The 288,358-nt window shown below is 40.6% G+C and overlaps 1 protein-coding gene across 1 annotated transcript; it reads left to right on the forward strand.

Moving 5' to 3' along the window:
- Positions 1–37,224: 37,224 nt before the first annotated feature.
- Positions 37,225–208,419, forward strand: LOC126162428 (aconitate hydratase, mitochondrial-like). The gene is made up of 15 exons (XM_049918930.1): positions 37,225–37,275; positions 93,203–93,363; positions 93,887–94,112; positions 97,602–97,727; positions 98,675–98,833; positions 120,394–120,544; positions 131,481–131,656; positions 138,732–138,861; positions 150,740–150,897; positions 161,855–162,113; positions 171,990–172,195; positions 174,118–174,215; positions 189,374–189,510; positions 196,809–197,020; positions 208,111–208,419. The coding sequence occupies exons 1-15, from the start codon at positions 37,243–37,245 to the stop codon at positions 208,249–208,251; spliced, it is 2,373 nt and encodes a 790-aa protein (XP_049774887.1). The 5' UTR covers positions 37,225–37,242; the 3' UTR covers positions 208,252–208,419.
- The last annotated feature ends 79,939 nt before the right edge of the window (positions 208,420–288,358 follow it).

Here is a 288,358-nt window from a genome sequence, read left to right on the forward strand (position 1 = left end):
GTAAGACAAAACATATTACTGCTCCCAGTTAACTTCAGTGACTTCTGCCCTTCATGTAATTGATAAACTGAGAAACAAACAAATCAGTGTCCTGACATTTTACATATTTCCACTCAGTCTTCAGGAATAATTTTCTGGGGGTAATACATCACGTAGAAATTATTGAATGCACGAAAGCAAGCAGTAACAATGATACATGGTGTCCACCCGTGGGAGTCGTGTAGGTATGGTACCTCTTCAAAGATTAGGTTTTTCACACAGTTTACTCACATTGTGACCACCTGCCAAAAGCCCGAAAACCACCTTTTGCAGTGCTGGAATGCAGGAAGTGTCAGTGAGGTCCTGGTAGCTGAGAATGATATGGAGTTGGCAGACTTCAATGTCATGGCCAGCTGCACTAGGTTTGTAGTAGACAATCCATGGTGGTGCGAATGGTCTGATACAGGTGGCCCCAACAGATTCTTGACTGGGTTTTAATCTGTGGATTTTGATGATCAGGGAGTACAGCAAACATCTTGGTTCTCTTCAAACTGTGTGTGTACACTGAACTATGTGACATAGCATTGTCCTGCTGGTCGATGCCATCAGGCCAAATAAAAACAGACCACATGTGGGTGTGGACACGATCCCCCAGGACAGATGCATTTTACACCGGAAGTGTCAGGGAAGCCATATCATCACTGGTGGTAGTGCACCTTCACTGATCCCTTTAATGTTATTGAAAGTGATTATTGATTCCAGTTCTGCCAAACAACACATTCACTAGTGATAGTACACTATTGTTAGTGAAAGTATATCTGCACTGCTGAGAGGTAAGGATTGTGAACCATGGTCACAGTAAAGTCATACTTTTGAGAGTTTGAGCTGCAATGTGAAAAGTCATATTACATAAAATTCATTTAATGCAGCAAGGACATGCACATGGCACTTGCTGTTGCTCAACACATTTTTGTTTTTGCAAAAGCTTGTCTGACATTTGTGCTGGCAGTTACATTTGAAGAATACCATGCCAATTTTCGTCAACTGAGATGTCACAACTGTCCTCAAGGCATGTTTTCTCTGCTGAAACTTCCTCTTCTGAGATTATTCCAAAAGAGCAAGTACTGAACTGGAACCTGAAACAAAATGTAATGCCGCATATCATATTATCCCTTCTTGAAGTATTTAAAAACAGTCACCTTGTGTAAAGCTGGCTTGGCACACTGTATATAATTTTGATTTGGTAGAAACCACCAGCTGCCATCTAGAGGACGATGCCAAAGATTGACCTTACTTCTTCTCTTCCTCAAAGTCGGGAACTGGAGCTCTCACTGTAAATCCCTTTCCAACTAGTGGCAGATGACATGAACAAGTGTTGCTTTCTTTGTGCTTGTTCTTCTAAGCATTTGTACACCTTTGTACTTTGTTTTTTAGTAGGACATGTTGAATAAATCAGTTGGGCAGTAATTGTCTAGAACATATTCTTCCTCTCTCGGCCATTATTTCTTTTGGTATATTATCCTCCTGCACTGGAGATTTGCTGTGATTATCATCCTGCAACACTTCAGTCCTTTTCTCACTGCTAACACTCATTTGATTAATTATATTTTCTGAATCATCCTCAGAGTGAACTTTCACCAATACTTCAGGAGTAAAGCTGAAGATAAACAACTTTGTATGGGGACCTTTTAATTCCAAACTGTATAGCACTGTACTTAATTAACTGCACAAACCTTAGTGCACATGTCCGCTCCCTGGTGTTGTGCACCTGCATCCAGGCATGAAAAGATGAATTTAGTGAGTGTCCTGATAAACCAATATAAATTTATAGTCTCCATTTAGTTGCGATTGAAACTTGATGAGATCAGTTTAATGTAAGCTAAGGCATCTCCATGTTATATTATGGTACTTTGACTTTAAGCATTTTATAATTCGCTCTCATCCACCGTGGCCAGCATAGGCATCATGCAGAATATTACACTGTTCTTCATAAACATAATACTTAATCTTGCCCTCTTCTATAAGAGATTATATTAATTTCATTATTCCATTCAACTTGAGCACTTCATCTCTCTTCAAAAACTTGTAGTTGTTGCCTTGCTGATAAGTGACGTACTTTTCTCCATCCATTAATTGGCAATTATAATTAGGGTTATCTGTCGTGCTCTTAAGATGTTCATAGAACTTCATTGATTTAACCATAGCTACACTGCTGTAAAAGCAAACAATGATTGACAATTATACCCAGAGCACTGAAACTTAGCACTTGACGTATGAGTTTCAAGTTGGCAGTGTAACAGGTAAACAAGCAGCACTAGAAGTGGAATGCGAACAACTCTGTACCAGCACAGCACTTCAGGAGCGTTTTTTCAAACCTTGATAAATGCAACAGGTGCAGTTCTTCATAAAATGAGTTTTTCTGTTTCCACATAGATATGTTTGAGCATCTGAATTTTTACATGACTGTTGGATCTCCCTGATATTAATAAAGCATTGTAATGAAATATATTTAATTTTTATAGCATTAAATTAAGGTGTGATCTTTCCAGTTTTTTTCAAAATTCGATAAATGCTTATAATTATTGCTGGTATCAATTACATTGCCTTCTCAGTTCTGTGCTATTTTCCCCACAACTAATGTTTTTATGTGATGTAGTGTAATTGTTTAGCTTATCAGTACTACAAGAAGTATGAAATTAACAACACAAAAAGTTTGCATGTTATCACATTGTTATTACATTGTTATTGTAAAGTCTTCCCTCTTATGTCTATATGTTGTTTGTCAGGGACATCTCTGTAAAACTCCTTTGCATCCTCTAGAATTTCAAACTACTTTAGCAAGGCACAAATGTCTTCTTTCCTTTGCTTCCCATATTTTGTTTTGGTAAAAGAGTGGATGTTAGTACTGTTGGATGGCATGGTATTGTTTCTTTCATCTCAGGCTGTCAAATTGTACCGGATCTCCGCATTTACAATTTTTTCAGGGTGTACACGACCCAGGAGATCTGGGTAAAACCTGGGAATTTTTTCATACGTAAGGAAACCGGGAAAAACTCGAATTTTTTAAAATTTGGAAATTTTTCAATGTTTTGTTTTCAGTTAAATGTTTGCAATTTTGACTGGTAAGAACCGATACTCTGACAGGATACTGTTGTGCCACTATCTAGTATTGCCCCGGTTTGGAAATATTGTAGATCTGGGGCTGCTGCACAGAGCAGTCTGAGTTACAGTGGGGAAGTGGCTAGTCTCCATGTGACCCGTGTTTACATTAAATGATTTTGCTGTTTTCTCTGTTGACTGCTCTCGCGTCAAATGAAAACGAAATGGATTTCTGTGGCTGGGAGCTATCAAGTGAATTATTAAAGTACATTCACGTAATTACAGAAGTCTAAAATATGTTATTAGTTTCAGATTTTATTTTATTTCAACCTTTCTGACAGTCAAGCCTTAATCACCTTGCAGAACAATGAAGATATTTTTGTCTGTTTGCTAAAGAAATTTGACTTTCCGCTGAGGCAGTCAATGTATTTGAAACAAAGTGTTTAATTCCACTCTGTTGGCTAGTTTCAGCTGTTCGCTGGATTTCAAGTGCACGTTTTCACGAGATAATACAGTACTGGTACTCAAAGAAAATTTACATCCTGGAAACCACACTGAAAAGCCTAATATCAGTTCGAGGCCTACTTCATTGGGAAGCTGGACATACCAATCTGCACTTTAAATGTGCACATTTTAGTATGGTTCAAGAAATTCCGATGCTCTTGGAGCATCCTCTGATGTCTTTTCTTTTATGACATAATGTAAGATCTTTTCACATACGGGCCTCCTACGTCATGGTAGCTGCGTAAGAGTGGTGGTGCCTGTTATCTGGCGCTCTCTGGCAACTGCTGAAATGATCCTCTTTCTAACAGGTCGCATGAAAATATTGTGAATGGTGGTTTGAAAAACATTACTTTCAAAGTAAACTTCCTTTTACACAAGTTGAACTATGTGTGAAAATGAAAATGTACGATGAATATCTTAAATCACAGAGTGTTTTACTCGTTTAAAAATCAACTCTTCGATGACGAGACATTTATAAGAATTCCGAACCCACACGATCAGACATTTATGTCATTATTAAAAATTTTATTGGCACATTTTTGCGATATATCTTATAGTGCAATACGCGCAAAAAAGATCAACATTATATGTGGAAACTTAGCTTTTCTTGTAGCAACACTCTGTGTATTAATTTAAGCCATTAACTTTTCCTGTTTGTGTGTTCGCGCCACTAAACAGTAATGTTGATATTGGCTGACTACATCACGTGTCCTATGCTTTGAATATACATTGTCTTTGGCTGGCGAGATCACGTGACAGCTATGACTGGCTTACAAAAGCACATCACAATCTCGATATCAATGGTTCGGAAAGTAACATAGGGCGTTTGGTGGAATTCGAATTCATACTTTTCGTAATACGAAAATATGCAGTGTACATGTTGCTGCACATCAAAGAGCTTTCCAAAATGTGTTTTTTCGCAGTATTTCGTTTTCTAAAGTGCCGGGAAACCCTACGTCTGTATATAAAACCATAACCATTCTAAAGATTGATAAGTTTTACAGTTCCGAGCGCAGATATTACTTAACACGGAAAAAGGGTGTTTCGACCTGGGAGAAGTGTATTTGTAACTGGTAAATCCGGGAATTTGTTTTTCATTGTCCGCGTATACACACTGTTCTTTGCTTTCTTGTATGAGTTGACACGCTGGCTGTTCAGTGTGAATAGCAGCTTGGCTTTCAATACTTTCTGTGCATTATCTTTTACGTTTTTAACTGTCCAGTCTGTGTTTAGGACTTTGAGAGTACCATGCTCCGCTAAAATATCATAATATTTTTTAAGAGACAAGATGCTGTCACCTTTTTTCTGTAAGCCTTCAGTTTGACCAAACACTATAACTGGATGCATGTAGCTATGGCCACTAACAGGGAAGAAGACATGAATATTATTGAATTTTGTGCTGTTTTCCAAGAAGGCTACGCATTGCCATCGTGGAACTGTTTTTATTTTGGCTGCTGCGACAATATGAGGATAGGTGTATAGTATTGGTGCCATCATCTGGTTGCCAGAAAGTGAGTCCAACAAAGCCAAAGTTCATAGCTCATTCTTAAGCAGACATGTTTGTTTATTTCCATTAAACCAACATTACAAGTGGAGCAGGTTTTGGTATGAGGTGTCCTAAATGATAGATTGAAATGTTTGTAAAACATATGCTTGTATTTTGCTAAGGAAGATTGTTTCATTGCAAATTTTTTTCTTTCTGCACAGAATTGCTTGAAGATTTTGTCGGCTGTGAAATCTGAAGGCAAATAACCTCTTAGAGTTCCCCCTTTCATGGTGGCTTTTTCCACATTTATATATTTTTTATATAATTATTAATGGCAATAATTACCTCCTTATGATCTTTTAATGTTCTGTCACATCCTTTCCTTTGACAAGATTGCTCCTTCATGGAATGTACTTGCTAGATAGGATAACCTGTCATTTGACACACCAGATACTCATTGTGAAGTGGTAGCACAGGAAGGCATTACTTCAATGCTTCACTTTTAATGTTTTCTTCATTTTTGCCTTCTGGATGCCCAGTACTCAGTGCTGAGGTGAAGAAATGTTAAGAAATTTTAACAGAAAGTTATCTTGATACATTTTATTTAATGCTTCATGTGATAATGAAAGTGGGAAATATGTTCATAGCACAGTTCAGCAGCTTTGCATTTTTCATTCCTGTAGCTTTTGAAGACATGGCCTCAAGTCCATGATTGCATTTAATGATAGGATCCCCCCCTCCCAGATCAATGTAAGCATCAGGGCATGAACCAAGTATTTCTACATTGCGACAATGACCTCACTGTTTTCCACATCCCCTCTCACATGCATGTTATTGCACATTAATGTGATTGGTTCCTGTAACTGCACCATCGGAATACATATATTTGCTACTGAAATTTGTCAAAAACCATCCAGCACAGTTTTAGAAGAATAGTGAAATTCATACATAGAGGAAGAATATTTGTTACATTTATTACAGGTATCACTGGCTCAGACAGAATTTTAATATGCAGCAACAAAAATTTTTTGATTGCTTGCTAAATAGCGTAAAATGTCTGTCTGGTAGCAAAGCAAGTTGTAAATATGACCTAAAATCATTTCCCTTGACAACTCCTATCATATGAATGACCTTTCCTTTATAAATTATTAGCCTGTAAATGGAACCTAGATAAGCAGCCAGCATTACTTAGCTCACAGCCTCATTCACTGATTTCAATCAAAATTAAGAAAATCTTAAAATATTGGTGTGTCTGAAAGTATTTTTGCTACTGGGCAGGAAAACTACATTCTTGACAAGCTCTTAACATTAGTTGGCATATTTGGATTTGGCTATTACACTGAAGAGCCAAAAAAAAAAAACTGGTACACCTGCCTAATATCGTGTAGGGCCCAGTGAGCTTGCAGAAGTGCCACAATGCAACGTGGCATGAACTTGACTAATGTCTGAAGTAGTGCTGGAGGGAATTGACACCATGAATCCTGCAGGGCTGTCCATAAATATGTAAGAGTATGATTGGGTGGAGATTTCTACTGAATAGCACGTTGCAAGGCACCCCAGATATGTTCAATAACATTCATGTCTGGGTTGTTTGGTGGCCAGTGGAGGTGTTTAAAGTCAGAAGAGTGTTCCTGTAGCAATTCTCCATTGCCGTGCTGGAATTCCCCAAGACAGACAGAATGCACAATTGACATGAATGGATGCAGTTGATCTGACAGGATGCTTACATACATGTCGCCTGTCAGTCATATCTAGACGTATCAGGGGTCCCATATCACTCCAGTTGCCCACACTCCATACTGTTACAAAACCTCCACCAGCTTGAATGTCCTCTGCTGACATGCAGGGTCCATGGATTTGTGTGTCTCCATACCCATACACATTGCCGACCACAGCGCAATATTCTGCCTGTTTACACATATCTGTATTTGAATATGCATGCCTGTACCAGTTTCTTTGGCACTTTAGTGTATTTTCCAGATACTTATTTATAAAATACAGTTGAGAACTGTGGGGCACACAAATACTTGATTTGGGCCACGTGACCATGGACTACAAAGCATTACTTATAAATCTTTCTCTTCATTTCTGTGTTTCTCATTGCCTTTCAAACCACACACATTATGACATATGATCCACACTGTATCAACGGTCTTGTCCATGCACAATGCACGACAACATGACTACACTGATTGTTGGTGCAACTTCTCGTGCCCCAAATTCTTCTCATTGATAATTATGATTATTCCCATTTCCTGTCTCATTTTTGTGTATTATTTTCTACTCCTATCTGTGCCACACACAATTGTGGATGTTGACCTAACCAGTCCCCTCTCCCACTCTCTCCCCATCTTCCCTTATCCCAATACATACATATTCACGCACTGTCCTTTTTTACAATGTTTTGTATGTTTGTTACATATTTGTTTCTGCATATTTTCAAATATTTATGTTTATTCTTATCCACCTGTGTGTATTTTTGCGTGTCTGCACGTATTTTTATGCATCTTTTTCTCTATTCCAACTCTCCTCGTAACCACCTAATGCTTTCATTTTCCCATTTCCTAAGTCATTTACTATTTCCCCAATGCCATTCTTGCCACAGGGAACCGCTGCTCCACCTTCCTGCACCAGTTCACAAGGGTATCCCTCTCTCTGGCTAAAACCAACTCCCATATCCTGTTTCTTAAATGCTGCCTATACCACGGAATCCCCCCAAATGGTGTGGCCATGAAAATTCCTTTCTTAGGATCCCATCCCTTTCATAAAGAATTTATTTTTCAAATTCAACCAGTCCCTGTCCCTCACAAAGGGAGTGGTACTGCATAAACATCTACATGGTGCAGGATCCCAGATCAGTTTTTACTCCCCCACAAAACACTGCTACTGTACATTCCCTGTTACACACATCACATCTCTGAAATTGAAAACCTTGTTCTCCAGCACCTGGAAAAGCATTCCAGACAACACCTCTGTATGTTATCCAACCTACTGACAATACTCCTGCTGCCTTGGAGACACCACTCTCTAACCCCTACCAAACCCATAATGTTCCTCCTCATTAAACCCTCATCACCCACAGACCTTTTCAACTTGTCACATCCCTCAAAACTCTCTACCAACACTCCACTAAATCCAGAGCTGAAACAATCTCAGAACACAGTCGTCAGCCTTTCCACCAAAATCCTCAGCCCATACAAATTTCAGTCCTATCCAAATGCCTCAGCTTCAGCCATGCACCCAAATTTAACTGTGGTGGATTTGGCAGTGAATTACTCTCCTTCTCTCAATCCCTGCAAAGGAAACGTTTGCCACCAGTCTCTGACAAAAGCCAACCTACCGGTAATCGAAACATTGAACCCTGCGTGTCCCAGATCATACAACCATCCAAATTTGATCTCCCCCCCCCCCTTCCCAACCTAACAACCATCTGGTCACCTTCCAGGAATTTCTTACCTCTATCATGACCTCACCATCCTGTCCCACGTAACCTTCCTAGGAACACCAACTTTCCAGTCAAAGAAAGGACCACACAGCCCCAAAACAGATCCTCACCTAATCATCCCATCCGCAGAAAAAAGAATTGCAGCAACTACCTGGTGGGAGACCATTGCCAGTTGTCTGAATCTTCCACCTGAAAACTCTGCCAGAGTGATCCTAGAAGCTCAACACAACATCCAACCCATGCTTAAAGTCTTAGGCTCCTACCAGAACATCCAAATCAGGTGGGATGGATGTACTGTCAGGTAGCACCTACACCCACTCATCAAAGAGAGCGCAGTTGGGCAGTCCTCCCAAAAAGATGTCTCAGAATCATATAACAGGGCATTGGTGTGTGAAAACAATATCATTGTAATCAAGTGAACAGGGGAAATTTTTAAGAAGGTCTCCCCTTTTTATATTCACAAGGCACTGGAAGGTATTGCTGAGTCTCTAAAAAGTGTCAAACGACTTTGCAATGGAACACTTCTAGTTGAAACTGCTAATTCAAACCAAATATCTATGCTTATGGGAGTAAGGCCTTAGGAGACTACTCCGTCGAGGCTGAGTTGCGTAACACCCTTAACTTCAGTAAGGTTGTGGTTACCTGCTCCAATATAATGGAGGTGAACCCTGCATAGTTACGTGAAGAAAGGAAAAATATGGGTGTCACGGAAGTGCAGAACTATATGAGGATAGTCAGTGGCAAATTTGAAAAATTGGCAACATTTATTCTAATGTTTAGTACTCCAGAATTACCTGAACATATCCTTGCAAGCTATATCTAATGGAAGGACTGCATGTGCCAATTGTGGAGGCTGAGCTCACAAATCAGGCAATTCTTGTACACTTCATCTGAAATGTGTAAACTGCTCCAGGGATCACCCAGTGTGGAGAAGAAAATGTGAGGTTTACAACGAGGAAAGGAAAATTCAGGAGTTGAAAGCCAAGAGACGCATACCCAATGAGAAGCTAAAAAAGCTTTCAAAGCTAAGCAATCTCCAGTTTTTGCTACTTCTTTTGTATCAGCCCTTAAGATGCCAATCGCCAAGTGTGATGCCTCCTCACAAAATCAGACCACAGATTCAAGAATGAGCACATGCACTTGTCAGTGTACCTGTGGGGGAAATGCTCCACTTAAAACAGAAGTCATTCGGAAGCTATCAGCAATGGGTTTACCATCTAAGCTACATACCACAGCCCACCATCAGAAGCCAACTAAGCTATCCCTACAACCCAAGCAACCACCTCCTTTCATAAGTAAAGAAAAATGTCCTTTGGGAAGTAGTTCCAAGTCCAATAAAGTGGTAGGTAAACCTTCAGACCTGTGAGCTCTCTCCTTCTCTCATGTGGACTTTGCTCTTGAGGATACTGACATCCAATCGGAGGACCCAGAGAGCTCGGAACCGTCGGTGTTCCTCCAAACTCCCCGGTAAATCACCACCTCTGAGGGAGAAACACAAGAAAAACTGCCGCTAAACAATGGCTTCCACGAGGACTTTTGTGTTGCAGTGGAATTTAAATGGATATCGCTCACATTTGGAATAATTACAGCTCCTGGTCCAGGAGAAACTGTTCTTCATCTGCTTACAAGAAACTCATCTTAGTCACTGGCACACCTGCATTATGGGGCTACCACACCTTCGAGAAGGACGATATTACTGGAGACAGAACTAAAGACGGAGTGGCTGTTTTCATTGATGATATATGCCACTCCTCTCTTGTCCCTCTTACCATGACCATACAAGCAATTGCCGTGAAAGTTATAGCATCCTTTAATATCACAGTGTGTTCTTTGTATCTTCCAGCTAATGATGCTCTGGATGCAGACACACTGACAGAACTCTTCTGGGCATTTCTATGCCCATTCCTCTTTGTAGGGGCAATTCAGTGTACACAATGTGCCATGGGGCTCAGCTACCACTTGCTCCCGGGGTCAGATGATTGAGTGACTCGTCCATTCTGAGAATATCTGCCTTTTGAATGCAGGTCAGATGACTCACTCTTCCACAGCTACAGGGTCTTTTCAGCCACTGACCTTTCTTTTTGTTCCCCAACTACTGCAGGCTCAGTTCAGTGGGAAGTGGCTACAGATTTACATTCTAATGACCACTTCCCATTGTGGATTTGTCTGGCAACTACGACTGTAGCTGAAAGGAGATCTTGAAGATGGATGGTACACAAGGCAAATTGGTTGCAGTACAACTGACAGGCTCTTTTTGAACAAAAGTATTATGCACAGGAGATGGTGGCCCATATCACTTGTGAGAGCCAATGGAATGCCACAGAGTTCATCCCCGAGTCCAGTAACTGCCTCAGAGACAGCCTGTACCTTGGTGGAATGACAACTGGCGATTGGCAATCAGGCTCAGATGAACAGCACTGTGGAACTTCAAACACCATCCAACTACAGAAAATCTTCATGCTTTCAGATATGTGACAGCATATGCAAGGCGAGTGATAAAGGAATGGAAGAGGGCTTCCTGGAAGGAATTTATGGCTTACATTAATCAGTCTACTTCCACTGCGCAAGTTCGGGGCTCAAGAAGACAGATTTTAGGCAAGGGCAGTACACGGCCCCTTCTGGTCTTGTCAAGTAATGGGGTCTTGGTGGACATGCCAGAAGACATGCCTCAGATTTTAGCTGAACACCAGTACTGTCACTATGTCATCCAGGTAAGCTACTGATTTTCAGGTGTTCGGTAGGAGTACGGAGATGAGGAAGCTCAGTTTCTTCTCACATAATGAGGAAGTCTACAACCTTCCGTTTTCCATGTGGGAACTGGAATCATCTTTGTTTGCAGCCAGAGACACTGCTCCATGACCTGATGAGATCCACTATGCCATGCTTCATCATCTGTGCCCTGAAGTGAAAGGACAGCTCTTGTCTTGTTTCAGTCAGATCTGTTTTCATGGACAGTACCCTAAGACTTGGAAGGAGGCAATATTAAATTCATTCTGGAAACCAGGCAAGAACTGTAGCTCCCCTAACAGTTACTGGAGTGTAGCCCTTACAATGTATGGGTACGACTCTTGAACACATGGTCAGCCGCCACCTCGTCTGGCTGCTCGAATTCCGAGATCACCTGAGCTGCTCCCAGTGCTGTTTCAGGTGCTATCGTTCCACCCTTGACAATTTCATCCTGCTGGAGATGGCGATATAGGAGCCCTTCTTACGTTGATACCATTTGGTTTGTGTGTTTTCTGACCTCGAAAAAGCATATTACACTACTTGGAGGTACAGCATCCTTCTCCAACTTCATGAATGGGTATTATGGGATGCCTGCCACTTCTTGTCCAATCCTTTCTCGAGGACCGGCGTTCTCGATATCGCGCTGGTGATGCCTTGTCTGACTGCTATGTTTAAGAGAATGGGGTCCCCCAAGGTAGTGTCCTCAGTGTTACATTGTTTGCCATCGCTAACAATGGCATTTCCTCCACAGTCAGGAGCCCTGTCAAATTCACCCTTGTTTGTGAATGACTTTGCAATCTTCCACTGTTCCTCTAACCTTACAACGACGATGATGTAGCTACAGCTGACCATTAGGAGGCTGTAAACATGGACCACTACAACTAGTTTTTGGTTCTCATCAGAGAAGACTACATATGTCAATTTTAACCATGATCATTGAAGTTTTAACCAACCAGTGCTCACAATGGCGGAAAATATTTTTCATTTTCAAGAAAGTGTGCAGTTTTTGGGATTATTATTTGACTCGAATTTAACTTGGCACCCACACCTGAAATACCTAGGAACAAAAGGCTTACAGTCATTGAATATTCTGAAATGCCTTAGTGGAAAAACATGGGAGCTGACAGGTCCCACCTCCTGCGGTTTTATAGGGCATTTCTTTGATCATGTTTAGATTATGGCAGCATGGTCTACGGATCAGCCCATACTTCCTACCTCAAGATGTTGAATGCTGTCCGCTGTCAGGTCATTCGGATATTGACTGGAGACTTTCAGACCAGCCCAGTTCTGAGTCTGTGTGAGGAGGCTGGTGAACCACCAATCTGAATTTGGTAATGTACTCTTTTAGCTCAACAGGCACCGCAAATCTCAGTGTCACCTCAGTCATTGGCATTTAATACCGTGGTCCAACCCACCTCTGAGTGGCTGTTCAGGAACTGGCCCCATGTGACCAAGTCATTGGGATATGTATTACAGACTATCTCAGGGGTCTGGAACTATCAGGCATCAAAATACACAGTCAGGTACAGAACGCATTGCTGCCTTGGTGTCTTCAGATGCCCAAAGTGATTTTAAGCTTGGCACAGCAGAAGAAAACTTGTACTACAGATAACGTTTTTTTTCAAACTATGTTTTCGTCCATTTTAAGTACGTACCACAGTTTTATCATTTACTGATGGATCCCAGCAAGCAAACGTCCTCAGTTCTTCTTTTGTTTTCCGTGGTAGGGTTTTTAAAGTGTGTCTTCCAGAACAATTTACAAATTATGATGCAGAATTATATGGCATTCTGATGGCACTGGAAAGGATTCACAGACATATTGTCTGTTCCGACTTCCTTAGTGGACTAAAAGAACTTCACCAAGTGCATGCAGTAGACCAGCTGATCCAGCTCATCTATGACTCCTTACAGTGGCTCCAACACTGTGGCAAGGAGGTGATCTTTCGCTGGGTACCTGGCCTCATCAGGGTACAAGGAAACGACATGACCGACAAAGCTGCCAAGCAGCAGGATGGTACTGTCCATCTATATCCCTTCCCATTGCATGCCATCATCTCATTAACTCCGGTAACTCAAATCGACCACACCAGGCATGGCGGTCTTTATGCCAGTCTCAGCGCTGGAAGGAGGTTCTGCTTACCAGATTACGCATCAGACATAGTACTTTAACACATGGCTTCCTCCTCTGGTGGGAGGATCCACCATTCTGTGAAGTTTGTGCCATGCCCCTCTCAGTTCAGCATAGTTTGGCAACGTGTACTATATACTGAAATTAGGGCAGCACTCAGTCTCGATGGAGATCTGCCGACCATCCTCGCAGATTCTGATTCCAGTGTTACGAGATTGGTGAAATTTTGTGAACAGTCAGGCCTCATCCCTAAATTGGTGGGAAAGGGAGGCAGAATTTAATACATTATAAACTGCTCCACATGTGGGGACAGCCTTCGTCCCCACCCATGAGACTGGCATGCTGGCTTCTCGTCAGAGCGCTGATGATCATGATGTTGAGCGTCCCTCAGCTCAAATCATCATCATAATCAGAATTACACTCTCCATGAGTAATAGTGGCTTTTGACACTCGAGTTTGTTGATCATTTTTGAGACATTACACTGAGTGAACGAACTGCTAACGAATGTTGCAGTTCATTGTTGTATATTGCATTACTGCAGTCTGATAAGGCTGTCAAGATCAGCCAACTATACTTAATGGTCCGATAGCCAATGATCACATTCATTTGACCATCAGATAAATTTCACTGTTTCTGCATTTCAACAACGACTGCACTGCTCTCCACATCCCCCAACGCACTTTATATACCTTCCATTGCTAGTGCTGCCACCTGCCATCTATGAGTGGTTATTGCACATTGACCCTGAACACATGCAGTTGTCACATTAATGTGACTTGACAGTGTAAAATATGACGCCAATGTGTTCTACTAACAGGTGAAGGTAAATGTCAGAATCAAAAAGCGACTGTTTCTGTAGGCAATTCGTATGAAGGACTGAAGTAATTGTATATTCCAGAGAAAGCGTGGGAAATATCTATTGACTACAGCAGTCTCATTCTGTAGTATCAAGCAGTATGTGTTCGTGTGATTCAATGTAGAACGACCACACAGTATTAGCTGTGGGGTAAAGTAGATAACAGAGTGATACGTAAATGTAAAAGAATTCTAAGGAAGCATAGATACCCACAAAGCAAGTCCAATCCGTTGACCAATCATTAAGTATAGTTGGCTGGTCTTGACAGCCTTATCAGATTGTAGTAATGGAATATACAACAATGAACTGTAACATTCGTTAGCCGTTCGTTCACTCAGTGTAATGTCTCAGAAATGATCAACAAACTCGAGTGTAAAAAGCCACTATTACTCATGGAGAGGCTAATTCACAAAATTCCAGGAGCCCAGCTTAAAAACTCATTTGTGAAACATGTTAGCATCTTCACCATATACTTTGCATAGTGTCTGTTCTGGTGCGATTTGAAAGTTATGAGTGTACAAAGAGGCACAAGGAGTATCATTCCTCCATATGTCGCTAGCATATTGAATAGGAGGAGGAAAACGATTCTGAATACTTTTCGCCACAAATCGCAAGATGACCTGTACCATAAAAATGTAGAAGCATAAACCGTTTTACTTATTATATGATGTCTGTAACTCTTTCCAAGGAGGACTCCTGTCTATTACAGTCTCAGATACAAGGATGGGATGGGGGGTGGGGTATTAAGAAACCTCTCCCCTCACAAAAATTATGTAGTAGAGCCTTTATATTTTTACATATATCAGTTTCTATGTTTCACTGCTTTCAGAGTACAAAGTAGCATGAAAACTACCAGTCTCGAAAATGGGAGGAAATTATGGAACTTACAGGCTACGCTTGACACAGGATACTTCTCAGTTGTGTATGTGAGGACCTGCCCACATGAATGGGCTTGCTGCCTGAACGGTAACATTCCACTAGGTAAGTGTACACATGCACAGTCTGACCTACTGCTATCAACAAGCCCAACATGGTTCCTGAATCCACCACTACCACTGGCAAACGAGAGGAAGGTGAGGAGTGCAAGACAGAAAGGGGGAAAAAAAATACAACGAAAAACTAGGCTCCTGAACATAGGCAAAAACGACTAAAACAGATTACCACTCCTTTACACACTCATACAGCCATAGTATTCATAACCTCAGTTTTTCATGAAATACTGGCAATTGTGAGTGTGCACTGTGATTTTATATTGTGTTAAGAATGTTATCATCAAAGTTGTGAGAATTTGTTCCTGCTGTAGTTCTTAATTTAACTGCATGTCACACATAGCCATCAAATTTTCGGAGATATGCACTTCAAAATATGCATTTTTATTTTGAACCGCAATTTCTTGAATGTTATACTGAGGAACTGTACTGTTCGTATATGAAAACAAATTATTATTATATTAAAATTTTTCGTATGTTTTAGATAACTAACCAAATTATTATTACACTGAATATGTTATGTAGGTACGGTGTCTGTTCTTTCAGACATCCATAGACAGAGGCACTACTCTAAAGTGTGTGGCATATGGACATTTGGGTCGGACAGGGAACATACTCAAATAGCTGAGGCAGTTAAGGTGTCCGTTCATGTAAAGCAGGAACGTTGCGAACGTTGCTGCTTATGGGCGCCAGCAGCAGGCGTCTGGTTCACGTACCCATGCTGACTGCTGTTCGTCAGCGAAGAAGGGTGGAATTTGCACGCCAGTACTGAAACTAGGTGCCTTTTCAGATGGATCACGTTTTATGCCCAATCGAACACATGACGTTGGCGTGTGTGACGTGAAACTTCTGAAAGCAAACAAACACTGCAACGAGAAGGGAGCGTTACGGCCTGGGAAATGTTTTCGGGGCATTCCCTTGGTGATCTCGTCATTCTGGAAGGTACATTGGTTCGACACAAATAAGCATCTATCCTGGAGAAGCAAGTCCATCACTACATGCAGTTTGTCTTTTCTCTGCACCATGGCATCTAATAGCAGGATAATGCAACATGTGACACAGCTCGCAGTGTGAGTGAGTGGTTCGAAGAGCACCTGGATGAGTTTACAGTACTCCACTGGGCACCAAACTCACTGGATTAAAACCCAATAGAGAATCTGTGGGACCACGTCGATCGGGCTGTTCGCGTCATGGATGCTCAGTCGTGAAAACCAGCACATCTGGCCGCTGCACTGGACTCGGCATGGCTCCACATCCCTGTCGGAACATTCCAGAACCTCACTGACTTTCTTCCTGCACGTCTCGAGCTGCAAAAGGTGATTGTTCAGGCTTTTTTTATAGGTGGTCATATTAATGTGACTGGACAGTGCCGTTTTCTTAGCTTTGACCATTCAGCGAAGCCTTGACCATTCAGCTAATTTAATCAGTAACTGCAATTTTTAGCGTTAACATGTGTTGGATGAGTCAAGTCAGTTGAAATGCACACATTTCTGCGCGCTCGGCGCTAATTTGCTGTCTCTTTGTGATCCTAGCTCCATATTGGTGCATTTTCGAGCTATAGTTATTTGGAAAATGTTGCCTGGACCGTCGTCCCATGCACTGCTCTGACCTTATTACCAGAATGTTTTACTACACGGGTATAATAATGAGTGCGCATCACTGATGGAGCAAAATCAGTTAAGAGTTTGTGTTCAGAGACGCACTTCTGTGGAATCACGTGCTGCTGCACCCGATAATTGTTTTAATTAATTTGCATCAGATGATGATTCGAGTAATATCAGTTACAGAGAGTCTTGCACAATCTCTAGGAGAGTTTTTAAACATGTGTTGCTAAATCGGGTCATGCGCGTGTTGTAAATAAGAGCCGCTGTCCAAATGGCATCTCAAGCGCATCCACAGAGCCCAGTATACCGCCATCAGGAAAAGCTGTAGCAGACGTGATGTCCTGTAATCGAATTGACTGCCGATTGTCGTGGATGATTAATCGGCAAGGGAACCCCACAAGCGCCCTTCTGGTACAGCCAAGTGAGTTCAGCGCCTGTGAATGCATCACAGGAGAAGCTGTCAGTAAGATTCGGTGCAAATGTAAAATGTCACAGTTTCCCTAGTTTAAGCGGCAGTCAAATGAAACACGAGACAGCTGGAAAAAAGAAGGTGAACTGTTTCTTATTTCGAAAGTAATCGCCATAACTGTTAATGTATTTACCCCACTGTGATACAAGATGGTCAATATCTTCATGGGGAAATGTTTTCGGTTTGACTACGGAACCAGGCATGCGCCGTTTCTTCCAAAGCAAATCGAAGTCCACGAATATCTTTGTTCAGGGCACCAAAAATACAGAAATATGGGCCGACCCACATGACGCCGAGTTTGTTTCGACTACGATGCTAAGTTCCGCTTGGAAGCCCTTACACATCCTTCATACAATCTTCATCTCTCCCCACGCGATTTTTCACGAAGGAAGACATTAGTGGGCGTCGATTTGCTTTGGACGAAGAGGTGCACTCCTGAGTACAACCATGGAAACATTTTTTCGTGAAGGCATTGACCGTCTTGTCTCACATGGGATAATAATAATAATAATAATAATAATAATAATAGCTTTATTCAACATCGAATGGTACACTGCACATGTACAAAGAAACAGTAATGATTAAAGTTATTTGTACAATACACAAGACACATTCTTCTGAATACATCATTAATTTACAACAAAATTACAATAAGATGTTTACTGATTCTATTCACATAATTTCACAAAGCATTTGTTTTCTTCATATAAGTATGGTACTCTTCTAATGAGTAGAAAGGGTGTTTTACTAAAAATTTATTAAGTTGATGTTTCAGTTTAATTGTAGGAAGAGCCATGATTGCACTAGGCAGTGCATTAGCTAATTTTATACCTGCGTACTGAGGCCCCCTTTCGTAAAGTGCTGTTCTGTGGCTGCCAATGTAAAATCTTTCTTTATTTCTAGTATTGTACTGGTGGAAATCTGAATAAGTGTTTGGGTGCAGTCTTTTCACAAGCAATATGGCTTTTAGAATGTATGTGCTTATAACAGTTGTGTTTCAAGTTATTGTGATTACTTTTGAAATAATAAATAGCGTACTTCACTTTTTCCATGTCGGACACGGTGGTCTAGCGGTTCTAGGCGCTTCAGTCTGGAACCGCGCGACTCCTACGGTCGCAGATTCGAATCCTGCCTCGGGCATGGATGTGTGTAATGTCCTTAGGTTAGTGAGGTTTAAGTAGTTCTAAGTTCTAGGGGACTGATGACCTCAGATGTTAAGTCCCATAGTGCTCAGAGCCATTTGAATCATTTTTCCGTCCGGCCTGACTGCCTCTTATACTGTCGTCTTCTGATAACCTCGCGAGATTTAGAGACAGGAAGATGTAAAATGACACAGAACGTTTTCCTATTTTGACTAGCTGTAATTAATTAATTCACGCTACTAAAATCATGTTCCGTTGATTTGAAATAAGTAAAGGAATGCATTAAAAATCAGAATTAGCTGTTAGGAATTGTTACTGCTGGCAGTAATAACAATAACTTGCATTACACTGTTCTACTTTACCTGTACTCACAGAAGATGTAAATGCTGATAATAGAATCAGGTGAAAAGCGCCTATTTGAAGAGAAAAAAAAACCTGCTTTCCAAGTTACACTAATTAGCTACTGTTTATCTATAGTTGGTAGCGTAATATTGACATGAATACAATGATAATTGCCAAGCGATAAGACTTATCTGCACGCTGCAAGAACGAGGGCTTATGTGTAATGACCATTGATAGTCAGGCTTATCATGTTAATAGTCTACGAATCGAAATGAGAGCAAATAATCTCGCTTCTTATCGATCTAAACAAACAAACCAACACACACACACGCACACGCACGCACACACACGCACGCACGCAGCCGCGACAGACAGCGCAAGACAGTGACAGAAAAGACGTCTAGACAATCAGAAAATCTGTAAAAAGGCTAATGTGATATTTTTTTAATTTGTATGCAATTACAGGGATTTCTATTCTCCGTGATGTTCGGGATAGTCCGTTAAAGACTTTTGCTCGAGAGTACACGAACCTCCTACAAATCCTAGATAAGGAAGTCAAAGCAACATGGGAATTATTTCTGTGCCACATATTCTCGTTCTAATAACTACAGTTCACTTGAAATCAACTTGTATTACTTGCCAAAATTAACATAGAAGATTAAATTTAATGAGAATCTAGTGCACGAGTATGAGGGGACTTGGAAAACTTAGTTACACATTGTTATGGCAGGCCGCGTAACTTCTATGCAAAGTTGCACTGCACTTCAGCGCATGACTCTATTTTTCAACATGGTCTCTCTAAGCAACGGTCAGAACGTTCTACCAATCTTTCAACTGCTTGACAATAAAAGTTCATTCTTTGATCACGTAGCCATTCGACAACCGTTCTGTGAACGTCCTCGTCATTAGAAAATGTCTTCCACACAGTTGTTCCTTCAGCTTGCGGAAAAGATTAAAACTCACATTGCGCAAGATCTGGACTGTATGGTGGATGCTCCCAAACCTCTCATCGAAAACAATGAAGCAAAGCGGGCGCAGTATGGCATTGACATGCAGGAGAGCATTACCTTCGTTTAATTTTCCAAGTGTCTTGTTCTTTACTCATAAGTTTTGTCCACAACCGTACTGCAGTGCGCACTGCAACTCCGGAGAGCGTTTTCAGTTGCTGTGCCATTTCACTGTGACACTACGAAATATGTTACCTGTACCGCTGCAGAACTGTCTCTGAAAGAAACCAAGAACATCATTCTGACAATGCCCCACGCCAGTTGCGCAGTCGCCATAGCGTGGGACGACATGTGTGACTTCCTTTGTGAAAACGCTATGTTAAGAAAAAAATGGTTCATATGGCTCTGAGAACTACGTGACTTAACTTCTGCGGTCATCAGTCCCCTAGAACTTAGAACTACTTAAACCTAACTAAACTAAGGACATCACACACAACCATGCCCGAGGCAGGATTCGAACCTGCGACCGTAGCGGTCGTGCAGTTCCAAACTGTAGTGCCTAGAACCGCTCGGCCACTGCGGCCGGCGCTATGTTAAGAATGCCAATTTGACCTGAAGAGGAAAATGCAAGAGGAGCAGTTTGCTACGTTGGAGATGAGAGCCAAAATACATGACATTGACGGATTTGAGTACAAACCCGTGCTGTTATTTTTAATATTTCTTTTCTCCCTTTCTACAGTTCATAGGCGTGGTGCTCGCTTCCCGCACCTTCGGGAGCTTCAAACTCACGGAGCTGTTTCGAAGTGAGTCGCGTTTTTTAGGGACTAATGATTAACATCAAGGAAGAAACACTATTTAAAAAGTAGCGCTATTGAACTATTTTATTACTTAACAAGAAATTGGAAGTTACATTTGTGATCTGCTTTTTCGTGTGTTTGCTTTTGCTGTGAGCTATCTGAAATCTGGCAGATAATTTGTGAGCGCACTTCGCACAAGTTCGCTTACATTTTATTAGGTAGCACAGATCGATATTTAGATTTGATAAACTCGAGTGTTGAGTACAGTGATTCATACTTACAAGTAGTACCAAAAATAGTGATAAATTTCTTAGCACACACTCTCGCTAGTGGATATCTTTCTTCTAGAACCTTCTTCCAAAATTCAACAGGAACAACCGCTTTCAGACCCTTTAGTTCAGTGATCGTGAAACTTTTTTGCTTAGGAGCTGATATTGACATTGAAGGGAGGCACCTCGGGCCACATAGGAAGTCGGTGAGGGGAGGGGGTTTAAAGTCGTCATTCAAATAGGAATTCAGTTTTCACCAAACCATCGTTACTGATAGAAGCTTACCACTTGCACATTTTGAATCTATGTATTATATATTTTTAAGTGAAAGAGAAATAATATTTTAGAAGTACATACATTTTCCTGAAGGCTTACGTAGTGACCCATTTTTTGTACTTAAGAGGGTACTGACGCCAGTACCATCGCAGCAATATCCCGTGTTTGTTTTTCTGATTTTGGAACACATTTACTACTCGTCTTCACGCCCTAGCATCTGAAAGAATATTAGGCGGCTGCAGCAGAACGTTTACAACTGGCATTTTGTACTGCGCCAAAAGTAACAGAACAGAGACGCTTTTAAATAATATAACTTCATTAATTCAAAACTGTCACAGAGACAGAAATTCGGGCGATAGTTTTGTATACAAAAGGGTTTAGAAGTCAGTTTAATCTATCGAATTATGCGTGCTTTTTGGAATTAACTAACTCTTATTTGGGTGAACATCTTGGCCACTTTTCCCAACGGTTAGTGTGGCCACTTTGCTCGATCTGACGCAATGTCGACTTTAGTGATCCACACAAGGAACGATCAAACCGAAGTAAATAACAATAAACTACATTTCTATGCCATAAGACGTTGTTTGAATATTGATATGGTAAAAAACTATTACTCTTCCTACAAGTAAGGCAACAAGAGTAACACAAATGACTTATCTTACTTCAGACGACACAAAAACAAAAACATTTTTACTAAAAATACCGGAACCAGCTTCCTCTGTCCATCTCACTGAGAACAATGGCGATGTGTATTAGAACTAATACTTCTCAGCAGGCAGCAGCGCTGTCCGCAAAAAATATGCAATGGCCACTTTTCCCGTCCTGGTCACGTTACCACATCTTCCCCTTCCGATTTTACTATTACTATAAAATAGTATGTTATATTAATTAATAACAGTAACTGCAGTGTGAAACACGATCACAAATGTTTACTAAATGTTTTGAATGTCATTTTTTTAGTGATTGCATTGTATTACAACAGTCTTAATTTTATTTCATATTACTTGCCAGAAACATGTACCACATTTGAAGATGACCGTCTCTATAAAGCGCATTCACGAATCCATGTTACTTCCGTCTGACATTTATACCGCAGCAGCTGTTCGGTACTCTCTGCACACGTTCGTCAGTTGTCAGCATTGAAAGACAAAGAATAAAATATTCCCCCTTTCACTGTTATTAACCGCGCATTGGTCGCACTAAATACCACTCTGTCCCTGACCTAAGCGGCAAACTTTACTTAGCTCAAGGCCGAATTTAGCAACGTCAAGTAAAATTTAGCACATCTTAAAATATTACTGTCTCTGTAGGTATTTTTGTTTGTTATTGAGTAAGAAAGATAGTCTTAAGAAGCTCTTAACGTTAGTGGACGTTTTTAGATTCGGCTGTTAGTTGGTAGACTCATATTGTTATAAAATATGGCTGAGAACCGTGGAACGCACCAATCCTTGATTCGAGCCGTATGCGCCCGTGAGCCACGATTTGACGACCACTGCTTTAGTGCTTTGTCCACTTGAAGTTCCCAGGAGCTCCAATTGTACAGCTTAATAACTGGCAGTGAAACGGTACAGCCATCTTCCACAACATCAACAAGGAAAGGGCTTTCCAAGAATGAAAATTAAGGTTTAATTAGCGTCCTGAAAAAAAAAAAACACTAAACCTGATTTTTATTTCTTCAGCAAGGTCACACATTCTACTTAAATAACCTTGTATTTGCACCTAACTACAGGAGAGCTTTCAGTAATTTTCTTCAAGAATATGAGATGAACAAATGTTTTAGTCTCAAGATCTTCCCGGAAGAGTCTTAAATTTATATGAAAGGTGAAAACAGACTGCGCTACATCAAAAGTAAGTTTATATCTTCGTTATAATGATGTGTTCAATGTTTGTAAATGCTGAGCAGTGTCAGTAAGAAAAGCCATATATAACAGACACTGTGGCTCATCAAGATAAGGGAAAGATTTTCTTTTTTTCTTGCAGAAATTGCTTGATTGTATACAGTACTTGGAAAAATCTGCCCAGAACATTAACTACTGATAGCCATCTCACTAAAAATATACCAAGACACGTCATTAGGAAGGTCGTCATTGCTGGTTTTTTCTCTGTAGGATTTGAACTGCCGATGTGTTTTTGCATTTGAGCGAATGCAGCTCACAATTTTTAGCACCACCTGCGTAACAAGTGGATACTGAAAATATTTAGGTGCTAAATGTTCTCCATGGATAACATGGTGGACAGGTAGGAATACAGGGTGCGAAGTAACAGCATTTAAAAGCCCTACAAGGCCTTGGTTTTTACCTATCATAGCCACTGAATATTTTACTAAAACACCATGCAGGGCTTCTTTAATATCGCAACCTCGAGTAGTATCCTTCTGTGTAACAAGGTCAAAGATCTCTTCCACCACGTCCATGTCATTTGACACATATCCTACAAATAGGGCAAGTTGCGGTTTGTCTTGGATATCTATAGATTCATCTAAAGCCAAACAACTTATTGCTGTGAGTCACTAACTATTGACACCTAGAATAACTCCGAAAGTATGATAGGAGCTGAAACGTTTGTGGGACAAATGATGCATGGGACAATGGAGGCCATAATATGACGTTGGTTTTTTGTTGTTAGATATGAAGGTCAACTTTGTTTTCTAAATGGGATGCTGTACTTTGGTACTTATTTTCTGATAGCGGCTATCGAGACGAATCCAATGATGTGTAACAGTAAGCTCTTCTGAGGGCAAAAAGGTGGCATGAACGTCCATTTACAGAAGGAGTTCGAAGTGATGACCATTGGTATCAATGCAGTGGATGAATCTTCTTATCGTGTATTGAGTGGTATTCCTTATCATTTCGGCACTTATCGAAGCACATGCTCTGAAAATTCTCTCTCGTATATCGTGCAAATAGTAAATATTCGCCGAATACGGCATATCCATCTAACGTGCCATTGATATGTAAACACCATTCGATGCAATACAACACTAATAGGAACGGTAAGGCTAGTATCGTCGTATCAAGAGAATGTGAATGATGTATTCCTTCGAAGAACAAGTCGACATGCTTCTCATTTACGGAGAATGCCAACGAAATTCAGTGACAGCTAGAAACTTATACGTTGAAAGATATCCTCAACGTACTCACCCTACACGTCGTACTCGTACATTTGAATATGTGTATGATAAATTGAGAACAACTGGATCTTTAAAGCATCGGAAACATATCCGGCAAAGGAAAGTTGCTAACGAGGAAACGGAAATTGGTACTCTTGCCACTGTGGTTCGAGATCGTTGTGTTACGTCACATCAAATCGCAAGGTTGGTTCTGAGCACTATGGGACTTAACATCTGAGGTCATCAGTCCCCTAGACTTAGAACTACTTAAACCTAAAGACATCACACACATCCATGCCCGAAGCAGGATTCGAACCTGCGACCGTAGCAGTCGCGCGGTTCCGAACTGAAGTGCTTAGAACCGCTCGGCCACCGCGGCCGGCAAATCGCAAGGGAATATGGCATGAGCCAGAGTAGTGTTGTTCGTGTTCTGCATCGTCATAAATATCATCCTTACCATATCAGTGTCCACCAAGAATTAGCTGCTACGGATTGTATGCGTCTCATTGAATTCTGCCGATGGGCTCAACTTCAGATTAAGAGGGATGATACATTTAATAATTTGATTCTATTTACTGACGAGGCTACATTCATGAACAATGGAAATGTTAGTCTGCATAACATGCATTATTGGGCAACTGAAAATCCATGCTGGCTGCGGCAAGTTGCACACTAAAAACCGTGGTCGGTGAATGTATGACATGGGATTATGGAGGACAGAATTATAGGCCCGTACTTCATCGAAGGAAATCTTAATGGTAGGAAGTACACCACATTCCTGCAAGAAACATTAGGTCTGTTATTGAAAGAAATACCTTCAGGAACAATGAACAGAATGTATAAACACGATGGGTATCCGGCATATTTTTCGCTGATGGCTAGAAATGAGTTGCAGAGACAATTCCTAGATCGTTGGATTGGACGCGAAGGAGATGTGTCGTGGCCGGCTCGTTCCATTCGACTTGACACCTCCTGATTTTTTTTCTTGTTGGGATTCGTGAAGGACATCGTTTGTAATGCCGTTCCAACTACACCTGAAGAAATGCGAGAGAGTATTGTCAGAGCATGTGCTCCGATAAGTGCCGATGCGATAAGGAATACCACTCAATCTATGACAATAAGATTGCGGCACTGCATTGATACCAATGGTCATTACTTCGAATACCTTCAGTAAATGGACGCTCATGCCACCTTCGTGACCTTAGCTGGCCTTCAAAGACCTTACTACCTTACTGTTACACATCATTGGATTCGTCTCGATAGCCGCTGTCAGAAAATAAGTACCAAACTATAGCATCCCATTAAAAAAAAAAAGTTGAACTTCATGGCACTGAAGCGACACCACCTAGCAAAAAAAAAAAAAAAAAAAAAAAAAAAAATCATGTACCAGTAGGTCTAGAAGTGGGCATCTGGTCAACCAGTTTTCGTGGTTCCTTTTTTACAGGGTCTCGAATAGAACAAGTTGGGCAATGTTGACCTTAATAAACTCCCACTCTGCGTAAATTTTGTTTGATTTTAAAATATTAAAAGCCAAGACGAAGGCAGCTTCGGTTGTTAAATCCGTTTCCCTGATTTCCCTGATGTATGTGGATATAATCGTGCTGTGCCTTAGAAATTTTTCCTTTAATGTCGACAGCCTAGCTTTCCTTAAGGATGTCTTTTCTGAAACCACTATGGTTAGTGTCATGATGGCATTTGAGATTACTGGCCTTATACTGGGACAATTTGACACAAGAGACACATCGGTGAGTTCCCTTCCATGAAACGAATTTCTCCTGCCACTCTTTATTAAGGATTCTGTTTTTCTTCTTCGTATTTATACTTCTGGGATAACATCGTAACTCTTAGGACACTAGCAATAATCGCGTTTGCTTACTTACCGTGAAAAGTAACCACATTATTAGCTACGAATGTGACCGACTACTCACTGCCGCATCTCGATACGTGCCGCTACATGGCCGGCGCGGCGCGGTGTAGCGTTGTCAAGTCTACAAGATATTTTTTTAGAGGTGGAGCCCCTCCACGCCCACACCGGCGTGATGGCCAACACAGTAGGTCTACTGCCATCTCTGCATAAGGGTTAGTATTCACTAAAGTGAGGTGTCGCAGGATGCTGGTACTGCGATGTTTGCGTACGTCTGGTTAAGGTTAATCATTAATACGCGCGCATCTGGAGATAGATTGGGTCGAAATCGAACGAAGAGTAGCGGTTTGAAGGGCAGAGGAAAAAAAGTGCCAAGGCAAGAGCCAAGGGTAAAAAACCTCTGCGATAGCTAGGGCGGGTGGTAAGAGCAGTAGCGGTTGTCTTGCTGCCTGCGATAGGTCGTGCAAGGATAGGCTTTGTTAGTAGTGGGTATCATGCATGTCGATACCTTGACGTTGTGCGGTTGTGTTGCTCGGCGGCTGGCGCTGGGTGCTGGTGCACAGTCCTCGTTCAGCGTCAGCAACCTGCAGCAGTTAGGTTTATGATCGATCTTGTGTCCGATAGGTCATATACCGGAGGCACAGTGTGAGGGAATGTTGGCAGATTGTTTGTGCGTCTGTGGGCGAGCTCGTCGGTGTCCCTGCTGTGGCCTGTTGGTCGGCTCTAATAGCAGCTGGTAGTTACCAGTCAGTGTTGCTGATATGCAGGGGCTTGCCGACGTTTGTCGCTTGTTAGTGTATGTTAGTTTACCATAGGTGACTATGCCCTAGCTAGCAGTGTCTTTGGCCGCTTGTGCTTCCACCTGTGGTTGTGATCATAGTTTCCCAAACTGAGGATGAAAGGATTGTTCGAGTGTCTCGAGTTCCTGTACAGTCGTGTGGCGTGTTTTTTGAATAATTCCTTGAGGGTATCAAGGCGGTATTCATGGTGAAGATCCAAAGTGCGTGTGTAGCGTGGAGCGTTGCTAATGATTCGTAGCACCTTGTTCTGTATGATCTGCAGGCGGCGCAGTCGTGTAGGAGCTGCATATCCCCAGACGGGAGCTGCGTACGTCATCAGAGGTCTAATCAGTGTCATGTATATGGACCTCGATACCCTCCTATTCAGTGTGCTTTCCCTTTTGAGCATTGGGTAGAACTGTTTGAGCCTCGCGTGCGCTCGGTTGGCAACGTACTCGATGTGGTCTCCCCATGTAAGTTTCCGGTCCAGCCAGACACCAAGGTATCTGACTTTCTCTCGGATATGTATTGGGCGTGTATGTAGTGTTATCAGTCTACAGTGTTGATGTTTGCGCAGTAGTTTCGGTCTGCGTGTGAACAGAACTGCTTCGCACTTGTCGATGTTTACTTTAATACGCCATCGCTCCAACCAAGGCTCAGCTGTTCAGAGTGCTGTCTGTATTCGTGAATTGATGTTCGACGGTTTCCAATCTTGCGCAAGGATGGCGGTGTCATCCGCGTAGACGACTAACGTCGTGTTTTGTGTTGCTGGGAAGTCATTAATGTACAGGTTAAACAAGATGGGCCCTAGGATGCTTCCTTGGGGTACTCCAGCTTGGATACCGTGTTGTGTTGATTGTTTATCTTGCACGTTAGAGTTGAAACATCTGTTCGTGAGATATGAGTGTATGAGACGTACGAGTCCGTCCGGGAAACCAGCTTCGCTTAGTTTGCGTATGAGTCCATAGTGCCAGAGACGGTCGAAGGCCTTTTCGATGTCCAGGAACACGGCCACTGTGTTTATTCATGTTGTAGCCGTGTGTTATATGTTCGACTACGCGGAGGATTTGTTGTGTTGTCGAGTGGTGATTCCTAAAGCCGAATTGCTCCGGTCTTAGGGTGTCATTGGCGATGCAATGCCTAGTGATACGTTTTAATATTACCTTCTCAACAATCTTGCTGAGCGTACACAGCAGACTGATGGGTCGGTAATTTTGTGGGAGGGAGTGGTCTTTCCCTGGCTTCCTGAACATCAGGACCTTGGCCGCCTTTCAAAAGTCAGGGAAGTGTTGGTGTTTCAAGATGGCATTCGTTAAGTGTGTGAGGTATTCTACGGCTTTATCCGTGAACTCCTGGAGGACACGGTTTTGAATGCCATCAGGCCCAGGGGCTTTTCTAGCGTTGGTGTGCTTGATAGCCCATGTGATTTCATTTGTGCTAGTACGTCTAATTTCGTTGCGCGAGGGCTGGGCTACAAGTCGTGTAACCTCCTGGTCCAGGCTACACAGCTGTGAGATTGGACAACGAGTTCCTTTTGTATTTAGCCGCTTCCACGCCGGCCGCGCAGCACTGTGCAAAGCCAATAAAAGAGGTTCGGCGCAGCGCGGCAGGTCACGTGTGGACGGCAAACCGCGCCGCTCTACGCAACCACGAATAAAAGTTGCGTGCAGTGTCGGTACATTAAAGTAAATGGTTCGTGCGTAGCACTGTTTGGACGGTGGTTTTCGTTTTCCATTTTTAATGTTATGCACACCCACACCCACACCCACACCTACACGCACTGAAACATTGCTGTGTACTTGCGAGCAGTCTGCTGCTACCTGCGCCGCTATGCGACGCGCGTTTGTGTGCAGCGCGGCGCGGCGCGGCGCGACCGGCGTGGGCGCGGCTTTATGTTAAGTGTACATCATTTGTTTTACTTTTTAAAATTTTATTAGTTTTGTATTTTATTTATTTATTTTATTTCAAGAGCTACACTACTCCGAAGGAAGAGCTGCGTGAGACTCGCGAGCCTTGTGGCCATCCCTGGTTTATAGTTTGTGCGACCAACACACGCTGCAAGTTTGTGGCAGTAAACAATGTTCTTAAATCCACAATTCGCCTAAATACCTGGAAGGATACACCTAGTAAAGGTATGTTAATCGCTCTTAACTCAGGCACAACAGCACTATGGATACGAAAGATATGCGCCGTAATATTGCTTCCTGGACGTTTTGCTTGAAATGCAACATTTCGTAAGCTAATCTTCTGACAGCATTATCTTCTTCAACCAATGGATATGTTCAGAACAGACAGCTTGGAAAAGTAATATGTGTTGTACGACGAGCCGGCCGGTGTGGCCGAGCGGTTCTAGGCGTTTCAGTCTGGAACCACGCGACTGCTACGGTCGCAGGTTCGAATCCTGCCTCGGGCGTGGATGTGTGTGATGTCCTTAGGTTAGTTAGGTTTAAGTAGTTCTAAGTTCTAGGGGACTGATGGCCTCAGATGTTAACTCCCATAGTGCTCAGAGCCATTTGTTGTACGACGTGTTCAAGAGCCGCCTGAAACGTTGCTTACACCTTCCGAAAATCTTTGTGCTGGCTATCATCGGCTAGTATTTTGCCTTGAGAAGGAAGAACGGCGACTTCGGATACAGAGAGAGAGAGATTTTGCAATGGGTACAATTAAAAAGGATAGATTGTCGGCTTTATTATACACACATTCTCAGGGGGAAGTTTAGTTTTACCTGCATTGGTACCAGCTCATTACCTTAGGGCTTCACGCTGTTTATGCATAGCTCATGCTAAGTCAGTGCTATAACCCCAGGCTACGGCCAATGTTATAACTACATCTCCCCTGCGGAAGTTTAATCCTGTATGGCACATATGAAATGCTCTTTGTCGATGTGTGCCTGATTTTGTCAGTCCTAAAGAAGTTGCAAAGTAGAAACTGAATGCAATGAGAACAAATAGCCAACTGCCTGATTTTCACAATGCCCATCATGGACACTGATACGGGACATGTCCTCCATTTAGCATTGAGGCAAACGGCTACCGAATGTCTTCTTGAGGAATGCAGTGCCAGTTCATGAATGCTGCTGATTGACGGCCGGTATGAAATATACGCTATCTGATCAAAAGCATCCGGAAACCTGTATGTAATGAGCAATCGGTCATTAGAAGCCAAGAGAGGCGGACCTGCCAGTATAAAAGAAAGCGGGGAGTATTGTGTTGTCATTAGAGAAGAAGTGACAGCGGAATTTGTCGGTCACGAGAGCTCAATGACTTCCAACATAGACTAGTGGCAGATCGATCAAGAACATTCATACCTTTCTAAAGTTGCCCAAATAGACTGTTAATTACGTGAATGTGAAGTGGAAATGCGAAGGAAGAAGCTCAGCTAAACCGAGACCCGGCAGATTTCGCGTATTGATGGACAGGGACCAACGAACGTTGTGGACGGTGATTATAAAAAAATCGCGTGAAATCAGTGGGAGGAAGCACTCTTGAGTTCCAAAGTATACCAGCAGTCCAGCTAGCACGATTACGGTGTGTGGAGGTCCAACGGTCGAACAGTTCTTCATAAGCCACACATTTCTGTCGTCAGTGCTAAGTGATTCTTGAGGCGGTGTAAAGGGCGACGCCACTAGACAGTAGATGACTGGAAACGAGTGATTTCGAGTGACAAATCACGTTATACTCTGTGTCAATCCGATGGAAGAATTTGGGTTCGTTACCTGCCATCACGTGTAGTGCCACCAGTGGAGTACGGAGCAGGTGCTGTTATGGTATGGGAGGGGCGGCTTTTGTGGGTCAGGTGTGATTGCGTTATTGTCCCTAAGAAAACGTTAAATGTGGGATATGAACACATCTTACAACATAGTGTACTGCGTACAGTAGAGGAACAGTTCGGAGACAGTGATTGTTTGTATTAGCATGACAATGCACACTGTCATAAAGGACCATCTGTGAGGCAACGGTTCGTGAACAATAATGTTCCTGAAACGCACTGACCCGCCCAAAGTCCCAGCCTGAACACAGTATAACACCTTTTGGATGAGTTAGAACGTGGATTTCCCTCCATAATCCAGCTCCAACATCACTAAATTCTCTGGTTTTGGGTCTTGAGGAACAATGTGCTGCCATTCCTCCACAGCCATTCACACACCTTATTGAAAGTGCTCGCTACAGAGTTCAAGCCGTGTTAAAGGCGAAGGGTGGAGACACCCTATATTAATGTCCACTAATAGGTGTCTGGGTACTTTTGATCAGATAGGGTACAACTTTCCATCACATCCCATTTAAGCTCTATGGGTAACTAATCAGGCACTCAGGTAGAGCAGTCAGGGTTCTGTACACTCCTCAAGTCGTTCATAGTATCACAGGGAGTGTGAGGTCTTACGTTATCCTGCTGGAAAATACCATTTGGTACCCTGGCCACGAAGGTTATAAAAGAAAGATCTAGCATAGTGGCTTCAGTGGGCAGGTAGATCAGAAAATTTAAAAAGGGAAATGAATAGGATGATTTTAGGTATAGTGGAAATTAGTGAAGTTCGATGGCAGGAGGAACGGGACTTGACTTCTGATCAAGTGAATACAAGATTATAAATACAAAGTCAAGTAGGGGTAATGCAGGAGTAGGTTCAAAAATGAATAAGAAAATAGAAATGTGGGTAAGCTTCTATGAATAGCATAGTGAACACGTTGTTGTAGCCAAGATTGACACGAAGGCCACATCTACCACAGTAGTGCCATTTTATATGTCAACTAGTTTCGCAGATGATGAAGAGATTGAAAAAAATGTATGATGGGATAAAATAAATTATTGCGATAGTTAAGGGAGATTAAAATTTAATTGTGATGGGGAACTGGAATTCGATTGTAGGAAAACGGTGTGAAGGAAAAATAGTAGGTGAATACGGACTGTAATAAAGGAATGAAAGAGGAAGCCACCTTGTGAAGTTTTGCACAGAGCATAATTTAATCATCGCTAACACTTGGTTTAACAATCGAAAAAGAAGGTTGTAGCCTGGAAGAGACCTGGAGACACGGGAAGGTTTCAAACTGATTAGGTAATGGTAAGATAGAGATTTAGTAACCAAGTTTTAAATCGTGAAACATTTCCACGGACGAATGTGGACTCTAATCCCGATTTATTGGCTATGAACTATAGATTAAAACGGAAGAAATTGGTAAAAGATAGGAAATTAAGGAGATGGAAACCAGGATAAGTAAAAGAACCAGTGTTGCTGAGAGTTTCAGAGGGAGCATCAGGCAGCAGTCGACTACAAAAGGGGGAAGGAATACAGTAGAAGAGGAACGCGTAGCTTCGAGAGATGAAATCCTGAAGGCAGCAGTGGATAAAATAGGTAAAAAGACAAGATGTAGTAGAAATCCTTGGATAACACAGGAGATACTGAATTTACTTGATGGAAGGGGAGAATATAAAAATTCAGCAAAAGGAGTAAGCGAGAAATGAGTCTAAGAAATGAGAGTGACAGGAAGTGCAAAATGGCTAAGCAGGAACGGCTAGAGGACAGATGTAAGGATTTAGAAGCATATTTCACTAAGGGAAAGATAGGTACTGCTCATAGGAAAATTAAAGAAGCTTCTGGAGAAAGGAAAAGCAGCTGTATGAATATCAAGAGCTCACATGGAATACCGTAAGCAAAGAAGGAAAAGCTGGAAGGTGGAAGGAGTATAAAGAAGGTTTATAGAAGGAGATGAACTTGAAGGCAGTATTATAAATGTGGAAGAGGACGTAGATGAAGATGAGGTGAGAGATATGTTACTGCGAGAACAATTTGACAGGATATTGAAATACCTAAGTCCAGACGACACTCCGGGAGTAGACGACATTCCATCATAACTACTGACAGCCTTGGAAGAGCCAGTCATGGCAAAACTCTACCATCTGGTGTGCAAGATACACGAGAAAGGAGAAATACCTTCATACTTGAAGAAAAATGTAACAATTCCAATTACAAAGAAAGCAGTTGCTTATAGGTGTGAAAATTACCGAACTGTCACTTTTTTAAGTCATGGATGCAAAATACTAACACGAATTCTTTGCAGAAGAATGGAAAACTGGTAGAAGCCGACCTCGGGGAAGATCAGTTTGCATTCCGGAGAAATGTAGGAACACGCGAGGCAATACTGATCGTATGACTTAAATTAGAAGATAGGTTAAGTAAGAGCAAACATACGTTTATAGTGTTTGTAGACTTACAGAAAGCTTTTGACAATGTTGCGTGGAATACTCTCTTTGAAATTATGAATGGAGCAGGGGTAAAATACAGGGATCGAAAGGCTTTTGCTACTTGTACAGAAACCAGACAGTAGTTGTGAGAGTCGAGAGGCATGAAAGGGAAGCAGTGGTTGAGAAGGAGGTGAGACAGGGTTGTAGCCTATCCCCGATTTTACTGAATCTGTTCATTGACCACGGAGTAAAGGCAACCAAAGAAAATTTTGGAGTAGCCATTCATGTTCATGAAGAAGAATGCCGATGACATTGTAATTGTGTCAGAAACAACAAAGGACAGAATGGACAGTGTCTTGAAAGGAGAGTATAAGATCAACATTAACCAAAGCAAAATGATAATGGAATGCAGTGGAATTAAATCGGGTGATGCTGAGAGAATTCGGTTAGGAAACGAGATAATTAAAGTACTAGATGATTTTCGATATTTGGACAGCAAAATAGCTGATGATGGCTGAAGTAGTGAGGATATAAAACATAGACTGCCAATGGCAAGAAAACAGTTTCTGAAGAAGAGAAATTTGTTAACATCGAATATAAATTTAAGTGTCTGGAAGTATTTTCTGAAAGTATTTGTATGGAATGTAACCGCGCATGGAAGCGAAACATAAACAGTTTATACAAGAAGGGAATAGAACGTTTTGAAATGTGGTGCTACAGAAGGATGCCGAAGATTAGATGGTTAGATCATGTAACTAATGAGGAGGTACTGAATACAATTGGGGAGAAAAATTTGTGCCAAAACCTGACTAGAAGACGGGATTCGTTAATATGATATATTTTGAGACATCAAGAGATCATCAATTTAATATTGGAAGGAAGTGTGGGGGACGAAAATCGTAGAAGGAGACCAAGAGATGAATACAACAAGCAGATTCAGAAGGCTGTAGGTTGCAGTAGCTATTCGGAGACGAGGAGGCTTGCACAGGATAGGTTAGCACAGAGAGCTGCAGCAAACCAGTCTTCCGACAGAAGAATATAACTACAACAACTGTGGCTAGATACTGTATACCATTCAGCCTCCCTTCAACAATTACCAGATCAGAGTTAGTGTCCAAGAGGGAAACGTGGCTGGGATTGAACGATGATTTGAGCTACAATATGTTAATTCATGGGCTTCGTGGTTGGTCTGCAAGGTCGCGTTTACCAAGGAAATGCAAATATTTTGGCTGATCATGTCGATTCCATGATACAGTGTTTGTTCCCCAATGGTGATGCTGTGTTCCAAGGCCACAGGGACCCTGTTCACACAGCTTTGATTGTCCAGGATTGGTTTTTTTAGCAAGAGGATCAATTGTCGCTTCTCCACTGGCCACCACAATCACCAGATCTCGGTATTATTTATCCTTTGTGGTTTACTTTGGAGTTAAGTAATAGCTACTCACCTCCATCATCGCAATCTGAACTTGCCACTGTTTTGCAGAAATAATGGCATAAGATTCCCTTGTAAACACGCAGGACCTGTATTTATCCACTCTGAGACGACTGAAAGCTGCTTTGAAGGCCAACGTGTTCCCTACACCGTATTAAGCACGCGAATGTGTTGTACTTTTGGGTCTTCCAGATTTTTATCCAACCTCTGTATATGTACCTGTCACAGTGAATTGATATCGGGGTATGTCAAATTTCAACAAAGCACACTGAATTTGCGATACGAGCATGGACATATCGATAAAGAATAGTTTTTTTCATCAAGATTATTTTTAATGCATCATCATGATTATACCTGTGGGGGGTCAGAAGAAAACGGAAACAAGTGACATTTCCCACAAAAATGAATTGAGTGCATTTAGAGCATGATAAGGCATGTAAAATTGTTGTGGCAAAGGGATACATGCGAAATCCCACACTGTGATGCTCTATGATGAACGAAAAGAAAACTAGTTACAAGATGTCTCGAAATGTTTACGTTCGTGTAGGATTACACTGATCTTTTATGTTATACATTATCTAAATAACCTTTGTATGACATATGAGAAGAGGGAGGTGAGCCAGATGGTGCGAAATATTTTCAATAATAGGGTAACGCATTAAACGGTATTCGTTCTCTTGTTTCACTATTGTAAGTCTCAAAAGGCACTGTGTTCATGTAGCAATCTAGCATTACATAAACATTTTGTTCTAACTCTTAATAGCGATTTCGTAATAACTGAATTGATAACAACTAATAATAAAGCATTATAGAGGAAACGTAAATCACGTTCTTCTTAAATCATAATATTTTGGAAGCAAATGTATTCAAGTGTATACAGACTTTTACGAATTGTGATATGAAAGTGATCATTTACATTAACCCGTTATTTCATCATGCGAACTGAAAATGCTACGAAGTATTTTTATGTCTAATATACGCAAAAAATTTGAAATCCTATTTTGCAATATCAACAGAATTCTGAAACCTTGTGAACTTTAACTTGTTTTCTCGAAACTACAAGAAGTGTTTTGCTTCAGAGTCACTCAGTTATTATTGTTATCCCTATCGTAAGTAGCATGATTCGTAGTGGCAATTAGCGATACAACAAGAAAACGAAGTCCCTCGAATACTGTTAAGTGCAGTCATCTAATTTGCAGGCTTCACCCGTTTGTGCTGACGCCGCTGCTAGATGGTTGATGCTATCGCATGGTATTCAATAGTCTCTTGGAATGTACAATGTGGATTTCTCGAAAGAGTTTGAAATGGATATCGTACTGAAGTAGCATAGGTTACATCTAAGTTTGTACTACAGTAATGAGAAAGATGAGCACAATTGGTGACCCGTCGGGGCTACAAAGAGTAAGCCCTGAATTTGTAGAAGCAATACGCATGCTATGTCGTACGACAATGAAGTAGCACGCATAGTGCTTCTTCACTCTTGTAGCCAACACACTCAGATTTGAGGAGGGAATCGAAGATGGTCATACCATTGGTAATATACACAATCTAGACGGAAAATTAACTATGTTGTGCAACCACCGACTGCGGATGTTATAAACATGAACAATATGTAAATGTTGCGCTTGGCGCGGTAACCTTGTAGGATATACAGACGAGATTTGGTAATTTAAATATCTATGAAAACGTTACTAGTAGCTGGATGATGAATATGTATTTGGAGTGAGTCGCCACAGTTCAGGCAATTAGTTTTACGCCTGGCACTGAACGCAGTGAAAGTCGCCGAAAACACCTAGCTCCATACCCCGTTTGACTCAACTTACGCTAGTCAACGAGAATATTTTATCGTTCCTCTGTCAGTCTTTGTCAGTAAAATCTAATCATTTATTGTTTTATCTAGGGAATCGTGTACCTCGGGAGGACAACGGTATATTTTGGAACCATTTGAGGAGCAGGATGTGCAAGATATCGCCGACTCTTATCATTTTACGTTCTTTCTCTGCGGAGGCTAATAATATAATGAATGGATTGGTATAGGCCTATGTAACATTCCACATGCCGTGAGTGCACGACTAGTTTTATCTGTTTTCATTAGAGCTCGGTAGTGCGCATTTCTCTCTCAAAACACATCACTTGGTCGTGTTATATAAGCTTACAGCACGCCATAGATTTTTTACATAATCTGATTAGTGTCCGTTCCTTAATTTATGACCGGTATTAAATTTCTGCCTCCTGAAGATGATTTCAGTTTGTGAAAAATACGGCCGGCCGGAGTGGCTGAACCGTTCTAGGCGCTACAGTCTGGAACCGCGCGACCGCTACGGCCGCAGGTTCGAATCCTGCCTCGGGCATGGATGTGTGTGATGTCCTTACGTTAGTTAGGTTTAAGTAGTTCTAAGTTCTAGGGGACTGATGACCTCAGAAATTAAGTACCATAGTGCTCAGAGCCATTTGAACCATTTTGAAAAATATGTGTGTTACAGTTCAGTTCACAAATTGAGTATGTGTACTGCAGTAACAGCCGTGGAACTGATTTCAAGTGCAGAATAACAGAAAGTGTTATTTTTATTTCCCTACACTGTTGTTTAAAGTGAAGAGACATGAGTACGGTATCTTATCTTTCGTGAGTCTGTTACGCATCCCGTAAAACTCAAACACGATCTGTCTCATAATAAGTAACTCTAGCAAATCACCGTTGTCGTCTGTGCGTCCCCGCAGATAAAAGTGTTCCAGAGATCAAGGTTGCCCGTGTACTTAATGCAGAGGCCAGGTGCGCCGGGCAGTACAGCCGCAGGTACTACCGTCTTCGTCAGCCGCTGGGATGACCTACTGTCTCCGCGTCCTTCGTAGCCAGGTATGACAGATGCTTTTGTGAGTTCAAAGTGGGAACGTCAAGTTCTGTTCGGTAGGCCAGCAGATCGTGCTCTTTTTCGTCAATTCATGTAAAACAGTACACTGAAGCGCCAAAGATACTGATATAGGCAAGCGTGTTCAAAACAGAGATATGTAAACAGACAGAATCCAGCAGTACGTTCGGCAACTCCGATATAAGGCAACAAGTGTCTGGCGCAGTTGTTACATCGGTTACTGCTGCTACTATGACAGGTTATCAAGATTTAAGTGAGTCTGAACGTGGTGTAGTCGGCGTACGAGCGATGGGACGCAGCATCTCCGATGTCGCGATGAAGTGGGGAGTTTCCCGTACGACCATTTCACGAGTGTACCGTGAATATCAGGGATCTTCTAAAACATCAGATCTCCGACATCGCTTGCGGCAGGGAAAAGTTTCTGCAAGAACGGGACCAACGACGACTGAAGAGAATCGTTCAGAGTGACAGATGTGCAATCCTTCCGCAAATTGCAGCAGATTTCAATGCTGGGCCATCAAAAAGTGCCAGCGTGCGAACCATTAAAAGAAACATCATCGATATGGGCTTTCCGAGCCGAGGGCCCACTCGTGTACCCTTGATGAGTGCACGACACAAAGCTTTACGCCTCACCTGGGCCCGTCGACTAGCACTTTGGACTGTTGATGACTGGAAACATGTTGCCTGGTCGGACGAGCCTCGTTTCAAATTGTATCGAGCGGATGGACATGTACGGGTATGGAGACAATCTCACGAACCCATGATACAGTGTTTGTTCCCTTCATGTCAGCAGGGAACTGTTTAAGCTGGTGGAGGCTCTGTAAGGGTGTAGGACGTGTGCATTTGGAGTGATATAGGGCCCCTGATACGACTCTGACAGGTGATACGTATATAAGCAACCTGTCTGATTACCTACATCCATTCATGTCCATTGCGCGTTTCGACGGACTTGGACAATTCCAGCAGGACAATGCGACGCCCCACACGTCAAGAATTTCTACACAGTGGCTCCAGGAACACTCTTCTGAGTTTAAACACTTCAGCTGGCACCAGACAAGATCATTATTGAGCATATCTGGGATGCCTTGCAACGTGTTGTTCACAAGAGATCTCCACTCCCTCGTACTCTTACGGATCTATGGACGACCCTGCGGGGTTCATGGTGTCAGTTCCTTCCAGCACTACTTCAGACATTAGTCGAGTCCATGCCATGTCGTGCTGCGGCATTTCTGCGTGCTCTCGGGGGCCCTACTCCATATTAGGCAGGTGGACCAGTTTCTTTGGCTTTTCAGTATATTTGCTACATAAGTACCATTAGTAAACAAGAAATATAAACACTGGAACAACGCTAATTTTGTGTAGGCGTACAGCTGTAATATTGTTCGGATATCTAAGAAAAACAATTTATATTTGAGCAGGTGTACAAAAACTGAACGAACCTTTACTGCCACACGTATGACTGCGTAAGATAAGAACGGAGGTCTGTTTACGTAGCCAGCAGCTTTCGGTGCAGATATTAATACAGCTTCCTCAGCGAATACAACAGTATTCCGAAATAAAATAGAAGTACTGATAGTGGTGAAATATTGACAAATGGACGGCATCTCTTGCATTTATTTCACCGCTGGTTCACCGACAATTATAGGCGTTTTTTTTTTCATTCTACCGAATAGACGCTATCATGCGACAAAGGTCTTGGACGCAACAGAAGTTGCATTGTTTCGTATGGTCCGTCTTCGTCTCATCTATTTACGTCTACGTACACAAATACTCTGCAAACCACAATGAAGTGTGTGACAGAGGGTACACAGCACTGTACATGTTTCTTCCCATTCCTGTCGTGTAAGGAGCGCGGAAATAAATCGGTTGGACCGCAATTGGGCACGCTGTTATTGGTCCACGGGATAGCCTGCATGTGGGTCTACCAGTTCAGTTTATTCGGTAACCCTGTGACGCTCTCCCATTGGAGAAACAAACCTGCGACTCTTCGTGCTGCCCACTTTGTATAAGTTCATTGTTTCTTTTTAATGCAGTTTAATCATTTCCTTTTATAACTATAGGAACTGTGGCGCCCAGGTGTTTGTATTAGTTGACTGATTCCACTGTGGCTTTTCGCTGCCATAGTCAAAGGATTCTACTTTGCTACGTTTTGAGAGGTGCATAATGTTAAATTTTGTACCTTTCAAGGAAGTTGACAATCTTTCCACGATACCGAAATCTTATGAAAATCTAACTGGATATTTGTGCGGTTTTTCTCAGAAAGTACTTCATTATTCATCACCTGCGAGAAGTTCGAGGTTACTACTCAAAATGGTTCACATGGCTCTAAGCACTATGAGTCTTAACATCTGAGGTCATCAGTCCTCTAGACATAGAACTACTTAAACCTAACTAACCTAAGGGCAGCACACATATCCATGCCCGAGGCAGGATTCGAAGCTGCGACCGTAGCAGCAGTGCAGTTCCAGACTGAATCGCCTAGAAGCGCTCGGCCACAACGGCCGGCGAGGTTACTAAATTCATCTGCAAGGTCATTGATATATGCTGAGATGACAATTCAATTGGCTCTGAGCACTATGGGACTTAACATCTATGGTCATCAGTCCCCTAGAACTTAGAACTACTTAAACCTAACTAACCTAAGGACAGCACACAACACCCAACCATCACGAGACTGAGATGACAAAAGTCATATGCACATATTATACAGATGGGAGTGATATCGCCTACACAATGCATAAAAGGGCTGTGCGTTGGCGTAGCAGTCATTTGTACTCAGATAATTCATGAGAAATGGTTTTCGACGTGATTATGGCCGCACGACGGGAATTAACAGACTTTGAGCGCAGGATGGAAATTACAGCTAGACGCATGGGACATCTCATTTCGGAAATCGTTAGGGAATTCAATATTCCGAGAACCACAGTCTCAAGAATTTGCCGGGAAAACTAAACTCCAGACATTACCTGTCACCACAGAAAATGCAGTGACCGACGGCCTTCACTTAACGACCGAGAGCAGCGGCATTTGCGTAAGTTGGTCAGTGTTAACTGACAAGCAACACTCACGAAAGAACCGCAGAAATCAACATGGGACGTACGGCGAATGTATCCGTTAGGACAGTGAGGCGAAATTGGCGTTAATAGGCTACGGCAGCAGGCGGCCGATGTGTGTACCCTTGCTAGCGGCACAACGCCTGCAGCGTCTCTCCTGGGCTCGTGACCATATCGGTTGGGCCCTAGACTATAGGAAAACAGTGGTTTCGTCAGATGAGTCCCAATTTCAGCAGGTAAGAGCTGTTGGTAGGGTTACAGTGTGGCTCCATAATCGTGTGGGCTGTGTTTACATGGAATGGACTGGGTTCTCTGGTCCAACTGAACCCATCATTGACTGAAAATGTTTATGTTCGGCTGCTTGGAGACCATTTGCACCCATTCATGGACTTCATGTTCCCCAACAACAATGGAATTTGTGTGGATGACAATGCGCCATGTCATTGGCCCTGATTTGTTCGCGATTGGTTTGAAGCACATTCTGAGCAATCCTCAGTATTTCTGCAGAGGATTTCCAACGACTTGTTGAGTCCATGCCGCGTCGAATTACGGCAAAAGGAGCTCCGACACGATGTGAGGAGGTATCCCATGACTTTTACCACCTTAGTAGAACAACTTGAACAACAAGCAACATGCTAAGCCCTAGGTCAGAGACTTTTTGGCCCCCGTCCTCACCTTCGTCTCGTTTGTTTTCAACTTTTTTTGCGTTTCATACATTATTGCGTTACTGTAGTGCTTATGTTGTTAAGAAGTATGGTGCAATGTTCCTTCGGACATGCATGCATGTTCGAAGGAGCATCGCACCGTTATTCTAAACAGCACGGGAACTGCAATATCGTATTTATCCGCCGAAACCAGGCAGCGATTTCAATTAAAATGTCATCCCCTCTACAGGAATTACACAATGCGTGTTCGTGAACAGGTTATGACGCATGAACGACAACATTTGGAAGTTAGGATCTGGCCGTGAGACGCGCACAGATAGCCAAAGCGCTTAAGGTGACCGCTCGCGTAAATCGGGTAACGCGGTTCGAATCCCGGTCCGGTGCAAATTGTCACTGCTGTCATTTACTGTACAGCTGATGCTTGTTCGCATTCGTAACTGCGAATACATTTCATGTATCATACATTTTTATTGCTTTATAAATTTAAGATTCCTTACTACAAAAAAAGTATTAAATAATGGAATTACTTAAAGAAAACCCATCATAGAATCAGCACTTAGCAGTTATCTTACAGCTAGGAAATGGAAAACTATATCGGGGAAATGGAAGTAACAATCACGACTTAAGAGGTGTTCCTTTTTGGATTGGAAAGGGTTACACGGGAGGGAAAACTAATAGCCATCTTCACCGTATAATAAGAGCGAAACAAATCGAACAGTTGTGATGTAATCGCAGAGAGAAAATAAATATATGAACGTCACACTCATTACTTCGTTCCATAGTACGTTCCCAGTTTCGTACCTCACTAACCCTGTTCTTCTTCACACCTGTCGTCGTACTAGGTCTGTCGTACTAGACAGACTGTTCTTTTAAAGTATGGTATCCAACGCGCATAATGACAACAATACAATATCAGATTGTATGCGAATCAATGTGAAATACAGCTACACAACTATTGTGATCAGCGATATTAACAATCGCCTTCCAACTGAGCTAAACAATGACTCAAATGCTACGCTATGACTGCTGGGTTCCATTCCATGTTTTCAAATTATATACAGTTCTTTCTTGTGTGTCACCAAGTCTATGGAAATTGCAAGCGCTGATCGACGGCTTTAGGCACCTTAGGCTGCACCTACCTGCCTAGCTCTTCCCCACCAAGAAAACCTCAGTTCAATCACAAAGTTTGTTTGATACTCCACATCATCGATCTATTGTTAATAAACGTTGAGGTGATAGTAACATCGCTCTGTGAGTTCTGGAACAATTTTAGGTGTCTTATAGGTCTGCCAGTTGCCCTATGTATGATGACGTCATCAGTGATGTCATAGGGGGATGGAGAATGTGTAGGCCAATTACCCTATGTGTGAATAAAATGGGGGAAATTCTAAAAGTCGAGATGGCGGGTCTAACCCAATCGTTATAAGTAAAAGGACAGTCTTAAAGTGTTGTATAGGCCCACAAATCCAAGATGGCCTGTGGATAGTGAGACAGATGCATGATTATCAGATTTTTCTCTGCCCTACGGCATCAGAATCTAAGATGGCGGACTGGATACTGGGACATCCTGCATGACTGTCAGGTCACTTGTGCTAAGATTAGAATTCAAAATGGTAGGAAATTTACAGTACCTTTACCTACCATGTTTCAACTACTTTTCAGTGTCACGCAGCTACCCAGTTTCAACTACTTTCTGAGATTGTCATCCAGAGTCACATGTAGAGTATTGTAAATATGAGACTTTTAATGTTTAAACAATTGCAGCTATGTGTTTGTGCTGTAGAATGGGGAAGGGCAGGAACATTTATTTACTCAAACAAATGCCACTCAAGCCCCTACTGCTTCACAGGCCAAATACCAACAGATGCCTAGATGTATTTTAGGGCGTTGCTAGTACAGGTTAAATGCATCAACATTTCAAGTGCACTCTTCCTTTTGGGATGGATCAGCACCAGGATGCATCTAACTAGTGAAAGTGCATACCAGGTGCTGAGCCTTTTCGGCCCAGAGGCCCAGTGTTAAAAAAAATGGTTCAAATGGTTCTGAGCACCATGGGACTTAACATCTGAGGTCATCAGTCCCCTAGAACTTGGAACTACTTAAACCTAACTAACCTAAGGATATCACACACAGCCATGCCCGAGGCAGGATTCGAACCTGCGACAGTAGCGGTTGCGCGGTTCTGTGTGGAATGGCTCTAAGGCTGCAATGATGCAGCTGCAGCCAGCACTAAACATGATTCCACAGACTGTGTGATATGCATCGAGATTCCCAGTAGAGGAATGCCGCCACGTCATGTAGCTGGAATGAGAGCAGATGACAGATACCTATAGTATGCTACAGGTGGTGCGCTGCCACCACACCTGAAGCGATTGAATCTAAGGCAAAGCTTTCAGAGGCATTCCTAAGACTACACGATTTTGCAGTTAAACATACTGTAATTTTAGAGCTGGGTAGTTTTGACCTCTTAGTCCTCCGAGATATTTCAAGGAATGTGGCGTTATTAACATTCCAGCACCCTGACTTAGCATCCCTGGCAAGGATCTCCTGTGCAGTCCTCCACACACAGTGATCAGAATCGTATAGGGACTGCAACAACCACATTATTTTGATATGTGACCGTATTGTTTACAGATTTAATTTGTAGTATACAGGGTGTTACAAAAAGGTACGGCCAAACTTTCAGGAAACATTCCTCGCACACAAATAAAGAAAAGATGTTATGTGGACATGTGTCCGGGAACTCTTTACTTCTATGTTAGAGCTCATTTTACTTTCATCAGTATGTACTGTACTTCCTCGATTCACCGCCAGTTGGCCCAATTGAAGGATGGTAGTGTTGACTTCGGTGCTTGTGTTGACATGAGATGATGATGATGTTTGGTTTGTGGGGCGCTCAACTGCGTGGTTATCAGCGCCCGTACAATTTCCCAACCTTTGCTCAGTCCAATTTCGCCACTTTCCTGGATGATGATGAAATGATGAGGACAACACAAACACCCAGTCATCTCGAGGCAGGTGAAAATCCCTGACCCCGCCGGGAATCGAACCCGGGACCCCATGCTCGGGAAGCGAGAACGCTACCGCGAGACCACGAGCGGCTGTACAGTACTAGCATCAAGCACATCAGTACGTAGCATCAACAGGTTAGTGTTCATCACGAACGTGGTTTTGCAGTCAGTGCAATGTTTACAAATGCGGAGTTGGCAGATGCCCATTTGATGTATGGATTAGCACGGCGCAATAGCCGTGGCGCGATACGTTTGTATCGAGACAGATTTCCAGAACGAAGGTGTCCCGACAGGAAGACGTTCGAAGCAATTGATCGGCGTCTTAGGGAGCACGGAACATTCCAGCTTATGACTCGCGACTGGGGAAGACCTAGAACGACGAGGACACCTGCAATGGACGAGGCAATTCCTCGTGCAGTTGACGATGGCCCTAATGTCAGCGTCAGAGAAGTTGCTGCTGTGCAAGGTAACGTTGACCACGTCACTGTATGGAGAGTGCTACGGGAGAACCAGTTGTTTCCCTACCATGTACAGCGTGTGCAGGCACTATCAGCAGCTGATTGGTCTCCACGGGTACACTTCTGCGAATGGTTCATCCAACAATGTGTCAATCCTCATTTCAGTGCAAATGTTCTCTTTACGGATGAGGCTTCATTCCAACGTGATCAAATTGTAAATTTTCACAATCAACATGTGTGGGCTGACGAGAATCCGCACGCAATTGTGCAATCACGTCATCAACACAGATTTTCTGTGAACGTTTGGGCAGGCATTGTTGGTGATGTCCTGATTGGGCCCCATGTTCTTCCACCTACGCTCAATGGAGCACGTTATCATGACTTCATACGGGATACTCTGCCTGTGCTGCTAGAACATGTGCCTTTACAAGTACGACATAACATGTGGTTCATGCACGATGGAGCTCCTGCACATTTCAGTCGAAATGGATTGGTAGAGGCGGACCAGTTCCATGGCCTCCACGCTCTCCTGACCTCAACCCTCTTGACTTTCATTTATAGGGGCATTTGAAAGCTCTTGTCTACGCAACCCCGGTACCAAATGTAGAGACTCTTCGTGCTCGTATTGTGGACGGCTGTGATACAATACGCCATTCTCCAGGACTGCATCAGCGCGTCAGGGATTCCATGCGACGGAGGGTGGATGTATGTATCCTCGTTAACGGAGGACATTTTGAACATTTCCTGTAACAAAGTGTTTGAAGTCACGCTGGTACGTTCTGTTGCTGTGTGTTTCCATTCCATGATTAATGTGATTTGAAGAGAAGTAATAAAATGAGCTCTAACATGGAAAGTAAACGTTTCCGGACACATGTCCACATAACATATTTTCTTTCTTTGTGTGTGAGGAATGTTTCCTGAAAGTTTGGCCGTACCTTTTTGTAGCACCCTGTATAGGCTTCGGTGTGAATGAAATTTAGCAGTAGTCATACTGTCGTTCTAACTGAACAGTATGGGTAGGGCAAGCAAATACAAGCTTATTAATGTTGGTATACATTTTACACCCAATCCTACGTCTATTCTGTGTGGTACAAGCTCTGACAGGGTTCTACAGGTACATGGCGTCAGGTGTTTACGAAATTCATGCCTGACTTCGTTTGTGGAGCTGCAATATTTTTTTCCCGTCATTCGGACATAATGATCATTGGCGCAGTATAGCGCCAGAGATAGACATGTACTCATTTCCTAGCTACACAATGATGTGTTACAAGTTTTCATCATGCTATTTCATCAAAGTGTTATGCAGTTTCCACTGTAAAATAGCATAAGTCAGTCACTGGCAAGTTCGCTTGAACTTGTAAGTTAGATCAGCAGGAGTGCCATGTGTGTCTTGTAATGTTAAATAACAATGTATATTTGATAAACAATACCTGAAACCCATCACAGTGTGCAGGGTGAACATTAATAAGACTGACAAACTGCAGGGACGTTTTCCTGATTGGAAATGGAGAAAAAATTAGCTTTGAACATGTGTCCAGAAATGGACAGTGTGCATGCAACAACAACAGATCATCTCAGAACACAGTACAGAGCTCCATCACATCCACATCACAACAGATATTCAAAGTGGTCTGCATGGGATGTAGTGTACGTGTTCACATGTTGCAGCATGGATTGCTGCACTCTTTTGCACGTTCTAGCCCCTCTCCAAATACACTCCTGGAAATGGAAAAAAGAACACATTGACACTGGTGTGTCAGACCCACCATACTTGCTCCGGACACTGCGAGAGGGCTGTACAAGCAATGATCACACGCACGGCACAGCGGACACACCAGGAACCGCGGTGTTGGCCGTCGAATGGCGCTAGCTGCGCAGCATTTGTGCACCGCCGCCGTCAGTGTCAGCCAGTTTGCCGTGGCATACGGAGCTCCATCGCAGTCTTTAACACTGGTAGCATGCCGCGACAGCGTGGACGTGAACCGTATGTGCAGTTGACGGACTTTGAGCGAGGGCGTATAGTGGGCATGCGGGAGGCCGGGTGGACGTACCGCCGAATTGCTCAACACGTGGGGCGTGAGGTCTCCACAGTACATCAATGTTGTCGCGAGTGGTCGGCGGAAGGTGCACGTGCCCGTCGACCTGGGACCGGACCGCAGCGACGCACGGATCCACGCCAAGACCGTAGGATCCTACGCAGTGCCGTAGGGGACCGCACCGCCACTTCCCAGCAAATTAGGGACACTGTTGCTCCTGGGGTATCGGCGAGGACCATTCGCAACCGTCTCCATGAAGCAGGGATACGGTCCCGCACACCGTTAGGCCGTCTTCCGCTCACGCCCCAACATCGTGCAGCCCGCCTCCAGTGGTGTCGCGACAGGCGTGAATGGAGGGACGAATGGAGACGTGTCGTCTTCAGCGATGAGAGTCGCTTCTGCCTTGGTGCCAATGATGGTCGTATGCGTGTTTGGCGCCGTGCAGGTGAGCGCCACAATCAGGACTGCATACGACCGAGGCACACAGGGCCAACACCCGGCATCATGGTGTGGGGAGTGATCTCCTACACTGGCCGTACACCACTGGTGATCGTCGAGGGGACGCTGAATAGTGCACGGTACATCCAAACCGTCATCGAACCCATCGTTCTACCATTCCTAGACTGGCAAGGGAACTTGCTGTTCCAACAGGACAATGCACGTCCGCGTGTATCCCGTGCCACCCAACGTGCTCTAGAAGGTGTAAGTCAACTACCCTGGCCAGCAAGATCTCCGGATCTGTCCCCCATTGAGCATGTTTGGGACTGGATGAAGCGTCGTCTCACGCGGTCTGCACGTCCAGCACGAACGCTGGTCCAACTGAGGCGCCAGGTGGAAATGGCATGGCAAGCCGTTCCACAGGACTACATCCAGCATCTCTACGATCGTCTCCATGGGAGAATAGCAGCCTGCATTGCTGCGAAAGGTGGATATACACTGTACTAGTGCCGACATTGTGCATGCTCTGTTGCCTGTGTCTATGTGCCTGTGGTTCTGTCAGTGTGATCATGTGATGTATCTGACCCCAGGAATGTGTCAATAAAGTTTCCCCTTCCTGGGACAATGAATTCACGGTGTTCTTATTTCAATTTCCAGCAGTGTAGAATCACAGGTTTTGTGAACATGCTGCTGAAGGGTCTGCACATTAAGAACTGGTTTAGCATGCACAACGCTTTTCAGATGCTGCCAGAGTTAAAAATCCAGGGGGTTTAAATGTGGTGATCTAGCAGACCATGCATAGGGTCTCTGCACCCTATCCAACGTCCGGGGAAGATGTTGTTGAAATGTTGGCGACCTGTAATATGGAAGTGGGCTGGTGCTCTGTCATGCAGAAACCACATAACCTGTCGTATTGCCAAAGGCACGTTCTTAAGCAGCCCAGGTAGAGTATTCCACAGAAAGTCTAGATACATTCCTCTGTCAAGGCATTGTGGAATAATAACTGGTCCAAGTATGTGGTTGCAGGAATCCCTGCCCAAGCACCGAAGTTGAACCGATGCTGATGTGACACGTCAACCATTTTTCTAGGAGTGTCTGTAGCCCACAGATGATGATTATGTAGATTGATGATTCCAGTTCTGGTAAAGGTTGTTTCGTCGATGAAGAGATCTCACAACAGAAATTTCATAAGTGTGATGGTCTGGTGCAAAAACCACCGATAAAATCCTTCCACAGAGGGAAATCTGTTGCTGATAATCCTTGGACTCGTTGCAAGTGATAGGGATAGAAGCAGTTGCCACGCAGGGTACATACAATCGTACTTTGGCTTACTCCATGCTGGCATGCCACTCGCCTGGAGCTTGTACTAAGATTCTTTTCAAGGTACTCTAGAACCCAGTCTTCCAAATCTGGTGTATGCACAATCTGCCACCTCCCTGCACATTCGTCTGTCTGAAAGAACTCATGATCATACAAACGACCGAAAAGAGCTTGAAATATTGTGTGATGTGGTTGGTGTCTTTGAGGGTACTTGTTTTGGTATAGCTGTGCCGCCTCTCGACGATTTCCATCTGCTTGGCCATACACAAACACGTCCTTGGCCTGTTCCCGACGTGAATACTGGGCCATTCTGCTGCTTACAGTATGCTGCGTCACTCACAAGCCTGCAGCACACAAGGGACGCACTGCATGTTATCAGAGAAACTTTCATTTATCAGCGCCATCTATTGTCACACAGATGCATTTCTCGACATGTGTTCACGGTACCTTTTTCTTGTTTTCAGTCACTAATCCTTCGCTGCAGTTTGTCAGCTTTATTAATGTTCACCCTGTAAGTATGGTCACGAAATGAAAGTTTAAGAGATAGATTGTCTAACGCAGTTTCTCGCATTTTTATCCAACAACTGACGTTATTAGGCATCTTTCTATCACATTCATTTTGTGGTGGGAGGAATCTGTAACAAATATGGCTGTTAAAAGTATAGATTTATGACAAGGTATCGAATAGATGTTTGAAATTCTACGAGAAATAAGCTTAGTCTGTACAGAAAGACTGGTAACACAAATATGTTAAAGAAAATATAGCAAATCATCCTTGTCTTAAGCCTTTTAAGTCTGAGCACTTCTCACATGGACTTAGTTTTATGTCTGTTGGTGCACTAACAGCAGCGGTAATCACTCTTGAGTTAGGTTGTGGCGCAGCATGGGCAGCTCTGCCGCTGCCGATGTGACACATTCTACCTCATGGGCCTCATGTGTGCACATGGATAGCTGTTACAGCCTGCTGACATTCACCATAGTGCTTTAAATAAGTAAAAAAAAGTTCCTACCTCACTACACAGGAAGAAGGAAAGAAGGAAGATTAAGGATTAAAGTCCTGTTGACTTCAAGGTCATGTGAGATGGAACACAAATTCGGATGGTGTGTAGGATGGGGGAGGAAATGGGTTGTGTTCTTTCAAAAGAACCATCCCAGCATTTGCCTGTAGCGATTTAGGAAAACCATGGAAAACCGAAACCTGGATGGCCTGACATTGATCTGAACTTCTGTCCTCCCCAAATGCAAGTCCTGCACAACCATACTACACAGATGACGAAATAGTATCAGTGGTGATGCGGGACTCTGCAGCAGTCAGTGCAGATGGTGTAGTGATCTTGACATGCGGCTCAGTATGCTAGGCCCAAACGACGTTTTTTTTTCTTTTATTATTTTTTTTATACATTAACGTTCCTGTCACATCTTATCCTACAACACACACATACCAGTAATTGTTTAAACATTAAAAGTCTAGGTTTTACGATAATCTACTTGCATGTGGCGATCTTGAAGTAGTTGTAACTGGATAACGAGGTGACATTGAGAAGTAATTGAAACTGCTCATTCTGTTTCTTACCTATATGTGAAACGTAGCTCGCTCTGTACATCCACAAGCTCCCCGAAGACAGTAGATACCAGTGTCTAGAGTGATCCTTTCATTCTGTTTCTTACCTATATGTGAAACGTAGCTCGCTCTGTATATCCACAAGCTCCCCAAAGACAGTAGATACCAGTGTCTAGAGTGATCCTTTCATTGACAGTCACTTTGTCAGCATTATGGGAAAAAATACTGCATTGCCGAACCATAAATTCGTCAACATTTGACACCATATACATACAAAAACATGTAAAGGGTTTGTGTCAAGCAGAATCGATCTTGTATTGGGTGTAAAAGGTACACAAACATGTTATTAAGCACATATCTGCTTGTGTTATCTGTTGTCTGACTACAACTCTCACGGAGTATGACTACTGCTAAAATTTGCACCAAAATCCACTTAATGCAAATTAAATCAGTAAACAATACCGTCACGTATCAGAAAAAGTTTGTGGTTGTTGCAGTCCCTATACGATTATTACACTAGTGTTTCATTATCTTTCAATACGCAACCATCATATGTGGAGAAATATACAAGAGAACCTTGCTAGGCGCAGTATGTCAGGGTGCTGGAATGTTAATAATGTCACAGTCCTCGAAATATCTTAGATGACTAGTAGGCCATAAACTGTAGAGTGCTAAAATTAGAGTATATTTAAGCGTAAAATCGTGGTCTTACGAATGCTTCTCCAATGGGTTCAGCTGTGGTGGGGCACACCACCCATAGCATAAAATAGGCAACTGCCATCTGCCCACAATCCAACTGCATCATGCGGCATTCCTCTTCTGTGAATCTCTACCCAAATGATATGGAGTCTGTGGTATCATGTGGAGTGCTGGCTGCATCTGTGTCCTTACAGCCATTCCACACTGGACCTCTGAGCCAACAAGATATGGCAGCTGGCACTCGCTGCCTCTGATTGGAGGCATCCTGGAAGTGCCTCACACTGAGCGGCCCAGGGTACATAAAGTGTTGATGCATTTAGCCTCTCCTGGTGGTTCTCAACTCTACACAGAGTGTCCCAGCGTCTGGCAAGCAGAGCAGTAGTGGTTTGGAGGTATTTCTTTGTATAAATTAACATTCCTGTCCTTTCATATGCCACAACACACACATACAGTTGAAATAGTTCAAACATCAAAAGTCTCATATAAAAAAGTTGAAATGGGGTAGCTAGATAATATTTTAGTATTTGAAATGTGGTATTAAAAGGCACTGCAAACCCATTTATTACTTATATGACCACCTTGGATTCTAAACTTAGTGCAAGTGACTTGATAACCATGCAGGCTATCCCAGTATCCACCAAGTCCGTCATCTTAGATTCCAATGTCACAGGGCAGAGGAAAATCTGACAACCATACATGTGTCCCAGTATCCTCAGGTTAGCCATCCAGAATCGGCGTCTTGGATTATTACCTCATAGAGGCTGTTGTTGTATGCCCAGATCGCCATTTTGGATTTACAAATCTATATGGCACTTTAGATGGTCCTAAGGTCAGCCATGTTTGATTTTACACATAGGAAAATTGGCGTATGTTCACCATCTTGGATTTTTATAATTTCTGGCCTTTTATACGTAGGGCAATTGGCCTTCCTCTCTCTCTATGATGTCATTGATAATGCCTTTATACTGATGGCAGTTGGCAGTCCTATGCTATGCTTAGACTGTCCCAGAATCCACACAGAAAAGTCACATATGAAACTATGTCAAATGCTTTTCAGAACTCAAGAAACACTGCATCCACCTTATAAAGTTCCCCCTTACACATTTATCAATTTATACTATAAGCCTAACTTTACTGTGTATTAGTGACTGGCACTTCTGATGTGATACTTGTAGACATGAGTTAAGAGGAACACTTTACACCGAAATTAAAGTTACTTATCTTGCAGATGGTGTCAGTGTCGACTGCTTGTCGCATTAATAATCTTAATGCAATGCAAATTTGAATCAGATTTTTATACAGAGATGACTGAAGTGATGATTCTTGATTTTTAGATATCCACTTCTTAAAATTCAGTAGACATAATATCACAAATATTTTTCATGGCATGCAAAATCACGGTGTTTGTAGTAGGCCTTTGTTTACTACATAACAAAGAGTCTTGTGAACTGGATTTCAGGATAGTCTAAATACTACCGAGTAATTGAGCGCCTTTGACGTCAGGATTACAGTGTATATATATATTACATTTTGTTCTAGAAGCACCCAGACCATTCGATAACTCATATTAATGCTGTTCATATTTTCGCTTTTGATATTTAACATAAATCAAAGTTCATCCTTGTTTTGTGGATGAAAATCTTTGAAAATATTATGGAAACAAAAGATAATTACGGAAATGACAAAATGAATTGAATATTTTCCAGAAGTATAGACATTAACCTGAGTCATAAATTTAATAAAATATATTCTGATAAATTAAACAAATATAAGTGGCATCTCTTATAAGCGATGTTGAATTGATTTTATACAACAATGTTGGGAATAAATTGTATTTTATATTTTGTTGTGCCACTTACAGGAAGACTAATTCTCGTAACATGGTAATGTGTAAAAATATCGATATCGACTGACCTTAAGCATGACAGAACTTTGCCAGACTGCTAAAACATTGTATAAATATCCAAAAACATGAATCAGCTACCATACACCCGAAAGTAGTAACAACGATGATTGAAAATAAGGTGGTATCGTAAGTTTTAGTGATTTTGAGAATAGTAACAACTATGATTGAAAATAAGGTGGTATCGTAAGTTTCAGTGATTTTGAGAAATGACATGAGATATTGGTTTATTGTAAACTGATTCCTTTGGCCCTTGGCTTTCTGGATGTCATAGGATAAAAGTGTGATTTGGGTTTCATGTGACCGATGTTTTCGGAATACACGTCGTATTCTACTTACAGAGAGTACCAGAAATTTATATATATTTCAAGAAAAGAAAGAAATGTGTAAATGTGATACATCTGAATTTAGAAGATGAATTCTATTCACATTCCATTTCGACAGTCAATACAGTTGTTCAGAAGGATCTTCATTAGCGGCCAGTCACTTTTGATTGAAGTGAGTGTGAGTGACCACTGTGATTGGTATATGTTTCGTTAATATTACTTGTAGAATCTCTGTCAGATCAGCCGATGTTGTTGGGGGCAGAAAATCCTCTATGTCTCCCCATGGATAGCCATCCAAGCGAAATCAGTTTCATCTACAGGAAAATTTATGGACAGGTGATTTGTGGGATACAAATGGGAATCGGTTTTGATTACCATGCAAGTTCAGCAAAGATAATATAATGTTCATTCATTGTCGTATGTTGCAAAGGCGACCACAGATTTATTACAGGCAAAACATCTTCGTAGAATATTCTCGTACACTTTACAAACCTCCTCAGACGCTGCACGTATCTAGGTGAGAAATATTTCTTCGTTGGGAACTGGTGTCCCAGACACAAGGCTTTCGATAAGCAAAGGCACAGAGAAAAAGGATAATGAGAGCAGGCTGGACATGGACTTCCACCTCCCCATTCCATCCAACGTCTGTGATATGTAGGACTGAGTACTGTATGTCATGTGCTTGCACAGAAAAGTGTGCAGGTGCTCCATTCTAAGTGCATTCACATCTGACGCCATGCATTAAGCTGATGACACATGTTACATCGTGCGTCCTCTAACAGTTCTGGAAGAAATTACTGGATGAAGACCTTGTACCACACTTTTGATCACTCTCTTTCACTGGCTCAGGATTAAATCCAAGACCATCAGTTACTATTCCAAAGTAGTTGTATTTCGATCCCTGAATCGTCTTCTTCAGTTTATGCGCAACTTTTTTGAATCACTCTGTATAATAACTTTCCACCACTAACTTCAAGCCAGTATACTTTCCCCCATTCGGCTGCTACTTATATTGCTTCAAAATATAAAAAAAAGAATAATGACCCTTCAAATAACGTAGATAATGCGTTTATGTGAAAAACTCACCTTTTTATTATGTGTTTTATAAATATGAGCGTGCTTCTTGCGTAACATTCACTATATGAGACTGCCACAAGAAACGAAAGATATTGTTTTCCACTTTCTGGGAGAGACAAGTGAAAATTACTCTGCAATAGAGATGTAATTTACTCAAGGGAACACCTAATCTATTGGGAAATGAAAAATAATAAAAGTGTAGCGCTGCTTTAAATCACGGAGCTAAATGGATTGCGTTATATTGCAGCCAGTGGGGGTCTGCATCCACATACATACTCTACAAACCACAGTGAAGTGCTTGGCAGAAGGTACTTCCTATTGTATCAGTTATTATGGCTGCTTCCTGTTCCATTCATGTATGGATCACAGGAAGAATGATTGCTTAAATGCCTCTGTGCATGCTGTTATTAATCTAATCTTGTCTTTACTATCCCTGTGGGAGTGATCTGTAGAAGTTTGTAGCATTCTTCTAGATTCATCATTCACAGATGGATCTCAAAACCGTATATAGGCTTTCACAAGATAGCTTGCATCTATCCTCAAGCATCTGCATGTTCAGTTTTTTCAGCGTCTCCTTGACATTACGACTGTGCGGTAAATAATTTTCGCAATTGTTGTTTTGGGGTTACCAGATGCTTGGTTGCTTTTAAGTTATTTCTCTTCATTTATCGTGTAGGCTGTCTAGGGTATAACCGATGGTTCTGTCACAACACTCAATTAATCTTTGTACTACTGCTTAGTAGTCTGTACAAAAATGAAGGCAGTATTTAAAATGCAGTGTTAAAATTCAAACAGTGTTGTCAACTCACTCGAATTCCAGTTTAAATATAAATATAATGTACTGATCCCTTTCTGTGGTTGAATTATCACAATGACAGAACGAATGCTTGTTGAATTTATAGATCACAGCAGCACACTACGTTATTACAATAAGTAGTTTCAGTAAAATACCAGAAATTATTGTAAGTTCAACTGCTTGAGTTCACACTTAAAGTTCCACGCTGGCTAATGTGTAAGAAATCATTACAAGTCTGAAGACTCGCTAAAATATTCTAAGTTGAAACGATCGATGTTGAGAGAATTATTACAAGTTTCAACACTTGCTAATTCGCTAAGTTCAGCTCTGCCCAAGTTACGAGAATTATTGTAAGTCCGAACACTCGCTGAAATGTTCTAAGCCCCAGTTCCCCTAATTCGTACTTAGAATAATTCCGAACACTTGACATCGTGACTTACCTGCCGCTCATGTGACGAAAGTCTGCTCTGCACTCGCAGTCAAGATTGACTGATTCAGGCGAAGATAGCCACAGACGGTATATGTCCTCGGTCCTTCGTTGAGAAAACTGTCATGCAATATTTTACATATATCTTAACAAACACATACAATAAACATATAAACAAGATGTTAAATTAGACGGAAATTTTCTCACCTTTCTGAAAAACTCTTTCGTTATATCTGAGTCTTAGTTTCCTCAAAAATTGCGGTTTTGTCAGTGAAATAATTAGTTTAAGAAGTTTTGCTATTTAAAAATTATAAATGTGTTGAAATAAATACATTTACAGTTAAATGCCTTAGCCTAATTTACTATGCTGCCGTTACGTTTATCAATTTCTTTTTATTTTCGTAAGAATTGATGTTTTTGTAGTTCATAATACATATTCTAGCATATAGTTCAAATTACATAACATTTGGAAAAGGTTAATAATAGCGGAGACTGAGCTCTGTCGTCTGCTCAGCTATGTGACTCAAGTATTGCTGCCACCTCATTCTATCGTTTCCCACCAATCACGGACAATCCTGTCCTCTGGGTCCAGCGTAGCATGACCAGTGCTCCCACTGAGCGAATTCTCATGCCCATTGCGACTCCTTTTTCCAATACAACAAGACGCATGTGCATGGCAGCGTCTGTTTTTTTTTAATTTTTTTAAGTTCTGGCGTTCAGCTGTATATGGCTGCTATCTCATAACGCATTCCCATGGGGCAAACAAAACTGTAAATATTCTTGTTGTCAGTATCTTCGTACAGTCCCGATTTAAAGCAAGATCTTCATATGTTGTAAGAAGGCTTTCTTGACATAGCTCACGTTTAGCTTCAAGAGTATCCCAATTCACCTTCTTCAGCAACTGTGCGACTCTCTCCCACTGATCAAACAAACTTGTGACAATTTGTGCTGCCATTCTCTGTATATGGTCACTCTCTCATGTTGATACTGTTAGGTATATGTCCCACACAGTCGAGCATCATTCGAGGATGGGTTGCACGAGTGATATGTAAGTAACCTCCTTTGTAGACTGGCTGTATTTCGCCACAACTGTGACTCAGTGATCGTACCCAGATGTTTGTATTAGTTGGCCGATTCCAAGAGTGACTAATCGATATTATAGTCATAGGAAACCGCTTTTCGTTTTGTGAAATGCACAGTTTTAAATTTCTGAACATTTAAAGCAAGTTGCCTCTCTTTGCACCACAACGAAAAATTTAATGAAGATTTGACTGAATACTTATGCTGCTTCTTTCAGAGAGTATTTCATTATAGATAGCTCAATCATCTGCAAAAATGCTGAGGTTACTCTTAATATTGTCGGCGAAGTCATTAATATACAAACATGAACAGCAAGTACCCCAACACACTTCCCTGGGACACACACAAAGTTGCTTCCACATCTGTCACTGACTCTCCATCCAAGACAACATACTGCGTCCACCCTACCAAAAAATGCACAGTCTAGTCACAAATTTCTCTTGACACATGATATGATCGTATTTTTGACAGTAAGCATAGATGTTGTACTGAGTCAAATGCTTTTCCGAACTTGAGAAATATTGTTTCTATCTCATTGTCTCGATCTATGGCTTTCAGTATATCATGCGGGGAAACAGAGTTGGTCTTCACTTGATCAGTGATTTTGGAATCCATGTTGGTTGCCATGGAGGAGGTAATTTTGTTCGAGATTTCTCATTATGTTTTAGCTGAGGATATATATTGTAAGATTCTGAAACAAATCAATGTCAACGATACTGGACAGTTGTTTTGTGGGTCGCTTCTGCTACTCTTCTTGTGGACAGGTGCGACCTGCGCTTTCTTCTAAATACTGAGCACATTTTTTTTTTTTTACTGATAACAGTTAAAAGAGGGGCTAACTGAGCCACAAATACAGTATAGAATTTGATACGGCTTCCATCAGGCCTTGAAGCTTTGTCCAGTTTTAACGATTTCAGCTGTTTCTCAATACCAGTGACAGTAAAATTTAAATATTTTCTCAGTGGTACAAGTATCGAATTGGAATATTTCTCCTGCGTTTTCCTTTGTGAAGGAACATTTGAAAATGGAATTAAGCATTTCTGCTTTTTCCTTCAGTATCTTCAATGTCAGTTCCTGTCTCATCCACGAGTGACTTGCCACTAACTTTGGTGCCACTAACACCTTTTACATATGAGCAGAATTTCTTTGCATTCTGTGAAAGACCATTTGACAGTATGCCACTGAAGGCTTCACACATTACTCTCTCAACAGCCAAACATGTTTCATTCAGCATATCTCAATCTGTAGACCTTTGCTTTGTTTTACATCTATCATCTACTATGGAATAGTCTTTGTTTCTTTACAGTGTATGTGTAACTTGGAGCGTCCCTCCCAAGGAGGTTACATATGTATCTAGTGCACGGAAAAACTATCTTTTAAACTTGAGCCATATACCCTCTACATGCTCCTGTCCTGTGCTAAGCGTTTCAAGTTACTAATTGTGATGTGACATAAGTGATTTTTATTTAGTTTACTGAGCACACACACACACACACACACACACACACACACACACACACACACACACACGAGGGTGAGTCAAATGAAAACCTTAATTTTTTTTTAAATATTATTTATTGCGCAGCAGAGGTACAAAGTTGTATCACTTTTCAACATAATCTCCCCCACGCTCAATGCAAGTCCTCCAGGGCTTACAAAGTGCATAAATTCCTTTAGAAAAAAAATCCTTTGGTAGTTCACGCAACCACTCATGCACCATGTGGCGTACCTCTTCATCAGAACGGAACTTATTTCCTCCCATTGCGTCTTTGAGTGGTTAAAACATATGGGAATCACTTGGGGCAAGGTCTGGTGAGTACGGTGGATGAGGAAGACGCTCAAAATGCAGGTCTGTGATTGTTGCAACTGTTGTATGGGCAGTGTGGGGCCTTGCATTGTCATGTTGCAAAAGGACACCTGCTGACAGCAACCCACGTCACTTTGATTTGATTGCAGGCCGAAGATGATTTTTTAGGAGATCTGTGTATGATGCCCTGGTGACAGTGGTTCCTCTAGGCATGTAATGCTCTAAAATGACGCCTTTTTCGTCCCAAAAGAGAGTCAGCATAACCTTCCGTGCTGATGGTTCTGTTCGAAACTTCTTTGGTTTTGGTGATGAGGAATGTCGCTATTCCTTGCTCGCTCTCTTTGTTTCCGGTTGGTGGAAGCGAATCCAGCTTTCGTCCCCAATAACGATTCTTGCAAGGAAGCCATCACCTTCTCGTCCAAAGTGCTGAAGAAGTTCTTCGCAAGCATCAACACGTCATTCTCTCATTTCAGGAGTCAGCTGCCGTGGCACCCATCTTGCAGACACTTTGTGAAACTGGAGCACATCATGCACAGTGTGGTGTGCTGATCCATGACTAATCTGTAAACATGCTGCAATGCCATTCAGTGTCACTCGGCGGTTTTCCTTCACTATGGCTTCAACTGCTGCAATGTTGTGTGGAGTCACAACTAGTTGTCCCTGACCTGGACGAGGAGCATCTTCCACTGAAGTCGCACCATTTGCGAACTTCCTACTCCATTCTTAGACTTGCTGCTGTGACAAACATGCATTACCGTACTGAACCTTCATTCGTCGTTGAATTTCAATAGGTTTCACGCCTTCACTTCGCAAAAACCAAATAACAGAACGCTGTTCTTCCCTGGTGCAAGTCGCAAGTGGGGCGACCATCTTTACGTGACTGTGACTGTGACGGTATGTGTGCATCTGCACTGTGCTGCCACCTACAGGCCATTCTGCACGCTGTTTATAGCACGCTTACCAACGGACAGGATAACAGAGCGAAATTTCGATTTGTTATTGGAAATTTAAGGTTTTCATTTGACTCACCCTCGTATATATATATATATATATATATATATATATATATATATATATATATATATATATGGTGATTTTTTCCTCTGTTCACAAACTCTCAGGATTGATCGATGAGAATATACAGAACATACTTGCTGAACATGGGTTTCCATCTGCCTCAATGAATGTATGTATGTGCCGTAGCATGTTCTGTCTCTCAAGTTCATATTGGCCAAGCTGCATCTGAACAGTGTCAAAGCCAGCATGAATATGCTGCTCCAGTGTCCCCACATTTGGTATGAGCTCTGCATACACGATACTTCTGAAATGGCCCCATAACCAGATATCCCAGATCCAATGAATGAGCAGGCCATGCAACTGGACCCCCTCATCTGATCCATTGACCAGGGAAGACACGATTGAGATGCGCCTGGACATTAACGGCGAAGTGGGCTGGAGCACCATTAGGTAGCAGCCATGTAACCTTTTGTATCATCAATGGCACTTCTTCCAGCAGGGAAGGCAAAATCATCCGCAAGAAAAGCCGATAGTCCCGCCCTTCCAGGCAACATGGTAGGAATACTGGCCCCAAAATAGGTCGCCAATTATCTCAGACCACACATTCTCACTGCACCGGTGCTGATGATTTGCTTATCACCATAGCGTGAAGGATTATGCATAAGATCCCACAGATGACTGTTATGAAAGTCGAAGATACCAGTCTGTATAAAGGAGGCATCATCTGTGAATAGGATGGATGAAACAAATCCCGTAATTGTGGCTGCTTGGTGAAGAAATCAGTGACAAAACTGATGTGAATGTCTACCACCACTAAACAAAGGTGTATGATAGGTCTTAGATTGACTGATGCACACTCCAACAAATTGCTATGGGTACAGTAACACAGTCTTGCTACCACACTGGCAACATAGAGGAAATAGAACTGATAGAATTTCCATAACGTCTTGAATCAGACACCACTATTACGCCCCGATGCCAGTAACCTTATCCAGGCCACATCCACACTAGGCACAGAGCGTCGACAACAGTCGCACTACTCACGACCACTCCCCACTGCTGGGCTTCCCATCACCCCCTGCTGCACGTGCAGAGCACACAGAACCCCCTTGGAATCGCAAGGAAACAAAAGATGGCACGTGGCGGGAATTGAAATTATCACTGCAAGCAACATTAAGAGGGAAAGGAATTGAACTGTGAGGAACACACAGTTCATCCATGACCAGTAAAATTTTAGAATCTAGAATTTCGAATCAGTACATGAACTGGCACATGCAGTCACACACGAGGGATAATTAGGAAGTTGGCTTTATATATAAATAAATGTGCAAACTGCATGGATGTTTTACTTAGGTGATTATGTTACAGCTTCTAGACTGGCATACAGAAGATTAACACTGCAGCATCAGTTGACATCAGTCACCAACAAAGCATGCCCTCTGCTTGGAGCAGCTAACAATGGAATCTTATGGTACCTCAAAGGAAACGGCTGCTGATTATTTTCACGTTGTAAGGGTCACTTGCATGATACATTCTACTAAAGTGATATCTACAGCTAGCTCTATGCTCTCCAAGCCACCATGAGGTGCATGGCAGAGGGTATGTCCCATCATACTAGGTAGTTATTATTGCTGCTTCCTGTTCCATAAATGTTGGAGTGCAGGAAGACTGATTGTTTGACTGCCTCTGCACATGCAGCAGTTATTCTAATCTTATCCTCATGGTTCTATATGAACAATCTGTAGTGGGCGACAGTACATTCCTAAGGTAATCACTTAACGCTGGCTCTTGAAACTGTTAATAGACTTTCTCGGGAAAGTTCCTGTCTGTCTTCAAGAGTCTTCCAGTTCTGTTCCTTCACTATCTATGTGATGCTCTCCCATGGATCAAACAAACATGTAACAATTCATGCTTCCCTTCTATGTATATGTTCAATATCCCTGCCAGTCCTATTTGGTAATGGTCCCAAACACTTGAGCAGTATTCGAGAACCGGCCATACGAGTGATTTTTAAGCAATCTCCTTAGTAGACTGACTGCATTTCTCCAGTATTCTACCAAGAAACTGAAGTCTACCACCTGGTTTACCACAGCTGAGACTACATTATTATTCCATTTCATATCCCTACAAAATGTTAGACTCAAGTATTTGTAAGATTTGGCCGATTCAAGCAGCGACTCATTGATATTATAGTCATAGGATAAAACATTTCTTCGCTTTGTGAAGTGCACAATTTTACATTTCTGAATATTTACAGAAAGTTGCCAAACTTTGCACCACTTTGAAATCTTATCAAGATCTGACTGAATATTTATGGAGTTCTTTCTGACAGTACTTCATCACATACAACTGTGTCATTTGCAAAGAGTCTGAGGTTACTATTAATATCGTCTTTAATACACAACACAAACAGCGAAGGTCCCTAAACACTTCCCTGAGGCATAACTGAAGTTACTTCTAGATCTGAGGATGATCCTCCATCCAAGACAACTTGCTGCATCCTCCCTACCAAAAAGTCCTCAATCCAGTCACAAATTTCACTTGATACCCCTTATGATTGTACTTTGGACAATAAGCATAGGAGTGGTACTGAGACAAATGCTTTTCAAAAATCAAGAAACACTGCATCCATCTGGTTGTGTTGATCCAAGGCTTTCAGTATGTCATGTGAAAAAAGTACATGTTGGGTTTCACATAATTGAAGTTTTTGAAATCCATGCTGGTTGGGATTGAGGAGGTCATTCTGGTCGAGATACCTCATTATGTTTGAGCTCAGAATATGTTCTAAGATTCCACAGAAAATCGATTCAAGGATACTGCACAATAGTTTTGTGGATCACTTCTACTACCCTTCTTGTAGATGGGTGTGCCGTATGCATTTTTCCAAGCACTGGGCACAGTTTTTTGTCTGAGAGATCTATGAAAGATTATAGTTAGAAGAGAAGTTAACTCAGCCATAAATTCAATATAGAATCTGAAAAGGATTCCACTGAGGCCTGGAGCTTTTTTCAATTCTAATGATTTCAGCTGTTTCTCAACACCACTGATGCTACTACTTGTTTCATTCATCTGTTCAGAGGTACGAGGATTAAATTGGGGCAAATTCTCCTGGGTTTCCCTTTGTACAGGAACATTTGAAAATGGAATTAAGTATTTCAGCTTTTGCTTTGCTACCCTCAATTTCAGTTCCTTTTTCATTCGCTATGGAATTGTCCTAACTTTCGTGCCACTACAAGCCTTCACATAAAACCAGTTCTTTGGGTTTTGTGAAAGATCATTTGACAATATTCTGCTATGGTAGTCACAGAAGGCTTCATGCAGTGCCCTCTTGACAGCCAAATGTATGTAATTGAGAATCTCTCTATCTATAGGCCTATGCTTTGTTTTACACCTATGATACAGTACTCTTGTTTTCTTTAGAGGTGCCTTTGCAAATAACTTTGCACCATGGAGGGTCCCTTCCATTATCAACAGTTCTACTAGGTACATATCTACCCTGTGCATGGTCAACTATTCTTTTAAACTTAAGCCATAGTTCCTCTGCATGCTGCTGCCCTACACTGAATGTTTCAAGTTTCTCATTGAGGTATGACACCACTGATTTTTTATGTAGTTGCTAAACATATGTATCTTTCTGCTTGTTTTAGTTGTCTTTTGTACTTTGGTAATCATTGTCGTCACAGCTGTGTAATACTCACTGATACCAGTTTCAATGTGGCCATCCTCAAAGAGGTCAGGTCTATTTTTTGCCATTAGATCTATATTTCCACCATTAGTGGGGTTCTCACTATTGATGTCAGTTTTGTATGTTGTTATTGTTGTGGTTGGCTCTGAGCACTATGGGACTTAACATTTATGGTCATCAGTCTATTGTTGTGGTCTCCAGTTCAAAAACTGATGCAGCTCTCCATGCTACTCTATCTTGTGCTAGCCTCTTCATCTCAGAGTAACTACTGCAACCTACATCCTTCTGAATCTGCTTAGTGTATTCATCTCTTGGTCTCCCTCTACAAGTTTTTACTCTCGACACTTCCCTCCAATACTAAACTGGTGATCCCTTCATGCCTCAAAACTTGTCCTACCAACAGATCACTTATTCTAGTCAAGTTGTGCCACGAATTCCTCTTCTCCCCAGTTATACTCAGTGCTTCCTCATTAGTAACATGATCTACCCATCTAATCTTCAGCATTTTTCTGTAGCACCACATTTTAAAAGCGTCTATTCCCTTCTTGTCTAAACTGTTTATCATCCATGTTTCACTTCCATACAAGGCTACACTCCAGACAAGTACTTTCAGAAAAGACATCCTAACACTTAAATCTACGCTCAGTGTTAACAAATTTCTCTTCTTCAGAAACTCTTTCCTTGCCATTGTCAGTCCGCATTTTATATCCTCTCTACTTCAACCATCATCAGTTATTTTACTGCCCAAATAGCAAAATTCATCTACTACTTTAACTGTTTCATTTCCTAATTTAATTCCCTCAGTGTCACCTGACTACATTCCATTATCCTCATTTTGCTTTTGTTGATGTTAATCTTACATCCTCCTTTCAAGACACTGTCCATTTCATTCAACTGCTCTTCCAAGTCCTTTGCTGTCTCTGGCCGAATTACAATGTCGTAGGCAAACATCAAGCTTTTTATTTCTTCTCCCTGGATTTTAATTTTTCGTCCAAATTTTTCTTGTGTTTTCTTTACTTCTTGCTCAGTATACAGATTGAATAACATTGGGGATAGGCTACAACCCTATCTCACTCCCTTCTCAACCACTGCTTCCCTTTTCTGGCCCTGGACCCTTGTAACTGCCATCTGGTCTCTGTAAAAATTGTAAATAGCCTTTCGAACCCTGTATTTTACTGCTGCCACCTATCTCCAGTCAACTCTGTTAAAAGCTGTCTCTAAGTCTGCAAATGCTATAAACATAGGTTTGCCTTTTCTTAACCTATCTTCTAAGGTAAGTCACAGGGTCAGTATTGCCTTTTGTGTTCCTGCATTTTTACAGAATCCAAACTGCTCTTCCCTGATGTTGGCTTCTACCAGTTTTCCCATTTGTCTGTAAAGAATTTGTGTTAGTATTTTGAAACTGTGACTTATTAAACCAATAGTTCAGTAATTTTCACTGTGTTATTATTTTGCAACTGTGTCTTACTAAATCAATACTTTGGTAATTTTTGCACCGGTCACCACCTGCTTTCTTTGGAAGTAGAATTATTATATTCTACTTGAAGTCTTACGGTATTCCACCTGTCTCATACATCTTGCTCACCAGATGGAAGAGTTTTGCCATGGCTGGCTCTCCGAAGGCTATCAGTGGCTCTAACAGAATGTTGTCTACTCCCAGGGCCTTGTTTGAACTTAGATATTTCAGTGCTCTGTCAAATTCTTCATGCAGTTTCGTATATCTGATCTCATTTTTATCTACGAACTCTTCCATTTCCATAATATTGCCCTACATCACCCTTGTACACACACTCTATATACTACTTTCATCTTTCTGTTTTCCTTTTTTTGCTTCAGACATGTTTACCATCTGAGTTCCTGGTATTCGTACATGTGGTTCTCTTTTCTCCAAAAGTCTATTTAATTTTCCTGTGGGTGGCATCAGTCTTACCCCTAGTGATATATGCTTCTACACCCATACATTTGTCCTCTAACCATTCCTACTTAGCCATTTTGCACTTCCTGTCAATCTAATTTTTAAGACATTTGTATTCTTCTTTGCCTGCTTCATTTACTGCATTTTTACATTTTCTCCTTTCATCAATTAATTTCACTATCTCCTGTGTGAGCCAATGATTTCTACTAACCCTCGTCTCTTTACTTACTTGATCCTATGCTGCCTTCACTATTTCATCTCTCAAAGCTACCCATTCTTCTTCTACTGTATTCGTTTCCCCTGTTCATGTTAATCGTTCCCTAATGCTCCCTCTGAAACTCTACAACCTCTGGTTCTTTCAGTTTATCCAGGTCCCATTTCCTTAAATTCCATTTTGCAGTTTCCTCAGTTTCAATCTACAGCTCATAACCAATAAATTGTGGTCAGAGTCCACATCTGCCCCTGGAAATGTCTTACAATTTAAAATCTGGTTCGTCAGGCAGCTTCCTCCTTCATTCCCTACCCCGAGTCCATATTCACCTGCTACTTATCATTCTCTTCCTTTTCTACTATCGAATTCCAGTTCTGCATGACAAATTTTCATCTCCCTTAACTATCTGAATAAATTTTTTTATAGCATCATACATTTCTTCAATCTCTTCATCATCTGCAGAGCTAGTTGGGATTAAACTTCTACTACTGTGGTAGGCGTGGGCTTCCTGTCTATCTTTGCTACAATAATGCATTCGCTATGCTGTTTGTAGTAACTTACATATGTTTCTATTTTTTTATTCATTATTAAACTTATTTCTGTGTTACCCATATTTGATTTTGTAATTATAAACCTGTAGTCACCTTACTAGAAGTCTTGTTCCTCCGGCAACCGAACTTCACTAGTTACCACAATATCAGACTTTAACCTATCCTTTTCCCTTTTTAAATTCTCTAACCTACCTGCCTGATTAAAGGATCTGACATTCTATGCTCCGGTCCATAGAATGCCAGTTTTGTTTCTCCTGATAATGATGTCCTGAGTAGTCCCTGCCAGGAGATCTGAATGGGGGACTATTTTACTCCAGAATATTAAACCCAAGAGGACACTATCATCATTTAATCATACAGTAAAGCTGCATGCCCTTGATTAAAATACAGCTATAGACTTCCCCTTGCTTTCAGCAGTACCAGAACAGCAACGCTGTTTTTGTTGATGTTGCAAGGCCAGTTCAGTCATTCAGACCGTTGCCTCAGCAACTACTGAAAAATCTGCTGCCCCTCTTCAGGAACCACATGTATGCCTGGCTTCTCAACAGACTGTTGTGACTCGCCGATCTTTCAAAGTGCCGCCGCGCAGTTACGTGCATCCTCTACATGCGGTGCTGTCTGCCAGCCATGCAGCAGCAGCGCCACCTAAGCGGCCAGCCAGCCAGCGGCCGCTAGACTTGGACTCAGTTATGATTTGACTGTTAAAGTGTACGCACGTCTTATTCTGTTTACTTGATCTGTGACTTTCATGTATTGCGTCTTCCTTGAAATATATTTGTTCAACTTGAAGTTATAACAATTGACGACAAGGTAGTGATTTTTCTTTTCCACCGTTGATCCACATGTTTCCATGGCTACTTTAGATCAACTATTGCAAGGTCTCATAGAACAGCAATCGCTTCTCACAAATGCGATTTGTGATTTCGTCACGGCGTCTCTCGTCATTGTCTCTACCTACTTTTCCTCCTTACGACGAGATGGCAGAAGACTGGTCTGATTATGAAAAACGTCTTTGACAGCACTTCTTGGCATTTCATGTAAGTCTCTGTTCATGTAAGTCTCTGTTCCTTTCATGGATTTCACCTCAAATGTATCGGTTGTTGTCGCAGTTGGCTCCTTTGAAAGATCCTGCGTCTTTGTCCTTTGCTGGAATGTGCTCACACCTGTCCGTCTATTTTCAAAAGCAAACGCATGTCCAGGGTTCGATTCCTGGCGGGGTCAGGGATTTTCACCTGCCTCGAGATGACTGGGTGTTTGTGTTGTCCTCATCATTTCATCATCATCCAGGAAAGTGGCGAAATTGGACTGAGCAAAGATTGGGTAATTGTACGGGCGCTGATAACCACGCTGTTGAGCGCCCCACAAACCAAACATCATCATCATCATCATCATCATCACACAAACGCATGTGGTAGCCTCACGTGTTGCCTTTTATTATTGTCAAAAACAACTGAATCAATCATATCGTGCTTGGGCTGCTGAACTTCATGGCCTCAATAGAAAGTGTCAATTTGTTACTGAAGTTCACAAAGGATCCTACGCCGATTCCATGGTACGGGATGCTATTATCCGATCGGCGCTCGACAAAGAAGTTAGGCAACGTGCCCTTCAGTTGGCAAATCCATCTCTAGATGAAGTCCTATCCATCGCTCAGTCTTTTGAAATTTCTCGCGCCGCTGGAGCGCAAATAGAGGCATGGGGCGACGTCGGGGAAATACATCCTCTGTGCGATGTTGACAAAGCGCGTGGCTTGTCCCCGCCGGCCGACGTGGCCACAGTATGCTCCCAAGTGCAGCCTTGGCCTAACCGTAAACAAACCTCTAAGAAACTGCAGCAAAACCCACAGCAACTTCCTTCATGTCCGCAGTGTTTTACGAAACATTCACAAGAAGATTGTCCACAACGTTGGGCCGTGTGCAAAAAAAAAAGGGGGGGGGTCATGTGTCATCCGTTTGCAAATACGACCGAAAACATGATGTTCATGAACATTACGCTGATTCTGTGTTGTCTGTCAATTGTACTTCTTCGCTTTCAGGGAAGTTATTCCTCAATGTCCAAATACTTGGCCGAGATGTTTGCATGCAGGTGGATACTGGTTCTGCCGCCACTATCATCAATTCTCAGACATATCTTCAGTTGGGTTCTCCAATCCTGTCACCTGTTACTAGGTAACTACGGACCTACAATAAATAGAAGATTTCTCTCTTGGGACAATTTGATGCTGAGGTATCTTACAAATCTGTCGTTCACACTGTTCCCATATTTGTGGTCGACCATAGTAATGCAGAGAATCTTTTTGGTTTCAATGCCTTTCGCGTTTTTGGGTTCTCCATAGATGACTGTCAATATCGTCTCTGATGCTATTCCTTATGCTCAAATGCATTCCTTGTCGATGACATTTTCGTCCCTTTTTTTCTCCTGGGTTAGGCCACGACTTTGAAGCTCATATCACGCTCAAACCCACTGCTCGGCCTAAGTTTTTTCAGGCTCGGCCCATTTCTGTGGCCTTCGTGATGAGGTCAAATGGGAGCTGGATCGTCTCACTGATTCAGGGGTCTTGCTTCCTGTCACTCCCAGTGAGTGGTCCTCTCCTGACATTGTCGTTGCTAAGCCAAATGGTGATATTCGTCTCTGTGGCGATTTCAAAGCCACTGTAAATGCTCAATGCCTCATCGACACTTACCCTATGCCTCGACCTGAAGAATTGTTCACTAAACTTGTTGGAGGCCTGTATTTTTCTAATCTTGACCTGCCAGAAGCTTCTCAACTTCCTCTCGATGCTGCTTCCCGGCAGTTTCTGGTCCTTAACATGCCTTTCGGCCTCTATCAATACCAACGATTGCCATTTGAGGTTGCCAGCACCCCTTCTTCCTCTCTTTCAGCTATTCTTGGAACGATTATTGCTCACTGTCCCTGGATGTATAAATTACCGGGACAACATTGTTGTCACTGGCTCCACCACCGACGAACATCTTCAAACTCTCCACACACTTTTTCATATCTTACAGACTGCCAGTCTTAAGTGTAATCTTCAGAAATCAAATTTTTTTTCAGGCATCTATCACTTAGGGTTTCAACTCTCTCGGGATGGTATTCGTCCGCTTCAGCGAATTGTCGCTGCGATCGATGCCCTTCCTCGCCCTATATCTGTTAAGGAACTGCAGGCCTTCTTGGGGAAAATAGCATACTATCACACGTTTTTACCGTCTGCTGCTTCGGTGGTTCAGTCATTGCATCGCCTGTTGCATAAAAACGTGCCTTTTCACTGGTCCGCAACATGTGGTGTGGATTTCCAGAAATTGAAGACTATGCTGAAACAGGCTCTGTGGCTGCCTACATATCGACCTGGCCAACATCTTGTTCTTGCCATGGATGCCTCTCAATACAGGATCGGTGCAGTCCTTGCGCACCGTTTTTCTGACGGTTCTGAACAACCCATTGCTTATGCCTTCAAAATGCTCCCAGATGCCCAACAAAAGTATTCTCAAATTGAGAAAGAAGCTTTGGCCATTATTTATGCTCTTCATAAGTTTGGTGTTTTTTCCTCTGTGGATCCAAATTTCATCTTATGGATCACAAACCACTTGTTTCCTTGTTTCATCCATCAACGTCACTTCCCAACAAGGCTGCACAGCGCCTCCAGCGTTGGGCTCTTTACTTGTCTCGTTTCAATTATGAGATTCATCTCCAGCCCACGGCTCAACATGCAAATGCTGATGCACTGTCTCGCCTTCCCATGGGTCCTGATCTGGCGTTTGATAGGGACGAACTTGTGTGGTTCCACCTGGATGTTGCCGAGCAGTGGGTTGTGGACGGGTTCCCAATCACCAGGGACCGGCTGGTGGCTGCTACGTCTTCTGACCCTTCCCTCTCCCAGGTTTTATGCTGTATTCAGAAGGGTTGGCCAGATTGTCCGTCTGCTAAGACTTCTGATCTGTTGCGGAACTACTACGCTTTGCGTTACCGCCTCAAGGCTAGGGATGGCATTATCCTCCTTTCCACCAACAATGCTTCGCCATGTGTTGTGGTACCTGAGTCTTTGCGTGCTTTGGTCTTGCGCCTCATTCACCAAGGGCACTGGGGTGTCTCTTGCACAAAACCTCTGGTGCGCAGTCATGTGTACTGGCCTGGCATTGACTCTGAAATTGCATGTATGGTTGCTGCCTGCAGCTCTCGTGCGTCACAGGCTGCCACCCTGAAGTCATCTTTGTCACTGTGGCCTTCGCCTGAGAAGCCCTGGGAGCGTATTCATGCTGACTTCGCGGGACCTTTTTTAGGTACTTATTGGCTTCTCGTTATTTACGCTTACTCTAACTTTCCTTTCATTGTCCGTTGCACGTCACCTGCCACCGCGGCAACCACCAATGCTCTAGCTCGCATTTTCTCTTTGGAAGGCCTTCGCTCTAATTGTTACTGATAATGGTCTGCAATTTGCCTCTTCCAATTTTGCGGATTTTTGTGCCTGTCACGGCATCATGCATGTCACGGCCCCTCCGTTCCATCCACAGTCAAACAGTGAGGCTGAACGACTGGTCCGCACCTTTAAGACTCAGATGAGGAAACTCCTGACTTTTTCTGCTGATGATGCGCTTCTCCAATTTCTGGCTTCTTACCGTTTCACCCCCATGGGCGACCACAGCCCGGCTGAGCTCTTACATGGCTAACAGCCCCACACGCTACTTCATCTTCTGCGGCCTTCCATCACATGGCCACGGGTGCCTTCGCTTGGCCGGTTCACCACCGACGACCTTGTATGGGTATGGGGATATGGCAGGCGGCCAAAATGGAGTCCTGGCTGCATCTTACAACCCCGTGGCAAATGCCTGTATGAAATCCGGACAGACACGGGTGTTGGAGTTTATCATTCGGACCAGCTTCGGCCTCGTGTGCCAGCAACGCCTGTTCTGGATGCCGCTACACCACCTTCGGCTCTACCTGACGCTCGGGATACTGGAATCTCTCATTACTCACAACGCAGTCCTCTCACCATCATATCGGTGCCAGCACAAGAACTGACGCCACCAGGAGACGTGCCCATGCAGGAACCAGATGACCATCATCTGTCAGAGCAACTCTACTCGCCTCCTTGTCCTACGGAGCAGACACATCGTCCGTGTCTCCTGTTATAACAGCCGGACTTGCCGCAACAGGCAGATTGGTGCACGGGGCCCCAGCAGATTCGACCCCCACGTCTCCTGTCATCTCGACCCGTTATCATCGGGGACACTTCCTTCCGTACAGGAAGCCTCCTCCTAGAGACTTTATGGCCAGTCAAACAACACCTATGGACGTTAGCAATCTACAGGCCACCTCCATCAAGACCTGTGCAAAAACTTCAAAGGGGGGAAAAGTGTTGTGACTCACCAATCTTTCAAAGTGCCTCCGTGCAGTTACGCGCGTCCTCTACATGCGGCGCTGCCTGCCAGCCATGCAGCAGCAGTGGCACCTAAGTGCCCAGCCAGCCAGCGGCCGCTAGACTTGGACTCAGTTATGATTTGACTGTTAAAGCGTACGCACGTCTTACTCTCTTTACTTGATCTGTGACTTTCATGTATTGCGTCTTCCTTGAAATATATTTGTTCAACTTGAAGTTATAACACAGACATCCCTCTGTTTTGTTTGCACATACGGTATGGCCGTCTGAATTGCTGAGGCACAGAAACACCCCCCCCCCCCCTCTCCCACCTCCACCCAACCAATGGCTAGGTCCATGGTTCCATGGTTCATGGGGGGAGGGGCAGTTTTGTATATGTATCAATATGTGTGTCAACTTAAATTTTATTAAATTAATTTATATTCAAATATGCCTGCATTCTGGCTATTTATAGATGTGTTAACATAAAAAATATATATATTTAGCCCCATAACAGAAATATTGTCTCTAACACTCCTGCTGAGATGAAGTGTGAATGTGTCTCAATGTAGTTGCTTAATTTTATATAAAACACATCTTTTTTTCTTTATTTTGAAGCCTTTAAGTTTGCTTGCTCACTTTCAGTTTGGAGATCATGCTTTACTTATTAACTCTTACACATGGTTTGAATATATAACATTTTTGTATCCTTTGATGTACACAATTGAAAGTACCATGTTTTTTTTAAGAAAGCTAGTGTGAAGCCATCTGCAGGAAACTAACCACTATGCTTAGAATGAAAAAGCTTTGTGACTGGCATTAGCAAGTTGATTGGTAGGGGCTACCACCAGTGATCCATAGTTCTTCCTTGACCTCTTTGTACTCATCTCGTGTGTGTTTTATAGGTGTTTGTGCAAAATAGCAGACACGTGAAGAGTAACTCTTTCTTGTTGTTCCCCTGAGATGTCTCACTCTGTTGGCTGTCCTCTTCTGAGCTGTGCTTTTCTCTAGTTAGAAGTGACCATCTCAGTTGTTTATGCTATGATTTTCTTATTCAGTACTCTAGTCAGAGTTCATTCATTTTTAGCATCTATATTTTTCGTATTAGTCTTACTAAAGTCACCTCTCACTACAATCGTTTGTAGATCCCAAGCTGTAGCTTAGAAGTTCTGATTGTTAATAATTAATAAAAACCACCTCAGCTATATGATAATACAGCTGAGTTGGTTTTCATTAGTCATTAACCTTAGTGTCAACTGTGGTGCTCAACATGTTCAAGATTATTTCAAATTCTGACAGACTACAGTTGTTTAACTGCAAGTAAATTGATGAAGGAATATTCCCCGACTGTCTGAAGCTCACAGTTACATTGCCTGTGTATAAAAAAGGTGAAAGAAACCTCCAAAATAACTACAGACCCATTTCAATAGTACCAATCATATCCAAGTTAGTAGAAAATTGTGTGCATATTCAGATATACAGGTATTTTGAAACCAACAAAATTTTAAATGAACAACAGTTTGGCTTCAGGTCACACCTGTCAACTGTAAAAGCAGTAGAAGCTTTGGTTAGCAATGTTTATGAAGGGTATGAGAAAAGGGTATCAATGTCAAAAAGTTAAAATACTATGACATTGAAGATGACACACTCCGATTGAGATCTTATCTAAGCAATAGGTTACAACTTGTATATGCAAATAAGCAGAGGTCAGAAATACTCCCTATATTAAGAGGAATACCCCAAGGCTCTGTTCTTGGACCTTTTCTGTTCATTGTCTATGTTAATGACTTCTCTAATTACATACCGTGCAAGAACATACTATATGCTGACGATATGACATTAATAAGTACAGAAGAGAACTTAGAGTGTACTGGACAAAAATAGAGAAATGATGCAAATGGCTAATTACTGGTGTCAGGCTAACCAACTGTGCATAAATCAAACAAAAACAGAAGAAATAATATTTAATCTCAAAGTAACTAAAAATGAAAACAAAACAGTGAAATTACTTGGACTAATCATAGACAAAAAGTTCTCATGGGAAGGACACACCAATTATCTATGTAGTAAACTAGCACGAGTACTTTTCTTATTGTATAAATTAAGAAACAGTGTGAGCAAGCAATTGCTACTCCACTCATACTATGCTTTTTTTCATTCCCAACTGCAATATGGAATATTGCTTTGCGGTAACTCCCCAGGGGCTGAATGTATTTTCAGATGGCAGAAGAAAGCAATCAGGTGCATGGAGGGGTTAGCACCCAGAGAGTCCTGGAGAAATTATTTTAAGTCTCTTGGCTTAATGACAGTGCCAAGCATGTACATATATAACTGTCTAATATATGCCCGAGAAAATCTGAAAAAATTGAACATGATATGTGATGTGCATGCACACAGTACAAGAAACAGTCACCTGCTGGACTTGCCTTCCACAAGACTTGCTGTAGTCCATAATAACTATAAGTACTTAAGCATAAAATTTTTCAATAAGTTATCATTCTCAGCTTGTACAGTACCACTAAATAAATATAAGAATACAGTGCAAACCTGGCTAAAAAAACAACGAATTCTATACAACTTAAGAATTCTTAGAAACTAATCATCAAAATATATGTTTTACCTTAGCTATGAAGAAAATGTTTTGATGTTATATAAGCTAGTTATTTACTATGATTCTTTTCTTATGTATGTATTTAATTACTGTATAAAACATTGTTTTACATAATGCTGAAGAAAAGGTCTTTAGTTCCTTTTCTTCCCTTTCTGTAACTATTTGAATATCGTACTGAAACTAAAACCTTCTGTAAACTTTGATGAAGCCAATTGTATGAAAAATACTGAAAGGCTAATAAAAATATTCTATTCTATACATATGCCTCCACCTTTCTTGTTTTCTTCTTCCACCATTGTGTATGATTCCAGTCCTCAGCTAACAGTAATCAGCAGAAGTTGGATGCCTTTGGTCAAATAACATATTTGGTTCAGCACTTGCTTGCTGACCTAGCAATGCCATAGTGGAGTGCCAGCAGAAACTTGCACTGTTGAATACTAGCGAGCTGTGTAGACGGCAGCTATCTGAACCAAGCACACTGTTACAACATAAACCGTTCAGTAGAGTCATTTCTACTTCATAGTTATAGTATAATCCACGAACAATGTCAGTTTGTGCAGCTCCATACACTGAGGTGGAGTTCATTGCTGCTGGTTGCAGTAAGTGCATACACATGATCTGTGCCTGAATAAAGTGTGTATACTACAAATTATGTGTCTCGCTCGCTTGTGCAGAATTTGTCATTTACGACCACCATCAGCTGTGGCAACTTACAAGTGGAATAGAAATTCACTAAATAACTTGCTACAGTCATGTTTAATGCTCACACTAGCAGAGCACTGAGAACATTTCTGAACACTGTTTGGCTATCAGTGAATGCATGATGTAGATGTGCAGAACAAGCCTAAACTCGACCACCATCGTTCGTGACTCCAACTACAGGCTAAGCGGTCAACTCCCTAGTCCTGAATTGGGAAAAGTCAGCAGACATCGGAAAGCTTTGCCCAGTGGTCATTTGGTTTTGGCTGCAGCCAACCTTAGCGAGCTAACAGTACTGTGTGAGGTACTCATTGTTGACTACAATGTAAACTGTATCATGTACTTCACTCTATTTTGTACTGCTCCCTTTCCTGGTACTCAGTGTATGTAATTGTTGGGGTTAGGATCAATATTGAACATGTAGTACATAAGATGATTTCAGTTTTGATTATGAACAACATTTAAGTGATCTTTACCTTCACATGTGACTTTTGATTTCATGGAAGCATGAAGCACAGGTTAAGTTGCCTACACTGCGGGAGGCAGGTGGGGCTGATTTCACCTGTATGGTTCCTGATCCCATAGCTCTCTTTAAAGTTGGACTTGCTTCTTCTGTCCCCCCCCACACACACACACACACTTGGCATCTGTCAGTTTACAGTTAACCCTTTAGTCAATAGGTGTTTTCCAGGAAAACAATGAAATACATGTTAGTATGCACCCTTTGGGAATAGCAGTGAATAAACCTGTTCAATTTATTATGCATTTCTAAGTCTACAATGAGGTATGGGGCAGTAAATATTCATACAAATGCATCAGGTGAAAAAGTTGTACAATATACATACAAAGTGCTTGATTTGTGACGGTATGTATTGTTATGTCATACCATTACCTCTGATGTAAAATATGTCTAAATTAAAAACATCTCCAGAAGGTCACAGTACCAGACAAATTAACCGCTATACATATATCAGTCTCACTTAAAGGGATAACAGAGTGTGTGGTTGAGGCTAGATCCATGTGCCCTAATTACTGGTATGGTTATGGGGATCCATACAAAAATATTTACTAAGTTTTCTCCTGACTGCACTTTTTTTAAATGTTTGTTGCATTAGCAAATGAGATTGCAGCAGGCCCCTGATCTGAGGTTGACAACAAAGACATGTTGTGCTTATGACGATATCCACTGGAGAACAGTACAGTAGGTACCAAACACTACTCGAATGGTAATTGTGTGTGTCCTTATATGCTGTAATTACACATAATTAAATAATTTAACAGTATTTCCGATATAGGAGCACATCCTTCAGCCCTGAAAAACCAGAATGGTATGGTTCTCATTGTGTAACATGTTGTCAAAACAATTGAGACAGTATCAGCAGTAGTGTCCTACTGATCTGGCGGCAGTAGGATGCTAATGACTCCCATAAATTGTGAAGAAGACATTGAAATATGTTACATTATCATGCAGTCAAACTTCCGGAAGAACAGTATTCAGCCATTTTTCTATGTACTTTTGTGGTTCTGGACAAGAAATTGTGCCAAAAAGGAAAGAAACATTGAAAGACTATACTTTTCCTTGTACTTCTGAAAAGAAAATTAAAATGTACCAGACTCAAGAGTTGTTGAAAGAATGTTATCACTTATATAAATCTGTACATTTTTGGATGCTGAGAGATCCATAAGTGTGCATCTCATGTGACTGCAAATTACATCTGTAGCCAACTAGACCACAAGAGCTATCTTTGGGCTCTTAAGATGAAGCTGAATAAGTGCATTCTAGTGACATTCAGCAATAAGTCCTCACAACTAGATATATCAGTAATTGACAGTCAATTGAAATTTTGAGCAACCAGTAAATAAGTATGTTTACAGGATGTGGTATCAAGCACTTGCTTTGGACATCTCAGTCCTGTTCCTGTATTCCACTGCTGAGCTAACACAGTGAACCTCTCACAGTGGTGTGAGAGAGAGCTGTCTAAATTCTCTTCTAATTTGATGTTAAGGACTTTTATTCCAAGTGGTAAATAATCTGTCATACACACAAAAGTGACTGAATCCACAAACTGCCCAAAACATGTTGCAACACCCTCATGACTTGTGTAGTTAAAAAAAAAAATGTTTGAACCCTATTTATCAGTCTTGTTTTGACTACTGGAAATCACTGCACACACCTCCCTGTGTAATGGACTTAAAACCAAAGATGTTTTCTTATTTCACGTCAGCTGAGTACACTGTATCTCCAACTGTAAATGACACAATACAGATTGGTGTATTGAAGTGCTCCGTCAGGCTTACACCATGCACACATCATCATTTTATGGAAAGAAGCAGTGTCAGTTTGACCTGCAACTGAATACTGAATCCACACTTAAATATTCACTCCTCTATGACGTAAATGTTTAGTAATGTATTTGAACCATCCTGCCAAAGTCCACCATCATGTTAGAAAATAGTGCACAGTTCTTGCCTGTTTGGTTCAATGTCCGTGAAAAATCCAGTTATATAACCTAAAACCTGCATTCCAGCTTCTCCTTTAGGTGCCAGGCTGCACCAGAACACTGTTTATTTTCTTCCCTAGTCATTCCACCAATGTGACTTAAATAGCAGATTTCTAAATGAATGTAAGCTATTGCACAACTCAGAATACCAGTATCTCTAATATTGATGATACCTGTAAGCAGTTGTATTTATAAAGCTAAAATAATGGAAAGATCTGTTTACTCTTTGTTGCAGTTGTGTTCAAAACTGCAACTAGTTCTTACTGCGTTTTGTATGAGAGAATTGTATTTCCAAGTTTCAACTTAAAAAAAAAAATTTTTTTTTTTTACAAAAATGCTGGATGCAAAATGACGTTGGCCTTAACAAAAAAGATTCACAAACATTAGCAGTACAAAGCTCACATGAATGCATTGCCAGAGTACAATGTTTTAAGGAAATGTGATGTTCAAGAACAACTTGATAACACCCACAGATAGCTGATTGAAAGACACAATGATCATATTCACAAAAATTGTTACATACTTTCTAAAACTGGAACTGAATACACATGTTGCTTTTGAGCTATAACTTCAAGGACATGTGGAATGCATTGGTGTAGGAAATATGAGTGAAACGACATCTTTATATATCCTTTTAGACTAGCTAGCTTTTACTGTAGGGAAAATCCCAGTATGGTGATTCAAAAGGTAATGTCATATTGAGAAGTTAAGTGTAGAAAAGCATTTTTAAACAGCTGCTATCGCAAGTGGAGGTCACTGTACGGAGGTGCAGAGAAATTTATTTCAAAACTAGAAATAATGCTAAACATTTGAGTGCAATGAAAAAGCTACTGTCCCTCTTTGTGGGAATTTTAACATAAATCTCCTGTGCAATAATAAGTTAAAGGTCATTTTCTGAATATTTTACAGAGTTTTAACATATTATCCCATATTATAGGCCATATTCGAATAACACATACATCACAGACTCTCATAGATAATATATTCTCTAACTTAGATTATAATGAAGTGGATTTAATTAACACTGACCTTGATTCATCTGATCACAGAGCACTTGTGATTACAGTTCCCAATGACTGAGAAAAGCAAGTTCACAGAACACATATAAAAGAATTTTTTCTGATAGGCAGATGTGCTATCAGAACCAAGTGTGAATAACGCATATACCACCTTTACTTCTATATTCATGTCACAGTTTAAAATGTTTTTCCCTAATAAGTTTTTGAGGTCTAAGTCTTCAGAACAAAAAATGCATAAACCTTAGATAATTACAGGTATTAGAATCTCCAGTTTAATAATGAGAAGGCTGAACCAAGAAATCAAACTGTCTACAGATCCACAGTTTGTGGTCTATGTAAAAACAAACACAAAAATATACCAAAAGGCAACAGCAAAGTCCAGGTTACTGCATAATGACAACTAAATCAGTAATCTGGATAACAAATGGGAAATTGTCAGAAGTGAAACTACACTAAACTTAAAATTCACAATATAAAAAATAATACAGATTTCAAGGGTTGCTTGTAGCATGAACATTCCTTCAACAAATGAACAGGGAGTAATTAGGGTCTATGAACTTAAAACCAAAACTGGTACCACATATAGATAAAGTACCAGTTTCAATCATAATAAGGACTGCAGTGCAGACTGCAAAACCTTTAGCACATATTGCAGATTTATCCTTTAGTGAACATGTGTTTCTTCAGTGAGACTAAAAATTGGAGACCGCCATAACAGAAAACTACTGTCCCATATCACTTCTTTCTACTGCCTTCAAAATATTAGAGAAACTGATGAAATTCAGAGCCACTAGTTACCTAGACAACAATGAACTTTGGAGAGAAACAAAAGTGTAGTATGAATTGATTTATATCTATCTAAAGCCTTCAATACCCTCTGCACAAAGTCCTCCTTGATCAACTGGAAGCAATGGATATTACAGGAAGAGCTACAATGTGGTTTCAGTACATCTCAAAAACAGATCACAGATTGTAGAGCTCATTACTGGTAAAAAAAGGGAGGTTGATTTCAAAAGGATAAGAAATTCCTTTAGGAGTATCCCAGGCCAGCATCTTAGGGTCACTACTCTTTCTGATACATGTGAATGATTTACAGTTACAATACTATATAGCCTAAATTGTGTCATATGCAGATGACATATGTCTAATAGTATTTAATTACACTGCTTATAAAATCCTGAAAAGTATTGGGACTTAGTTTAGCACAAATAAACTAACAATGACTGCAAAGAAAACAAATTACATAAAGTTTGGTAAAAAGAATCAGGATGAACACATTAATCTAGAAGTGGATGACAGACTAATAGAGAGAGTACAGTTTGAAAAATTGTTAGGGATGTGTATAGTAAAGTTATGAATTGACCATATAAGATTCCTTACACACAGACTTCACTTGCCCTGCTTTGCACTGAGAGTTATTGCAAATTTTTGCACTTTAGAAGGCACCAGAATGGCATACTTTAGATATTCTCATTCTGTTGCCTCATATGGAACAGTATTCTGGGCCAAGCTTAAAATTTAATTTAAAAGAAATTTATATCTTAGATAAATGGACTGTTTGATTGATTACCCACAGTCCTACACAATCTGACTGCAGATTGTATTTCAAGAAATTAGGTCTACTTATTCTGCCATATTTAAACATGTACTCTTAACCAAAACAAATCTAAGTAATATCTACACATATGCCAATGGTCACTAGTGTAACACAAGGAACAGGAGTGATCTCCAGATATAACAAAGAAAAAGAGCACGAACTCATTTTAGACTCGTGCAAGCTATATTGTTACTAAGCTATATAGTCCACTGCCTCAGTAAAGGACGATATAAATTTTAGGTAAGAATTTGAAAAATTTTTAACTGATAAATGTTTCTTTTCTGTGAATGAATATGTTGAAGATCAAGAAATGGTCCTATAAACTAATCTCCAATATATGTAATGCAGTTGTGTGACAAATCCTGTGACAAGTTTATATTTTCATATGTTTCAGTTTATACCATTCTACTTTACTAACTATATTACTATTTATTCTGTATGTAGCTATTACTGGGAAATGAATTACTATATGCTACTAACATGCAAAGAAATTGTAAATTTACTGTTATGTATTGTAGGCAATTTCACTTTGTGCATTCCTTGTTTTTGATTTTTGTGAATGAAAAGTTCAGTATCATTTGTATGATTCCATTGATGCTAAATATACAAATAAAATATGTGACTAACCAAATCCAAGAATTTTCTGTGGTCTTATAAATTTCACTGTTGTGATCAATGCTGCATTTAGCATTTACTATTTCCAGGCTACTATTTTCAAAAGCATCTCTAAGCGTATTCCAAATATGTACTTTCCAGTATGTGGGATGTTGCTCACTCTTGAGCGAATATTGCTGTCAATGTAATATGTTATAACTAAATAGACAACTGATATTTCAACACTCTCTTAGTTTGTTGTGGTTATCAAATATTATTTTATCTTAGAGTAAAGCTGTAGAATGGTTTTGGGATTAGTCCTTAAAAGCAATGTGTTGAAACATTTTCAGAATGATTTAAAAAACATTTCCTGGATACTGTGGATAAATCAGATAAAGTTATTTCAAAAAGTTATAATTATAAACATTCATCATTCAGATGTACAGACTCTTCTGAAGGACAAATAAAATTTTCTCAGTGTGATACAAAATGTTTACACCTATTTAACATAATGAACTTTTTAAAAAACTGAATATATTAATTACAAAAATTCATATCATAATATTGTATTACATCTAAATGGAACATTGGAAATCTAGATTAGATTAGATTAGATTTACTTTCATTCCAATTGATCCGTAGTGAGGAGGTCCTCCAGGATGTGGAACATGTCAGAAAAACAACAATACATGACAAATATTTACAACTAAAACAAATAAGCTAATGTACCATTCCACAGGTCCCAAGTGGAATGATTGTCATTTTTTAATGAACACTATATGAAAGCCATTTTACAAATAGTAATGCATTGAATTTAAATTAAAGAAGTTTTTTATTTATTTATAAGGTAATAAACATGTAATACAACTGCTGTAATACTTATTTACAATGAACATATTACTGCACTGAAATGGTGCAGAAGTTAGATTGTACTTACACACACACACACACACACACACACACACACACACACACACACACACACACACACACACACACACACCAAGAACACATTACTGCACTGAAATTGCGCTATATATATATATATATATATATATATATATATATATATATATATATATATATATATACCAAACAAAAGTGCTGGCAGGTCGATAGACACACAAACAAACACAAACATACACACAAAATTCAAGCTTTTGCAACAAACGGTTGCTTCATCAGGAAAGAGGGAAGGAGAGGGAAAGACAAAAGGATGTGGGTTTTAAGGGAGAGGGTAAGGAGTCATTCCAATCCCGGGAGGAGAAAGACTTACCTTAGGGAGAAAAAAGGACAGCTATACACTTGCACACACACACACACACATATCCATTCACACATATACAGACACAACCAGACATATTTAAAGACAAAGAGTTTAGGCAGAGATGTCAGTCGAGGCGGAAGTGCAGAGGCAAAGATGTTGTTGAATGACAGGTGAGGTATGAGTGGCGGCAACTTGAAATTAGTGGAGATTGAGGCCTGGTGGATAATGGGAAGAGAGGATATATTGAAGGGCAAGTTCCCATCTCCGGAGTTCGGATAGGTTGGTGGTAGTGGGAAGTATCCAGATAACCCGGACGGTGTAACATTGTGCCAAGATGTGCTGGCCGTGCACCAAGGCATGTTTAGCCACAGGGTGATCCTCATTACCAACAAACACTGTCTGCCTGTGTCCATTCATGCGAATGGACAGTTTTTGGCTGGTCATTCCCACATAGAAAGCGTCACAGTGTAGACAGGTCAGTTGGTAAATCACGTGGGTGCTTTCACACGTAGCTCTGCCTTTGATTGTGTCCAACTTCTGGGTTACAGGACTGGAGTAGGTGGTGGTGGGAGGGTGCATGGGACAGGTTTTACACCGGGGGCGGTTACAAGGGTAGGAGCCAGAGGGTGGTTTGGGGATTTCATAGGGATGAACCAAGAGGTTACGAAGGTTAGGTGGACGGTGGAAAGACACTCTTGGTGGAGTGGGGAGGATATCATGAAGGATGGATCTCATTTCGGGGCAGGATTTGAGGAAGTCGTATCCCTGCTGGAGAGCCACATTCAGAGTCTGATCCAGTCCCGGGAAGTATCCTGTCACAAGTGGGGCACTTTTGGGGTTCTTCTGTGAGAGGTTCTGGGTTTGAGGGGATGAGGAAGTGGCTCTGGTTATTTGCTTCTGTACCAGGTCGGGAGGGTAGTTGCGGGATGCGAAAGCTGTTTTCAGGTTATTGGTGTAATGGTTCAGGGATTCAGGACTGGAGCAGATTCGTTTGCCACGAAGGCCTAGGCTGTAGGGAAGGGACCGTTTGATATGGAATGGGTGGCAGCTGTCATAATGGAGGTACTGTTGCTTGTTGGTGGGTTTGATGTGGACGGATGTGTGAAGCTGGCCATTGGACAGATGGAGGTCAACGTCAAGGAAAGTGGCATGGGATTTGGAGTAGGACCAGGTGAATCTGATGGAACCAAAGGAGTTGAGGTTGGAGAGGAAATTCTGGAGTTCTTCTTCACTGTGAGTCCAGATCATGAAGATGTCATCAATAAATCTGTACCAAACTTTGGATTGGCAGGCTTGGGTAACCAAGAAGGCTTCCTCTAAGTGACCCATAAATAGGTTGGCATACGAGGGGGCCATCCTGGTACCCATGGCTGTTCCCTTTAATTGTTGGTATGTCTGGCCTTCAAAAGTGAAGAAGTTGTGAGTCAGGATGAAGCTGGCTAAGGTGATGAGGAAAGAGGTTTTAGGTAGGGTGGCAGGTGATCGGCGTGAAAGGAAGTGCTCCATTGCAGCGAGGCCCTGGATGTGTGGGATATTTGTGTATAGGGAAGTGGCATCAATGGTTACAAGGATGGTTTCTGGGGGTAACAGACTGGGTAAGGATTCTAGGCGTTCGAGAAAGTGGTTGATGTCTTTGATGAAGGATGGGAGACTGCATGTAATGGGTTGAAAGTGTTGATCTACGTAGGCGCGTTCTGTGGGGGCTTGGTAACCAGCTACAATGTGGCGGCCGGGATGTTTGGGTTTGTGAATTTTAGGAAGTAGGTAGAAGGTAGGAGTGCGAGGTGTCTGTGGGGTTAGGAGGTTGATGGAGTCAGGTGAAAGGATTTGTAGGGGGCCTAAGGTTCTGAGGATTCCTTGAAGCTCCGCCTGGACATCAGGAATGGGATTACCTTGGCAAACTTTGTATGTAGTGTTGTCTGAAAACTGACACAGTCCTGCAGCCACATACTCCCGATGATCAAGTACCACGGTCGTGGAACCCTTGTCAGCCGGAAGAATGATGATGGATCAGTCAGCTTTCAGATCACGGATAGCCTGGGCTTCAGCTGTGGTTATGTTGGGAGTAGGATTAAGGGTTTTCTAGAAAGATTGAGAGGCAAGGCTGGAAGTGAGGAATTCCTGGAAGCTTTGGAGAGGGTGATTTTGAGGAAGAGGAGGTGGGTCCCGCTGTGATGGAGGACGGAACTGTTCCAGGCAGGGTTCAATTTGGATAGTGTCTTGGGGAGTTGGATCATTAGGAGTAGGATTAGGATCATTTTTCTTTGTGGCAAAGTGATATTTCGAGCAGAGAGTACGGGTGTAGGACAGTAAATCTTTGACGAGGGCTGTTTAGTTAAATCTGGGAGTGGGGCTGAAGGTGAGGCCTTTGGATAGGACAGAGGTTTCGGATTGGGAGAGAGGTTTGGTGGAAAGGTTAACTACTGAATTGGGGTGTTGTGGTTCCAGATGATGATGATGATGATGTTTGGTTTGTGGGGCACTCAACTGCGTGGTCATCAGCGCCCGTACAATTTCCCAACCTTTGCTCAGTCCAATTTCGCCACTTTCCTGGATGATGATGAAATGATGAGGACAACACAAACACCCAGTCATCTCGTGTGGTTCCAGATTGTGTTGATTGGAATTTTGAGGTTTTGGAAGTGGGAGATTGAAGTGGGAGACTGAAGTGGAGCTGGAAGTGGGAGATTGAGTAGATGGGAGAGACTGGGTCTGTGTGCAATGAGAGGAGGTTGAGGTTTGTTGGAAAGGTTGTGGAGGGTGAGTGAGTTGCTTTTTCTGGAGGTGGGAAACCAGGAGATTGGATAGTTTTTTGAGGGGGAGGGTGGCATGCTGTTCTAATTTGCGGTTGGCCTGTAGGAGGATGCTATGACAGCCGGTGTGGATGTGGGAGAGGAAAGACTGAGGACTTTGATTAGGGATAGGAGTTGACGGGTGTGTTCATTGGCTGAGTCGATGTATAGGTGAAGGATTGGGCGGCTGAGGGCTATGGATTGTGCAGTTTGGAACTGGTATAGGGACTGATGGAAAGAAGGATTACAGCCAGAGATGGGAACTTTGAGTGTGAGGACTTTGGGGGTAATGCCAAATGTCAGACAAGCCTGAGTAAATAAAATATGGCTTCCCATTATCCACCAGGCCTCAATCTCCGCTAATTTCAAGTTGCCACCACTCATACCTCACCTGTCATTCAACATCTTTGCCTCTGCACTTCCGCCTCGACTGACATCTCTGCCCAAACTCTTTGTCTTTAAATATATCTGCTTGTGTCTGTATATGTGTGGATGGATATGTGTGTGTGTGCAAGTGTATACCTGTCTTTTTTTCTCACTAAGGTAAGTCTTTCCGCTCCCGGGATTGGAATGACTCCTTACCCTCTCCCGTAAAACCCACATCCTTTCATCTTTCCCTCTACTTCCCTCTTTCCTGACGAAGCAACCGGGGGTTGCGAAAGCTCGAAATTTTGTGTGTGTGTTTGTGTGTTTTTTTTTTTTTATTGTGCCTATCTACCAGCACTTTCCCGTTTGGTAAGTCATGGAATCTCTGTTTTTAGTATACATTTTCCCATGTGGAATGTTTCTTTCTATTATATATATATATATATATATATATATATATGTATATGCTTGTGTCTGTATATGTGTGGATGGATATGTGTGTGTGTGTGCGATTGTATACCTGTCCTTTTTTCCCCCTAAAGTAAGTCTTTCCGCTACCGGGATTAGAATGACTCCTTACCCTCTCCCTTAAAACCCAAATCCTTTCGTCTTTCCCTCTCCTTCCCTCTTTCCTGGCGAGGCAACCGTCGGTTGCGAAAGCTAGAATTTTGTGTGTATGTTTGTGTGTCTATCGACGTGCCACCGCTTTCATTTGGTAAGTCACATCATCTTTGTTTTTTAATATATATATATATATATATATATATATATATATATATATATATATATATATATATATATATAAAATAGAGGGAAACATTCCACGTGGGAAAAATATATCTAAAAACAAAGATGATGAGACTTACCAAACAAAAGCGCTGGCAGGCCGATAGACACACAAACAAACACAAACATACACACAAAATTCAAGCTTTCGCAACAAACAGTTGCTTCTTCAGGAAAGAGTGAAGGGAGGGAAAGATGAAAGGATGTGGGTTTTAAGGGAGAGGGTAATGAGTCATTCCAATCCCGGGAGCTGAAAGACTTACCTTTGGGGGAAAAAAAAGGACAGGTATACACTCGCACACACACACATATCCATCCGCATATACAAAGACACAAGCAGACATTTGTAAAGGCTTGTGTCTGTGTGTATGCGGATGGATATGTGAGTGTGTGCGAGTGTATACCTGTCCTTTTTTTCCCCCTAAGGTAAGTCTTTCTGCTCCTGGGATTGGAATGACTCCTTACCCTCTCCCTTAAAACCCACATCCTTTCGTCTTTCCCTCTCCTTCCCTCTTTCCTGACAAAGCAACCGTTTGTTGCAAAAGCTTGAATTCTGTGTGTATGTTTGTGTTTGTTTGTGTGTCTATTGACCTGCCAGTGCTTTTGGTTGGTAAGTCTCATCATCTTTGTTTTTATATATATATAGAATCTGATCCAGTCCCGGAAAGTATCCTGTCACAAGTGGGGCACTTTTGGGGTTCTTCTGTGGGAGGTTCCGGGTTTGAGGAGATGAGGAAGTGGCTCTGGTAATTTGCTTCTGTACCAGGTCGGGAGGGTAGTTACGGGATGCGAAAGCTGTTTTCAGGTTGTTGGTGTAATGGTTCAAGGATTCCGGACTGGAGCAGATTCGTTTGCCACGAAGACCTAGGCTGTAGGGAAGGGACCGTTTGATGTGGAATGGGTGGCAGCTGTCATAATGGAGGTTTGGTGTGGACGGACGTGTGAAGCTGGCCATTGGACAGGTGGAGGTCAACGTGAAGGAAAGTGGCATAGGATTTAGAGTAGGACTAGGTGAATCTGATGGAACCAAAGGAGTTGAGGTTGGAGAGGAAATTCTGGAGTTCTTCTTCACTGTGAGTCCAGATCATGAAAATGTCATCAATAAATCTGTACCAAACTTTGGGTTGGCAGGCCTGGGTAATCAAGAAGGCTTCCTCTAAGCGACCCATAAATAGGTTGGCATACGAGGGGGCCATCCTGGTACCCATGGCTGTTCCCTTTAATTGCTGGTATGTCTGGCCTTCGAAAGTGAAGAAGTTGTGGGTCAGGATGAAGCTGGCTAAGGTAATGAGGAAAGAGGTTTTAGGTAGGGTGGCAGGTGATCGGCGTGAAAGGAAGTGCTCCATCACAGCGAGGCCCTGGACATGCGGAATATTTGTGTATAAGGAAGTGGCATCAATGGTTACAAGGATGGTTTCCGGGGGTAACAGACTGGGTAGGGATTCCAGGCGTTCGAGAAAGTGGTTGGTGTCTTTGATGAAGGATGGGAGACTGCATGTAATGGGTTGAAGGTGTTGATCTACGTAGGCAGAGATGCGTTCTGTGGGGGCTTGGTAACCAGCTACAATGGGACAGCCGGGATGATTGAGTTTGTGAATTTTAGGAAGAAGGTAGACGGTAGGGGTGCAGGGTGTTGGTGGGGTCAGGAGGTTGATGGAGTCAGGTGAAAGGTTTTGTAGGGGGCCTAAGGTTCTGAGGATTCCTTGAAGCTCCACCTGGACATCAGGAATGGGATTACCTTGGCAAACTTTGTAAGTAGTGTTGTCTGAAAGCTGATGCAGTCCCTCAGCCACATACTCCCAACGATCAAGTACCACAGTCGTGGAACCCTTGTCCGCCGGAAGAATGACGATGGATTGGTCAGCCTTCAGATCACGAATAGCCTGGGCTTCAGCAGTGGTGATGTTGGGAGTAGGATTAAGGTTTTTTTTAAGAAGGATTGAGAGGCAAGGCTGGAAGTCAGAAATTCCTGGAAGGTTAGGAGAGGGTGATTTTGAGGAAGAGGAGGTGGGTCCTGCTGTGACGGAGGACGGAACTGTTCCAGGCAGGGTTCAATTTGGATAGTGTCTTGGGGAGTTGGATCATTAGGAGTAGGATTAGGATCATTTTTCTTCGTGGCAAAGTGATATTTCGAGCAGAGAGTACGGGTGTAGGACAGTAAATCTTTGACGAGGGCTCTTTGGTTAAATCTGGGAGTGGGGCTGAAGGTGAGGCCTTTGGATAGGACAGAGGTTTCGGATTGGGAGAGAGGTTTGGTGGAAAGGTTAACTACTGAATTGGGGTGTTGTGGTTCCAGATTGTGTTGATTGGAATTTTGAAGTTTTGGAGGGAGTGGAGCTGGAAGTGGGAGATTTCGTCTTTCCCTCTCCTTCCCTCTTTCCTGATGAGGCAACCGTTGGTTGCGAAAGCTTTAATTTTGTGTGTATGTTTGTGTGTCTATCGACATGCCAGCGCTTTCGTTTGGTAAGTCACATCATCTTTGTTTTTAGATATATTGATGTGACTTACCAAACGAAAGCGCTGGCACGTTGATAGACCCACAAACATACACACAATATATATATATATATATAAATCAGTTGGTTTTACTGAGAAATTCATCAATGGAGTAGAAGGAGTTGGCCACCAATAAATCCTTTAGGCTTCTCTTAAATTGAATTTCATTGGTTGTTAAGCTTTTTATGGCTGATGGCAAGTTATTGAAAATGTGTCTTCCTGAATAATGCACACCATTTTGTACAAGACTACGTGACTTTAAATCCTTGTGAAGATTATTCTTATTTCTAGTATTGATTCCATGAATTGAGCTGTTGGTTTGAAAAAGTGATCTATTTTTAATGACAAATTTCATTAAGGAATAAATATATTGGGAAGCAGTAGTTAGTATCCCAAGTTCCCTAAACAGGCTTCTGCAGGATGTTCTTGAGTTCACACCACATATAACTCTTACTGCACCTTTTTGTGCCTGGAAAACTTTAGCTTGGCTTGATGAATTACCCCAAAAAATAATCCCATATGGCATTATGGAACGAAAGTAAGCATAGTATGCCAGATTTTTCATTTTTATATCCCCTATGTCTGAGAAAATTCGCATTGCAAACAGAGATTTGTTAAGACACTTCAGCAGTTCTGTGGTGTGCTCCTCCCAGTTGAATTTCTTATCAAGCTGTAATCCCAATAATTTAAGACTGTCCACTTCTTCTATCTTCTTGTCATCTTATGTTAGACATATACTTGTGGGACACCCCTTACAAGTTCTGAACTGCATGTAGTGTGTTTTTTCAAAGTTTAGTGACAAAGAATTGGCTAGGAAACAGTGATTAATGTCCACAAATATTTTATTAGCTGATCTTTCTAAGACTACGCTTGATTTGCTATTTATTGCAATGTTTGTATCATTGGCAAACAAAACGAACTTGGCATCTGGTAATGTTACTGATGAAAGGTCATTGATATACACAAGAAAAAGTAAGGGCTCCAAAATGGAACCTTGTGGGACCCCACATGTAATTAGTTCCCAGTTGGATGATACCTGATAGCTTGATACATGTCTCTTTCCTACTAACACCCTTTGTTTCCTGCCAGAGATATAAGATTTGAACCATTTTACAGCATTTCCTATTACACTATAATACTCTAATTTACTTAAAAGGATATTATGATTTACACAGTCAAATGCCTTTGACAGATCGCAAAATATACCAGTTGCCTGCAATTTTTTGTCTAATGAATTAAGCACATTTTCACTGTAAGTGTAGATAGCCTTCTCAATATCAGAACCTTTTACAAATCCAAACTGTGGCTTTGACAGTATGTTATTTGAGATAAGATGGTTATAAAGCCAACTGTACATTACTTTTATGAAAATTTTTGAGAATGCTGGCAACAGTGAAATTGGATGGAAATTTGATGCTATTTCTTTATCTCCCTTCTTAAACAGTGGCTTAACTTCAGCAAATTTCAGCCATTCAGGAAATATTCCACTGATAAATGACTGGTTACACAGATAGCTTAAAATGTTACTTAGCTCAGAATCACATTCTTTAATTAACTTTGTTGATATTTCATCATACCCACTAGAAGTTTTTGATTTTAAAGATTTTATGATGGACATTATTTCTGTTGGGGTAGTGAGGGTCAAATTCATATTATGGAAGTTGCTTGAAATTTCTGGTCTGAGGTATTCCATAGCAGCATCTACCGAACCTCACAACCCCATCTTTTTGGTAACAGTTATAAAATGTTTATTAAAAAGTTCTGCAACACTATACAAATCTGTCACCAATGTATCATTTACTCTTAATGCTATTTGTTCCTCTTTATGTCTGATTCTACCGGTCTACTCCTTCACTATATCCCATATTGTCTTTATTTTGTTATCTGATATGACTATATTTTCCTTGTAATATATTTGCTTTGACATCCATATTACAGTCTTTAATATTTTGCAGTATTTCTTGTAATGTGCTATAGCATCAACATCGGAACTGTTTCGGATTGACAGATACAGTTTTCTTTTTGTTTTACAAGATACCCCTATTCCTCGAGTAATCCATGGCTTTTTTTTTTTTTGTAGACTTTGCTCTAACCTTGGTAAGTTTTGGGGGAAAACAGTGTTCGAATTATGTAAGCACTTTATTAGCAAAAGTGTTATATTTTTCATTCATGCCATGAGCGCTGTAAACATCAGTCCAGTGAATGTCTCTGAGGAGTGTCCTAAAATAATCAATTTTTGGCTTATTGATTACCCTCTTGAGCTCAGATTTAACAGATTTTATATCCTGTTTAGTATTAACACTTAACAGAAGGAACTGCATGTCATGGTCTGAGAGAGTCTAAGCAGATCGAACTGGAATCATATGAAATGCTGTGTCATAATGGGACCTTGTAGTTCAAACAGAAGAGGTAACAAGAAAATAAAACCAGATAACACTACCAGAGACAATCCATGTTGTGGATGATGTAAGGCTTTCATTATTACTTTCAGTGGGAGTTGGGGTAAATGTGGGAAGGTCAATGGGGAATGTATATGACCTGTCTGAGTTTGACCAAGGGCATATTGCAATGGTCTAGAGGCTTGGCACAAGCCTTCTGTAAAGTGTATGACTTCTTATGTGTTTGAGGACTGCTGTGGTGAGTGTCTTCAGCAGGTGGTAAAAACAAGGTGAGACCATGTCCAGGTGCTGTGTGGTTGGCAAGTGTGATTATTTTAATTATTTCATTTTATTCACTGCACAAATAAAAATCAGACTATCGCATTATAATGTTTTTCTGCTGACCTCAATGTGATTTCTACATTTTTTGTAGTTTTTCTTACCAAACAGCAATGCTAATTGACATGGTGATTAGAAAAGTCGTTACTGTTGCCAGCACAATATGAAATTTTAAATCAAGGACAGTGCAAGTCATAAAAATACTCACTTGTAAGATGCCTGGCGAGAACTGAGCACAAATTATGACAAACTACTAGAATTTCTGAAAAAAGAGTTCTCTGTCTGAAGTTACAGTACCAGCCCAGCATTTCAATTTTGGCTACATGTGTTTCATCATTTAATGCCACATGTTATTTACTACAGAGTCAATTACAAAAATGATTGGTGGACCCACTGACTGCACATTTTGAAAGTCCCATTCAGAAAATCCAAGACAGCATCTTTGACACAATGTATAATTGTAGAGTGCTGCTGCATCCTACAAAGATACAAATTTTGGAAAACGATATTCCAAAATCTGTTTCTGTGATATTCCAAAACTGTTTATGTGAAGGAAGTATGTGACACAATTATTGCTCAGATTGACTTCTCAGGACATTTAGCTGCATCAAATTTATCTAATTTTGAAGAGTTTGTATTATATCAAGTCAGTTTTGGTAGAGGTCATGTGAAATATATGCCTCTCTTGAATGAAGTAAGCTAAGAAAGAGATGCAGATACTTTCCACAAATAAATAGCTTGAAACTCTCAGAGGGGTTGTCTGATAACTGTAGTTCCTGTTTGAAACTAATCTGCAGAACCATGTTACAGAAGTAATTTAACTTCTTAAAATGACTGTTACCGTACAAATGACAACACCTGGGCTTTCTCTCTCCTGGAAAGCATTATGAGCCAAAAGCAAATACCAGTATTAGAAATACTCTCCATTGAGAGGGACTTAACATGCCACATCATAGGTTTCAATATACGTGTCATTGACATATTCCCTGCTTTTAAGAAGAGACACAAGAAATACACTTAAGTATACACTGATCAGCCAGAACATTATGACCACCTACCTAATAGCTGGTATGTCTGCCTTTGGTATGGATAAAAGCAGCGATGCATCATGGCATGGAAGCAATGAGGCCTTGGTTGGTTGCTGGAGGGAATTGGCACCAGATCTGCAGACACAAGTCACCTAATTCCTGTTAATTCTGGGAATGAGCTCTGATGCCATGCTCGATCATATCCCAGATATGTTCAGTTGATTTCTGGAGGGCCAGCATATCAACTGGTACTCGCCACTGTGTTCCTTGAACCACTCCATCTCACTCCTGGCCTTTGACGTGGTGCATTATCTTGTTGAAAAATGTCACTGCTATCAGGAAACATGATCGTCATGAAGGGGTGCATGGGGCCTCGCACAAGCTCCACTGGACCCATAGATACCCACGTGAATGTTCCCCAGAGCATAGAGAAACTGCTGCCAGCTTGTCTCCATCCCACAGTACAGGTGTCAATGAGCTGTTAACCTAGAAGACGATGGATTCATGCCCTACCATCGGCATGATGAAGAAGGTATCTGAATTTATCAGACCATACAGTGCTCGGCCACTGTGCCAACACCTAGTGCAGATGGTCATATGTCCATTTCAGTCATAATTGCCGATGTTGCAGTGTTAACATTGGCACATCCATGAGTTGTCGGCTGCGGAGGCCCATCATTAGGAGTGTTCGGTGTACTGTGTTCAGACACATTTGCACTCTGTGCAGCATTAATGTCTGAGGTTAGTTCCACCACAGTTTCTTGCCTGTCCTCCTTTACCTGTTTGTCCAGCCTACAATGTCCAACATTTGTAATGACGGATGGCCCCCAACCCCATGACATCTGGATGTGGTTTCACCACATGTTAAAGACACTCATCACAGCACTCCTTGAACACCCAACAAGTTGTGCAGTTTCCTAAATGCTTGTGCCAAGCCTCTGGGCCATCACAACCTCCTATCACCTGGACAGGTTTATATCGATAGTAGGTCTGTGGTCACCATGTTCTGGCTGATCAGTGTATTTTCCTATAGCATTTATTACGTTACTCATTATACACAGATCAGCCAGACCATTATGACAACTGACCTACTATTGATATAAACCTTTCCAGGTGACAGCAGTGTCACCTGCTGAGGAATCACTGCTAGTCAGACACATGTATTGCACTTGTAATATCAGTGAGGGTGCTGTCCGGATTGTCTTCAACATGTGGCAAAAACAAGGTGAAACCATGTCCAGATATTGAGGGGTTGGCCAGTGTGATATTTTAATTATTTCATTTATCTCTACTATTCACATTCTGAATACCACCCTTTTCTTGGGAAACAATTTCTGTCCAGTATTACATTACAAAGCACAATGCAACCTGTTACCTGTATATTGTATTTCATAGTCTGTGTTCAATTATTCATTAGATACTCGCATTATATATGCTGTCTAAGCTGCCTGAGTTTATGTGATGAAAAATTTCCTTCACTGCTTACAGCACCAATCTATTTCTATTATTCTTTCTTCTGTAGTCACACAAAAAGTAACTTCACCAGCTGAATATTTTGACTCCCTTTGTATGATACTTCCAAATACATGAATAATGTTTGCTGTAATTTCTTCATTCTCTGCAAATCATACCCTCTCCTACAGTCTCCCCCTCACATTACCCCTATTTTTCACTGAATGAAAGTAATAATGAAAACCTTACATCATCCACAACATGGATTGTCTCTAGTAGTGTTACCTGATTTTATTTTTTAGTTACCTCTTCTGTTTGAACTGAGAGATCCCACTATGATAAAGCATTTCATATGATCCCAGTTTGATCTGCTTACACTTCTACGTTTTCCATATTCCATTTAGATGTAATACAATATTATTTATATGAATTTTCATAATTAATATATTCATTTGGTTAAAAAGTGGTTTTCATCTTTCAGTTCCTTACTTTTGTGTACATAGTATACTGTAAAAACTTTTTACATAGAGAAGTGCTTGAAGTAGGCATTTCTCTGCAGTGTTAAAAGTGATGCACATGATTACCACATTTTCCAAACAGGGAATTCGATGGCTGGACACTTGTACGGATATTCAGCTAAGATGCTTCCATGTTTCACCCCTTGCTGCTGCAGCTCGCAAAATCGCTATGAGCAGATTTGACAAAGAAAATTACATACCATATCAGAAACTTGAAGAGAACATTGGTATTGTTAAAAGGAGGTGGGTATCACTGAATTTTTAATAACATTTAACATTTGTTCTTTAATGTGTGATAAAACCTGTAAAACATACCTGATCTTTGATGAAATTTTGTCAGTGTCATACAAAATGTATAGGCTTATTTAACATTTATTTAATATACTTACTGAATATCAAATGTTCAAATGTGTGTGAATTCCTAAGGGACCAAACTGCTGGGGTCTTCAGTCACTAGTTACACACTACTTAAACTAACTTACGCTAAGAACAACACACACACCCATGCCTGAGGGAGGACTCAAACTGCCGGCGGGAGGGGCCGCGCAGTCCGTGACATGGCGCCTCAAACTGCACGGCCACTCTGCATGGCTAATGAATATCCTTATATGTGTTATACCAAACATATTTGTTCACTGAAGCCCAAACAATAAAGTAGTATCAATTCAGTGTCAGTGCCAATGTTCAGAGCATTATTAGCATATTCTGATACTTAACACATTAAAAGTATGAAATAGTGCATGTATTTTCTTTGGATTCAATGTAGGCTTGGTCGACCTTTGACACTGTCAGAGAAAGTTCTGTATTCTCACCTGGATGAGCCAGACAAGCAGGACATTCAGCGTGGCACAAGCTATCTTCGGCTGAAGCCAGATCGTGTTGCAATGCATGATGCTACTGCACAAATGGCAATGCTACAGTTCATTTCATCAGGTGTACCAAAAGTTGCTGTCCCATCAACAATACATTGTGATCACCTTATTGAGGCACAGGTATGTATCATTTACAATAAAAGACTGTCCATTAGAAGATAAGTGGCTTATAGAGTGACCATGTAACAGGTCAAGCTACACCTATACTCTGGAAACCATTGTGAAGTGCTTGGCACAGGATACATCCCATTGTACTAGTTATTAGGGTTTCCTCCCATGTTTGAATGCCTCTGTGGGTGCAGTAATTATTCTAATCTTGTCCTCATGATCCCTATGTGACTGATACGTAAGGGGTTATAGTGTATTCCAACAATCATCATCTAAAGCCATATCTTGAAATTTTGTTAGTAGACTTTCTCAGCATAGTTTACATCTATCTTCAAGAGTCTGCCAGTTCAGTTTCTTCAACAGCTCTGAAACACTCTCCCATGGGTTAAACAAACCTGTGACCATTCATGCTGCCCTTCTCTGTACATGTTCAATATCTCCTGTTAGTCCTATTTAGTATGAGTCCAACACACTCTAGAAGTGGTTGCACAAGTAATTTGTAAGCAATCTCCTTTGTAGATTGACTTCATTACAGATAACAGAATTGTCTGCAAAAGTCTGAGGTTGCTATTAATATTGTGAGTAAGGTCATTAATATATAATTCAAACAGCAAGGGTCCCAACACACTGGGGCACATCAAAAGTTCCTTCTACATCTGATGATGACTCTCTGTCCAAGGTAACATGCTGTGTCCTCCCTATCAAAAAGTTCTCAATCCAGTCTCCATAACACATAAACTGGAAGACCAGAAGTAAAAAAAAATCCAAAGATAAACCACAGTAAACAATAGTCATAAAATTTCATGTATGGAAAATATCAAAGATGAGGTAAATATACAATAACCATACAGAAAGAAGTGAAGACTTTATCAGCTTTAAACAACAAAGATCTCAAATATAAAAAATGATAAGAGCAGTCTAAAGGAAGTTGAAAGAAACCAGCTATTACTAACTGGAGAATACTTCCAAAAGAACAACACCATGAACGTCTACAAAACTTTTAAACAAAGCCTACAAACATTCCAACCACCTACCTTTTGCTTCAAGAATGAAGATGAAAAATTAGCCCTAAATAACAAAGAAAACTGTGAAATAATAGAAAGCTATTCAATAAGTTGCTAAATTGTGAGGAACCAAAAGCAAACTTTTCAGAAACCAGCATGGATGAAATCCAAAATATCATTAAGGATATGCAGAATGACAAGACCCCCAAGTAAGATTGAGTAAGTGCTGAAATGCATGAAATTGCAGATGCAGGAACAGTCAAGAAGCTACATGGAGGCTTTAAAAAAATCTGGGAGACAGAAGCTATACCAGAAGATGGGAAAACAGCATTAATTTACACAATCTATAAAACCAGAGATAAAACTGACTGCAAGAACTATAGAGGAATATCCCTCTTTCCAGTGGCTTACATAATTATTTTAAAAGCATTACAAAATTGATGAACGCCAACTCGCTCAGCAATTAGGAGAATGCCAGGAAGCTTTAGAAAAGGACAATCCTATGTGGAACAAATTTTAAATCAGAAATTCTTAATCAGATATAGATGAATGATATACCGTATATAAGCATTTATGCAACATTTGTAGACTTAAAAAAAGCGTATGATTCAATTTATGGCAAAACATTTTTCAACACCTTAATAGAGTTTGAAGCTGACAACAATTTAGTGGCAATCATAAACGATACATTCACAACTACAAAATGCAAAATTAAGTTTTTAGGCGAAACTTCCAAGGCTTTTGAGATCAAAACTGGTGTAAGGCAGATAGATGGACAATCGCCACTGCTGTTCAATTGTGTGCTGGAAAAGGCAATTGGGGAATTGAGTAAAAGAAGAGAAGAAGGAACTAGAAGAATCACAGTTGAGAGAATAGGGCATAACATGAGTTTTGATTGTCTGGCTTTTGCAAATGATCTTGTCAAATTTACTGAATCTGTAGTAGATGCAACAATGCAGATAAATCTCCTACAAGAAACAGCTTCAAATGCAGGCCTACATATATATTTTGAAAAAACAGAGTACATGACAGATTGGGCCGAACTCTTTGCCTTTACAAATGTCTGCTTGTGTCTGTGTATGTGCGGATAGAGATGTGTGTGTGTGCGAGTGTATACCTGTCCTTTTTTCCCCCTAAGGTAAGTCTTTCCGCTCCTGGGATTGGAATGACTCCTTACCCTCTCCCTTAAAACCCACATCCTTTCGTCTTTCCCTCTCCTTCCCTCTTTCCTGATGAAGCAATCGTTGGTTGCGAAAGCTTGAATTTTGTGTGTATGTTTGTGTTTGTTTGTGTGTCTATCAACCTGCCAGTGCTTTTGTTCGGTAAGTCACATCTTCTTTGTTTTTAGATAGAGTTTTCCCAAGTAGAATGTTTCCCTCTATTATATATATAATATCATGCACATAATACAAGAATAAAAAGTGACTATGATATAGAATGAAGTAGGCTTAATTAACAGACAAAGAACCTTTAAATGCTGGGCACATACTGTACAACAGTTAACCACAATGTATAAAGATGATAGAAAGTATGTCTCTTTTTCAAAGAAAATTAAAAAGACATCTGATCAATAGTTTCCCTTACAGTGTTATTGAATATCTTAAAATAAAAAATTAAATAGTGTGTCAGTACACATTTCTTATAATGTACTTTTAATGACTTTTTTGTGAAAATGTACATCTTAATGCAAATAGCAAATATATGTAACAGACAGACTATAAATACAATCATACATAAATTGGTATGCATCACTGTATTTTTCTGTTGTGTATGTGAAATTTATGTAAACATGAAGTGTCCAATATCGTTGTAAGAAATGATCCACAGACAAATAAAGAATAAGTTATTTCATGTCATCCTTGGTAAATTGAACTCCTCTCACATCTATATACTTCTGTGAAACTAATAATAATAGAATCTGAAAAATAAATTAAGGTCCGCAATTGGTGATATACATCTTCATGTATGAGTACATCCACATCTATACTCTGTGAATTACTTAAAGTTCATGGCATAGAGTACCTTTTATAATAAATGGTGTCCTTATGCCTAGAAATACATTTTAGCTTACAAGGTTTTTATCATTATATAATGAGGTGGAATATTCAGTTAAATGTAACTTATTTCCATGTGAAACTCAGTGCAGCATTAGAATCAGCACACCAGAAATATCACTCTGAATAATTAATATAAGTGGGAAACAGTTAAATGGACGTCTGAATATCTGAACACCTCCCTCATGTAGACTACTTTAAAAAGTACAGGATTTGAGAAATAACCAAAGGGAAAAAGAAGCAGAATTAGTTATTAATAGGAGTGTGTGTGTGTGTGTGTGTGTGTGTGTGTGTGTGTGTGTGTGTGTGTGTGTGTATGTACATGCATGCATGCATACATGAAGTGTATATACTGACTGCAGAGCGATAATTTGTATTCCACTTGAATTTATCATTGTCATATTTACAAGAACAGTAGCTGAGTGAGACTTGGAACATTCTAGGTGGGTGATGAAAAAGACCTTGCAAGAGCCCAAAATATAAATAAAGAAGTATATGATTTTCTGTGTTCAGCTGGTGCCAAGTATGGAGTTGGAGTATGGAAACCTGGTGCTGGGATTATTCATCAGGTTAGTTTACTCCTCACGCTTTTCAGTTTAAAAAAAAGTCAGTGCTAATATTAATTTATCTCAGAAACTAGAAAAACTGCAGCATCTCTTACGACAAGTCATAGCTACTCTTAGCTAGGAATAAGCATTAGTAACAATGGATTTATATGAGAGCTCAGTTCTGCCACAGGTACTGAGAATGGATGATGGTATTAGGAAGTGCAGCAAGTATCTTAGTGCTGGCATAATATGACATGCTTAACTTTTCAATTTCACCAGAGATATAGGGGCTTGTGCTACTTTACAGTAGCAAAAATCTGTATATCCTTTTTCTTCTAGTAAAATACAGGATACCCAAACGTTAAGAACAGAAGTTATACAGATGCAGAAGATCCTAATCAGAGTGCTTTATGATAAGATACTAATTCTTGGAGTTGATGCTGAGTCTTTTAATGACATAAACAACTGACATCTTACAGCAATAAGTAAAAAAAAAAGCAGCTGTTCAGTGTGATAACTGCCAGTCTCAGTCCATGCTTAACAATATTTTGAAGTGTCTCTGTTGTCTAATGTGTTCCAAGTAGACCACCTTTGGGTTGGATCCTTACAATATTATTGCCTCCAAAATCCCTGGGCTGGATCATTATAAAACTTCTCTCTCTCTCTACTCTCTTTCCTCCTCTGTCTCCCCACCCTGCCCAGCCCCTTCTCTCTCTCTCTCTCTCTCTCTCTCTCTCTCTCTCTCTCTCTCTCTCTCTCCCACTCCCTCCTTCCCGTCAGTCCCAACCCCCAGCCACCCTCTGCTACTCCTTTTCTGTTTTCCAATCAGGCAGTTTTCCATGTTACATCATCGTGCATGTAAGTAGAGTTGTGAAAGCTGAAATATGTCAGCCGCTGTTTGTTTTATGATGTTTATAGAGTACTGGAATTTTGGAATTGCACATGATGGTAGTTTCCTTGTTTTGTAGATAATCCTTGAGAATTATGCATTCCCAGGACTGTTACTGATTGGAACGGACTCTCATAGCACAAATGGTGGAGGGCTTGGTGCCCTCTGTATTGGAGTTGGTGGAGCTGATGCTGTTGACGCAATGGCCAATATTCCATGGGAGCTCAAATGCCCTAAGGTAAGTATACAACCAAGGAAATATAAATTACAGAATGATTCTGCAGTCTTCAATATGCTGAGATTCAGAATGCCACATTATATTTTAAAACATACTCTCTTTCCAAAGAGTACTTTTCTCTTCACTGTGTTAAAGTGTGCTATTAAGGTTGAATTCTGTTGATAAGATCTTTTTCACATGTATTTGTGCTTTCTTTGAATAACATTTAGCCTATGATTCAAGAGCTTCCCCCTTTTCCACTCACAAAACCTCCCCAAGCTCTGATTTGGGGCCTCCCTGTCATGGCCTCTTAAGTTCCTCTGCTATTTTTGTGTTTTTATAAATGCTTAATTGACATCTATTATTTTTCTGAGCATGCCTTATTCCATTATGTTTTATGTGGCTATCTCAGTTACTTGAAGTCTTTTATAACTTCTTTCACTCAATTTATGGTGGCCCTGGATTTCTTAGCTCACATCCTCCTGCTTGTGGCCCTGGATTTCTTAGATCCTCCTGATTCATCTTTTGATGCTCACCCTAGAGATGTATTCACAAAAATTCATGCTTTTTGAACTGGCAGTTTATTGGTTCATGTGCACAGCTTCATATTTTTCCATTTCTTTCAAATGTTGTCTTCTTTTCTGAGGCCTTATATCTATCTTAATACAATACTTATATTTCCAGTTCCTTTAGTTTCTGTTTTCCTCTTATGAGCTATACATTTAATTGCATATAATGCATGTTGCCTTATCACTGGGCTTTTGTAGCACAGTCCTACTCTGGTGGATACTGATTTTTTGTTGTAAATTGTTTGTGTATGTTTGGAAGACAGTTATAGTTTGAAACTTCCTGGCAGATTAAAACTGTGCCCAACCAAGACTCGAACTCGGGACATTTACCTTTCGTGGGCAAGTGCTCTACCAACTGAGCTACCGAAGCACGACTCCTCACGCCCAGTCCTCACAGCTTTACTTCTGCCAGTACCGCGTCTCCTACCTTCCAAACTTAACAGAAGCTCTCCTGTGAACCTTGCAGAACTAGCACTCCTGAAAGAAAGGATACAGCGGAGACATGGCTTAGCCACAGCCTGGGGGATGTTTCCAGAATGAGATTTTCACTCTGCAGCAGAGTGTGCGCTGATATGAAACTTCCTGGCAGATTAAAACTGTGTGCCTGACTGAGACTCGAACTCGGGACCTTTGCCTTTCGCTGGCAAGGCAAAGGTCCCGAGTTCGAGTCTCAGTTGGGCACACAGTTTTAATCTGCCAGGAAGTTTCATATCAGCGCACACTCTGCTGTAGAGTGAAAATCTCATTCTGGAGTTATAGTTTCTTAACCATATTTTTATTTGCTCTTCATCCTGTCCATTTGGCTAAATCCATTCTCCCAGGTATTTGAATTTGTCTACCTTCTTAATTATTCAAGATGTTGTTTTCTACTCCATCTTCATCTTTCTTACTTGTGTCTTTTCATATGATATTTCCAGACATATATTTTGGTGCGTTTCATGTAGTTTTCATTTCAGTATATTTGCCTGGTCTCCTGTGGCACTTAAGATAACTATCTCATCAATGAAGGCTAAGCAGTTTGTGTTCAGATTGTCTTCATTGTAATCCATTCTTACATCTCTCACATCTTCCTTTGTGAATTGTCTTCTTCATTCCTGGATTATTTTCTTGAGAACTACATTAAAATGTATTGCCAAAAATCCTTCACAGTGGTCGCTCATGAGTGTACATTTTGGATGTTCACAGATTTTTTTGATACAGATGAACTGGAATGTGTGACATAGCATCTGCTGTATAATGGTTATGATTATGAACAAATTTATACAACTGCAGCCATTGCCAGTGATAATAATAATAATGACATCCAATGTAATTTTACTATATAGGAAGTAAATTGGCATGTCTGAGGAGTGTTCTACCATTTAATGGAATTTATGCCAACTGTCAAGCTAACAAAGATAAACGTCTGCTACTATGTACTACCACCTAGTGGCATTAGCATAAATTTGTAGTTGACTGGTAAGGCCAAGCTGTCCACACCATGAACCATGCATGTTGCTTATCAAATCCATATTATTTGACCCATAATGAAATTATGTCAGGCCAGCTGCACATGTGCAAAAACATCTTAAAACATGAAGATGTGTTCCCAACCCTGATCCCAATTTCACAGTATCTAGAGGAGCAGCAATGTAGTACAGCATCATAGATTTAAGTGCTGTATATTTCAAATTACCACATCTGTGTTACATTTAACAGCACTCAAATGAAAATAACTAATAAGTACACACAGTGTCAAAACTTAGGGCGTTTACGTGCTCTTGCATAGCAGCCACAATTGGCTCGTGACCCTGTTCCATCCTCTTTTGACTCAGAAGGATCTGATATTTCTCCATGGAATCACACTTCAGAATTGGTATTTGTTGTGAGTACCCCAGTCTTGTGGTCTGTGCAGAATTTATCTAAAATTTTAAATAGTATTTGTCTTTCTATTGTGCCTTCTTAAGATCCACAAGTGCCAAGATCATCCTTTTGTTTCTTAGTTTCCTTATTTATATGATGGAATTCAGGTTGAGTGTCAGTTCAGTACATAACATTCCTTCTATAAACTCTGCTTAGTAATTAGCTTTCTGTCAGCTTTTACACCCTATTTAGCAGGAATTTTGAGAATATCTTACAAGTGACTGGTTATCTTGATAGTCCTTGGTAGTTATTCAAATATTTGAAATTTCCTTTCTTGAGAAATAGGCATGTTATTTCCATCTCTGGTATTTTCCCCTTTTCCCATATATCTTTCACGAGTATGGAGATGTTTGCTACTATCTTATTACCTGCCCATATTAATATTTCAGCAAATATTTGAGCTTCTCCTGCCCCCTTATTGTTCTTTAGCTCCTTGATCACACTTCATACATCTTCTTGTGATACATCCTATGACTGTTGAATGCTTTAGACTCATTTGTTTCTAGTCTCTCTTGCCATATTTTGTAGCTCAATAACTGAGTGTGTCCGCCGCTCGTGGTCTCGCGGTAGCGTTCTCGCTTCCCGAGCACGGGGTCCCGGGTTCGATTCCCGGCGGGGTCAGGGATTTTCACCTGCCTCGAGATGACTGGGTGTTTGTGTTGTCCTCATCATTTCATCATCATCCAGGAAAGTGGCGAAATTGGACTGAGCAAAGGTTGGGAAATTGTACGGGCGCTGATAACCACGCAGTTGAGCGCCCCACAAACCACACATCATCATCATCACATCATCATCAATAACTGAGTGAAGTACTCAACTAAGATCTACAGTTATCTTTGTGAGTCACTGCCACTCTGACAATTTGAAAGTTAGTCCTCTGATAGTGTATTTTCTCATTCCACTTTTGAACACCCTAGAATAATCTTCTGTGTTATTTTTTGTGAAGCTTTATTCTATTTCATCCAGTTCAGATTTATCTGCTTTTCATTTGATTCTTTGAAGGACTCTTCCTATCTGCTTTCTAGTTTCTTTGAACTGATCCCATTTACTCTGTTTTGCTGCTATTTCAAGATTCATGTCTCGGATTGACAATTACTCTTGTGGCAAAAATAGCCAAACTTAAATGTTTCAGCAGGTCTACTAAGTGGTTTTTCCAGTTTAAGTTTTGATCGACATGCAAACCTAACTCTTTAGAACTCTCTAATCTGTTTTTAAAGTTACTTGTGCAAAACCAATCAGAACTTTCACAAAACATCTTACTCCTGTTTCAAATAAAATGACAGATCATTAGCATATGGCAGGAGCAGTAGCAGGCCAATAATCTAACCTTGTGGGACACCCCTCGTAATTTAAAATAAGGCAAGGGCACTAGTGGACCAATAATCTAACTCTGTGGGACTCTCATTGTAATTTCTCCCTATGCTGGTGATGCGGTATCCCTCTTTGTACTGCTCAAACAAACTAGGATAACTTTCTGATTTACATTTCTTAATAAGAATGAAACCACACATTGAGAGAGAAATTCACTCTCAGCTATAAATAGCAACATGTGATCAACACTGGTTGGAGTCCAGGTGGCAAATATATATAACAGTTCAACTCTTAGTACCTAAAGATGACAGATGGGTTGTCATTGAAATACTGACCCTAAACACAAAACAACAATTCATCTGTACACTTGGAAGTACACCATTAATCAGTGATTCTGATAACACCTGGAGGATCATGTATAAACAACTGTCTCAGTAGAGTGGTCCTTTTGAAATCCATAGACTAAGTGTGCCACTGTTCCACAGGTGACTGACAACCCTGGAGTCCATTACCTTTTACAAAATTTATAAAATCATGTATCGAATGACACTGCCATTGAGACTGTGGAGTGCCCTTCTTCTAGATAGGCTTAATGATGTGGTGTTTTAATCTGTCTTGGAAAACTTGCTGAATTAATTATGTGTTATGTAAGTGACTAAGAACATACCATATTATAGGTCCGTTCAGAAAATTACGGAACTCTGTCCACAAAATTTTTCTACACTCACCTTTTACTTATTTTGCATGCTCTCCTTCGAAATACTCTCCTCCACAATTGATAAACTGCTCCCAATATTGTTCCCACTTCTGGAAGTAGTCTTGGTATGCCTCTTGCTGGATTGTGCGAAGCACCGTCCCTGAATTTTCTTTCATCTTGTCTACTGCTGCAAATCTTCATCCTTTCAATGGTGCTTTCAACTTTGGAAATAGAAAAAAGTCTGCAGGGGCCAGGTCTGGAGTGTTCAGAAGATGAAGCAGCACAGTGGTTTCATTTTTTGTGCAATAGTCATGCACCAACAGTGATGAATGTGTGGGTGCTTTATGATGATGCAAGAGCCATGAATTGTCTCACCACATTTCAGGCCATTTCCTTCTCACATTTTCTCGCAGGCATCACAATACATCGCAATAGTACCATCGATTAACAGTTTGTCCCTGTGGCACAAATTCATTATGAGCAAATCCTTTCAAAGTCAAAGAAAATTATCAGCATGGGTTTGACATTTGATCTGAATTGTTGAGCATTTTTTTGGTCTAGGAGAACCTTTCCTGACCCAATGTGAAGACTGAACCTTGGTCTCAATATCACAACCATAGACCCATGTCTCATAACAGTTATGATTCTCTTAAGGAACATATTATTCTCATTTGCATGATCCAAAAGCTCTTCACAGACTGTGAGGTGAAGTTCTTTCTGGTCTTGACTCATGAGCTGTGGGATGAGCTTGGTGGCAATACAATGCATTCTCAGATGCTGTGTCACGATTTCATGACATGATCCAACTGAAATGTTACATTCTTCTGCAATCTCTCACACTGTTACTCTTCGACTGATACACACAATTTCATTGACATTCTTGACATGAGTGTCATTGGTAGACTTTGTAGTGTGTCCTGAATAACGGTCATCAGCCAATTTTTAACCAAGTGAACCACTCATAACACCGAGTATGGCTTAAGCATGCATCACTGTAGGCTTTGTGCATCATTTGGCGTGTCTTTGTAAAGGTTTTCTTGAGTTTCATGCAATATTTAATACAGACACGTTGCTTCTCTAACTCTGCCATCTCGCTCAAAATTTGCAAACTGTGCGACACAAAGTTCTATTCAATACAGTACTAAACAATAACCAACAGACATACGACAATGAAACTTCTGGAAGTTATACATTAAACAGGCATTTACAGTCATGTCAACCACAGTTCACTTCAGCACACCATTGGCACAAAATTATGAATGTTCTGGAATTTTTTGAACAGATCTCGTATATAAGACTAATACCGATAAAATCTTCTTGAACTTCCATCCGGGTGCCTGCATCAGAATTCTGTGACATTTCATTGAGTATCATTCTCATCATTGTCTGCAAAATTGTAGAGATTGTGTGGGTGTCTCATATGTATACCTGAGTGGTGGACGTCTCTCATCACCCTTTCCTCCAGGTGCAGGGTCTGGCAACCAGTGGTGTGGAGCAGAGACTGCAGTTTGATTCTGCTGCATTCTGTCTTGCCCAGACTTGTGAAGCGTCAACTGTTGGCTGCATTCTTGTTGTGAAGTTGTTTGTGCAGGGTACCATGCCAAACATAGCTGATAGCCCTCATCCCTAGTGCTGAGACTGTCATGGACCTTATCTCAGTAGATTGTTTCATGGTACTCTCCCAAGAGCCACTCTCTCAGCACAATATTTTTATTTTATCAAGTCAAATGTATGTTCTTCGTTGAGGCTGCGTTCTGCCACTGATGTATATTTATGCCCCAGACATATGCATCTAATGTGTTCCACACAGTGTTGCAAGATACTGATATATACTGGATATTTGCAATTGTAATTTGTCCATTACCGAGCCAAGCATGTCCTTAATTTTTTTATGGTCGAAACATGGCCTAGATGTTGTCTGTGGTCCAAGCACCCTGACCACAGGTCGCCAGACCCCACACCCCACACCTGGGCGAAGGGGTGGGGAGAGACTACCGCTCCACTCAAGCATATATACGGGGCACCCACACAATCTCAATACCTTTCCAGAAGATGATGAGAGAAGCAGTCATTGAAATATCTCAGAATTTCAGTGTAGCCATCCGGATGGAAGCCTGAGAAGATTTTATTAGCTCTGTGTGCTGTGAAAGTCTATGTTCACATACACTACTGGCCATTAAAATTGCTACACCAAGAAGAAATGCAGATGACAAACGGGTATTCATTGAACAAATATATTATACTAGAACTGACATGTGATTACATTTTCACGCAATTTGGGTGCATAGATCCTGAGAAATCAGTACCCAGAACAACCACCTCTGGCCGTAATAACGGCATTGATATGCCTGGGCATTGAGTCACACAGAGCTCGGATGGCATGTACAAGTACAGCTGCCCATGCAGCTTCAACACGATACCACCGTTCATCAAGAGTAGTGACTGGCGTATTGTGACGAGCCAGTTGCTCAGCCACCATTGACCAGACGTTTTCAATTGGTGAGAGATCTGGAGAATGTGCTGGCCAGGGCAGCAGTCAAACATTTTCTGTATCCAGAAAGGCCCATACAGGACCTGCAACATGCGGTCGTGCAATATCCTGCTGAAATGTAGCGTTTCACAACTATCGAATGAAGAGTAGAGCCATGGGTTGTAACACATCTGAAATGTTCAAAGTGCCACCAATGCGAACAAGAGGTGACCGAGACCTGTAACCAATGGCACTCCATACTATCACGCCGGGTGATACACGAGTATGGCGATGACGAATACATGCTTCCAATGTGCGTTCACCGCGATGTCGCCAAACACGGATGCGACAATCACGATGCTGTAAACAGAACCTGGATTCATAAAAAAAAATGACGTTTTGCCATTCGAGCACCCAGGTTCGTCGTTGAGTGCACCATCGCATGCGCTCCTGTCTGTGATGTAGTGTCAAGGGTAACCACAGCCATGGTCTCCGAGCTGATAGTCCATGCTGCTGCAAATGTCATTGAACTGTTCATTCAGATGGTTGTTGTCTTGCAAACATCCCCATTTGTTGACTCAGGGATCGAGAGAGATGTGGCTGCATGATCCGTTACAGCCATGCGGATAAGATGCATGTCAAACCTGACTGCTAGAGATACGAGGCCGTTGGGATCCAGCATGGGATTCCGTATTACCCTCCTGAAACTACCGATTCCATATTCTGCTAATAGTCATTGGATCTCGACCAACGCAAGTAGCAATGTCATGATACGATAAACCGCAATCACAATAGGCTACAATCTGACCTTTATCAAAGTCGGAAATATGATGGTATGCATTTCTCCTCCTTACACTAGGCATCACAACAACGTTTCACCAGGCAACACCGGTCAACTGCTGTTTGTGTTAATGAGAAATAGGTTGGAAACTTTCCTCATGTCATCACGTTGTAGGTGCCGCCACCGGCGCCAACCTTGTGTGAATGCTCTGAAAAGCTAATCATTTGCATATCATAGCATCTTCTTCCTGTCAGTTAAATTTCACTTCTATAGCACATCATCTGCATAGTGTAGCAATTTTAATGGCTAGTGTTGTTGTTGTTGTGGTCTTCAGTCCTGAGACTGGTTTGATGCAGCTCTCCATGCTACTCTATCCTGTGCAAGCTTCTTCATCTCCCAGTACTTACTGCAACCTACATCCTTCTGAATCTGCTTAGTGTATTCATCTCTTGGTCTCCCTCTATGATTTTTACCCTCCACACTGCCCTCCACTGCTAAATTTGTGATACCTTGATGTCTCAGAACATGCCCTACCAACCGGTCCCTTCTTCTTGTCAAGTTGTGCCACAACCTCCTCTTCTTCCCAATTCTATTCAATACCTCCTCATTAGTTATGTGATCTACCCATCTAATCTCCAGCATTCTTCTGTAGCACCACATTTTGAAAGCTTCTATTCTCTTCTTGTCCAAACTATTTATCGTCCATGTTTCACTTCCATACATGGCTACACTCCATACAAATACTTTCAGAAACGACTTCCTGAGACTTAAATCTATACTTGATGTTAACAAATTCCTCTTCCTCAGAAACGCTTTCCTTGCCATTGCCAGTCTACATTTTATATCCTCTCTACTTTGACCATCATCAGTTATTTTGCTCCCCAAATAGCAAAACTCCTTTACTACTTTAAGTGTCTCATTTCCTAATCTAATTCCCTCAGCATCACCCGACTTAATTCGACTACATTCCATTATCCTCGTTTTGCTTTTGTTGATGTTCATCTTATATTCTCCTTTCAAGACACTGTCCATTCCGTTCAACTGCTCTTCCAAGTCCTTTGCTGTCTCTGGCAGAATTACAATGTCATTGGTGAACCTCAATGTTTTTATTTCTTCTCCATGCACTTTAATACCTACTCCGAATTTTTCTTTTGTTTCCTTTACTGCTTGCTCAATATACAGATTGAATAACATCGGGGACAGGCTACAACTCTGTCTCACTCCCTTCCCAACCGCTGCTTCCCTTTCATGCCCCTTGACTCTTATAACTGCCATTTGGTTTCTGTACAAATTGTAAATAGCCTTTTGCTCCCTGTATTTTACCCCTGCCATCTTCAGAATTTGAAAGAGAGTATTCCAGTCAACATTGTCAAAAGCTTTCTCTAAGTCTACAAATTCTAGAAATGTAGGTTTGCCTTTCCTTAATCTATTTTCTAAGATAAGTATTGCCTCACGTGTTCCAGAATTTCTGCGGAATCCAAACTGATCTTTGCCGAGGTCGGCTTCTACTAGTTTTTCCATCCGTCTGTAAGGAATACGCGTTAGTATTTTGCAGCTGTGGCTTATTAAACTGGTAGTTTGGTAATTTTCACATCTGTCAACACCTGCTTTCTTTGGGATTGTAATTATTATATGCTTCTTGAAGTCTGAGGGTATTTCGCCTGTCTCATACATCTTGCTCACCAGATGGTAGAGTTTTGTCATGACTGGCTCTCCCAAGGCCGTCAGTAGTTCCAATGGAATGTTGTCTACTCCTGGAGCCTTGTTTCAACTCAGGTCTTTCAGTGCTCTGTCAAACTCTTCACGCAGTATCGTAACTCCCATTTCATCTTCTTCTACATCCTCTTCCATTTCCATAATATTGTCCTCAAGTACATCGCCCTTATATAGACCCTCTATATACTCCCTCCACCTTGATATCCTGAGCTCTTGATAATCATACAAGTGGCTCTCTTTTCTCCAAAGGTCTCTTTAATTTTCCTGTAGGCAGTATCTATCTTACCCCTAGTGAGATAAGCCTCTACATCCTTACATTTGTCCTCTAGCCATCCCTGCTTAGCCATTTTGCACTTCCTGTCGATCTCATTTTTGAGACGTTTGTATTCCCTTTTGACTGCTTCATTTACTGTGTTTTTATATTTTCTCCTTTCATCAGTTAAATTCAATATTTCTTCTGTTACCCAAGGATGTCTACTAGCCCTCGTCTTTTTACCTACTTGATCCGCTGCTGCCTTTACTACTTCATCCCTCAGAGCTACCCATTCTTCTTCTACTGTATTTCTTTCCCCCATTCCTGTCAATTGTTCACTTATGCTCTCCCTAAAACTCTGTACAACCTCTGGTTTAGTCAGTTTATCCAGGTACCATCTCCTTAAATTCCCACCTTTTTGCAGTTTCTTCAGTTTTAATCTACAGTTCATAACCAATAGATTGTGGTCAGAGTCCACATCTGTGCCTGGAAATGTCTTACAATTTAAAACCTGGTTCCTAAATCTCTGTCTTACCATTATACAATCTATCTGAAACCTTCTAGTATCTCCAGGATTCTTCCACATATACAACCTTCTTTTATGATTCTTGAACCAAGTGTTAGCTATAATTAAGTTATGCTCTGTGCAAAATTCTACCAGACGGCTTCCTCTTTCATTTCTCTCCCCCAATCCATATTCACCTACTATGTTTCCTTCTCTCCCTTTTCCTACTCTCGAATTCCAGTCACCCATGACTATTAAATTTTCATCTCCCTTGACTACCTGAATAATTTCTTTTATCTCATCATACATTTCATCAATTTCTTCATCATCTGCAGAGCTAGTTGGCATATAAACTTGTACTACTGTAGTAGGCATGGGCTTCATGTCTATCTTGGCCACAATAATGCATTCACTATGCTGTTGGTAGTAGCTTAGCTGCACTCCAATTTTTTAATTCATTATTAAACCTACTCCTGCATTACCCCTATTTGATTTTGTATTTATAACCCTGTATTCACCTGACCAAAAGTCTTGTTCCTCCTGCCACCGAACTTCACTAATTCCCACTATATCTAACTTCACCCTATCCATTTCCCTTTTTAAACTTTCTAACCTACCTGCCCGATTAAGGGATCTGACCTTCCACGCTCCGATCTGTAGAACGCCAGTTTTCTTTCTCCTGATAACGATGTCCTCCTGAGTAGTCCCTGCCCGGAGATCCGAATGGGGGACTATTTTACCTCCGGAATATTTTACCCAAGAGGTTGCCATCATCATTTAACCATACAGTAAAGCTGCATGCCCTCGATAAAAATTACGGCTGTAGTTTCCCCTTGCTTTCAGCCGTTCGCAGTACCAGCACAACAAGGCCGTTTTGGTTAGTGTTGCAAGGCCAGATCAGTCAATCATCCAGACTGTTGCCCCTGCAGCTACTGAAAAGGCTGCTGCCCCTCTTCAGGAACCACACAAAATTATAAATTGCTAACAGCATGTCTGGATAACTTTTTCTGTCACATTCCTTCAATAAATTTACCTTAAAATCACAAATCTGTCTGGCAGTCAGCACAATAAATCATCACAACTTTTCTCAGTAATATCCCAATTACACAGTGGAAACCTGTATCCTATAAGAATCATAACTATTACATTTACCAATATAAACTCACTAGCACTTGCTTCTATTAACCATATCTATATACAAACAATATACACTCCTGGAAATGGAAAAAAGAACACATTGACACCGGTGTGTCAGATCCACCATACTTGCTCCGGACACTGCGAGAGGGCTGTACAAGCAATGATCACACGCACGGCACAGCGGACACACCAGGAACCGCGGTGCTGGCCGTTGAATGGCGCTAGCTGCACAGCATTTGTGCACCGCCGCCGTCAGTGTCAGCCAGTTTGCCGTGGCATACGGAGCTCCATCGCAGTCTTTAACACTGGTAGCATGCCGCGACAGCGTGGACGTGAACCGTATGTGCAGTTGACGGACTTTGAGCGAGGGTGTATAGTGGGCATGCGGGAGGCCGGGTGGACATACCGCCGAATTGCTCAACACGTGGGGCGTGAGGTCTCCACAGTATATCGATGTTGTTGCCAGTGGTCGGCGGAAGGTGCACGTGCCCGTCGACCTGGGACTGGACCGCAGCGACGCACGGATGCACGCCAAGACCGTAGGATCCTACGCAGTGCCATAGGGGACCGCACCGCCACTTCCCAGCAAATTAGGGACACTGTTGCTCCTGGGGTATCGGCGAGGACCATTCGCAACCATCTCCATGAAGCTGGGCTACGGTCCCGCACACCGTTAGGCCGTCTTCCGCTCACGCCCCAACATCGTGCAGCCTGCCTCCAGTGGTGTCGCGACAGGCGTGAATGGAGGGACGAATGGAGACGTGTCGTCTTCAGCGATGAGAGTCGCTTCTGCCTTGGTGCCAATGATGGTCGTATGCATGTTTGGCACCGTGCAGGTGAGCGCCACAATCAGGACTGCATACGACCGAGGCACACAGGGCCAACACCCGGCATCATGGTGTGGGGAGCGATCACCTACACTGGCCGTACACCACTGGTGATCGTCGAGGGGACACTGAATAGTGCACGGTACATCCAAACCGTCATTGAACCCATCGTTCTACCATTCCTAGACCGGCAAGGGAACTTGCTGTTCCAACAGGACAATGCATGTCCGCATGTATCCCGTGCCACCCAACGTGCTCTAGAAGGTGTAAGTCAACTACCCTGGCCAGCAAGATCTCCGGATCTGTCCCCCATTGAGCATGTTTGGGACTGGATGAAGCGTCGTCTCACGCGGTCTGCACGTCCAGCACGAACGCTGGTCCAGCTGAGGCACCAGGTGGAAATGGCATGGCAAGCCATTCCACAGGACTACATCCAGCATCTCTACGATCGTCTCCATGGGAGAATAGCAGCCTGCATTGCTGCGAAAGGTGGATATACACTGTACTAGTGCCGACATTGTGCATGCTCTGTTGCCTGTGTCTATGTGCCTGTGGTTCTGTCAGTGTGATCATGTGATGTATCTGACCCCAGGAATGTGTCAATAAAGTTTCCCCTTCCTGGGACAATGAATTCACGGTGTTCTTATTTCAATTTCCAGGAGTGTAGAAAGGATAGATTGTTACCCAACACATATAGGAGACACTAAGTGAAAAAGAATACCAAAATCCAAAATATAAAGCTTTCAGACAAACTTCTTCTCAAAGGGGAAAACACACTCACATTCACTGTAGCACAACTCACACACACATGGTCACATAGTCACATAACAGTTGAGGAAACTGAGGATAAACTGCAAATAACAGTTTATAAATTACATTGGCTAAGCTCAAATCACCATTAAAAAATTTCAACAACTGAAACTACTTGGAAAACAATCCATTTCAATCAAATATCTTCACTGATGGGATAATATTGGGAGAAATATCGAATTTAATTGGGAGAAATATCAAATTTCAGATCTGAAGCATGATATAATGTTTGAGGAATTATACAGTGTGATAAAAAAGAATCATATGATTAAAAATATATAACTATTATGTTACTATTTGAGATATGTGCATGAACAACATACTGTTGGAAAGAACAAACTCTTGAGTTTTACATGGTTCCCACTAGGTAGCGGCAGTATGCACCCACTTCAATTATAGTAAAAATGGTGTTGGGACAATAGAAAGCATTTTGTGTTCTATGTTTTGCGCAGTGCAGGGTAAGTAACAATTTTTCAGCATGATTTTCATACTAAGTATGGTATGGGTCCTCCTGCAGCACAGAGCATTAGATGATGGCATGAACAATTCTGAGAAATAGGTTGTTTGCGGAGAATATTTGTACAGGAAGCACATATCTCAATATGCTTGAGGACTTTCTTTTCCCACAGTTGGAGACTGCTTTGAATGACTTCATTTACCAACAGGATGGGGCACCATCACACTGGATTCTGGAACTGTGGGAACTTTTAAGTCAAACGGTTACTGAATGATGGATCGATCGCACTGGACCAAATGATTCAGCCTTACATTACATGCCTCTAAGATCACCAGACCTGACTGTATGTGATTATTTCTTGTGGGGCTTTATAAAAGACTCTGTTTATGTGCCTCCATTACAACAACAATGAATGAACTTACACATCACATAACAGCAGCTGTGGACACAAGACAAGCTTATGCAGTATGGGAACAATTTGAATACCGCACCGACATATGCCATGCCTCTCTAGGGGGCGTGTTGAACACCTAAGAAAAGGTATGAAAAAAACTTTTTGGGTTTCCCATTCATCAAAAAACGAAATTCATTGTACATGTTTATTAGATGGAGAAATATAGACGTGCCAAATTGGATGATTCTTTTTGATACACCCTGTATAACAGTATAATTAAAAAGATTAACAACTAAAAAGAGGATATATTGCATTATAGCCAGAACGCTCAAAGAGAAGCCCAAAAAGGGTCTAAGGAACACAAAATTATTGAGGCTTTGGCCCTTGTTGACTAACTACCTGTTGGCTTCTCTCCCACGTTTTTCTGCCGACATTTGTTTGATCATTCTTCTGAAGTTTCACCAGCACATGTCTGGCATTAATAAAGCCTCACCCTCTATCCATCAACCAGCAATGGAGGGTAAAGCTTTGGCAATGCCAACTGCTCTTGTGGGGGAAACTTCAGAACAATCATCAAACAACTCAAGACAAAAGTCAACAGGCAGTTGATCGAAAAGAAATTTTAAAAGGTTATTACAGCTGATGTGTTATATGGATGAAAGTACTGAGTTCTAAAGAAAAATGACCTTAAAAAACTGAAATGATGGTCCACAGATTAGCTGACAATTCCAACAAAACCGACAGAATGAGAAATAGCTCCATATAGAAATAATGCTATATGTTATGAGTAACAGAAAAGACAATGTTAAATGAAAATAACATCCTCCATGAATGCTAAAGTCGAGGATTCCAAAGCAAACTCTTCATTATGATGCTTCAAGGCGAAGATCTATAAGAAGATAAGAGGAAAAGACAGCGAAACAGAAAGTCATTCTCAACCTAAAACTGGCTAACAAGAAACAGAATTAAGAAAGAAGTTATCCTAAATGCATTGTATTACTGAATTATTATCCCAAACTATCTAGTACGTCTGTTAGGCCAATCTAGTCTAGTGTGACTGCTATGATAGCAGATTAAATAATTAAATATCTGATTACTGATGGTCAATAAGTTGTTTGATGAAATGTATGGCCAAACATTCCTGTAATTTCAGTTTCAGACAGCTTTAGAAGCTGTTCAGCACAGCCTCAGAAACTGTTGTCTGCAGTAAAAGATAAAACATTCTAGTTATGTTTTTCAAAGTTTATTGCTTCATTTTTATTAAGAGAATAATAAGCTTTGCTTGTACAGCCAATGTTTGATAAAAATCATTTTAACGGAGTAATTCGATGAGGAGCATACTGTGCCATGCTACAGAAAATGGCATATCTTGCTGCTGTTAATGAAGTAGGATTTGTCTTTATTGGTATACTGCTTTGTTGATGCATTTATGAGGAAATAAAATTGGTTATGGAATAAATAAACCAGGAAAATGATGCTGATGGACTCCTAGAATCAGGAACACAAACAGGATTTCACCATAAGAGTGAATAATTGGCATTTCCAAAGTTACTGTTGCCCAACATTCTTCTTGTGACCTGCTTTTTCATTCTGAAACTTTAGGCCCAATTTTTCCCTTATGTCAGTTAACTGTTTTCATTAAGTAAGGTCTTCTTCAAATCTTCATATTTGTTTTAAATGTATATGAATAGCACATAGTTTGCCTTTTACCTGTTTCTCTGTTATTAAAGTGATATGTTCTCGTAAAGTTCATTTTCATGAAATTTGTATATTTGTAACCATACCACGTATGTAAACCAAACTCTTGAAACCATTTTCGTATAAAAATAAATCTTGGAGTAGATATTCTAGCACAAGTTAGCATGATAACTTAACTAGAGGTAATTGAAATGATCATGCAACAGGAACTGAACCTAGTTGTGATCTACTAATTATGATGAAAAGCATATGAATTTCTATCAGGAAAGATAACCTGCCTACATGCACAACAATTTTCACATGAAAGATATGTCTTTGATGTTGCTACTTTACACTCTCATTTTCTTGTTTTCTCATAAATAATTCAATTCTTTTTGCCTTATATTCTGGGAAACGTATCCTACAATTTACACCTAAATTTTCTCTCCATCCATCCAGGCATCCATCCATAAAATCCAATGTTGAACCCTGCTTGACTTAGTTCACTCCTCTATCTAAATAGGATCCCCACCCACGCACATGCCCCAAAATCACCCCATTAACATTCCAGAATATATTAACTTCAAATTTTACCTCACCATCATTTACCAAATCCCTCAACATGGAAGATAACCTTACATCCTCAGAGAGGACTGTAATCCACTAACTAAAAACTGAGCCCAACCTTGTAATTCTAGGTCCTGATAAAGGCACCACCACTATGGTTTTGAATTGCAGGGATTACCTTGTGGAAGGATTCAGCCAGTTGTCAGATCCATCAGCCTACAAATCCTGCCACAGTGAACTTATTCCAGAAATCATACAGGATCCCCTGCCCCTCCTCATATCCTTAGGTCCATTCCAGAACCTCTCTCCTGAGTCTGTCTCCCTCCACACCACTATCATTCTCTGCACTCCTACCTTCTCCATGGTTCCTGAAGACCATAAACCCAACCACTCAGGACAACCTGTTGTGGCTGGTTACTGTGCCCCCACTGAGAGAATTCTGCTCCCGTGGACCAGCCTACCCATCAACTACCCTCCTGTGTAAAGGATGCCAACCATTTCCTCCACTGACTCTCCACTGTTCCTGTTCCTTTACCACACGGCACCCTGCTCATCACTATTGATGCCATCTTCCCATACACTAACATTCCTAATGCCTATGGCCTTCCTGCTATTGAACACTACCTTTCCCAGCACTCAACTGTCTCCAAACCTACAACCACTTTCCTGGTCACCATGACCAACTATATCCTCATCCACAGTTACTTCATCTTTGAAGGCATAACCTAGAAACAGATCCACAGTACAACAATGGACACCTACATGGCATTATCCTTTGTCAACCTATTCATGGGCCATTGAGAGGAATTTGTCCTAACCAACCAGAAACGCAACCCACAACCTGGTTCAGATTCACTGGTGACACCTGTGTGATCTGGACTGAGGGTGAGGTCATCCTATCCACATTCCTCCTAAACCTCAACATATTCTCCCCCGCTTATTTCAGCTGGTCCCCCTCGGTCCCACTAGCCATCTTCCTCAATGTTGACCTCCACTTCAAAGATGGCTACATCAGTACCTCTGTCTACATCTACATCTACATCCATACTAAGCAAACCACTGCGAAGTGCCTGGCATGTGCAGCTGCTTGCAGTCAAATCTCAGTGGCCAGAGACAGTGTCATGTGTGAGTGAATTGTGCTTGCTGGAATGTGTGTATATGTTTCTCAAGTAGGCTTTTTGGCTCAAAGCTCAGATGTATAAAAGTCTTTCCTAGTGCCTGTCTGCGACTCAAAATATCCACTATATGGTGAGTAGCAATCCATCCTTTTCATAATACTGTCATTATTCCATCCTGGATTTTCCATTGTTTGATTTTCTCTCATTCTTTCTTTCTTTATTCTAAGTTCTTGATAAGGAAACTTTAATGGTTAAAAATCATAAACTTAGTTTCTATCTTTTCTTGTCACAGGTGGCATTTTCTAAATTCCTGTATGGCATAAAAATTCATGGTTAAACTATATCCTGATCATTATAATTGAATTCTACTTTCTAGCTACAGATGCTGGAGGTATTTGAGTCATGTAGGCTAAATCAGTCTAGATGTAGTAGAGGTCAGAGAAGTGAAATGGAAAGAACATAAAGATTTCTGGCAGATGAATATAGGGTAATATAAGGATCAGCAGAAAATGGTGTAACAGGAGTAGGATTCATTATGAATAGGAATGCAGGGCACAGAGCGAGTTGTTGTGAACAGCTCAGTGATACAGTTGTTCTTATTAGATTCAACAGTGTGCCAGCACCACCAACAATACTTCAGGTACATATGTCTTCGTCGCCTGTAGGACATGAAGAGACAGATTAAGCATATGAGGATATTGAACATGTAATTCAGTATGTAAAGGGAGATGAAAATCTAATAATCATGGGAGATTGGCACTGTTGTCACAGGGAAAGGGATAGAAGAAAGAATTACAGGAGAATATGGGTTTGGTACTAGGAATGAGAGAGGAAAAGATGAATTGAGTCCTGCAATAAATTTCGGTTAGTAATAGCAAATACACCACTAAAAATCACAAGAGTAGAAGCTACACCTGGGAAAACTTGGAGATATGGGAAGATTCCAGTTGGATTACGTCTTGGTCAGACACAATTCTGAAATCACATACTGGGCCCTAAGGTGTACCCAGGAGCATGCGTAGACTCAGATCATAATTTAGTAATGATGAAGAGCAGGCTGAAATTTAAGAGAATCATATGAAAGAATCATTGTGGAAGGAAGTGGGATACTAAAGTACTGAGAAATGATGAGACACATTTGAAGCTTGCTAAAGATGTTGATATTGTGTTAAGGAATATGACAGTAGGCTGTTTTGTTGAAGAGGAATGGACATTTCTAAAAGGAGGAATCACACATATGGGAAAGAAAAATATAGATACAAAGTAGGTAACTGCAAGGAAACCTTGGGTAACAGGTGAAATACTTCAATTGCTCAACAAAAGAAGTACAAAAACATTCAGGGAAAGATGGGAATACAGCAACATAAATCACTCAGGAATGAAATGAATAGGACGTGCAAAGCAGCCAAGGTGAAATACCCACAGGAAAGACATGATGACACTGAAAAAGAAATGACTGTCAGAAGGACTGACTCAGCATACAAAAAATCAAAACAGTCTTTGGTGAAATTAAAAGCAACGGTGGCAACATTAAGAATGCAATGAGAATTTCATTGTTAAATGGAGAGCAGATATGTGAAAAAGAGTATGTTGAAGACCTCTATGAGGAGGAGGAATTGTCTGTTGATTTGATAGAAGAAGAAACTGGAGTTTATAGGGAAGAAATAGGGAATCCAGTATTAGAATCAGAACTAAAAAGAGCTTTGGAAGACTTGAGATTAAACAAGGCAGAAGGGACAGATAACATTCCATTGGAATTTCTAAAATCATTGGCGGAAGTGGCAACCAGGTTGGTGTGTAGAATCTATGAGGCTGGTGGCATACCATCAAACTTTCACAAAAATATCACCCTTCAGTTCTGAAGATTGCAAGAGCAGGTAAGTGAGAGAACTATCACACAATCAGCTTAACAGGCATCCATGTTGCTTTCAAGTACAATATACATATGAATAGAAAAGAAAATTGAGGAACTGTTATGTGATCATTCTGTCTTCAGGAAAGGTGAAGGCACTGCGGAGCCAGTCCTGATGTTACATTTGATAATGAAAGCAAGACTGAAGACAAATTAAGACACATTCATAGGATAGGATTTGTTGACCTGGAAAAAGCATTTGACAGTGTAAAATGGTGCAACATGTTCGAAATTCTCTCAAAAATGGAAGTAAACTATACAGAAAGACAAGTAATATACAGTATAAACAAGAACCAAGAAGGAACTGTTATGACTTCCTTGCACGCAGTGTGGTTCTCCAGCGGGTACAGGAGCAAGGAACAGATGCTGTTGATGAACAGAAAATCCAGATATTAATTTATTTTACATCTAATAACAAATAGTAAAAATAATACATAAATTCATTGTTCTAGTTGCAGTGTCAGTTTATCAATAGTAGATCTGAATGTAGAAATACGTACAGATACCAGAGATTTGTAAATCTCTTTTCAGTGCAATGTCTATTCAGAAGATGTTGAGCCTTGGCCAGTAAGAAAGTCTGTAAATGTTACTCAACTGGCAAACACACAAAAAGCGGTCAGTGCATGGATGTTTGAACTCAAGTATGCCCATTGCTGGAACTCCAGAGAGAGAATGCTTGCATTTCATTGATAGTGGTGTAATCATTCATACCAGCACCCTCGTGCCATAACTGCAGCTGTGGAAATGTAGCAGCATAACTGGCATCACACACATTTGAAAGTAAGGCCAACCAAGTGTCTGATATCACAGGAACAATAAGACTGAAAGACCAAGAACGAAGTGTTCAGATTAAAAAGGGAGTAAGACAGGAGTGCCGTACTTTATCTCTACTGTTCAATCTACATATGAAAGAAGCATTGACAGAAATAAAAGAAAGATTCAAGAGTGAGATTAAAATACAGGGTGAAAGGATATCAATGATAAGATGATGACATTTCTATCCTGAGTGAACATAAAGAAGAATTACATGATCTGTCAAATGGAATGAACAGTTTAATGAGTACAAAAATCTGGATTGAGCACCAGCTGCGGTGTCCAAGCGGTTCTAGGCACTGCTGTATGGAACCATGCGCCTGCTAGGGCCGCAGGTTTGAACCCTGCCTCGGGCATGGATGTTTATGATGTCCTTAGGTTAGTTAGGTTTAAGTGGTTCTAAGTTGTAGGCGACTGATGACCTCAGATGTTAAGTCCCAAAGTGCTCAGAGCCATTTTCTGGGTTGAGCATAAGCCAAAGAATTACAGAAGTAATGAGAATTAGCAGAAATGAGGATAGCAAGAAACTTAACATAAAAATTATGAAAACATTAGTTGCTACTCACCATATAGTGGAGATGCTGAGTCGCAGATAGGCACAACAAAAAACTGTCACTGTTGTTCTGTGACAGTCATTTTGTTGTACGTATCTGCAACTCAGCATCTCCACTATATGGTGAGTAGCAACTACCCTTCTCATAATATTGTTACATTCTATCCTGGATTTTCCATTGTTTGATTAACATAAAAATTGGTGATCATGAAGCTGAAGAATTCAGATACATCGACATCAAAATAACTCATGTTGGAGGAAGCAAGTAGGACATAGGAAGCAGAGTAGCACAGGCAAAGAGGGCATTCCTGCCACAAGAAGTCAACTAATATCAAACACAGACCATAATTTGAGAAAGAAGTTTCTGAGAATGTATCTTTGGAGCACAGCATTGTATGGTAGTAAATCAATAACTTTGGGAAAACCAGAACAGAAGAGAATTGAAGCATTTTAGATACGGTGTTACAGAAGGATGTTGAAAATTAGGTGGATTGATAATGTAACTGCAAAGAAAGGAGCAAATGGAAAACACTCACAAGAAGAAGGGACAGAATTATAAGAAATGCTTTAAGACTTCAGGGTATAACTTCCATGGTACTAGGGGGAGCTGCAGAGGATAAAAATGGTAGAGGAAGACAGAGATTGGAACATACCCAACAAATAATTGAGGACATATGTTGCAAGTGTGACACTGAGATGAAGAGGCTGGCACAGGGGAGGAATTCATGGTTGGCCACAGCCAATCAGTCAGAAGACTGGCGGCTCAAAAATCATTGGAAAACAGCCTACACTGAAACATTTCATATCCTACAGTTATGATGCCAGGTGTACTAACAAGCAAGGTGACACAGAGGTTAAGGGAGATGGATTTTGGAGGTGTGCATTCAAATACCTATTCATATTTAGGTTTTCTATGATTTTTTTCTAAATTACTTTAGACAAGTACTGGGATGGTTCCTTTGAAACAGGTGTGGTGAACTTCTTTCCTCATTTTTTTCATTCTAAAATTCTGTCTCTAATGGCCTCATGGTCATTAGTTGAATCTTAACCCATAGTTCTCCATTCCTTTTTTCATTCCAAGATGTACTATATATGTATGAAATTTGCAGGTGATTGGTGTAAAGCTCACAGGCAAACTAAAGGGATGGGCTTCACCTAAAGATGTCATTTTGAAAGTCGCTGGAATTCTTACTGTTAAGGGAGGTACAGGTGCTATTATGGAGTACTATGGTCCTGGAGTTGATTCCATTTCATGTGCTGGTAAGTAAGGTGTGTACAGTGTAGGTAACACCTTTAAAAATGAAGCTAGATTGAACTTTCACATGTGGTAATTAAGAACTGTAAAATGTTCTTTGACTATTGATAAATTTGTAGCAAGACATTACTGTACATGAAATCTGTCATTTATATTCAGTGATTATGTAAAGGTAAAATAATATTTAGCTTTTGAGCAGTCTTTACAGCAGGCCCATTGAATAAAATGTGTACAGGCTTCCAGCTGCATCAAATTGTTAAAATCCCACAACCTTTTCATCAAGCACTCCTTAGACATAGTCAAGTGGAATGACTGCAGAGGAGCTGTTCATATGCCCTTATATATCCTAGCTGCATGCTGTGACATAAGTGGTGTCCCCCGTATTCCCATATAAGGGCATATGTAGACTCTGCATTTGATGTGACCACTTAGCCTCCCTATGAGTGAATCCCACACTGTTCTCAGTTGCAAGCCACCATATGTATTAAGGGTAGGAGAGGCTCTGTCCCCGCCGCAGCCACAGTGGTCCACAACCCCACGACGACTACTGCAGTCCACTTCACCCCTCCGCCGCCCCACACCGAACCCAGGATTATTGTGCGGTGCAGCCCCCGGTGGACCCCCCAGGGAACATCTCACACCAGACGAGTGTAGCCCCTATGTTTGCGTGGTAGAGTAATGGTGGTGTATGCGTATGTGGAGAACTTGTTTGCACAGCAATCACCAACATAGTGTAACTGAGGAGGAACAAGGGGAACCAGCCCACATTCGCCGAAGCAGATGGAAAACTGCCTAAAAATCATCCACAGACTGGCCGGTTAACTGGACCTCGACACAAATCCGATGGACGGATTCGTACCGGGGACCAGGTGCTTCTTCCTGCCTGGAAAGCCGTGCGTTAGGCCTCATGACCAACCGAGCGGGCTAGTATAGGTGGTAATATCTCTCATGCTCCTTCCAATATTGTTCTACAGTGTGTACTGTTTGGCCAATGAAGGACTGGCCACAATCAAATGGTATCTTGTAGCCTCCAGGTATTCCGAGACCTGTCAGTCTTTAACTGACCTCAGTAACCGTCATATTTTTTTATGGAGGCCAGAAGATTAATTTGATTTTGTGTCTTTTTAGCAGCCAGCTTATCTTGCGTGACCTAAAACCACAGAACAGCAAAAAAAGCAAGTTTCTTTTACTGCTCAATGTTGGTGTTTTTATTGTAATTCTTGTTTAAGATCACTTAATTTATTTGGTGATTGTTGCAGCCGTTGTACCTGAAACGCTGCATGTGAGGAGTGGGTTATAAGCATGTCTTACCATTATTGCACAATATGTCAGTGTTTGTACCACAATAAGCTTCTGTGCTGTTTTACGATGGAGTGCAAGTACAGATTGGTGTGTACGTTTTCTCTAGGCACAGTGGTGTTTGCGATGGACGAGAAAATTGAGGAAGTGAAATGTATCATCCATTTCTGGCACTATCCTCAAAATCCTCCACAAAAAGGTTTGTAATAGCTGGAGCTAATAGGCTTCCTGTCCCAATGCTGTTCATCTGATCATAATGCTGACTAATGTACAGAAAATAAGACGACATAAGAAGTGCCTAAATAGCTTGACCATGTCAGTTTCAAAGAAGTGAGATATTAGGTCAAAAGAGTCTTTGGTAGGCACATTAATAAACAGTGGTGGATACTATGAGGCAGAATGGCATCTTATCCTTGTGAATCTTGGTAGAGCCTAAGCAGTAGGTGGTCTGGGTGGTTGAGGGAATGATGAGCGCTTAAGAAGCTCAAATGCCTTTTTCATAATTCTCAGTGTTCGGTTGCATGGAGCTTCCATTAAGTAACTTCATCCAGTTGTGCTCAGATCTTTATATTGTAGTCTGCATGCTCCATAATTAGGGCTGCATTGCCCTTATCAGCGGAAAGAACTACAATGCTTGCATAGTGTATGCATGCCATTACGCTCAGCCCTGGTCATTTTTGGTGCTGGTGCTAGCAAATTCAATAAAATAGCCTTCTTGATGCATAGCTTCCCCAGATATTTAAAGCTGCACCACATTTCTCTCTGTACATGTATGTAATGTACAACTGTGGAGTCTTGCAGTGGCAACATCGAATAAAATAATTGGGTTATCGTCATATATGAGGCATGCATTGACTTTGTGTGTTCGACGCGCCCGCTTCAACATCACTCTTGTTGGATCTCAAGCATCGCTGAGCTGCAGGCCACCACCTCTGTTAAGGATGTTGTCCTTCATTCTTTAATAACACCATCCTAGAAGCTTTTAGTGCAAGCCATGATACAAGTTTTATCAAATTTTACTGGTGATCAATTTTTGATGCATGCTCAACTAAAGTTGATTTTTCAAGCTAGAGTAGGCAATAAAACATCCCATGCTCCTTGTATTATTCTGTAGTGCCTGCTGTTTGTCCAATGTAAGACTGGCCACACTCAGAACACCTGGGTTCTACGAGACACTTCGTGATCATGACCACTCCTATGTCGGACAAATAGTGCACACTGTAGAACAATGCCACATTTGGCACATTTTGTGGATATTATTAACCCTGCTTCACTAATTGGCATTACAAATCAAGTGATTCTTGTGACCATGTTACGTTAATAGCATTTTATGTTGTACTTGTGAATGGAGGCAGTATACAGAAGGTGTTAATGTTTGTTTTTAGTTGGTTGATATGAATGTCTCTACAGAAAAACTTGATAGAACCACACTGCACTTTTGTGCTGTGTGAGATTGTTCTAAGTTAATCATTGTGATATTTATGAAGGTTAAAACTGTATTCTATAGTGACTACACTACATCTTTAAGTCTTGAACCTTGGGCCAACAGTTTTGTCAAGTATGTGCTGTGTGTTGCAGCTATGGCAAACAACTGTTAAGAAATACTCATTTTTGTGTCTGCCTTGCTATTCAGTACATGTCAACAAATACTCTTTGTTGTATGCACTTTGTTATTCAATACATGCCTCCAATGCTGTCATAACCAGGCTTCCATTTCACCAATGAATTGGACAACAAGGTTGGATGTAATTTCTGTGCATTGGAACATGAGTAGCAAAATTACTAATTGCAAAGAATACACACTACTAAGAGTCTGCCTGGAAATGAAGTACCTTCACCTCTAAACTGAACAGTAAAGTGGTGTGTCTAGTGAGTGGTAGTCAGTCATTGTTCCATCCCCTCAGAGTAAAAAACTGTCTATTTATCTCAAAGAAGCAGCAGTAAAACTGACAAAATCCCTGAGAGGCAATGCAGTCAGAACAGCCTCTTCCTTCCAGAATTCTGTCTGAAAATGGCTAAGAACTAGCCTGGAGAGCACTTTGTCCACTGGTTCTGATACCTTATCACAGAATTCTTCCTGCCTTATAAAGGGAGAAAAATTCCTTTGATTGATGATGTCTGTGACATATCCCCACATAGTCTGTCCATTTTTTCTCTCTCTCATACCTAGTGATAGAGGAACTGGGATTTTGAGAAAAACTTGATCATGTCCATGTCATACATTTTTATTGTAAGAATGTTTTGAGCAAATAACTTAAATTGACAATATTCTCAAATATTTGCGAAATCACAGCATTTGTTTTGTTATCAACATTTCTTCCACCTAAAAGCTCTGTTTTTCTTGCATACTATTTTGTACACAGGGCAGACACAAATAAAAAAAACACAGTGTTATAATTAGGAATCTTCAAACCATTTTTTACTAAAAAAAAGACTCTTCAAGCTGCTTTTTCTTCATTAACACTGTTCTCTGAAGTTAGGTTCATGTACAGGGGATAATACACAAATGGGAAGCGTATCTAAGGCAACTGTTTCTTAGTATTATTCAGCTTTGCCTGTGTTACACTTTCTGTTTCTGGATACATCATTACAGGCTCTGCCACTGTTGAGAGGAAAGGACCACCCATCTTCTAGCTAGCACCGCCCACAAATTTTCAATCTTCAATGCCAACCACGTATTATTTGAATTTCATAAGACATTGAATAGACACATTCTATAGGAATTAAGAGCCATCCACATATTATCTGAATTTCTTAGACATTGAATACACACATTCCATAGGAATTAAGAGCTATTTTATTTTCTGTCCATTCTGTCAACTCACTCAGCAAGTAACACATTTTCATTCTCGCCAGCTGAAATAATTTACTCATCTTCATTTTTGATGGTAGTTCCCTCCAGTTTTCCGGCAGATAAATATGATGTTTTTATAGTGCTTTCTCATTGTCAGTAACATGCTCATCATTTCTTACAAAATGTATCTCTTGTTCTTATGAAATATTGTTCGAAAATCCCTGCCCATTTGCTAACAAGATAACATATACTACAGCAATTTTGAAATTCCTGTTTCATCTGTCACAGTTTTTGGAATATATTAGATAACTCTTTATGCCTTAGGTGATTCTTGTTTTACGGGCATTAAGCCATTCTCAAAGTGCTGATATATCGTTTCCACATGCTGGAGGCATCATGAGAGGCTATAAAGACTCAAAATAACAGCCTTAAACTACAATTTCAGCAAGCTGAACTAATTATTTCCACCTAAAGGTTGGTTCCTGATGTCATCACACCACTCACCAAGTTCATGAAGTCAGCTGACATGTGTTATGGAACTTGTAGTGGAGAAGAGTTGGTGCTATTTGCTTTATTTAACATTAAGGCCCACAAGTTGTGTAATTTCAGTCCTCTTCCTTTTCTGTTAAAGTTGTTTTTGCACTTTTGAATTTCTGTGACCCCTCCGTACATCCTAATATAGTAATGATTAAAATCAAGAATGCAAGTACTGGCCACAGAGGCCTGCACTGTGTGACAAAACACCCTTACAATATTATTCAGTTTCTCACAATTGTATCCAGCTATGCATGAAATGAAAGGAAATGTCATGTGGCTAGGGCCTCCAATCGGGTAGACCGGCCGCCTAGTGCAAGTCATTTAGGTGACGTCACTTCAGCAACTTGCGTGTTGATTGGAATGAGATGATGATGATGAGGACAACCCAACACCCAGCCCCTGAGCACAGAAAATCTGTGACCCAGCCAGAAATCCAACCTGGGCCCCTTGGTATGACAGTCCATCGCACTGACCACTTAGCTATCGGGGCAGACAGCTATACATGATCCCACTTCAATGCTTCCTCTCATGCCATATAAGCATTTTAGCCTTCATGCCCCCACAAGAGCACAAATTTCAAGATTATACACATGTAATTGTCTACAGCTGTCAGTCAAGTTTTTTTTTTTTAGAAAAGCCCTGTTCTTTGCATTTCCAAGGCTCTCCCATGATGCCTGCACTTACTGCAGACACAACTCATGAGTAATTTTCAATTTTCACTTTGACCTTCATTGCAGTCTGATTATCAATTTTCAGTGTAATGTATTTGGTCTTTTCTGGTATATGTAAATACAGAAATCTTCATTAAAACCTTGACTGTAGTTCCTTTCCTTTTTGGACTGAAGCTGAGATGTATATAATGAGCCAAATGCTAATGATAAGTGCAACATATTTCTCGATAAATTTATATCCCTTTTTTAACATATTGCCCCCTCCCCCCAAAAAATACTAACTGTAACACCAAACAGTTTTCTAAGAAACCTTGGATTACTACAGGTATTAAAGTGCCTTCAGAAAGAAAAAGAAAATTATATGAAACAGAAACAATTAGTACAAACCCAGAAGTAATTTTACACTATAAAAATTATTGTAACATACTGAGAAAAGTTGTCAGAAAATCAAAAAATATGTATATTAGAGATGAAATTAACAACTTTGGCAATAAAATCAGATCAATATGGAATGTTGTTAGAAGAGAGACAGGAAAAGTAACCAATGGGGTAGGTAATATTACTATTAAAGAGAATGAGACCATCTTAACCAACAGCACAAAAGTAGCTAATGTGTTACCATTTCTTAAGTTTAGGTGGAAAAATGGGTGAAAATAGTTCAAAAGAAAAAGCCAAACGTTACATGGAAGAGTCAGTTTTGAGAAATCCTTGTCAGATTCATTTTCATCTAACAACCTCTTGTGAAATAAGAAAAATCATGAAATCTTTGAAAAATAAATGTTTTGTCAGAGTAGATGACATCTCTAACAATATATTAGAACAATGTGGAGCAGTTACAGCAGATGTTCTGAGTCACATCTGTAATGCATCACTAACTCATGGTATTTTCCCAGAGAGGTTAAAATATGCCATTTTCAACTCTCTCTACAGAAAAGGGGACATCACAGATGTCAACAATTACCAGCCAGTATCCTTGCTTACAGCATTTTCAAAAATTGTTGGGGAAGTTATGTACTCAAGAGTGGTTGCCATCTCAACAGTAATGGGATACTTAGTAAATCACAGTTTGGATCTCAAAAATGCTGTCCTACTGAAACAGTAATATATAGTTTCACTGCCTATATAATAGTCTTTAAATAGTAAAATGTCACCAATAAAAATTTTCTGTGACTTATCGAAAGCATTTGATTGTGTGAACCAAGACATAATGTTACAGGAATTACGATTCTACGGTATAAATGGAACAGCATATGGGTGGTTTAAGTCATATCTACAGAACATGAAGCAAAAGGTTTCTTTTTACAGTTTAAGTAATTTAAGAAAGTTTTCCACTTCATCTAACTGGGGTAAAAGAACATTACATGTTCCACAGGATTCGGTCATGGGTCCCCTTCTGTTCTTGATATATATGAATGACCTCCCTTCTTATCTGAAACAAGAAACTAAACTGACACTGTTTGCTGATGATACAAGCATCATTATTAATCCAATAAAAGAAACTCTGAAAGAAAATGATGCAAATAATGTCTTTGGAAAAGTTATTGATTGGTTTTCTGCAAATGAAAAAATACGGTACATCCAATTTTCTACTGCAGGAGTACAGTTCCTTCAATAAACATAACTCAGCAACAGAAGTCAGTAGCCAGGGTAGAGAATACTAAGTTTTTTGGTGTACGTATAGATGAGAATCTTAATTGGAAAATTCGTATTTTGGATCTCCTAAAGTGACTAGATCCAGCAACTTTTGCAATCAGAATAATTGCTAATTTTGAGGATATAGAAATTATCAAGCTAACATACTTACCATACTTTCACTCTCTGATGTCATACGGAATAATATTTTGGGATAACTCAACACTTGGGCAAAAAATATTCACTGCTCAAAAGAAAGTGGTTAGAATAATGTATGGGGCTCATAGTTGCAAATCTAGTAGGCAGCTCTTTAAAAGGTTAGGAATCTTGCAACAGCCTCACAGCACATTTACTCAGTAATAAAATTTGTTCTCAACAACATGGACAAGTTTAAAAACAACAGTGACATTCATGATTATAATACCAGAGGAAAGAACGACTTACACTATTCTCTACCTAACCTCTCTTTGGTGCAGAAAGGAGTAAAATATGCTGCTGTAAAACTTTTCGATAAATTACCAGATGAAATAACATGTCTGACAGGCAGCAGTAACAGTTTCAAACATAAATTAAAATCATGTCTCCTTGATAACTCCTTCCTTACCGTAGATGAATTATTGAATAGGAATACATAAATCTATAGGTATGAAATATGCAGTTTGTGCCATTTAAGAGAATGGGGTAGATAATAAAGATTTTAAGCATTAAAAAAAAACAGAAGAAGAAGAAAAAAAACCACCTTGATTTGTGTGTGCATTTCTTATGCACTTGACACATTCCACAACATAATAGTTACCGTGAGATTGTAAAATGGAACATGTAACTAACTCTCTTTCTGTGCAAAAAAATAAATACAGATCACCTTGATATGAAGCAATATGCTGAGATTATCCTCATATCCCATTACATATAAATTTTAACTTATTCTTGGACTATACAAACATGCAATTCACTGTTGTGTTTTTATTGATATTCATCATCTGCAGAACCTGCATATAGTATATTGGTTTACTGACCTGTCAGTCATGTTCTTTGGTAGTCTTCTTCTTCTTTCTCTTATTCACAAAGTTCATTTGTTGATTGCAAGGAGCCTTAAATGATTCTTATGTAAATGTACATAACATCATTAGAATTGATCCTGATTTTTATGCATATTTTTATAACTGTCTGTCATGATGATGATCAAATGTGTAGTATTCTTCACTCTTCACATTTTTCATACACTAGGTCAGCAAACTCATATAGACTTCAAGTAGTGTGACAACATTTAACATGTGGCATTAATACCTTGTCTACACACAATAATTCTTCCATAATGTATATAGATAGTGCAATACTATCTTGGCATAGACTGATTGCATGGAACTTTACATTACTGATTTTTAAACACAGACTGTGTTGTGACAGTGCCACGACATTTAACAGTGCCGCCATGACAGTACGCGAAAACGGCGATAGAGGCGCTCCGCAACTCGGCTTAGCGCGGGAGCGCCACCTAGCTACGAACGGCGCCGGCCGCATGTCATGGCACGGCAGTCGAATAAGTGATACTGAGTTGTTATCATGTAACCAGCTATTGTTTCTAAGTGAGTGTGTTTGAATATCCACGCAATTATTGGTGATTAAAGGTTATTGGAACTTCATCTGACCACTACTGGGTGCAGACTGCCTGTGGCTTTGTTTCACAACATCTATTTAAAGATGCCTGTAACAGCATACTGTTTTCAAAACATAGAGTTTCACATCAGGCAGAGACAATATTTGGATTAACAATTAGCTTAGTGTCCTTAAATCAATATAAATTATTGTCCAGGGAATGGAATTTACAAAAGTTTGCAAATAATTTTCCAGAAACTCAAATTTTCTAATTGAAATATTTCAATAATTAAAATGTTGTTTCAGAAAAATCACATTTTTTAATCAGAAAAATGAGGGCATGTCTCTTAAATATTGACATAAAATTCAGTTGTTGCAGTGATGGCAGTGCCTCGTTCATCCTCCAAAAAATAAGGACCTACCACTGCAAAAATACAGCACTGCACACCATAGGATAATTTTGGTACTGTATAATGGAAGCTGGTGAAGAGGAGCATTGAAGCCTTGAGTCTGCCTGAGTTATGCTTATTCATGTAACCAGTTAAATGAAAATGGGCTTCATTGGGCATTCAAAGACTTTGAGTGAAGTTTGCATGATCACTCATATTTGACAACACTTATTCTCAAATTTGCAGGTGCAGAACACAGTCATTAGGACTCAGGTGTCACATAAGGTGAATTTTAAATGGATGAAAGAGAAATTTATGAACCGTTCTTTGAATAGTAAGACATATGAGCTGCAATGACAAGGCAAGGTATTGCAGGAAACAACAGGGACTCCTTTCAGTGGGAGTCTGTGTGGCATTGATATTTTCAGTGGTGCATACAAACCATATAACCCCATTATGCTTTCTACAGAGTTGAACCAGTCTCTTCAAATTCTGAACCCTTGTTGTGATTGCATATAATAACAGAACTTGACCATCAGGCAGGATGTGACAGTGCTGTTGAAACTCTCAGTGTGCAGCAGTCAAACTGTCACAGGGTTGGTAAATCATGTGTACAGTGACTGTTGCTTTGCACTCCACCAATGCTCCATGGTAATGAAATGCCTGTAATTGTTGCACAATTTGACTCCTTTCTTATGTTTCTGCTACTGCTGCAGGGCTGCCAGTACAAACCTCCTTTCATTTTTCTTTGCACCACCTTGTAGTGATGTGAGTTATTGTTAGTTGAGATTTATAAGTGGTCAATTTTTTGTTTTAGCTCTAAAGTTGAGCTCAGTTGATAACGAAACTAGATTTGCCATCATAACATTGAACAATGTGGGCAGCTGAGCAGATGAGTTGTGAAATTTTGAAATGATACATATGTCATTCTATCTAACATTTTGGAGCTATGAAAGACTGCAAAGTTAAGCAAGAATATGCAGAGTCTACAGTCCATAAATGGTTAAACTGGTGCTGGTTTATGTTTGCACAAAGCCTGTTGAGATGGCTTATCACTGAAGGCTCCAGAACTGGAAATATCAAGAATCTTTATGTTTCAAATATTAAGTAGAGACATGGGGGCTGTGATAAAATTTTAGAGATAATGAAAATTATGTAACCTTACATATGAATGAAAATGTTGACAGTTCAAAGAAGTATAGTACTTACTTTCATTTTACACTGTGAGTCAACAAATCTTTGATCTTGGTGACTCTCAGGGTGAGCTGAACTATTGTTAAAGCCTTATACTAACAGCTGAGTATGTCTGTGGCATCAGAAAGATTTTTTTGTGTCTTTGTTGATTGAATATGCTAGTTAATCTTTTCAAAAGTACAACTTGCTATTTCACTAATTTCATTTGTCTAGTCATAACATTGACCAGATTTTTTATTTATTTATTGACTGACTATTTGTATTTCAAAACCAGAATCATTGGGAAAGATGAAATGATGTTTAATATTTTGGTCACTGAGAATCATCAATATACTAGTATTTTATTTCTGAGTCATTAGTAATGTGCCCTTCGACACTTCACTATTTTTTTTTATCTCTTCACTCCAGAAGAGTATTGTTCTCATTATGTTATTCAGTCTGAAGGCTGATTTGATGCAGTTTTCCATGCTAGTCTATCCTGTGCAAACCTCATCATCTCTGCAAAGCTATTGCAACCTACATCCATTTGAATCTTCTTACTGTTTTCAAACCATGGGCTCCCTCTACAGTATTTACCTTTACCATTTCTGTTCATTAGCAAAACGATGTTTCCTTGATGTGTCAGAATACATCCTGTCAACTTATCCATTCTTATAGAAAGTATTATTATTTCAAAAATATTTTCTTTTCTGAGTTATCATTGAGTATGTAATTATTTAGTTAGTTGACAGGTTTAACACTTTTATCTGTTTGAACTGTTGTTCTGCATTTTTGTTTATGATCTCTCTGTAAAGATCAGCTCTTTATATCATCTTGAACATTGTTACAGGTATGGCCACAATCTGTAACATGGGTGCTGAAATTGGTGCAACAACATCAATTTTCCCATACAATAAACGCATGAAAGACTATTTGTTAGCTACAAATAGAAAGGAAATTGCTGAAGAAGCAGACAAATATGCTAAGACACTATTTACGGCAGACCCTGGAGCTCCTTATGACCAGGTATAACTTTCGCCTGCCTCTGTGTGTGTGTGTGTGTGTCAGACACGTGTGCTTGTACACACACACATACACAGTGACTTGATACAAGTCCTTTATGCATGTAGGTTTCCCATTAATATCACCAAATTTAGCTTTCTGTGATTTCTTTAAATTGTTTAAGGTAAATGCTGTGATGGTTCCTTTGGTAGAATGCATCTGATTTTCTTCCTAATCCTTCCCTATTCCAAACCTGTGCTCCTTCAATTAAAACTCAATATCATAGTGCTTGAAGGTAGTTGTAGAAGTGGAAGAATGTTGTGGGTGGGAATACACTGAACGAAATCGTGTTCTGTTCCTTGATGAGTAGTAATAAGCACTGAGTCAGACAGCTTGCACATTTCTTTCGGGAGGGGGTGTCCTCGTCGTTCTAGGTCTTCCCCAGTTGCGAGTCATAGGCTGGAATGTTCCGTACTCCCTAAGACGCCGATCAATTGCTTCGAGCGTCTTCCTGTTGGGACACCTTCATTCTGGAAATCTGTCTCGATACAATGTACTGCGCCATGGCTGTTGCCCCATGCTAATCCATACATCAAATGGGCATCTGCCAACTCCGCATATGTAAACATTGCACTGACTGCAAAACCACGTTCGTGATGAACACTAACCTGTTGATGCTACTTACTGATGTGCTTGTTGCTAGTACTGTAGAGCAATGAGTCACATGTTAACACAAGCACCGAAGTCAACATTACCTTCCTTCAATTGGGCCAACTGGCGGTGAATCGAGGAAGTACAGTACATACTGACGAAACTAAAATGAGCTCTAACATGGAAATTAAGCGTTTCCGGACACATGTCAACATAACATCTTTTCTTTATTTGTGTGTGAGGAATGTTTCCTGAAAGTTTGGCCGTACCTTTTTGTAACACCCTGTATAGGTGTCTCCAGAAGAGGGAGGAGAGGGGGATCAAGAGAGGGAATTTGCTCCCTCCTGGAATCTGAATAAAGGACTTTTATTCATTACAGCATTTTCATGTATTTCTAGCAATGATTGTTTGCTGCTTTACTAAACTGCAGATTACAGAATTGTTCTCTTGAGATCTTCTTGAACACCGTTGCTTGCTGCCCAGCGCGACACGCAATCTGACGAATTCTGCTGTCCAGTTGGCATGGCTGCACACTACTGTAACAAATTTCAGATGAGGATTGCATTGGTTCAGATGTCCAGGTCAGTTCCATTAATGAATTGAGGGTATTTATGGGAGATTTCCCATGTTTGTATAGTCGTATGCTGACCCTAGGCTACAGTTTCCATGACCAACCAAAAAAATATAGCTTTCAAAAAAAAAAATTTGCTTAACTTTACTAACTTTAAAGAATACAGAGAATGAAAGTAATGGAATAAATTCATTAACTTGATCAGGTGTGAAGCTTTGTTTACAAACAATGTGTTGTAGATTCCATCAAAGTCAAATAAGCTTTTATAAAGTTTATTCCCCGTCCTTTCACTTCCAAGAATATTCATCTGCGATATTTATTGGTTATTATTTTTGCCAATATTCAGCAGGCTTTGCTCAATCATTATTGTTTCTTCCCCCCCCCCCCCCCCCCCCCCCCTCCCCCCTTTCAACCTGATAGTTCGGAAACTTTGATATATTGCAGCTTTATGTCATAACTCATTGGATACCATGGATTTAATAGTAATAGGATGTAATTTCAAATCACTGGATCAAAAAGGTTGCATCCAGATTCATATTAGATGTATTTTGTCATGTATAATATTGTTATATGCTTACCATATGCCGATGTGCAGTGGCCTCTTCAGGCCAGACATGGAGGTGTGTGCTGTTTAATTATGCATGCTCAGTGTATAGGGTTACAACACTCCTTCCCCCATGGGGACAAATGTTCATGATGTTGTCATCAGAAGGGGATGATTGTTGAAGTAGGAGTAGGAGTAGGAGTAGGAGTAGGAGTTCTGCTGTCAACTGGAGCATACGGTCTGAAATGGTACAGCTGTGGACCAGCACAGCACCTTCACCCACAAGAGACTGTAAGGGAGCACCAATGTGAAGGTGCCAAATCCATGTCTGGGTAGTCTCTCAGCAATGGAGCCAGCAGAGAAGAGAGAGGCAGCATAGGGGCTGCAGAGATGGAGGCAACCCCATGCTAACCATAACCACCCTGGCCAGTGGCAGCAGCACCAAAAATGAAGACAGCACAGGGGCTAGAGGGGACACAGACTGCACTGTGGGGGTCGGTGCATATGGTGGAGGTGGTGGTGCAGTCTCCAGTGTGTAGTTGGTCACACATGAGCAGAGCTGGTCATAGTGTCATGACACCAAACCATCGGAGGTGCACATGACACAGAGACAGTGGCCTCAGCAGTGATGGGTGACCACTGTTATCCACAACAGGGCACTGGCTGAACCCACAGGCCCAGATGGCAGACCCCAGACAGTGCCACTGCAAGGCAGGTGCTGGCAGGTAGTCAGGCATCGGCCAGAGCAGATGAAGCAGTGTACAGGATGGCAGCCATGAAAAACCTCTGCTGTGCTATGGTTGCCAACTGGGGTGAATGTGTACGAGCTCAACAACCTATTGATGGTTTCCTCAGGAGGAGATTACATGATATATTCTTACATCTGAGTTTTTAAAGTATGGAATAGCTGCTCCACCTCACAACTTGACTGAAGATGAAATGGAGGAGGAGTCGTAACATGCTGGATGCCACCCTTTGCACAAAACTCTTAAAATCTGGAGATACAAATTGTGCACCATTTTTTTTCTGTCATGAGCATATATGACAATCCTTCAAAGAGAAAAGTCTTGGCAGAGGCCATGAATGGGATGGATTGGCAATGAACCATATAAAGAAATTCTGAAAAAGCATCAACTACTACAAGCCAAAAAAGTTAAGGAAAGGACCCATAAAATCAGCATGAATACGCCACCCAGGGATGCTGAGGGATGGGCCATGGGGTGCCACTAACTGGGTGGCGCACTGTGGGCAGTCTGACACAACATGTGTGACCTCATTGTCAATACTCAGCCAAAACAAATGGTGGTAGACCAGCAATTTTGTCCAGGTGGAGAAGGCACATGTTATCCCACTGCAGAGCAGTGGGGATCACAACCCTGGGTCCCAACTCTTCAGTAGCCAACAGTAACACACCATCAAGAACAGAAAGGCAGTGGAGGAGAGCATAATAATCATGCAAGGGATCTGATGCCTGTCCCAGTGGTTTGTCTGGCCAGTTGTGGCACTATGCTGTGCGGTGGAAATGAAACACACAGTTAAAGCTCCACAAAAACAGCCCAGAGTTGCAGGCGATGGGCTGCTTTAACCAGTAAATTAAATTTAGAACCGTAGAGGAAAACATGAACACTTTTTGAGTGCACATGCCTGATTCAGGGTTTCAGAAGTGTATGCAATAGGACATTTGGAACCATCCACTTATTTGTGCACAGGAATGGTCACGAGACCATATTGGGAGGCATATGTTAGCCTGGTTGAAAGGTAACCAAGCAAAGAGATGAGTGTAATTTTAACTTCAGAAGGGTAAAAGCATGCTCATAGCTGGGTGACCAGTGAAAAGGAACACCCTTATGTAAGAGCGCATGAATTGGCTGAGCCACTGTGGTCACATCAGGAAGAAATTTATGGTAGCATGTATTCTTTCTGAGAATGGCCTGCAATTCCTAGATGTTGGTAGGATGTGGCAAAGCCGTAATGGCATCAACAGACTGGTGTAAAGGCTTGATGCCAACATGTGAGACTTCAAAACCGAGATAGATGATAAATGGCTGAAAAAATTGTGATTTGTCCAAGTTACATTTCAACCTGGCAGCCTGCAGCTCTGTGAACAAGGCACGAATGTTCCGCAAGTGTCCTTCTTTTGAGAAGCTGGAGACTACAGTATTATCCAGATAGTTAATGTACCTCAGAATGGAAGCTGTGAGCTGTTCCAAAAATCATTGGAAAATAGTAGGGGTTCTAGCAATGCTGAACGGAAGGCATTGGTATTGGTATAATCCAAAGAAGCATTCACTACTGAGGATATGTCTGGAATTATCATCCACAGGTATTTATGGTAGTTGCATGTAGGGAAAAGCCGTGCTATGACTTGGTCCTAATGGGGTAAGGCATACATGTCAATAGTAGACTTTGAATTTACAGATTTTTTAAAATCACCACAAAGCTGAAGGTTGCTGTTAGGTTTTGCAACAGTTACCAACAGAGTAGACCATTCGTTAGAGGAGACAGGAGTGCCAACACCCAAGGATGTAAGTCGATCTAGTTCTAATTTGACTTGTTCCCATAAGGCTATTGAAATTGACTGGGCATGAAAAATACAGGGGCACACTGTCAGTTTCATTGTGATTTCATTATGTGTGACTAGAAATTGAGAGCACACCATAAGCCTTCCAAAAATAGCGAGGAAAATTCTGAGCAGAGTGCATCCCGTTGTTGGTACAGAACTTGATCCCATACCAGATGCACTTCGACAGCAATAGAGAATCCAAAACTTTTCAAGGCACCAACCCAAATAAGTTTTCATTGTTAACATCATCCACCACCAGAAAGGGCAAAGGCCACACAACTGATTTTATACACTACAAGGACAGCAAAGACAGCAAATACCCACTATGGGTATTTGCTGTTTGTTGTAACTCACCAGCCAATGGGAGACATGAGACAATGCCAGTGATTCAAGATCCACATAGGCTTGATAATTTCACAAAGTCACTGTTGCAACCATGTCTACTTACATTTTTAACTTCTTTTCCAAAACATGCACTTCAATATAAAATTTGTTTGTGGCTACTATCACTTGTTTGGAAACATTGTTCACATCCATATTCATCTCTGACTACTGAGGTTGAGAGTTGCACACAGATGCAGTATGTCCCTCTTTTACAATGGTTGCACATTGCCCATCACTTTGGACACATGGCCCACTGATGTTGAAGAAAACAACAACAACAACAACAACACAACAGGAGAGGGGCATGTGACCACTGTTGTGACACTGACTGCTGTTGATGTTTAGCACAGCATCATGGAGACTGCAATTGCATGATCACGGCATCATCTTCCCCTGTGAGCTAACAGATGGTGGCTGAGGAGGAGAAGCAATGGCAGCTACTTCACACAAGTTTCTATCTGATTTTCTGCTTCTCTACATACTTCAGAATTCTGGGTAATGTTCAAAACCTCTGCGAGAGAGGGATTTTCACATTGTAAAGCACATTCACCAACTTCTCTATCAGAGGCCAAATGTATTACAGCATCACAAACCATCGAATCAGCATTGTGCCCAGGTGAGCTTCAGTAACAAACTGGCAATGATGTCCAAGCTGATGAAGCTCTGCTGCCAAAGCTCTGTACGACTGCTGCAGCCACTTTTCACAATGGCAGAACTCAGTGCAATCAGCAATAACATGAGTATGTTTGCAATGATAAATAGAGAGCGACTGACACATTTCATCAAAAGCGAAACTGGGGTTCCCGAAGAGGATGTAGCTGACACAAAAGGTGATAAGCATGAGGAGAAATCCATGACAGAAAGGAAGCCTTACAGATGTTGATGTCAGAGATGTCAAAAGCTTGGAAATGTTGCCAAAGGCATTTTTTATATGTGCTCCAGTCTTCCATAGTATTCTCATACAAAGGAAATGGTGGAGGTTGCATCAACAGCAGTGAACCCTGGCATGTCAACAGTGCTGTCACATTGTTTACTGCTATGGAGAGAGCTTGCTGCTGACTGACGTGAGATTGCTGCTGTTCAACAAGAGATGGAAGAATTTCTTCTACTGACATATAGGCCATAATGAACCAAGAAATGAAACACACTCAGCAGAATACTGCACTATTCACCAAAAATATTGTAATGTTGCACAAACACAATACCTGAATTCCCACCAACCAACTTTTATTATGCTTCCACATGAAAAGATATACTGAAACAATGAATAAAATAATAATCAGTACAAACACATTTAACCAAGGAGTACATTCAGTCACAGTCTAACAGTGAAGCATACATTAGCCATCTAAACATGAGTCTGGCTGAGGCCGAGCATGCTGGCTTACAAGAGGCTTGTTGCATACTGTGCTGTGGTTGCTGCACCATCTGTACTGATGCATGGTGGCCTCTTTAGGCTGGTCATGGAGATGGGCGCTGTTTAATTACGCATGCTCACTGTATATGGTTACAACATTCTTCTATTAGCTGCCTGAGCTACCAGTCTAATCTTAAGCATTTATCTTCAGTACCTCATTTCAAAAGCTTTTTGTTCTAAGGTTTATATTTCAAATTTTGCTTCTGAACATGGCTACACTCCAGGCAAATATTTTCAGAATAGACTTCCTAATGATTAAATTTATATGAGTTAAATGTTAACATATTTCTTGTTGTCAGAAAAATCTTGCTCGGTAATGCCAGTCTGCATTTTGCATCCTCTTTAATTCAGCCATTAAGTTATTTTGGTACCCAAACAGCTAGAACTCATCTACTCATTTTACTGGTTCATTTGCTAATCTACCTCACTCAGCATTGCCTAGTTTAATTCAACTATGTTCTTTAGCCTTGTTTTACATTTGATGATATTCATCTCATATCTCCTTTTGAAGGTACTACCCATTCTAATCAACTGATCTTTCAAGTCCTTTGCCATCTCTCCCAGAAATACAATGTCACTGTCAAACCATACAGTTTTTGTTTCTCCTCCACAAGCTTTAATATCTTTCCATGTAAATTTGAGATTTTGGTACCTTTTACAGTGGAGTACATGAAAATGGGTAACTACAAGAACAGCCGATAAATTCGTGCACACTGTTATGTGTTCATTGTGTGTTGTGTTCCTCACTTGCCAGGCCACCTTTATGATGTACGTCATATTTTTCTACTGTGGAGGCTCTGAGTGAAAAATTAAATGGAGGGTGATATTCTTTATTATGTTTAGATCTATGACAACTGCATTTCCTTTTTCCTCTTCTCATTTTGTATGGTAATTTACTGCTACTTGTGTATGTAGTTAACAAATTTATTCTGGTGATTTATTTGTTACAGGACATTTTTCTTTTTGCAGACAATAGAACTAGATTTGGATACACTAGAACCACACATCAATGGACCTTTCACACCAGATTTGTGCCACCCTATCTCAAAACTTGGCCAAACAGCTAAAGAAAAAGGTTGGCCTTTGGATATTAGAGTGGGTAAGTATCCTGTGAAGATGTCAAAAGAAATCATGATGTATCTCCTAATATGTGAATGTTTGTTGTGCTAACTGCATTCTCTGGATACTGTAATGTAAGTAACATATGATAGGATAGATTGTCATTCACCAGAAAAATATTAGTGTATGGAAGATAAGTGCATAAAAAGGTGAGATAACAGCTTAATTAGGCTTCTGAACTCTTGTTCTTGTTCAAAAAAAGTTGGCAGAACTAAGTAATATTCACACACTTAATTACTATGACAAGGTTGGCATGACTGCAAGTTTAGGATGATGAGAATTGGACAATGAGGAGAAGGCTGAGTAGAGCTGGGTGATGGCAACAGGGAGAGAAAACTGGCATAAGCAGGAGGACAAGGCCTTTATTTGTTTAGGATAAATCATGACAACAGGTTCCTCTTTCTTAAAAGTGACACAACTAGTTTAGAGATTTCTTCAGTGTGTTATAATGCACCCCTTTGCTTGTTTCCCATATGTTATGAATCACAATTATTATTGTCCAATTACTATCTCAGTTTACACAATGTTAAAATGTATAGCAAGAGCAAATGCATTATATTTGCAGATAAGCAGTACTTTTCTTCCAATGTTAGTCTCAGTTTTAGGGCTGGTTCCTTTGTTCTCATGTAACTTATTGAAAAGATTTTGTCCAGGGTCACTAAAATGTCAAATCACTGGGGCATTATGTTGCTTTTAACCATTTTCTTCTTTTAGTTGAGACTGATGAGCGTAGCAGTCTGGTCCCTTTAACCCCACAAACCAACCAACCAACCTTTCTTTTAGTTGCATGTTCTTGAAAAACAGTTTACCTTCATGTATTTGACACTTTTCAAATATACATTGTGCAACTTGCTTGAGATATACAAAAGAGATAATCAATCAGAGAGGAACATTTACCAAACTTAGTATACGATAAACTCAATCTCTCACCGTCTTAACACTATCTAACACCGTCTGAAACTACTCTGATGCACTTGGAGCCAAAAAACATAATATTTTGTGAGTCCAGCTTCCTGTACCTTCTAGAACAGAAAATAATCCAAATTGGTATTATAAGGACTGCATTAATTGAAATTATTTTTCAGATTTAGTTTATATCTTGCCTTCTGAAAAGTAGTAGATTGTTTACAACAAAGCTGAAACATAACAGTATTATATTTAATGTAAATTTGTTTGTTGGTCATTGAAGTTGACAGTTGTGGTGACTAACTTTCATGGTACAAGATTGATATTACAAAACAGATCGATATGAATAATAAAAATATATTAGTGGCAAAATAGGTTTTTGGCAATCAGATATGTTCAGAATACATTATTTAAGCAAGAAAATTAACCCAAGTATGTCCAAAATTTATATGGAATCGAACATATCGTTTAACGTGTGAAAGTTCTGAGGAGGTTAGGTTCATTATAATGTTCACAAAACATAGAATGTATCAAACTGAACTGCACAAACACCACAGCAATTTGCTCAGAATTAAATATTAATCACCAAACTGTGCAGTCTATTAAGAATGAAATACACCAATGTGAGGTTGAACAACAGTCATCAAACAGCATGGTGGTATGCATTATGGAGCCCTGGTGCAGAGACAGTGACGCACAGCATACAGTGCTATCATCATATGAATGTGCAAGGTGGCACTGTAGAACTACCATAAAATGTTGGGCATCATGTATTAACCTTAGAGTTAGAGCACATTTTAAAGTGAAAGAAGATTTGATCAAAAGTAGCAGCTGTTAATCATTCTGTGTGTGTGTGTGTGTGTGTGTGTGTGTGTACATGTACTGCTCAATTACAGGTAAAATGGAGGCTACATTCAACAACATAACAGAAGTCCTGGAAAGAGTCTCAGACCAAAAAACTAACACAATAATATGTGGAGTCATGAATATTAACATGTGTTGAGGATGAAATTAATTATAATTTCCTAAAAATTTTGAACGCCTTTGGCATGGCACAGCTGGTAAACATTGCTACTAGGGAATAAAAAAGTTCATCATCAGTCCTAGACCATGTACTCACAGGTATCGACAGGAAAAATTATAAAGTATTGATAAGAGACGTTGAACTTTTTAATCATTACTGTAAACTAATAAAGCTACAGACAGGCTTGGTTAAACCCACAGAATTGCTGGCCAACAAAAGGAGCTCCTCAGAACATAAAATACATACTTTTTCTAGTGCAGAGGCAAATCAAACCTGGGTGTATTTGAAAAACAATGTAGATGCTATGTTCTCTAAGTCATGCACATTGTTTAAATTAATTTTTGAGGAAACATTTCTGAAATAAGCCACTTCAATAGCAGCAAATAAGGAAACTAAATTAATCCATAGTTCTGAAATAACTGTCAAAGGTATAAAATAATACTTGCTGTACAAATATCATTCAATGACAAAATAATATGTAATGCAGAAAATGAAAACAATGCAGTATGAGATGTCATAACATGTGAAACTGGAAAAGACAACACAAGCATAATAATGTATGAATCAAAGATGGGGGTAGAATAATAAAAAATCCTTAGGAATTGGTAAAAATTTTAAATGACTATTTCTCTGACATTGCAGAGAAGTTGCAACAATTTCTTTCTGAAACACCTGTAGCACCCACAATGACTTACACAGCAAGGACAATGTTGTTTCCCATAACAGAGCTTGAAGTCAGGAAGACAACATAGAAATTATAAAATAAGAAGTAGTGGAGATGCTTAGTCGTGGATAGGCACAACAAACACATTGTCAGAAAATGAGTTTTCGGACAACAAGGCCTTCGTCAGAGGTAGAACACACACACACACACACACAGCTTTCGGACAACAAGGCCTTCGTCAGAGGTAGAACACACACACACACACACACAAACGCGCACGTGCGCGCGCGTGCACAAATGCAACTTACACACAGATGACTGCAGTCTCTGGCTGCTGAGGCCACATTTTCCATTGTTGAAAATAAGAAATAAGCACTCATAGATGAGATCCCACTCTGTGTTCTGAAGATGTACATAGAAAGCGTACTAGCCCAATTAACAAACATAATAAATGAGTCCTTCAGTTCAGATATTTTTCCAGAGTACCTAAAGCACTCACGAGTTGTGCCATTACTAAAGAAAGGTAATGTGTAGATACTGAAAACTATAGTTCAGTTTCACTGTTGTCTGTGTTCTCAAAAATAATTGAAACAACCATGAAAGACAGATTAATTACTTTCATAAATAAATACAACCTTTTTAATGAAGCACAGTTTTGTTTCCAAAGTGGAAGAAATATTATACCAGCCATTACAGAGTTCACAGAAGTGCTGCTTGAAGCACTGAACAAGGATGAACGTTTTACAGGCATATTCATAGACTTGTACAAGGCTTTGGACACTGTTAACCATAAGGTATTACTAAACAAGCTACACGCACTAGGTACAAGAGAAATAGCAAATGCGTGATTCCAGTTTTACCCGGGAAACAAGGTGCAAAAAGTAGAGATAGTCCACACATCTTGTGGTAGTAAATTTGTAATAAAACAGTTATCAAACAAGAAACATATAAAAATAGATTTTCCTTGGGGTTCTTTAATGGGTCCTATTCTGTTTGAAATATATATTAATGACTTTCCAGACAGTATATGACATGAAGATAAGTTCTCTTTGTTAATGACAGCAACATCATAGTCACAGAGTTCCTGTTAGAGAAAATAAATAAAACCCTCAAGAATGTTTATGATTGGGCAGTATGTAATAAATTAATGTCAAACATAAAGAAAACAAACAGTATGCACTTCAGCGTATACAGGAAAAACAACTCTGTAACATTAAGTATAGATGACAAATCTGTAGATTGTGTAACATAACACAAAGTTTTTAGAGGTAAATATTGATTGTCAACTAACATGGAATGATGCTCTCAAAGATCATCTGCATCTGATGCTCTCAGGGTTCTATTATCACTTTACAACAGCCAATGTCTTGTGGTGACGTACTATTCCAATGTACACTCAGTTCTTAACTATGAAATTCTTTTCTGAGTATCAAAGGTATATAACATGGACACAATTTTTAAGCTACAGAAAAGGACTCAAATAATATTTGGACTAATTGTGAAGAACTGTTTAAAAATTGGTCATCCTTACTGCACCAAGTGAGTGTGTGTATCAATCTGTTTTTTCAAGGAATAAAACTGTATAATAAATGGTCCAATGAGATGGAAAAGGTTACTAAAATATATCTGTTCCAAACCACAGCTAAAACATTCTGCATAAGTAACACATACTACACAGTTAAAGATTACTTAGAGGATGCAGAGATTTGGTTAATAACAAAAGGGGATATCTTTTTCAGGTGAGGTGAGGGGAGGACAAGAATAAATGTATGTGTCCTGTTTGCATGTTTACAGGCCTGGAGTCAGTTCCCTGAGCAGACTAGAATTAGCACAAGGGCATATCAGGATTTTCATGGTTCAGTGGTTACAAGTGTGTGCAACAATGAAGAACAGAACTGTGATTTGTAATATAAGTCACCTGGTGCAAATTGTGTGTAAATCAAAGAATATTGTACAATAAGGACCCACCAAATGAGGCAGTGTAGTTCTTGAAACACTGACCTCATAATCAGAGGAATGAAGTTTGTTCTGTCCTGTCATCCTGATTTATGTTTCTTGTGATTTTCCTACTACATTTCTGGAACATGCTGGGATCATCAAGGCCACATCTAACATCTTGTCCTATCTTCATAAAAGCATACTTATAGACGGTTAAGAGAAAGTGATGCACTTGGACATCACAGCACTTTTCATCACATACTAGCAGTATAAAAATGTCTCTCAAAATTTTGTCCTGCACACATTTCTGGCAGTAAATGGATGTTAAAGATTGGCAATATGGCAACACTGTAATCACATGTACGGTAACTACCTCTGTCAGCATATAGAAGTAGTGCTGTGCATTTGGTGCAGTGGATAGTGTTCTGGGTTAGCATGCAGGAGGTCGAGGCATATTTGTTTTTATTTGTCAGTGTCATTCTTCCATATAATGCTAAAGTACACACAATTTATTAAGCCACACATAGTACAGTGTTTTGTTGCAGTGTACATAACAAAAATATAGTCAGACAAGTCAAAAGTAGACACTTGAAACAAATGACATGTTGTAGGACAGAATAACTACAAAAACAATATCAATTTTAAGATACTAAAGATGATTGCACAGTTAAATAAGTCAACATCTACTAGTCATTTACACTACATACAGTACATCTGCTCAGATGTAGCACATAAGCAACAAATGACAATAATAATTTCCATATTAATGATCACATGGGATTTACAAAAGAATACGTAGTCCTTAGAGCAGATGCTCAAAGCGATCCCTCTGCACATTCAAACATTGCTCAACCTGCTGGATCATACAACTCTGGACTCTTCACAACATGGCTGTAACCACAGATACAAGAGCGGCATAGACATGTGCTATCAGTTCTTCCACAGGTGTTGGCAAAGTAGAATACCTCTCTCAAGTGTGCCCACAGGAAGAAATCCAGGGGATTTAAGTCATGCAAATGTCAAGGCCATACAACTGAACCGCCCTGTCTGGGCCATTTCCCTGGAAATGTTCTGTCAAAATACCACTGTACATTAATTCCAAAGTGTGGAGGTGCACCATCATGTTGGAACGATGACCTCTACCAAACATGGAGTGGAACATCTTCCAGCACATCAGGCAAATAGTTCAAGAGGAATGCACAAAACCTCCATGAAGTCAACTGGTCAGGCAGCAAGTAGGGTCCAAACTCCTGTCTCCCAGTATTCTGGCCCAGATATTGACGCCAAAGTGAACTTGACCCATGATTGCGGGTGAGGTGCGGGTTAACATCACACCAATGGTGGGCATTGCGCTTATTGAAGACACCCTCACGAGTGAACAATGCTTCATCTAACCTTCTTACGGTGTTTATGAAGTCATCATTGTCTTCCTGTTGTTGTTGGAACCATTCACAGAACTGCATCCACAGATTGCAGGATGCAGGTGTTGCATTAAATAATAATGATAGGAATGCAGCCCATGTTCATGAAGCATGTCAATGACCATTTTTAGCGAGACATGCAGCTGCCTTGCTACATACATGTACTTTACTGGGGTTCTTGGTGTATGACCTCCAGAATAGAGTACGGTGAGTCCATGGGTGACCTGTCACACAGTGGTGGAAGGAGAGAATCTGTCTCCTGAAGGTAAAGCTCCATGAGCACAACCCCAGGCCTGGTTCTCAGCTTCACCAAGGACTTGAAGCATATCCACATATTCATCGTTTGTATATGCCATATGTCGCCACACTGTTTCTTTAACAGTAAGTGACATGATGTTTCCACATTTCATTGAGTATAATAATAATAATAATAATAACAATAATGCACAGAGGTGCTTACTAAACAGCATGCGGTAATCAGACTCAATGCTGAAAAGCTAAATTAATGGTTCTGTGGTGATAATACATTCAAATGGTAACTGAGTTTGGAAATTATCTGCAAAGCACGTTGTTAGCCCAACTGGTGATGTAAGGCCCTAACGAAATGTAATCGACCTGAACATGGCAAGAATAATAGTTGGTATTAATTGATGGGACTGTTGTTGTAGTGTACACAGAAAACAGGTTTGGAATCTGGTAGATATAGTGGTGCTAAACCGTTCATGTCCATGATGTACAAAATGCTTCTTTAAAAGCTGACCCCTGAAAACGATTGTACTTTCATTTCTGCATTTGTAGTATGTAAGTGCAAATGTTGGTTTCTGCTGCAGGTACTGAGTGACTACTATATTAATTTGGCTTTCCTTAATTTCTGATACTATGTCTTCCATTTTTTTTTTTTTTTTTTTTTTTTTTTTTTTTTTTGTTTCAGTTGTCCATTTTCCTAAATTTTTCCCTTGCCCATTGCTATTGCCATCATGGTTTTTATTTAGCTAACTTTTTCCTCTTTTGACTTTACAAGCACAGTGTTATCCCTATTACAAGGCACAAGACTATTCTTCTTAATCTCCATTTTTCAGAAAAAACTGTTGCAGGTCCATGGCTATTAATATTTCAGGAAATAACTCTTCTACAGTACACTTTATTATTTTATTTATTTGTTTGCCACTAGTTTCAAGGGCAGAGCCTCATTATAAAGTGCTCTTGATTGTTGAAACCAGACACACACAGACACATTATTTGGTACATATAGGAGTCATATTACATCTGACATGTTTGACTGACTTCAGCCTTGAAACTATTTGTAATTAAATAAATAAAAAACTAAAATGGAATAATGAAAAGTTATTTCCTGAAACAAGCCTATACTATTGTAGCCCAGAGTTGGAGCTACCATCTTTGAGCCTGTGGACCTGGATACATTTTTCTGTTGGGGACATATATCTTTAGACTTTGAGTCCCCAACTCTGTCCACAAGGCAATGGCTTTTGGTCCATCTGCTTATCTTGACACTGGGATTGCATTCAACCTTCCATTGCCTTTCCAATCATGACACCGACGTGCTCACTGTGGATGTTGTTCAGCCAAACCTGATATGTACAGGGGCTGTACATTGCAGCAAATCCACTACATGAAACTTTAACAGTTGTATACCAAAATGTGCAGGGACTAGAAAGTAAATTAGCTGAAATAGAAGTTCTATTAACTGACTATCTAAAAGACATTAACATACTATGCATAAGTGAGCACTGGGTAAAAGAAATGCAAGCATCTAGCATAATTATTCTAAATTTTGAAATGATTAGCAAATTTTGTAGAATCAACCATAAAGGGGGTGGGACATGTATTTATGTTAGGACAGGGGTAGAATCAAAAGAAATTAAATGTAAACTAAAATGCATAGAAAAAGATTTTGAATACAGTATATGTGAGCTAACCAAATTAAAAATTACTATTGTATGTTTGTACCGATCACCATTGGGCAACTTTGCCATTTTTATGGAAAACCTTGAGGGACTACTGAATGAACTTAAACATAATGTAATTGTTCTTTGTGATTTTAATGTTAACTTTAAGAATGATTGTAGTAAACAACAGCAACTGTGCAATCTGTTTTTGTGTCATAATATGATGGCAATTGTAAATGAAGTTATCAGATGCATAAATATGTCTGAAACTATAATAGATCAAGTTTTTATAAACAAGGACAAGTGTGAATATAACAATGAAGTAATTGACACTGGTTTCTCGGATCACAAGGGTATCAAATTGAGTTTAAATGTCACATCTTACAAGGACCCTGTTGGCAATAACAATTACAAAGAAAGGAGATTTATAAATGATGACAGCATAAGAATTTTTAATTACATTCTGGAAAATAACAAGTGGGGTAGTGAATCAAGTGGTGATGTCAACACAAAGTCTGACTCATTCCTTGAAAGCTACAAACACTGCTTCGATATTGCCTTTCCTATAAAAAGAGTCAAAACTAAACATAAAACCAAAACATGGGTTACACAGGGGATTAGAAAGTCATCAGACACTCTCAGAAAGTTAAATAAATCAGCCACAAAGAATGTAGCACTGAAAGCACATGTGAAATGTAATAGAAGCCTGTACAAGGAAGTAATAATTGCAGCTAAGAAGCTTGGTAATGATTAATATATTGAGAAAGGTAACAACAGAATGAAGTCAACTTGGGAGGTAATAAATAAAAATATAGGTAGACACAAGAGAAAAGATAACAGCTTTGTCATTAAAAGTGGGGGTAAAACTGTACAGGACCCACTTCAGATTGCCAACATATTTAACAAACATTTCACAAATATAGCCATAAATTTAATTAAAACTAAATGCAATTCCAATAGCAAGGTAAAAATCCCCATGAATGACATGACAATGCTCCTTTATCCAGTAACTGAATCAGGGGTACTAAATGCTATAAATAAGTTAAAAAATAAAATGTCATGTGGGTGTGATGGGATTCCTGACAAAGTCATTAAACAAAGTGCAAGAAACATAGCATCACATCTCACTGAAATTATAAATGAATCTTTTAAGACAGGGGTGTTTCCATCAAAACTTAAAATGTCAAATATAAAGCCACTTTACAAGAATGGTGATAAATATGATGTTAATAACTTTAGGCCTTTATCAATGTTATCAGGTTTCTCAAAAATAATAGAAAGGATAATGAATCATAGACCATACAAAGTTCTTATTAAGAACAGAATATTGGTTAATGCGAAAAATGGTTTCTGTAAAAATAAATCAACTGAAATAGCTATCTTCAATTTTTTGCAACTTGTTCTAAATTCCATAAATAGAAAGGAATTAAATTGTGGATTGTTTTTAGACTTATCAAAGGCCTTTGATGTCATCGACCATAAGTTACTGCTTAGGAAGTTATACGCCTGTGGGATACGTGGAGTTGCCCACAAATGGTTTGAATCATATTTGTTGGACAGGTATCAGAAAGTGGAGATAAGCTATGCAGATAGGACATACTCATCAAGATTCGAGAGAGTTTTGTACGGAGTACCCCACGGATCTGTATTAGGCCCATTACTGTTTTTAATATTTATCAGTGACCTACCAAGTCAACTATCTGAAGCAGAGGCAGTACTGTTTGCTGATGATAGAAGTTTGTTTGTTAAAGCAAATAGTGAAGCTGACTTACAGGAAAAAGTCACATTAGCAACAGACGAAGCAGACAGATGGTTTAATGAAAACAGACTCATTGTGAATGCCAAAAAAACAATGTGCATCAACTTCAGGCATATTACAAATAAAATAAAAACTAACCTTACAGTAGAACTGGGTAAGTGTAAGATTGAACAAGCATCATACACTAAATTCTTGGGAATATGGATTGATGAACACTTAAGATGGGAAAAGCATGTAATATCATTGAACAAAAAAGTAAGTCAAACATGTTATATACTTATATCTAAAAACAAAGATGATGTGACTTACCAAATGAAAGTGCTGGCAGGTCGACAGACACACAAACGAACACAAACATACACACAAAATTCAAGCTTTCGCAACAAACTGTTGCCTCATCAGGAAAGAGGGAAGGAGAGGGAAAGCCAAAAGGATGTGGGTTTTAAGGGAGAGGGTAAGGAGTCATTCCAGTCCCGGGAGCGGAAAGACTTACCTTAGGGGGAAAAAGGACGGGTATACACTCGCACACACACACACATATCCATCCACACATATACAGACAGTGTGGATGGATATGTGTGTGTGTGCGAGTGTATACCCGTCCTTTTTTCCCCCTAAGGAAAGTCTTTCCGCTCCCGGGACTGGAATGACTCCTTACCCTCTCCCTTAAAATCCACATCCTTTCGTCTTTCCCTCTCCTTCCCTCTTTCCTGATGAGGCAACAGTTTGTTGCGAAAGCTTGAATTTTGTGTGTATGTTTGTGTTCGTTTGTGTGTCTGTCGGCCTGCCAGCACTTTCATTTGGTAAGTCACATCATCTTTGTTTTTAGGTATATTTTTCCTTCGTGGAATGTTTCCTTCTATTATAACCATGTTATATACTTAGAATGCTTAAAAGCTCATATAATATTAAAACAGTGTTATGTGTTTATTTCTCATTCATGCACAGTTTATTAAGATACGGTGTACAGTTTTGGGGGAACAACAGTCTAACAAAACATTCATTTAGACTACAAAAGAAGGAAGTCAGAATAACAAAAGGTATAGGATATAGAGACTCTTGTAGGCATGCTTTCAAAGAATTAAAAATCATGACACTACCATCCTTATACATATATGAAAGCATATGTTTCTTGAAAGAACACGAGGAATTTTCTATATTAAACAGAGAATTTCACAACTACGAAACAAGGAATAGGAATGATTTCTACAGAGAAATTCAAAAAACAGCTATGTATCACAAAAGTGAACTATACCAACCCAAAATTCTCTACAGTGCTCTCCCCAAAGAACTAAAAATAATACCAAAACTGCACATATTTAAAAGAGAATTAAAAAACATGTTATTGAGCAATAGTTTTTACAGTATTGAAGAGTTTATGAATCACTGACAATAAAAGCGCAGTTAATATTTCCCTGACATAACAAATATGTGTAATTGCTCACATTTAAATACTTGCTGTTTCTATGAAAGTGTGAAACAGTGTTAATGTAAGAATGGAATAATCTTTGATGTGAGAATCACTAGCTTTTTTTTTTTTTTTTTTGTACGTTGTTATCCTACTTGTATATTTTTATGTTAATGTTCTTATAGTTCTATTAAAATTATAATGTCTAAGTGACAAGTAAATTCAATTACAAATTTTCATGTACATGTATTTTAAATTGTAAGGTATATTGACAAGTCCCATGTCATTTTGATGATGTACTACAAGGACACTAATAAATTGAATTAAATTGAATTATTTACACACAAAGATGACTGAATGATATATTTGTTTTTTGCCACCTGTTATGTTCCTTTTGTACCATGAACAAGCCTTCCGTATGATACAGGCTTGCTCATTCCTATGGTATAGTTGTCAAAAGTGACTGCCAATTAGTATGTATATCAGTATCTTTTAGATACAATTCTTTTTCTTTTATTCTTTTAGTTTTTCCTCTCTTCCAATAGTTCCCCTCTGATTTTTCTCTTCGCCTGACAAATAACTGTCAATGACTGCATAAACATAATTTACTTTATCCCTGCCAACAGAATTCTAATTTGTGCATTTATAAAGAATGGTGCTGGCTATACTTCACTAATATTTCATCATCATCACAGAGTCAAAAATTATGTATATAGCCTAAATTACTGCAAATTTGTATTCACTGTACACCTAACATAAAAATTGTGCACCTTTCAGCACACGTTGCCATGTATCATTATTTTGTTATTGACAAATCATTATCATTTTTAGGGCTCATTGGTAGCTGTACCAATTCTAGCTATGAAGACTTGGGTCGATGTTCAAGTATTGCCAAGGAAGCAATGAAGCATGGACTCAAATCTAAAATTCCATTTTATATAACACCTGGGTCTGAACAAATTCGAGCAACAATTGAGAGGGATGGGATTGTAAGTACACCTCAGTATGAAGGAAAATAATTTACAGCGTATTTCAAGTCGAATGTTGATAGTCACATTAACAGGACTGATAACATTGCTAGCTTTTAAATAAATCTTTCTTTGGAGCTATAGAGTACATCATACATGTAACACCTCAACACCTGTATAACTACATTGTCCCAGTTACATGCACTAGCACTACTGGACTCCACCTGAAACAAGCTATCACTCATTTTGCTGCAGTGCAGCATAGTGTAGTCATCCAGGACAAGGTAGCCGTGCAGGTTTATGTGTGTGTATACATGTCTGGGCTTGTGTATTTACAACTCTAAAACTGGCAACATTCTCAGTCTTATTTATTTGACTGTAAATGACTCAGTGCCTCTACTATTCAATGAGTTGTTACCTTTACTCCTTCCAGTAATTGTATTCCACCAAGGGACTTTAGATTATCATACTTGTGTTTTGTAACTAGTGCATTCATAATTGTTTACATTTTACTAAGACTTTCCCTTGCTGTACCACATTCATAAAATACATTAACTTCAACACATACAACGAATTCCAAAACAAAGACTTCATTTCTTATAAATTCTTTCTTTATAAATTCCTTTCTGTCATAGAATTACTTTGCTTTCGATAATCTGCTAAATAGAGAAACATCATGAGAAGTCAGTCACTGGACTGAAACTGGATCTCACTTCCACTAGTGTTTGTAAGGCATCATGAATGTGACATTTAAATTGTGTCATTTAAGCAGTATTTCAGTGTAAGCTATGCAAGTTTTTAATAAACAGTCTCTTTTTTAGAAATGTGTCCTACCAATAAATTGGTTCATGGCATTTCCTTGACTTACAACTCGGCTTGTGTGAGTTTTCCAGTATCACACCAGTGAAATGCTTCCCGTCTTTGATATATAATAGTACCTATAAGATTATTTTACCTCAGCTTCCCACATATCACTGAAGTGAGGCATTTTTGTTACATGACTGACTCTTTTTATGGCTCACTAACTGTGTACTCTAATTCTGTTACATTTTCATGTTTCATGAATGAATGTAATTGATCAACAAACAAGTAAACAGACCCGTACATACATTGGGCACAGGAATAAGAAAAGGTACAATGAAGACAGAGGAACTTCATTTACTGGAGGTATTCTAGCAGAATTATTAAAATTTGGTACTGAGAAATCACCTACATGGTATGTTAAGAAATAGGTTCTAAAAATGTTTAAATGGGGAGGATGTATCAGGTGAGTGTAAAATAAGTTATACTTCAATAACACACAAGAAAGTAAGAAAAAATGCATGTAAAAATTATAGCATTATTCAGCTTAACAGTACCCTCAGTGGACTTAATGGAAGAATTATCAAACATTCCTTAAAACAAGAACACATAGAAATGAAGAACAAGCAGGCTTTAGAGCCAATATACCAATGATTGATGACATTTTTTGTGTATGACATATGATTTAAATGAAACAGTTCAAGCACAAGCCCTTCATTTGGTGTTCATATATATAGATAAAGCTTGTATTTTTAACCAATCTACAGAAGAAATAAACACAAAAATAATAACTGCAATTCACACATCGTGAAACAACTGCACATAAAAAAATTAAATCCAGTGTATATTTGTCACCTGGACTTTAAAGGATTACACAAGGATGTTGTATTTCACCCACATCATATAAGATGCACACAGAAGAAATTTTTTTGCCTTGGAAGAAAAAAATTGTAAATACAAAAATCCCAAAAATTGGTAATACAGTGTATTCCCAAAAATTGGTAATACAGTGTATTTATTACAGTTTGCCAATGAGAACTGATTTTAGCCCAAGACAGTGATGGTACAGAGTATGTGACCAGAAAATTGGCAAGAGAATATAAAGAAGTGGGACCTAAATATAATCACCAATAAAACAAAATTCAGGGTAACCCATGCTGTAAATGAAGATTTAATATTGTAAGATGGGATGAGAACAATAGCAGTTACTGATGAATATAAATACCAAGGTAGAATTTAAAAATTATGGAAAACAAGATAAAGAAACCAGATCATGAAAAATTCAGAAAATATTACTATTTCTTAACAAAATTCAGCTCTATAGTATAGTACATAAGAACAATACTATACCAGGATATTAAGAACAATAGTTAGGAGAATAATTACATGTAGGTCAAAAGTTTGGATAATGAAATAGGAAGTATAAACAGTAGTCAGGAAGTTTTAATTAACATCTCAAATAAATCTAGCTGCTACCATGAAACATGGTGATGTTATTGGTTCTTCAAAAGATATTCACTCTTCAATGTTACATATTTTTCCCAGTGGTGCTTGACTTGGCGGAGCCGTGGGCTGTAGAAACCTGTAGTTTGGCTGTTCACCAAACTTTGAACTTTGGATATCACTTCATTGTCATTCTGGAAATGCCTGCCACAAAGCAGTTTCTTGCCCTGAGGAAAGCTGAAGGAGTCATTGGCTGTCATGTCAAGGGAATATGGAGGTGTGACTGTGTCTTGTGTAGAATGAGCTAGGACAGAGTTGTTGAGCAAAACCACCTGCTTGTACAGTCTTCTGTGAAGCTTCATCTTGATAGCCTCCTGAATTATCGTCAGGAACTTTCAGTAGTACACTCCTGTGATGACGTTCCCCTTATAAAGATAACCTGTTAGCACTACACCATAACAGTTCCAAAAAAGCACTCGGCATCACTTTGCGAGATGATGGTTGGGTCATTGCCTTATTTGATATTGATGCATTCACGTGTATCCACAGCTTGCTTTGCTTCTTTGTCTTGGGATCATAGTGATATCTCCAGCATTTGTCCATGGTGACTCGGTAGCTGGATTGGCCTGAAACAGCTGCAACATTTCCACCATTGTCTCGATACATGGGATTTCTGAGTGGATGTGATCAGTTGTGGAAACTGATGGACAGCTACCTTTTTCATGTTAAAAACATCATGCAAGACTCTGAAAATTAACCCACAGCTGATTTTCACCCTTTCCCTTATTGTGTTTATTGTTATATGCTGGTCTTTGAGTTTCAGGGTCTCCACTTCTCTAACTATTCCTAGTGTGAGATAGTCTGACACTTTCTTTCTTTGAAATAAAAACCTTTTAGATGACAGTGTAAGTGTATGTGTCATCTAATGACTGTCTCTTATCATGCTGAGTTGTTGTCACACCAGTCATCATGGATTGCTGCCAATTGTGTAACTATTGTGAAAGGAAATGGTTATCCAAAACAAGGACAAACTGTCAAATTTTGTAAAATAGTCTTTAAAATAAATGTATATGCAATGGATGAATTATGGGAATGGTCAAATTAAATAATATTTTTTACTTTAACATAAGACTGTAATTTATAGAAATTTCAGCTAATATGGTATTTTTTGCAATCAAAGGAAAAATTGGATTTTGGTCAAAACATTGGGAAGTCCGGTATGTTGTGTAAGAACAACTTCTCTAATACACCTAAGATTAACATTGTAACTATGACGTACTACATTCATAACTTTGAAAAATGAGGATTAGACATGCTTCAGGTGCCATTCAGTCATCATGTTCTGTACGTCTCATCATGAAGGAAGGATGTGAAGTGAATCAGAGTATACATTAACATAGAGAAATAACTTTTTTAATAAGCTTAATAATTATAAAACTTTTGAAACTATTGGTTATCACTGAGAAAAAAATTTAAGATATTAAAACTAAAAATTCAAAATATCTAAAAATTCAAAATATCCAAAAATTCAAAATATCTATGAAAATGCTTCTATAGTATTTGTTTCAAACATTATCCTTATTGCTTAGTTTTGCTGACTGAATACTGTTGTTAACTGCTTTACATTAGCAGGTTGTTCTGTAAAGGCATCAGAGAGTGAAATTATGCAAAATAAAGTCAGTACCATTTGTCATCTACGTAGTCACCACACTGAAAAGTATTTTGAACTGTAAAATTTTACAACCTTAGCTTCTGAAGTGCTAATTGTTACATATTATCAAGATGGGCTCAAAAAGAATTTCACACACAGTGTTTCGTTTAGTGCATGACCATTTATTCATGTTTAAGTTTATAATATGAGCCCTTGTGATACCAAAATTTTAACTATTTGTTGTTAATTAATAACAAGCATGTCCATCCTCTGAGGTATGTGTGATATGATTAAGTTTGGGCACTTAATCAGATTGCTTGTGTTATCAGCAAACATAACATGTTTTAAACAATCCTTAAGAACAAGCGTGGCTTGTGGTTTCCATACTGGAGAAGGCTGCGACATTTATCCATCAGAACTAACCTAGACCTCTGGCTACGCTACAGATCAGTCTGTCACCACAACCAAAATTTCACGTGACAGTTGAGGGGTGTATCACACTTTAGCCAAACATTTTTTTACTATATCTTCCATTCGTTTCATAATCAACTACTAAATAACATCTAAAGCTAACTCCACAATAACATGTATAGGTAGCTTATTTATCACCCAAGATCACATTTCTCAACAGTTTACCACAACAAATAGTACTAAAAGACACATTTTGGAGAGATCTTGAATGTGGTGTATGTTAGCTTCACTGCACACTTAATGGTTTTGATATTTTTATATCTAAACTTCAGACTTCAATGTTTTGAGCACTCAAATTGTGGTGTTTTGAGTTTGAGTGATAGCACAGTGATGTTCCCATGATGTCACAGATTTGTGCTGTGACTGACTGAGATGAGCAGCCTGAGCAACTGCCATGGTAATTTACACACTGTATTTGTTGTATTTATTCTTGTGTATTAGCAAAATATGCACTTTAAGTGGTATAGGACACACAACCAATCAGCTGCATTGTACACTGCTCTGTTAAAATTGCATGTATACCCTTGCCTAGATTTACATTGTGTTTGTTCTTGATTCATGTTTACATCAGGTCTGGGTGCACCTAGTTCCTTCACTTTCTTCCTAACCACACATTCCAAAATTTTACCTGACAAATTGCACACTGAATTCATATTGCATTGTTTTCAAAGTCGTGGTGTACTGCTGTTATTCACAAGCAAGTAATACTCACTAAAATCATGCATAATATACATCCAAAAAGAAACTTGCTAATAGTGCACATTACATGGAGTCAGCTAGCAAGGAAACTAAAGTCACAGGACATATTTCGGGCAGGGGTATTTTTGTGCACTTTTTACTCTAATCATTCATGAAACTCTCACTAGGTAGTGATACTTTCGTTACTGTACTCCACTGCGCTCTGGCGAGACATATGCAAACTAATTCCAATGGCAGATAAAACAGCCAATGGCAGAAACAAAAAACTCTAAAAAACTATCAAAACAATAATACTAAATGTCAATTAATGACTTATCAAAGTGTAATAGAAATATAGAGAGACAGGGATTCAAAAGCAAAGTTTCAGCAACTTTGTTCATTCCCCTTTGATGCAAACAATGAAATGTGAAAATTGTGTGGAGGTTGGTAGGACACCCTTTGGCTGAAATCTCAGAGCCTCCAGGATGCACATAAGAGCTGTACTCCGAGGAAACCACATCCCCAGACCTCTGCTATGCAGAGCTAAGCTGTATTTCTAAATGCAGCCTTAAGACTAGCTGCTACCTGTTTGAAAAACATTTTGTGATATCACATATCAACAGCCTCAAAAACATTGACAGGCATCATTTAAATCTGTGTGGGAATGTGCAAAATACATTCTGATAATTGAAATTCTGTAATACATTATTGAGAAATGTGAATTAATATATATTTTGGGACAGCTCTGCCCCAGATCCTTTAATTATGAGCCATGCCTGCTTTAGAATCAATGCAAGATCATTTATCCAGTTTTTGAAGAGAAGGTGACCCAGTAGCGAACTTTCTAGTAATTCATATTTTGCATTCCACCATTCTGAATGTAGTTTCTTTCCTCTGCTACAGTTTGACAATGTGACCTCTGATTTCTTTTATGGAGGTAAAGCTCCGTCCATGCATAGGAATATCATTAATGCCATAAAATATAAGTTTCAAAGTAGATTATTGTGGTCTGCACAATCAAACACCATGACAAGGTCACTGAATATGCTAAGATAATAGTTTGTGATTACACCCCTGACAGGACTTAACTTAGAATATTATATATGGCTTTCACTGTAGAGAAACCTTTGAGAAAATCAAACTGATAAGCAGTTAACAAGTTACTCTGTGAAAACAGAATCAGTATTTTATTGTTGCCTTCTTCCTCACAAAGCTTTAAAGTGACTGGAAGGTGTTGTGCAGTTATAGCTCAAGGGTAGTCCTCTTAAATCAGCATAACATTGTAATAATCTGTTAGAAACATCATCATAGTTGGAATAATTAACTATTACGTTTAACAACAATGATTTTTGTAATTTTTAACTAATATTTGTGGGTGGTGTAAACAGTGTCTTCTGGAGTAAATCTAATGCATAAGTATTTGATTGTTCTTTAACAGGTGAAATGTTAGCAGCTACTGTGCAGAAGTAATATAAGTTGTTGGTAATAATTTCCAATGAGTCACTATTTAAATTTTGGATGTTGCCTGGGAACACAATTTTATTCACCTAATTGTATTTATTTGTTTCCTATTTTGTAATGCTCTACATCATTTTGTGAATTATTTATTGCATGATTTATTTTCTGTTGTTGATGACCTATAAAAATACTGACATAGGAGGTGCCATGTGGTTGCCAAAGCCATGTTGCAGATTTGATTGAGTATGATCCCCTCAAAGAAAATGTATTTCTGTGTTCGGATTTACTTTGCCAAATATACGAGTAATGAGTAGATGGATTTGGAATCAGTAGATGGATTTGGAATCAGTAGAATGTTGGGAGAGATAGTGTTAGAGGTCATGGGCATGGGGGATGTTGGTGTGTAGGAAGTGATGTCAGTAGTGACAAATAGGAATCCAGTTGGGAATAGTTGAGAGACAGTGAAGAAAGTTTTCATGTCTTTGATTTAGGAAGCTAGGCTGTAGGCATTGGGTTGGCAGTGTTGGTCAGTATGAGCCAAGATTCTTTCAATAGGAGCACAGTAATCAACTACAATGAGGCATTCAGGATTTTTAATGTTTCCGTTTTTGGGAAGCAAGGACAGTTGGAATGAGCCAGGAGATGGATTTGGCAAAGAGATTCTGAGATGGTCTTAAGCCCTTGAGTAGGGATTGGAGGCTGTGCTGGACTTCTGGGACGATTGCACAATGGCAGGGCTTGTAGGTGGAAGAGTTCTAACAGTTCTTGAATGTCTTAGATAATATAATCACTATGATTCATCACTGGAGTGGTGAAGCGTGTGTCTGTAGGGAGGAAGGTTTAAAGCAGGCTCTGCTTTAAGGTTTGGGATGGCTGCTCTGTTGAAAGTTTTGTGTTTTGGGGAATGGAACTAGAAAAGGAGGTCAGGACAAGTTAGAGGTAAGGAATTCCTGGCATCAACAGCAAGCTGCCAGAGAATAAACAAACAGGTGGACAACAATGAGAGAAAGACAGCAGACAACTGAGATGGCACAGGGGGCTAAGTCCTACGAGTAAACCTACACTAGCCCGCCTGGATAGCCGTGCGATCTAACGTGCTGCTTCCCGAGCAAGAGGGTGTGCCAGTTCCCAGCACAAATCCACCCGGTGGATTAGTGTCGAGGTCCGGTGTGCAAGCCAGCCTACTGATGGTTTTTAAGGCAGTTTTCAATCTGCCTCGGCGAATGTGGGCTGGTTCCCCTTATTCTACCTCAGTAACACTATGTCAGCAATTGCTGCGCAAACACTGTCTCCACGTACGTGTACACCATAATTACTCTATCACGCAAACATTGGTGTTACACTTGTCTGGAGAGGGGGGGGGGGTGCCCACTGGGGACTGAACTGCACAATAACCCTGGATTCAGTGTGGGCTTGTGGTGGGGGTGGACTGCTGTGGCCTGTTGTGGGGTTGTGAACCACTGAGGGCTACGGCAGGACGAAACCTCTCCATCGTTTCTAGGTCCCCGGTTTAATACAAAATACACACAAAGCTACACTAAAAATCTAAGATGTAACTGTTGAGGTTACACTTACTAGCACTCTTTTTTCCTCGTCAACTGGATACACAAATGATGGACAAAAAGTACAGAATCATACAGTCCAAGCATAGCCTGAGTCCAAGATGGCAGTACTATGTGGACGATATGGAGCACCAGCGAGAACTGCCATTCGCAGCAGAGTGCCCTCTTATCAGGCAGGTCAGTCATGGGGTCCCACCAGGCAATGTGGCAATTACTTAGAAAGCATGACTTCTTTCTGGCTTTTATGTTATGGTGGCCACTTGTGGCTCTGATTGCCATTGATAGTGTGGGCGGCACCTATGGATTGATTTCGTTTATTTGTGATAACCCCACCTTGCTATCTGAGACAGTTGCAGCAGTAGGAAATCCAGAACAAAAATAATGATGTGTAGCAAGATCAATACAATAGTGGAGTGGAATCACAACTGACTGACTATGTGACTGTGCTGCTGACTTTAAAGGACAGCTGCAATCCTTGATAGGTCAGTGGGATGTGCATGTCTGCGTAACCAGCACTGCAGCAATGACGGCAGTGCTCGCAGGATACAGCAGTGCCATCTAGCAAGCCAACTTCGAGGTCCATGTCTTCTTTCACGCACATTGGGCCAGGATACCAAAGCACCTAATACTCCATCCTCCCTCAGTAACAACTTAATCATATCCTTTCCCAGGGTTTGGCCACTTATCACAATGCCCAGAAATGAGGAACATCTTACCCACAATCTTCGTCACCCTCCCATAGTGGTATTCTGTTGCCCAGTCAATGTACCTTAGTTCATCCTTATCACATCTACTGTGAACCCTTTGCCATGTGAGACATATCCTTTTGGAAGACCTGTGTGCAAGATCTGTATCATGCAACCACCCAGCAAATTCTACTCATTCCATCGCAGGCTTGTCCTATCTTATCTGAGGCACGGCCACCTGTCAAAACAGCCACATCATATACCAGCTCTGCTTTAATTCCTGCACGGTATTTTATATGGTCACAAACACCAACCAGCTGCCCACTCTCCTAAATGGTCACTGCCAAACTGTGGCTAAGAGTTAATATAATCATTTAGTCTTGTTTTGAAGCTCAACATGCACAGTTTCAATGTCTGCTTCACAACTTATACCACCTGATCCTTCCACAAAACACCAGATTCTCTGCACTACAGAGATGGAAATTGTCCCTGCAACACATTCTTCAGTCCTGTAATCCTCCTGTTATTAATCTCCACTACTTCCTGCCCCACACTTACCTTTGCCCCTGCCTCATGACTATTAACTTCCCTCATTCTGTACTCACACATTCCTCTCCATAGTCTCCTTCTTCGTCTGTCTTGTCTCTCCCTCTTAGTCTACTTCTCCATTTCATAGGGCAGTGCACACAACTGTCCCTATATATAGCCAGAACAAGCTCACTGGCATCATGCCTGTATCATATGTATCTGATGCCTATCCCTTCCAGCTGTCAGCCAACCTTCCCATACTCTTACTACCTCTCCCCAACTTCTTTCTCCCCTCACCTACGCCACCCAACACAATCTCTTAGTACAATATAACTAACTGGGACAATGTAGCTGCCTCTCTCCAGACCCTGGATCCTGAATCCTTCCAATGTGATTTCATTTTTCGAGGTATTTATTTTTTATTTGTTCTACAACACTAGGAGAGATAGGAGTATTTATGTACATTATTTACTTCAGTCTGTAATAAAAATGGAGTCTCACAGTGATGCACAAAAATGCAGAATCTACAGTAATCACAGGATACACAGTAGAATATTACTTGTTGAATTTACAGCAGACTACAAAGTGTAGTTAAGTTCCAGTGAATATGCTTCCATTCAGATGGAAAAAGGAAGTTGTCTGACATAATTTGAAAAGAAATCTAGTGGATTTACATCAAACTAAAAAGTGTTGTGTAGGTCTGATGAAAGCACCCACTTGAACCGACAATGAAGATGTGTCCATTTGTTGAAATGCCATTGTTGAACACCACAATGAAATGATAAACAAGCATATGTCTCAAAACATCTATAGACGTTGACTACACCACAGGTAAAACAGTGCTAAACAGCTGTAGCAGTCAACTGCTCATAGGCCATTCAGCTACTGTGACAGTCTATCACAGCCAAAGGTAAATGGATAAATGATTCAGTCTTCATTCTTTCATTGTATTTGTCGCTTAGACCATGATCATACAAAGTTTGTACGTCAGTGTGATGGAGTAATAGTGAGTGATTTATGAGCTGGTGATTGAACAAAGCAATTGCAGAAACTTTGTGATACAATTTTTGAGCTACATTTCAAGACAAAGGAAGTCTATGCTGGCATAAAATAACTGTCAATGCTGCAGATAATGATGGTAGTAGAATGTAAAAGGTCAGACATTCTTGAACATAAAATTCTTATATAGAATCAAATTACTACAGTTGAATTTCAATATACTTGTTAACAGAATAAAGATAATATTGCATCAGTAAGAGTTTTAGGTTTTAGGTAAGAGTTTTAGGTCAGTAAGAGTTTTAGGTTTTAGGTAAGAGTTTCAGGTCAGGAAGAGTTTTAGGTTGGATTTAAAGCTTGCCTCTGATTTGCTTAATTTTATGTCTTGATGCAAGGGCAAGACTTGAAAGGAAGGAAAGAGGAAGAAAGAACATGTGAATTTAATTTCCTTCCCATTATCTAGCAGTAGATTTTTTGTACTATTTTGTCTGCAGTGGCAGTTTCCCATGTACATTAATATTCTCAATGTAGTGTATAAATTTCTTGCGACATTTTTCAGACTTTTATATTTTGGAGGCTTTGGAGTTGCTTTTTGTGGGTGTATTGCTTGACAGACCTACTGTCACACCAGTTCTACAGCCGAGTTATTAAACTTAGTATTCCCAATGGTGATATTTCAAATAATGTTATTATTAATTTTGCAGGCAGAAACATTACGGCAATTTGGAGGAACACTGTTGGCTAATGCCTGTGGACCTTGCATAGGACAGTGGGATCGCAAGGATGTTAAGAAAGGGGATAAGAACACAATTGTCACTTCATACAATCGTAACTTCACTGGACGGAATGACGCCAATCCTGCAACACATGGCTTTGTGACCTCACCTGAGCTTGTCACTGCTCTGTCAGTGGCTGGCACACTTGACTTTGACCCTACCAGGGATAAACTGAAGAGTGTAGATGGTACGTTATCTTCATTCACCAATGTTAATTTCATGATAACTAACAGGCACTCATAAACAATTTCTGCTGTGTAACAGACCTGTAGAAAAGCTCTTTACAACTACAACCAAATGGGTCAATCCATACCAAGTGGTCCAGCACTGGTTGCTTGACCATCTCAGAAAATTTTATATATGCTGGGTGAATTCCCCAATGTTTAGTAGTCACAAAAATATTTTTAAAAAAAATTATTGTTTATTATTTTGAAATGGCAGCCATATTTGTTCCAGGCCACATGCATTTTTTTGTATTTGCAAGCATCTACATTTTTTACAATTATTCAGTAGTGGATTGTCCTAAGCCTTTCACTTAAAATGCATTTAGTTCAACACACTCTGGGCTACAAATTAACATCATTATCACTTAGCTGAATGTATTCTTTAATATATTTTTAATAGTTCAAAGTTATCAGCCACAAATTTAAAAAGCTCAATTTTTGAACAGTAGTTTTCCAAAGAGAGGTTAATTTCTCAGTTTTAATATTTTTCTACTATTACACTGTATAGAATAGTTACCTTTTACAGAGTATCAATGGTGAGCAGTTTACACTTAAAAAAATACACTATTTTAAAAAATGGATTTTTAAAAATTTTTCCATTTTGTGGCCTGCAATATCTTTGTTCGGGGACCAGATAAAAATCTGAAAATTTCACAGTTAATAGACCTTTATGATATCAAACTTCAGCAGAAATTTCAACTTCGAGATTTAATTGGAAGTTATGGAAAAAAGATTACAAACACGAGTCAAAGATATGTTTTTTAACATGTGCGATATCTGATAGGCTAATTAAATAAAGTATACCAATTGCATAATGTAACACACCACATTCCACTAGCTAATGATTATTTGTCGAAACACTGCTATGGTAATTGTTTCAGCAGGTTAACAATTGCCTCTGCAAGTCTATATAAGTCTGATTGTTGTCTTCCCCCTTACACTAACAATTCTCTACTCACACTTATTTAGCTAGAAGTTTATGAAGTGTGCAGTTGAAAAATGATGTCTCAGTGTTCTGTTGGTGTTATTATTAATGAAGCAGGTCATAAAAGAGTGTATGGAGTGTATCCTGAAGACATTACTTTAATTGAAGATTAAAGTGAAGAAGAAAAGGTATTGTTTTACTTACGAGTCAGCCCAGAGGTCAAATCAACATGCAAGTACCATGAAATTAAATATAAAATTTCATCACATTTTTGGTCAGTCTCACATGGACCCTTTTGAGAAACATAAGAAACCTATAACAAAAGGTCTGCGAGAAATAACATTTGATCATTATTCTAAAAATAAAAGCCCTTTTGTCAATCTCATACCAGGAATATCATTGCGTCCAACATGTTATTCTAAGATATTTGTAATTCACAAGAGAAAGAATAGCGAAACCTCAGACACAGAATTTTGTGACTTATCAGCAACCATTAAAAAAGCAGATACAGCTTGTGAAATCCTGGGTATATCACCTGCTAGTAAAGTGGGAAAACTAAGTCAAGATAAAAGATCAAGTGCCTTGAATACAAAAAGTGAGAAAGTGACAGCTACTGTCAAAAAGAATTTGGATGTTTCATTTCAAAATACAATTTGTACTAAAACAGATGGAAGTTTTAAAACTTCACCAACTGAATATGATGATTTGATAGAAAAACTAAAAACTAAATGCAGTACTTCAAACAGAGAGGATAAAATTAAGGTTATCAGTTTACTGCTGAATTCTTGGAGTCAAGCAAAAGTTAGTGATGAATTTAATGTGTCAGAATGTCTTGTTAAGTTAACAAGGCAGTTACTATAGAACAGGGAATTTTACTAGCATTACAAAAGAAAAGTACATCTAATTTGGTAGATGGAAACAAAATCAATAAAGTTATTAAGTATTGTGACAATGATAATGACAGCCGTTTGATGTCTGGCAAAAAAGACTGTGTTTCCATGAAAGAAAATGGTTCTAAGTTTCAAAGACAAAAAAGGTTAATATTGTTTAATTAAATGAACTATTCACTGAATTTAAAAAAGAAAATCCTGGCATTAAAATTGGAAGATTGAAGTTTTGCGAGTTGAGACCAAGATGGTGTATTGTTGCATGGGCATCTGGCACCCGTAATTTTTGTGTTCGTTTGTATCATCAGAACATAAAGTTGAAGATAGATGGGGCCAATCTTAGAGTTGACTATAATCCAAAGAAGATGATTTGATGCCTGACAATATAAAATACAAACAATGGGTGACACAAGACAGAACTGAAATGGTGACAGTCATAAAATCAAGAGAAGAGTTTTTTGAAGTGTTGGTGGCTAACTTTGAAAATCTGAAAATGTATCATTTTATTGCAAAATATCGAAGTAAATTTTTGAAAGACAAAAAGCAAACCTTCACAGCTGCTGAATGCTTAGTTCTTGCTGACTTTTCAGAAAATTATTCCTTTGTTATTCAAGATGAATTACAAGAGCACCACTGGGCAAACAAACAGGCCACAGTTCATTGATTTGTATTCTATAATAAAAATGAAGATAAACTGATGTGCCACAGCTTTTGTGTCTTAAGTGACTACCCTGAACACAACACTAAAGCAGTGCACATTTTTCAACTAAAATTAACAAACTACATTAAACAGCACCACCCTTCCACAAAAAACTGATTTACTTTTCGGATAGGGCAGCAAGTCAATACAAAAACAAACAAAAATTATTAACATCTCCTTTCATAAAGAAGACTTTGAGTTTGACGTAGACTGGCACTTTTTTGCTTCATGCTATGGGAAGAATGCTTGTGATGATGTCGGGGGTACAAAAAAGAGAGCTGTCACAAAAGCAAGTCTGCAGCAGACTGATGACAATCATATCATAACATCTCAAGAAATGCTTGAATTCTATAAAAACCATATCAAAGGAATTACCTATGTTTTTGTACAATGTGAGGAAATACAAGAAGTCTATGACAGTGTCTTGAAGGAAAGGTACAACACGTGTCAGAACATTAAAGGCACTCGATCTTTTCATTGTTTTGTAACCCATTCACACAACTTACTGAAGTGTAAAATCACATCAACTTCGCCTGATTGTGAACTTCATCAGTGTAGAAAACTTGTACAACTGGTTCTTCACAATAAAGACATAGTGGCTTGTTTTTACAATGAACAGTAGTGGATTGGCGAAGTTGATAACATTGACTGTCAAAACCAAGATGTACATGTTCTATTTTATCACCCTCCAGCACCAAGGACATCTTTTAAAAAATTGAGAAGGATCAAGTTTGGATGCCAGTTAAAAATGTACTAAGCAAGCTGTCTCCCATGGAATTTACAACTGTGACTCGGTGAACTTATAATGTAACACCCAAACCGAGTGAACAAATTTCTCAGATGTTCAATGAGCAATGTACCAAAAACAAATAACAAGAGAACAATATAATGTAATTAGTAGGCTTATTTCAATAAAAAAGTAAGTAATCATAGATATGATTAAATTATATATTGTAACTGATATATTTTATTCCAAAAGCTTAGATATCGCAGATGTTAAGAAATGTATTTTTGGCTCATGTTAGTAATTTTTTTCCCATTACTTCCAATTGAATCTCAGAGTTGAAATTTATATTGAAGTTTGATATCATAAAGGTCTATTAACCGTGAAATTTACATATTTTCATCTGGTCCCTCAATGAAGTTATTGCATGCCACAAAAGGAAAAATTAAAAAAAATCAATTTTTTAAAATAGAGTATTTTTTAAAGTGTAAGCTGCTCACCATTGATACTGTATATTCTATACAGTGTAATAGCAGAAAAAAATATTAAAGCTGAGAAATTAATCTTTCTTTGGTAAACTACTGTTCAAAAATTGAGTTTTTTTATTTGTGGCTGATAACTTTGAACTATTAAAAATATATTAAAGAATACATTCAGGTAAGTGATGATGCTAATTTGTAGCCCAGAGTGTGTTTAACTAAATGCATTTTATCTGAAAGGCTTAGGACAATCCACTACTGAATAATTATAAAAAATGTAGATGCTTGCAAATATGAAAAAATACACGCGGCTTGGAACAAATATGGCCACCATTTCCAAATAATAAACAATAAATTTTTTAAAAAATATTTTTGTGACTACTAAGCATTGAGGAATTCACCCAGTAAATATAAAATTTTTCTGAGATGGTCAAGCAACCAATTATTTTTTTTCTTGGACTACTTGGTATGGATCGAACCAGTTGTCACTGTTATAAGCTGACTTATTTTGTACAGACTGATTCAGATATATATACAAATATGTCTTATGCAGGGTGTTCCATTTATCTGTTGGCCACCTGCCCAGGGTATTGCAGGCCGGCCACAGATACCGTGCCTGCCAGTCAAATGGGACCTGCAGGACAGCGTTAATGGTTTTAGCCTGAAGGCCATACAGACAATCGCATCTTATCGGCCAGTGTCATTCGAGAAGTGAAACAGGCATCACAAGTGTAACAGTTAAGTTTGCAAATGCAACAATGGCAAGAGCAAATTATTCAGTTCCACAACGAGTGTTTATTTATGATTCATATGTGTGCAGAAAGTCTCCTTGTACTGTTCGGAGATTGTTTGAACAGAAGTTTCCAGATATTCGAGTTCTGAGTCATGATGCAGTTCACAAATTAGTGAATAAATTTTATGAAACAGGAAATGTTCAACACAAGAAGTGTAAATGATGACATACAGTGCTTACACAAGCTCTTCTCAATGACATTGCATATCTCCTGGAAAATTCCCCTAAAAAGTCTCCTAGACATCTTTTGCAGCAAACACAAATATCGTGCACCTCTGTACAAAGAGGTGCTAAGCTGCTTGGACTAAGGCCCTATAAAGTATCTGTAGTAAAAGAACTTCAATCCAGTGATACTGCACATAGGGTTAAGTTTTGCGAATGGGTTTTAAAACAAGTGCATGACAGTGAAGTGGATCCTTACCTCATTCTGTTATCAGGTGAGGCTTTGTTCCATTTAAATAGGCGTGTTAATTCCCAAAATTGTCGACATTGGAGCACAGATAGCTCTGTTGTGGTTCATGAGGAACCCCTTCATGGTGTGTAGTTAGTGATGACATAATAATAGGCCCAATTTTTTTTAATGACACAGTAACAGGTGAATGATACATGCAAAACATTTTGAGACAATTTTTTAATGAACTGAGTGAAAGAAAATGAAGCTTCACATTTTTTTCAATAGGATTCAGCAAGGGCTCATATGGCCAATGTTTCTTTGCAGCAGTTCATGATGTGTTAGATGACAGAGTGATTAGTAACCATATCTGGCCTGCTAGAAGTCCTGATTTATCTCCATGCAATTTTTATTTGTGGGGTGCACTGAAGGCAAAGTGTATACAACAAATCCTCACACGATAGAGGAACACAAGGATAATATCTGTGAATCAATTAATTCAATATCTGAAGGAGAATTACATAATTTCTTGAGAAGATGTCAGAAATGCGTGGAAAATAATGGCAGGCAGTTCCAACATCTCTTAGCGCAACATAGGTGAGTACAAAATTTATTTTTGTGTATGATTCTGTAGTATATTGAGAGGTTGTAACAGTGGAAAGTTGTACTGAAATGCAGGAGGATCTGCAACGAATTGACGCATGGTGCAGGGAATGGCAATTGAATCTCAATGTAGACAAGTGTAATGTGCTGTGAGTACATAGAAAGAAAGATCCTTATCATTTAGCTACAATGTAGCAGGTCAGCAACTGGAAGAAGTTAATTCCATAAATTATCTGGGAGTGGGCATTAAAAGTGATTTAAAATGAAATGACCATATAAAATTAATCATTGGTAAAGTAGATGCCAGACTGAGATTCATTGGAAGAATTCTACGGAAATGCAGTTCAAAAACAGAGGAAGTAGTTTACAGTACACTTGTTCGCCCACTGCTTGAGTACTGCTCACCGGTGTGGGATCCGTACCAGAAAGGGTTGATAGAAGAAATAGAGAAGATCCAACGGAGCGCAGTGCGCTTCATTACAGGATCATTTAGTAATTGCAAAAGCATTACGGAGATGATAGATAAACTCCAGTGGAAGATTCTGCAAGAGAGACGCTCAGTAGCTCAGTACGGGCTTTTGTTGAAGTTTCGAGAACATACCTTCACCGAGGAGTCAGGCAGTATATTGCTCCCTCCTACGTATATCTCACAAAAGAGACCATGCAGATAAAATCAGAGAGATTAGAGCCCACACAGAGGCATACTGACAATACGAGACTGGAATAGGAGGGAGAACCAATAGAGGTACTCGAGGTACCAACCGCCACACACCATCAGATGGCTTGCGGAGTATGGATGTAGATGTAGATATTTGCTTATATTTTAAACGTAGTCATGTCATACTGCAGCAGTAGACAGGCGACACAGCATCTGGTCGCTGGACAACAGAGCACTCACTGACCGGCATCTACTGTGTTGCATAGGCGGTCATCAGATAAATGGTATACCCAGCATCTCAGGGCCCATCTTGAAGTTTTTCAGAAAAATGCTGACTTTCATACAAGGGTTAGAGCCTTAACAGTGGCAGCTAAATCTTTACAACTTGTACAATACAGGTTCCAATGTTTCAACATTTCAGTGTTTTGCTATCCTTCAAAGTAGTCACCATCATTGTGTATAATCTGTGGCTAGCAATGTGGAAGTTGTCGGATACCCGTAGTGCTGCCAGTTGTATTAATAATTTGAGTGGAATGGTCCATTGTCTGTCAAATTTCTGTAACACTGTTCTGAAGTGCATGGCATGAAGTGCTTCCTTCAATTTGAAGTCATCAGGGCTTAAGTGAGGAAGGCATGGTGGGTGGTACAGCACTTATCAGCCCCATCAATTGAACAAATCAGGCACAACTTATACCATATGTGCCCAAGCGCTGTACTGAAAAATGATGGGTGGGTCCTGCAGAAACTGTTGCCACTGCTTTCTCTAAACTGTTCAGTTTTGGAACATAGCCTGTGACCAGCTTAGAGAAAGAAATGGCAATACTTGCTGCAGGACCAGCCCATCACTGTGTAGTGCAATGCTTGTGAGCATAGGACACAAGTTGTGACCAATTTGTTTGATCAGTGGGGCTGGGAAATACTGTACCTCCCTTCACATTCCCTGGACATAAACTGTTGTAACTTCAACTTGATTAGTAAGATGAAGGAAGAACTTCATGGCATCCATGTCAGAACTATTACAGAGATTCATCAGACAATAAACTGTTCCACTCAATCTACCAACACAACTGGCACTGCCAAGGGTATCCAGTGACTTCCACATCACTGGTAGGTAACAGGTGATACACAATTCTGGTGACTACTTTGAAACAGTAAAACTTTGAAACATGTAACTGTTTTGTACAAGCTGTAAATAAATAGCTGCACTTTTATAAAGTTCCAACTTGGTATTTACAATTCCCAAAATAGCACAGCACTCCACACACAGTGAACAAAAAGAACTCACAAACAAAGGCTCATGAACCCTATTGATGTTAAAGTTTACAACAGAATGCCAGTCTACATTAGAAAGTTGGAAGACAAAATAAATTTATAGCAGAATTAAAATATATATATATATATATATATTCGAACAATGTTTTTACTTGGTTATGTTCACCACTAATATTTTTTATATTAAGCAATAACTGAATATAATGTAGTTCACCCCATAACATTTTCATTATAATTATGTATTTAATGGAAAGCTGTTTTCTGGTGCAATCTTTACTGAATCATTGTGCGTAAAATGATTTTCTGATTAGGAAGAATAAAAGTAAAAGCTTACGAAGGACAGACTATGATTTATAGTAACAGATGTGTGCGTGTATATAAATTTGAATTACTATGTATTGCATCATCGTTTAGTAATCTGTGTTTATTATTTTATGTATATTTTGTGCAGTCCATTTCCTTGTGATGATTCCACATAAAATTTATGTGTACATTTGGGCAGCATCCATACAATATTTATTGTCTATGTGTTGATAAAGAAATTAAAAAAAATAAAGATTATATTTTGTAATAAATAATGTATTTCACAATGGTATAGATATTTATGAGAAAGATAAAATTGCTACTGTATATTTAATCATTAAAAAGTGAATTTTTACTACTAGTTATACAGGAAGCAATAAACCTAAGTTGAATATTCTGAACTCTGGAATATTTAAGTACCATATTTTATGTACTATAAGATGCACTGGTCTCCAAAATTCAAGTTTATCTTATATTCAAAATTTATATAAAAATGTCCAGGGTTTGATTAAAAACTTCTGCCAGTCTTAAAAATGGCCATATATTTGATGCCATGGGAAACCTATCTCCATGTGGAAACATTGGATTCAATGAGCAGTAGCACTGCACCAGTGTGACAACAAACATGAGTTGCAGGGTTTCACAAGCTTGCTAATACTGTCCCCCTCCCACCCCGCCATCACAAACCCAGAACACTGTCTAGCCTATGATGCATCATTCCAGTCTACGGTGCCAGTGAACTTGAACTGAAAGTAATTTGCGTTATTGATAACAGTACAATATTTTTGTTAGTAGCTAGTTTCGTAATGGAAAAAATAAAAGGTATTCAAATGGCGAAAAATAAAAGATATTCATATGATGTGGGCTATAAATTGAAAGTAATATGCATATGCAGAAGAGCTTGGAAACAGAGCAGCTGCGTGGCATTTGGTCTCTCCACCAGTAGAAAACCCATTCATGATTGGTGGGCTAGTAAAGAACTGTGAAAAACGAGGAAGACTAAATGTGCAAATGGAGGACTGAATGCAAAATGGTCAAAACCATAAGATGATGTTTTTCAGAGATTTTAAAGGTCAATTCGGTTTTGTAAACTAAGATTTTTTTTTTAGTCTAGCTTTGGAATCTAATAATAAAAAATGGTAAAAATGCTATTTTCCTAAAAAAAATTGCTTAAAAATTAAGGTGCATCTTATACTTCTTAGTGTATTATAGTCTGTAAAATAAGGCATACATTTGAAATAGTATTTGTTTGGACTTGGTTTCTCAGGAATCAGATGTTTTATAAATTGTACACACTTACAATTGTCATTCAAGTCTTAAAGAAATGTAGCCCTATGCCTTTTGAACACCTGTTAGTCAAGACCGGCCATATTAAATTGTTAAGTATGACAACACATTTGAAACCAATTACTTACTACTTTGATTTTCACTTTTATGTCCATTGGCATTTTGCTCTCATCTCATATCACAGTCCTTACCCTGTTGCATATTTCTTACAGAACCACCACTCCAACTACAGCCACAAATTTTCCCTTTGCAATACTCACTTTTTCTACACACATAATATGTCCACCCTTCCCCATGATAGTACTGTGACACTTTCCTTCCCTTGCACAAAAGCGCATTTCTTTCCCCACAATCCATCCATAGGTTACAAATTCCTCCTGTCTTACTTTCTGCCTTCCTATGTCACCCTGTTCATGATGGTGACCCGACCGCACCCTCAACCCACATCTGCAATTAAGGACTCCCAAAGGTGCTACCAGCTTCAGTTTCTCCAGTCCTAAATTTATACTGACCCCAGCCCCTCCTCGTCCTCACTACTGTAGATACACTGCAACATTTTAGGGCACTTTTCCTCAATTTTTTATGCTTTCTCTTCTCATGGTACCACTGCCATCCAAATACATTTTGCCTCACTACAGTTTTTGTCAGTTAAGATTACTCTAAAATGAATGGCTGTGATTCTAACTTTCTTCCTTTCAATAGCTGCGCTTTAATTTTTAAATATTCTACAGCTTTAAGTAGTGGGCATCTGATTACTTACAAACATTTTCCATTCACTAAATTCAGAATTCAACAGAATAAAATAACTTTCTTTCAGGTAAAGAATTCAAATTAAGTGACCCATTTGCTGATGAGTTACCAACAAAAGGTTTTAGCCCATGTGAGGATACATATCAGACTCCACCTGCAGATGGTAGCAAACTGAAGGTGAATGTTGATCCAAAGAGCCAACGTTTGCAACTTCTTGAGCCATTTGATACCTGGGATGGAAAGGACCTCACTGACTTGACGATATTAATTAAGGTGAAAAAGTAGTTTTTATGCAGTCATTTGCATTCACGAGTGAAATGCATACTGTGCTGCATCATAGTGGCATTAATGTCTTCATGTATCATACAGTCTTACTTAATCAATACTTTAGGTCAAGTAAACTGTTCTTACAAATAGTTTGATTGTTATCTTTTGTGATAATTTCAATTTTCTTTGTAAGTTTAATTTTTTTATAAGTAAAATTTCATTGCCCAAAGTAAGAGGCATTTGAATTGCATAATGCAGAAGTTGCTAAATAACTACCATTAACAAACTATTTTATCAAAAAATCAGATTTAGAAATCCCTTAGTTGTTCCTTGAATAAAGGCTCTTAACTGAACACAGGCAAAACTTTCTTTTGAAATAGGCAAGGTGCAAACTGCTGCAGGAATAGGAATCTATCTGGGGAATATTAGTGTTATTTTCATGTGTGATGTAATACAACATATCTGACAAACTATGCTGGCAACTTCTTGATATGCAATGGTATTCACTATTCCTACACAGTATTGGAAAAAAGGGCAACTAATATTGAAACTTGGAGTGATTTGGCAGTATTAAAGAAGATTTAACAAAACTGCAAGCTACAGGTTGCAATAGTAATGTTAGAGTTAGCCCAGAAGATAGGATTACAGTCAAGTCCACAAATACGTGAAAAGATTTGATAGACAATACAAATCTTATGGCTTCAGTCTATCATCTCCCGTATTTTCAGTGGGTTGAAGACTGTGGATCGACACAGTCAGAAAATCCAAGAAATGCTTCTGAAGTCATGACAGTACAGTTCTTAAGGTGAAAAGTAATGTCAGAAAGGAAAATTTTAAGATGGCCAGGAAAGTTGTATTATATAGGAGAGCAAAATGGGAGGGGAATATCGGAATTGATACAGAACTTTTTGGAAACTGATTACAAGGTAACTAGTATTTTGAGACAAGTATGGAACTTGCAGTATCACCCTTGATTTATGCTTTCTGGGGAAACAACTTGGAAAAGAAGGTGATGTAATTGTAACAGAGAGTGCAGACAACTGTTAGATCGGAACCTCCGTTACACTATCGAGGACAGTATCGAGCAAGTTGCTCAAAATGCTCCTCATACTAGTATGAAGATTAGGTCATTCTTTGAGCATTACGATAAGCTTTGAATGAAGGATTGTATGGAACATGTTAATGCAGAATATGGGAAGTTAGGAGCTGGACATGCACACATGAGTGTGACTGTTGAATTGCTTCTCATGTGGTTGCATTATACAAGGCATGGTTTCTACCCATATGCTTCCAGTATGAGGCTACTGGCACGGATAATTGCCAGAAGCATCCAGTCTGATCAAAGCAATATCCATTCTATCCCAATGATTTCCAGTGTGTTCCTTGACTTCGTTTTTTAGAGTAATTTATACGAAAGACAGAGCTATAGTTAAAAAACTACTAGCCGAACAAAGTACTGCAGCTTGATTAAAGAAAATACATTTAATGTCTTTCATTAAAGCAACAGAACAGCAGAAGCCAGTTTAATAAAAGGGATGAATTTCTAATAACCATAAAGAAAGATGAAAGGACAAATGGAATGCCAGCAGAGGTGTCATGCATAGCAGAACCACACATGGAAATCACTGAACACATACATCATAATGGATATAACCTAACATCATGCCATAATAGAATAACTAAAAGAAAAAATGCTGCGGCTATATGCACAAAATGCTAGATATATAATAGCATTCTGTGCTACAGTATTGTTTCTCATCTTTGTTCATAATCCACAAGCTTCCTAATGGTGCTTGTGGTTATTTATACTCTCTTTCCACCTTTCTTGTCATGTTACTGGTTTTACGGTACAGCAAATAATATAGATATACACGGTACAATTAGGTTTTTGCATATATGGTATGTATACAAGATTTTCATTGTTACAGGTGAAGGGCAAGTGTACAACCGATCACATCTCTGCAGCAGGACCATGGTTGAAATATCGTGGTCATCTGGACAACATTTCTAACAATTTATTAATTGGGTAATTTCCTCATGAAACACTAGTTTTAACTTGTTATTATGGAGATAGGTTTCACCCCACAAAAGTTGAAAGGTAAATGATAAGATATCAAAATTAAGAGGGTAGGGTGTTATAACAAGCTTGTGTACTTGGGAATGCCAGATGTGGCTGGCAGCCTTGTATGATTTATATTTTTGCATACTTACCCATTGTTGTGTTCTTGCCTGAGGCTTCAGACAACAGAAGTCAGAAGCTTTCATGTGAATACCAGATTTCCTATAGCACCCACTGACCTTTGCAATAGAAAGCTGAGAACCATAACTCTACAGATGAACCTTTCTGTTTTTAATTTCACTTAAAAACACTAGGAGACAAAATTTCTGGCCAGTACGTATCTTCTGGCAGCAAAAACCATAGCACTGCTGACAAAAATGCTTAAAGTAACTGTCAGGAGGGCCTCTCTCACTCTAGAGTCAAGTGACTTGCCTTCCCCCTGAAACTTTACCCAACCAACCCTCTTTCCTCATTGGAAAAGGATCACTGTTTTCTATTTTACACGTTTCTATCAACAGCACAATTTTGGTCTTCTAATGGCAAGAAGGCTTACCAGAAAGCCAGTCTGTATCCTTGAATTTTTTCTGTGGTATTTCTATTATCATTTTTTTTTTTAGAACCGTGATGTACATTGTAGCCTCTCTCTCTCTCTCTCACACACACACATACACACACACACACACACACACACACACACACACACACACACTCACACACACATTCCAACTTTGATAAAACATTGTGCATGAGTGTGTGAATCAAGGACATTGTTGCCACTTATAATATGTCAGTGATCTGTATTTTATTACCATTCAGTGTTTATTTTTGATGCTACTCTGAGGGTGGTTATTGTAGTGTAGAAGCCCAAGACTCAGACTGGAGGTTGGAGCAGAGGACACTGCTGGGCACAGAAAATGGGGACACAACATGCCAGACATCACCTTGCCAAGTAAATTGTTACATCAGACAATGTGCCCGGACTGCCAGAATGGTTGCTGCAAATGACCTACTGCTAGCTATGACACCTGGCCACATCCAGGAACACACCAGTACCTTACCAAATATGGTCACAATGACAGGCTTCGGTGTGACACACTAACAATGCCAATATTGCACAGCCAGTAGGCTACATCACATTTAAGCCCAATCCCACCATTTTCATCATTTGTCATTTTTCAGCTGTCATGTACAGTGGTGTATGGTCAGTCTGTGACACTCCAGCCCATGCAAACGACATAGCTGCTTCTACTGGGCTTCAAACTGCTGCCTGTTGCCTGAGTGCCTGCTTAGGGAGCCACAGTCTGCTCCGCCACCAGCTGAGGGGATCAGACGAGCAGTTCCGGCCTGCCCTACCCCCCAATGCTCCAGTGTTTGAAGCATGACTCAGCTAGAGTCCTCTTAGCTGCCACCTGCTGTGTTCATCTCTCCTACTATTGGTGTCAGTATGCTGCTGAGATTGAAGATAGATGATGTCTGAGATCCAACGACATCATCCCATGTTTTAAGAATTCTTTTGGCCTCTGTTTGGTTGTCTCCTACCCTTTCCTACCTTCCACTGTTTTGGATGTATATTTGTACTGGTATTTAATAGGCATTATGGATACAAAAGGGGCAGCTAAGGAAGTTTCAGCACAAAGTGCAATGTAGCACCTAACTGATCACGTAGCACAGCTACAAAAAACTTGAGTCATTTAAGGGAGAAGAAATAGGAAAGGTTACTTCATACTTTACCTGTCCTTGATACTAAAACCCCAGCATTGCTTTCTCCATGTTTTGGGGAAGCTGGGGAGGATACATTTGTATTCTTGGATAATCTGCATAGGCTGCCTCCTTAGGGAATTAGAGTGAGGATCAGTTATTAAGTGTGGACGAGCTGAAACTAACAGGTGATACTAGGGTTTATTTGATGTGCCATGAAAAGTTAAGGGAGGCTCAATCCTTTGACATACTTCAGCAATTGTGAAGGAAGACTCCGAGAAGATATTTCTGAGTGCAACTTAGAAGACTACGTCAGAAACACAGGGAATCCCTGGGAAGTTTTGTCATCTGCGTTCATAAAGTCAATGTCAATATGTACAAACTCATGACTGATGATGAAATGAACAAGGTTATTCTGCAAGAAGCTGATCAAAGAGCTATGGATAATTCTTCGGAGGTTTCCTGTTGATATTTTCCAGAAGGAATGAATGGAGTTGCCAAAAACATTGAATGAAGCAATGGAGATTGTAGCGGTGATAGCAAAAATTGGTGAACTTTCTAGAAACAAGTAGAGAAAGGAAGTATTTAATATGGGCATTAAGAGTTTCAGGTGTGGTCACACAGGTCATGCGAGAAAGCTATAGGAAGAAAGTGTCGGAAGTGCAAACAGTTCAGTCATTCAGACAGGAATTGCTGGACCAGGAATTTGGACAAGCAGGGGATACAGCCTCAGAATGGACCACATAGCCCACCATGAAATGAAGCAAGGGGAGCTGTGGCCACTGTGCAGTTCTCCTGGTACAGGGTTTGCACTGGACACCTCTGTGTGTAATCAATGACAGACTTGATCTCAGGTCTCTGTAGCAAATATTGGTGTACTTGGAGAAGTGGAATTAAATCCACCATGCTGGACATTGATCAGCATAGGTGGGAGTCGTGTGGATTCACTCCAGTCAGTGGTAATGAGTTTCTGGGTGGAGGGATTAATTTCCAGACAGATGGTGAAGTTCTTCCTGAAGTCGGCAGTGGCTACGATGCCACATTTGGGTTGAATTTCATAGTTGTGCGTCATGCTAAAGTTGATTTAGAGCAGCATATCATCGAGTTTGATGGTACTGCATTTCATTTTGGATGTACAGCTGGAAAACTATTATGTTACACCTCTAGGCCAGATGGATTCGCATAAACTGCTTTTGGAAAGGGAATTTACACTTCACTGCGCAGCACCTGGACAGTCCATCAGTTTGTCTGCACTGAAGGGGAAAGTGGCACATTTACAGCAACAAGATAAAGAAAGTGTGGAAAATCTGTTGCAGGAATATGTAGACCTAGTTGATCCTCCCAGACCTTTGTCAGCCACGCCACTTTGTTAGCACTGTATCCCAACAGGGAATGACGTGCATGTCTCTAGGAAGCCATACAGAGTTCCACAATGTTTACAGCTTGTTGTGGAGAAATTCATTGAACAACAGGACTGATGACCTCAGATGTTAAGTCCCATAGTGCTCAGAGCCATTTTTGAGCCATTGAACAACAACTGACAGGTGGTATCAAAGAAACTAGTCTTAGTCTGTGTTCAGCATCTGTGGTCATTGTATCAAAAAAGTCAGCAGACATCTGGAAAGCATATAGATTCTGTTGTGACTATTGTTTTTTGTTTGAGGAAACCATTTCAGGTGCATACTCTACACCTAACATAAACAATACCGTAAATCATCTTGGACGGTGTTGGTACTTCACAATTATGGATTTAGGTATAGATATTATCAGTTATAGGTGGCATCCAAAGATCAGCCAAAAACTGCATTTTCCATCCCATCTGGACATTATCAGTATTGGCGCACATGTTTGGGACTAAAGAATGCACCAGCAACTTATCAAAGGCTTTTGGACAGTGTACTGCAAGGTTTAAAGCCAAAACAGTGTCTTGTGTATATGGCTGAAATAATTGTATTTGCTAAAGATATTCTGGAACACTTCATATGCTTGTACAAAGTTTTTGAGTGATTATTTTTGGCAAGATTGACACTTAGTTTAGAGAAATGCCATTTCATTTTGCCGAAGTTCATTATTTAGGGCACATTACTGGACAGGCTGGTGTATTTACTGACTTTCGTCTGGTGGAAACTGTAAAAAGTTTTTCAACACTTACGGTACTTCAGTTAAGGAATTACAGTCATACCTTGACTTGGCATATTTCTAGCGAAAATTTGTGCTGCACTTTGCTGAAAGTGGCAAGACCACAGTTACTGAAAAAAGGGTGTAAAATTTCATGGTCTGAAAGCTGTGAAGCAGCATTTCAAACATTAAGTTAACTTAAAGTCTAGTTCTTATTGTTCCCAATTTTCAAAAACAGTTCATATTAACCAGTGATTCAAGCAACTTTGTATTTGGTTGTATTCTGTGCCACTGTGCCAGGAAATTGACGATCTTGAGCATCCCATAGAATACACATATAGGCAACTGAATTCAGCTGAGGTAAACCATTCAACAACTGAGAAGGAAGCACTTGCTCTGATATACAGTATCATGTATTTCAGATATTATTGGTACAGTAGATGTTTCAAGGTGGCTACGGATCACACAGTGCTTTGATGGTTACTAGGTCTGAAAAATCCAACAGGTAGATTGACTTGATGGGCTTTACGTCTCAGCAAATTTAAAAACAAATTGGTACATCAACTGGGCTATTCACATGCAACTGCAGATGGCCTAAGTCACAAAATTCATGCAGCAGATTGCACAGCTATCAATGTTGACATTTGGAATCAAATGCAAATTTGTCAACCAGATTGTCAGCGATTCACATGGCAGCCGCAGTTGTGCACAGAAGATGCTCTCCTTTACAGGCAAACAAGATGTGCATTGCCTGTTTTAGTGCCAGATAAGTTGTGAACTGAAGTATAGAGGCAGGTCCATGACTCGATTCTGTATGGTCATGCAGGATGTAGGCCAACAAGATGCCAAGTGGTGCAAACATACTGGTGGATGATGCGCAAGCAGGATACAGAGTGTTAAATCATGAACTGCAGTCAACATGTCCAAAGAGCAGATCTAAATCACCAAAGGACTGCAATACACCAACTACCTGAAGCCAATAAACCTTTTCAAATGCTTTCAATTCACATGCATGCACCTTTTGCCTACACACCAGTGGTAAACTGATAGGTGCTCACAATCATTAATCATTTCTCATGTTTTATAGCCACAATACCCATGCCTAACCAACAGATGGAAACGGTGGCTCACACATTGGTGAATGAATGGTTGTTTAAGTATGGCACACCCAAAATGTCGTAACTGAGCAGGGGAAAAATTTCATGTCTGTCCTAATGAAACACGTGCACTGTTTATTACGTATTAAGAAACAATAGACCAGGCTTGGCATCCACAGGCAAATGGCTGTACTGAGAGGGTTCATAGAACAATAAGTAAAATGTTAAGTTGTTATGTTAGTTCATGGCACACAGATTGAGACAGTCGGCTTCGTTTTGTAATGAGGACATGCAATTCAAAAATCCATCAGAGCATGGGGCTATCCGCTTACAGCGTTATTTTTGGATGAAAGATGCCTTCACTCTTTGATTTTGTCAAGCCAGACCCGGGGAAGAAGTTTTGCAAGTAAAAGATTTTTCAAAACTTTTAGAAATGAATTGGAGGCAGGTACAAAAAATGAACATGAAAGCTTTAGAGCTGCACAAGAGAGCTTGTGAGAAAAAAGCAGTGTTACCAAAACATCAGGAAGGCCAATGGATCATGTTAACCAACATTTAATACCTAAAGGGAAGGCAAAGAGACTAGTGATGCATTATCAGGGACCATTCCAGGTGATCGATATGCTGTCTCCAGTAAAAATAAAGCTATAGTTTACAACTCATACCATAATTGTTCACTGCATTTCTGGATGTGTCATTCTGCAAATCGCCGTGCAGTGCATGGCAGAGAGTATATCCCATTGTTCCAGTTATTAGGATTTCTTCCTGTTCCATTACCATATGGAGTGAGGGAAGAGTGATTGTTTGAATGCCTCTGAGCATGCAGTAAATATTCTAATCATCCTGTGTGAACGTAGGTGGTTGTAGTATATCCCTAGAGCAATCATTTAAAGCTGATTCCTGAAACTTTATTAATAGATTTTCTTGGGATAGTTTACGGCTGTCTTCAAGAGTTTGCCAGTTCAATTCCTTCAGTATCTCTGTGACACTCTCCCAAGGATTACAGAAACCTGTGACTATTCGTGCTGCTCTTCTCTGTAAATGTTCAGTATTCCCTCTTCGTTCTATCTGGTACAGGTAACTCACTTGAGCAGTATTCTAGGATAGGTTGCACTATTGATTTGTAAGCAATCTCTTTTGTAGACTGTCCACCTGCTTAGCTGGTTGTTAACATGCTTGCCTCTTGTGCAACCAGACCTGAGTTCGATTCACAGCCGGGTTGGAGATTTTCTCCGCTCGTGGACTGGGTGTTGTGCTGTCCTCTTGATCATTTCATCATCACTGGCTCACAATCACCCAATGTGGTGTCGACTAATATAAGACTTGCACTCGGCAGCTGAACTTCCCCGAATGGGGCCTGCCAACAATGCCACACACTCATTTAATTTTTTTTTTAGACCGATTGCACTTACCCAGAATTCTACCAATAAACTGAAGTCTACCACCTGCTTTACCCACAACCAAACCTATGTGATCATTCCATTTTATATCCCTACAAAGTGTTACACCCAGGTATTTGTATGAGTTGGCTAATTCCGGCAATGACTCATTGAAATTGTAGTCATAGGATACAGCATTTTTTTCGCTTTGTGAAGTGCAAAATTCTACATTTCTGAACATTTAGAGCAAGTTGCCAATCTCTGCACCATGTTGAAATCTTACTTCATAGTAGGTAACTTCATCATCTGCAAAAAGCCTAATTTTACTATTACTATTGTCTGCAATATAACATGAACAGCAAGGGTCCCAACACACTTCCCTGGTACACACCCGAAGTTGCTTCTACATCTGACAATGACTCTCCATCTAAGATAAAATGCCGTGTCCTCCCTAGCAAAAAGTCCTCAATCCAGTCACAAATTTCACTTGATACCCCATATGATCGTACTTTTGACAATAAGCATAGGTTCAGTACTGAGTCAAATGCGTTTCCAAAATCAAGAAACACTGCATCTACCTGGTTGTCTTGATCCATCCAAAGCTTTCAATATGTCATGTGAGAAAAGTGCACATTTGGGTTTCATATGACCAATGTTTTCGAAATACGTATTGGTTGGCTTTTAGGAGGTCATTCTATTTGAGATACCTCATTATGTTTGAGCTCAGAATTTGTTCTAAGATCCTACAACAAATTGATGTCAAGGATATTGGATGGTAGTTCTACTACTCTTCCTGTAGATGGGTGTGACTTGTGCCTTTTTCCGAGAACTGGGCACAGTTTTTTGTTCAAGGAATCTATGATAGATTATAGTTAGAAGAAGGGCTAACTCAGCCAAAAATTCAGTATTGAATCTAACAAGGGTTCCATCAGGGCCTGGAGCTTTGTTCAATTTTAACAATTCCAGCTGTTTCTCAACACCACTAACACTAATACTTATTTCATTCATCGTTTCAGTGGTACGAGGCTTAAATTGGGGCAATTCTTCTGGGTTTTCTTTGTAAAGGAACATTTGAAAATGGAGTTAAGCATTTCATTGCTTTGACTACGAAGGCTTTCCCGGCATAATAATTGATAATATTCTTCTCAGGTATGCAGCCGGATCATAACGTCTTCAAGACACAATATTTCCGCAGTCCAACTGGCTGCCATCTTCAGGTGAGAGTGCTGGTGCGCGATCTCGCCGGAACTGACTTCCCAGCACAAGCGGCGGCCCCTATATAGGCCACAGATGACCCACAACGCGTGTGCGAGAAGGTGCCATAACTGCCCTCTAGCGCAGTAAACATACCATGCCGCCAGTGGGGAAAACAGGCGAAATCGAGATATTGCTGTCAAAAAAAAAAAAAAAAGGCGAAATCGAGATATTGCTGTCAAAAAAAAAAAAAAAAAAAAAAAAAAAAAAAAAAATTATTCTGACCATCGAAACACAGACCGTTGTTTTTTAATGTCAGATAACACTGGGTCCCAAGTCTTACTTAAAAGATAACCCTTGTCTCTATTAATAAGATTGTCAGATAAATGGATCTCTATGGATTCTTTTAAAACACTGTCCCAATAGCGAGATGCAGGGGCAACCATTTGTGTCGCGTCATATAGCATTCTGTTATCGCACCTTCTCGTGCACGCGTTGTGGGTCTTCTGTGGCCTATATAGGGGCCGCCGCTTGTGCTGGGAAGTTAGTTCCGGCGAGATCATGCACCAGCACTCTCACCTGAAGATGGCGGCCAGTTGGACCGCGGAAATATTGTGTCTTGAAGACGTTATGATCTGGCTGCATACCCGAGAAGGATATTATCAATTATTACGCCAGGAAAGCCTTTGTAGTCACATCAGAAGCCTCTAGGGGGAAGAGATGGTGGAACTTGTGAAGAAGTTTGATAAACTTCGTAAGAAGAAAGGCAAGTTGCTGAGTGCCCTCGCCTTTTTGCTGAGATGCCGCGATGGAAGAGTAATACCTAAGTGTGCTAGATTTGTGCATTTTATTGATATGAAAACGGCCAACAACATCAAGAAGTGTGCCAGTTTTGTCTTAGTCAAGGAGCACATTCGCTTCACTCGAAGACAACTGGATCTCATATCCAAGGATTTACTTTTCTTGCACTTGGAGTTATCGTCGCTGCTGTCGGATGCATCCTGGGAATGGGTGGATAGTTCTTCTTGGGCACTATCAGATTGGACGCATAGGAGCTCCATAAGGAAACAGTCTTCATAGTTTCAACAGCTTTGTTCTCAACCCATGATATCTGATGACAACATCCATCGACGGACAGTGATTAACCTCACGAGTAAAGAACTGGACGACGCTACGCTCTCAGTGTTGGAGAAAGGCCTGAATTTTGCCCCTACACCGAGGAATGTGCCTATCACCGAATTCATTTGTGCGGTCGAACAAGCAGTGTCCAACTTTTCAGAGGACCAAGCTGAAGAGATTAGTCAAGAGGTCTCACATACATTGTGGCGGGCGCCACCTCCACGGAGTAACATCTCCTCTCTCAAAAGGGCAGCCGTCCGGTCCATTAGAGAAGACGAGGATCTGATAGTTCTACCAGTGGACAAAGGTAACGTAACGGTTCTTCTGTCATGTGATGACTATCTGGGAAAGATGGATCTCTTACTTGAGGACTCAGCGTACAGAACATTGCAGGACGACCCAACTGAACGGATAAAACGGAAGACGCTTTCACTGCTGAAGAAGAGTTCTTTACCTGACGACGTTCTCAAAAAGTTCGTCCTGGTGCTGCCGTGCCACCGAGACTATATGGCCTACCCAAGTTTCATAAGAAAGGGGTCCCGCTTCATCCGATCGTGAGTAATTTGGGTGCTCCTACCTACAATCTAGCCAAGTATTTAGCTTCTGTTCTTGGCCCTCACGTCGGTAAATGCGAACATCACATTCCCAATTCTATGATGTTTATTCAGAAATTGAAGACCTTGTCTCTTAGTCCCTGCAATTTGCTTGTGAGCTTTGATGTCGAGTCGCTTTTTACCCGGGTTCCTCTGGAAGAATCCTTGCAATTAATTGGTGAGAAACTGGATGAGGAAACAACCAGGCTTTGTCACCACGTGCTGACATCGACGTACTTTTTATTCAATGACAAATATTTTGAACAGACTGACGGAGTGGCTATGGGGAGCCCATTGTCCCCAATAGTCACCAACCTTTTTATGGAAGATTTGGAGGACATGGCGCTGAAGACGGCGTCCTTAAAACCAACCTGTTTCTGGAGGTACGTTGACGATACGTTTAGGGTGTGGCCTCATGGGAGAGAAGCTCTTGACCGCCTCCTAGATCATTTTAATTCCCTGCATCCTAGCATCAAGTTTACCATGGAGGTGGAAAGTGATGGAAAGCTTCCGTTTCTGGATGTTCTGGTGTACAGATAGGATGATGGGACACTGGGACACAGTGTTTATCAAAAGCCTATGCACACGGACCGTTACCTGCATGCTTCTAGCTGTCATCCATCGTTCCAGCATACAGGGGTCCTGCAGACATTGGCGAGAAGAGCTTATGCCATTTCAGATGGAGAAAGCTTGACACAAGAATTGGACCATCTTAAGGTTGTGTTCAAGCAGAATGGCTGTACAGATAAACAGATCCGTCTGCTTTCCAGTTTGGACCATCCCCTGAACCACCAGAAGATACCTGCAAATCGGTGGCTTTTCTGCCTTTCGCTGGGAGCATTTCCTCGAAGATAGGAAGAATTCTCAAAAGATATCATATCAAAAGTATTTTTCGGCCGCCAGCCAAGATTAGAGCGCTTCTTGGCTCTGTTAAGGATGACTTGGGTTTGAGGAAGCCCGGTGTGTACAAGATCACTTGCCACTGTGGGAAGGTTTATATTGGTCAGACAATCCGGACCATTCAGGAGCATCAGTGGCACACACGGCTGTTTCAACCTGAGAAATCCGCAGTGGCAGAGCACTGTCTCACCGAGGGACACAGAATGCTATATGATGCGACACAAATGGTTGCCCCTGCATCTCGCTATTGGGACTGTGTTTTAAAAGAATCCATAGAGATTCGTTTATCTGACAATCTTATTCATAGAGACAAGGGTTATCTTTTACGTAAGACTTGGGACCCGGTGTTTTCTGACATTAAAAAGCAACAGTCTGTGTTTCGATGGTCGGAATAAATTTTTTTCTTTTTTTTTCTTTTTTTTTTTTTACTTTTTGACAGCAATATCTCGATTTCGCCTGTTTCGCCCACTGGCAGCGCGGTATGTTTACTGCGCTAGAGGGCAGTTACGGCACCTTCTCGCGCACGCGTTGTGGGTCTTCTGCGGCCTATATAGGGGCCGCCGCTTGTGCTGGGAAGTCAGTTCCGGCGAGATCATGCACCAGCACTCTCACCTGAAGATGGCAGCCAGTTGGACCGTGGAAATATTGTGTCTTGAAGACATTATGATCCGGTTGCATGCCCGAGAAGAATATTATCATTTCATTGCTTTGCTACCCTCAATTTCAGTTCCTGTCTCAGGTCCCAAGCAGAACCCATGACACTGCTGAAGGCTTACCCTATCAAGGACAGAGTCATACTTAACCAAAGACCCAAAAAGGAAACCAAGCACAAAGTGTAACTGAACAGGACATCTAGAGTAAATATGCCTAGTTTGGTGGAGAATGTGACTGAAAAAGTGTACTGTAAGTAACTGTAAGTAATAGGGCTTGTGTTCCAGTTTTCCCAAATCTGGGGACCAGATTTCCTTAAGGGAGGAATATGTAGTAGCCCAAGACTCAGAATAGAGGTTGCAGCAGGAGCCAGTGGGCATAGGAAATGAAGACACATCGCACCAGCCAATGCCCTGTCAAGTAAGCTGTTGCATCATATTTAATCCTGATCCCACCATCATTTGTCATTCATCAGCCTTCATGGACTGTAATATATGGTTGGTCCATGATGCTCCGCTCCACACAGATGAAACAGCTGCCTCTGCCACTGCCAGGCCCAAAAGCCCTGCACATCACGTGAATGCCTGCTCGGGGAGCTGTGACAAACGCAGTCATCAGCTGAGGAACAAGACAAGGAGTTCCAGCCTGCTCTGCCCTCACCTGTGACACAACACAGGTCTCCTGCATTCTAGGGTTCTAAGCACAATGCAGCCAGAGTCCTCCTTGCTGCTGCCTGCCAAGATGCAAGCCAGTCTTAGGGCTTCTCTGTGATGCAGCAATAGTAGCTACCAACACACCCAGTACAGTGGAAACAACTGCTATCCATTGTATACGTTGTTAATAAAACATCATTGCAATTCATCTATGCCCTCCTCAGTTGGACTTCCTGATTCACTTGCAGCACCCCTCATCCTGCTGCCTGCTATGCCTGTACCTTCTACACTACAAATAACAATGTGATAACAGTGTGCAGTTACAGAAGAAGATGGAATGTAATGGATGGGGGAACTGATATTTCCCTCAATCTATTTTGACCACTCCTCAGTGCATAATCCACAAGTAACTTACATAATGAGTGCTCAAGAAAGAAATATAAAAATTGATAGCCACATTTTATTTTAAATTGTAAGGTATTTTCATGGTAAAAAATATAAAAACAATATCAGCAGTCAAAAACTGTTGAAGTTCCTGTTGAGGTTCAAAATAAAAACTTATTGAGAACAACAATATTTAAAGTTACTATCAAATAAGCACACTTCTTTGCACTGTTGGAATGTTAGACTGTTGCTGAACATCTTTGAAACAATATCCACAGGGTGAGGCTGCTGAGATAGGAAAACCCAAATACATCCAGAATGAATAAGTGAACTGAGGTGCAGTTTTTTCTTTGTTATAATAGACAATGCTCTAAATTCTCTGAGATATTCAAGTAATGTTTAGCGTTTATACTTCTAGATGTCTTTTCTCATTAATTGTGACACCAAGATTGTTTTTTAATGGCACTGTAAATTTTTTCTCTTTACATTGGACAGAGCCTTCAAGAAGGACTTCAGTGATATAGCATTTTGGGACTTGTAATGTAACAGACCAGGACTCACCAACTGTAGTGCACAGTACATCTCTTTAGTATACATCCTGATACACTGTAACTTCATAACATGAACATATATTTGAGTTTGTCATGATTTTTAACGTACACTTCTCATTGTTTAATGAACCTGGGAATAATAAATTACCTACAGAATAAAATATGTTAACAGAATTTTGTAAGATGAGAGAACACTATGACTATGTAAAGAAAAGTAACATTTACAGTATCGAGTAGGCACTGGAGTGCAACTGCTTGAATAAAATGACAAAGTTTCGAGATTTTAGTCAGTGCTGCTGTAGGTAACTAGGATGGTGAATGGTTTTGGTGGAATCTTACATATTTGTGTATTGATTGTTAAAGGGAATTGTTTTATAAAAAAACACTTTCTGCTTTACAAAAAATCTTACTTAAAATCTGTTATTCATTCCTGTTGATTTTGTTTTCACATTCAAATTACTTTGAAGAAACTTTTTTTTGTTGTAAATCATGAAAAATTGGAACTGTAACAATATAAGGGTATTGCCTATCCAGAATAGCTGTATAGCACTTATTATACCACAATTAAAATTACTTTGTGACTGGTGTTTCAGTGAGTCGAATGGTAGGGGCCTGCTGCCAGCCCATCACAGTTCTTTCTTGAGCGCCACATACTCACTGTGTTACCTGTTATGTAAGTATGTGCAGTGTCTTGTGAAGCACACCTGGCTGCGTGTGGCAGTACTGCCCCTACCCTCCCTCACAAATGCAATCTGTCAGTCACAAAGTAATTTTAATCTGAGTACAGTGCTCAAGATCAACGTTTTGCACAGTTTAGCTGACGGTCACAACAATAAACATGTGAAACTTGTTGTTGGAGTTACATATTATTCTTACATTTGGTACAGTAGGACCAATGTTTGGTGTCCTCCCCAAGTTATATCACTGAAGTTTTCTTCATAGGGTCTTTCCAGAGCAACACTAAAAGTAAATGTTCCTACTTAAAACAAACCTGGTGTGTTATTTTGTCAACTATAAACACTAAAAATTACTTGTGTACATTAGAAAAATTTCAGTATTGTCTGCTATAACTTAGCAGTAAACACACATCAATGTGTTTACTGACTTTGGACATATTGTGGGTGACCTATCATTGTTGCTTTATCCTATATGTTATTTTTCTTTATTAAACATTTTTGGGGCTTTTGTGGAAATGTTGATGTACCAAAATAATTGTACTTGTTTTAACGTGATTCATGAAACATTTTCAAATAATATAAACAATAAAACACATCAGAAGCCTATATCATTAAAATTTATTGCTCAATACATATTCATTTTACTCATGAACATGTAATATGTTCACAATGCTTTACAGTGGTGTAATTACCTGCACAATCTAAAGATGTCACCTGAATTATTAGATATTTTTATTTCATGAGTCAGCTTTGTTCTCACAGCTGTTTACCCTTTTAGTTGATGGTTTGTGATAAGCAGTGACATCGTTTTATGAGATAAACAAAGAGGAGTTGTTCATTAACTTGTACCAAACATAAAGATACTTTCTCCTTGTAGATTTTATAGATTGATCATGGACTTATTTGTTGAGTGGAAGAGAAACAGAAATTTAAAATAATTGTGACCATGAAAAAAACCTAAGGGGAATATAATGGTCTGAGAACAGATAACACCCACAGCATAGAGGGAGTACAGCAAAAGTTGGTCACATGATCAAGGACTTGAAGACTCTAGCTCATCTTTTAAACTTATATTAATTCTACATCTGCAGAATAAGAAAGAATACAGTCAGGCTGTAGAGTTAGAATGATAAGTTAGAACAATTATGTTTTTGTTATGAGATGATGTGAAGGTTATAAACTTTGCATCCTTCTCAGCAGATGCTGTTGAAACATACTTATGTTTGCAAATCAGATGTCTGGTAACAGGTACAAGGTACCTTGCTTAAAAAGCAAAATGAAATTTAGTTGCATAATATCACAAATCTTTGTAGATGCAGAGCAGTGGGTTAGTTTTTATATAGGCCTAATGCAAGGTTTAATTTAATTTCATGTAAAACATTCATAACTTTTTGTTCATAAATGTGAGATAAAAAAGGAAGATAAAGAAAAGACCAATAATTCATTGTACTTTATATTTAGTTTTGAAATGTTAACCATTTATTGCCGTTTAAAAAATAAAACAAATGCCCAACAGTGCTGTCTCCAGAATGAATCTTTCACTCTGCAATGGTGTTTGAGCTTTTTGGAAACTTGCTCCAGGTTAAAACTGCATGCTGGACCAGACCTCAAACCTAGCAGTAGAACTTCTTTGGCGTTTGAAAAATAGGAAAGAAGTGTTGGTGGAAGTGAAGCAGTGAGATTGGTTCATGAGCCATGCCTCTATGCTTAGTTAGTGAGAGAATTGTCCACGAAATGGAGGTTCTGCATCTGAATCCTGGTCCAGCACATAGTTTTAATCTACTAGGAAATTTCCAAAATGGCGCGTGTTTAACAGTTCTATCAGACTGCAGTCTAAGCACTAAATTACCTAGGGCAGAACAAGTTAAAAAAAAGAGAGAGAGAGAGAGAGAGAGAGAGAGAGAGAGATAGTCAATTTTAAGGAAGGAAGGCTGTAGTAGTTAGAGTGAGTAGAAAGTGGAAAAATGAAAAAGCATTAATAAATCATGAAAATTACAATGATAAATTTGAGACCGATGTAATGTAAAAGAACCTAAGAGTACATCTCATATCATTAGACAAATTGATTGATGGTGTTATTTATAAGCTATTGATTGTTTCTGAAATTTCAGAGCTGTGAATGCTGAGAATGGGGAAATGAACAAAGTGAAAAACCAACTTACTGGCGAATGGGGACCTGTCCCAGATGTTGCGAGAGCCTACAAAGCTAAGGGTGTAAGATGGGTAGCTGTTGGAGATGAAAACTATGGTAACTAATTTACTTGAATATTGGTCTTTACAATACTAAGAGACAATGGACTTTTATACTAACAGTTTTTTGAGTAAGTTCAGTATTTCAGGTCTAACAGTGTCTTCTCTTTAGATATAGATGTTTCTGTCTTATATTTGAGAAGGAAAGTTGCTACTCACCATGTAGCGGAGAAGCTGAGTCGCAATAGGCACAACAAAAAGATTCACACAATTAAAGCCTTCGGCCATTAAGGCCTTTGTCAGCAGTAGACGCACACACACACACACACACACACACACACACACACACACACACGTAAACGCAACTTGCACACACATCTGCTGTCTCAGAGAGCTGAAATCACACTGGGAAGAGCAGCACCAGTGCATGATGGGAGTGGCGACTGGGTGGGGATAAGGAGGAGGCTGTGGTGGGAATGGGGAGGGATAGTATGGTGGGAGTGGCAGACAGTGAAATGTTGCAGTTTAGACGGAGGGTAGGAGAGAGGGCGCAGAGGGGGGAGGGGTTAAGTAGCGGAAAGGAGAGAAATAAAAAGAATTCAAAAGACTGGGTGTGGCGGGGAAATGAATGCTGCATAGTGCTGGAATGGGAACAGGGAGGAGGCTGGATGGGTGAGGACAGTGACTAATGAAGGTAGAGGCCAGGAGGGTAACAGGAACGTAGGATGTATTGCAGGGAAAGTTCCCACCTGCAATACATCCTACGTTCCCGTTACCCTCCTGGCCTCAACCTTTGTTAGTTACTGTCCTCACCCATCCAGCCTCCTCTCTGTTCCCATTCCAGCACTATGCAGCATTCATTTCCCCGCCACACTCAGTCTTTTAAATTCTTTTTATTTCTCTCCTTTCCGCTACTTAACTCCTCCCCCCTCTGTACCCTCTCTCCTACCCTCCGTCTAAACTGCAACACTTCACTGTCTGCCACTCCCACCATACTATCCCTCCCCCTCCCCGCCACAGTCTCCTCCTTAGCCTCACCCAGTCACCACTTCCATCATGCACTGGTGCTGCTGTTCGCAGTGCGGTTTCAGCTCTCTGAGACAACAGATGTGTGTGCAAGTTGCATTTACGCGAGGGTGAGTGAGTGAGTGTGTGTGTGTGTGTGTGTGTGTGTGTGTGTGTGTGTCTACTGCTGACAAAGGCCTTAATGGCAAAAAGCTTTAATTGTGTGAATCTTTTTGTTGTACCTATTGTGACTCAACATCTCCGCTATATGCTGAGTAGCAACTTTCCTTCTCTGGTATTGTTACATTCCATCCTGGATTTTCCATTGTTTGATTTCTTCCTTTATATGTGGTTGATTTTTTTCTGATTAATCTCTTTCACTTCCGTCACCTCTGCACTACTTTCAAATTATTTTATCAAGGTCTGTTGTGAAAGGAAAAACTCTTCAACAAATTTACACAAAGTTTTCTGACTCCAAATTATTGATCCTCCCTCATATCTATTTTAATCCTCAAGAACAGTCTCAAGTGTTCTAAATATTTTAGTTTAGTTTACTTCTTAAAGCTAAATTGAATTATTCAATTTTCATTTTATCACTTTGTAAAAAGATAACACCATCTACACATATCACAGCATAAACATTAGTGTTTTGAGTTCCTGAACTGCATAAGATACTCATCAGTGCTGACAAGAAACTAATTCTAGCTTTATAACTAGTAATGTTGCCTACATAATCACATTTTGCTTTAAAAAGCCCCTGTAGTGTGAATATACTAAGTGAGTTGGTTAGCACAATGGACTCGCATTCAGGAGGATGGTGGTTCAAATCAGCAATCAGCATCAAGCCATCCAGACTTAGGTTTCCCATGGAATTGAAATGAGCCTATGGCATCGTTGGCTGGGAGGCCCCATTCGGGGAAGTTCGGCCGCCAAGTGCAAGTCTTATTTCAGTCAACGCCACATTGGGCGACTTGTGCACCGATGATGAGGATGAAATAATGATGAGGACAACACAACACCCAGTCCACGAGTGGAGAAAATCTCCAACCTGGCTGAGAATTGAACCAGGGCCCGCTGCACGGGAGGCAAGCATCTTCCCACCCAGCTAAACAGGCAGACTAGGTTTCCCATAATTTCCCTAAACTACTTAAGGTGAAAGCGAAGATGGTTTCTTTTGAAAGGGTATGGCTGATTTCTTTTCCTAACCTTTGCCATTCCAAGCTTATGCTCCATCTCTAGTGACCTGGTTGACAATGGGGCATTAAACTTGATCCTCCTTTCTCTGTGTCAATAGCTTTGTTTATATGTAATATACATACTGTCCAGGTCTTGTTTCCATTTATTACTTGCATCTCTTCTGATACTGCATGAAGCCATGATTCTTTATTCAAGTTCAAGCTTTACATCAGTTTTAACGATTTCAGCTGTTTCTCAACACCACTGACACTAATACTTACTTCATTTAGCCTTTCAGTGATACAAGGAGTAAATTGGGGCAATTCCTGCAGAGGTTCCTTTGCAAAGGAAAATTTGAACAGGGAGTTAAGCATTTCAGTTTTAGCTTTGTTATCCTCAATTTCAGTTCATGGCTCATTTGCTAGGGATTGGACACTAACTTTTGTGCCACTAACAGCTTTTACATATGACCAGAATTTCTATGGGTTCTGTGAAAAATCACTTGACAATATTCTGCTACAGCTGTCATTGAAGGCATCACACATTGCTCGCTTGACAGTGAAATGTGTTTCATTCAGCATCTCCTATCTATAGCCCTACACATTGTTTTATGCCTATTATGCATAATCTCTGTTTCCTTAGGTGTTTCTTTCCAGTGACTGCATACCATGGAGGTTCCCTTCCATTATGAACTGTTATACTGGGTACATGTCTATCCAGTGCATGATCAACCTTCTTTTAAACCTGAGCCAGAGTTCCTCTACATGCTCCTAACCTGTGCTGAAAGTTTCAAATTCCTCACTGAGATATGACACTACAGATTTTTTTTTATCTTGTTTACTGAACATATATATCTTTCTGCTTGTTTTAGTTATCCTTTGTACTTCAGTAATCATTGTTGTCACAACTGCATCATGGTCACTAATACCAGTTCCAATGCAGACATCCTCAAAGAGGTCAGACCTATTTGTTGCCATTAGGTCCAATATATCTGCTTCATGAATGGGGTTCCTAACTATTTGTTCTAGATAGTTTTTAGAATTTCACAGGATGTCTTTTTGTGCCCACCACAAACAAAACTGTAATTTTCCCAATTACTCTTTGGAAGATTGAAGTGTCCACCAATGATCATAGTATGATTGAGGAACTTACATACAAATGCACTGAGGTTTTCTCTTAAATTTTCAATTACATCAGGAGATGAAACTGGTGGGCAACAAAAGGATACAATAACCATTTTATGTCCATTCCCAATACAGAGTCTTGCCCAAACAATCTCACACACAGCTTCAATTTCTACCTCAGTCGATTTGAGTTTCTTTCTACTGAAACAAATACACCACCTCCATTTCCCATTTACTTATCCTTTTGTTATACACTTGAATTTTCCCCAAGAATCTCAGTGCTATCAATTTCAGGTTTCAACCAGCTTTCTGTACCTAGCTTCACTACTTTTCATGAGCACTTCAAACTCTGGTACTTCATTGCAAATGCTTTGACAGTTTACCATTAGGATTTTAATACTCCCATCTGTGGGAGGCACTTCGTTTGATCTTACACTGATACTTCTGGACTGAATGGAGAGTTGCCTAATCTAAAAAAAAAAAACCTTGTGTGCACCCCGTAAACAGTGAGTACTTGAGTAGCAGCCTCTGATGTGTAGTGCACACCTAACCTATTTAGGAGGACCTACAGTTCTCAAATCCATGCCGCAAGTCTGGAAGTCACAGCCTAGCTTGTCACAGAACCCACCAAGTCCTTGGTTCAGTCTTTCCACTTGACTCAGAACCAAACGACCACGATCAGTTCTGGGGACAATGCTGAAAATTAAAAACTTTGTTGAAACTCCATGCACAACGCTTGTCTTCTCAACCTTCTCTGCCAGTCACTGTAATGACCCAAGAATGACCTTGGAGCCCAGATGACAGGTATTATTTTTCCATTGTGCACCACAATCTACATCTACATCTACATGCATACTCTGCAATCCACCATACGGTGGGTGGCAGAGGGTACCTTGTACCACAACTAGCATCTTCTCTCCCTGTTCCACTCCCAAACAGAACGAGGGAAAAATGACTGCTTATATGCCTCTGTACCAGCCCTAATCTTTCTTATCTTATCTTTCTGGTCTTTCCGTGAAATATAAGTTGGTGGCAGTAAAACTGTACTGCAGTCAGCCTCAAATGCTGGTTCTCTAAATTTCCGCAGTAGCGATTCATGAAAAGAATGCCTCCTTTCCTCCAGAGACTCCCACCCAAGTTCCTGAAGCATTTCTGTAAAATTCGCATGATGATCAAACCTACCAGTAACAAATCTGGCAGCCCACCTCTGAATTGCTTCTATGTCCTCCCTCAATCCGACCTGATAGGGATCCCAAACACTCGAGCAGCACTCAAGAATAGGTCGTATTAGTGTTTTATAAGCGGTCTCCTTCACAGATGAACCACATCTTCCCAAAATTCTACCAATGAACCAAAGATGACTATCTGTCTTCCCCACAACTGCCATTACATGCTTGTCCCACTTCATATTGCTCTGCAATGTTACGCCCAAATATTTAATTGATGTGACTGTGTCAAGTGCTACACTACTAATGGAGTATTCAGACATTACCGGATTCTTTATCCTATTCATCTGCATTAATTTACATTTAATATAATAGAGGGAAACATTCCACATAGGAAAAATATATCTAAAAACAAAGATGATGAGACTTACCAAACAAAAGCACTGGCAGGTCGATAGACACACAAACAAACACAAACATACACACAAAATTCTAGCTTTCGCAACCAACAGTTGCTTCCACAGGAAAGAGGGAAGGAGAGGGAAAGACGAAAGGATTTGGGTTTTAAGGGAGAGGGTAAGGAGTCATTCCAATCCCGGGAGTGGGATATGTGTGTGTGTGCGAGTGTATACCCATCCTTTTTTCCCCCTAAGGTAAGTCTTTCCGCTCCCAGGATACTGTTTAACATATTCTACTATGTCAGATTTATCACATATATAGCTGTAAAATGGGTAAGCAATGTTCCTCTTTCTGTCATAAGATGTGGGAATAATAGGAGACGTGACATCACTGTGTACTAGCCCCAGTGGATGTTTTGTTTTTGTCCTTTGTGACTTTGTGGAAGACTTTTTTGCTTGCCAATCATGCAGATGGTGAGTGATTCTGGTGTCCTAACATCTGCAAAGTTTATTCCTTCTACGCATTTCAGATTCACTTTTAGATCAGTATAATTCAAACATCCTAATTTGTGGTGCCAGGTTTGCATTATTTCAGTAAGAAACGCAATCCCATGGCAAATTTCAGAGCGTGCATTATTGCCTTTTTTGTGCAATAGTAACAATGTCTTTTCATCTTTGAAGAGCCACTCCTTTTTTCCAGACAGAACTTTAGAACCATTTGTCTCAATTCTGCGCAGTGACAACAAGTTGCAAGGTTGTCCAGGAACAAATAAAATACTTTTAATCAAAATTGGCACTACCTTTTCCTTGGCATAGCTGACAATATTCATTTCACTGAACTACATTGCCTTCAAAAAAGATTCCAGTTTTTGCGACGTTAATCACTCCCTGCCTTCCAAGTGTATGCACTTTAGCAGTGCCTTTTATGTCATTTACATAAGTGGTCATTTGCACCAGACTCTAAATACCAGCCAACTGATTTATTAAATACACCAGTCAAAACACAACAAACATCTGAACTCATAGAAATCTCTTGAGAATCACAATTTACTGAATTTCCATAGCCTTTCTTGTTTTTGTTTCTTACCCAAATTCACCGCAGTTATGATATTTAAAACTAAACTGTTGTTCTCTGTCTAAACTGTGCTTCTCACTTTCACAAATTTGTGTTTCAATTGAGTTTTCCCAAGATTGAAACTATTTCTATACATACTAAACACAATGTTCTGTCCCAAGACTATTTTAGGTTCCTTTGTAGACTTTACATGCTTATTTTCATGATCCATGAGCTTATTTTTTCCTGAAACCTAAGTTTTTCCATAGACAATGTCACTATTGAAGTTACAACATTATCATATTCTTGTTGCATTATTAATAAAAGGTGGCACACTTCATCACTACCTTCAGCTGTCACACCTGTCAACCCGAAATCACGTATCATCTTGTCAGGATCTAAGAAATGCTCACTTATTGTACTTTTTGCTGATCTGAACTCTAATTGTATTAACTGTTTATGTAGAAATAACTGATTAACTGAATATCTATGCCTTTTCTTTCAAATGTGTTTCATAATTTTTTCTCATGCAAAATGCACTGCTGCAGTCTTTCACATATTCCAGACGTCTGCTGTCATTCATTCTACTATTTTTGAATGACTCTTTTTATCATGTTTCTCAAGATTTTTGTTTCTCGTTCTCAGTTTGTTGCTTTTTTATGTCACTATCTAGAAACTTAACTTATCCTCTGTATTCATCTGCAGTGAGGTTCAACAACTACCATACCTTGCATTCACAATTTCCATTTTCCAAAATTGTTTCCATAGAAAAGTTGAACTCAATATTTGGTTTCATATTCTTCTGACATCTTGATGTTCCAAGCTGAAGAGCCAGAAATGCATAAAACTCTTGTACAATCCAGAGTGGAGTGTGCACCCGGATGAAACTTCCTGGCAGATTAAAGCTATGTACTGGGCTGGGATGCAAAACTGGATCTTTGGCTTTCATGGGAAAATGCTCTATCAACTGAGCTACCCAAGCAAGATTTGTGATCCACCCTCACAGCATTACTTCTGTCACTACCTCATCTCCTACCTTCCAACCTTCACAGAAATTCCACTCCTACTGCACCATGTCTCTGGCTGTGGCTAAGCCATGTCTCCATAATATCCACTGTTCTAGGAGTATGAGTCCTGTAAGTTTTGTAGGAGAACTTCTGTGAAGTTTGGAAGGTAGGAATGAGGTACTGGTGGAATTTTCACTTATGTAATAGTATAATTTAAACTCCTGCATATTTACTTTTTTCTCTGGATTCAGAGCCTGATAAGGAAAACTGGTAGAAAAGAATGCGTATTGTGCATGCAGGTGTATGTGCACATATGTGTGATCTTGTGCACTTGCATAGACTTACAAGCAAGACAAGACATTAATAATTACTAATCAAAGCAATTACATTCTATACTCATCATGGTATTAAATATTTCTGTCTCAGGAGAGGGAAGCAGCAGGGAACATGCTGCATTGGAACCTCGATACCTGGGCGGTAGAGCCATCATTGTCAGGTCTTTCGCTCGTATCCATGAGACCAATCTGAAGAAACAGGGCCTGCTGCCACTCACATTTGCTGACCCTGCTGATTATGACAAGATAAAGCCTACAGATAAGATCTCACTTGTGGGTCTGAAAGATCTTGCACCAGGGAAGGTAAGAATTGAATCCTTTTAAACGTTTTCTTATTAAAAATCATATCATCAGAAACAAAGTGCTCTCAGTATCTTAATATAACTGTGCCTTTTTCCCCCCACTATCATAGTGATAAATCTCCAGCTCCCATCCCTGTAAATACCTCCTTCTCTCCATCATTTTCCTGAATAAAGAGTTTTTGTAAACATAAACTTTACTTTGCATTTCACTTATGTAATGTGGCCTATAGTTATGGGTTTATGTTTTTTCACCATTTCCCGACACAGATTTCTAAATAATAACACTTTCAAACTGATTTCTTTTGATTGTTGTAATTGACATAGTATTGTATTCATCTGTGTGTTGCTGCGTTTGCAAGAACATAACTGATCCCGTTAATTTAATTCCTGTGAAAATTAGGAATACATTTGTATTATCTTGTTCAAGCAAGATGAATTAGACTGTTGCATCATATTAACTGATTCTTCTGTTATTGCTTGATAGGACAACTTCATATTTATAAACAAAAGCACTGTAATTAGTTTTTGGCTTACAAGTCCATCATTAGACTGTTGATGGCTTTGTAAGCTGAAAATAAATTACTGCATGAATTAATACCATAGAGAATCTACATTTTTATCTTATTCATTAATGAAAAAGGATATTTTAAGTTTGTAAAATCTTGAAGTTATATTTGATTTGATACAAAGTTACACAATTTTCCTTCTTCACTCACTCACAACTTAGAATGCAACATTAATATATTATTTCTCCTGTGATACTTCACATTCTTGATCAAAAAGGTTTAAATATTTGACTGTGGTTCCTGGATGGGACTGAATGAGTAAGAGAAGACTATAAGAAAAAGAAGAGACAAATAAGGTAGTGGCTGAGAAGAGAAAAAAGTGGATGGAAGAATAGACAAAGATAATGTTGGAAGATAGCAGAGGAAGTAAGGAAATACTGTATGGAGTGGCCAAAAGTAAGAAGAGTGATTTGAGATAGGATTCAACAATGATGGATACAAATAGGAAAGAGGTTACTAATGAAGAGACACTGAAGATGTTCTGTCAGACTGAACAGACAGCACACGTTAGAGTATATCTGCCCAAACCTCTTTGGGAATACAGGAAACATTATGAGCAAATGAATTAAATGGACAGGGATATTATTTTGTAGTGTGCAATAAGTTGAGAATTTGAGTCAGCTGGTAAGCAAGCTCATATAGCCAAAGCGGTTGAGGCGACAGTTCACATAAAGTGGTAAATTCAGATTCAAATCCCAGTCTGGCAGAAATTTTCAGTTTCTGCCACTGAATTATTTCAATGCCCAATTTCAGCTGACATCAGCACCTTCCTTAAAATATTGATATTTGTGGCTGCAGTATCAAGAACAATGTGACAGTCCAACAGAACAGACACCACATGTATATAAATATAAAATACTTACCATCTATTATATGTACATCCTAAAGGAAATTATGTTTGTGAAACTAAATCTAGGACATAGTATAATGAGCAGTAATATAGATAACTATAACACATGGGGAAGGGAAAACTTTCACACAATTAGAAGTAATAAAAAGGCTGCTACCAGAGTCCACACACATCAGGGATGACTTGTTGCAAAAGATTAATGCCTGATTTTAAGACAGCTAATTGTAATAGAAATACAGTGAAACCTCACTTAATGAGCACCTCCCATAATGCAAAACAAATTGTAAGAAAATGACTCACTTAATGAGCAATGTTTCACATAACAAGTGATGACAATTTAGTGTGACGTCACCAGCCATTTGAACGCAGCAGGGGAAATTTGCAGCACTATGAACACCTTTCATTGTCAGCAGTGGCATATGAACAATGTCTTTAGTATGTACTGCAGTCTGGGCTTATCGCACTTTCTGCTACCATCTTAGTGCAGCTTGTGATCAAACAGTTTTCTAAACTTGTGTTCACATAATGTCTTTTTGTGTGTAAAATTTAATAACTTTTGCATAAATGTCCCAGAAGATAAAGCCGCAAGAAGACAACCATAAGAGAAAGAAAATGACCTTAGAAATGAAATGTAAAATCATTGATAAACTCATATGTGATGTGAGTGTTGCTGATTTGGCACACACGTGCAATTGGTCTACATCAACTACTTGGACTATCCTCAAAAACAAGGGCAACATTAAGGAGATAGATGCTTCAAAGGGAGTGACAAGAGTATCTAAACAATGGTTTCGTATTCTGAGCTATGTCAAAAGGTTGCTTCTTATATGGATAAATGAAAAGCAACTGCATTGACGACACTGTTAGTGTGAACATCATTTTTGAGAAGGTGAGAATGATTTTCACCGACCTCGTTAAGAAGATCCCAGGATCATCAGCGGGTGAAGAAGTGTTTAAGGGAATCATGGGTGGTTCAAGAAGCTTAAGAGAAGAACCAACATCCACAGTATTGTGAGGCATGGTGAAATAGCATCTCCAACACAAGGACAGCAGAGAACTTCATCAGCATGTTCAAGAGACTCATAGATTCAGAGAGTTATCTGCCACAATAGGTTTTTAATTGTGACAAGACAGATATATTCTAAAAAAGATACCAAAGCGTATCTTTACAACAGCAGAGCAGAAAGAATTCCACGGTCACAAGCCAATGAAAGACCACCTCACCCTGCTATTCGGTGCCAATGCAAGTGGCAGTTTGAAAATCAAACTGCTGTCCATTCAGAAACTCCATGAGCCTTCAAGATGTGTAAAATCCAGAAGAGCAGGTTAAACATGATGTGAAGGTACAAAAATATAGTCTGGGTGACACAAGTCTTTTTTGCGATTAGATCAATGAAGTGTTTGGTGCTTCAGTGAAAAAATGTTTGCTTGAGATTAATCTGCCACTCCATGTCTTGTTTGTTATGCACAATTCTCGTGGCCATTCTCCAAGCCTACAAGACCACCTCCATGAAGAATTTCAATTCATCAAGATTCAATTTCTGCCACCCAACACCATTCTGTTACTCCAGCCTATGGACCAGCAGATTATTTCAAACTTTAAGAAGCTCTACACTAAAGCACTCTTTGAGCATTGATTTGAGTTGACCAAAGCAACCAATTTTCTCTCTCGGAGAGTTTTGGAAATATCACTTCAACATCATCACCTGCTTCAAGGTGATTGAAAAGGCATGAGAAGGGGTTATCAAGAGAACTCTCGCTTCTGCTTGGAAGAAGTTTTGGTCAGAGAGCATTGTCGAATGTGTCTCTCAGGCATTTGAGTCAGTGCCTGTGGAACCTTTAGTCAACAAGGTCATCTCTTTGGCAAGAGCATGGGACTAGTAGTGGATAATAAAGATATCGACGAGCTTGTGGAAGATCACAGCCAAGAAATGACCTCCAAAGAGCTTATGGAGTTGCGGTGTGTTTCACAGCAGGAAGTTGTGGAGAGGAGTTCCTCAGAGGAGGAGGTGGTAATAGAAAAGCAGCAATCTTCTGACACAATAAGAGAAATGGTGAAAGCATGGGAATCGGTTGCAATGTACATTGAAAATCATCACCCCAATAAAGCAGTGTCTACATGCGCTACAAAATTTATTTGATGCTAATGCTGTGTCACATTTTCACCAAGTGTCGAATCATCAGCATAAACACATGACTGTAGATAGCTTCCTACTAAAAAAGAATTACTTATGTATCATGAATAATAAAATACATAATACTGTATGTATAAATTTCTTTGAATAAATGGCAGAAATAAGATGAAACTTTTAGAACTTTCTCTGCATGGAACACATTATCATATTTTACATTAATTAAATGGGATAAATTCTTTCACTTAATGAGTGTTTCATGGTATGAGTAAGAGTCTGGAACGAATTCTGCTTGCTATGTGAGGTTCCACTGTACCTTAAAGAATAAACTGATGCACTTAGTAACAGATAAATATTGTTATTTGACAGAATAATTCAGATTGTAATGTCTCATTGCAAAACTTTTAGTGTATAAGCCATAAGCTTGATTTTGTAATGGAAAACTAATAATTTAGGATATTCAATATTTATACCAATATATGCATTTATCTTTTAGTGCTAAGAGAAGTACAATTAGTACTACATCTTGTATCTAAATATACAGTGTGTGATGAAGAAACTGAAGCATCCAGAACGGGAGGACAAAACAAAATTAGGGGTTGTGTGTGATGTTATTTCAATGATTGCAATACTGAGAAATTTACAAATAACTTGGCAGTATGGGCCCACATATCAGTGTGATGTAGCACCATATTTGGCCTGGATGCATGCAGGGATTGAGTTGGTAAGGGAGACATAAAAACATTGTACTCTCCAGAGGCAAGCTGTCCCACAACCACTGTAAATGGCCTTTAAATACCGAACACTGGCAGAGGGGTAGAGTAAATATCTGAATTGGCCCCACATACTTTCTATTGAGGACAGATCTAGGGATCTTGGTGGCTGCAGGAGTATTTCAGCATTACACAGGCAGTTCATAGAGACATGTGCCATGTGTGAATGAACATTGTCGTGTTGAAAAATGTCACCATGATACTGTGGCACTACAACACAGGATATCCATGACATACTTGTGCTGTCAGAGTTCTCTCAATCACTACCAGCCTTGACCTAAGTTATAGCCAATGGCTCCCCACACCATGATGCCAGGAGTGACACCACTGTGCCTAGTGAAAACAGTGGAAGAATGGGACCACTCTCCAGCCACCACCATAGCTTTTGAAGCATTACCACCATACTCTCTGATGGTCATCAAGGTAGTGCAGATCTGCAGTTCATCGGTAAACACAATTTGACACCATTCTTCAGGAGTCCATGCTTCCTCATCATGGCATCAGTCCAGATGCAGTCATGAAGTTGTGGTGTTTATGGTAGCTCATGTATGGGATGGTAATTCCAAAGTCCGGCTGCCGCTAAGTCTTCAAACGGTGGTGTGGGATGATGTCATTACTTTTTCTCAGATGGCAGCTGCAGATGTGAAGAGGTTAGTATGTGCTTGGTGCACATTAGCATGATCCTCCGTTGTGGCAATCAGATGAGGCCAGCTGGAACTGGGGTTATGAGTACGCCTGCCTTCACATTTCCATGCATTCTAACACCAAGCCACTGTCACATCCAAATGCCTCACACATCTGAATATTGCACAATTCAACTAGCTGGCCAAACGGAGATGCACGATTAGGCCCGTTTCAAACTGTCACGAGCTGATAATGCTGTCTCACATGAACATATAGGATCTCTGTGTCCTTCACAGTGATCATGCAACACCTGATGCTTTTCATGCCCCTTTTATACACTCCCAGGCCTGGTAACAACACCAAACACAAACAACACTGATGCATTCTGGTGCCTATTTTACGTCTCTCAGAGAATTGTTATGAAGATGAAGAAGCGCAACAGTCACTACAGCATATTTAGTAACTGTCTCCTCTCTGTTATTTTCTACATTTTCTTTCAGCATACTGTTAACCATACCAATATCTTTTACCTGCACTACTCTCTTTACTCTCTTATGTGTGACTTTCACCAGTTCAAATCATTTCTTATTTTTTCTCCAATATCATCACATTCTCTGAAGCTGTGAACCTCAATACATGCATTTCATCTGCAAAGATGCTCTCACTGCACCCAGATAACAGGAAAACACCTTTTCCATACAGTCCTGATAAAACTTTGGTAACGCTTCAAAAACTATAACATCCTTCCATCAATTTGTCGTGAAATTTTGGACTTATCAGTTCTTAAACAGTATCCACATTGAACTTGACCAATACATTGCCTTTGCCAACCACTACTCCCAACAACTGATGTGTCTTTTAAAATGCTCCACCTTCAAACTCCTACATATGCTAACACACTCAGTGTAATTCTCCTTGGAGCCAGCTATAAACCCAAACAAAATGTCTCACATCACCTAAAGTAGATGTTCAGCCTATTACCCAAATACCTCACAAATTTCTTCGACCCATCTTCCACAGCTTACATACACAACACCACTGCCAACAACCCCTCTCCCTCCATAGCCTGGACTCCTTAATTAACCTCCCAGTCCTACCATATCTCTCACTCAAGCCCAACCTTAACTGCAATAAAATTTCAGCAGCTAACAGCCCCAGCCCCCATTCAGTCCTAAACTTCTCATCCAGATCACTCTATGATTGTCTTCTTAAAGGTCATACTTTCAGTCATAAAACCAAATTAAATCACACTGCCCTAGTCAAAAATCTCTATCTGCAATACCAGCTTGAAAAACTACACCATTCCATCCCAACCCACAGTCAAGAGTGAGCATTGAACCCTGCTGCCTAGAATAGTTACAGCCAAAATCCAAGCGGTTTCCTCCTCCTCTTCCTCAAAACCGTTGTATCCTGGATTTCCAGGATTGCCTCTCAGTCCTCCCCAAAAAATGTTGCCAAAATTCCAAACCTTACTCAAATTGAGTTCTGAACTGTCAGTAAGCAAAAAGCAGATGTCCTCATAATCATTATCCCTGTGGACAAATGCTTCACTACTGTAGTACTCAATCATGACGAGTACGTGGAAGAGGGGCATCATGAGCTCGCAGACATCACAACATATGAAGCTGTTCCTAGTGATTCCATTCCTTCACCCAGACAGAAATGTATAAAACTGAATCCATAGAACTTCTTACCTCTTCTGATCCAACAATCCCCACCTTCTACCTACTTCCCAAAATATACAAAAATGACCACCCTGGGAATCTAATAGCTGGATTCAAAGCTGCCAGGGAGTGCAGCCAGCCTTGCTTGACCAGCAGCTCCAACTCATCACACAGAGCCTCCCATCCTACATAAAAGACACAAACCACTTCCTGGAAGGGCTCAAATTCGTTTCAACCCCTTTCCCACCTGGAACCCTCCTTTTGTCACTATGGACATGATCTTGCACTGCACAAACATCCCACATACACACAACTTCTCATTGCTAAAACACTACACATCCCAACAGCTACCTGAAAGTCTTTGTAAAACCTTGTTTATTGTCACCTTATCTAACTTTATCCTTACCCACCATGTTTTCATCTTCAAGAAGCAGATGTGTAAACAAATCATGGGGATTGTTACGGTAATAAGGCTAGCTCTGTCCTATGCCAACCTTCTCAAGGCCTATATGGAAGACGGGTTCCATAAGACAAAGAAAACTGAGTCCCCTGGCTTGGTAAAGATTTATTGATGACATCTGTGTGGTGTGGAATCATGGTGTAGAAAACTACTTCATTTTCTGCAAATAGCTTAAGTTGTCCTAGCATCTTTGTAGCAGAATTAAATACTTTGAGACATACAAAGCACTGTGGACGTCAATCCTTCTCAATAAATAGAAATGTATACATCAACTGAGGCACAGGTCTTCCACGACTGATCAGAGCTACCACAAATAGAACATGGGTTGCTGTGTCAGCTGCAGCTAAATGTGGTCAGGACACAGTGAGTTTGCTGTCACCCACCACATCAAATCCAAGCTACAGCAGTGAGTGCTCCAGAGCACTCCATCTCCCTGGGGCATTGTTGGAGCAGCCTGTCCTAGACCATTATGTATACCCCAGCAATCATTTCTACTACAAAAACAGCCCCAAGCACCCAGATGCGCCGATTTCTGTACCACTGCAGGCAACTCCTACAATATCAGAAGCAGAGCAACTTACAAACTCATGTGTGTTGCATACCAACAAATGAGTGTCTGTTGCAGAGTGTTTTGAATAGGAAATAAAATCCCTAAACAGACTCAGCACATGAATAGTTATAGAATAACTGTCCACTTCAAAGCCATAGGAATCGGCAAAATGCCATGAGTATAATGAGCAAGAGAGACCACATCAGAAGTGTGTGGATAAGTTGAAAATTTGAGTCAGACAGGAGGCATGCTCCTGTAGTTCAGATTTGTTTGGATGGCTCAATGGCCAATGCATCTGCCTAGTAAGCAGAAGACCTGGTTTCAAATCCTAGTCCAGCACAAACATTCAACTTTCCCCACTGATCTAAATCAGTGTCCACTATCAGCTAATGTCATTAATTTCTTTGTGCCTTGTTTGTAATGGCTATGGATTAAAATATATAACTAATGTGAGGGTGACTAATTGACCACTTCAGTGCAGATGCACACCACACTCAAACTCTTACAGGAATCGGAAAAATGCCATGAGTAATGAGGATAATGACTAAAGGGCACTACATCTGTGGTGCATGGATAAGTTGAGAATTTGGACCTGATGGAAGGCATGTTAGGGTAGTCCGTGCAGTTTAGAGGAACACTGTGTCTAGTAGCTGCAGTGGTCAGTGCATCTGCCTAGTAACCAGGAGAACCAGATTTGTATCTCAATCCAGCACAAATTTTCAATATTTACTGTTGATTTAAATCAATGTCTGCTAGCAGCTAATGTCATTAATTCCGTTGTGTCCTGATTCATAATGGCTGTGGGATCAAAATGTGTCTGTTGTTTCAGAAATGTCCAAAAGGACATAAACCACATATACAATTAAGGTGAGGATGACCAATTGGTCACTTGTGCAGATGCACATCATGCTCAAACTCTTACGGGAATTGGCAAAATCCCATGAGAAATGTGGTAATGGGCAAGGGCCACTACATCTATAATGTGTGGATAAGTTGACAATCTGGGTCTGATGGGAGGTGTGCTGGGGTAGTCTGTGCAGTTACTATGGCACAGTGATCAGCAAGTCTGCCTAGTAAGTGAGAGACCTGGGTTTGAATCCCAGTCCACCACCAATATTCAACTTTCCCCATTTATTCTGAACAGTGTTCACTTGCAGCTGACACCATTAATTCCTTTGTGTCTTGATTCATAATAGCTGTGGCATCAAAATGTGTCTATTGTTTTGAGAATATCTTAAAGAACAGACACTGTGTATATAATTATGGTTAAGATGACCAATTGATCACTCTAGTGCAGATGCACGTGATGCTCAGACTCTTACGGAAATTGTCAAAATGCCGCGAGCAATGAGGATAATGGCCAAGGGGCTCTACATCTTTAGTGTGTGGATAAATTGAGAATTTGGGTTTGCTGGGAGGCATGCAAGGGTTGTCAGTGTAGCTGCGATGACCACTGTGGCTGGATGCAGTTTTTCACATATCTGCCTAGTAAGCAGAAGACCCAGGTTCAAATCCCAGTCTGGCACAAATTTTCAGCTTATACTGTTGATGTCAGAAAGCTCAGACACCACAAATATATTCAGTTAATTGCTTTTACTCTTACTCCTTTCTTATTTCTCACTTCATCCTCTTCACCTAGCACAGTACTTATCAGTGTACTATCATTTACCTCCTACTCTCTCCAATGCCTACTATTTCATTTATGTCATCTCTCATCCAGGCAACAAATGGGTCCCTTTCATCTTGCAGTCTGAGTGACCTGCCCTTCCTTTGGAATCTTCCCCAACCTATCCCTCTTTTCTCCCTCTTTCCCTTGCTGGAACAGCTCAAAGTCATTCCAACTGCTCCCCCAACTGGAACCTTCCAAATAGCAGAATTACTAGTTCCAAAACCTGTTAGTTTTACATACTGTTATATGTGTCTATTGGTAGTGCTAACATTTTGATTCCCTGAAGATAAGTACTAGCCAGAAATTCCGTTTCATAATTTTATGGTTTTCTCAAGTGAATTTTTCTTTACGTGCTATTACTGTGAAGATTTTTGATCTTCCTGGTATTGATTCAGTGAACTGTGCTGTTGGTCATTAAAAATTGCAGTAGTTGTTATGCCTGGTTCCTTGAATAGGCTTCAGAAGATATTCTACTATTTACACAACTGATAATTTAGATTATATCATTTTTGACTCAGTAAACTTAATCTTGCTTTGATGCAACAGGATAGGTACCAGATGACATTATGGAATGAAACTGAGGAAAGGATCCCAGCTTTTCATTATTACAGCTTCTGTGTCTGACAACATTTGCATAGCAAACAAATATTTTTGCTGGCATTTCAGTAGTTATGTTCTATGCTCCTCCCAGCTGAATTTATTACAAAATTTCAATCCAAAAATGTTTCAATCCGAAGATTTTAACACAGCCTTCACGTGTTCCATTTTGTACATTTGTTGGAGGGAAGTCTCTTGCAAGTTTTGACCTGCATGTCATGGATTTATCCAACGTTTAATGACCACAACGTGCTATCATATATGAAAAGAGCAATGGGTAGATATACATATCTTAAGCGCAGTATCTATTAGTATGTAGTGGTTGTATTTTTGTATAGTAACTTAGCCTGGGGCATTTTGCCATGTTTGTATTTCACAGCCAGTTTCATTTTTGTCACAATGTGTTTTCAGAATTTTCATTTTAGATGGTACTTTTACTGTTGTAAGTACTAATCATTTTTGTTGCTGTAAGTGCCCTATCTTTATTTAGCTTTTTACTATACGATTATTATTATCAGCCATATAACTCCATGAATATACATCATATGATTTATGGGCTTTGTAAATCAATAAAAAATATAACTGGTGATATTCTTATGTCGTGGACTAAATTTGGAGAGTAAATTTTTCACTCTACAATGGATTGTGCACTGATATGAAGCTTCCTGGCAGATTAAAACTGTATGCCAAATTTGGACTTGAACCCCAGGACCTTTGCCATTTGTGGGCAAATGCTACGACAGCAGAGCTACCAAAGCTCTGCTCACAACCATCCTCACAGCTTTACTTCTGCCAGTTCCTCATCTCCTACCTTCCAGACCTCACAGAAGTTCTCCTGTGTATCTTGATGGAGTGGCACTCCTGGAAGAATGGATATTGCAGAGACATGGCTTAGCCACAGCCTATGGGATGTTGCTAGAATGAATTTTCCCCTCTTAGCAGAGTGTGTGCTGATATGAAAATTTCCTGACATATTAAAACAGGGTACCAGACAGAGACCTTTGCTAATGTCCTGGGTTCAAGTCCTTGTCCTTCACATCGTTTTAATCTTCCAGGAAGTTTCAATGATTTTTTAGTTTACACTTGATACTAATCATGAAGACAATATTATATTTCTCTTGCTTATTTGTTATTTCCTATAAAGCTTTGCTCCCTTCATTTATTTATTACACTGTACACTGCTTAAAATATCACAAAATATTTCAGCCTGTGAGAGCAGAATTGAAACATGTAGATGGCACAAAAGAACAAATACAGTTGAATCACACACTAAATGAACAGCAAATACAGTGGTTCAAGGCTGGCAGTGCCCTTAACTATATAAAGGAAATTACAGCAGGGAAGTAGACAGATGGATGATGGTCTGTTACTGGTGCAACAAGAAGACAGCTAAGGACTGTAATTACTGTGTATGGCTAGTGTTGTGTGTACATTGATTGTGTTGTTTTATAGTCATATTATTGAACATTTTGTTTGTGTAATAATTTATGCTCTATCAAGTAGGCCAATTTTGGCTTAAGTAATACTCACTTTTTATTTCAGATGTTTTGAAATTGTACATCTTATTAGTTTCTGTAAAAATGTGTGTTGTTAATTGACCAGTCCAGCAGAAAATAATGTAAGTTGAATTTTGATCTATGATTTTAAGATGTAATATATTTCAATTTTGTGATATGAGAACTATGTGTTATAGATATCTATGTATTTCCAAAGTCATTTTGATGTTTATTTATAGAACAAAGATATTTCTGAACAACTTCAGTTTCAAGGATCTTCCACATCTCGTGATACAGCATTACACTTCCTCAGAATCTTTCATTGTGGCATTTGTACTTCCAGGATACCTTTTTTGTAGTTACAGGCAGTTGGTTCCATTGTAGCAGGTAGACTTAAACATAATGACTGCAGATACCTCAGTAGGTACAATGTTACGTATCAGAAAGTAGTGTAAGCACTATAGTTCTTGGCTCTACAATACATTCAAATTTGGCCTAGTACTTAGAAGCCTCTTGTCCATAATGAGAAATGTCAGTTTTCCATTTTTACATAGGAATTTAAAGGCTTTCTTGTAACTGCAAGTGTCCTTTCCATCAAGTTCTAACATTTGGCAATCCTGTGAATCTGACCCTGCTTACACATAGTTCACTCTTGTATCGAAGTTCATACATATTAATACTGAATTCAAGTTACTATTAAATTCTTGCATCAGTTCTGCATATTACTGATCACCTCAGGATATATCTGAAAATTCTATAAAAATAACTTTCATTTTAACTAATTATGTAATATGAAGCTGAACTATTTTTATAAAATGAAAGTTCATTTCGATGTCAAGCTACTATAACAAAACTGAACTTGCACTCAAAACATATAAATATGCACTATTTTCCTCTTTCGTTTACAGTATAACTGCCACATTGAATAGTGGTGTAACAGTAAAACAGTGCTGTAACAATTTTTGTTCTACTCTTACTTGATTATCACCAGTGTTACCATTAGTGAGACATCTGTACATCTCTGGTAGTTAGATGTGATCTGTTTACAAGTAATTACTCCATGGTGGCACAATCATTGTACCAGAAAATGATACTTCCACCATATGAACATGTTAAGCATAGCTACATAAAAAATATGATAATCAATTTGAAGATTTTCTCACTCTCATCAGACACTACTCACCTCATAACTAAGATGGTGGTGGTGGTTAGTGTTTAACGGCCCATCGACAAGGAGGTCATTAGAGACGGAGCGCAAGCTTGGGTTAGGGAAGGATTGGGAAGGAAATCGGCCGTGCACTTTCAAAGAAACCATCCCGGCATTTGCCTGAAACAATTTAGGGAAATCATGGAAAACCTAAATCAGGATGGCCGGAGATGGGATTGAACCGTCGTCCTCCTGAATGCGAGTCCAGTGTGCTAACCACTGCGCCACCATGCTCGGTTCATAACTAAGACATAAGGGCATTCTGAGTGTTTCGAAAATTTTGTACATGCTTTGTCACTGAGCTATGTAATTTTTTATTTCATTCCTCACAGGGGATGCTGAATTCAGACTAAAGTAATAAGTGTTATGCAGAGACTGGTTCTGTTTACATTAAATTAATTGCTGCAAACACCTGTAATGAGTATGCATTTTACAAGTCTTCAGTGTTTCCACCAATTTGTAACAGCTTATATTTTATGGTACAAATTGCTATCTGTATTTCAACATGCATAAGGTCATCAATGTGATTGATGTTGCTCTACATTATTAAGGTCGTCAACATGATCGATGCTGACACTGAGTTGTCATCTTGTACTGAAGTATGTAGAACAAGTATTGTATGTATACAAACCTGAACAAGTGCAGGGGCAGATTAATGAAGTTTTGTGGGTGGAGGCAGTTACCTAGAAGAGAAAGAAGAACCAGGGGTCCTCCCCTTGAAAGTTAAGGAAAAAACCTTCAAAACCTACTGTTTTAAGCTGGTTTGATACTTAAAATATCAAAAATGATTTTATTTTAGACAAAGAAGTATTAAAATTCACAACCTTTTTCTGAGTAATTTCTTTTATATAATTGTTAACATACAGCAAGAAGCTCATAAGTCATTTGTTAACACAGAGCTGATAAGCAAATTAAAAGCAAATAAACTGAAATTAGAATAAAATACTTTTAAAACTGTAGTTCTTAATTCATTGACAGTTATATTTTTTCGACTGTGGTTCATAATATACACTGAAGAGGCAAAGAAACTGGTGCACCTGTCTAATATCATGTAGGGCCCCTCAAGCACACGGTTGTGCCACAACATGATGTGGCATGGACTCGACTAATGTCTGAAGTAGTGCTGGAGGGAATTCTTGGATCTGCCATCTTGAATACATTTGGCAACGATGCAACATGGGTGGCACAAAGCTTGTCCTACTGCTATTGTGGACATTATTAGTCTTCTTGATATCACAATCAGAAAGCTAGTCATCTTTTCTTACTGTTTCCTATGAACTATACTCTTTCCAACATCTAACAGCTTGTTTTGAATGCTCATTCCTTATTCACTGATCAGACTTCACCAAACTTTCGTGTTTTTCATGACATACAGAATGCGTGTTGCTTTGAGCTCTTCCACAGCGCTCTTGTGCGCCCCTAGAATGACCTCCTGCTGTTATTCCCACTCTGTGAGAACCCGTGTAGGCCACTTCGCTTTGCAGGTGTCCAGCACAGTAGCAAAATGTGTATGCTCACATAGTCAGACACTGAAAAAGAAGTGCTAGCTTCTGGATCAAATCACCAAATCAGTTCTCCTCCTTCCATGGTAATGTGGGATTCAGCAAAGAGAGTGAGCTGATGCAATAGGTAGGTAAGCCTGTGACAAACAGGCCATATCAGACTGAGCAAGCCTCCAGAGCCAGCCAGAGCCTTGATGGTAGGCAAAGAGCCATCCGTCACAGAGAGGGACAGCTGGAAGTGATGCATAATAAGTTGCAGCTGCCAGGCAGTAATTTGTTACTTTTCCTATATCTTGTCAGATAAAATAATGCAGCATTCTCAATACTGCATTCAGTGGCACCAGGGTATCACATGTACACATTGAAGGGTTGTAGTATTAGTGATTCATTTTTCACTGTCATTAGTGCTCAACTGTGCATCCTCTGTTCTGACTTTGCAGACAGTAACTGTGCCGAGTTTAGAAGTGAACAGTGTTTGTAACATTCATTCCAGGGTATAACCATGCCACACCTACTAGCATTTGCTCTTGCTGAACAGCTTCAGCCATTTTAACGGCATTGTGCTGTGGGCCTGAGCAAAGCTGAACAGACGTTTCGACAGATTACTGCATGTACTGGGCACAATCTGTTGGCAGTGTCCCGCTGCATTCATCAGTGGTCTGTCGAACATTCCACTTTTGTAGACCAGATTCAGTACAATAGGTTCTGCCTCTTTGCGAGTGATGGACGTACATATGTATGGCGTAGTCCTGGTGAGCTACCTATCCTACAGTGCATTTGCCCACTGAACCGTCAATTAGGGCGGTTCACAAACAACAGCTCAAGTACACTCAAGTACACATGTTATTCCAAAAATGCTATCATGGAAGTAGGGGCCAGGAGGTGCTGCTGAAATAACACACACTGCTAAGGTTATCTTTTTATTTTAAAAGGCTTTCTCAATAATAAATTTTTAAGTCTGGCAAAAAAAAAAAATTAAAAAACTGTTTCGAATAGCTGACAAATTTTCTTTATGAAAAGGAGATTGCCAAGTATGACGTTAACAACTTCCCAACACACAAACACACGCACACATACACACACACACACACACACACACACACAAATATATAATATATAATATATAACTTACCAAATGAAAGCGTTGGTACGTTGATAGAAACAATAACAAACACAAACACACACAAAATTCAAGCTTTCGCAACCCACGGTTGCTTCATCAGGAAAGAGGGAAGGAGAGGAAAAGATGAAAGGATGTGGGTTTTAAGGGAGAGGGTAAGGAGTCATTCCAATCCCGGGAGCGGAAAAAGGGACAGGTATACACTCGCATACACACACGTATCCATCCGCACATAACAGACACAAGCAGACATACGTTATGTCTGCTTTTGTCTGTGTATGTCTCACGACTGTTACAACATGTATTTAAAGTAAACCTGACTTCGATTCTCATAGTGGCACTACTAGCGCCACTCTTATCCAGCTGGCGCGAAATTTTAATAGACATCATCTTTCGGATCTAAAAACATGCCTACCAACTTAAGTTTATGTCACAACGTTGCACAACTTCTCCTTGGAGCTGCGATTTCTTTCCGTTAGTACTGTGTGTGTGTGTGTGTGTGTGTGTGTGTGTGTGTGTGTGTGAGAGAGAGAGAGAGAGAGAGAGAGAGAGAGAATCTCATGTGAATTACACCAGTTTTATCTTGTGAATGATTAAAAATGTCGAAACGAGTTTTTCAGTAAACTATAGCACGTAAAGACGTGCGTAATGTTTACGTACATTTTATCCACTTAACTCTTTTATAAACCCAGATACTGAAGTTAGTATGATTTTTTTAAAATGGAACAATGTACTTTTTACGGTTAAAAAGATGAGTACAATAGCATAGGCTTGTTCATTCTGACGTTGAAATTTTCGAAAGTATCCAAGAAATGCGTTGAAATTGAATGGCGTGGCAGCTGGAGTCGGCTATGGGACGTGTGAATTGTGTCAAGTGGCACTCTCAAGTTACGAGGTGCATTCAAGTTCTAAGGCCTCCGATTTTTTTTCTCCGGACTGGAACGAGATAGAAACATGCGCATTGTTTTAAAATGAGGCCGCATTCATTGTCAATATGTCCCAGAGATGGCAGCACCGTACGGCAGATGGAATTTTACCGCCAGCGGCAAGAATGAGAACTGTTTTAAATACTTAAAATGGCAACGTTTTCCTTACTTGAACAGCGTGCAATCATTCGTTTTCTGAATTTGCATGGTGTGAAACCAATTGAAATTCATCGACAGTTGAAGGAGACATGTGGTGATGGAGTTATGGATGTGTCGAAAGTGCATTCGTGGGTGAGACAGTTTAATGAAGGCAGAACATCGTGTGACAACAAACTGAAACAACCTCGGGCTCACACAAGCCGGTCTGACGACATGATCAAGAAAGTGGAGAGAACTGTTTTGGGGGATCGCCGAATGGCTGTTGAACAGATCGCCTCCAGAGTTGGCATTTCTGTGGGTTCTGTGCACACAATCCTGCATGACGACCTGAAAATGCGAAAAGTGTCATCCAGGTGGGTGCCACGAATGCTGATGGACGACCACATGGCTGCCCGTGTGGCATGTTGCCAAGCAATGTTGACGCACAACGACAGCATGAATGGGACTTTCTTTTCATCGGTTGTGACAATGGATGAGACGTGGATGCCATTTTTCAATCCAGAAACAAATCGCCAGTCAGCTCAATGGAAGCACACAGATTCACCGCCACCAAAAAATTTCGGGTAACCGCCAGTGCTGAAAAAATGATGGTGTCCATGTTCTGGGACAGCGAGGGCGTAATCCTTACCCATTGCGTTCCAAAAGGCACTACTGTAACAGGTGCATCCTACGAAAATGTTTTGAAGAACAAATTCCTTCCTGCACTGCAACAAAAACGTCCGGGAAGGGCTGCGCGTGTGCTGTTTCACCAAGACAACGCACCCGCACATCGAGCTAATGGTACGCAACAGTTTCTTCATGATAACAACTTTGAAGTGATTCCTCATGCTTCCTACTCACCTGACCTGGCTCCTAGTGACTTTTGGCTTTTTCCAACAATGAAAGACACTCTCCTTGGGCGCACATTCACCAGCCGTGCTGTTATTGCCTCAGCGATTTTCCAGTGGTCAAAAAAGTCTCCTAAAGAAGCCTTCGCCGCTGCCATGGAATCATGGCGTCAGCGTTGTGAAAAATGTGTACGTCTGCAGGGCGATTACGTCGAGAAGTAACGCCAGTTTAATCGATTTCGGGTGAGTAGTTAATCAGAAAAAAAATCGGAGGCCTTAGAACTTGAATACACCTCGTACAAGAGCAAGGCCAATGCTACGAAGATAAAACGTAATTCCTCTTGGCCCTACTTGATACGGCACAGATAGAGGAACAGTTCTGATCGTTGTAAGTAGAAACATATGCTAACTTCCAGCGTATCAGACGAGTGATACGAGAACAGTTTCAAACATGTGTACATACTCCTATTTAAAGGTAAGTAAATATTCGGAAGGCTCGATACAACAACGAGGCCTGACGTGAGAGCTCGACTTGGTGGTGTTTACACCGCAAGAGCCGACGATTCAAGGGCACAACGCGCACGAAAGAAAGAAATGAAAAATTAAAACGGAAAGGAAATATTAATAAAATTATTCATTTAAGTCTTTCCTGCGTTGAAACCGTCAAAGCTGGGTTTGGAAATCCTTAAGAGACAGACACGAGGGCCTGCTGAAAAGTAATGCCTCCGAACTTTTCGTGTGTAAAATCTTAGCTTTTTAAATAAAACAAACTTTATTAACATCCTGCATCTTTATCCTTCGCGTCTACATATTTATTTCTCAAATTAATCACCCTGGCGACCAAAATTTCTCCCAACGAGAGTCCAGTTTGTTGATAACTTCACTGCAGAATGTCTGGCTTTGTTGACGGAACCACGACCATACCTCTGCTTGCTCCGCTTCATCACTATCTGTGTGAAGTCCTGGAAGACGTTCTTTATGATTGGGATTGGCGTGGGATTGATGCAGATGTCGCACGTGTGTGGTCTGGCATTGCCGTGCTAAAGGAGAGCGTGCTCCAAGTGTAGACGAAGTTTTCTGCGGCTAGAAGCTCGATTACAGCATGCAGTATCTGACGCGCTGACATAGTCACGTTACACACCGCCATGTTACACATTACAATTCGCAGCCTTCTACCGTCAGAGGGTTGCCAATTGCATCAGCGAAGCTGGAAAGTCGACCGACTAATATTCATTAGATGTAATACCTTACCCGATATTGAGAACAGAACAAGAAATTCGGAGATGTTAATTATCATGTGGAAGCACATGTGAAAAGAGGTTTGATTAAGGAAACCCGCGAAATTTTCGGGGCCAAGTATCCGGAGAGAGGACCGCCAGCAAGGAGAGCAACACAGAGCTTGTATAAAATCTGGCGCACCTGAGCAAAATGTAAAACGACAAAGAATTCCTTGGGTTCACGCACCGATAGTTACTACAGACATCACCGAAGAATTTTTCAGAGCACGAAGAAGTCTACATGTAAACTGGACCAACAGGAGCATGTTAAATAAGAGGAGTTGCCAGCGGGTACTGAAAAGCTTAATTTGAAGCCATAGCATGTGACGGTTGTGCAGCAATTACGGGAGGATGACACTCAGAAAAGTGTGGATTACTGCACGTGGCTTTTGAATTACATCAACGTTGTTTTGTTAGACTCTTTCCAATACATCACGAATGATGAAGCATGGTATCATCTTTCTGGCCATATGAATTCACAGATTCCAGGTCTTGACCAATGGAGAACGCTAACATGTCAGCAAGATGAAAAAATTGGCGTTTGGTGCGGTGTAACACGAACGCGCATCATTGGGCCGTTATTTTGTGGCACTATCCTCAACACGGCTGCTTATATGGGAATTTTTGATGCATTTTGTACTGAACTCACTGAATATGACAGACAATACTGCTTGTTCCAGCAAGATGGGGCAACATGTCACACTTCTAAGGCATTCCTGGAACGAGTCAATGATGTCTTCACTGAGGAACTTGTCAGCAAACACTAAAGACCACCACGTTCGACGGCTCTAACAGCAAGCGATTTTTTTCCTGTGAAGACACTTCAAGAGCAAGGTCTTGCCACCATCGGTATCCGAACTTCGCGTCCAGTGTATTTGAATATGCTTAGATGTGCACAGCTGTGTACTGATGTTGCAAGGGGTCGCTTTCAACATCTATAAATGTATTTTTCACTGTATTTTTAAGTGTAAATAACTGGGATGTCCATTGCAGCTCTTCGTTTCTGTAAGTTCACTGTATTTCCGTTATACGAGGGCTATCCACAAAGTACATTACGTTTTCGTTTGTGTCCGTTAGGGGCGGGGCTAGCGCGGCCATCTTGGTGTCATGGCATTCCGCCGTTCAGTCGGCATCCTGCCATGCTAGTGAGAGGTTCGTGCTGTACTCCGTTGAGTTACTGTGACAGTCTGAAATGTCAGCGTTAATTGAAAATGCCGCGAAGTGTGAAGTGCGTGCTGTAATAAGGTTTCTGACTGCAAAAAACTGTACACCGACAGAAATCTATCGGCAGCTTTGTGAAGTGTATGGGGACAACATAATCACTGAAGGTGGAGTGCGTCAATGGGTCATAAAATTTAAAAATGGCCGAACTAACGTTCACGACGAAGAGCGAAGTGGGACACCCAGCATAGATACTGCCGAACTCGTCGAAAAAGTCGATGCCGTGGTCCATGAAAACCGTAATTTCACAATAACAGAACTCTCTATGAGTTTTCCACAAATTTCACGAAGTTTGTTGCACGAAATCATTATCGAAAAGCTTGGTTACCACAAGTTTTGTGCAAGATGGATACCAAAAATCTTGACAGAGATTCACAAAAATCAACGAATGGCTGCAGTGTTAACGTTTTTGGACGCTTACGAGAAAGATGGCGACTCATTACTCGATCGCATCGTTACTGGTGACGAAACATGGGTTAAGCATGTGAATTGCGAGACAAAATTGCAGTCAATGCATTGGGGGCACACAAATTCCCCCCAAAAACCCAAGAAATGCATGCAGACAATGTCGGCAAGGAAGGTGATGGCAACTGTCTTTTGGGACAGAAACGGTGTGATTTTTGTGGATTTCCTGGAAAGAGGCACTACAATAAACTCTCAAAGGTATTGCCAAACTCTGCACAACCTCAGAAGAGCAATACAAAACAAGCGCAGGGGAAAGTTGGGCTCAAAGGTCTTGCTGATTCACGACAACGCCCGGGCCCACATGGCAAATGCCACTTGTGAAGTTCTCGAATCTTTTAAGTGGGAGTTGTTTCCTCATCCGCCGTACAGTCCCGACCTGGCACCGAGCGACTTCCACTTATTCCTAGCAATGAAGAAGTAGTTGGCTATGCAGCGTTTTGATGACGACGCACAGCTTCAAGAAGAGGTAACCACGTGGTTGAAGGTGCAGGCGGCCGAATTTTACGACGAAGGAATTTCCAAGCTCGTCCATCGCTACGATAAGTGCCTTAGTTTAAATGGCAACTATGTAGAAAAGTTGTACTTAAGTGTGGCTTTCATCTGTATATAATAAAAAAAATTTCCAATACTTTATTTATTTTTAATTCCAAAACGTAATGTACTTTGTGGATAGCCCTCGTACTTACTCAGGGTACTTTTAACTGCGCCACCTTGTAGTATTTTGGGGGATCATAACATCAGGGCCCGATCTCGGGAGAAAGGGGGGGGCAGAGGGGACATTTACCCTGGGCGCCATAATTTGGGGGGCAGCAAATCTTGGGCGAAATTGTACTTTTAGGTTATGTATAAAATATCTGTTCAGCTAAATTTTAATAAGAATCATTTTCACAGAACTATATACAGGTAAAACAAGCGCAATCAAAAAGCGATACCATTCAATAAAACTGAAGTTACTCCAAGCTGATAGAGAAGTGATCGCATACATGATGACGCGCAACCTACCCCTTTCCGTCACGACATTTCATTATCTGCTAGTTGCTGATGCTATTTTATTGATATGATTTGTTTTGTTAATACTTGTGCATTTAAATTTGTTTAGTAACGTTTATAAAAATGGATCATTGAAAATGAAGTAGTGGAGTGACGTATAGCAAAATAGAGGAGGAAGAAAGTAAGTGAGGTGTTGTCCCCAAAATTGGATTCATTTTCCACAAAATCTGCTGCCAGTAATGACACAAAATATTATGTAAGGTAATATAATATAAATACAATCCGTAGTGGATGCCATGAAACCGTATTAATCTACTCACTTTTGTATGTTTTTAAAATCATATTTACAATTGTATTTATTCTTATTTTATAGTTTGACATTATTTTCTTTTTAACGAATTCAAGTGATCGAAATGGATCCTACGTGCAAGAAAGAGAAAGACGAGGTGTAAACAAAATATTAGCCCATGTTGTTTTTCTTTATTTCTATTTTTGTGTGTTCAACGTCCGTTCAGGTCACGATTCTATATTATGTTACGTATATGAAAGAATTGATTATAGCAAGTATAAAACAGTTCCTGTTTTAAAATATAAATACATGCGTAAACGTATCTATGCAGATTTAAATGTGGATCATATAAGAATGGATTTGAATGTTGAAAGTCCTATAAAATGACGTTTAGATATGAAATAGAAGATGAAATAGAGTATAAATATGAATAGAAATTTATGGATGAAAATATATCCAAGCTTAATGCAAATAACGCTAGACTTTTGCTGCATTATCTCATGCAATCGTATAGGTTTTACATTACATTACGAGACAATAACCTACAACATATGGATAGCTTTCTTTTTGTATCCGTTTTTATGCGTCTTTTTAAGAGTAATTAACCCCTTACTGTTACGGTAGTACCACCACAAGACAAAAGGAAGTAAACACATTACTCCAGGACAGTAAATCTCACAAGGATAGTATGGATTATATATTTTTTAGATTTCAGGTGAAATTTAAATTAACCACTAAGATGGCAAGAGTAAGGAGGAAATAGATGACGCAGTGAAATATGGAACACCAGATCCTGAAGCATCAGCTGGTCTTCATGAAAATTACGACATTTATGAGTTTAACGATACTGGTACAAGGCCGAAAGGGTTTTCTGAATTTAAAGATGTTATATAGTAAAAACGAGAGCCGAAAATGAATTTGATCCTGACATCAGTAAAAGCCACAATTTAAATAAAGATTGATTGCAAGAAAAGTTTAAAAACTGGGGCAAAAGTTGAAAGATCATGGATAGGCTATAGGTAGAGCAAACACGCTTTATACTGTGTATCCTACAGATCATTTTCTACTTAGGTTCAGATTCTTAATCAAAATCATTCCTAGCTAAAGAGGTAGAAAGCTACAAGACTAAGCAAGGGAGCCCGTTTAGAAGCACAAAAAAAGTTGGTGATTTTAATGAATCAGACAGTAGCAAATTTCTAAATGCCATTGATCTCACATCTTTACTATAGTGCCCCCTACATCAACAACTTGAACGCCACAAGAAACAGCAAATCATCAGTGTTTCCCAAAATATACAAGATGAGTACCAACAAGGTAAGACAAGATAAAATTAAGGATATTTTAGATGCTAAGTACTTTTCATTGACGTTTGATTGCACTTCAGATATCAGCCACTATGAGCAGATAACTCACGTAGTGCGCTATGTCGAGTTAAATGACTCAGAAGTTGTAGAAAGACTTGTTGACTTTCTTATAGATACAAAACAGGAAAAGGTCTCAGACAAGAGATGGAGCAAAATATAGAACGAGCTGGGCTGAACATTAAATAGTGCAGAGGCCAGTCTTGTGACAATGGGCAAACATGGCTGGAAAGTACAAAGGCGCCCAGTGAAAAATAGTTGAGAAGAACGAACTGTTCTTGTACCTTGTGTTGCTCGGTCTTTAAATTTAATAGGAGCACATGCAGGCGACACATCTGCCGAAGATCAAACTTTTTTTGGAACTACCCACAGTTTATATCTATTCTTTGTGGCTTGAGTTTTAAGACGGAAAATCTTACAAAAACGTGTACCGATAACATTAAAATCCCAGAGCGTGAGTAGGTGGTCTGCAAGAATAAAGGCAGTCGAAGTTCTTTACAAGCATTCTTCAAAAGTTATGAAGTTGAAACTTATAACTTGGCAATACCAGAAACAAAAACTGAGGCAAACTCTATCTATGAGAAAACTCATATTCATTGCTTTAACTTGTTTCTGGTATGCAGTATTAAAAAAAAAATAGATCATGTCATGTGATAATGTGCTCTGCACCTCTGGCATGTTACTGATGTAAGGACTTACTGTAGGCTTGATCCCGTTTTGTTTGCATTGGATTGTTGTGTGCAGATGCGAGCCGAGTTGTGATACTTTGCTCTGAGCTTCGGGCTGTGATGGCTTCAGTTACACAGTGGATGGGCACCACTGTTGTGGGCCAGCCATGGGGATCCAACGGACGTCCAGCACGTCCGAGTCCTCCGATCAGTCCTCACCGGTGGTCAACCCAGTTACTGCTCGCACTGAGGCTGATCCCTCACCTGTAGTCCCCGGAGCGAAGCAGGTGGTGAAAGACTTCCCAGGCTCCAGAGCACATTATCACATGACATGATCTATTTTTTTTTTAATACTGCGTACCAGAAACAAGTTAAAGCCTGTTTTACCAGACGAATTTGGTATCTATTTTGAATTTCATCCAAAACGCATAAATGAGTCACCAGAAGCAGCGCAATGCCAGAACTCGTCCAGTGAAAGCGAAGCAGGTGAGATTACAGGCCGCACCGTCACTAAATTCCCCGACTCGTCGGACCAGGTAGGTGACTTTTAGACAGAGAGTTATTTTGCGTTCCTGCAGTTTGGCTAGGGGCCACTGCTGAAAGTTATTGTTCATAGAGACATTGTACACTCCTGGAAATTGAAATAAGAACACCGTGAATTCATTGTCCCAGGAAGGGGAAACTTTATTGACACATTCCTGGGGTCAGATACATCACATGATCACACTGACAGAACCACAGGCACATAGACACAGGCAACAGAGCATGCACAACGTCGGCACTAGTACAGTGTATATCCACCTTTCGCAGCAATGCAGGCTGCTATTCTCCCATGGAGACGATCGTAGAGATGCTGGATGTAGTCCTGTGGAACGGCTTGCCATGCCATTTCCACCTGGCGCCTCAGTTGGACCAGCGTTCGTGCTGGACGTGCAGACCGCGTGAGACGACGCTTCATCCAGTCCCAAACATGCTCAATGGGGGACAGATCTGGAGATCTTGCTGGCCAGGGTAGTTGACTTACACCTTCTAGAGCACGTTGGGTGGCACGGGATCGGACGTGCATTGTCGTGTTGGAACAGCAAGTTCCCTTGCCGGTCTAGGAATGGTAGAACGATGGGTTCGATGACGGTTTGGATGTACCGTGCACTATTCAGTGTCCCCTCGACGCTCACCAGTGGTGTACGGCCAGTGTAGGAGATCGCTCCCCACACCATGATGCTGGGTGTTGGCCCTGTGTGCCTCGGTCGTATGCAGTCCTGATTGTGGCGCTCACCTGCACGGCGCCAAACACGCATACGACCATCATTGGCACCAAGGCAGAAGCGACTTTCATCGCTGAAGACGACACGTCTCCATTCGTCCCTCCATTCACGCCTGCCGCGACACCACTGGAGGCGGGCTGCACGATGTTGGGGCGTGAGCGGAAGACGGCCTAACGGTGTGCGGGACCGTAGCCCAGCTTCATGGAGACGGTTGCGAATGGTCCTCGCCGATACCCCAGGAGCAACAGTGTCCCTAATTTGCTGGGAAGTGGCGGTGCGGTCCCCTACAGCACTGCGTAGGATCCTACGGTCTTGGCGTGCATCCGTGCGTCGCTGCGGTCCGGTCCCAGGTCGACGAACACGTGCACCTTCCGCCGACCACTGGCGACAACATCGATGTACTGTGGAGACCTCACGCCCCACGTGTTGAGCAATTCGGCGGTACGTCCACCCGGCCTCCCGCATGCCCACTACACGCCCTCGCTCAAAGTCCGTCAACTGCACATACGGTTCACGTCCACGCTGTCGCGGCATGCTACCAGTGTTAAAGACTGCGATGGAGCTCCGTATGCCACGGCAAACTGGCTGACACTGACGGCGGCGGTGCACAAATGCTGCGTAGCTAGCGCCATTCGACGGCCAACACCGCGGTTCCTGGTGTGTCCGCTGTGCCGTGCGTGTGATCATTGCTTGTACAGCCCTCTCGCAGTGTCCGGAGCAAGTATGGTGGGTCTGACACACCGGTGTCAATGTGTTCTTTTTTCCATTTCCAGGAGTGTATTTTACAGTTTTCACGAAACTGGTAGAAACCGTTGCAAAGTTGTGAGAGAGGTGAAAAAGTTACAGAGAGTTTTAGCGCGTAGCGACTTGTTACGTGGCTGTTGGTCTGAGGGGGACAGGCTACAGAATGAGTCGCAGGCGAGCGCGGAGTACACAGTCACGCACTAGAGTGCAGAAAGTAGAAACGAACGTCAATAGTTGTTGATGCATGCTAGTTTTATATGAAATGACACAACGCACAGGGTATCTGTAATTAGAGTTCCAGTTTCAAAACGCTGTAGAGAGGGAACTACTCCTCAAAATGACGTCAAATTTGGACTGTAAATTATTGACGCAGGGGGAACGGCATGGCACAAAAAAATTAACGAAAATTTGACGAATAGATGGGTCCGTAAGTGGCTTGACGTAAATGGGGTCGGCTACAAATGGCAGATGAATCCCAATACGACGGCTATGGTTTGAGTTGCACATTACACCGTCCGTACTGTTCAATGTACATGACTGCTCAAGTTCGGCAGTCAACAGTTGTGTCTCTGTTAGTTAGGTAGGCCCATCAGATGGGAAAAATCGCTTTTAAATTGGCCTGGGGCCAAAAACCGCATAAAAAGCAAATTGACATCATCAGTTTTTAATTGCCTTGGGTCCAAAAATCATATAAAAAGCAAAATGACATCGGTTTCTAACTGTCGTGAAACTGGCGCAAGATATGTTCAATATTTGTCCACCGTTTTCAGCCACAAGTCGAGAAGCAGAATGTTCCACAACAGATCGGAGTATCTCGGGGGTGAGATTCAGAATGCGCTGCGCAGTGCGTGCCTTCAATTCAACTGCGTTCGTAATTGGAGCACTGAACACAACGTCTTTCAAATAACCCCACAGGCAGAAGTCCCACGGACTAAGATCAGGTGGTCTAGGTGGCACGGCTGAAGGGAAATGACGGCTGATAATTCTAGAATTTCCTAAATGCTTCTGCAGTAGCCGCTTCACTGGCTGCTCAAAGTGAGGAGGAGCGCCATCTTGCGTAAAAATTATCCTACCCACACATCCACGCTGTTGAAGTGTTGGAAAGACGTTAATGCATAAAAGACACTCATAATATTTACCAGAGACGGTACATGTAACAGGACCCGCAAGACTCAGGTCTCCGAAAAACTACAGCACTGCAATAAACGATGCCATCAACCCGCACCATACATTTGCAGAATGAAGTGGTACCGGTTGATGCGCGTGCGGATTTTCCTTTGCCCATATTCTGCAATTCTGCGTATTAAAATATCCTTGCAGATGGAAATGGACTTCGTCTGTCCACGGAATGTTCCATGGCCATTCACTGTCCACTTCCATGCAAGCAAGAAATTCCAGAGCGAACGTTTCTCTTGCTGGCAGAGCATCAGGAAGCAACTTCTGAACGTGGATGATTTTGTATGGATAACAGTGTTTCGTAGGATTTTATGGACCGTGCTCGCAGGCATGTTCAACATTCTGGCAGTTCCCAATGCTCTGCATGTTTGCACACTACCGCTTCATCCTCCCCGGAGTGCTGTGGCTACATCTTTGAGAGACATAGGAAACTGCGTTCCTCCCTCTGCCACAGTATATTCCCTACTCCAAATAATTAAGTCAATAATGCATAAAATACTTCAAAGGAACCTGTCTTCTCGAATTTTGTAATCCTTAGGAGACATCGAACAAATGGCTTTTTCCATACTCTTGAATGCCCGGAAGTACTGCAGGGCTACTAGCGCACAGTCACCGTTCTTGTAAAAGAACTTTTGTCTGCAGCGCGCGGTTCGTCATGCTGAGTGTCTCGGACGCAAACCGAGGAACAGCCGTGTGCTGCGCGTGTGTTGGTGTGCACATTCTGACGCTTTCAGCGCCGTATATTGGTCACAATTTCGTGTTTTTTGTTTTTTTTTTTTTTCCATGACGTTTCCTCCTGCTTCAGTAATGTGCTGCTCAAATCTGATGCCATTTCTACAACATCTTGAAACTGGAACTTCAATTATGAACACCCTGTACATTATTCTACGGCTACCGCGCTGAATCAAACAAGCAATGACGTGAGTAGGGTGTGGAATCGTTATGACTGGTAATGTACTGTGAATGAACTTAAACATCGTAGGGGCGCTTTCTATGAATTTAAAATATAATGAGGATGGTATCTAACACAAACTCTTCTGATAGCAGGAGACTTTTTCATCATTTTTATGCATTATTGACTTAATTATTTGGAGTAGGGAATATACGATTTTAGCTGGGCATGTGGCACTTAGACACAGAATTTGGATCTTTACTACCGTGATACGTGTACCTTACGAGTAAAGCTACCCGTCAGTCCTGTCAAGGTCAATAGTCCGAAGCCAAACCAGTGCGATATCAAACTAAAAAACCGTTATTCAAGAACCAAAAAATCTAAAACCACCGTGGGTCTTCATAAAATGTGAACCATATCTTAGCTACCATGATGTTACAGAAAAATAAACAACAAACTCAACGCACCCAATACTAGAAATTAAATGATAGATCCAGGCTTAGTGCTACAGTTGTTGCACCGACGGAAAATAACAAAATACAACACTTTTTGAAGAAGACGCTACATCTAAAAAACTACAGCCATTTCGACAAAACTGAAGATCAGACATGGATTCAGGATCTCCGGCCCAAGCTATATTCGTTATAGCATCACCAACAATATGAAAAAATTATTCCATGAAAATGAGAGTTAATTATTATTTTCATATTGTGGTAATACACATGCACATCAGAGAATTATCTCCAAAACACTCGCGTGTAGATTACCGATGCACAAAGGGAAAGAGCAAAGTTTTCATGTCCGTCAAATACGCTCAATATAACTAACTATATACTGATAGGAAATATTATTCTTTCAGTAGCGGCGATCATTAACATGGAACTCAATAAAAACAAATTCTTTTACAGGATACGTCTGATGTCGATCATACACGCTCTCTGGTGGACCGCTAGTCTCGTTACTGTCATCATTCATCAGATCTGATGAAGAGAGTTTAAAGTCATCTTGGATGAGTCTATCTCTTCGTTTCATGCATCCTCGACAATGGATAAGTTTTATTCTCTTTCTGGCTTGGCTACAAGCATTTGCTTTCTGACAATTCACCTGAAAATATTGCCATCTTTCTTTGTATCATGTTACGAATTTCAGTTTTCAAAGGACGAGTATCTCATATGCCAATAAGTAAAATTAGCGTTAGCAAAATTATACCAACAGCAGCAACTGATGTTATGACGGTTGACCATTTGACGGTGAAGATAATATTCCCATTGCAGCATGCGTACAGCCTCTAAGAACTTGGCGATAAGATACTATTCCAGACAGGCATATTGTAGATCTTATCTCCTTATCGTGGAGAGCTTCCTGTTATTGAATTACAGGGATTAATGGAGGACAATCGCTTGCGTACAGCCTCTAAGAGTTTGGCGATAAGATACTATTCCAGACAGGCATATTGTAGATCCTATTTCCTTATCGTGGACAGCTTCTTGCTACTGAATTACAGAGATTGGTGGAGGACAATCTGTGAAATATCGAGTATCACTTTTATCTAATACTCAATATTAAAACGAGAATCTGAAGATAATCAATATACGAAAGTTCCTTTTCTTGTTTCAACGAAAGTACTCTAACACAATAAGATTGAATCGGAATTTCTGTGACGAGTGGCCACTGAGAGGTACTCCTGTGTGAGCATGACAGTACTTCAGGAGAATATTAGACCTTCACTAGGACTGTTTAGAAGTAAATAATACAAGAGTTTTTGTGGTGGGGACACAGATGTTGGGATATCATATCCTCCTGTTAGAGTAACAACTTCTACAGCGAATAGATCACACAGAATCATGGTCCTGAACCACGTTCTAAAAGCCCCACGTTTGACACCAATCATATCGGTTGTGCAAAGTAAAATGTGAAAAGTATTGTCTTTCTCCATTCGAGATGCTATTCTCCTGAGTTCTCTGAAGTGGTTGTCTTGAAAAAAAAGTTTTAGACGTATTGTCTTATAATGATTTTCATTACTACTTCTGCTGGTTCTCTGTACAACATGTTAAACATATCCAGCCCCGAATCTACGATATATCCGACCTGGGGTAAAAACTTGAGTGTGTCGGCTTCCCCCCCCCCCCCCCCCCCGCCCCCTCGAGCGTTTGAGACTGGACGTCAAAAATTTTAAATAAAATCAATTTTTAAAAAATATGTTCACTTTGTAGCGCACATCTTTTTAAGAAGTTTGGTGTATAAAACATACATGTTCGAGGAAATGTGAGACTTTTATTTGGTATTCATTGTACCAAAAGTGCAATGAAACGCCTCTTCACAAAGCATTCTTGTATCGCACGTCACTGTATTTCGCTCTGTGGAATTCAAACGTGTCTATTTTGTAATGGAAGCCATCAAACCTATATTTAGGACAGTGGAAATTACAATGTCCTGTGGTCACTGTCCTGCTCCCAATCGGTGGGTTTGACGTCCTACCCCACTTTTAAAAAAACTCGCAATCAATATTGGATGGGATTATTTGTAACCGGAAGAATAAGAACTCTTCATAAAACTTGCACTCTTTATTGCCTATTAGCTAATAACTACTCTTTAAATATGGGAAACATAAAACCAGTAAAGACAAGAGACAAGCAAGACAGTACACATTTCTTCAATCCTTAGGTCCCAGCAGTCTTGTTCTCTCTTTAATCTTGCTACAGCTTTACACTGCGTGCTTTCTTTTCTGCAAAAGAGTCTACTACCTCATCAAAGTTCGTCAAACGTTTTGCTACATGAAAAATCAAAATGTAGTTGTCGAACACTGAAAAAGCTGTTGCTACGAATAGTACCCAAGAATGGTGTGCTTTCTCGATTTGATTACCTATTTTGTCACTGTCTGCTAGATAAAACGAAATAGGCCTCTTTAATTTTGCAGCAGTTGTAACACACGCCAAATAGCGAAACTTTTTTGGCGCAAACGGTCATTTTTATCTACCTCATTTACTTAAATAACACGACAGAATATAATTCACGAAGTACCAATATCAAATGCATATTAGACTTACTACAAGCAAAAAGTTCTATGTTAGGAAACAGTTTCACATTTCGTTCATACGCTCCAGTTTCTCAAGCAAGAGATCGAAAATTAGCATTACGAAATTTTTATATAAATTTGGAATCGTCATATTCTTCCATATTATCTAAATAAATAAATGGCTCTGAGCACTATGGGACTTCGCTTCTAAGGTCGTCAGTCCCCTAGAACTTAGAACTACTTAAACCTAACGAACCTAAGGACATCACACACATACATGGCCGAGGCAGGATCCTAACCTGCGACCGTAGCGGTCGCGCGGTTCCAGACTGTAGCGCCTAGAACCTCTCGGCCACCCCGGCCGGCTCCATATAATACGTGTGATGTTCCCGTTTCTTCTCTTTCCCTGTTCTAGCAAACAATCTTGTCATCACTAATTCTGTAACTATTCCTACCATTGTCAAAACTTATTCTCCTGTTAACTTCATTAACCCTGCCAGAACCACGAGTTTAGCTATCCCGCGTTTATTATCTTATTAGGCGTTATTACGTGTCCGTGCGGAGCGTTTTCCGAGCTGTTCCCAGAATAGAACTTAAGCGGCTGCTAGCCGGTGACTGTACAACTGGCCCTTTGTAATGTAGCAACATGCTAAAAATTTTCTGTCAAAATTTCATTTGCTTGGAAACACCGAAAAGATTAATATGTAATCTTTCTTGCCTGTTATTTCTGTTGGTCGTTTATTTCCACTCTGGTAGTCTGAATCTATGGATTTCACCAATAATTATAGCAACGCCAATCATTCGCACACCCAATCAACCACATAAACAAACAGCGATTGGCATTCACCCGTTTGGGTTTATTCGGCTGAGCTCGTAAAGCCCCAACGTCTCTTGTCTGCGGGAAAATTTTTTATTTCTATATGCGACGGGGATTCCCCGGGCAGACACATCACGTCCGCTATGTACGCATTCAAAAATCAACTTACGATTCTTTCAGAAATCAACTTAGAATGTTTTCAAAAATGTTCAAAACCAACAGGGATGCGTTTCAATACTATATGAATAAAAGATAGGCCAACATACGCAGGATGCGAATTGCTTTCTAAAACAAGGTTTTATTCTTCAAGAATATGAATTTGGCGCCCCGTGAAATTGCTGCCAGGGCCAGATAACCCGGTTTGCTCCATCCCCCCACCCCCAAGATCCGGGCGTGAAGGTATCTCACAAATACATGTGTGTGTGAAATATATTTGACATATATGTACGTGGGCGAAGCCACTAGAAGAAAGTTAGCATATAATTTGAAAATAAAAATTACAAGACGATGTCTGGGTGATAGGTATGATGTCTGGGTGATAGATATAACAGGGAGGAAGGGGGGGGGAGGATGAGAGGCGGCATTAGTTTGTTCTTGCAGGTGATTCTATTGCTGCAGTTGGTAAAGATCACTTTGTTGAAAATTTCCTGAAGGTAACAAAACACATTTTCATGAATGTTTTAAAACTAATAACACGTGTTTGATGGATGATATGAAGAATAAGGTTATGTGGTAATAGTATCGTAGGTGTATTTGACGTTCACGCAGGTAAGAGTAGGAAAACAGCGTTGATATATCTTACAGTTTGATTGTAGTTCTTTTACTAGTTGCAATGAGAGTGCGCTATCACTTATGTTCTGTTGTTTAGGGGCGGCAGTCGCACAGAAGTGTTCGATTATACTGATCCGTTCTAAGTGAGTATCTAGAGGTGAGTACGTTTTATAGAGAAGTACTTTGACTGGTATCAGGCTAACAAGCGGAAGCCAGTTGAGTTAAGTTAGTGTGGCTTGTTATACAGTGGTCGGTCTAAGAATGTAGCGCTGTGGTACAAGCGTCTTTTCGTTCCACGCAGGTACGGAAACAACAACTGTACTTAGAGAAAGTTATTTTCACTCTGCAGCGGAGTGTGCGCTGATATGAAACTTCCTGGAAGATTAAAACTGTGTGCCGCACCGAGACTCGAAGTCGGGACCTTTGCCTTTCGCGGGCAAATGCTCTACCAACTTTTTTTTTTTTAATCACATTTTGTTCGTCTTCGTTCTTTGTATCTGCTCGGGGCGGATGTCGCAAGACACCCGTTTCAGTTCGTCGTTGATCCATTAACTCAGTTTTTTTATGACAGAGGGCAGCTAACCCTCTGACCGAACACGCCGAGTTACCGTGCCGGCACCAACTGAGCTACCCCAAGCACGAGTCACGCCCCGTCCCCACAGCTTTAGTTCTGCCAGTACCTCGTCTCCTACCTTCCAAACTTCACAGAAGCTCTCCTGCGAACCGTTTTAACAACTGTATTTGTCTGGGGACGTGGATATAGGTAAAAGTTCACTTATTGAAAAAAATTGTATGCCTAGTCTGTTGTCGGCCGGGGTGGCCGAGCGATTCTAGGCGCTACAGTCGGAAACCGCGCGACCGCTACAGTCGCAGGTTCGAGTCCTGCCTCGGGAATGGATGTGTGTGATGTCCTTAGGTTAGTTAGGTTTAAGTAGTTCTAAGTTCTAGGGGACTGATGACTTCACCTGTTAAGTCCCGTAGTACTCAGAGCCATTTGAACCTAGTCTGTTAATTTACTAGTGACATGGCTACGGTCCGTTCCCTCCCGAATTTTGTAGGATGCATAGGATTTCTACGAATTTGAGAAGGGGGAAACTGTAATTAGTCAGTGAAGAATGCGTATGGAAGACAAGTAGGTGAGAGACGGAACGTATCATTTTCGTTGATATACAGAAAGTTACAAAATTTGGAACACTGAAATTCCACGCGGTATTAGCAAAGTAAAGAGTGGATCAGAAAAACGTTTTCCAGATGTTAGGAATTCCAGAAAGCTGTAATCCCTTAACGTGGTTAGACCCACACCATGCCCATCAACCATTCGTTAGTGTGGAACTCTTTAAGCTTTCCGAGTAATGTAGCAGCTTTGTCCAAACGCACAATTAGTTCCTTCCAAGGACTTGTTAAATGTGAGCACTGCGCCGGTAATGGGTCGCTGCTTGGCAGTACGCCCTTCGTTGCACTGAGAGCAGCGCCTTCGCGAATAGAAATGTAGGCGTGAGTGCAGGTCTCTAGCCAGCAGGCGAGGCTCGACGTAGCTCAGCTGGTCGGGCCGGGCGTGGCTCGCTGCCAAGGAACGCCGCGCGGCGCCTGCCCATTCTGACACCGATTTCGTAAGTGAGCCAACTGCGCTTCATTCTGCCCGCGGGGCCCGCCGCTGCTGCGTCGTCAGCTGCAGGCCGGCGCGTGAAGAAGCTCGGAGGAGAGCACTGCAAATACTGCAGCGCCACTGTAATCCACTATGCTCCGTTCATCATAAGAATAAACCTGCTGTAAACATTACGCCTTGCATTTCTACATCTACATTTACATTTATACTCCGCAAGCCACCCAATGGTGTGTGGCGGAGGGCACTTTACGTGCCACTGTCATTACCTCCCTTTCCTGTTCCAGTCGCGTATGGTTCGCGGGAAGAACGACTGTCTGAAAGCCTCTGTGCGCGCTCTAATCTCTCTAATTTTACATTTGTGATCTCCTCGGGAGGTATAAGTAGGGGGAAGCAATATATTCGATACCTCATCCAGAAACGCACCCTCTCGAAACCTGGCGAGCAAGCTACACCGCGAAGCAGAGCGCCTCTCTTGCAGAGTCCGCCACTTGAGTTTGTTAAACATCTCCGTAACGCTATCACGGTTACCAAATAACCCTTTGTTTGAAAAACTGGTAGAAGCCGACCTAGGGGAAGATCAGTTAGGATTCCATAGAAATGTTGGAACACGTGAGGCAATATTGGCCTTACGACTTATCTTAGAAGAAAGATTAAGGAAAGGCAAACCTACGTTTCTAGCATTTGAAGACTTAGAGAAAGCTTTTGACAATATTGATTGGAATACTCTCTTTCAAATTCTAAAGGTGGCAGGGGTAAAATACAGGGAACGAAAGGCTATTTACAATTTGTACAGAAACCAGATGGTAGTTATAAGAGTCGAGGGGCATGAAAGGGAAGCAGTGGTTGGGAAGGGAGTGAGACACGGTTGTAGCCTTTCCCCGATGTTATTCAATCTGTATATTGAGCAAGCAGTAAAGGAAACAAAAGAAAAATTCGGAGTAGGTATTAAAATCCATGGAGAAGAAATAAAAACTTTGAGGTTCGCCGATGACATCGTAATTCTGTCAGAGAGAACAAAGGACTTGGAAGAGCGGTTGAACGGAATGGATAGTGTCTTGAAAGGAGGATATAAGATGAACATCAACAAAAGCAAAACGAAGATAATGGAATGTAGTCGAATTAAGTCGGGTGATGCTGAGGGAATTAGATTAGGAAATGAAACACTTAAGGTAGTAAAGGAGTTTTGCTATTTGTGGAGCAAAATAACTGAAGATGGTCGCAGTAGAGAGGATATCAAATGTAGACTGGCAATGGCAAGGAAAGCGTTTCTGTAGAAGAGAAATTTGTTAACATCGAGTATAGATTTAAGTGTCAGGAAGTCGTTTCTGAAAGTATTTGTATGGAGTGTAGCCATGTATGGAAGTGAAACATGGACGATAAATAGTTTGGACAAGAAGAGAATAGAAGCTTTTGAAATCTGGTGCTACAGAAGAATGCTGAAGATTAGATGGGTAGATCACATAACTAATGAGGAAGTATTGAATAGGTTTGGGGAGAAGAGAAGTTTGTGGCACAACTTGACTAGAAGAAGGGATCGGTTGGTAGGACATGTTCTGAGGCATCAAGGGATCACCAGTTTAGTATTGGAGGGCAGCGTGGAGGGTAAAAATCGTAGAGGGAGACCAAAAGATGAATACACTAAGCAGATTCAGAAGGATGTGGTTGCAGTATGTACTGGGAGATGAAGAAGCTCGCACAGGATAGAGTAGCATGGAGAGCTGCATCAAACCAGTCTCAGGACTGAAGACTACAACAACAACAACAGGTTTCGTTTCACGTTGAGCGGAAGTCAAGCTGTATCCAGTACAGTCAAGTACATCATAAGGATACCGGTACGCTTTATGCTGTGTTACACGCGCATAGACTGAGCGATAATGCGGGACAACAGCTTTACCGGCGCATTACACTTGCAGTACTGAACAGACAGCTACTCCAAGTAATCTGCAATTATGTGAGCAGTTGCAGTTCAGACGTAAAAAGAGACGAGTAAAGAAACAATACAGCTTCGCATGTCATTTAATTTTTTAAAGAGAATGAAATAATATTCGGCAAGACTCCAGCACTACCGCATGCTTCTTAGGTGACGAGACAGAAAGCATAAAATGTTCTCGTTCTCACCTAACATAGAATTCTAATCACAAACAAGAGTGATGAAAAATCCCAGCATAAACACAGGGTAATATTTCTGAGTTTGCTATGTGTGACATAAAAACTTATTGCGAGGATTTCACCGTCTTGCTAAATACTGAAGTCACTGAACGTATTACTTAGTCAGTCGTTTGGTAATCTCTTATCTCCTTCCCTATCCGAATGCGAGAAATATATTTCGGTTCTGAAACTTTTATCTGCTACGTTAATAACGAGTCGATCAACAACATAATTCACGAAGCCGCCCAGGCGCCGCATTTTCTCCTCATTTATGACGTGCCGTTTTATATTCCGCTAGCGTTCGGCACTGATGGGACTTAACATCTGAGGTCATCAGTCCCCTAGAACTTAGAACTATTTAAACCTAACGAACCTAAGGACATCACACACATCCATGCCCGAGGCAGGATTCGAACCCGCGACCGTAGCGGTCGCGCGGTTCCAGACTGAAGCGCCTAGAACCGCTCGGCCACATCGGCCGGCTCAGCCCTCTTAGATTGCTTGCAGATGATGCTTTCATTCAATGAGATGTAAAGTCATCCGTCGATCAAAACGAATTGATAATGATTTAGACAAGATACTTTTATGGTGCAAAAGGTAACAACTGACTTTAAATGACGAAAAATTTGAAGTGATACACATGAGCACTAAAAAGAATCCACTAAATTTCAGTTACACGGTAAATCACACAAACCTAACGGCTGTAAACTCAACTAAGCACTTGGGAATTACAATTACGAATTGCAACTATTACATAGATAATGTTGTGTGGAAAGTGAAGCAAAGCTTACGATTTATTGGCAGAACACTGAGAAAATGCAACAGGTCTACTAAAGAGGCTGCCTACACTACACTTGAACGTCTTCTTCAGGACTATTGCTGTGTGGCGTGGGATCCGCATCAGATAGGATTGGCGAGGACATTGAAAAAGTTCAACGGAGGCAGATCGCTTTGTATTATCGCGAAATAGGGGCGAGTGTGACACGATAAGACAGGTGATTTGGGGTGGCACTCATTACAACAAAGGCGAACCAACTTTTTCCTCAGAGTGTGAAAATATTTTCCTGGCGCCCATCTACATAGACAGGAATGATCACAATAATGAAATATGAGAAATCATAGCTCGCACAGAAAGGTTTGCGCTCGTTTTTCCCGCGCGCTGTTCGAGAGTGGAATGGTAGAGAAATAGCTTGAATGCGGTTCGATTAATTGTGAATTGCAGGGTAATCATGTAGATGTAGAGTTACAAGCTACAAATCTTTTAAACGTCATTAAATTAATAATCAGAGACAAGTGGAACACAAGTGATATGATATCTTCAAATACAAAGGCAAAGATCATGCCTAAATGAATCCGATGCTGATAATAGGTTTCTGGCACGAGAAACATTGATGTTCTAGAAGACACGCCAACACTATAAGGCGCCTCACATTCAACCACGGCATGTTCAGGAAGCACATAAATTGGCCTGGTCGCATCCCCATTGTGCTACTGTGCGCGAAAAAGAGGATGTTTTGGCTGCCCGAACAGATAAAACTCAACAAGTCACCTGTTGCAAAGTCTGGTCACCATCGGTTGCTATTTGCCGACATATCGAACCTCTGGAATGACAAAGTCTCAACTAACACTTCGTTCGTTTCGTGTAAATTCATATCAAAATTGATTAACTCATTATTCACTTGTCTCTCCTCCTACAGTAGTGATTCGTTTATATGTTGCTAGTCAATGCATGTGACTATGAAATGTAAAGAACATCTAGAAAAACATTGCAAGTGTTAACTGTGTTAACGTCCTACCTATCTCATTCTTTGTAAAACTGCTGTTGCAAACAACCTCTGGGAATTACAAGAAATTGGTATCTGATCATGCTATTCAAGAATCTCACGCATTTTCACGTAACGCTTCCCTCTCCGCTTGTTTTTTCAGTCAGTTTATAGGAGCAAATTTCCTTTATCTTGCCTTTTTTACTCCCAAAAATGAACAATTTACACAGTAGATATTTTCCCTGTTTACATCCCAATGTTTGTTAGTATGATAAGATTTGATTAACAAAAACTAAGCCCGCATCTCGTGGTCGTGCGGTAGCGTTCTCGCTTCCCACGCCCGGGTTCCCGGGTTCGATTCCCGGCGGGGTCAGGGATTTTTCTCTGCCTCGTGATGGCTGGGTGTTGTGTGATGTCCTTAGGTTAGTTAGGTTTAAGTAGTTCTAAGTTCTAGGGGACTTATAACCACAGCAGTTGAGTCCCATAGTGCTCAGAGCCATTTGAACCATTTGAACAAAAACTAATAATTATGCAGATATTCAGATATATTTATCATTATTTACAAGAAAAACAACTCAGTCGTAAAAAAAATTAAGACGCATCTGCCAAACAGAATCGTATCATCTCAATGAATCAAAGTGATATCAGTTGGAACTTTGACATTCTTCTGAATCTGCGATTTGTCCACAGGTTGCAGCACGAGTACGTTCTACTTGTACCAGAAGTTAGGTGGAACGCTGTCACACTTTCGGCTTTCGAGGCAACGGAATGGCATACCGCCTAGCAAAGACGCTATCATTATGAGGAGTCATGTCTATGGGGATGTATCAAACTCTGGCTTTGTTACGATTTTCAATTCATTATTTTGAAACCGGTGGGGGGGAACTCTGACGGAGAAACTCTAGCGCCCGTAGGGGTAGCCCTATATGAGCTGTATCTCAGCTTTCCGGCCACGTGGCCGTATACCAAATAAATCATCCCACTTAGGGTAAAAAGCCTGACATTTAGCAGCTACAAAAAGACATCTGCACCAACTCGGAAGAATGTTCTCCCTGTGTTATAAGTAAGGCGAGGAACGAGAACTTGGGAGTCAATTGCGAAGAAAAGTTGAGGAGCGTGGTAAACAGTGTGAAAACGCACCTGGCAACAGTACACATCAAGATTTTCAATTTATTGTCGAATTACTTTGAGGCGGTGGAGGTGGAACTCTGACAGTGACTAACTCTTCCACATCAGAGGCACAAGAACTTACAAGAACTTCAGTTTATTAAGTTACTGTATGTTGTTGTTGTGGTCTTCAGTCCTGAGACTGGTTTGATGCAGCTCTCCATGCTACTCTATCCTGTGCAAGCTTCTTCATCTCCCAGTATCTACTGCAACCTTCATCCTTCTGAACCTGCTTAGTGTATTCATCTCTTGGTCTCCCTCTACGATTTTTACCCTCCACACTGCCCTCCAATGCTAAATTTGTGATCCCTTGATGCCTCAAAACATGTCATACCAACCGATCCCTTCTTCTAGTCAAGTTGTGCCACAAACTTCTCTTCTCCCCAATCCTATTCAATACCTCATCATTAGTTACGTGATCTACCCATCTAATCTTCAGCATTCTTCTGTAGCACCACATTTCGAAAGCTTCTATTCTCTTCTTGTCCAAACTAGTTATCGCCCATGTTTCACTTCCATACATGGCTACACTCCATACAAATACTTTCAGAAACGACTTCCTGACACTTAAATCTATACTCGATGTTAACAAATTCCTCTTCTTGAGAAACGCTTTCCTTGCCATTGCCAGTCTACATTTTATATCCTCTCTACTTCGACCATCATCGGTTATTTTACTCCCTAAATAGCAAAACTCCTTTACTACTTTAAGTGTCTCATTTCCTAATCTAATTCCCTCAGCATCACCCGACTTAATTTGACTACATTCCATTATCCTCGTTTTGCTTTTGTTGATGTTCATCTTATATCCTCCTTTCAAGACACTGTCCATTCCGTTCAACTGCTCTTCCAAGTCCTTTGCTGTCTCTGACAGAATTACAATGTCATCGGCGAACCTCAAAGTTTTTACTTCTTCTCCATGAATTTTAATACCTACTCCGAATTTTTCTTTTGTTTCCTTTACTGCTTGCTCAATATACAGATTGAATAACATCGGGGAGAGGCTACAACCCTGTCTTACTCCTTTCCCAACCACTGCTTCCCTTTCATGCCCCTCGACTCTTATAATTGCCATCTGGTTTCTGTACAAACTGTAAATAGCCTTTCGCTCCCTGTATTTTACCCCTGCCACCTTCAGAATTTGAAAGAGAGTATTCCAGTTAACATTGTCAAAAGCTTTCTCTAAGTCTACAAATGCTAGAAACGTAGGTTTGCCTTTTCTTAATCTTTCTTCTAAGATAAGTCGTAAGGTCAGTATTGCCTCACGTGTTCCAACATTTCTACGGAATCCAAACTGATCTTCCCCGAGGTCGGCTTCTACCAGTTTTTCCATTCGTCTGTAAAGAATTCGCGTTAGTATTTTGCAGCTGTGACTTATTAAACTGATAGTTCGGTAATTTTCACATCTGTCAACACCTGCTTTCTTTGGGATTGGAATTATTATATTCTTCTTGAAGTCTGAGGGTATTTCGCCTGTCTCATACATCGTGCTCACCAGATGGTAGAGTTTTGTCATGACTGGCTCTCCCGAGGCCATCAGTAGTTCAAATGGAATGTTGTCTAATCCCGGGGCCTTGTTTCGACTCAGGTCTTTCAGTGCTCTGTCAAACTCTTCACGCAGTATCTTATCTCCCATTTCGTCTTCATCTACATCCTCTTCCATTTCCATAATATTGTCCTCAAGTACATCGCCCTTGTATAAACCCTCTATATACTCCTTCCACCTTTCTGCCTTCCCTTCTTTGCTTAGAACTGGGTTGCCATCTGAGCTCTTGATGTTCATACAAGTGGTTCTCTTCTCTCCAAAGGTCTCTTTAATTTTCCTGTAGGCAGTATCTATCTTACCCCTAGTGAGACAAGCCTCTACATCCTTACATTTGTCCTCTAGCCATTCCTGCTTAGCCATTTTGCACTTCTTGTCGATCTCATTTTTGAGACGTTTGTATTCCTTTTTGCCTGCTTCATTTACTGCATTTTTATATTTTCTCCTTTCATCAATTAAATTCAATATTTCTTCTGTTACCCAAGGATTTCTATTAGCCCTCGTCTTTTTACCTACTTGATCCTCTGCTGCCTTCACTACTTCATCCCTCAGAGCTACCCATTCTTCTTCTACTGTATTTCTTTCCCCCATTCCTGTCAATTGTTCCCTTATGCTCTCCCTGAAACTCTCTACAACCTCTGGTTCTTTCAGTTTATCCAGGTCCCATCTCCTTAAATTGCCACCTTTTTGCAGTTTCTTCAGTTTTAATCTACAGTTCATAACCAATAGATTGTGGTCAGAGTCCACATCTGCCCCTGGTAATGTCTTACAATTTAAAACCTGGTTCCTAAATCTCTGTCTTACCATTATATAATCTATCTGATACCTTTTAGTATCTCCAGGATTCTTCCAGGTATACAACCTTCTTTTATGATTCTGTATATGTATGTGATAGTGCATGTTTTATAATTTGTTCATGTTATCACATTTGTATTAGATTTAATGAACCTAGCCAAAGCTGTTAAAGCACATTGTGGCAAATTCACATGCGAATTTGTTAATGAAATGATGCATGTGACTTGAATATGAAATACTGTAATAGATGAGTAAACTTTTTCTCATATGTTAGAGATTACTGCGTGATTGGAAAAAGGAAAACCAATAGAACAATTAAAAAAACAGGAAGAGGGAGATGTAAGTTCCCAGCGCGGCAGTGGAGGATTGTGTTTTTTAAGTGAAAATGTTGCTTACATTTCGGTTTACATTCCCAAAAGCCAAGGTTCTTTACACATCTATTTTAGTTAGAACGAGGAGACTTAAAAAAGTAAGTTACACATTATTATGGCAGTTCAAGTAACTTTTATTGAATACTGCACTACATTTCTGAGTGACACACATACACTGAAGAGTCAAAGAGACTGGTACACCTGGCTAATATCGTGTAGGGCCCCCGTGAGCGTGCAGAAGTGCTGCAGCATGATATGGCATGGTCTCGACTAATGTCTGAAGTAGTGCTCGGGGGAATTGACACCATGAATCCTGCAGGGCTATCCATAAATCCGTAAGAGTACAAGGGGTGAAAATCTCTTCTGAACAGCACGTTGCAAGGTATCCCAGATATGCTCAATAATGTTCATGTCTGGGGAGTTTGGTGGCCAGTGGAAGTGTTTAAACTCAGAAGAGTGTTCCTGGAGCCACTCTGTAGCAATTCTGGACGTGTGGGGAGTCCCATTGTCCTGCTGGAATTGCCAAAGTCCGTCGGAATGCACAATGGACATGAAAGGATGCAGGTGATCAGAAAGGATGCTTACGTACGTGTCACCTGTCAGAGTAGAATCTAGACGTATCAGGGGTCCCCTATCACTCCAACTGCACATGTCTCACACCATTACAGAGCCTCCACCAGCTTGAACAGTCCCCTGCTGACATGCTGGGTCCAGGTTGTCTCCATACCCTGCACGCCCATCCGGTCGATACAATTTGAAACGAGACTCGTCCGACCAGGCAACATGTTTCCAGTCAACAGTCCAATGTCGTTGTTGGCGGGCGCAGGCGAGGCGTAAAGATTTGTGTCGTACAGTCATCAAGTGTACACGAGTAGGCCTTTGGCTCCGAAAGTCCATATCGAAGATGTTTCGTTGAATGGTTTGCATGCTGACACTTGTTGGTGACCTAGCATTGAAATCTGTAGCAATTTGCAGAAGGGTTGACCTGCGTCACACGCAGCGATGTCGGAGATTTAATGTTTTACCGAATTTCTGATATTCACGGTACACTTGTGAAATGGTCTTACAAGAAAATCCCCACTTCATTGTAACCTCGGAGATGCTGTGTCCCAGCGCTCGTGCGCCGATTATAAAACCACATTCAGACTCACATAAATCTTGATAACCTGCATTGCAGCAGCAGTAGCCGATGTAATAACTGCGCCACGCCGTATTCTGCCTGTTTAAATATATCTGTATTTAAATACGCATGCCTATACCAATTTCTTTGACGCGTCAGTGTACATCACGCTGGTTTTCAACATAGCAACCCAAGATGTTCTTTCAGCTTGCCGAAAAGGTGGGAATCTCATGGTGCAAGGTTTTTCAACATTTCCGTGACACAGTCCCTTGAGTCAAACCTGCGGCCATTCGTGCCACTCCTCTTTGTACAAGCCAGGGGTTATCCCTTATTAGTCCTATAGTCGAATATCAGACTGCTTAGCTAATCTTTTTTTTTTCTTTATTGTGATTTCATTCCCCTGCCCCATATGGGCAGGGAAGGGCTGTCAGTGGCACAATCCACCGCTCTTCAGCCGAGTGACATGACAACTAAGACAAGAATAAAATGTTACATATAGAAGGCGATAAAAAAGGGAAACGTAAAACAGAGTAAGGGGAGATAATGGAGGTAAAAATACACTGACATGGAGACGTTCATGGGGGACATTTAAAAAAGTCGACATAAAGTTAAAAAACACAGTTGGCGATTCTTCAGACACAAAGAAGACACAGAAGGCACACGCATAGGTTAAACGTCGGCCACAGTATTAAAAACACTCCAGAACAACACACTTAAAACCCGCTTGGAGTACACATGACGAAGAATAAAACTGCCAGGTGGGACCTGCTGAGGGAGAGGATGGAAGAGGAGGGGAGACTGCTTAGCTGAGCGAGAGGCAGGCGCTTATGTACAGGGTACGGTACGTCGCTATTGGCTGCTGGGACCATGTACTCCACCATGGTGCCGTCACGTTATACGCGCGCGCAACCACGGCTTGCAGCGCGATGGCTGTAGAGACCTCTAGTGGTAATCGAGGTCCATGCCGTCTGGCGCGGATTCGAAACCCCAGGCGCTCGGTAACAGAATGGGAATACGTAATGCACTCACTAACATTGTCGAATATGATCGTTTTTCTGGTCCAGGTATTATGGTGTGTGTGTGTGGGGGGGGGGGGGGGGGGGTGACATAATGTTGCACTGGCGTGTTGACCTCCAAATCTTTGAACACAGCAGTCAACGCTCAACGTTATTGTAGCTCTGTACTCTTTCCCCTGATTTCATTTTTATGGACGACAATGGGCGACCGCATCGAGCAGCGTAGGTGGGAAAGCTCTTGGAACTAGAGGATATTCGCTAAGTGGCCTGGCTTACCTGTTCCCTCGAATTAAATTCCATTTAGCACGTGTGGAAAGCGTTGGGGAGACATGTTGCAGAATGTCCACGTGCACCAACGACCATCCAGCAGTTGGTAGTTGGGGGAATGGAACGTCCTACCACAAGAACTCCTTACAAACTTTGCAGCCAGCGTGCGAACACCTTGCAGAGCGTATACTGGCGATGTGGTGATCATGCAACCTATTAAGAACCATGTTCCGGCTTTTGTAATATTCAGGGAGCCATAATGCATCACCGTCCCTTCGGTGTAATTATTGTATTTGAATAAAATTGTCATTTCTGTCCACCTCACTGCGTATTTTGTTCAATTACTTTCTGTGCTGCATTGTAGCAGTTCCTTCTGTGTTGTGGTCCAAGTTTCATCGAGCTATGTTACTTGACAGTGATACATCACGCAAAAGTTACTTTTTTTCTTTAATTTTTGCACACCAGTGTATTTGTACGAGTCCGCTGACTACAGATATGTCTCATTGCGATTGTATTATAGGATACTTTTTTCCAGCGTTTTGAGAAGTGTACAATTTTACGTTTCTGATCATTTAAAACAATTTGCAAAGCTTTCCAACAATTTGAAAGATTATAAAGACCTGACAGGAAATTTATGCAGGTTTTATCAGATATTGTTTCATTATACATAACTGTATCATCTGCAAAAAGTGTGAGGTCAATACCAACATTGTCTGTTAGGTCATTAACATAAAATATGAACAACAAGCGTATCATCACACATTCCATGGCATGACCGAAGTTACTTTTAGTTTGTCGATGAATCTTCATCTAATATAACCTACGGCGTCCTCCTTGCCAAGAAACCTTCAGTCTGATCGCAGATTTTGTCTGATTCCCCCGCTCGACCCCCCTCCCCCTCAAGAACCATAGGACCTTGCCGTTGGTGAGGTTTGCATGACTCAGCGATACAGATAGGCGTACCCTAGGGGCAACCACAACGGAGGGGTGTTTGCTGAGAGGCCAGACACGCCGGCCGCTATGACCGAGCGGTTCTAGGCGCTACAGTCCGGAAGCGCGCTGCTGCTCCAGTCGCAGGTTCGATTCCTGCATCCGGCATGGAAGTGTGTGATGTCCTTAGGTTTAAGTAGTTCTAAGTCTAGAGGACTGATGACCGCAGATGTTAAGTCCCATAGTGTTCAGAGCCATTTGAGCCATTTTTTGAGAGGCCAGACAAACATGTGGTTCCTGGAGAGGGACAGCAGCCCTTACAGTAGTTGGAGGGGCAACATTCTGGATGATTGACTGATTTGCTCTTATAACATCAACCAAAATGGCCTTCCTGTGCTGGTACAGCGAACAGCTGAAAGCAAGGAGAAAATACAACCCTAATTTTTTCCCGAGTGCATACAGTCTTACTGTACAGTAAAATGATGATGGCATCCCCTCGAGTAAAGTACTCCAGAGATAAAATAGTCCCCCTTTCTAATCTCCGGGTGGGGACTACTTAGGAGGACATCGTTATCAGAAGAAACACAACTGGCATTCTACGTATCGGAGCGTAGAATGTTGGCTCCCTTAATCGGGCAGGTAGGTTAGAAAATTTAAAGAGGGAAATGGACAGGTTGAAATTAGATATAGTGGGAATTAGCGAAGTTAGGTGTCAGGAGGAAAGGGGTTTCTGGTCAGGTGAATACAGGGTTATAAATACAAAGTCAGATATGGGTAATGCAGGAGTGGGTTTAATAATGAATAAGAAAACGGGAACGCGGGTAAGCTACTATGAACAGCATAGTGAACGCATTATCGTAGCCAAGATAGACACGAAGCCCACGCCTACCATAGTAGTACGAGTTTACATACCAACTAGCTCCGCAGGTGATGAACAGATTGAAGAAATGTATGATGAGACAAAATAAATTGTTCAGATAGTTAAAGGAGACGAAAATTTATTTGTGATGGGGGACTGGAATTCGACATAAGTAAAAGAAGAGAAGAGAAAATGGTAGGTGGATATGGATTGCGGGAAAGGAATGAAAGAGGAACCCACCTGACAGAATTTTGCATCGACCATAATTTAATCCTGAGTAATACTAAGTTTAAGTAGAAGTTTGTATACTTGGAAGAGACCAGGTGATACCGGAAAGTTTCATGTTGATTATGTAATGGTTTTGGAACCAGATTTTGAATAGTAAGATATTTCCAGGGGCAAATGTGGACTCTGACCACAGTTCATTGGTTGTGAACTGTAGATTAAAACTGAATAAAATACAAGAAAAATAAGTAATTAATCCGATGAGACCAGGATAAGTTGAAAGAACCAGAGGCTGCTGAGAGTTTCAGAGACAACATTAGGCAACAACTGACTAGAAAATGGGAAAGGAATTCAGTAGAAGACGAATGGGTAATTTTGAGAGATGAAATAGTGTAGACAATGGAGGATCAAATAGGTAAAAAGATAAAGCCAAATTATAAATCCTTGGATAATACAGAACATATTGAATTTAATTGATAAAAGACATACAAATCCCGCAAATGAAGCAGGCAACAGGCTATATACACATCTAAAAAATGAGATTGACAGGAAGTGCAAAATGGCTATACAGGAATGGCTAGAGGACAAATGTAAAGATTTAGAAGCGTATTACCGCTTACAGGAAAATTAAAGACGCCTTTGGAGAAAAGAGAGGCAGCTGTATGAATATCAAGAGCTCAGATGGAAAACTAGTTCTAAGCAAAGAAGGGAAAGTTCAAAGGTGAGAGTATATAGAGGGTCTACAAGGACTTGAAGGCAATATTACAGAAATGAAAGAAGATTTAGATGAAGGTAAAGTGGGATACATGATACCGCGAGAAGAATTTAACAGAGCACTGAAAGGCCTAAGTCGAAACAAGGCCCCAGGAGTAGACGACATGCCGTCAGAACTACTGACAGCCTCGAGAGAGCCAGCCACGACAAAATTCTTAATCTTGCGTACAAGATGTCTGAGACAGGCGGAAATGTCTTCAAACTTTAAGAAGAATATAATAACTCTGATTCCTAAGAAAGCAGGTGCTGACAGATGTGAATATGACCGAACTATCAGTTTCAAAAGTTACGGTTGCAAAACACTAACACTACAGAAAAATGGAAAAGACGGCAGCAGCTGACCTCAGGGAAGATCGTTTTGGATTCAGGAGAGACGTAGAAACAAGCATGTCAATGGTGCCTCTAAGATTTCTCTTAGAAGATAGATTAAGGAGAGGCTAACCTACGTTTACAGCAGTTGTAGAGTTAGAGAAAGCTTTTGACAATGTTGGTGGAATATTTTCCTTTAAATTCTGAAGGTAGCAGTGGTAAAATACATCTAGCGAAAGACTATTATAACATGTACAGAAACAATATTGCAGTTATAAGAGTCGAGGGGTACGAAAGTCTGTACATTGAGCAAGTAGCAAAGAAAACGAAAGAAAAATTTGGCATAAGAATTAAAGTTCAGGAAAAGAAATAAAAACTTTGACATTGTAATTCTGTCAGAGACAGCAAAGAACTTCGAAGAGCAGCTGAATGGAATGGAAAGTGTATTGAAAGGAGGATATAGGATGAACATCCACAAGAGCAAATCAAGGATAATGGGATGTCGTCAAATAAATTAGATGATGCTGAGGAAATTACGTCAATAAACGAGACACTTAAAGTAGTACGAGCTGTAGGGCAGCAAAACAACTGATGATGGACGAAATAAAGAGGATATGAAATGTATACTGGCAATGGCAAGAAAGAAATTTCTGAAGAAGAGAAATTTGTTAACAACTAATATAGATTTATATGTTAGGAAGTCCTTCCTGGAAGTATTTGTATGGATTATAGCCGTGTATGGAAGTAAAACATGAAAGATAAACACTTTAAAAAAGAAGAGAAATGCGGTGCTACAGAAGAATGCTGAAGGTTAGTTGAGTAGCCAACGTAGCTAATGAGGAGATACTGAACAGGATTCGGGAGAAAAGAAATTTGTGGCACAAACTGACCAGAAGAAGTTATCGGTTGATAGAACACATTCTGAGGCGTCAAGGAATCACCAAGGTAGTGTTGGAGGGAAGTGTGGGAGGTAAAAACCGAAGAGGGAGACCAAGAGATGAATACAGTAAGCATATTCAGAAGAATGTAAGTTGCAGTAGTTATTCGGAGATGAAGAGAGTTGCAGAGGATAGAATAGTGTGGAAAACTGCATCAAACCAGTCTTCGGACTGAAGACTAATACAACAAGAAAGCCATACAACCGTACTTTCTCTAATAAGTACTGGTGTGGTAACGTGTCAAGTGCTTTTTAAGAAGTCAAGAAATACTGCAGCCACCTGATTGCTTTGACCCATGTGGGAGAATCCTAAATCGGATTACTCATTATCGATGTTTTCGAATCTATGCTGGCTGGAATGGAAGATGTCATTCTAATCGAAAAACCTCATCATGTATAAGCTTCTAGTGTGGCTGAATAGTGTTTCACAGATATAGCATGTGTATGGACAAGCTGCGACCCACAGAGATCCACGTCAATTTTAATCTCATAAGGATTTCATATTTGTCACACATGTCATTTGATATATACATATTATTCCATTGATGATTGTCTATATATCGCAATAGCGGTCGGACAGACAAATATTTTCACATGCAGCTCATAGAATGTAACAAGGCGTATTTTAAAAAACATGAATATCCCGTTCGTCCTGCTGGAATTCATGACTTCGCAGCTGGAATTCTCGGCTACAACCGCAGCCACTTCTTGGCTCTACGCCAGTTACGAACTTACAAAATCGATAGGCTGGCGGAAAACTCAGGCCTAGTTTGTACCAGAGACGTAGAGAATAGCGGTTCTAAACTGGTCAACTCGGGGATAGGCGAAAGTCTTGTTGGTGAACTCAAACGCAGGGAAACCAGCTTGTCATGTCATTCAAAGCGAAGAATATTATTATGGTTATGTGAGGTAGGTGGTTTCACTTCGAGAAACAAAGAAAAGTGAGGCTCTTGAACCAATTATCATATCTGTCATCTGAGTATTATCCTTAAATTCTGTTTTTTGTATGCTGTTCATAGACTTGTTTACAAAACGACTCAGCTTTGTACATATGGAATAAAGAGTTTTTCCTGACCCAAGAATTAGCCTCAGCCAAGTTTAAGGTCACAAAAAGAAGGAAGGAAAACTTAGAGGTTAATGTTCTGTCGAAAGGAATGTCATTGGAGACGGAGTTACGTGAAAACTTGACACATCAGACTGCTTGCTGATAACGCCTTTAGACGCCGGCATTGAAGAAGCAACGGCGCAGTATTGAGACTGCGACGCATGGTCCAGCGACAAAATACCGAATATCTAAACTTGGACAAGGGGTCAAATTATAGCTTCATCGTAGGCGTGTTCTCTACTGTCCTAGTTTTTCAGAACCACTCCAAATGAAGACCTGCTGACTGTCTCGACAACGCCGTGTTAATTAGATTTAAGCTGGAGTTCTGCCTTCGCTATTGTCGCTGTTGATCCAATACGTTGACTCAAAAGTTATAATTTCTCCGAAAACATCGCTGTTTGTATGGTGCTAAATCTGGAGGAAAAATAAAAAAAAATGGACTGGACGCTGGCGTACAGCTACATTATTTCCATATGAAAGTCCACTTAAGTCGACTTGTAACATAAAGGCAGCTCCGTATGTGGTTTCTTCCGCTCTTTTCACCATTATGTTAGAGTGAGAGATGAAGAAATGCTTCTTCATCTGCATTTACATTTCAAAAATGGTTCAAATGACTCTGAGCACTATGGGACTTAACATCTGAGGTCATCAGTACCCTAGAACTTAGAGCTACTTAAACCTAACTAACCTAAGGATATCACACACATCCATGCCCGAGGCAGGATTCGAACCTGCGACCGTAGCGGTCGCGCGGTTCCAGACTGAAGCGCTTAGAAACGCTCGGCCACACTGGCCGGCATTTACATTTCGAAATGCTTCGTATTGTGGAATGTTCCCGGTAGTAATGTCATTCACTTCCTTCCTATTGAAATCATGAACACTGAAGGGTAAGCCCTGATTTCACCAAATTTCTTACAGAGATCGTTCACGGCATGTCGATAAGGGCGTGATAGGACGTCCTGTTGACACAGAGGTCATTAGGGTTCAACTTATAAAGCGACGGGTAGCGAAATTGGCCGAAATCCCGGAAATGGCCTTAGCAATACAGATAAATCACGGAGTATCTATATTGATGGCCGGAGGGGGGTTTGAACCGCCATTCTCCTGCACAGGAATCCAGTGTCTTGCCGCTGCACCACCTCACTCGGTCGCGTGTGCTCTGAATTTTAAGGATGTTCCTCATGGAAAGCCTGGAACATGTACGAGGGCGTGCTGAAAAGTGATCCCCCCGCATTTTTTATTCTGTTGTCAATATCGTTTGGGCCGTTACACGTCATGCACATTAATCGGTCGACTTTCCTGCTTCGCTGATGGAAGTTGCATCTGTCTGTCCCTAGAAGGCTCCGAATTGTAGCATGTAACATGGCGGTGTATAAATATGTCGGTGCGTGAGAAACAGCCTTCTCCCAGAGCGGATTTTCCTCCTTCCCCCCCCTGAGACCCTGCACCCCATCCTTGCCTCTTTCCTTCCCAAATCCCTCCCTACCTGGCCCTCTTCGGCGCGCCTCCCGTCCATCGCCCCTCCCCCCTCTCTCCCCTCCCTCCCTTCTTCTGGTCTCCTTCATCTCCTTGCGCCTGGCAGATCCTCAATTTTTATCATCGTCGGTGTGCCTCGTCAGTGTTGTGGTTAGTGCTGTTTCTCTTGTGCGTCGAGAGGTGAGATTTTAATTGTGTGCTGGCCTTGTACTTAGTGTTACTGTCAGTGTCTGTTATGTGCTACGCCATCTGTCGATATTTTATGCTCAGGTCATACTGTGCCTTGTGTTCTTTTAATCGTCCCAGTGAGTGGTTTTTTGTGTGTACTACTTTTTTACGGTTTTTATCTCCATTTTACAGTCGCCCCTTTTTGTCTATTGTCTTCCATAATGTCCCCCCTTTTTTATATCTCTGTTCACCATATTTTCTCCTTTGTATATTTTTAAATGTCTTCTATTGTTTTTTCTATGTCTTTCAGTTGAAGAGCAGCACACATACTGCTGCCATCCCGCCCCGATGGGAAATTGAAATACAATAAAGGAAAAAAAAAAGAGAAACAGTGTGCTGTAATCGAGTTACTAACCACGGAAAACTTCGTCCATACATGGAGCACGCTCTCCTTCAGCATGACAATGCCAGACCAGACACTACCGCTGCGACATCTGCAACATCCCGATGCCTTGGATCCACTGTCATCGATCATCCTCCATACAGTTCCGACTTGGCCCCATCCGATTTTCATCTGTTACCAAAACTTAAAGAACGTCTTCGAGGGCTGCACTTTCATAGTGATGAAGCAGATGTAACATTGTGGCTTCGTCAACAAAGTCAAACTTTCTAAATGACGGTATCAACAAACTGGTCTCTTGTTGGGAGAAATGCGTTCGTCTCCAGGGTGACAATGTTGAGAAATAAGTATGTAGACATGAAGAATAAAGATGCAGAATGTTACTAAGGTTTGTTTTATTTCAAAATCTTTAAGAGTTTTTACATAAAAATTTCGGTGGAACTGCTTTTCAACGTGTCTTCGTAACTCTTGACAGGCTGAATCAATAAAGTGATCACGAACTGAACATTACTCCTTTTTCCTTTCTCACTGCTACCACTCATTCCACTTGGCAAGCACTCCACTCTAGTGAACACTACACAAAAATAGGTAATATAAATGTGTACTAAGTTATTTGCTTAGTAAACTAACTGCTCCTTCTCTACATCCTCTAATAAGCCCTGGTCTGCCGTTCTCCTTTGCTGCATTACGTTACCTTACGTTATTTTGTGCATACACAAGACATTCTTGTGGCATCACGCACTGTGGTAATTGATGGCTGATGCTGTGCTTCTACCATGTCAGGACCTTTGGCTACTAGGTAGTTGCATTTGTTTATATTTGGGTCTGTTGTAATAAACAACACTAAGTGCTAAAATTCATCAAGTCTTGTTTGATTTGCGCCAAATAATCATTGGATACTATTTTCCTACCAACAAGAAAGTAGTCGCCATTCTTTGCTAAGCAACGGGTTAGTCGCCTAAAATTATTACTGCAAATATTTCCGAAACTGTAGACGAGCTTTCACAACTTAGAAACACGCATAGGAACTCATCAAGTTAACCTCCACAATTATTCTAACTATTGGGTTGATGCATAAGTTTAATAAACACGACAGATACACATAACAGGGACTTTAGTAATCAATAATATATTCTCCTTCACTATTCACAACCGTCTGCAGGGCTGGGATAATTTTTCGATTCCGCAGCTGTAGGTATCACGTGATTTTGAGGCCAAGAACTCGTCATGTCCGGAGCGCATTTTCATCCGCAAAGGAAGTTATTTAAAGGTTTTTCGATATAGCGTGGAGAAGGTGAAATTCTGAGCATGCAAGATCAGTTGAATGACGTGGATGTGGAATGACTTCCCAACCGAACTCCTGTATAGTGTTTTATGTCAGTCTAGCATAATACGGACAGGTGTAATTGCAGAGTAGCATCACTTCACGCAGTCTTCCTGGTCGTTGTTCTTGGATTGCGTCTGCAATAAATGTCAGCGGTGATGGTTACACCTCTGGGAAGCAATTCGTAATACACCACACTGTCGCTAATCCACAGATGCATAACATTATCTTCTGTGGATGGGCGCAGGTCATTGCACAGTGAGTTGCTGCTTTGTTTCGGCTCAACCATTCCTCTCTTTTCCTTATGTTAGCATAAAGACACCATTTCTCGTCACCAGTAACGATACAGGATAGGAATAGTCGGTGTTGTTCACGAGCCAATTGATGAAAAGCAGATAGAGATGCACATATGGTCACCTGCTGATTTTTGTGCTTTTGGCTTAGAGTATGCGGTACGCATACACGAGATTTTTTAGTCTTCCCTGTTGCGTGCAATTATCGCACGATGGTGAAATGATCACAGTTCATCACGTTTGCCAGTTCTGTAGGCGCCCCGGTGGTCCCGGTCGCCTACGGTGGACTGGAGGCCGAGCGGTGACCTCTCCAGTTGTCAGGATGCTAGGAAATGACTGTGGACGCGTCAGAACGCCAAATAAACATTATTAATTCATGACACTTTTATTCCTGCCGAGTACAATGTGGCCCGCGTAACACAGGCTGGCTGATCTTGGTGATATCAACGATCTTCTCCGAGTCCTCGCTGACTCGGAGCGATGACACCAGCTCCGGGCTGCACCAGTCTTTCAAGCGCAGTGCCGCGTGCTGTGACGTAGCGATGGAATGCCCTTACTTCGGCCGTGCGTGGCTGGCGGTGTCCGGCTGGCTGGCTGGCGCAGCGGCGGACAGCAGGCCGCTGCACGTAGGAGGCTCCGGGTTGGAGTCCCGGCGCTGTCGGCACGAGAGGCGTTCTCGTAGTGCGGTGTGTGCTCTATCCCACCCCGTCTTTTTCCCTGCTCCTCCTGGTGGCTCGTCCACGGTGGACGGGCGGAACGGGCTGCAGTCCCCCAGCGTCGTCGGCTCACCCGGTTGTGACGGCAGATGCACAGTGCCTAGGCCCCGCATGATCTCGACGCTACCTCACTGATGTGGTCAGCATTGGCGGCGAGCGAGTCTGCCACAATGTCTGCTAATCCTGGGTCGATGACTGACAGCAGCAGCAGAGAGGACCAGAGCTGGTACTGTTCCGTCATGTGTGCCGCTGGATGGGCCGCCCTTACTGCAACATCTCCTTAATAAAGATTAACATGTCGATCACCGAGCTGAGCGCTATGCAGCGACCCAGTACACATCTAACTGTAAGTCTAACTGCGAGTGCCTTGTTGCTATCAAAGCTGGCCTTTTTAAAGGAAGCACGAGCGACGTCCTGACGTCATGCTCGTTTGTAATGACCGCATTCGTTCCACTTATACTGCTGGTTCATCTGTCGTACTCGCCCCTTAGCTGTTCTTGCGACAGAGTTACGTGTTGTTACGACAGACTTACGCGAAGTTATGAAATGCAGTACAGCTGACGCTATACCTCTGTCTTACACTCTACGAAAGTCTCCGTCTAACACAAACCCGCGTGGTAAGCAATTCTCTCTCGCCTATTGTGTGTAACCTGGCCACTGCCCCTGCGTGACGACACATTCCGATACATGTGCAGTCCTCTTACCTCTTGGCTAACCTACTGCCTCTGGCTCTCAGCATAGGCAACGAAACTTTGACAATATTCCACGTTTCCAACTCTTTACTATTCCACGACACTACAGTTCTCGCGTACACTGAAGTGAATACTTATGGATTACTGCGTTTAAACGATCTTCATAAAACCCCGAAGGTCTTCCTGAATGTGGAGAGTCACTAATGTCCAAACGATCATCCTTAAAACGAGAAAAACAGTTTCTTGCAGTGCTCTGTCCATTGGCATTATCCCCATACACAACGCAAATGTGTCTGACTACCTCTGCCTCTGTCGCCCCTCTACTGAACTCAAAAAGAAGAATTTGTCGATAATGTTCCGAGTTCTCCACTTGCTACTCCATTTTCTAGCGCCCACAGTTCCACTCACTATCTCCAAATAACAAAATGACAATATGTGAACTCTAACAGCAGCAGTAAACTACAAATAAAAAACGACAATCCATAAATAAACCCATAGCATCTGGAATACCAACATGCAAAACAAAAACGCTACGAACTTATGCACAAATCTAATATTGTGGAAACGATCTTGGGAACACCAGTAAGTTCTTGCCAGCGTCGCTGTCTCACCAGATCCACCAGCAGCAAAACGTTTCTACCGGATAACAACCCTCACCGTTTTCTTGAAATGGAACTTCAGTGTAGATGGAATGTTTCGTGAGGTGCCGAAATTTTTCACAGATTAGGCATGTCAACTTCCTGATACAATGTCTTACACCTTTTTCATAGAGAATTCCATTACAATCAAGGACAAAATACGTAGTATTAATATGAAACATGTGGTATTGGCATGACGACTGCTCCATTTAAAGTACCGGAAATTCTACTGGCTGTGTTGGATAAATATTTCTCCGCTACTTTAGTTAGTGAAGGAGATCTGAAAACTGTGCAGCCCGTTCCTCTGATCTGGCACCACTAGGTATATTGCTTAAGTGTTCTGTTTACAAGCACATGCCAACTATGCCGAATGATATGAAAACCTAAGTAAGATCAGCATGTTCGAATATTTCACTGCAGTTACTTCGCAATCTTCAGTGATCGTAGTGTGCGCTGAAATTGACGACCATCATTTTTTAGACACTTCGCAAATGGATCCATAGAGCAATGGCAGGAATAGATACTGGGTTTGTTTTAGATAATATTTTACAGAAACATACCACTGTTGGAGTCACCGAAGAACACCTTCACTTCGTGAGCATCTCTCTGTTATTCATGTGTGACAAAGCTCTAGGGCATAACAACGACATAACTCGAATGTTTTCAACAGAGCTCGACACCAAACTTTTGTACGTTTCAATCACGTTTACTACTAGTTTCAAAAATGTCTGAGTTATACTATTAATCACTTTTTTATCACTGGTCGATTCACTATACAGGAAACCTTTGTGAGGCTTTGTGAGTAGTCCAATTCTCTGAAAGAAGAAGCACATTTTTTTGCGCATCTCATTTGAGAAATATTCGCTTTTTTAGACCAATCAAAAACTAAAGTTCCTTTTTATTCGTGACTGTGTAAAGAAAGACAAAATTTGAATTTTCGTGTGCCAAAAGGTATCATCAATTGATAATTACGCGTGCTTGATCATTAAGGCAACGAGAACGTCTCTCAATGCACATTTGCAACGCCAACAACATAAAACCAAATTAAACATTTGTGACAATGATAATAATACCTCCGTCAAAAACAATGTCCACGTGTTCGGCGTTTCACAAATTTTGCCGAAACATCTACAAGTTTTTGTTGAATAGGAACAGAAGACAAGAAATCTCATCCAACGATGTTACAGTACATTGAACAACATAAAGTCCAACGTCTACAAATACATTATCCCAGTGGAGCTTAGCGCTGTCTTCGCAGATGGAAATTATGGTAATCAATCAATTTGTGACAATGATAATAATACCTCCGTCAAAAACAATGTCCACGTGTTCGGCGTTTCACAAATTTTGCCGAAACATCTACAAGTTTTTGTTGAACAGGAACAGAAGACAAGAAATCTCATCCAACGATGTTACAGTACATTGAACAATATGAAATCCAACGTCTACAAATACATTATCCCAGTGGAGCTTAGCGCTGCCTTCGCAGATGGAAATTATGGTAATCAATCGAGATTCATGTAAGTAACAACATAGACTTCATTTACGAAATCGCACCGGACGACTCGGTGTTGTATATGCTCACACTATGCCAGACACTTACGAGGGACGCATCCGTCCATGATACCAGGTACGGAACTGAGTGACAAATCGAACATTTCCTTTAATTTCTTTTGTTTATTTTTAGCTTCAGTTTGATTAATAGTGTCTAGTAATTAAAATCATTTTATTTTTTTACCGTTTCTAAAAATGCTAAAAATGTACGTTTCTCTCTATTCAGTCAATTTTCTAGGATAAGTCATACAATCAGCTTTGCCTCGTTTGATGCACATTTCTCCGGATCCACACTGATCTTATCCAAGGTCGGCCCCTACAAGTCACTCCATTCTTCTATAATTAATTGGTGTCAATATTTTGCAACTATGACTTATTATTACACTGTACACCATTTTCGAAAACTTTCAGATCGCATTAACAGTGGAGGACATTTCCACCTAAGCAAGTTATAATTGTTTCAATATCTCTATTGCAAGCATCGATAATGCAGCAAAACACTCGCCTCTTCACGTACTACTCCTTTCCAAGAAGTTTGTTTCGCTATCTTGAAGCATTACCGGTTTTTTTTTTCATGCACGGTACTATCTACACTGTGTTGCCACAAGTAAATGGACTATCAGCTGAACGCACTCTGTGTTACCAGGCTTCATGACCAAGTCTACGTTAACGTGGGCACATCACGTGAACATAACAGATGTTCTATCATTCACATTAAGTCAGCGGAGTGTGTTAAGGCTGGGCAGATTTTAGAGGTGCTTCACCTGCGCAGCCGACTGTTAACCAATACTTCTCTGAATTGATGACCTCTAAACTAAATTATTGTTGTTTCATAACCAAGATATTACGAGGCGTGCTTTTTTTTAAGTAAGTACCGTTTTGAAATTAAAAAAAGGCGTGCTAAGATATCTCAATATTTTATTTTTACATGAAAGCCTGTACCTTATCCTACTTTTCTACATAATTTCCATCAATATTGAGGCACTTGTCATAGCGTTGTACCAGTTTTTGGATACCCTCCTCATAGAAGTCATCCGCCTGACTTGTTAACCACTGCATCACCACTGTTTTGGCTTCGTCATCGTCTTGAAGACGCTGACCGCCCAGGTGTTTCTTCAAGTGCAGGAACAGATGATAGTCACTGGGCGCAAGATCGGGCTGTGCGGAGGATGATCTAGAGTTTCCCATCGAAAAGATGTGATGAGATCTTTGGTCGGATTCGCCACATGCAGACGGGCATTGTCTTGCAACAAAACGATGCCCTTGCTCAACTTGCATGGACTGTTGCTTTGATTCTGGTGTGACATAGGCCACCCATGTTTCATCGCCCGTAACAATTTAGCTTAAGAAATCATCACCGTCGTTGTGGTACCGCTCAAGGAAAGTCAATGCATTGTCTAAACGTTTGGTTTTGTGCACATCCGTCAACATTTTCGGTACCCAACGTGGCACAGTTTTCGGTAATTCAAGTGCTCGGTCACAATGCCATACAAAACACTACGAGAAACATTAGGAAAGTCATCCCGCAAGGAGGAAATCGTAAAGTGTCTGTTTTCTCTCACCTTATTGTCCACTTCCTGCACCAATCTTTCATTAACGATAGAAGGACGCCCACTCCGTTGTTCGTCATGCACATTTGTGCGGCCATCTTTAAATGCTCTCACCCAGTTTCTTATCATTCCATCACTCATAATGTTTTCTCCGTAAACTGCACAGATCTCACGATGAATAATCGATCGCTTTAAGGCCTTTAGCACTAAGCACTTCACAGTCGGCGGGACTCACGATTATCGGAGGCATCTTAAACACTCAGTACACAACGTAAACAAGGAAGAATCAGACTGTAATGGCGTCAGTGCGTAGATTAAGGTACAGGCTTTCATGTAAAAATAAAATTATCGAGATATCTTAGCACATCTGTTTATAATTTTAAAACGGTACTTACTTAACAAACACGCCTCGTATTTGATAAGGACAACAAAACTCTAAAGTCTGCTATATAAAGCAGTCGGTGCATATCCTTGTAACACTCTGCAGAGAGCTTCTATTTCAAGTCGAAGTGAGCAGTGTGAGGACAGAACGATCCGTTGGGACAGGATAAAGCTGTTTTCTTGGTCGTACTGTTTGTTTGTGCTCGGGCTCGGGTTTAAGGAACCAAGACTGCTGTTTAACGACTCGCCGCCTACGAGGCATCGTAGACAGAGCCCTGCTACAAACTGCAGTTTTTTAAAAAGTGGAAGAAGAATGTTTGTCAATGCTAAGAATATCAGGCTTGGTTACTAACTCCTAAAAGCTATAGTCCACGAAATGAAAATTATTAATGTTGGGCACTGCTTGTAATAAAAAAGAAAAACTCGAATCACATGATTGCAGTTGATAGAGGATATATAATCAGACCTACTGGCATGACAGAAAGATGGATAATTCAATCAGTTTTATGTTTTATCCGAAAATGGCTTCTATGTTATATCAGAACTAATTTGTGTTACATGAAAATTTAGGTACATGAGAAACAAAGGGATTTACGTCTGAAATAACTGATTATGCATGGACAGAATGGTCAATCCTTTACAGATAAAGGGAGAAGTGAATTCAACAGAGCAACAGCTTGTAAGGAAGAATTTCCTCTTACCTGATATTGCTCCTGTTCACATAGAAAGGTCATTACGCAGTGGTCTTGAAGGAAATTCAGTAGATTTGCCAGACTCTTCTGTTCAGATTCCTGGTATGAACCATATGTTTGGAATGAATCAGAATATGCTACGCATACCAGATAAGTTGGTCCAAAAATGCTCAACTTCTTGGGGTTTTTTGATGTATAAGAATATAACCCCCTCTCTGCAGCTAAATGTGGGCTGTAATGAATCTTTTTGACAGAATAAATCTGCCCACATCACACCATATTTATTTATAGACTTCTGGATTTCGTTAATGAAGAGAATGCGAGCCAGATTACATACAGTTGCTGTTTTCAGACTCCACACTACTTCTGAAAATGTAATAGTTCAGCGTAGAACGAACAAATTGTTTTCACCTACAACACGTATTGCAAAATTTACGTTCATCACCAGACCCTTCTTCAAGGGAAATTGGTCTTCCACACGCAGAGGGATGTTCCTATATTCTGTCATTCTGTTGGCTTATGCATTGGCAAAACCTTTGACATTCTAACAGTGTCCCTTCATTCAGCATGCTTTTTCCATTTCTAGTTTTTTGTCCTGTATTATATCATTAATAATGAAACCTTGCAGTTCCTTTGACAAATAACTCCTTCGTTTCTTATTTTTGAGTCTGCAGCACTAGTAGAGTAATTGAGTTCTGACTTATTTTGTTAGTGCAGGTTGCATGTATTTAGGGGCAGACTTGATTGATTTATGACCCCCTCCCCTTAATTAATCTGATAAGTGGTTTATGACCCCCTGAGGATTGATTTATGACTCCAGGGGGTAATCCGTCCTGAGAAACCCCGCACCTCTCCTTCTCCCCCTCCTCCCCACAACACTCTGGAAAACCCTGAGTTCTCTCCCCTCTCCCTCGCCGATGCAGACACACTTTTGATATCAAAGTAATTGACTAATTAATTAAATCGACCAATTAATTAAACCCTCCTCTCTGGGAGGAAGGCAATGGCAAACCACCTCCACTACGACCTTGCCTAGTCGGCGATGCGGGTCTCCCGCATCATTCGCTACGCTCCTCGGAGTATGGGACATCATCATCATCATCTCTGGGAATTCCCCCATTGCCTCCCCTCCCCATCTGGAAATTGGCTGGCAAAGGACTCAGTCTGTGCTGGAGACAAAGGATATCATGACACGAATCTGAAGTCAATGTCAATTACATAACAGAGGATATACTGTTTCCCGAATGAAATTTACGCTGTGCAGCAGAGTGTGCACTGATATGAAACTTCCTGATAGATTAAAACTGGCTACTGGAATGAGACTCGAACTTGCGACCTTTGCCTTTTACAAGCAAGTGTTCTACCAACGGAGCAACCCAAGTATGATTCATGACCCATCCTCAAGATTTACTTCCGCCAGTGCCACATCTCGTACCTTCCAAACTTCACAAAAGTTCTGTGGACCTTGCAGAACTAGCACTCATGGAAGCAAGGACATTGCAGAGACATGACTTAGCCACAGCCTAGGGGATGTTTCCAGAATAAAATTTTCACCCTCCAGTGGAGTGTACACTGATATGAAACTTCCTGGCAGATTACAACTGTGTGCCGGACTGAGACTCAAACTTGGTGAAGCTGTGAGGACTGGTCTTTCTGGCCTCTGAGCGTTCAGTATGGCTGGCGGATGGGCATGCAGCTGCCAGTGTAGCTGGTACATGTATGGGTGTCTCCTCATCAGCACCAGTGAGATGACGCAGTGTCCCTGACGGCAGCAGACAGCGCGACCCCTCTGCCTGGCAGTTGGCGGAATGTGCACCCTTTGCAGTCACGAATGCATGTGATTCGTTAGATTTTTTTCACTTGATATTTTTAGTAGAAGTATTGCGGTGGGGGAGGGTGCTTGTGTTCTCAAACGTCAGTACATGCAAGACCTCAGATATATTTAGCCCTATTTACACTCGCCAGATATTTCCAATGTTAATCACTGGAAGGGAGACAACGTTATTTTCAAGGAACACTATTGAGAACCAACATTTAAAGCTGACCACAGAAGGATTCTTCTACCTTCGCCAACATACATTTAGTGTAAGGACCACGCTGACGAGATAACAGAAACTAGTGCCCGTAAGGATGCACCCTACCATATTATCATGAATGTTCCACTCCTTGATATATAGCATTTCTACGAGTAATAGATGTCCCCCACCAAGTCACAGACCCCTGCTAATTCTCTCGAAATCCCGTCATGTTCCAACGGCACTGTTCCATTAGTTAGAAGGCTGACAGGTAGAGTACCATCACAACTAGAAAAACAGCACACTAACATACAGAAGGAAATTCACAGCCATTCAGAGTATACACAGAGTGTACAAAGAAATTCAGAAGCGTAACACGTACAATTCATCAGTATCAAATGACGGTCTATAAGTATTTCTCTGTGCCTGTCCTGATCTCCTTTATCATGTTCCTGTGATTACCACACTAGAACTATGACAGTGTAATGCCATCCGAGTCTTCGTTGAAAGCTCTCCTCGCCCCCACCCCCCCCCACCCCTCTCTCTCTCTCACCCTATTATTTTGTAACATCCAGTAGAGAAAAACTACGAACTACATATACGTCACCAACACCACCCAGTAGAGAACTCGATAAGTTTTTACCATGGCTTTCTCTTCCAATATATAGAAAACAAATACCTTTTGCATGCTGAAGTTCAGAATATGTAGCTATCCTATTAACTATACAGGTATTGGTCCACTGCAGCAGGTAGCTAGTGATCGAAGTCGCTTCCACAGATCAGTGTAAAATTTTGTCACCTATACTGGAGTAAGACCATATCGACTATCAGTCAGAAGGAGAGAGCCCCTGTGTTGTTCTTCCATAAGCAGTTTCATGCATTCTTTCTCTGCTGTAACACATCCAAGCAGTGTATGACTATGGCTTTGTACATCGGCCTACATTTAGCTTTTCCAGCACAACATGGAGGTCTGTGACATGTGCTAACCGACATTAACACATTTTGATCCATTGGCTCTCACAGAAAGCCGGACATCGCTTGGTGTAAACTATGCTGCTCCCACAACATGTAGGTCGGTAGAAATATAAGACAGAGGTAGTGTTTCTTATTGACAAAAACAAGGAGGACATCGCAATATATGGAAACTGGAAGAGTTTGCATCATTGTGGGGCGTTTCCAACATTTGCCAACGATCATTTTATAAGACTGTTGTGAACATATCATAATTTCCAAACCGTAATTGGGCTTGATCTTCGTAAACAGCAGGCGGTCATACACCTCCGGAAGCCTATGTAGTGTTGTGTTACAAAGAATCAAATGTTAACTTTTGTATGCATGGCAGGTGTTTTATGACCTTACAGTTTGTCACCATAGGTTATTGGAGAGAAACTTGCAGGGAAAATGTATGTCATGTGCTGGAAATATATTTCTTACATTGAAATATTAACAGCATTGCATTTCACACGACTAATAGATCGGAAATCTCGCAACTGAAGCTTTATACCATGTCTAAGTGCAGAACTGTTAGTCCTTGAAATGTGTTTATGTTCACGATCATTTCTCTCTTTCTGATATCTTCTTGGTATGGACACTAAACACTGGAACAATACTTAAGAAGTGTTAGAACAAGTGATTTATGTTAAATGTTCCAGACTCCTTTTCTAAGTAACTGACAGAGTTTTATGAGGTACTGAAAACGCTATGTGTGTACATTTGCTTGACAATTGTCCTGTTTACAGAATTAGTGCAGCATGGCATGTAATTTCACATATCAAACACAGCTGCTATGTGTTTGTATGTTCCCTTGTAAGAGGCATTTTCCTTTGCTGACAATCATTTTATAGGACTGATACAAGTACAGTATAGTTTTTTAACAATAATCAGATGTGAACAGTGGGTGCTATACACTTCTTGAAAGCTATAATGCGTGTGTATCACAAAGCCTCTATGTTTTTTCTTTGGTGTAGAAGGAAGTAGTTTTATCATCTTAAAGTCTGTCATCTTAGTTATCGGCATAGAAAACTTGCAGTGTAGATGTATGTCAGATGTTGGACATTTATGTCCTGCATTAGAGTATTACGAACGTTGCGCTCCCCATGACTAATATTTGGGAAACCACATGGCTTCAACATTATAGCGTGTTTAAGTGCAAAACCATGTAGCCTTATGGGTGCATTTGTTTATGTTCTATGATCATTTCTTTCTTGCTACTACCTTCCTGATACTGATCGCAGACACTAGAACAATATTTTACAATTGTTATAACAGTTGATTTACGTAAAATGCTTCAAACTCCTTCCGTCTCAAGGTCCTTCAAACATAAACCACACGTTTCGTCTTAACCATCTGTTATATCACCACAAGCCTCTCCAATCTACTATATACCGATAAGTGGTGCTAACCTCCTCGACATTCACTCACCTGGAGAGAATTCTTGAACTTGGGTGGATGCCGTGAGTAAGACTGATCTGGAACAGTCTTTGCTGAACAGCAGTTATGGGCTCAGCTCACTCTCTTTCGCCAAAAAATATGGAATGAAGCAGTTATAGTACCCTCCTAGTTCTGGCCAGTTGCAAATTAAATCAGCAACAGTGTTGCAGAGGGTTGGTCGATGACAGTGCGAAGAGATCTTTCAGTCTCCAACATTACACTATGAATGCGAGGACACACTGTGATTCCCATCAACATGGGGGAAGATAGTCAATCGTAACTGTAAATTCTGTTCTATGATCGAACTGCTAGAATATGTAGGTAATCTAACTGCATCAGTGTGGGACACTGTCTGGTTTACTTTGATGTATATGTCCGAGAATTAACCATGAATGAATGTACTGTACAGTCACATATCTACATTCGTAATCTAATATATGGTACTTGCAAAGCAGTAGCAGAGTGTTTTAGCAATGGTACAGAAACTGGGAAGCATGCTGCCATGTCATTGGTGTTTCTTTAACTTACGGAAAAACTAGTAAAATCACTAAAATTGATCGCATTATCAACTGTGGTGCTCATTACAGTGCATTATCCCATATCGATGGGGTCATTTCCATCCCGTCCTTCCATTGATACACTGTTTATTGCCACATAATGATTAATTAACTGACACCAGTTGTTTGAGATTTAGAGACCGTCTGGGGATGGCCAGCACTGAAACAGCGATTACTTACATGGCTGCAATATGAGAAATCAATGCTCTCGGTCTCTTTGAAACAAGACAACTAGACCCCATCACTGTAGAAGATGAGCTTAAATGTAGAGTTTATCACATTTGCACAATATTTGGGAATGCTCCACAATGCCGCAAACTCTTCCAGTTTTCATATGTTGCGATGTCCTCCACACTTTTATTAATAAGAAACACCACCTCTGTTTTTTATTTCAACCACCCTACATGTTGTGGGAGCAGCACAGTTGACAGCATGCGATGTTCAGATTTCTGTGAGAGTTGAAGGATAGAAAAGTGTTAATGTTGGTTTTGTACCTGACACAGACCTTAAGGTCATAGTGGAAAAGCAATTTGTATGACGGTGTACAAAGCTGTAATCATACACTGCTTGGACGTGTTACAGCAGAGAAAGAATGTATCAAACTACTTATGAAAAAACAACACAGGGGATCTCTCCTTCTGACTGATAGTCGATATGGTCTTTCTGCAGTATGGGTGACAAAACTTTACACTGGTCTGTGCAAGCGCCTTCAATCACTAGCCACCTGCTCTAGTAGACCAATACCTGTACAGTTAATAGGATAGCTACATATTCTGAACATCAGCATGCAGAAGTTATTTGTTTTCGATGTATCGGAAGAGAGAGCCGTGCTAAAATCTTATCGACTTCTCTACTGGATGACGTTAGCAACGGTTTTATAGTTTGTAGTATTTCTCCATTGGACATTGCAAAAATAATGGGGAGAGAGGTTTCCTTCTGTACATTAGTGTGCTATTTTTCTCGTTGTGATGGCTCTCTTCTAACTAATGGAAAAGTGCTGTCTGAACGTGATGGGATTTCAAGAGAATTAGCTGGGGGCTGTGACTTGGCAGAAACATCTCTTACTTGTGGAAATGATGTGAATTCAAATGCTACACATCGAAGAGTGGAAGATTCGTGAGAATACAGTCGGGTAAGCGCTACTCTTGATGTAAGGGGAGTTGAGGTCTATACCGCTTGTTCTAAACGTTGTGGGCAAACATACTACAACCTCTCACATTAGTCTCGCAGAGTGACTGCAGTGAGAAAATTAGGAGCTAATATGAAGATATTTACCAACGGACAAACAGTAGCAATAGTCCCGTCTTTTATTTTTCTCAGTAAATAAGAGGAAACATTCTTCCGTGAGTTTTGCATGCCTATAAGTGGATGGACTGACATCTTAACAGGTAGAATACATTTACATTTACTTCTATATTCTTGCTTCTCAAGCCATCATAAAGTGTGTGGTGGAGGGTATCCTATACTACTAATAGTCATCCCTTTCCTATTCTACTCGCAAATAAAGCGAGGGAAAAAGAATGCCTGTATGTTTCCTTATGAGCACTAATGTCTGTTATCTTTTCAGCCTGGTCCTTGTGCGAAATTTATGTTGGCAGTGGTGGAATCCTTTTGCGGTCAGCTTTAAATGTTGGTTCTCAATAGTGTACCTTGAAAAGATCTTTATCTCCCTTCCAGTGATAAACATTTGAGCTACATGGCGAGTGTAATCCGATTGCTGAAAAAAAAAAATTACCCGTCATGCAGTGTGACTTCATGATCAAGTTAATCATTTAACCTATCAGTTTGATATCAATGACGTGCCACCTGGCAGGTGGAAGAGATGGCTAGGATACCACTATTATGATTCAGGATTTGGAACAGTAATCAGGCGTTTTCTTACTGCAGTGATATCTTTTAACGAAATTTCAGTCTGCCACCTAAACAGAGAGAGATGAATCATAATAAAATCAGAAGTATTAACGAATTTATAAAGTGATACATAATATATACCTCATATTTACAACTTCTCTGTGCTGCTACCTTAAGGGATATTATATGTGGCGAAGCATTTGGTTACTTTAAGAGAATTTGAATGCGAGGAGGCATCCTGTGACAAAGGTAAATCTTAGCAATCTCTCATGAGGCAAAAATGAGTTTAATGTTCTAGTGCTGTTATACAGTGCATAACAGATATTAAGCTGATTAGAACAGATTGTTTTACCTGGTGAGAGAATACTCACATCATGAGGTCCTTCCTCTCCAGCCCAGACTGAGTCCTCTTCCCACCAATTTCCAAATATAATTAGTCAATTAATTTGATATCAAACGTATGCTTGTATTGGCGAGGGAGAGGGGTGGGGATTTTCCAGAGTGTTGGTGGGGTGGAGGGGAGTGGTGGGGCGTTTCTCAGGAGGATGGATTATCTGCTGGGAGTCATAAATCAGCGCTCAGTGGTCATAAAACAGAACAGCAGGTTAAGTGGAAGTGATTGTAAATCAGTCAAGTTTGCTCCTGAATGTGTCCAACCCACACCAACAAAATGTGGTAGAAAACAGGTACCCTACTACTTGTAACCTGCCACAAATCTTAAAAATAACACCTCGGCAACTTCTAATTTCCTTTTTTCTGATCCGTTTATTATTCACTCCGGTATTACACTATCAGATTTCTTTGTCAAATATCTTTGTCCAATATCTTTGTCAAAAATATTGGATGGTGTAATAGGGAACTTTGTCAAATGTCGTCCAATATGGAGAAGTCGCTTGTCTTCTGTTCACTGCAATGTATCATGTTACCACATAGAGTGCTAGCATCGCTGCAGCATTCTGTCGTCTGTAGTGTTTTTATAAACATTACTGGTAAATACAATTAGCGTGTGTCAACAACTACAAAATTAATAGAGATGTATGAAGCTGATGAGGCGCTTTACATTGTGAGGCACGCTGAATACAAAAATAGATTAAGAAGATTGGACACCTGACCTAACCTAACCTAACCCTCTCCTGTAGCAAGAAATTGGAATGTTACAGTGAGCCTGTGTTCTGCAGATGTAGCAGTTCTTAAGTGAATATTGTGCTTTGTGATATGAGGATACACTTCATTGAGCACATACAGAAATGTATGCTCATCTATTCTTAAGTAATTGATGTACGACTTGACGTCCTCCACTATAAGCTCACGTAACAAGTTTTTGTTCAATGCTTTTTATCGTGTCGTTGTAAAACCCACGGCTTCACCCAGGTATGTTTCCTTATTTCCCCCGCTTCTCTTCAGCATGTGCACATAGTGCAATTGTGGTACATGCAACTGCTACGGTTAATAACAAGTTGTTGTTGTCAGCCATCTTGAACTTTGACGAAAAATATGATGACAGTGTAATACCCCTTCCAACACTACGTCAAAGATCTTTGTCAAATATATTTGACGGAATATTTGATCACATCTTTGATCAAATCTTTGACAAAGAAATTTGATAGTGTAATACTGGCCTTAGCACTGACAACTCTTCGCAAACGCCGCTACTCTCGGTCGTTAAGTGAAAGCCGTCAGCCATTCCATTGTCTATGGTGAGAGGTAATGCCTGAAATTTGCTATGCTCGTCACACTGTTAGCACTGTGGATCTCGGAATATTGAATTACCTAACGATTTCCGAAATGGAATTTCCCATGCGTCAAGCTCCAATTACCACTCCTCATTCAAAGACTGTTAATCCCCTTCGTGCAACCATAATCACGTCGGAAATCTTTTCACATGAATCACCTCTGTACAAATTCCATTTCCGCCAACGCACTGCCATTTTATACCTTGCATACGCGGTACTTCCGCCATCTACGTACGTGCTTATCGCTATACTATGACTTTTGTCACATCAGTGTGTGCAATTAAAATTATCGTTTTAGCTATGCAGGTAGTGCAGTTTGCCAAACACTACTAACGATCGCCGGCGGGGGTGACCGAGCGGTTCTAGGCGCTACAGTCTGGAACTGGGCAACCATTACGGTCACAGGTTCGAATCCTGTCCCGGGCATGGACGTGTGTGATGTCCTTACGTTAGTTAGGTTTAAGTAGTTCTAAGTTCTAGGGGACTGAAGACCTCAGATGTTAAGTCCCATAGTGCTCAGAGCCATTTGAACCATTTTTGAACTGCTAACGATCCTCCAGCTGGTGTACATCCTTGCTGTTCTTATCATTGGTGGAAATGGAAATGTAGTCCCATGCTTCTTGACAGAGCGTTGGGGAACGATGCGGGAGACCCGCACGGCCGAACTAGGCAAGGTCCTAATGGAGGTGGTTTGCCGTAGTGTTCCAAATTTTAATTGAGCCACTGTCACTTTTTCCCTGCCTGAGCGACCTCAAGTAGGCAACAATTAGTTATTTAAACGTATAAAGTGTAAGTATTGTACGATGTATTAAAGAACTGCGTACTTTCTGTGTGTTAACGTGTAGAGCGCATGGGTTCCGGGCAATGCGACCTACGGATCATCTACGGATGCGGTGTGCAGCAGTGCTTGTCACTACAAGAAGTCAACCGACGGCCAGCGCCTGGGAGAGATCTGTGATCGCATTGTCAAGATCTCAATGAATATTGTCTTAATAAAAATAATTAATGTTCTTTATAGAATATGTTAACATCTGTATCAATTCTTGATGAGTTCACATTAAATCTGTATGAAGGTTAAATGCAATTGTGAAGTTGTTGAATATGTATGTGAATCTGCTTGCGTAAATCGGTGCAGAATAGCAACGTAATAGAGGGATGGAAATTATTCTGAATGTAGGTTTATTTGTCACACAGAACTTCTTGAACGGATCTACAACAATCGAATGAAACAACAAGCTTACTGTTTCCAGTCACTGATTGTTTATATTCACTATGCGTTTCAAAGGTTTCAACCTTTAGGTGGAATTATATATGTTAATATGACATGTGTTTGCTGTGTTATGACTTCAGGGAACATGTGGCACTGTCTTCAGTGATCAAAGCTCCCTTCTCTGACATAATATCACATATAAACTGCCACACTTTGTGAACAGTCCCTCTGATAATGGAGCTTTAAAACTTTTTAATGTGTTGTGAATATAAACAAACAGCGACAACCTAAAATGTTCGCATTTAAAGATACTTGAGTGTTAAAAGTTAACTAACCTGTAGTGAACGCTACAAAGAAATGCAAGAATCTGTTTAAATTAATATTAAACCCTAGAAATAATTATTTACAATAGTTGAAAGAGCATTATCTTTCTCAAAGACTGTAACAGTATATGTCGTTAGCGCTCTTGTTTAGTAGGCACGATCTTTTAAATTCAGATCTAAAAGTCATAAACTTAGCACAGTTCTCTTCAAAAAGGTGAAATAATCTGCTTCAAGACAAAAAATTAACTAAAATATATAATGCCTCATCCATTACAACCGAAAGAAATCCAGCAACATAATGTTGTAGCAACACTGCACGGTACACAGTCGGCATGTCAATTTCGTCACCCACGTTGGCAGATTCCGCCGTCTAAAGTCACCGCATTTGATTTTCTACGTACTTGGGCTACGCGAGGCTGTTAAGTAACGCGCAGTTTTCTGTGGCATTCAGGCTTAATTGAGGACAATGATCTCCAGTGTCAAGTCAAGACAACAGCATCATGTTACCGACGAACCGTATACTGCCGTCGGAGGCAGTCCGCGGGAAGATTTCTTGATGTAGTGTTCACCAAAGTCGCTTCACAAATATTTCGTTACCGAACAGAATACGACTCAGTTTGTTAATGACAAACGTGAACTCGCCATTCCGAAACAGCTGAGCTACAACATAGAGAAAACAGGATATCCGAACATGTGATTTTTCGACTGAAGGGCAAGAACTGTAAAACACTGTAGGATTAGAGTTTAAGGTCCCATCGACGTGAAAGTCGTCAGACATGGAGTACAAGCTCGGATTGGATTGGGAATGAATGTGGAAGGAAATCGGGTGACACCTTTTCAGGGGAACCATCCCGACATTTTCCTTGAGGGATTAAGGGAAACCACGGAAAGGGGACATGTGGATGGCCGGACGGGGCTTTGAACCGCTGTATTCCGATTGCGAATAAGATGGATCAATCATAGAACCAAATCGTTCGGTCGGCTGGATAAGAGCTGGCTGCATACAGATTACGTGCTTTACACAGTATAATACTGAATATGCACACTGTGCACTGTCTTGGATACGTGCTGTTTTATTTTCTTTGCTGTTTTCTTTGTTCTTCTGCGTCGCTTCCTCCTCCCTTTCCTCCCACACGTTTGAAAATGCAAGTGCGTGATTTCAAATTTACTTACATAAGAGGTGTGATCAATAAGTAACGGGAATTTACGTTTCTCTTAAAAAATCTTTATTTATTCATCAACATCAACTTATTCCACTTCAAACTAGTCCCCCCTCAGATATAGCACACTTGTGCCAGCTCTTCCCCGATCTTCGAAGCACTTCAGGTACTCACTTTTCCTTATGGTGTTCAGCTCCTTCAGCGATTCTGTTTTTATATCATCAGTGGTGGCAAAACGACGTTCTTCCATTGTTCTCTTCAGCCTCAGGAATAGAAAGAAGTCGTAGGGGACCATGTCAGGCGAATACGGCGGCTGAGGCAACATAATGGTTTTGTTTTTGCCAAAAACATCAAGCACAAACACTAGCGTGTGAGCGAGAACATTATCGTGATGCAATTTCCACTAGTGGTTTTACCACAGTTGTACTCGTTTTCCTGAGCGGTGTCTGTGCGACGTCGACTTTGGTCGAAAGTCAACAATTTCGGAACAAACTCTGCTGCTACACGTTTATGTCCGAAACAGCCGATAAAATTGCTTGGCATGAGCCAAAGGAAACGCCGTCATCATCAGCAATCTCTCTGATGGTGATTCGACGATTTTCCCGAACCAGTTTCTTCTTCCACATCGTCATCAATAACTGATGTGCTTGGGCGCCCGTGGCGGTCATCGTCTTCACTGTCTTCTCTACCCACTTTGAAATGTTTATAGCACTGGTAAACTCTTGTCTTACTCACTGTAGATTCACCAAAAACCACAGGCAATATTTCGAATGCGGTGCTGCACTTTATTCCATTTCTCAAGCAATATTTAATGTAAATTCTTTGAGTTATCTTTTTCGGGTGTAAAAATTCGCCGAGCACTCAAAAACCTTTTCGCAATAATCTACTCCGTAAATATTCAAAACATCTGAAAATACAAATGCACATCAGAAACGTGAATACCAACAAGATAAAAAAAAACATTAAAAATTGGTTGTATCGAGCTCTTAAAATCAAAAAATTCCAGTTACTTTTTTGTCACAACACAGACACTGATGTCCATAAATTAAGAAATCGTAATCTACGAAACAACATGAGGCACGAAACTAAATTGGGACTAAAAGGTTCCTTGTCAACATTGTCAGATGTGACACAGTGATACAAGAAGGTGTACTGAGAAATCGACAGTATGCCGAGAAAATATCCCTTCGCCAGTGGCATATAAGGATAGTAGGTAGGACGCGATGATATGGCAATACTCGATGCACAAGTGTTCAGTAGATTAGAACGTCCAATAGAATTTTCGATGAAGCCCCCTTCGCAGAGTATGACGCGCTCGGAGGTTAGTAATGGCCTGTGATAACACTGTTGAAGCTGCTTTTTCTCGGTCTAAGGTGCCTCGTCCATATTCAGTCGGATATGGGTCCAGAGAACGTGTTGGGCACTCCAGAGGAGTACTGCACATACTGCTGCAGGAGGTGTCATCCCTATAAACTGCAGCTGTCACAATATTACTAGAACAGAGACGCTTGTAAAATGCCTGCCAATACTTGAAAACCGGTGACATCGTATCTAACCAATTGCGCAGCATTGTAACGCTTTTCTGTTCCAGAGGAATACCAGGTGTATGACGACTCTGCCTTAGCAGAACACTACCGCAGTGGTCCTAGGTCCGTTCAAGTTGGACAAAGCATCAAGTGGAACGAAGGGAGATTAGAACTTAATGTTCCGTCGACAGTGAAGTAATTGGAAACGGAGCACAAGCTCAGACTGAAGAAGGAAGTTGGCCGTGACCTTTTCAAAGGAATCATCCCAGACTTTGTCTTCACAAATTTAGGGTAACTACGAAATCCCTAAATCTGGAAGCTCGGATGAGGGTTTGAACCACCGTCTTCCCACGTACGAGTCCACAAAACATCACAATCGAGAACCGTGCAGTGGTGTTGTGTGAGAGAAACAGATGAACTTTTTGTTATTGTCTGGATATGACTACTTCCTGTACACATTGCCAGGGTTGTTTTGTGTTCAAAACCCATCAACAAATGAATGCCAGACAGGTTCTAAGATATTTTACTTTGTGTTGTAGAGGAAGTGATGCATGTAGAGGATAGTTAGTTCGGACCAAATGCTGTTTTTTCCTTCGATACTTCAGTTTTAGCGACTGATTTTAGAATCACGTGAAGAAACGCGCATTACAGGCCACTATTAGTAGTTTTCGCCATTTTCTACAGTTTTTGTTGCTCTTGAGACACGAAGTTGAGTTTTGTGCGGCATTTGTAAATATTGCGTGTTCTACACATTTAAATATATTAAATCTATTTGGAATAAACTGTTAATCCTTCAGTTACAGAATTTTAAGATAAGTAAGTAGTAATGTAGTGTTTGACATAATGTTTAATTTCGCTGGGTACCAAATTGGGTTTAGCTTTATCTGGATATTGCAACAACAGGTCTGTAAATTTGCTATTTTGACTCATGGTACTTAGATTTGCCTCTGAGATTGACGCAACTTTGCCCTCAGAACTGCGCTAGGTTACGTCATCTGTTAGTCTCTTATTATGGACATCTCTAATAATTGAAATTTATTTAAAAAATCGGCTCCTAATTTAGCTACATTGATTTTCGCAACGATAAACGGCCACTGAAATTGACGTAGCAGTCCAAAATAGACGGTGTGAAGTTCGATTCCGAATGCAGGAATTTTGTTACCATTAGGAGCATACAATTTATATGGTAATTCAACATTAATCTTTAAGTCAGCTGTAATTACAGAAACATCAGCCCGACAGTCAACCAAAAAAAAAAAAAAAATGCAAGGTTCGCAGGAAAGCTTCTGTAAAGTTTGGAAGGTAGGATTCGAGATACTGGCAGAAGTAAAGCTGTGAGTACCGGGCGTGAGTCGTGCTTCGATAGCTCAGATGGTAGAGCACTTGCCCGCGAAAGGCAAAGGTCCCGAGTTCGAGTCTCGGTCGGGCACACAGTTTTAATCTGCCAGGTAGTTTCATATCAGCGCACACTCCGCTGCAGAGTGAAAATATCATTCTGGAAAAAAAAAAGGCATTTCCTGTTTTTTGTCGGTTACAAATCAGCGAGTTTTGCGCCATTTGGCTTAGGCAGCAGAACGTTCAACTGCTGGGTTTTGTTTCCTTGTTCGAACCAGCTACATGGAGGCGGGCATTTTTCAGGTTCGCAGCGCCGTCCAGAGCGAAAGCGGTAATAACAATGCCGTTCAGGATGTACTTATTTCCAGATTTACTGCGGCTGTTATTACGCCGACGGTCGAAGCTTCTCTGGCGAGACCTGTCTGGATAATCAGTTGACACTGCAACTATTTGTTGCTAAAGTCCCGAAATTCTTGACGTTATGTCACTCATTGTCAACGGAACATCCTTTTGGTAACAAGCAACAATGTTCATGATGAACAATACGTTACGCGTATTCATGTCTATTATTCAGTCAACCATTACAACTTTTTCTAGTCCCTCTTCACTGGCAGTTAAAATATTCCTTATAGCATCCGGAAATTTTTCGAGCCAGAGTGTGTTAACGACCTTTCCGGACACATCTACTTCTGCCAAGGCTTGCATCCTGAGTAATAACTGGCTAGGCTATTGACCTCCCGAATCCATTCCAGTAACTAGTTTCTTAATACGCTTGTCTTCCCTTTCTTTGAATATACACAGATCAAAAAAAGTTTTGCATCACCTCAGTTCCGAGAGTTCCGGAACCTGTCCAGAAAATTGGAATAGAGATCAACATAAACATCATTTCCGCCCTTTTTATTGCTCATGAAAACCACACATTTCATGTTGTACCACCATACAGCGAGACCTTCAGAGGTGGTTGTTCCCACACTCGTACCTCTAATACCCAGTAGCACGTCCTCTTGCGTTGATGCATGCCTTTATTCATCGTGACATGCTATCCACAAGTTCATCAAGGCAGATTCCTCAGAGTGGTTGATGGGCCACGTCGTCCATTAACAGCCCTTTTCAATCTAACCCAGGCATGTTCGATAATGTTCATGCCTGGAGAACATGCTGGCCACTCTAGTCGAGCAATGTCGTTATCCTGAAGGAAGTCATTCATAAGATGTGCACGATAGGGACGCGAATTGTCGTCCATGAAGACGAATGCCTCGCCAATAATCTGCCGATATGGTTTCGCTATCGGTCGGAGGATGGCATTCACGTATCGTACAGTCGTTACGGCACCTTTCATGACCACCAGCGGCGTACGTTGGCCCCACATAATGCCACTCCAAAGCAGCAGGGAAGCTCCACCTTGCTGCATTCGCTGGACAGTGTGTCTAAGGCGTTCAGCCTGACTGGGTTGCCTCCAAACACGTCTGCGACGATTGTCTGGTTGATGGCATATGCAACACTCATCGGTGAAGAGAACATGATGCCAATCCTGAGCGGTCCATTCAGCATGTTGGGCCCATCTGTACCGCACTGCATGGTGTCATGGTTGCAAAGATGGACCTCGCCATGGACTTCGGGAGTGAAGTTGCACATCATGCAGCCTATTGCGCACAGTTCGAGTCGTAACACGACGTCCTGTGGCTGCACGAGAAGCATTATTCAACATGTTGGCGTTGCTGTCAGGGATCCTCCGAGACATAATCCGTAGGTAGCGGTCATCCACTATACTAACAGCACTTGGGCGGCCTGAGCGAGGCATGTCATCAACAGTTCCTGCCTCTCTGTATCTCCTCCGGTATTGACCACCTAGGCATAGCTGAGCCACAGACAATACGAGCCATGTACCTCCTTCCTGGTGGAATGACTGGAATTGGTCGGCTGTCGGACCCCGTCCATCTGATAGGCGCTGCTCCTGCATGGTTGTTTTAATCTTTGGGCGTGTTTAGTGACGTCTCTGAACAGTCAAAGGGACTGTGTCTTTGATACACTATCCACAGTCAACGGCTGTCTTCAGGAGTTCTGAGAACCGGAGTAATGCAAAACTTTTTTTGATGTGAGTATTTAGTAGACATTCTTAGCCGATAAGTATTTTTTCACAATAGATGGTTAAATTTAGTCTTTTCTGTAACAAATTTGAAATATACTGACATGTGCCTCTACTTGATCGTTTTCACTCCAAAAAGGCGGAATTTTGATGCAAACCATATTTGCTTCCAGTTGATCCTCGGGCAAGTTTCTGCCATATCTTCTTATTATCACGTCAGGGCCATCAATTATAACACCAGTAATGTGAAAGGTTTACTGGAGCTCAAAAAATGTTGCTTGAAAATATTTATTTAATAGTTTCCAATATGCATCGCTAATTAAACAGTGCCTCTTGTTTTTTTTCCAAAACAGATCACACAGAGCTTTTGTAAAAATCAAAGATATTTCAGCATATCATGAAACAGCATGTGCGTAACGGTGAACCCTCAATTATTTTTCCTGTTGTTACAACGAACAGCTTTAAGAAATTTCTTCCGGAATCACGGTGACCTCTGCAAAACTATTCATACGACATGTGGACATCAAGTCACTTCGTCGGTCGTCTTGTCGACCTCGTATCTTCAACCATAAGATTGGTTGGTTGGTTTTGGGGAAGGAGACCAGACAGCGAGGTCATCGGTCTCATCGGATTAGGGAAGGACGGGGAAGGAAGTCGGCCGTGCCCTTTGAAAGGAACCATCCCGGCATTTGCCTGGAGCGATTTAGGGAAATCACGGAAAACCTAAATCAGGATGGCCGGACGCGGGATTGAACCGTCGTCCTCCCGAATGCGAGTCCAGTGTCTAACCACTGCGTCACCTTGCTCAGTTCAACCATAAGAAGGTTTTGAAATAAAACAAGTGATGCTTGCAAGTGAACTGAGTTTCTTTAATGTTCTGACAATTGTACATGCCATGAAAATGGAAATTTGTGTTAGTATCCAGTAGCTTCTACACTGAAGAGCCAAAGAAATTAGTACACCTGCCTAATATCGTGTAGGGTCCCCGCGAGCACGCAGAAGTGTTGCAAAACGACGTGGGATTGACTCGACTAATGTCTGAAGTAGTGCTAGAGGGAATTTTAAATTTTCTAACCTACCTGCCCGAGTAAGGGATCTGACATTCCACGCTCCGATCCGTAGAACGCCAGTTTTCTTTCTCCTGATAACGACATCCTCTTGAGTAGTCCCCGCCCGGAGATCCGAATGGGGGATTATTTTGGAATATTTTACCCAAGAGGACGCCATCATCATTTAACCATACAGTAAAGCTGCATGGCCTCGGGAAAAATTACGGCCGTAGTTTCCCCTTGCTTTCAGCCGTTCGCAGTACCAGCACAGCAAGGCTATTTTGGTTAGTGTTACAAGGCCAGATCAGTCAATCATCCAGACTGTTGCCCTTGCAACTACTGAAAATGCTGCTGCCCCTCTTCAGGAACCACAAGTTTGTCTGCCCTCTCAACAGATACCCCTCCGTTGTGGCTGCACCTACGGTACGGCTATCTGTATCGCTGAGGCACGCAAGCCTGCACACCAACGGCAAGGTCCATGGTTCATATTCACGGTACACTCGTGAAATGATCGTACGGGATAATCCCCACTTCATCGCTACCTCGGAGATGTCCCTTCGCTCGTGCGCCGACTATAACACCACGTTCAAACTCATTTAAATCTTGATAACCTGCTATTGTAGCAGTAACTGATCTAACAATTGCGCCAGACACTTATCTGACATAGGCGTTGCCGACCAGAGCGCCGTATTCTGCCTGTTTACATATCTGTGTGTTTGATTACGCATGCCTATACCAGTTTCTTTGACGCTTCTGTGTATTTCTAAATGTGTGTAATTCGCAACTGATTTTTGATAATACTCCTGCTTAAATTGATTTCAGTTACTGATTATTCGTGTGTGGTGGAGTAATAATGTGACAGACAGACGATTAAATGCATTGCTGACAAGATTTTCTATCTTGCAGCGCTTTTAAATTTCGATAGAATTTTTTTTCCTAGGGACATGATTATGCTGTACCTTGGAGCATGCTTTCATTTTTGGAAAAACCTTAATTTAGAGGAGTAATTTTTGCTATTTCAGAAAAAGACTGCAGTACATGAAGAGTGAATGGTATCGTTTAAAAACGGTATAAGAAAGACTATCAAACTTCCATTGCGGTGCTGTCTAGAGGCGAAAGTCTGAAAAGTCTATCAAGGCACAACACTCCCCCGCGATGCCCAGTTTCATTAGAGCTACAACTGGCTTTTACTATCAGCTTTGTTCGTTGCTTAATAGGAAATAGAAAACAGTGATACGCAAGCTTTACTCTTCATCAATAAACTAAGTTAACAAGTCTAATACGACTCGCTTAGTACTGTTAGTCAGTGATAACTTTAATAAAAAGGATCTAAGCACGCTAGAGCGTCTTAAGATGAGAGAGGCCATACTGGGAATGGAGGAATGGATATGAGCTAAATATTCCGTTCCGTTAGCCTCTGGCTCACTGTTGACGTTATTGTAGTGCCCAACTGCCAGCTTGTCTCATTATTATTTAAAACTCTAACAGTAATGAAAATCTGACTGTAGAGGGGCAAGTGGAATGGGTTTTTGTTACACATTTGAATACCTCACAATAGAGATGGGTCGAACTCGTTCATTCCAGTGAACTACTTCATTCATTTCACTCTTTGCCGTGAAGCGTTCAAATGAAGTAGTTCATTCGTGAAGTACGGAAGCCTGTCGAAGTTGCCCAGTTCGCCGCTCAGCCGCTGCTACGCTCGCTTCGCCTCGCTCGTACAATGAAGCTTCGTAATACTTCATAATTTTACCAACAGATGGCCGAACTATGCAGTAACGTGCACGCAACGTTTTACGCTCTTACAGCGTCTGAGTTAACTTAAATAGAGCATGGTCGAAGGGGACAAAGGAAAGATAAACAGAGAAGCCTGTCACATATAAAGAAGGTATTACATTTAATCTTGCTCGAAATTTTCGCATGAAGCGTCCAAAAAAGTCTTTATCTGCCAAATGAAATATTATTTGTTGTATTCATAAACTGAAAAATAGGGCTACCAACGAAATGCAGTCCAATTTTAAGTTCCTTGTAAAATTTAATCCAAAATAGAATGAGTATGTTTACAAATGTCACAGTCTATATACCTACGTTAAGTAATTATTCACAAGTTTTCCTGTAGATTTTATTTTTGTTGAGAATAATAACCCCCCAGATTCAAAACGTAAACTGTCACCTGTAGTCATTGGTACAATTTCAAGTAAAATCCCTCTTTCAGTGTTATTAACAAACCTTTTATTTTCATGTTGGCTGTGCGTGCTCACACAGCTAGCCCCTTCGTTTGTATCTTTAATATTCATTTGTCTGCAAGCGCTGCCAACGGTAGGCTACCCGTAGACGCGAAGTATAAATACACAAATAGTCACGAGTAATGTCACCTCGGACTACAAGTCCAGTAAAGTAAAAGAGTAATGTCAGCACTGCACTTAGCAGCTGACGCTGCCTTCCCCTCACCCCTCACCACCCCAACCCCTCGTAAACCTATCTTTCCCCACGAACCCCGCGCGATTCGTCAACAGGCAGCAGAGGGAGGACTGAAGTGAAGGGAGAATGAGTGACGTAACGCCGATGTAGTGGGAGAGGGAGAGAAGAGAGTGAGTGAACTAGAAAAAAGTGTGGAGTGTGCTATCTGTGAAGAGTTTGAAGTACCAGTTCATTGAAATTGAGTGGTTAGTTCACACTTCACTGAAGTGAAGCGTTCATTTGAACGACTCATTCACGAGCTCCCCATCACTACCTCACAATCAGTTTCTGTCTGTGTGACTGGCCGAAGCGAGCGTGGGGATACAGGTCCTGTACTGCCGATGGCTTGAGATATTCAATTATGGGATGTGCGATTTGAGGCCTATGTCAATGTTCGTTGTCTGAGACTGTACAGATGCAACGTTGCCCGCATCTCGTGGTCGTGCGGTAGCGTTCTCGCTTCCCACGCCCGGGTTCCCGGGTTCGATTCCCGGCGGGGTCAGGGATTTTCTCTACCTCGTGAGGGCTGGGTGTTGTGTGATGTCCTTAGGGTAGTTAGGTTTAAGTAGTTCTAAGTTCTAGGGGACTGATGACCATAGATGTTAAGTCTCATAGTGCTCAGAGCCATTTGAAGCAACGTTCTGTTGACAGGGGCTGTGGAGAAGCAGAGGTGATATCGGGAGGTCTGTGCCTTTTCTCTTCTCTTCCCCCACCACTACTTTTCCTGTTTAACTTCCCCAACGAACTTTCGGTAATTTATACTTCTAGTATTCACGTTGCTTCTTGTCTTGAACAGTGTATTTATAGCATCTGTTCCACTTCTAAAATGTTCGTACCTTGTGAAGTTACACAGTATTATTCACATAAATAAAATATCACGTTATTCCGTCAACAGTATGGTAACTGATATACACTCCTGGAAATTGAAATAAGAACACCGTGAATTCATTGTACCAGGAAGGGGAAACTTTATTGACACATTCCTGGGGTCAGATACATCACATGATCACACTGACAGAACCACAGGCACATAGACACAGGCAACAGAGCATGCACAATGTCGGCACTAGTACAGTGTATATCCACCTTTCGCAGCAATGCAGGCTGCTATTCTCCCATGGAGACGATGGTAGAGATGCTGGATGTAGTCCTGTGGAACGGCTTGCCATGCCATTTCCACCTGGCGCCTCAGTTGGACCAGCGTTCGTGCTGGACGTGCAGACCGCGTGAGACGACGCTTCATCCAGTCCCAAACATGCTCAATGGGGGACAGATCCGGAGATCTTGCTGGCCAGGGTAGTTGACTTACACCTTCTAGAGCACGTTGGGTGGCACGGGATACATGCGGACGTGCATTGTCCTGTTGGAACAGCAAGTTCCCTTGCCGGTCTAGGAATGGTAGAACGATGGGTTCGATGACGGTTTGGATGTACCGTGCACTATTCAGTGTCCCCTCGATGATCACCAGTGGTGTACGGCCAGGGTAGGAGATCGCTCCCCACATCATGATGCCGGGTGTTGGCCCTGCGTGCCTCGGTCGTATGCAGTCCTGATTGTGGCGCTCACCTGCACGGCGCCAAACACGCATGCGACCATCATTGGCACCAAGGCAGAAGCGACTCTCATCGCTGAAGACGACACGTCTCCATTCGTCCCTCCATTCACGCCTGTCGCGACACCACTGGAGGCGGGCTGCACGATGTTGGGGAGTGAGCGGAAGACGGCCTAACGGTGTGCGGGACCGTAGCCCAGCTTCATGGAGACGGTTGCGAATGGTCCTCGCCGATACCCCAGGAGCAACAGTGTCCCTAATTTGCTGGGAAGTGGCGGTGCGGTCCCCTACGGCACTGCGTAGGATCCTACGGTCTTGGCGTGCATCCGTGCGTCGCTGCGGTCCGGTCCCAGGTCGACGGGCACGTGCACCTTCCGCCGACCACTGGCGACAACATCGATGAACTGTGGAGACCTCACGCCCCACGTGTTGAGCAATTCGGCGGTACGTCCACCCGGCCTCCCGCATGCCCACTATACGCCCTCGCTCAAAGTCCGTCAACTGCACATACGGTTCACGTCCACGCTGTCGCGGCATGCTACCAGTGTTAAAGACTGCGATGGAGCTCCGTATGCCACGGCAAACTGGCTGACACTGACGGCGGCGGTGCACAAATGCTGCGCAGCTAGCGCCATTCGACAGCCAACACCGCGGTTCCTGGTGTGTCCGCTGTGCCGTGCGTGTGATCATTGCTTGTACAGCCCGCTCGCAGTGTCCGGAGCAAGTATGGTGGGTCTGACACACCGGTGTCAATGTGTTCTTTTTTCCATTTCCAGGAGTGTACATAATATGTACAATTGGAGCAAGGACACTGAATACCCTCAAGATTTATTTTACAGACCGTTGACAGGGGCTTTCTGATTCACAAGAAAGATCCCAATAACAGGTGCAAGGATGACCTTTTTTGTTGGAATTGATGAAGTTTCCAGTAACGACATAAAAATAGACAGTGATAACTTTTTACACAAGATGAAATCTACGTAATGTTGCTTTCACGTAATGTTGTTTGTTCACAAGCGGCCAAAGACACTGCTAGCTAGGGCATAGCCACCTATGGTAAACTAACATACGCAAACAGCGACAAACGTCGGTAAGCCCCTGCATATCAGCAACACTGACTGGCAACTACCAGCTGCTATTAGAGCCGACCAACAGGCCACAGCAGGGACACCGACGAGCTCGCCCACAGACGCACAAACAATCTGCTAACATTCCCTCACACTGTGCTTCCGGTATATGACCTATCGGACACAAGATCGATAACAAACCTAACTGTTGCAGGTTGCTGACGCTGAACGAGGACTCTGTACCAGCACCCAGCGCCAGCCGCCGAGCAGCACAAACGCACAACGTCAAGGTATCGATATGCATGATACCCACTACTAACACAGCCTATCCTTGCACGACCTATCGCAGGCAGCAAGACAACCGCTACTGCTCTTACCACCCGACCTAACTATCGCAGAGGTTTTTTTTCCCTTGGCTCTTGCCTTGGCACTTTTTTTCCTCTGCCCTTTAAACCGCTACCCTTCGTCCGATTTCGACCAATCTATCTCCAGATGAGCGCGTATTAATGGTTAACCCTAACCAGACGTACGCAAACATCGCAGTACCCACATCCTGCGACACCTCACTTTAGTGAATACTAACCCTTATGCATAGATGGCAGTAGACCTATTGTGTTGGCCATCATGCCGGTGTGGGCGTGGAGGGGCTTCACCTCTTATAAATATGTGTATATATATATATATATATATATATATATATATATATATATATATATATATATATATATATATATATATATATATAATTGTGGGATGTTCCAATGTGTGCCACCAATCTCGAGTCATGAGATCTTTGGTTAGCAACCGATAAACTCGTAGTGTGTTATATCTCGAAGCGAAAAAGAGAAAAAAAACTGGTTTTTCAGTATCTAAAGCGCTATAACTGTCTCAAAAAAGACAAGCAGAGGCAGAAAACATGATTCCAGATAAGCGAACGATATCAGCGGATGCACAGAGCTCAGGTAAGGCATCAAATGGCTCTGAGCACTATGGGACTTAACTTCTGAGGTCATCAGTCCCCTAGAATTTAGAACTACTTAAACCTAACTAACTTAAGGACATCAAACACATCCATGCCCGAGGCAGGATTCGAACCTGCGACCGTAGCGGTCGCGCGGTTCCGGACTGTAGCGCTTAGAACCGCTCGGCCACCTCGGCCGGCTCAGGTAAGACATCCTCAACTATAATAAATACCATAGTCAGGTCGAATTTTGAAGAGATGACAGACAACATGGAGATGAGTTTTGATTCAGAGAAAACTACAACAAATAAGAGAGCTGGAGAAAACGGCAAGACACAAATACACGAAAGCCTGGACAATCAACAAGTGTCAGTCGGAAGGAAAACAACAGAGCGAACACACAAAACGGATCACAGATAATTCCGACAGAAGGACGACCACGTTAGCACAGATATAGGAAGACAGATTTGGGTCCATATACACAGTGCACGTCGAAAGTTTCGACAGAACTTTTGTCAGACTCCATCCGATGGCAGTGCGTAGGCAAATTTATACAAGAGTTCCGACTGTGAAACCTTTGTCGTAAAAGTGTCTGTTGTTGGTAAAAACCGTGTAAATATAGAATTTACAAAAATTGATTCAGCAAACGAGTTAGTACAGGAAAAGGTTTTCAAAGAAAATTATTGGAATATGAACATTCCGTTACATATGGTAAAAAACTACAAACTCAGGGTCGTTGACCTCTCAGCGAAGAGGAGAAATTTGACGCTATTATTAGTGAATTCAAAGTGTGACGCAAAATGTAATTGATATGCTCTGGAAACATCAAACTGGAGTATTAACATTTGATGCCAGACTCTGCCAGCTTTCGTATATATTACAATGTTTCAAATTTCGACGTTACGACCAATGCAGAAGACAGACATGACGTGAAAGATGCGGTGGACACAACACGACACTGACATGTCAATCTTTCGTCATTGTAAGTATTTACTACCAAGAAAAACACCTAACAACAGAGATAAGAAGTCCTCAATACACAAGAAGGAATCAAATACAAGAAATAGCTGCCTACAACAACATATCTTATAATGAAGCAAGCAGCATGGTAAACTCACACAGCTACGCCACTGCAGAGCATAATGTAATAGGTCAGAATCTTCCAAATAGTACGCCTGGAATGTAGCGCCGAACAGATAACACTACAGAATTTCCTCCACTGAACAGAAAGGGCAGCGTGCATCAAGAAATGAACGTTAACCCCAGGACGCCCAAGCCTTTTTTTCTAACTTTGAAACCTAAAGGGGGGGGGGGGGGGGTTCGGTGAGCCCACAGGTTTACTGACGAAAAATTACAACTTTCAAAATGGTTTATGTATTTTAACTAAGGCATCGGTTTATAAATGTTGTTAATTGTTATAAATATTGGATTGAGTGAATAAAAAAATTGACATATTACAAAACAAAATACAGATGTGTTCATATACAATAGACTACTCTTAGTCCTCAACTTCAAGGCAATAGACACACTTCACAATTTTTTTCTGAATGTGTGTTACACACATGTTTATGACACTGCCCACAATACTGTTTTGGTTTACTTAGATTGTTGTACTTCTGCTTCTTTGTTTTAGCTTCTCTTACACAAATATGGCACCGACCTTTCCCTGCAGGAGGCTCATGTGCTTCTGTTGTCACTTCTTTGAATTTCTTTTGTAGAATAGTCTCCATTGACTGAACAATTTGGTTAGATAACCCTCTTGCATTGGCACTTCTTTCTTCTACCTGCAATTTCACTAGTTCCATCCCAGCTTGCACAAGATAAAGTTTCCATTTGTTGTGTTTCTTTCCATTCCATCTTGGATGTTGCTGGATGAATATGGTGGTTGGTTTGATAGCACAAACGTCGATGAGAGAGTAAAATACAGATAGAGGCCATCTCTTTGTTCCCCTCTTGCAGGTGTACATACGCGCCATTTGATCAATGGTATCAATTCCACCTTTAGTGGAATTATAATATACATTTATCTCGGTTTGATTCTTCTCTCCGCCAACAGTGCCTTTATCTTGGTGCATTGTTGACCACATCAGTAAGTTTTTACTTGGTTTCGTTTTTGCTATGTAGGACACCAAAGTTACTGGAGGCCTACCTGTTGATGGGTCTGTGAACAAGAACATTGATGAATATAGCTCTCGATTCGACATGTTCATTATATCTGGAATATGCTTCCTGTTTAACTGGAGAGTTCCTACTGTAGTAACTTTGTAGTCTTGGTATAACTCTTCCGCCAAATCCACCGATGTGTAGTATCGGTCTGTAGTAATATTTCGATCAGTATTTTTCATAGCTGCTACCAGACGTTTGACGACAGCTGCTGAACCCCGTTATTCTTTCGACAAATTCTGAACATTACCTGCATAGGGTTCCGTATTCAAGACGTATCCGTCAACTGCATCGGACATCATGCGTATAAGGATGCCATACTTGCCCGGTTTATTCTTCATAAATACTTTGAAGGGCAGCGCCCTCTAAACAAGCTGAGCATCTCATCAGTGGTAAGGTGGACCCCTGGTTTATACAGTAGTGGAAACCTATCATTCACTTAGTTGAAAACATCACGGATTGCTGTGAACTTGTCTGCTTCCCTTCTTTGTTGGCGGGTACTTTTGTCATCAAACCTTATGATTGCAATAATTTCCTTGAAACGTTCTCTTGCCATAATAACCTTGTAGGCCTAAACTGGCCGACCCATTAGGTCTGACCAAAGATCGTGTAAACTGACAGAATTGTCCTTATTTGCCCCCATAAGTATCACGATTTCTATAAAGGCATACGATTCTTTCTCATTAGTCAAAGTAACATTTCTCCTAACTGCCTCTTCCTTTGAATGTTTTACTATAACATCCATGATGTCAAGCGTAAGAAGTAACTTCAAGGCTTCTCCAGGTGAATGGCAAACACCAGCTGGAGTTACTCCTGCCTGCTCTCTTACTATATTAGCAACAGACCTCCGAGGAATTCTAGGCTGTGTGGTTACGTACCTTCTTCCAGACTTGGCCACAATAACATCCTGATGGTCTAACATCCACATCACTTTCCCGATCTGAATCATACTCCATAACACCATCCTCACATTCACTTTCACTCTCCGAGTCAGAATCTTCATCTAAAATTTCATTCAGAACTCTTTCTAAAAACGAGTCACATATTCTTTTAGTCATTTCTAAGCCTGGGTGTGAACAGTAGGGAACTGCACTAACTCACTGCAAGTTTACAAGATAGTTAACAGCTGACTGACATCAACAATCACTTCCTCTGAAAGTAAACCGATTGTTGTGAATATCAAGAATACCAACCAACAAGAAATTAACTTGCATTGTTGTAGAGATGAGAAATACAAAATCCTACTAAGGAAGTTTTCTATAGCATGGAAGCCTAAGGGGGAGTGGGGTTTGCTGGACCCATAATACGTTTATTTATTTTTTCTTTCAAGGCACGAATTTTCTATAAAATATATTGACACTAACGTTTCATAAAATAGCCAACAAACAATAACTCAAAGGGAATATGTAGTATGAAAGTTACTTGGGCAAAAGCAGGGGACATAAAAAAGTTGTGGGTTCAACGAACTCCCCCTTAGGCGTCCTAGGGTTAGGTCAACAATCGCCGCCTACTACAGATGAACATCGATTAGCAGATGATATCGTCATTTTAATATGGACTATAATGGAGCTAATAAAATCAACATGAGGTGAAAATATTTGTATATTTTTCACTTCCCGTTGTTTTGATTTGCTCCATTATAGTCGATAGTAAACTGAGGATACCATCTGCTAATCTGTGTTCATCTGTAGTTTGTGTCTTAGAGACATTCACTTTGTGAGGTGAAGGTGCGTGCGGAGATGAGATTATTGGTTGGTCACCGAGAAGATACTTGAGTTGAACACTATGCACTCCAGATGCTGATGTTATCTCTTCCCGGAGAACTCATGTTTATTTGACTGTTGCGTCGAGGAGCGTAAAGGGTTACTGTCGGCAGCGATTGTTAACTTAACGTTCATTTCTTGATGCGCGCTCCCCTTTCTTTTCAGTGGAGGACATTCTGTAGTGTTATCTATTCGGCGCTGCATTTCAGGCGTACTATTTGGAAGATACTGACCTATTACATTATGCTCTGCAGTGGCGTAGCTGTGTAAGTTTACTATGCTGCTTGCTTCATTATAAGGTATGTTGTTGTAGGCAGCTGTTTCTTGTATTTGTTTCCTTCTTGTGTATTCATGGCATCTTCTGTCTGTTGTTGGGTGATTTTCTTGGCAGTAAATAGTTACAGTGCAGAAAGATTAGCATGTCAGAGTCGTGTAGTGTCCACCGCATCTTTCACGTCATGTCTATTTTCTGCACTGGCCGTAACGTTGACATTTGAAACCTTGTAATATACTGTATATGAAAGCCGTCACAGCCTGGCATCAAATGTTAATACACCAGTTTGATGTTTCCAGAGCATATCAATTACATTTTGCGTCACACGGCTTGAGAATCTTCGCACCTCTATAACTGTAAGAAACTCTGTAACTATAAGAAATCAGGAAAACAGTGGAATGCACGATCAGCAGTATCCAATAACAAAAGTTTGCTATTAAGAGTTACACCGAAATGAAGTAAATATCGCAACACTTTCGGAAACGTGGTTTAAGACTGCTTCTCCTATATTATTCCCAGCATACGATGTTATAAGAAAGGACAGAATGATTGGATGGGGAGGTGTAGCGATTCTTGTGTGGAAGAATCTTTCCTAGACAATTTAACCTATACAGCTACCACCGGACGGGAAGCTCCAAGTCGTAGCAATCAGAAGTCATTCAGATATGCACAGTTTCTCACTAATCTCCGGTTACTGCCCGCCCATAACTAGAATCCAAGGGAGAACGCGGAGAAATATCTTTACCCAGACGCAACCACCATACCTGGTACGTGGTGACTTCAGTGCACATGATGTTACTTCGGGGTGTGGAGATACAGGTGGATACAGGAGACATGTGGAAGAGATAACTGAAGACTATGGGTAAGTACTACTTAGTGATGGAACACCTACCATAATATCTAATCCGGGTAGACGACAGACAGCGGTAGACCTATCCATATGTTCACCAGAATTAGCTACTGTAGCTCAGCAATCAGTTCAGAGGGATACCTTGGACTCAATCCACCTCCCAATAGAAAATAAACTAGGAATAACTCCTGTGATAGACAATGAAGTAGAGATAACTGGAAAATAGGGAATAAAAGAAGCACAATGGGAAGAATACAAGACATGGACTCAGTACCTAATTTCTGAACAAAGTATACATCGCAGCGTAGAGGATGGTTACAAAATATTTATCGAACTCATACAGAAAGCATGGCTGAAACGATCCCATAGAATAAAATATCGAAGAAACCAATGAAAAATCTAGCTACTTCGTGGGATGCAGAATGTTAAAGAGCATCTGCATAAAAAAACGCTTTGAGAGAATATTGGGCAAATCAGTCACTCGACAAGTACTTACAATATGAGAAAATAGATGCCCAAGTGAAGCGTGTTTTAAAGAAAGAGACGAGAGAGATAGCTGGTCAGCAGTTTGTAATAAATAAAATAAAGTTATAATGTCACAGATATATGGACATGTATTAAAGCTCTTCGATATAAGAGACCAACGTAGAAAGGATGGATGAATCACTCGCAGACACATTCCTATTTTGCACGCCCATCAGTACTGCCAGAACCTTTGAGTGTCCCAGAAGAAATATCACATCAATTTCCATATTCACTATTTACAAAGGAAGAATTATGGATCGCCTTAACCTGCTCAAAGAATACAGCACCAGGAGTGGACAATATTTATTACACAATGCTGCAGAATTCATCTGGATCTGCAGAAGGCGGCTTTTTGAAATTTACAATCGAATATGGTTATAAAAATCATTTCCACAAGATTGAACTACTGAGATCATTATACCAATTCAGAAAAAAACAGCATCTGTTGTCTCTTATAGAGCCATAGCACTATCATTGTGCTTTGCAAACACTTTGGAAAGAATAATTAAGAATCGTCTCGGATGGTGGCTCGAAGCTAATAACGTACGCCAGAATATAAAAGTTCCTTTCGGAAATATCGCTCTACGATAGATAATTTGACATAATGCACTTTCGACATACAAAGGACATTTGACAAAAGACAATATGTTGCATCCATGTTTGTGGATACTGAAGGGGCAACCTTATTATGCCAACAAATATTAAAGATAGGAACTCCATACAGTTCCGTTTATGGGATATGTAAATTTTTCGTCGGAAAGACTGTCCTCTTCACTCTAAATAATGAAACTGTAGGCCCAAGATATGCCACTCTTCGCCTTCCACAGGAATCGATAGTGAGCCCTATCGTCTTTATACAGCAGACTTAGGAACCAAGTTACCAAGAACTATACAAATATTCCAATGTGCTGACGATATGTGTAAATATACTTCTGATACAATCCTTTAAGAAACATGGAGAGTAATGAGAGCAGCAACGGCCCTGTGAGAAACCTGGTTGACATTTAAAGGTTTACTAATCTCAGCCATTAAGACGATTATTGTTAATTTTGTTAGGCGGACGCTTCTAGAAGGACTAACAAACTAGACATGAATTAACCAGATTTTCCCACTAAAGAGTGAAACTAAATTTCTAGGAATGATAATGAACTCACGTCTCTCATAGGCAGGGCCTATAGCATGTCCCATAGAGAAGATCCAGCCTTGTCTTGAAAGTGTTGCTCTCAGTCACAAGAGTATGGTGGGGTACGGACTATGACATACTGCTATTAATATATAGCAGCCTCATAAGATATAAAATCAATTGTGGAAGCATGCTCTTCTGCAGAGGCAACAGGAAATCAATTTTGAAACTAGAAAAACTCCAATTTAGCCACATCAGAACTTTCCTGGGAGCTATACGCTCCACGCAAACAAATGCTTTGTTAACAGAAGCTGCAGAAATGCCCAATGCCCTACGATGGCAATTAATGACACAGATATTCCTGCTAAGGAGACTTTCTGTAATGGACTACCCACTGATACAGAAACTCGACAGATGGTTTAAAGAAGACATGAACAGCCAGATAATAAACACTGCCCTAAAATCAGAACTCTGTTCAAGCTTTATAAACCTTAAGGATATTTTATCTAATCTCCAAAGAACGCCAACATATCCTAATTCAGAATACTAGTATAACCAAACAAGTCAGTAACTTATGTCTTCTACTTCCCAGTAACAGTAAATAAAGGTACGGAACAATTAGTAAAAACCTAAAACGTATATTGATGATAATTTACCAGACTATCTGCAGATTTTTACTGACGGTTTCTAAAACCCCAGATAATGGCAGAGTGGGTTACACTTTCATATGCGCAAGCACAAAGCACAAGGAACTGACACCGCTGGCAGAGGCTATAGCTATACTCGCAACTTTAAATTATTCGCTGACCTTCACAACAAAACACATTTTGACATTAACAGACTGCAGAAGCATGCCTAAAGACTTACAGACACCTGCCGTTACCAAGAGAACTAACCCAATGGTAAACGACATCGTGGAAGCTACAAAAGAAAACATGTATGTCGGAATGAAGATAAAATTTATGTGGATCAAAAGACACACCAACACTAAATATGATGAAATGGTCGTTGACTTAGCGAAAACCGCTGCTCAACACAGTACTTCAATAAATATCTTATTAACATCATCAGACATGAGGACTATTTTATGTAGAAGAAGAAGGTGACACTGGAACGACGAATATCAAGCCTCATTGCGCAAGGGAAATATTGCGGTCAAATACTGCCGAACACGCCTTCAAAGCCCTGGTTCGACGCAATGTAGGCGAACAAAAAGTTTATAAACCTTATAATCGGAAGGACATTCAATCATGGATCTTTTCCTAGCCATCTTCACTGATTACACTTCTGAGACAAACCTTATTTCGAATGTGATTGTATAACCATAGGTGATATCAGTCACATGTTTTTTGAATGTAAACTGTATGAAAACCAGCAAGTCGAATTTATTCAGCAGTTAATCAGATGCCATTATCCATTACCAACGTCCATACCAACTCTCTCACATCAAAATAAAAAACTAATTCTAAAACTAATTATGAATTTTTTAGATAAATGTAACCTCGCTCTGTAAAATCACGAAACACTGAAAGCTGGATGTATATGCTTTGGGCCAAAAGTCAAAATAAATAAATCTCATCGTCACTCTATTGAAGTATAGCTATGTGGAGTCATCTTATTTGACAGCACTTGATTATATCATCTATTATTCCATGCGTAACAACCTTGTTGTTGATGGGATGTTAAACAGTAATCTCCTCCTCCTCCTCCTCCTCCTCCTTCTGCATCATTTATTTGACCCATGCACTATGTAATTTGATCTATAAGTTAGATTGTTTCGTCTTTGCACTATTATGGTACACACATGTGGTGTCATCTCCCTCTTATACTTAATCTTTACATTAAAGAGCCACAGCTTCTGTTGCAAATTCTGATTTCTTCCTCTGATACTGCTTTTTCTAAGTGTATCTATAAATCAGTGTACTATTACTAAATTCAGAACATAAAGGATTCTGACATACATGTATAGACAACAAATTATAATTATTATGTTAAGGATCGAATATTTTCCAAGGTATGCATCCCACTACTGCCTTGAGTCATTAATAAGCTAACAGAGTGTATAAGTTAGTTCTTTCTGATAGGTTTTACTTGGATTTTGACTGCACGATTCTGTATTACTCCCACAATGCTAGTAATTAATGTTAAGATTATGATGCAATAACTATCATTTTAACACTTGACCTACTTAGATACTACAAATACTTAATACTGAATTTTGACATGTGGTTATTTATTTACTCACTCACCACAATGACAATCATCACATAATATATTAACTATAATATTATTACAGTTCTATACTAATTACAATATTCCTGAAATATATTCTTATAATACTATACAACATTACAAATATTCTTGAGCCACTCTGTGTTTGAATCCGAGAGTGTGTATGTCCTGCAGTTCACCCTTATAAGCATGAACTTCACACAC

This window comes from Schistocerca cancellata, chromosome 2, assembly GCF_023864275.1.
Source record: "Schistocerca cancellata isolate TAMUIC-IGC-003103 chromosome 2, iqSchCanc2.1, whole genome shotgun sequence".
Taxonomy (NCBI): Eukaryota; Metazoa; Arthropoda; class Insecta; order Orthoptera; family Acrididae; genus Schistocerca; species Schistocerca cancellata.

Coding starts and splice junctions, on each gene's coding strand:
- LOC126162428 (XM_049918930.1), top strand. CDS start 37,243: ATGACCTACTGTCTCCGCGTCCTTCGTAGCCAG. Junction 97,728..98,674: donor GTGCTGGGATTATTCATCAG/GTTAGTTTACTC, acceptor CTTGTTTTGTAG/ATAATCCTTGAGAATTATGC. Junction 162,114..171,989: donor TAAACTGAAGAGTGTAGATG/GTACGTTATCTT, acceptor ACTTTCTTTCAG/GTAAAGAATTCAAATTAAGT.